General features: G+C 43.1%; 4 protein-coding genes across 11 annotated transcripts; all 4 read left to right on the forward strand.

The window, feature by feature from the left end:
• The first annotated feature begins 4,299 nt into the window (after positions 1–4,299).
• MYO5A (myosin VA) lies at positions 4,300–109,618 on the forward strand. 8 transcript variants are annotated; one of them, XM_076347745.1, is made up of 41 exons: positions 4,300–4,364; positions 25,432–25,542; positions 27,006–27,177; positions 32,810–32,954; positions 48,815–48,971; positions 53,145–53,288; positions 54,520–54,601; positions 56,102–56,209; positions 56,707–56,813; positions 59,361–59,626; positions 60,183–60,264; positions 62,832–62,972; positions 63,767–63,892; positions 66,147–66,230; positions 69,729–69,890; positions 71,942–72,039; positions 72,729–72,815; positions 72,912–73,020; positions 74,531–74,742; positions 75,709–75,865; positions 79,441–79,680; positions 80,211–80,459; positions 81,569–81,662; positions 82,382–82,530; positions 83,267–83,380; positions 85,532–85,678; positions 86,460–86,513; positions 87,225–87,452; positions 90,243–90,343; positions 90,893–90,973; positions 92,916–93,114; positions 94,701–94,775; positions 96,746–96,839; positions 99,065–99,211; positions 99,602–99,756; positions 100,967–101,056; positions 101,767–101,917; positions 102,767–103,049; positions 103,754–103,928; positions 105,278–105,358; positions 106,254–109,618. In XM_076347745.1, the coding sequence occupies exons 1-41, from the start codon at positions 4,338–4,340 to the stop codon at positions 106,404–106,406; spliced, it is 5,637 nt and encodes a 1,878-aa protein (XP_076203860.1). In that variant the 5' UTR covers positions 4,300–4,337; the 3' UTR covers positions 106,407–109,618. The 8 variants fall into 8 exon arrangements, with proteins under 8 accessions (XP_076203860.1, XP_076203861.1, XP_076203862.1 ...); XM_076347746.1 differs by having other exon boundaries at positions 85,535–85,678; XM_076347747.1 differs by lacking the exon at positions 94,701–94,775.
• Positions 109,619–110,618: 1,000 nt separating this feature from the next.
• Positions 110,619–147,361, forward strand: MYO5C (myosin VC). The gene is made up of 41 exons (XM_076347753.1): positions 110,619–110,668; positions 114,024–114,134; positions 115,062–115,227; positions 115,507–115,651; positions 116,064–116,220; positions 116,791–116,934; positions 117,850–117,931; positions 118,534–118,641; positions 119,180–119,286; positions 119,913–120,178; positions 120,616–120,697; positions 121,049–121,189; positions 122,318–122,443; positions 123,083–123,166; positions 124,042–124,176; positions 124,533–124,630; positions 126,098–126,184; positions 126,271–126,382; positions 127,205–127,416; positions 128,104–128,269; positions 128,753–128,899; positions 129,522–129,686; positions 129,909–130,002; positions 130,589–130,652; positions 131,866–132,046; positions 132,637–132,730; positions 133,572–133,635; positions 133,724–133,804; positions 134,189–134,369; positions 136,482–136,575; positions 137,382–137,433; positions 137,654–137,819; positions 138,076–138,163; positions 138,885–138,980; positions 139,949–140,103; positions 141,245–141,334; positions 142,645–142,795; positions 143,226–143,508; positions 144,538–144,712; positions 145,215–145,295; positions 145,554–147,361. The coding sequence occupies exons 1-41, from the start codon at positions 110,642–110,644 to the stop codon at positions 145,704–145,706; spliced, it is 5,211 nt and encodes a 1,736-aa protein (XP_076203868.1). The 5' UTR covers positions 110,619–110,641; the 3' UTR covers positions 145,707–147,361.
• Positions 147,362–156,586: 9,225 nt separating this feature from the next.
• GNB5 (G protein subunit beta 5) lies at positions 156,587–180,674 on the forward strand. Its single transcript, XM_076347755.1, has 11 exons — positions 156,587–156,897; positions 161,273–161,409; positions 163,114–163,155; positions 163,947–164,023; positions 165,557–165,689; positions 169,588–169,731; positions 172,871–172,962; positions 173,084–173,132; positions 175,771–175,867; positions 177,446–177,612; positions 178,551–180,674. The coding sequence occupies exons 1-11, from the start codon at positions 156,786–156,788 to the stop codon at positions 178,560–178,562; spliced, it is 1,062 nt and encodes a 353-aa protein (XP_076203870.1). The 5' UTR covers positions 156,587–156,785; the 3' UTR covers positions 178,563–180,674.
• Positions 180,675–183,231: 2,557 nt separating this feature from the next.
• Positions 183,232–186,584, forward strand: BCL2L10 (BCL2 like 10). The gene is made up of 2 exons (XM_076347756.1): positions 183,232–183,698; positions 185,417–186,584. Exons 1-2 carry the CDS (start codon positions 183,297–183,299, stop codon positions 185,546–185,548), a joined length of 534 nt encoding a protein of 177 aa, XP_076203871.1. The 5' UTR covers positions 183,232–183,296; the 3' UTR covers positions 185,549–186,584.
• The last annotated feature ends 28,247 nt before the right edge of the window (positions 186,585–214,831 follow it).

Genomic DNA, 214,831 nt, shown 5'->3' on the forward strand with positions numbered 1-214,831 from the left:
GAAATCTGCAAAGTTCTATGCATATTCAAAGCTTTTATTCCCATTAAATATTTATCTTGAAAATGTTCATGGAGTACTAGCACAGAGGCAAACAGTCTTGAGCTCAACTGATGTGCCTGAAAAAGCTTTAGTTTAGGGGCAGATGACTGAATTATCCCTGTCTTTCTCAGGCAGTACATCTTTGTTACAACGAGGATGCTGCTTGATATATGTTCATGATAAATATTCTTGCATATTTATAGCAGGCACAGAAGTCCGTTTACTTACTGCTTTGGAAAATATTGACAAAGCCTCCACTGATTTCAGATGGATGTTTATTTGACTTTGGTTTAAAATGGGAAGATGAAGTACTACTTGTTTCTGACTTTGTCTAAATTTAATAACAGATTTCAGTTGGGTTTAGTTTTGCAGAATAGTGTTGTAGCTCTTATTAGAAGAGGAATATGGTTGGAAAATCTGTCAGCTTCCCTTGACAATGTTACAGAGTAACTGGATAACTGTCATTGACATTCCTGGTACAAGGAGTCTCCACAGAGGCTGGATTCAACCTCTGCTGGTACTTCTGTCTGTGTTAGTATGGTAGGGTTGTTTCCTTACGGGGCGTGAGGGGAAAAAAAAAAAACCCTCTAAGAGTCTTCCTTGAAAAATGGGATTTGGATTTTTAAATGTGCAGTGTTTTCTAGGAGTTGAATTATATGGCTGAAATTAGAAAGATGCTTAAACGCAAGAATGGGAGCTATGGATTCTTCTGAACTTCAGGTCTGTTCTCAGGTGATGGTTTTTATACTGCTGAAAAAAATCTGCTAATACATTGAAAAGAAAATATGTATGTGATGATCTAGATACAAGAGAAATCTTCTTAGTATAGGCATAGATATAGGCAAGCTTTCTGCATGGGGATTTCATCATGTAGGTTAAGAATTCATTGCGTCTTGTCTTTTCTGTAAGCCCAAAAAGCCTGGAAGTAAATCCCGAGTGTTATCGGGAGAATGCATGCATGGTACATGATTTTGTCTCTTCCTATGTATCTCTTACATTACATTTTGGAGTTCTTAACTGGTAACTGTTCAGTCAGTACTGGCTGAAACCAGCCCTGTTTGTTTTCCACAGCGAAAAGTTACAGGCCTAATCCTTGTAGTGTGAGAATGTAGGAAAGGGTAGGAGGAGGATTTTTGCCTATGAATTCCTCAGCTAGCAAAAGCCACTTGGAGTTAAACTGATGGTCAATGTTGAATATACAAATGCTTTTCTGAAGAAGTGGATAGGCCCATCCACTGTGCCACATAAACCATCTCATGTTCCTTATGTTGCCAATATGTATTATTTCTGTGCTTCTGATGATATCCCTTTTTTGTTTGGCCAACGGAGAATCCACTGCTCACTCGCGGTACAGTGTGACAGCAATAGGATAGGAAGTCCTCATTGAGGAGGGAGTTTTTCTGCCACAGTTGAACAGATCATGGATGTAAACAGAACGTAGATGGAAGAAAAAGATAGGACAGATGCTTTGTAGTCACTTGTGAAAAAAAAATTACATAAACTAATCTCAATTCACAGGATTATTTTCTATCTTTTTTTTTGATGGGGTTCAAATTCAGAAAGTTCAAATTCTGCATGTGACTGTGTCAGCTACATCAGCCATACGTTGTCAGCTGGAATACAGTGGGATATATGCTCTGAAATCAAATGCCATAAATGATCTTTTTGAAAAGATGCTGTGCAAGATACGAGATGAGGGCATTTAAAATCTTGCCAGTGAATGTTTGATGCAGGGGATGCATGTTGAAGTAATAATTAAGTAGCCAGTCTAGATACATTACAAACAGGTTGTTTCTTGGCAACTTTCAGTGCCCCCAATTCCTGTCCTTAATGACAGATTTGAAATCCTGGTTTATGCAAATTGTGTCAAATCATAGCATATTTTGGACTCGGATATCTATTTTTTGCTGGGGCTTATAATTACATTTGGCTCCTGAGCTCCAGCTGTGAATGACTGGTACAGTAATCCACAGTCCAAGCGAACTCCTGAAATGAATGTATTTAGAATAGATATCACTCTGAAGAAAGGGTAATAAAGATCAGATATGAAGCAGCACGCAGTCAGAGGGGAGGTTCAGGTCTCTTCTGAAAACAAAGTTATGAGACTTCTGTGGTTCGTACATCCAGATTCTTAGATTAAGCCTGTTAAAGGGGGATGATCGCACTCTTAAATGAGCCCCAAATCACATTTCTTTTGTGTTACACATGAAAGATGACTGGTAGCTTTGTGGTATAGATCTCTCTGTTTTGCCGTAATGTACACGTGAAGAACAGCTGTGCAAATTTCTTAGCCAAAAACCTCACCCCTGACCTGGACACCAGTTCGCAGGAACTGATTCTTGGCTTCTCGTAGGACTGAGAGCAAGCGTCCAGTTCCACTGATGGGAGCGAGCCTCCTAGGCATGGGACAGTAACAGTAATCGTGGCTGATAATCCTGCACATGCTGGCAGAACATGGGAAGGAAGATATTTTTTTAATTCCATTCTCATTAGAGTTTCAACTCTGAACTCTCCCAGCAAAAATCAAGATGATTTATTTTTTTTACCTCCTTTCTGAATTTACTAACCTTAGTTTACTAGCTGTGAAGACCATATATCTGTGCCTAATAGAAACAACTCCAGGTAAGGCTCCATATTTTCATCTTAACTATTTTTCATTTGTGCTTGCTACTTTTTACATCTCCTTTCTCTTAGATAGCAGCAGTAAAGTACAGCTAGATTATGGCATTTATTTGGAGTGTTTATTTTGGGAGTCAGGATAGCTTGATTTTTATTTCTGGCTGTTACTCAGTTGATGAGTGATTCTGAGCAGGTCACCCATCTCTTTCACGGCTCGTTTTCTCTGTAGAACGGGTTTGTCTCTTTCTTTGATAGTCACAACAAGTTTCAGGGGGAGTACAGATACTACCCACTGAATACAGAGCTGTTACCTAGACAGCTGAATTTTGCAGAGATGGTGCCACTTAAAAAGTCAAAGCACTTTGGTGGAGAGAGTGGCAAAGGTAATTGTTTCAAACTTGTTTTGTATTTTGGACCACTTGGACTGGTAGGATGCATTCCCAAGGTGAATACAGAAAGAGAGATAACTTCAGTTCTGCTGTCAAAAGAACTCTTGCCATAACGTGAGCTGGGGGGGAGGGGGGGGGGACACCCACCAAAACCCACCTGTTAATGATTCATAAAGCAATGAGCTGCCATCTCAAGACCTAGCCGGAACATGGATTATGCTTTTCAGTCCCTTTTGACATGGAAGTTAAACTTTTCAAAGATGCATGCCTTCATTTCTTGGTGAGAACTGGACTTACTTATCGAAGGAACCGTTTTGGGCCCAGTTCTCATAAGTGTTTTCAGTAGCAGTTTGAATGATCGAGATGCAATCAAGCTGGAAGAGGCTGTAAACAATTTGAAGGATTGGATCGGAATCAGAGAGCGAAAACAAAAAATGGAAAGCTTGGCACCTGAGAAATACATGCAGAAATAGGCAATGGGAGTAACTGGGTAGGTGGTAGGATGGCAGCCAAGAACGTAGAGGCTGCAGCAGGCTGTAACCCAGATGTGAATCCAGTAAGATGAGGCTGCTGCACGGGCGGCTAATCCCTTTGTGTTAAAAGGAGAGTTGCCTGTGAAAGGAAGGGATCGTTCCCCTCTACCCGGCGCCGGTGATGGCCGGGCTGCAGCGCCTGCAGGCTTGGGAACTGCACCTCAAGTAGCACACAGGCTGGAAAGCAGCAAAAATTATAGACGTCCCTGATGAAGAAATGAGTAGTTCAGTGTAGGAGGGAAAAAAACCCCAACAAAACCGGGGCCGAGAGGGGAGGAATACCGGTTCTTGCACAAAGCGGGAGGCCGCTGCGGGGCCGCGCCGAGGCGGGAGGCGGAGCGGGCTGCGGCGGGCCGCCGGAGGCGGACAGCGGCCGCGGGTCTCTCCCAGCCCTGCCTTTCGGTCCGCCGCCCCCGTAAGACCCGCGCCGGGACCCTCGGGGGTCCGGCAGCGCGGAGAGGGGAGCGGTCAGCGCCGGGGTCCGACGCCGGTGGCCCCGCGGCACGCCGCGCTCCCCGGGCAGCGGCCCGCCCGCCGGTGGGAGGCATCGCGCCGCCCGCCTGCCGCCCTGCCCGCCGCTCCCACAATGCACAGAGCGGCGGCAGCCCCGCTGCCCGCCAGGTAGCAACATGGCGCGCCGCGCCCGGGCCGCCGCCTGAGCATCCTCCCTCCTTCCTTCCCTCCCTCCCTCCCTCCGCCGCCTCCGCCTCCCGCCGCCGGGCTGCCGCAGAGGGGCCGCCCGCCCGCGCCCTGCGCCATGGCAGCCTCCGAGCTCTACACGAAGGTAGGGCGGCGGCGGCGGCGGGGCCGAGGGCGGCCGGGCCGCGGGGCGGGCGAGGCGGCGGCGAGGGGGGGAGCGCGGCCTGGGCGGGCATCCCCGCGCCGAGCGGAGGGCGGGCGGGCGGGCGCGGGCAGGGGCCGGCGCTGCCATCCGCGGCCCCGGCAGCCGCCCCGCGGCGGGGTCGCCCCGGGGGGAGCCGGCGCCTCTTCCCAAGATGGACCCGCATCCCGGCGGGGCGCGGGGGCAGGTCCCCGCCGCCGGTGCGTGCCCGGCCCGGTGAGTCACGGCCCCGCCGGCCCCGGAGAGGCTCTGCCCGCCGGGCCGGGCCGGGCCGAGCCGGGCCGGGCCGGGCGGGGGGAGGCAGCGCCGCTGCGGCGTCCTCCGCCCGCGGAGCTCCGCAGGGGAACCGGCCGTGCAGCCCTTCCCGCCGTGGGCGCCGCGGCGGCTCGGCCGGCTCGGTGGTGATGCGCCGCTCCTGGAGAGGAGCGCTTTGGGTTAGGATAGCCGTTCCGTGCCGTTCCGTGCCGTTCCGGGATCTCCTTCAGAAATACCGTCCCGTTCCTTGTAGAAAAACACCTTCTGCAACATCGATGCTTCAACATTAAACTAACCTTTTTGATGATACTGCACCTTTAGATTATATTTATTCTCTTGGCAGTCGTTCAGAAGCCCTGCAGCCAGCAATGATGTGGTGCGTGACTCTCATACGCTTTTTAAACAGACATTTTCCTAATCTTTTTCGTCTTGTGTGTTTTAGTATCTCATCAGCTTCTACCCGGAAACAGTTACTGCCCTACGCATCTTGATGATGGCAAAGCCTGCAAATCGAGAGCTGTCGAAATGATTGTTTTATCTGTAGCAATGCATTGTTTTCATTGCTCTGCCTTGATCTAGTGCAAAAATCTGAAAAAAATGACAGACCACACGTTTTTAAGGACAGAAGGGATCACTGGGGTCACCAGAACTCAGCACCGCAGTACAACGTAGCAAACTCCAAATACTTCTTTCAGAAAGCTTGCACGGTCAAAGTGTGTTTTATTGAAAGCCGTGCCATCTAGATCCTTGAGCCACTTTATGAAATACTCCGAAATTATCCCCAGTCTAGCTCTTTGTGTGAGGAGAGAAAGGAGAGGAAACAGCCTTTTTGTTTTGGCATGAATAGGTCACCTTATTTGTAGAGTCCTTCCACTCAGATACGGTGGACAGCATGTTGACTGTGCATCAGTACAAATCAAACTGGACAGTCCTTTCAATAGGCTTGGCCATATCCGAATAGTATATTTGTGTAGGAGAGGTTGAATGTGAGTGCCGTGGTTTAACCCGGCAGGCAGCTAAACACCACACAGCTGTTCGCTCACTGCCCTCCCCCCGCAGTGGAATGGGGGAGAGAATGGGGGGTGAAAAAAAAAGTAAAATTCGTGGGTTGAGATAAAGACAGTTTAATAGGACAGAAAAGGAAGGGAAAATAATAATAATGATAAAAGAATATACAAAGCAAGCGATGCACAGTACAATTGCTCACCACCCGCCGACCGATGCCCAGCCAGTCCCCGAGCAGCGGCCCCCCCCCGGCCAGCTTTCCCCAGTTTATGTACTGAGCATGACGTCCCATGGTATGGAATGTCCCTTTGGCCAGTTTGGCTGTGCCCCCTCCCAGCTTCTTGTGCACCCCCAGCCTGCTCAGTCGGTAGAGCACGGGAAGCTGAAAAGTCCTTGACTAGTGTAAGCGCTGCTCAGCAACAACTAAAACATCGGTGTGTTACCAACATTGTTCTCATCCTAAATCCAAAACACAGCACTGTACCAGCTACTAGAAAGGAAATTAACTCTATCCCTGCCAAAACCAGGACAGTGAGGAAGGGAGGTGCATGCCTGCACCCCCTAAAGAATGCTAAATACATTAGTTGGTATGAGGCATTGTGGTGTCTTGTGTCTCATAGAAGAGTATCTCTGTTAACTGTTACTGCAAAAAGGGATGAAAATTAGCATGCTGGCCAAGAGAGCAATAGTACTGCAGAGTCGTTCCCAGGCGCCCGATAGAGCTCCTCTATGTAAGGAGTTACTTTGGAAAGGTATTCTTGATTTATCTCTGTGGATGGTCGTCTTATGGAATTAAAACGTCACGTAAAGAGTTGATCAGAAATACTTCTTTTTTTTCTTTTTTTCTTTTTTTTTTTTTTAATTTCTAACCCCGTCTGACCTTGAATTCACTTCCTTTGGTCAGAAGCTGCCCCAAAAATGTGGGTGTCCTGTTGTCTTGGGACTGCGTTACAGTGGAAGGCTCAGGGCCCCTTGTAGTTCCCAAGGAAGGCATGGCTCTGAATCGGGCGCCGGGATAGGAAAGCTGCTGGGCGTTCAAGAGAGACTGTCTCCCTGCTGTCTTCCCTCTCTGCTGGCTTTTTGCCCAGGTAAAACCATCATGCTGTTTAAATCACATTCAGTATCTCATCCTTGATGAAGTAACATAAATGATGGATTTAAGGTCATAGCATGCAGAGGTAAAAAGAGCAAACACAAAGTCAAACAAGTGGAGCGATGATCCTCCAGTAGGGACTCACTGGGTGACGAAGGCCAGCGAGATTGCTTCTGGGCTTTACTCTCACACCACAGGCTGTTCTTGTCCTCTTTGGAGCCATATGTAGGCACAGAAAGAGCCACTTTCACATCTTTTTTATACTGGCAGGCAGAGTCAGGATTGTCGTTCAGGACAGCTGCTTAAAGTACTAGAGCTTCCAGTATAGCATCGACACAACGTATGGTATTGGCATAGATATGTCGCTGGCAGGCAGGGTAGGGTGTGCGTTTGCAGCACATGGTTGCTGACTCTGCGTGTGCATGTGTGTGCCCTGAAGTGAAGCACTTGGCAGCTCTCTTACCCTCTCCCACTGGAAACCCACGTCCCAGCTTGCCTGAATTGTTCAGGTAGCTGTGTTCATGTGAGTTACTTGGAACAACAGTTGGTAAAATAATGTTAATGACTGGATGACCAGTGTTGCAAAGAAGTTGTCAGCATCTCTTCAAATGTTGTCTGAGAACGGGACAAGTAGACTTCTTATTTCCAGCTATTGCTGTGGAAGTGGGGCTCTGCTGTATGCTTCAGTGTGTCCAGTTTTGCTAACGTGCACTGTTAAGCCTTCAAATTTGGTTTCTTTGCATGCCAGCGTGAAGATAGCACCCACTGTCCCAACCACATGTGCCACCTTGAAATTGCATAAAGGAACTCTTATTTTCCCAAGCTAAATTATTTTTTGTTAGAAACCAGCAATGTATATTTTTGAAGAAGTCATGCCACTCCTATGAAAATCCTATTCCTTTGATTCATCCAGGTGGATATCTAAACTTGGTGACCGTATAGACAGCCTCATCGTTGCGCATCGTTGTAGTTAATCTGGAAATTTGGATTTAAGTTAAAGGGCCGGCTCCAGTGCACTCACAAGCTAGTTGTGAACAATGGGCCCGAACCGTGCCGGGCTCTGTAGTCCTGTGCCCGGTGACGCTGCAAATACAGACTCTGCTTGAAGGCATTGGCTTCAATTTTGGGGTGCAGCAGTTTAAAACTGCTCCATGGGTTATATCCCAGGCATTCTTATTTAAAATATTATGCCTATGAGCTCTGTTTAACTTGTCCTATTGTACATCTCTCAATGGCAGGTTGGTGGTCCTTTTGTAAGATCGTTTGTGAAAGTTTTGGTTCTTTGACTTTGGAAACAAGCTTAGGAGAATCTCATTGTGTTTCCTGAATCTCTGTAGCCCCGCTGAGCGGTGCTCGGATGTAGTTGATCCGCATTTCAGTAACTGTTGACCAACAACAGATATATACCTACTTCTGATCCATAAAAATTGATAGGGACAATCTAGGCCGTGCGTCAGATTTGTTAAGTGTAATCTGCGTTCCTTGGAAATTAGGAACGAGGAGAACGCTTTGCCTAGACCTGGAACTCATCTGACCTCGCACTGGCTGAACCGCCACGTTTTGTGTTAGACATCACCTTTGTGAGTTTCAGGTGTGTAAAACCAAGCCCCAGCACACACTCTCATTGCCTGTACATGAAAATTAACAGAGCAGATCAGACACTGTGTTTATGCCACCTCTTTTAAAGTCAGAGTGAAGAGTTGACATCATTCAAGTCATTTTTGTTCTCCATTTCCATCCTTTTTTCCCTGGGTTTGAGTTGTTTCTGTTTCATGCTCTGCTTTCCTAGAGCGTGCTGCTTTGCCCTCGGGATTTCTGTTTCGGTTTTGTATGGCTGTGTGCAATGCCCTTACTTATTTATTTATCCATTCAGTCATTCATTCATTTATTTTTATTCTTGCTGCTACCAATATGTTCCTGCCTTTCCAGTATCTTTGAGAGTAGGGGCAGCTAGCTCCAGCTAGCTTGCTCCTAATTTAGGCCCTAATCCAGTTTCAGTTAAAGTGAGTGGAAATACTCCTTTGAACACAGAGGAATCGGTGAACGGTTTTCACTGGAGAGCACGGTCTGGGCAAGCTGAACTCAGTAGCTGACCTTCAGTCCTGCCGCTCTCTGCTTGAAGTGGTTCAGTTTGAGGGTTTATAAGCAGTAAATTGAGTTAGGGAAGCGTCAGAGGGAACTGCAGAGAACAACAAACCGCTTGTGCAGTCCCCAGCGTCGCAAGGAGCCCTTTCTTGCTTTCCTGGGTCTGTCTGCAGGCAGCTGCTTCGGGTTTGAAGCCAGGCTGTGACAAGACCTGGTCTTCCCCTTCGGTTGTGCTGGGTCCTTGCAAGCGAAAATGGCAAAAGGCAGATTCTGACCAGGTTGTGGCTCTTCTTGGGTACGTTAATGGCACATGGGGAGGGAAATACAGCAAAAACCAACCTGAGCATAAGAGAGAAAATACAAATGTATTTCCAAATTTCTGTGCTTATTACTGGGCTTTTCTTGGGGGTTAAAAAAAAGCTGCCTTAATTATATAGTCTTGCATATTGCTGTTCAAACTATCGCTTGTGCCATAAGTGTTTTCTAAACATTAAACAGTAGCCAGCTGTCTCAGCAGATCGCTGCGTTGTTCTTCCAGAGCCGTGCTGCCCAGTAATGCGGAGATGGGAGTCCTTCATCTCCACGCGCAACTTGGGCGTCCCGCTCTGCTTCCGAGTCGGACCTCTGCGGTTCAGAGAGGCTGTTGCAGAAACCAAATGTGTACTGTCAAGCAATTACATCTGCAAATGACAGTGAGCCTTTACAGTATATTTTATAACCGTCTCCCTGCCTCTTGTCTTCTAAAAATCTAATGCAGCAGCAGGAGAGGGGATATTTCAGTTGCTTTTGTGCCTCGGGGACCTGCTGTGTCACTGGAATAAAGGCGATGGCAACTCTGCCAGTGACAACTCACAACTGTGCGCGCCAACTTTATTCCTGTTGCCTTCAAACTGAAGGTGCTGGGGATATAATTACCCAACGGTCTAACAACACTTGGTTTAACCTAGCCTTGACATTTTAGTATGTTTTTGTAAAAAAAAAATGTTTCCTGTAGTCGGATGCCAACCACAGCAGCCTAAGAAGCTCTTAGCTTTCTAACGGCAGTTTTGCGGCATGTCGGCAATCTGACATTCGTGTTAAAAGAAACTGTGAGCCTTGGGAAGCAAGACGAGCGATGGTTCGATTCGGAGCCCAGCCTGTGCCGCAGCCGCTCCCCTGGGCGCCAAGTGTGTCCGGAGGAGGAAGCGATGCCACCCGGGCCGGGCAGGGGGGCCGGAAGGATAGCGAGCTGCTTGCGAAAGCTTCTCGCAGCCTACAAACAGTTTTTGGGAGGGCGTGTCCTGCAGGCCTGATGAAGCACTCAAGTGTAGCATCGTTGGGAGCTACTTTTTGGGGAAGAGGAGATCATAGCTTTACAATAAAAAATTTTTTTTTTTTTTTGCTGTAGACCTAATCTTGAAAGTTGTGTGAATTCTTTGTTACATGTAAAGAATAATTGTGAAGGTCCCATTTATAATAATTGGTCTTATTTGTTTAATTCTTTGAGTATCATGTTAAAACATTTACCTAACGATATTAGTGGATTATGTGGGATCCCTCACAAACTGTCATCAGCAATCCTTGCAGAATAATAATGTCTGTACATCGAGCTGCCACTGGTTATTTGCAGTCTGTTTCTACTGCAGTGATTTTATAGCATGTGCCAGATGGCTTAGATAATGGATTACTATTATTTTTTAGATAAATAAATGATCAGACAAAGTGCTGTCGAGCTCCTGCTATGTCAGGAAATGTGCGCAATGACCACCGTTATCTTTCGGTGAGCCACAGAGCTCCAGGTTGAGTTGGAAGGGATAGGCGGCCGGTCGGGCAGATGTATCTGGCTCTTAGGGTCTCCTCACGGGGCCTTTGTGAGTTTAATCCTCTCCATGTGTTACAATAACAAAGTAATTTGTCTCTCTCTTTAATGAGACTCATTGTTTAATCTTTGTAGGACTAAAGAAAGCATTTTTGTTATTGAAATTTGCTCGTTGAACAAGTTGAATTGGAGGAAGTCACAGAAACGTCTGGTATCACAAGGTTTCGCTGTTGCTGGATGGTCTATTTTTAATAGGATTTAAAAAAAGCAAGAAGTGATAGTAAGGTTAATCATAGATGGTGTTTCTGCTGTGAGGGAAAAGCAGCGCGCAGCTGGCAAGTCTGCTGTCCTGGGGGTACCGGCGGGATGCTGCCTGGATTTCTGGAAAGTCAGAACAGCCTCCGCAGCAGACCTCGGAGGAGCCAGCCGCGTGGGGTCTCCTACAGGGACATTCACTGAATTTGGATTTCGTTACTTGAGAACACAAAGCATACACAAAACAAGTATTTAACTATTTGAAGTCTTGTTTATATTACTGGAGTCTTTGACACCTGCATGTATATATGAGCATACGTACAGACATTGCTGGTTTGAAAGGCATCTTGGCTCGGGGAAGGATGATGGACCCAGTTTCACTTTGTGCTGTCAAGCAGCAAGAGCTCCTCTGATCAGGGCCAGTGGGTTGTTTTATGCCTCTTGATTAAAGTCAGCTTAGCTTGGTTTACTTGTATGAAGTTAGGAACGAGCAGAATCTGAACTCCTTTGTGTGGTCGGGTTTTCTTTCGTATGCTTGAAGGTGCAGAGGTTATCTCTGATCTAATTTTGTGCTCGCTGTGGTGGAGCGGTGTTTACTACTGCCTGTATCGTGCTTGACTCTGATAGTGAGTATTTGTACCGTTGGGCCCAGGGCCAAGAAGCGGCGTTTGGGCAAGGCTATTGGTCCTGCTGCTTCATTGGCAGACCACTCCAACGAGTTGAAGCAGCAGTGTGCACCTTCTGCTTGTCTTCTCCGCTGCTGAAATAGCAAGGAAGAGCTCCCTATTTTCCCTTAATAATAGGTGGTTCTTGTTGCAGAAAATATGGTGTTAGGGTCAGAATAAACCCATGGTTCTTGGAAATTTTCATCATGTCTGTGACTGACTTTTTCCTCAAACTATATCTTTCTGCTTAAGTTATTTTCATGGACCATAACCCCGCTCATGATACACCACAACAGATGTACGTTTTTGTTTTGTGGATGATGCTCCTAAGAGTTTGATTGGTTTAAATTGGTATCAGAACTTTTAAGTAAGTAGAAATGCGTTAGGCACAAAATTAAACCTGTTATCTAAAGGTCATGGGAGACAGAGAAAATTCAAACTGTGTTGAATTCAAAGGCTCTTTGTACAGTAACTTTTTCCTTTTGTTGGCTTTACTTTTGAGCTGCATCCAGGATGGAGAGTTGTGTGATTGGGTTGCTAAGGCCTCGTTTACCCGCGCTAATAGCAAGGCTTTTAGTGACTTTCCTGGCAGAGAACAGCACTTTCGTGCCGGTGCCGGTGCCAGTGCCAGTGCCACGCTCTGTGCCACCCTTTCCTTAGGACTGCATCATTTCCTCCTTCTTGTCAGCGTTGCTTGGCTTTGCTTAACCCTGAGTTTGCTTAAGCCTGATGCTGCAAAGATTTATCTTTATTCCGTGTGAGTAATCGCGTTGCTTAATTTTATGCTTTGAAATCAAGCATGTAAATCTGAAAGATTGGGCCTTTTATTCTCTATTTCCTCTTACTGCAGGGAAATAACTTTGCTGTCATACACCTGCTCGGAACAATTTGTGCAGGAAAACAAATGAAAACATATCCTAGGGATGTTGTCTTGTCAAGTTCTTTGTGTTAAGCTCTCTGTATGCCGTGTTGCAGTAAGTTAGGACCTGTCTGCGTAAAACCCAATTTTAATATTTAATAGCAAGAGTGTATTTTCAGGAGTAGCTTCTGCTTTCAGGACCCCCTCCATCTCAGGGAGATAATGGTTCCACTCATCTTCTTTTAGCATAGCCCACTTTCTCAGTTTGCTACAGGCAGCAGCCTAACGTGAAATACCGTGTGAGATGGATAACCCGAACTGCCCAGCACTGCGCAAGTGTGAAAAGCACCAGAGTTATCGAGCTGATGATCTTGATGATTTTGAGGTCTTCCTGTTCCTGGCCATCTGGGTCATAACCCACTCCTTTTCTGTCACAGCATAGCTGCTTTGCTGCCTGCTCTCAGTTAATCGCAGTATTTAGTAGTTTTATTTCTATATATCTTAGTCTATTTATATATAAATAAAATGTAAAGAGGAGATCAGTGCTGGCTAAAAACGGTTTGTGGGTTTTTTTGTTTTCAAAAAGAGGCTAAGTACTTGGTGCGATTACATTAGAGGAGTGCCCTTCTTGCTGAATTCTGGGCATTAAGCAGCTGGAAGGTGAGCACAGGAAACATTAGGCACTACTAATAAAGTTTAAAGACTTCACTCCTACTGAATAGCTGTGGATTGCAGATATTGACCTAACTTTTAATGTGAGGATCTGCGAATTTTAATGCAAATTCTGAAGAAGGTGAAAATGGATTACTTAGCAAAGCAGAGATCTTACACCATCTGTTCTCCTTGGTGGCATGGATTTAATATTTTTGGCATGTTAATCTGGGACAACAGCAAGAATTGTCTCAGATCTTTCCCTGAATAATAATGGCATGGAGGTACTCAAGGCTGGGGTAAAGCTTCTTAAAATGTTAAGGGAGAAGAAGGTACAAACCTAACATCAAATAAGCAAGTGTGAATGAGACATCACCATGCTGATGAAGGGTCTGAGGGAGCACTATGAAGATTAAACTGGAGGAGAAGCAGTCAGGAATGCAGAATGCAGCTGTGCCTGCAGGGTCGTCTTCGAGTCTGTTACCTCCATGCTGTTTGGTGAAAGTTGTGGTTATTTTCTGAACATCTTGAAAGCTGTTGTATTTCCCTCACTGCTCATCAAGTCTTCGTTTTTGCCTTTTAACCCCGCTTCAGGCGTGACTGTAGGTAAGGCTGTCAGGGTAATTCACATAGAATAAAAGCTGCCACCGGTAATTAGCAGAAGTGTGTTGTTGAGTTTATTTAGCTCTTAGGAGGCAGCGGGGATGGTTGAGAGCAGACTCTTCCAGGCTCTTACTTACACTGTGGTCTGATGAGAGCCCTCGCTTTAAAATTAAATGTAAAGGCTACAGCAGCGTTGCTTTGAAGAGCTCTCATTCTGTCTTTATAGAAGTTAACACAGGGGGAAATACGACGTGTGACTTGGCGTGTCAAGTTTCCTAAGATTGCTGTGTGGTTAGGTGTAAACTGCACGTTTCTAGCTTGACAGTCCTAAATATAGAAGAACAGAAGAAGAACTTATCTGAGTGACTTTCATACCCATATGGTCTCTTTTTTGTAAATGGATATGAAAAATCATGAAGTCTTGCTGCAGTTACCGACGGCGTCTTTGAGTTCTTCCATTTGGTTATCACAAGAGAGGAGAATTTTGTGATTACTTTGTGATTTACAGGAGGACACTCTTGCTGTCTGTAGAGCCAGAGAAAAACTAAAATTACTATGAGTCGGTCTAACAATGCGGGAATTCATTGCCCCAACATGGCTTGTCACACGTTACTCTCTGCAGACTCCATGGGTTATTCATAAGTATCTTTAAAGCAGATGACCTCAGTTGTTTTGCTGAGGAAACCAGAGAGAGAGATTCCCAAGTCGCCTTACGAGTTAACGTATACCAATACAAGAAATATGGAAATATTTGCCATGGAGATTGAGCCTATTTTGCCTGGAAAGGAAACACCAACTGCCTCTGAAAGTGCTGAAAATCTGTGTTGCAAGAGATACGGGATGGAAATAGGTGGTTTAGACTATATGTATGTTAAAGTAAGTAGAATATGTTTGGTTGTTTTCTTGGTTTTGACATAGGTGAAGGCTGTACAGCCAAGCATATAATAGCTTATTAGTATAATAGTTTATTAATAAAGGTTTAAAGTAAGTAGAGTTTTGACTTATGATCTGGAGATATATAAAGAAGACTTTTTCAAACATGCCAGACAATAATTTCATTGTTTAGGACATTGTCTCTCTTAGAAAAATCTTGTATGAGGAGAAGCCTTTGCAGAAGTTGTTAGAATTTGATGTCAGAGTGCAACCTTATGTATTGTGACAACCCTATGTATTGGAAATAAAAAGGCAATATAAACTTTTTGCAAACAATCAAATAGATAACGCTTGTAGAGAAAAGGAGTGGAATAGTTTCTCTAAGGCTAACTGTGGTATACAATTTCCAGCTAGCGCGGAAGGTTTTAATTTCACTCCCCTCTCCGACGCAGAGGTGTTTTCCATAATTTCTCATGCTAATCAAGGTTAGAGTTGCACTAATGAAATGGGCTGGACCAGGCAAGCTCTCGGGTGCCGGCGGTGCTCGCAGCCAGCGCAGCCCTGCTGCACCCAGCGCCTCGCGTGCGCGCTTCGCACTTGGGGGGTTACCGGGGCAGGGCTGACGGTGGCGGGGGAAGAAGTGCAGCCGCTCTGTCCGGAGAGCGTCTGAACGCAAGGCTGTGGCCGTTAAGCCTAGTTCTGCTTTCACGGCTTCCCCCGACACTTGTGGAGGCTCTCTGGGAGGTTTAACTCCGCGCGCTGGTTCTAAGTTAGAGCTTGCCAGGTCATTCATACCAGGTCGTTCTGGTTTCCTTGCGTGGGGACTTACTGTTAATTTCCCATGTAAAAATGGTGGGACTAAATACGGCTTCATTAGATGTGCTTCACTGATGTCAGGTTGCTGTTATAACATGGCAGAAAGGTGTCTGTGGTGTGGACTTGACCGTAATGACAGAGTTACGTTCTGGGTTAGCTGAGTAAAACTAGTTTTCCCTGAATAACTCAAGCTAAGTCAGTAAACGCTCTGTTTTAATGATGTAACTACATCTCAGCCTGGGGCTTCTGTGTCGTTCTAACAAAAAATAATCAGTTAATTTTGGATTTTTAGAACCTCAAGCAGGTGTTTTACTTTCAATGTGACTTTTTTGGGGGGCCAGGATTAAGTAAAACCAAAAGAATGCTGTTTGGACTTGAGCTCAACTTCACAGAAGGATACTCACAGAAGTACAGCCTTGCCTACTGTCAAAGTTTATGCCACATATCTTTCCTTTCATTTTTAACTTTTAAATTAAGCTTTCACAGTTAAGTCAGCAATCGTCCATACTCCGGATGTTTTACAGATATCAGAAAATTTAGCCTTATTTCACCTCTGTGAGCTAGGTGATCAGTTACGGCTCCACTACTTTTTCCTCAATAACTTCTTGTTTCAAACTCCAGCGCTGTAGCACGGCACGGCGCAGTGCATCTGTCCGATCAATACAGCCCTTTATTTTCCCTTCCTGACTGAGTGAGTGCTAGATACACCAAATAATCTCATGGCAGTGGCGCAGATGGCTCTGCGCTGAGGCAGAGACACTGAGACAAAAGACAACGCTTCCTCTTTCTGCGCGTGTGAACCCAGATGAGCACCCAGCTGCAGCCAGCGCTGTGAGCCCCCTCGGTCCCTGAGCAAAACTCGGGCTGCGCTGCGTGTTGCGAGAAACGATTCAGTTATCCTGCCTCCTGTGGGTGAGGTTTCTGGAAACTTTGGGGAAAATAGTTATAAAAAGCTTCTGTAAGATCTTGAATCCGTTTAAGAACTTGAGAAAGTGAAATCAACGTTCCATGGTATGACATCAGCATGTAAAAATATGTAAGAAACATGAGGGTTTTGACTGAATTTGTACCAGTGGTCTGTAAGTAATACTTATTTCAGCATTTAGTTAATTATGCTGTGAAGTCTATATTATGACTTGCATCATCTTAGTGTTAAAACAAAATCCTACAACCACTTGTTTCATTTGGCTTCATAGTATTTGCTTTCTTGGATCTTAAGTTCAGGCAGCCGTGAAATTAATCATGACATGTTGAATGTTTTTTTGTGTCTTTCTTAAGTATTGGCCTTTTTTTAATTTTTAAATTGGAGTATTTTTGTAATATACCCACAGCATCACTGTAAGCACACAAACATGAAATCATGCATCCTTTTCCTAATACTCTTTCTTCAATGTGACATGTCTCATTAGCTTAATATTCAGGGGATGGCTGTAGTTGTTTCATTTGCCCTTAAATTTCTTGTGGCCACTCTTCTACAACTCTTGTAACATGTTTTTCAGGTTGGATGAATTAGGCGTTTTAAGGCAGACTTATAATTAACTTCTTTTTGAAATCACTAGCATATAATTCAGTGTTGGCCTTCGTTTTGGTGGTACGGATCGAAATGCAATACGGCGTGTGCCCCTCTGTGTGGGTATGACCCCAAATGAAGTTTTACATGAATCAGAATATTTTCCTGTCGCTCAGCAGGCATCACACTTCTGCTGAACGTTCTCACTGATCTTATTGTGGTTGTTCAGCTGTTTTGTGTCTCAAGTAGTCACCAAACATTGGTGGTTTTGATCTAGCTGTAATTGCCATCTTTTCTGAAGATCTTTCAGAGCCACGTTCATTCCTTTGGCAGGTCTAGAAATCAAAAGTGTTTCGAACACAGAATTTTCTTAAATGTTGATTTTTCTTTGAATATATGTTTTTTTTTAAGCCTGATTTACTTTAAATGAACATTTCTCGAGAAGTGTGCTGGATTAAATGAGAAAAGCGTACTGCGGCAGGTAAGACAGAAGTACTGCTGCCTCACCGGCTGGTTGTTGTGGGTTACTAGGCTGTAGGTTTGCTGATGGGTGGTGATGTATGAGGAATCCCGTAGGCAGATGGTGGGCAGCCGCAGGCGCAGCGGCGCAGGGGCATCGCTCCTTGTCGTCCTACGCAGGCTCATGGTAGCGGCGGGGACGTAGGGAAGGATGCAGCTGCACTTTCCGTGTGACACGCTGGCCAGGCCAGCGTCTGTCCCAGTCTTTGTGTGGCACTTTGCGAAACACGTTTTATTTTTCTGTAATTGATAATACAGCCTTAATTAAGCCCTGTTAGAAGCATCGTGTGGGCGAACTCTTGACGTACCCGAGCGGTGTTGCCTGTGACTTCCCATCGCTGTCCGGTGGTTTTCAGCGGCGGGTGCTACTGGCACCAGAAGCCGAGTAAGTCACGGAGTACGAGATTGTAACCGTGGCCACTGGCTGAGGATGGCTGCCTGGGGAGGATGGAGGAGAGCCGGTGTGAAAGGGGGTCTGTGAAATACAGCAGGAGCTGACAAATGCCGTTCCCGTGTGCAGCAGCTCCAGGGGGGTGAATGGGCGACATTTTGATAGCTAAAGTATTGTCTGGGTGAATAATGACTGAGCATAAACCAGATCTGTCTCCCTCTGTATGACATTTTGAAGAGAAGGTCAAGTACAATCAACGTAAAATGTAGAAAGCTATGTTTTAAAGATGAAGAAAATTCACAACTTTTAAACATTTCAAGTGTTCTAACTCCTTAAAAATCTTTCTTATAAAAATCATATCAACTACAACCTGGGAATATAACTGTTCTTTGGTAGATTTGGTAGTTTAAAGTAAAACGCTGAGTTTTCTGGCCTTGATGTCAGGCCCAGTGTGTAGGGTGATCATTTGCTCTGAATTTCAGTGGAAAGGTTGCTAATAATTGTAATATTTAAAGAAATAAAAAAATTTACATCTCTGCTGATCAAATTTGCCTGTAGTAGCATGTGTATATATCCTGTGTTTGGGATTTAGCTTTCTTTTGCATCACTTTGAAGTAAGGTGAAGTTACAGGTAAACGTAAGTCACTGGACATTTTCCCAGTGGCTGAAGATGTAAATCTTGCTGCAGTGATTCTTTGTGGGGTGCTGGTAGTTTTTGGTTGTGCCTTGTACAATCAAGGCGTGTTTGGCAAACAACGTACAAGTTGGTTTTGGTGTTACAAGTCACTGGGCCCTGAACACACAGAATGCCTTATAAAAATGCTTAAAAGAAAGAAGGAAAAAAATCTCAAACTTTTATATCCTTAGGATTCAAATGTAGCGGATATTTGTACAGTAGATGAAATACTCAACTACAACAGGTTCTTTTGCATTGAGCTGCGATTCAAGGAGTTCCCTTGTGCCGTGGTGAAGGGTACGGTCCCTTACCTGTCTAACCTTGAGTGCTGCAGGCACTTTGGCCCAAACTTGCAAACCCAATGTCAGCAGAGCGCAAGCTCGTAGTGGTGGTGTCTTAGGGTGTAGCTCAGAGCCTGGGTCGGCACTGTCCCCCGGCCGCTGTGTGGGAGCTCCGCATGGGGCCGGTCAGGGAATTCCCACGAGTCGGAGATTTATGTGATAACATGGGACTTTTGGTCTTCCTATTAGGTAAACTAACTGTGTGAGATTACTTTTCAGATAAAACAATACAAATTGTCACATATATTTTCCCCACTATATATAGAATCATAGAATCATAGAATCACAGAATCATTGAGGTTGGAAAAGACCTCTAAGATCATCGAGTCCAACCGCCAACACCACCATGCCCACTAAACCATGTCCCTAAGCGCCTCATCTACACGTCTTTTAAATACCTCCAGGGGTGGGGACTCCACCACTTCCCTGGGCAGCCTGTTCCAATGTTTCACCACTCTTTCAGTAAAGAAATTTTTCCTCATGTCCAATCTAAACCTCCCCTGGTGCAACTTGAGGCTGTTTCCTCTCGTCCTACCGCTTGTTACTTGGGAGAAGAGACCAACACCCCCCTCACTACAACCTCCTTTCAGGTGGTTGTAGAGAGCGATGAGGTCTCCCCTCAGCCTCCTTTTCTCCAGGCTGAACAGCCCCAGTTCCCTCAGCCGCTCCTCATCAGACTTGTTCTCCAAGTAGATTTGATATATCATGTAATATATCATGATATAAATGTCTTTTTAAATTAATACTTTCTAAATATCAGGCCTTAAACTGTACAAGAGGCATATAAATGGCTGTTGCTGAGCAACAAGACAGAAAATACGCTCCATGCCCCAAGAATGCTACCGCCTTTAAGAGAATCGGTAATTTCTGTTTTGATTCTTTTGCACAGTTAATGATGCCATTTCCCTCACGTGGTAGGAAGAATTTAGATGAGTCGGTCAGCGGTTTTGCAGCAGCCTGCTTGTCATGGAAATGCTCTACTTTCCAACCCCTCCTGGTCAGCTGGCATTTTTATGAAAGGAGAGTAAAGTTCTGTCTTTCTTTTCAAACTGCAACCAGCAGCATCGCTTTGTTAATAGAAATGCGGTGCTTCCCTGGGACTGCCTGCGTATCGCAGGACAGATGGCAGAAATTTTAGTGGCTTCGGGCAGCGGAAGAAATGGGACCTCTTCCCGCCTCGTGTGTGGGTGACCAGGGTCTCTTTGTAGGGGAGGCAGGTTGGTCAAGTTAAGACGTGTGTTCGACCTGTTACTCACCCAGCCATGCATCTGCTAATACTGTTAATATAAACGGTAAACTTTTCTGTTTCAAGTGTTTCTAGGCTCAGTATCATCATCCATGGTGGTGGCACCGTGAACCAAGTATAAGGGAAAATATAAAGCTGAAAGGAAATTATTCTAATAGCATCAAATGATGTTTTCAGAGCAACCCCATGCAAGGAGATCACACAGCTCAGGAAATCCTTTTCTAATAAGTCAGCATTTTGCACAGATAAGTTCAACACTTTGCAGTGTGAACTCCTACAACTTTGTGCTCTGTTTTGTAGTTATGCCTCGCTAACATTGACACTTTTCTTTTTCCAGCCCAATAATGCAGCTGGCTCTCTCCAGGTGGCCATGTTCAGTTAGCGACAGGTTCACATTGAATGCTTTTGGTCAAATTTAGCTTTGACTTTCACCGTGTGTTGCTGTTCCATCGGCTCCTTCAGCTAGTGCTGCCAGAATTGACGGTATCTCTTTGATCCAGACATTAACAAGCTGCTTTATTCCTACGTAAAAATGAGGTCATCCTTGAAAGAGAGAGGGGCAGTGTCTCTCGTAAGGTTTTCATGGTTAACACCTGAAAGACTTTTTTGAGGCTGTCTGTAAGTAAATAAATAGATGATCTCTGCTGAAGTGAAAATCGTACAAGTTCACGTGTATGGGTAGATCTTGCTGGGAAACGAGGGACAGCTTTTTATGAGTTGAAATTTCCTTTTCTTTTTCTTTTTGGGATGTAGATCATTTCATGAACTCTTTCAGCTCTTATCAAAAGAGCTGTTAAGCTGGGAAGATAGCTGTATGTCCTTCTGCAGTATTTGTGATTGTGCAATGGAAGTGGAAAATTATTTGACTGCTGAAGCGACTGCTGAGCCGCTTGCATTGCTAATTCCGTTCTGTCAGCAATGTCAATTAGTACTTCAAGAGGTTGATATCTCAGAAGAGAGGCTTTGTGAGTCATATGGTCTCATTTGATAGATAATTATTATAGTCTGCTGATTTCTTCATGTGATCTAAGATGAAATCATGAGGTATGAGAGAATACTGCAATTTCCTATTATATTTTCTTATTATATAAAATTGTGATAATACAGCTAGCTTTCTGTCCTGCCAGTGAAAAATGAAAACTTCTCCCTGTATTTTTTTCTGCTGTGAACTCTTTTAGAGCCACTACATAGAGATCACTAAGCCATTGCCTTTCAGCAGCCCAGCTTGTCTTTCCTTGAACAGAGTATGGCGATTCCACACTTCCATGCGATTTTGGAGGTTTTTACCTCAGTCTGCCGAGGCTGGAAGAGAGTCTAGGCAAGAAACTGAGTTTCGAAATAGTCCTGTCAATACGCATTTAATTATTTGTTTTCCTCCTGGATTCAAGGGTATCTCACCTGCGTGCTTTGCGTTTTCATTCTGATTTTTTTTTAAACTCGTTTAGAGCAAGTGGTGGTCCTGTGAATGCTCGGCTGGAGGTGGCTGGCTGCTGTCTCCATCCCAGAGTGCCAGCGTGATGGTGTGGCTTTGACGCAGGGTGGGAGGGTGGGCTGCACGTCCTCCTCGTGCCTCTTCCCGCCCGAGGTCTCCGGTCGGGACAGGGGGAGGTCATCAGTGGTGAGGCAGAAACGTACCCGCAGGGAAGGGACAGCGTTGTTACCTGGATAGCACAGCTAAGTTGATTAGAGCCAAATCAGTACTGGAATGCAAAGTGCAAGTGACGCTATCGGTAAGCTTGGGTTATCGTGAAGGGTAACAGTATTTACCTAAAATGTCATTCACTGCCTTTCCTTAAGTAAATTGTGCTGTTATTTCCCCTGTGAGCAGTTTTATTCTGGTGGTTCAAAATTTACATTGAACTATTGCAAAGAGTAATATATTCATTGATCATAATCAGGCACAATTTCAGTAAAGTTAATTTGTTTCTTGCCATAATTTTTATTGTCATTTCAGTGCATTTTTAGGCTAGAATTTCCTTCCCTTTTTTAGAAGGCTGATTTGTAAATCAGTGCCTCTAGAATTTTATTGTATTTTAGTCTTACTTTAATGTAGTCATAAACTTGATTTCATGTACTAGTAAATAACGAGGGATGGATAGTAGACATACTAGAGTGAGGTGTTTCCCAAGACAAGGCCCTCGGTCCTGTTTCTGCCAGCGGTGGTGCTTTGTTTTCTGCTACAGGGTTGGATCCCACTAAAGGCTAGGCAGCGATGGGATTTTAACATCAACTGATTATATAAAAGATAGAATGAAAATCTGATTTTGCAAATCATTCTGCTAAATTAGTGAGATGAGGATGTTGTGAAATGATTCAGTGCTTATAATTAGGAACATCTCTCTCTTTCCTCCCACCCGTTCTTTTTACCAGGTGTTTTCTTTGGATTTAAGGCTGGGCAATGATGCTGGAGATGAAAAGCTACAGCTTAGCGCTCATAGGATGACTTTAATATCTGTAGGGTTATGTCATGTGGAAGGTTCAGCTGTCTGTAGTAACCCAGTTTCTATGGTGATCTGTTTTCTGCTTTCTCTTTCCCTTCTCTGGACAGTAGAAAATGTACAGTTTCAGCTGAATAAATTAAAGGTGCCTATTTCATGCTGGCATAGCTCACGTAGTTAGAAACTGCTATGCAGCATTTGCTGCCTGAAGTTAACAGTATTTGTTACTGCTGCCTTTTTTACATCAGGAAACTTTTCTTTGTGTAGCCTAGAGGAGACCAGCCTGCTAACCTGTTTTGCTAGACAGTATTTAAATGCTTTCCTCTTTCGTATTACATTTACTCTGCTTTCTCTTAATTCCTGTGATGAGAGGGAAGCAATATCCCTTCAGAAATAGTGAGGATGGGGAACTGCTGCTACAGCTGGGGGTCGGAACCTGGGCAAAGCACGGTACGCATTTGGTCTTCAGCTGTGTCTGACACCATAGCATCTTTGTGTTAAACTAAAAAACTTCCCCGCTTTCTGGCAGGGTTTTGATTTTTAGGTTTGTTTTTTTTTTAAATAGAGTTCTGTGAACAGGTGCATTGGGGTAAGTTTGGGTATATGTGTGTTTACGAAGGTTTACAGGGAATCCTTTGTTTAAAAACCAAGTGGAAAGGAAAGAAGACATTGCTCCTGACTGCACTACTTGACTCTGATACCGCACCTCTATTGTCACGTCCTGGTTAATTATTTTGGAATTATTCTGTAGTTTCTGTAGGTTTGTACTTGCATTGGCACATGCACTTGTTAGCACACACCTTCATTTTAACTCAAACGACGTTTCTTAGCCTGCGAGTTGTGGATACGGCAGGGCTGAAACCCAACAAATAATCCAAGCACCCAAACCGTGGCTCCCGCTGCTGGTTTCCTGGCAGCTCACTGCCTTTTTGTTGGCCTCCACTGCTGTTACGGGCCGTGCTCTGCCAACGGCAAGAGCCCGTGCTGAAGAATTGTTTTGGGGATCTTTCATTTTTCAAATAATTAATCAATATTCATATCTTTTTGGGGGGTGGGGAAGAGGGTATGTAAATAATAAAGTAATACTGCACTTTTGTACTGAAAACAATAGCAAATATGGATGAAACTAATAAAGCTCAAAGAAAAAAACCCCACAACCACGTATTTTCTACAAAGAACAAAGTTTCTTGTCTTTGTGTAAAGCAGATTCCTAGGGCTGGCATGAACATCCAGTGAAGATGAAGAAAGACCAGGTGTGGGAGCATAACATATTCTGTAGCGGGAACAATGAAAGTGAATTTAATTCTTTATTTCATTGTTTTTCTCCTTTCACTCGGTAGAGAGAATTGGTTTACATGGGTGGCGTAAGCTTTTCAGGAGTTTGGGAGCTTTCTAGATGAAGGCAGCGGCAGTGCTTTAAAGGCTGCAGTGTGTTAAGGGTAAAAGCCACCGATTTAGGCTGTTGTGAATTACTCGCGTGCACTGTTCTTGAGGAGCATCCTGGGTATGGGAAGCAAATTGCTTTGTGAAATAATTCCAGGCACTGAGCCTCCCTGGCAGCCTCCAGCCAGGCAGGGTGCGTGTGCCTCTCCTGGGCCAGGGCTGGGGCTCCTCGGCTCTCGCTCCCCAACCCGCCGCCTTTGCTGAACACGTTTTATCGGTTCCTGCCTTGCAACAAGAAGGCAGTGTGAAGTTTGGTCTTTCAAAAAATCCCTAGTAGAAACAAGAAGTTCGTCATTTTAAGTAGTGGGAAAACTGGGTTAATAAGGGGGGGGGGGGGAAGCTTCAGCATTCTTTGAGGCAGAAGATCTATGCAAAAATAAGTTGTGTAAGATTAGGTGATGAAGCTGTATGGCCCAATGCAGTTTTCTCTGACATCAAATGCCGTGCTTTGACAAATACATTGCAGTTATTTTGAAATAATTTAGTGGATGGAGAATGTTTTGCAACATGGCTGCACCTGTAAAGCCAAGAAGCTGTTTTGTTTGCAAAGGGGATGGGTCTGGGATGATCTCGGTGCTCTCTAGGTATTGCAAGATCATCTGTTCAGAAGCTTTAATATGTTAAAAATGTCGTAGCCTTTTCCTTGTGAAACTCAAGAGCTGTTTTCATATATACATATTTGCATGTACATGCAACTGTATAAGTAACTAGACGGTTTCCATACACCTTTAATTGATTCTTGAATATGAGATAACCATTATATCTTCACTCATTTAAAAATATGAATATTCTTTATATTCATATATGTTTTTGAAAACAAGTCATATGTTTGTTCTGGGTTACTTTTGTGAGTAAAGTTTGAGTGAAAATGGTCATTAACTGGAATGCTGGTTTGTTTTTTTTCCTGTGATTTGGAGGCCTTTTCAACCAAAGCTTTTCAGATTTTTTCTTTTGGCATTCTGGAGATAATCCATTTTAAACTTTCCCTATTTGCAACTACAAAGGAAAGAGCTTTTAATACTTGAGATCAGGTAGCTTTGACTGAATTAACATGGATGTGCCAAAGTGTTCTCTTAGGGAAAAAAAAGCTATATAATGTTATATTGCAAATGCATTTAGAATCTGCTCAGAAGAGTTTCTCCAAGTAATTTTTTTGATAGCCAAGTTTTTGATCTCTCTGAAAACACAATTTTTTTCTTTGTAGATTTTCCGCATTGAATGTGTACCTTGGAACATTATTTTGCATGGAAAACGCCCTTTTCTTTCCATGTAGGCAATAAAATTAAGCTTGTGTAGCCTTTTATCAATAGATGGAACAACTTACTCACCTCAGATGTACTAATTAACTTGTCTCTTGCCTAAGGGTTTGGCTGTTAAACATGTTTTTTACAAAAGAAAAAAAAAAGGTTTTGATGTCAGGTATATTGATGATTTAACCATATTGCAACAAAAAGTCACTGATCTTTTGCGGTTGTTTTTGTATTGCAGTATGCCAGGGTTTGGATCCCTGATCCAGAGGAGGTCTGGAAGTCAGCAGAACTTCTCAAAGATTATAAACCTGGAGATAAGGTCCTCCAACTTCGACTTGAAGAGGGCAAGGTAGGTCTACGTATTGTTCATAAGCTGATTGTTCTTGCTCTTGACCGGAGACTGATGTATCTAACACAGGAAGCTGTACTGTCAAAATATATCCGTATTTATGTATGTGCAATTATTCTTGTCCACCGGCTTCGAGTAGTATTTTTTTGTGTGACAAATTATACTGTTTATTTACAAAAATCTATTTTGCCTGATTTTAAAAAATAAAACACGTGCTGCTTTTATCCAACTGCCTGTTACATTTGGTTGCATCATCTTTTTCTACTTATGCCATTAAAGCTATAACCCTGGTTTGATATTCCAGTGAGAACAGTGTTGCTAGGAGAGCAGTGTTGCAGAGAAAGAATTGTGACTTTTAAGTTGAGCATAACCGTCAGAAGATTAATAAAGATAAAAAGGGGCGAGGATTAAGAGCATTACGAAGATGATGCTGTATACAGTGTAGAGAAAAGATGACATGTCTCTGAAAAGCTCACATCCTTCAAGTGAAGGCCTGTTCATTTTTTTCACGCCATTTAAATGGTTATTTAATTTTAATATATAATGATGGTGATCCCTCAGATCTTCTCATGGAAGATAAAGATCTACTGCAGTTGGCCAAATATTTTTTTTTAATTTCTTCTTACCAGTGGCCAGCTTAGATCCTACTTTCTCGTACAGACCTACATAGCCATGAAGTAAAAAGAACAGATTACATATACAGAATAGCTTCTAAATAAAATATTTCACTTGAATGCATTTCAGTCTTTGACTCACTCACATTTCTTATATGGCAAGCTGAGTACAACCTTTTTAATGTGACAAGATTAATCCCCCCCATATTCCGGGCTGTGTGGTGATGCTGCACACTTGAGTATTGCATGTAGCAGAGTGGGGGTGTTTGCCAATTAAGTCACATTGTGTGGGGACAAGAAGATAGCAGGTAAATAAAGTAATTTTAGATCTGGAGACAGATGCAATTAAAACATCTACATTAGAGATTAATTTATATTTGCAAAAATTCTAAGTAGCATTTTTTTTCAGTTCATGTGTTCTTCACGGCGTTCTGCCAACGTTCTTGTGTCATGTTACTGTGTATGAAGTTGGCTATAGGCTGATGGGAATCTGCTTCCTCTGTCTGTCAGCTCGAGGAAAATAATACGAAAAACTAGTTAGATTTATGATATAACATTTTGTTTTATTTAATAAAAAGATTTGGCAGCAAAAGAAAGGGGTTTGCTTAAGTAGTAGTTTAAAAAGATGGCGTCTCTTTATGGTTGCCAGTTGCATATAGAAAACCCTTTTGGGAAATTTTAAATGATGTTTTTGGAGAAGGAACTGCTCCCTCAAATCACCAGATAATTTAAATCTTGCATTGTGTTTTTGTAACTTGGGTATGTTTTGCTGGGAAGAATGGTTGGAGGGACTGAATGAGGAAACCTAAGCACCAGCTCTTTCAGCATGCGTTTCCGTTTGATTTTCAGGACCTAGAGTATTGCCTAGACCCGAAGACCAAGGAACTCCCGCCCTTGCGAAACCCTGACATACTTGTTGGTGAAAATGACCTCACAGCGCTCAGTTATCTCCATGAACCTGCTGTTTTACACAACCTCAAAGTTCGATTTATAGACTCCAAACTAATCTATACCTATTGTGGCAAGTACAGTCTTTTCATACCATAATCTTTACAGAGAATGCTGTAGTCAGGAAAAGGAAAGTTGATTATTGATATGCGTGCTTTTAACTTAAAATAATTTAATGATAGGACGTGTTGGGCTGTTCTTATGAAAGTCCCTGTGTTTGTAGTCATTAAGCGCATCAAATAGACTTGACAGTATTAAGGTTCAGAGAAAATTGACTTTGCTTTGTATCCCTCTAGCTTCCCAGCGGACTCTGTTTATAAAATGTGTATTCGGCAATTTTAGCTTGCCGGTGAGATTGCTGGCTGGTTGGTGTTCCCCTTAGGCTTGCTGAGATAGGCGTGGGCTGGAGGAGAGCTTCGCACGGCGCAGATGCAGGAGGCTACCCGTGCTGTTTGGTGGATTTGTTGCCTACCTCTGCCTTGAGCTCCTCTTTCTCTGTACGGAAAATACCAGTTTATTTTCTTTTTCATGTTTTCCAATCAGTGCCACTACAGGACTGAATTTGTAACAGTGCGTGAGCCAATGCATGTCCGTTCACGATTATGAGCAATCTTGGTTTTAAAAATACCATTGAACTCACAGTAGAGGTTACCCGAAGTTGTAATTGCCTGTGATATATTCAGATGGCCAGAATGGGGGAAGTTACTTTAATGATCACTTCATCATAGGTTTAAAATTGCAGCCGAGTGGTCTATTTTAAAGAAACATTGTGAGATAGTTTAGGCTTAAAATTTATATTTCATGCTTCTGGGCTTTTTTCTGTATGTGCATGTGTTTCTTTTAAATCTCAGTGTTTAGTCAAAATATATTGCTAACTTTTAATATAACCTTTCAATATAAAAAAACGTTATTTTTTCAAATATTCAAATATGTACTTTGGATATTGTGTTAGTGCATAAGAAACAGTTTAAGTCATTGGTGGATTTTTTACATTTTAAGCTGAGTAAAACAAAACATGATATGATGATATGTGATTGCTAGAAACCAGATATTGAAAATTTCCTTCTCATAATTGTCTGATTAAGGCAAAAACTCATTCTTCCAGTAGGTGTAGTCAAATTATCATTTGCATATTCATTGTAGCTCAGTTTATGCCAGCAGAAAACATGCCCCATGATTTCTTTTTAAATATGCAATTTGACTTTGTCTTTAATCAGACTTCTGTAGGGCAGTCCCAGTTCTGGGTATCACATGCCAGGGTATATCGAGCCTTCTTGATGTTATCATATATTAGACTTGCTGTTTATAATTCCATTGTACTTTGCGCTACTTCGCAAACTGTAGAGTAGGGAAGTCATGTTGCAAGGTGGCCCTTGACAGATATCACCTAACCATGACTGCAGGTGTCTGAAGCAGGAATTTGTGTTTTGCAGCTGAAGGCCTTGTCCTGTCCTGGTCTGCATATGGAGTACGCCAAGGGTCAGATTTTCCCTCTTCTGGTCACTGTTACAGCTCCACCCGTGGTGATGGGTATGGAGAGCTAAGGCAACCAGCACGTTAAACATGTTGTGGTGGGCAGACTGCTGGCATTAATGTCCTGCCACATTGTGCTCACTCTGGCTATTCCTAATCTGCGGATGCTCGGCAGAGTGCATCTGCTCCCAGTCCTGCTCTCAGCAGTGTCCAGACTACGGGGGACTGAATCAGACATTGCCTCCCTCTGCTTGCAGCCAGCCTTCATTCCCGTAGGAGTGGGAGATGATTCATACCCACGTCTCATCCCATCATGCAGCCAGAGCATGACTAAAGGCACAGAATAATTTAGGTTGGAAGGCACCTCTCGAAGTTTTCAGTGGAGCTCCCTACTTAAAACAGGTCTGACTAGATCAGGTTGCTCAAGGCTTGGGCCAGTCAAAGTACCTGAGTGTTTGAGTATCTCCAGTGATGGAGATACCGCAGCCTCTCTGGGCAACCCCTGCTGAGGGTGCACGTTCCGGTCCCGGCACTCGGAAACCACCTCAGTTCCCCCAGTTTAGACATCACCTGTGTTTCTGTTCCTAGTGCCCCCACGGCAAAGCTCTTGATGGGGGAACGTTTTGTGAAAAGGCTTTTCTGCAACTGGAGTCTCACGGCCTGAGCTTGTAAGGGGTTTTCAGCCTGAGTTTCGTGGTCCCATGCGTAGTGATACCACCATCCCCCTCCCATAAGACAGCCTGCCCGGTTTGTGTTTTGGCTGCTTGCAAACATGCTCTGTGCTTAGCATCATTTAAGAGCCTTTTACAAGGAATGTGCTGTACGCTAGTTTTGTTTTGCTGTGTTTGGGAAAATGTGTTGTTTTCATGTTTTCCCTGGTGCAGATTTAGTTGTGGGTTTGGCTGGTTTATGGTTTCTCATAGGGCTGGAAGGCTTTTAGCTCTTCATGGAACGGGTCTGCCAAAGGGCCTGGGATGGCGGAGCTTGGTCGGCTGTTTTGCTTCCAAACAAGTCTCAAGTGATGATTCTGGGTACTGCGCGTGGGTTTATTAGAAACGTGTGGGTCCCGTAGCGTGGGGGTCCCCGGTGGTCACAGTGCGGGTGAAGGAGGTTTAACGCTCGCTGGTGACCTGAGGAATACAGTATGCTGTGGATTTATTAGCTTGGGATGTAGGTGTATGTATGTTATAAGCTAAGGAAAATAAAGTTGGCGTGTTGGCCTTTAAAAACCTGATCCTTTGGCCACGGATGTTCACCTTTCAAACCGCTCTATCAGTTCCCGTCGATTCACATATTAGCCAGGTTAGTTTAAACACCCCGTGAAGGTGGTTTGAGCTAACCCAGCTGATTTAGCCCGAAGTAGATTAAAACCACTTTAATCCACCAAGAGAATTATGGTAACATTGTTCTCAACCATCAGAACTAGAACTGGGACGGATGGATGTCCACTGCACTAGAATTTAATTCAACCATGCTGTCCTTAGTGTGATATGTCAAATGGGCATTAAATTCTTTAAAATTTCACTTTGAAGTAATCCAAACTTTTAAACAGCAAGCCTCCCGATTTCTTAATTTCAAGTCAGCCTTTCACCAGCAATTCAGAGGTGATTTAGAACTTTGCTTTACTATTGGGAATATGAAATGAAGAATTAATGAAGGAAGTTGAAAAGTTACAAAGGAAAATTTGAATGCTTACATGGAAAAACTGCTGTGGCTGTGATGAAGACTCAGTGAATGCTGCTGGTTAGTTCAGATGTATAAAGTACTGCCTGCTATGCAGGAGAGCAAACTTTAATTTAAATTAATAAATTATTTATATTAATGTCCAGTTTGTCCACAGATGGGTGAATACATTCAAGATAAAAGAATTAGCTAAGAATGGCAAAAAGAGTAGCCAGAGTTTAATTTAGCGTAATTGTAGGAACAAAAGCACACCTAAATCTGATTTGGGAAGGCCTGTGATATTTCTTAAAACTGCAGTATGATTTAGTGGAGATAAAGAGAAGTTATATATAAATTAATCTGGATTATAGTCCTGTGAGACAGGCTGATTTAAAAGTTCCATAGAAAGCATATAATTCCTAACTCAGTTGTTTTGGATATTTCCAGATGGCAGTTGCTTGTTGATTTTACGGATCACTACTGAAGTTAAATGATTTAGTATGCTGGAGACTTGTCATGGGGCTGCTTGTTTTGAATTGAAGGGTGTATTTTTGCCAGTGTAGCCAGAAGCGGAGGGAATTGTCTGAAGCCTCATACAGCTTTTTTTTAATGTCTCTTTGATTAGACTTGTAAGCCTGGGAGGCTCGACTCGGCGGCGCGGCCTTACTTAACTTTTTACTACTTTTTCACATTACAAAGGGCAGATGTTAAAAACCAACACCGAAAATATTCCTCGAGTCTGCTAGTACCGAGGTCCCTTCCCCTCCCTAACCCCCCTCTTATTTTTTGGCTCATCACTAAAGCGTTAGAACTTGGCATAAATTTTTATAGAGACTTTTCACTTGAGCTCCTGAGTCATTTCAGTGAAGTCATGGCCGATGGAAAAACACTGTCTCTACTTACATGGGCATGTCTAGCCATAAAACTTGCCATATATTCGAGGAAATCGAGGTCTCTCAGATCTCTTCGTGGAAGATATTCTGTTGTTTAATGTTTTTGCTATGGTTTGTGCTTGATCTATAAACGCAGGACAGGATTTAAAAATGGGATGATGCTCCCAGCAGCAGTGCCAGACTATAGACGCTTTCACTTCTCTTCTCCCAGCTTTTCCATGGAAAATTTCTTAGACAGACATCACAACGCTGTAATCTGCGCGGAGCCGAGGGCTGGGATCTGCATTGAGGAAGTGTGTGTGCGTGGGTGTGAATTTCTGAGTAAATTTAGAAGCGAATTGAGTGCTATGGAGATGCTTCTGGCGCAGGTTCTTCAGGGATGGTTTGTCCAAGGACCGTATGTAGCATGCTTCCTATAGTCGCTATGCAGCCATCTGCACCTGCGTTGTCGCTTTTAGGCACCAAAATATATATGTAGGAAGAAATGCTATATTTAAAATGGCCACGGTTAAAATTAGAGTTTCTTCCCCCCCCCCCCCTTACCACATTGTCAAGGTGAGGAGGAATTGCCATGTCAAGAGAACACAGTTTGCCTGACATGGCTGGGTCTCATGTGGCAGTTGACCAGTGTTTTCACCCCTGCATGGAGCAAATAAATGTTCCCTACCCATTGTAAATGCTGCAGGAGAGAAAGGTATAAGTAATCTTCGTCAAATCATCCCTGTGGGCAGAGCAATCCTCGTTTCTCATGAAAAAGAAAATCATACCAAAAGCATTTGAGATCTCACTTTGTGGCTAGGAAGGTTCTATGGAGTAAGACTAAGGTTTCTCGTGCGGGGAGAGTAAAAGGATGGCGTGAGTTTAGAAAATGCTGTAGTAATGAGTGGTATTAAAAAAGGCAGATACGTGTTTAATTGGGATGGAAAAACTAGAAAATGGAAAGTGTAAGTAGTTATACACACAGATGTACAAGATGAGGGTTTTATGGTGCCTTCTAGAGTTGTAATTACTTAATTTCCTGACATGACTGTGTACTGCTGTGTATCAGCCCTATGAAATATGTCTACATGTATTTATTTTTGACCCCTTTGAGCAGGAGGTTGTCCTGCCTGACTGGTAGAGATGCCCTGGAATCCAGATTACACCATGACTCGACTTCATTGCTTGTTACAAAAACTGAAGATGTTACTCCTGGGCACAGCATAATGGCTGAAGGGTTAACACACTTCACATATCCAAACTGACAGTCAGCGAGGCCACGTAGTAGTTACAATTCACAAATCACATTATCATTTGTAATTCACAGTAAAACCCAGGCAAGTACAATGCACGTTCATTGGTTTAAGGCACTGAGCAGGCTGTATTTCAAGTCAGCACACTCTGAACCTGGTTGTTTCGTGCATGCTAGCTTAGGAAAGGCAGATAGAGAGAAAAAGTAAAAAGTTGTCCCTGATGTGTCTCCTAAAGCAGGGTAGAAGTAAACTCTTCTGACACTTTTTGTATGCAAAAATGTGGTCAGAATAAACATCTGTTGAAGTCAGTCGTATCAGATCCTTATTCTTCTCTAGTTAGTCTTTTTAGAAACTTTAGAACAATAGTTGGTGTTAAAGCCATTTTTTGGTTTGTTTTATTTTGAAACAAGTATTAAAAATTCCTTTTGTTTCATTTCCTTTGTAGGTATCGTCTTAGTGGCCATAAATCCTTATGAACAGCTGCCTATCTATGGCGAAGATATCATCAATGCGTACAGTGGCCAAAATATGGGGGACATGGATCCACATATCTTTGCAGTGGCTGAAGAAGCGTATAAGCAGATGGCCAGGTTTGTAGACCACGGGTCTTGAATTCATTGTTTTTCTAAAAGGAATAAGACTTAAAATTTCTGCCTGATGGCCTTCTCTTTCATTTATAGCTCATGAAATATTTTGCAAGATCTGTCTTTTATCCAGTGTTTTAGTAGATTTCACAAGAGGATAAGTTGCCTAAATTTGCGAACGGTAAAGCATTACGAATGCCGTGGAGATCATGGCCACTGACAGGTTAACAGGAACAACCACAGATCTCGTCAGTATTTAGGTCTAAAATTAGCCCAGTGCTTTATAAGTTTATGTTGTTTTAATTTGATTAGCAAAATGTGGAGATACTTTTTAATGAGTAAGAGAAAAGTGCCAGATTCTTAGCTGTTTCATATTTATATATGATACTGGCAACAGAAAAAAAAAAAAAATCACTCGGTTTATGGGTGCTATTATAGGCTCCTTATTCATGTCGGTAAAGTCCCAGCTATGTAACCTGCCGGTGGCTGTTGTTGACTAGAATTAAGAGGGAGCAGAGGGATGATTGCACAGAGTGCCTGAAAACGGTGTCTCTAAGGACACTGTAACAGCCGCGCAGGACATCCTCGTTTCTTTAAATGTTGCATTAAAATGAACTTGTCGCCCAAGGATAGTGGTTGTTAGAAACTTCTTCCTCTTCACCCCAAGAGCCTGCCAATTTGAGGAGCTTTTGAAATATTTCGTTTCTAGGATAAAGATCTTTTGGGCTACTGTGTGGTCTTTGGTTAACAAGATGGTCCTGGTATCCTCACTGGTTAGCTGCAAGCTAGTGATACAGTTTTTCTTGTTGACAGTACAGCCCATGGTCGAATTAATCAAGTAAAACAGTGGCAGATCTCTGGATTAATTGAGATGGCCCTCAAGCTGTACTGTAGGAGGGGGAGGCAAGGGGAGAATGGGTTGAAATGATAAAATGTTCAACTTTGAAATTAGCTATCTGCTCATTTAAGAATCCATATGAGAGCTAGAATGAATAAAATGCTCCGTATGCTGTCAAGTTAGTCAGCTGCGTACGTGAATATGGTGATTCGCGATACCCACGTAATAGATAATTTCAAAAGAAAACAGTACGGTACAGTGCAACATTTCATGACTCAGGGTAATTTCGAAATAGCCAATGTTTCAAAAATACCCTACGTCTGCACTGTTGAATGGCAGAGGTATTCGCCTTACTTCCTTTCTGCTAAGAAAATAGACATATAATCTGGTGTGGGAATATAAAGGCAAAACTGTGTGTTACGACAGTCACATCTGCATTGTGGCTCTTTCAGTCTAGATCACTGTTGTTTTACAGATCTAGATCACTGTTGTTTTAAACAGACTTGCTACTCAAGTCCCTCTAAAAGCTCTACAAAATAAGAATTTATTAGCCTTATTTTACGTCTGAGGTACAGTACAGTGACCTGCAATTCTATGTCAGTGATGGATGTAATCCAAATTCCCAGAATTTTTGTTCTTAATGTTAACAAGTGGAAGTAAGAGGTTGGAGGGGGATCTCTCTCCACCAGCTGCCTCTAACCACTGTCTGGAGCGGGCTTACCTCTTACCTGAGTTGAAATTTCACATTGCCAGCTCGCCTGTATTCTGTGTGCTTGTTAGCTGAAGCCTGTGCAGTGGAGATTTCTGTCTGCCACCATCTGCATTCTCTGCCGTCAGAGGAAGACTCAGAGGGCTGAGATTTTGGCTAGAGTTTCTGCTGTGGTTTTTGCTTTTTGTGTTAACTGCCTGCTCTTCAGCTCTCGCTGTGCCCTCCAGCAATTCTGCTGTCCTGAATAACAACAAATAAGATGCGGTAGAAGTTCCTTTTTGAAACAAATTATGAGAAATTATATAAGCATGGAAATGATCTTAAGTAATCCTTTTGCATTAATGGATTAATTCCTTTGTGCATCTACAACGTTATAAACAATTTGTTATTCTTTTATGAATAACTGACAGTACTTTCATAGGTGCAAAATGAAATCTTGAGCACACAATGAAAATGAAAAAAATTCCTGTACGCCGAAGTAACAATTTCATTGTTTATTTAGTTTCCCAATGTTTATTTCCTTTTCTTTTTCTTTCTTTTTTTTCTGCTTGTTTGTCTTTAAGAACTTCTTCTGTCATTTGGACATTCTGCGTTTGCTCATTGAATTTCGTTTTCTAATGCTGTTTCCAATTCTTTAATCAGTTGTCCTGCCCTTTAACTTCAGTGGTACTTTCTACACTCTGAACAAATCACCATTTACTCCTGAATTACGAAGTTAAAGAAAAAAATACGCAGCTTTACATTTCTGCAGCTGGTTATTTAAAAATGAAAATCAGATTGTCTGTGACTATTTCATTAACGCTTTAATAATTGCATTGACTATTCGTATTGTAGCTACACATATGGCATTAATCTGCATTTATGCATGTAATTGGTGAGATTTATTTTTCTGTTGTTTCTAATCTTTCCTAACTCCATGTTTAAATGATCACTGGAATAATTGGTCACGATGCTCCTATCCGTCAGGCTTCAGTGAGCTTTTCTAAATATTTACTCCTTAAGTCTTCTTGTTAATTTATAATTTAATGATTTATAATTTGTTCTTGCCAGCTTCATTACTCCATCTGCTGTGGCTGAGAAACTCTTTCCATGTGCATGGTTGTAACTAAATGATCTCTGTGGTCGTCTTCAGCCATAGAAAATGCCCCAGGACAGCAATCAGGAAAGCTAGTGATTGTACACTAAATATTTACTTTGTGTCTTCAGAAAAAGTACGGTGCAAAAATGTTGACTGCTGGAATGACAGGGATGGAGCTCACATCTGGCTTGTGCGCGAAAAGTGATATTCAACAACTGCCTGGGGGTAATTGCAGTATGAAGGAGCACATAGAGATTCCTTCGCATGTGAAATTTTCTGCATAGAGAGCGCCGAATGGTGTGGTATGCGTGGGCTGTGGAGGGGTGTGCCGTTTGGGCATCCGTTATTTCCTCTTTCAACAGCAGTTCTGTCACCAGTTTCCAGTGGAGGGTTACTGAAAAGGAATATGGCTCGTCTTTACCCATAGCTGGCAATCAAATAAGTGATTACTGTTTGCTCAGTTGCTTCTTGTCTTTTTCAGCACAGGGAAACATGCACAGCTCTTTTAAGACTAATCTCATTTTGGATTATTATTTCTTTTCTTTTTTTTTTCTCCCCCCCCCCGCCCCACTCTCCCCTTCTCTTCCCTCCTTCTCATCTGTGTCTCTCTGCCTTTTTCCTTTTCTCTCTCCATCTCCTACAGCTCCTCTGCACAGACTGACAGCTTCATTTCCAACACCTTTCCTCTGCTGTGCCCAAAATAAGCAGTGAACTAGTTTTACAGCTGCATTTAAATTATGTTAGACTTAGGGTTACGTACGCCTCATACTTACCAATAACTTTACCGGGCTGGGTCGTATGCTCCTCCAGACCGCAGGTGTAAGGGCTCCAGAGCAGATCTCTTCCTCCGTCCCAGCAGGAGGAGGTGCACCCGCGAGCGTGTCCCAGCGGGAGGGAGCAGGATCGGTGGGATGGGGACCTGTCCGAGGGGTTCCCCCCTGCCACAGGGCTTTTGGGCAGAGCAGTTTGGGGGCTGCTGTGGGTCTGTAGGAGGAGCTGTAAGAAGCTGTGCTTTTGGAAAGGGCTGGGACCTGCACTCGGAGGTCCCTCTCTTCTCACAGATAGGCAATGTGTTCATGGATAGCTTGCTTCATTTGAGCAAACGTATACAGGTTTGGGACAACGTTTAAGGCAGACGAGTGGTTTAAAAGGAAGTAAATTATTATTGAAGAACTTATTTTTGTCTCAGAAATATAAACCACAATGTCATCATGTGGGTGTTTTCATGTGTTGAACCCTGTGAACTACAATGCGTACCACTTCTGTAAGTCAGCGTTTCCAAATTATTAACAAAAAAGAAGTTCAGTCTTCACAGTTACCCTCTGTGGTAACTATGAAAATTGAAGCAAAGCATCAGTTGGCAAGTATTTGATTTTTTTTGGTTTTAAAGCATTACAACTTCAGTAGGAATCATAACCATCAGCAGGTGCAGCTCATTTTCTTTGTAATATTCAGTAGAAGCATCTGGTTTTAGCTGTATGGTTTGCAATAAGAGGACATGTTGATGATTATACTCTTGAAACTGTTAAGAATTGCATTAACGTATGAGACTTACGATTATCAGTTTCCTAATACTATTAGGGAAAGAGGTTCTAAATCACTCTCAGACGGGATCCCTGTGCCTGCCTAGTAAGGGTATATTGCAGTAATTAAGATAATGTGGGGTTTTTTATCAGCACTTTGTTGGTCTGGTTTGTTCCATTCTACTTTTGGTTGTTGATGGGTACAGCAGAGTTCAGTGCTTTTCAAGTTAACAAATTAACTTGGAGATTTCCTTCTGATTAATTAGTAAAGCTGTCTAGCAAAGCACAAGTTGAAAGTGACATCTGCAAATAGAATTACATACTGATGAGATCCCTATAAAACTCAATGAATACCAGGACGGAAAGCAACAGTGTTTAAAGCGTCATTCTCCAAAGTTTTGCTTTTTCTGTTTGGACAAAGTATAATGATTTATTCAATGTTAGTGTGTATCTTTTTCATTAAATTACCTTTAATAAGCAGGCTGCCTCTCTGTTTTGTCAGATTTTAGGCATGTATCTGATGGCTCTCAGCTACAGTAAGATTTTTTTTCTATCACTTTTTGTTCAAAAGGAGCTTGGTGAGCTGTTGAGTAGGTGTTTTGAAAGCACCTTTACTGACAGTCTCCAGTTATCCCAGGCATCCCAAGATGATGTCCTCTTATAAAAATGCACGTTTGATCAGCTGCTGCTTTGCTTCCGAGTGTCTGATAAATGGATGCTCTGTTCTTCCCTGGCAGAAGTTGGGAGGGGGATGATTGACAGCCCATCGCGGATCTGCATCCAGTTATGAAATGAGAGCCTGCTGTGGTGGGCACTGTACGAACATACAAGGGCCTTCTTTGACTCATGGCTTTGACATACGACTTTTTAAATGAAATACTTACCTTGAAAGGAGATGGTACTTTTGGGGCTCTGTTGTTAAAATTAGAATGAAAAGGGAAATTGTCCTTTCTGATGAGAACAGATGATTTTGGAATAATCTCTTACACTTTGGGTCTGACATTTTATGATGTTACGGGTACAAGACAGCAGATGGGGTCAACTTGACGTAACATCAGGGGCCTACTTGTCTGGGCAGTGATTATTTTTAGGCAACAAAAGGGTTAAGTATGGTCGTAGCTGGAAGCTAGAGTTCATGTGAGGTGTCCTGCTGGTAGCTAAGCAATGAGCTTTCCTAAACTATTGCAGGAGTGACCTCTGACTAATCCCTAGATAAATCGGTTGCATAGTGCTGGCTCATCTTTGCGCTCCTCTGGAGTGCAATCTGTCATGATTTTGCAGCGTGTTCTGACCTCGGTTTTCTTCATTTCTGTGTGTTGAGAGATGTTACCTTCAATTCATTATCTTTTCACCTTTTGCCATTTTTACAGTCAAGAGCTGTGTTTCCTGGATACGGTTAAAATGGCAAGTGGTGCGATTTGTTAATTTAAAAAGACAAAAGTGCATCCGCTGGTTTTGAGAGTATTGCAGAATGTTTTTACCAAGCTGTTGTTGAAGAGGACCAAAAGATGCTTAAGAACTTGAGGTGTTTCAGGGTGGCTGAGTTTGCAGCTGGAACAGACTCAAGAGAATTCAGGTTATGTATAACAGTAATATTTCACCTTCGTTTGGCACTTTCCATGAGCGGATCTCAAAGTCCTCTACAGAAGAGATCAGTATCGTTATTTCCATTTTATAAGTAAGTTGCAACAGACATGGGGAGTGGGAGAGCAACTTTGGTGGGTTCACCAAGGTGGCAAAAGCAGGGCATAAAGCCCCTGAATCGAAAATCCCGATCCAGCGTCTGATGACTTGATCACACCAGCTTGACAATAAAATATGTGAGAATAGAGTATGTAATTGATAGTGCAGCAGTTAAGTGGGTTTCCTGGTAACATTCTCCCAAAGCTAATTTGTTTTCAATATACAAAAATTAGCACGCTATATTTTGCATGCCTTCATTCCCTGCAGCGTTAAGGGGTCTCTGTGCCAGGTAACATATATTGCATAATAACGTTTGCTTTCACAGAAGGCTTCATGTTTTCCAAGCACTTTACAAGCATTCACCAAAGGCTCTCTCCTCTAATACTGGTATATCAATGTCTGCTTGTATAGAAGACAAGTAAGGCAGAGATGGTGTGCTGTGGCCATGCCTGGATCAGCCCGTAGTTGGTCCCAGGTGCTGAGCTTCCAGCCCCCGGTCCTGTGCTCAGAACATCCTCTTTTCTTCAGCGGCTAAAGAAGATGTCAGTGAGAAATACTGTTAGGTTTAAAAAAACAGTTAAACTGGAAATATATTTAGAAATGTGGTTAAAGAACATGGTTTGTTGGGCTAATGTTTCATGCCTATTAAAAATGAATGATTTTACAAAGAATTAATTTACTGCTTAGTCGGGGGCAATTATTGTGACTCAAGGTGTAGCTGAACGTGTCTCTGAATTGCTAATGCGTGGCGTCTGTGAAGACTGGGATATGTCAGGTCAGAGCACGTTGGGTCCAGATAGTCAAAGCGATGGGTACAGGCTGTGCAGGTGGAACAGACCAAGAAATGGGGCTGCTGTTCGCGCAAGAAGTGATGCTTGCTCCTGGGGCATAGCACTAAGGAACTCACTTCCCCCCCCCCCCCATCATATCGCCGCAGAATGGTTCAAAGCACTTTAGTCTCTAATAATAATCCTTAGCGCTTACATAGCACTTTGCACATTCTGGGCGTTTTACAAAAGTTACCTTGTTAATCCACACAACAGCCCTTTGAGGGCGGAAAAAATAATTATCTGTGTCAGGCCGCACCTTTTGGGATGTGCCAATACAAGTGAATTTGGAGGCTTTGGCACTGGGAACGCCGGGATGACGTGGCTCTGTGGGGAAGGAGGGGCTGTGCCCGCTGTGCAAAGGAGCACTGCAAAGAGGAAACATAAAAAATGAGGGAAAAGGGTTTCCTGCGGTACAGGTGAAGGTAGGGCGCTGGGGTGGCATTTATCAGTGCTGCCTGGTTGCAGGGGAGACTTCTCCAGAGGAAGGTGACCTCCCAGGGAGGGGGGCTCAGCAGCTACGTAAAGAGAACGGAAAGATGTGCTTCTGTTATGTGGGCTATAGGAAGCAGTGGGAAAGTAAAAGGACAAAGCGGGGGTGCTTTCCCATGTTAAGGAGGCCAAGAGTGAAATCTGGAAAGAGGGGATAGCAGAACTTATTTAGGGCTGCAAAGAACTTTGTGATTAAAATAGTTTGTTCAGAAGGTTGACGAAGGGCAAGATGCTGCCTCCTGCCCTCGATGAGAGAGGTCACGGGAAGGCTGCCCGGACCTGGCTGCTGCTGTTCTCGATCGGTCCGAGAGCATTAGAAAACTGCTGAATGAATTCTTATTTATTTATTTATTGAACAGTTAAATTGCTTCTACTTGAAAAGCAAATCGTGGGTTTGTAGAGTTGCCAATTTTTATAATGGCTCCTAACAGACGCTGCACACCCTGGGCTGAATTTCAAAGGCCTTTGCACTGAACAAGTGCTGCTAAACATGTACAGCCTTGTTTGCTGCCACACAACACCGCGCTTAGGCAAAGGTGAAGCTAAATATATTGCACTGACTTGTGTTAAACCATCCAGGGCTGGTGGGTTTTACAGCTGCCTTTCATTTTAGGGTAAGTGTAAAAAAGCAATTTTGGTCTTTTAGAAAAGCAAATAACTTCCATAACAATGGAAGCATCACACAAAAGTGGAGCACAATTGCCCAAAGAGTGAACCTGGGACCTACCCTGACGGGGGACTGGGAAGGGCAGGTGTTGGGGAGAGCACAGGCTGGTGAGCTCTGCAAAAAAAAATCCTTGTATCTCTCCCAAACCACATTTTGTGCTGAAAAAAGAAGAGTGTTCTAGGAAAAAATATATGGACGTATTTTGGTTTCAAGTTTACAATCACTGGTACTTTTAGAAAACTATTTATTTCAACATTTATTGAAGTCGGACCTATTTAGTGAGCCTTCAGGTAAGGTGTGCAAAACCTCACCATTTCATCTTATACCACTGATTTGTCCTTCGGTTGCTTTATTCTTTTCCCTGCATTCGTCTGCTATGCATCCTCTTTCCTGCGTTGGAAGATGCCCAGTCCCTTGCAGGACAGTGCTCCCTTTAGCCTGCTGGGGCTGGCCGCCTGCGGCTGGGAAGTTCCTTCCTAAATTTCTTCAGTAGTTAATCAAGCTGCTTTCTGTGAAGCTCACAAAACGTTCGATACTACGGAGAACTCTTAACTTTATATTGATACCTGATGAAAGCCGATGGATTTCGCAAGAAAGGAGTTTAAAATCTTTTCTGTGGGTCATTATGCCAAGACTGAATAAGCTGTTTGGAATGGGTGGAGTATTAGATGTATTTCTCTATTCCTATAATATCAATACTTCCAAGTTCTTTGGGAACATCGATAAAGCAGTTACAATGATATTTAGCACTTCCACACTGCTTTTATTTTCAGTGCATTGTGTAAACTTCTTTTATTTCATCTTATCAATGAGGAAGTTATTTGGTAAAATTTTCTGTGCTCTTGTTTTTGTTATAGCTGCCTCATGGGGGGAAACTGATCTTTATTAAACAGATTTGTTTAGTCATGCTCTCAGATACAAAGATGTGTGAATGTTCTGACTGTAGATACTGCAGGTTTTGGTCATATGCTGTCACAAATATGCAACGGGGATGCTGAGAGATTGATTGCAAAAAGTGGGATGCTTACTTAGGTCAGAGTTGCATTGCTGGAGACACTTCATCATGTCAGCTGCATGCATGTATGTGTATTCTTGCGCAGTTTGGAAATCTGTTTTATAGTGTAGGGTGTAAAACATGTCACTTAGCTTAAACTAGGTTTGTGTTGGTCCCTGGTTAATCCTCTGGCTCTCGGAGTAGCTGCAGCTAATGGAAGTACAGCAAGATTTCAAACATGCCAGCATTTCAGAATGAAGCCTATCTGACCTTTCAGCAATGTCATTCGTTTTTAAGTTATTTTCTTGGGTTGGTTTTCCTGCTGCCGTAATTCAGCTGTAGGATGGCGTATCACTAAGTTCCTTTTCTGTCTTTGATGGGCACGACGCACATTGATGTTAATGGTAATTATGTGTGTACGCTGAGAACAGGATCTATCCCAAATGTTCCCTGAGTCACAGGTTCCTTCCCTGTGAGTTTGTGTCAGGTTCTTTGATCGTTCAAAATTCACTGTTTTGAAAACGTAAAGCAATTTCAGGCTTCCAAGTCTACCTTATTAACACAGACCTGCAGTAGAGGAACAGCAGTGAGATAAAGCAGACCAGACTGTCACCGCTAGATTAAATAAAAGCTATTTATTGTGCTCTTGTTCTTGCATTGAAGCAGTAGGAGATTTCAATGTTTGAAGGTTTCAGGATCAGGCCTTTAGCAGCAGTTTGTGCTGTTTTGATTTAAATAAAGGATGAAACTGTCATATGCCATGGGGTTGGTGCCCTTAGCCATAACCTAAACCTGTTATTCCAAAAGAAAAGAAGAAACCAGTAGCAACTCCACAAAAAAAAGGCAGTAGATTTAATTAAACCTCTTAGCACTGGAGCAGTGAGGGGACAAGATGTCCTGAAGGTGATGGCCTTCAAACCACCCTGACAAGAAGCTTCCTTAAAAACATCAGCACCTTGGCAATGTCCTCAAGGTTAACAAACATAGATGATTTAGGATCAAAGGCAAAGTAAGTACTAATGTTCTTCTCATCAAATTGCCCTGTTATTTGGTCTCTTCATGTTATATTAAGGATATCTCACTCTGATCTTTTCTGCCAATCTCATCTATGTTATATGGCATTGAGACAACTCAACTTTGAAGCAGTTCATCACAGGCAAGCATTTCAAAGTCTGTATCAGAATCTTTTAAAATCAGCTGTTAATGATACACTTTTGCCAGGTAGAGATGCTGGTGGCTTGGGTATGGATGGATTGATAGGAATATTGAGGTTGATGTCAATAATTCTGTATTGCTTTTGTTTGTTTTCCCAGGCTGATTTTTTTGTGGTGTCTGTGCTTATATACATCTATTTGACATTATTTGCTGCAGAGTCATGAGTCTGAAAGACAAGATCAAGTGATACCTCTGATGCATCAGTCATAGGAAGCATAAAACCACAAAAACAATGTTGTGCTTTGATGATTAAATTGAATAGCTCTGGGCTTCTTTAATCCCCTCTGAAATGCTTATTGATGGGTAGGTTTTTAACAGTTTTGGTGTTCCTGCTTCAAAGAGGGATTTTCTGTTGGTATAGAGGAAGAAGGCAAACAAAGATGTCTGTAGGGATTTTTTAGTCTATATGTCTTGATTATCCTGATCTGTTTGGACAGTTTGCTATCGAAATAACGGCTGTGATGCGGTAAGCTGTTTTGGTTTTTGAGGGAACCAGCTTCAGTGGGTGTAGTGATCTTAAGGAATGAAAATTGTTTGAAAATTGACAACTCTGCCTTTAATGTTAGTAACTTTATTGTTTCATTTCTTGCACTGTTTTTTCTTTTTTGCCTCAGTTTTTTCCATTGGTCAACTGAAATCGTTAAAAGCTGCCTTAGATAATGACAGCTATCAATGATTAGTCAGTGTTGTTGCAGCACTCTGTACACACTGGAGGTGCCCAGTGACAGTCTTGCTCTTTCCTCTACTGAAGCTGACAGCTGTGACCTCATGGGAGTAGCGTTTCCTCCTTTGTGAGCCCTTCTGAAAGCATCTCCCTTAGATTCCTATGAAATACAGAATTTAAAGTTAGTAGTAGTCAATGCTGTTAAAAGTATTGCATTAAGATATATGCACATCCTCAACAAAGGTTTTTTTTCACATCTTGAAAACAAGATTTTTTTTTTTAAACCACTTTCTGGTTTCTTGTACATTGTCATTTCATCCGTATTCTGCAAAACCCTTTTCTATGTAAGGTATCTCAAGTCAGTTTGTAGCACTCTTTTTTCCCCAACGCTGAACCCCCTTTGAGCAGAAGCTATCTTCAGTGTTGAATTTTGCAATGTTTTTTCAAAGCATAAAAAAAACCCCTGCTGGAATGTAGGTTGTAATCTCAAGCTTCCAGGAGTTAGGTAAGTCTTACATCTATTCCGCTTTAGCACTCTGACAGTGAATTTCCTCATAAACGTATTGCCTGTCAACAGAATTTTGTAGGTAAAGCAAAATTGTCTTTAAAATTTACCAGCCTATGCACAAATCTGTTTCTGTCCCTTAGCGGAATTATGATATGAAAAATCAGTGACATTCATTGCTCATTCTATGGCCATTACTTGTCATAAGGAGTGGAGTTGTGTATGGCTTGGATACAGCATCTGAATATTACCTTTCACAATTAGACATCAGCATTATTTTTGTGATAGATAACACTATTTTAAATGATCAGTTATTTATTCCATAGTGTGTTACTGTCCTTTTATTTGACAAGAAATAGCTGTTACCCTCACGTGACTCTTAAAGTATAGGCCTGAGAGAGTGGATATGGAAGATTTCTGAATCGAGTCCCCTGCTAGTGCAAGCAGTCTCAGCCTATCATGTCACATTTTGGCTTGTGAAATGTTTGGGCCTATCATCTTAAAACTGAGGTTTTATTTTGGTTTTGTCATTCCTTTATTCTTCTGCACTGTTCAGAAATGGCAAAAGCTGAATGTGATCCTGACCGATGCCTGAACATAATACTTTGTGTTTCCACGAATGGTAAACTGCTCCCAGTCAATCTGTTTCAGTCTGCTGGGGTTAAACACCTCTTTTCAAGATAATTTGGCTTAGTATTGCATCACTGTAATGTAATTCTGTATCCTAGGATGTGATCATTATCCACCTCTGGGTGAAAGAAGCCTCTTCCACCTTCTTGTCTCCCAGCTTGCTTTCTCTCATTTCTCTTTGTAAAAGCATAATTAAAATCTTCCCTCCATTCAGAAGTAATCTTAATTTTGAAATCATCTAATTATGTGCTTTGTTCAGAGAAAAAGCTCCAAGAAGATGAGGAAGTATTGCAGAGATAATGGATTGTGGCATCAGGCTGCAAAGTGGTGTCACACATAACACTGTTGCCCTACTTACTTGTTTCATTGGCTGAAAGTTTTAATTATAGCTTTTTTTCTGCCTGGTGACATGTTAAGTGCTCAAAATGTCAGGTCAAAGGTTGAGGGCTAATGTTTTAGCTAAAAATAACTCCAAGCGTTATTTATACCCGAGAAAGAACTCGGGGTGCTGTTATTTGTGTTTTCTGGGGATTTTTTCCTTTGTTTTGTTTTGGGTCTTTGTTGTTTTGTTTTGGTTTTAATGCAGCCTGGTTATGAAAATTTCATTTGGCATAAGCAGAGGTTCTATTTTAGACTGACCGTTGCTTATACCAAACCATTAAAAATAATTCTCACCACATTTCATGCGCTATCCAAGGTATTTTGATTCTATTTTACCTGTTACTTTCTTTTCAATGTGGCATTTTGTTTCTTTAATGACATAAAAGAGCCCTCTGCCAAGCTGACACGGCTGCCTGGCAGGACTACCCCTACCCTCCTTCTTGAAAGACTACGTATGTTGCTGCCTGTGGTAGGACGTCCATATGCCGAGTCTTCCCTGGGGTTGTGGCAGTAACAGCTCATCCCCTGCCGCTGTTGCGTTTGGGGTGTTGTGTTACGCTGATTTCTCCTTCCTCAAATGTCGAGTGTGATCTTGGCTGTTCCGTTGTGTTTTCCTTTCTCTCTGCCAAAAAGCAGAAAGAATAATATGCTAGAGGATGGTCACTCCAGTGTGTTAAAGCAAAACAATGGACTAATGTACTTCTGAAGACAAGAGTGGCTCTGAGCGTGGATGGAGCGCTGGCAGGGCGATGCGAGAGGACTCCGCTGCAGACAATGAGCGAGCCCTTTGTTTCTCATGATTGCCATAGCTGCTGCAAACACAAATATTCATTGCAGAAGAGGTGGCAGCAACGTTTTCAGCTCTCACAGAGCCAGCCGTATCTTCTCTAGGCGAATTTATGAAAAGTGTATGTGTGTATGTACTTACACAGTAATATAATAATGGATCCCTTATTCCTGAGCACATGAATGAGTGCTAAGGAGAAGAGTATGTCTTCGTATCTTATGACATGGGGGAAGGAAACGCTAGGCTAATTAGCAACAGTATTCTTAAGGAGAAATTATTTCAACCTCATTTTTTCATTACTGTCTTTGAAAACATGGAGCTCCCTCCTCTGCAGCGCTCTGAAGAGCCTAGTGTTTCCTACCCCTCCTGAGCTCCCGAGGAGGGACTAGGGACTGCAAAACCAGCGTGCGCTTTCCACGCTCACACACACGTCCTTCAGGGATGTGACAGTTAGAATGAGACACCTTTATTTCGTTCTTCCTCTCTTGGCAACAGAGTTAGTTTTTTGTTGGCAGTTTTGTTAGAAGTCTGTAGTACTGAGGTTGCATTACTTTTTTTTCTGAAAGCCTTCTGTACTTTGGGAACTAAGCTGAAAATAAGCTTAATCATCAGCGGATACATTTCATAAGACTTGAGCTTCATGAATCTTCGTATATTTAATACATGAAGCAGACCTGGTGATCTACAAATGAAAAGCTTGTTATGTCGTTGCCCATCTCCTGTATTAGGCAGCTCCTGAAATCAGACCAGAAGTTTCATATTTTATAATGGTGTAGTTGTTTTTTTTCTACCAGTGGAGGTAGAGCAGTGGAGGAATATAAGAGCACTGCCTGTCCTATGAGAAAGTGTTCTCTGTTTTTGACTCACTGCAGGAACTGTCTGTGTGAGCGGAAAATTGTTTGTTATTGGTTGTCCCATTTAGGTCTTTGGCTGGACTGCTCTCATGTCCTTCCGCTGCTCTTTTTGAACATGAGCATCCGTACAATTCACGCCACCTCCTGACGGGCAGAGCTACAGGCTGTCCCGTGTGCATGTCTATCTACTGCCAGTGGACTCAGGGAGGGGGCAACGGGGAAGAAGTGTTTCTTCTTCCTTTCCCAGCTGGAAATCTCCATCACTACCGCAAGCCATCCCAGGCACCACAGACCTCCCTCAGGAGTGTGCGCAGCAGGCTTGATGGCCGCTGTAAGGAAAGGTCCCGTAGGCGGGTGTTTTCATTTTCCTGTGGCCGAGGCTGGCATCTCTGGCAGTTCAGTCTCCGTAGCCTGGACTACACACAACCTGGTGTCAAGCTGAACAGTTATGCTTTCCCACAACTTTCCCACGGAGACTGACAGCTTGGTGTATGTGGATGTGTGAACTGTGCTGTAGTCATTCGCACCTATCTCATGTGTTAAATGGAAGTTGAGAACATAAAATTAGGTTGCTTTGATCTTCTTAACGCCTTCCTATTAAATTTAAATCAGCACCCAGCCACTTAAAGTAATTTCCTTTTACCAAAAATGTGGAAAACCTGTTTCAGCCGATGCCTTCATTCGGTTGAATGGATCCCACCTTGGCTCTCCCGGAGATGCGTGACGTAACCAGTGGCTCCTTTAGCCTACGTCTTTGTGCAACACAAAATGGATGCTGGAGTCATGCTCTTATCTGGGGGCTTGGGGATGTTTTTGAAGATAGGTAACAGCTTGAGAGTAACAACGTGATCTGCAATTTAGCGTCATAATTTCATCAGCAGCTTTTTTTTTTACCATCTCCAAAATAGAACCACAGATCTCCTGGAGGACCTTTAGGCTGCAGAAACCACAAATAGTTTTTCCATGCATATTTCTTCGTTTCCCCTGCATAGCATTTACTGGTGGCCTCAGCAGGCGTTTGGAGGCTGTGCAGACTGTGTATGTACTGCCTGAACATGTGCGTGCCCAAAATTTCATTCACAGTTACTGTGCTGTAAGTGCAGCCTGGTCGGGGGCTTGGTCATACTTTCTGTGTTCCAGCCCCAGCTCTGAATATCTTTGGGGTAAATTTTTATTCCTTCTTTCTCTACTTTCCGGTATGTAAGATAGAGTTAAGCTCACCCAGCTCATGGGATTATTTTGAAATACCGTTCATTTTAACTTCTTTTGCTTTGGAAATATAAAATACTGTATAAAGCATGTATGGTCTTTATTTTAAAAGATTCAGGCTATATAACTGCTAATTTCTATCCTTGTTATTTTGTAGTGTGTTTATTAGTCATACAGTTGGGGTTTATGGATAGAGCCCTCTTTGAGATGAGAGAAAATTGTTTTAGTAGCAAATGGAGATGGAGATTATTTTTTTTAAATGAGGAGAAATTACTTCATAACAAAGGGATCGTCTTCACTCTAGAGCTGCTATTTGTGTCCTGAACATCCCTGCTTGAATTTTTCAGATTCAGAACAATTCTGGGAAAAGCTGGTGATTAGATCAGACGGACGAAAGGTTTCTGTTGCTGACTCTGCTGTTGATTTCTCTATCTGTAAGATGGCATTAATGATCTTTACTAATGAGCACTGATAATTTAGTGGAGCACTTTAGCAGAGACTCTGGATAGAAGTAGCTGCAGAAGCACGTAGTGAATAGTGGTGACAGGTACTTCACCGTGGCCAGGTTCTCAGAGCAGCTCTGCTGGCTGGCTGGACTGTGGCGGCAGCATCAGTCCTGACTGAGCATCCTGGTCGCAGGCGGTCCAGTCAGCCACTCAGGCAGCTTGGCCACTGACAGCCTTGTTTCTGCCACATGCACTTACATTATTGCTGTATTGCTAACATTTATGGCGGAAGGGTTGTTGCCAAGTTGGGGGGACAAAAAATAAGTGTCCTTCAGCTGGTAATTAACATGTCTTTGTGTTTCAGAGATGAGCGAAATCAGTCAATCATTGTCAGTGGGGAATCTGGAGCCGGGAAGACTGTCTCTGCTAAGTATGCCATGAGGTACTTTGCCACGGTCAGTGGATCTGCCAGTGAAGCCAATGTTGAGGAGAAAGTCTTGGCCTCCAACCCCATCATGGAGGTAAGAAAGAGAGCTACTGCACTAACCCCCACCCTCCAGCTGCAGTTGTTGTTCTGGGGCTGACACAAGCATTCAATAGAGAGAGCAATCCATAGTTTTTTTAAGGATCAAAGAACCTAGAATAAATATATTTTAAAATTTTGTTTTTAATCCATTTACCAGGAGGTGCTTTAGGCATCATTTTGTGTAGTATTTATGAAAGATTGAGAAAAGATGGGAGGTAATGATTTAGTATTGTTAATGTATTTCACATAACAAAGTAATTTTTATATGAATACTGCTTTAAATCTATTCAGCTTTGTAAAACTGGTAGTTCCCAGACCACTGGCTAAATGCAGGTGCAGAAGACTGTTTTTGTGTGTAAAATTGGAAAGAGGATTAAAACTTCTGGGCTTGCCCACCAAACATGTACATCACACAGTGGGGACAGGTAGATTACACTCTGAAGTGAAGAGAGCTCTTGAGTAAAGCAAATGTTCAATTTTAGGAAATGTGATTAGGGAAGATAGACTGAGAAAGCAAAGTTACATGAGGTGCACACAGTTTCTTTCAGAGGGGAAGAACACGACAGAAGATGTAATTTTGCTATAATTAGCTCAGACTAATGTTTCAGTTCTGGAAATTTGTGTAACTAACTGTAGTCAGGTCCCAAAGCCATTGGCTTGGGAGCATGGGTGCTGGCAATAGACTGTGAGACAACAAGTCCAGTTCCCTCCTGCTTCAGGATCTCTGTTCTCCAGGAAGGTCAGGAGATGCTGTAATTCTGATGTGGCCAAGCAGAAAACATTTCTTGGGCTCATCTGAATTGTTTTCTGTGTCTTTGCCTTTGTGTAGATTCAAGTGGTAGCTGAAGTTAAGGAACTATGTTAAGAAATGATTCACCAGAGAGAAACAGTCTTGGGGGAATTCCTTGAGAGAAGTAGTGCTGTGTGTAGGCACGCACATGCGCATGACTATGGACAACGTAAGAAAATGCTTAGGACAACTGATGCCTTGGTAAACGTTTAGCATCTCTGTGCAATAGTGTGAAGTATTAGTGGATAGACATAAGTAAATGGAGTGCACACAGTGAAATGTGAAATGCAAAATGCTGCCATTGTTTTCTTTCTCAGGTATTTTTAAAAATGAACTATGTTTTATTCCTTCTTTCCTCCTGGCATGAGGAGTTCATGATACTCAGACTATAGCTGTCCCATCACAGTTGTGTGTGTTCTGTCACAAGGTAATTGTGCCTGGTTTGTGGTGCTGTGTGGTGTTTTGAAACTGTTTTGTGGGATAAAGCAAGCTGTGCCATGATGAGCACTGGGCTCTGCTGTTGTGGGATCCAAATGTCCTGCTATGGGAGGAAGCCAGGGGAGCTGAGCCTTGTCTGGAGCTGCACCTACCCCAGCGGGAGCAGCCTGGGCCCTGGGGAGCAATGGCAGTTTTGCAGGTGTGAGCTAATCCCAGAGTACTCCTTTCACTGCTCCAACGTTTGCAGTAAGTGTCGTGCCATCCTTGGCCACGTTGAGATTCGGTGCGTGGCTAACAGGACCAGGGGTGCTGAACGCCCCTTCTGCTTTCCCCTGCGTACCACGGAGGTGGTACCTGGGGCCAGGCAGGCGGCCGCGTCCTCACCGCCTGTCCGCTAAGTGACAGCTACGGTAAGAGACTCTGCAGGATGGGTCTGCAGTTTGCTATTTGTTTGCTGGGTGAAGTACAAACTGTCTACAGGTTTTCCTGCGCCACTTCTTTTGTTTGGTCTCAAAGCCTAAACCAAACATCCTTCTCTCTGACTCCTTGGACCCCACCTCCCTATCAGTAGCTTGCCACTAATTGTCTGATTTAATTTCCAAAGCAAGGAAATTTAAATTGTGGACTAGAAATTAACTTTCCATCCATACCTTTTTTTATCCACTAAAAAACAATGGTGGTGCTTTATTTTTATTTTCTAGGGATAACAACAATTTCGTGAACCTGCGTATATGTAAAATTTCAATTACTTTAAACATTGTTATAATTGGATGAAAGTGATCCTTTTAAGTTCAAACACTTGAACTTTAAATAAGCTTTAGAGTGAGTGTTGTGAAATCTGGTCTTGAGACAGATTGTAGGATAGCAAAATTAACGTTTCGAACTCTTCAGTTGATAAATCAGCAGAAACAAATTAATCCATGTAGATTAGGAAGAAAATGAGTAATTAATTTCAGAAACAGGAAACTCCTCATTTGCTAAGTTGATTGTAAAATCCTAGGAGCAGGTGGTCATTTTATTTTTTTAATTTCTATTTGAACAACGTAAACATCAGCATTTTATGAGCTACCATCATTAGTGTCAGAATTTCACATCATCTTTGCCTACTAAATACTCTGTAACATCAAGTGACCACTATACGTTTCTAGCAACTATTTGAATAATTAGCTTTGTAGTCAATAACTATATACAGTTTTCCTATGCAAATGTAGAAATTGTCACGTCTTAAAACACACCTTTATATGTAATTTCCTGCCTCTCATTCTTTGTTACCCTGTATAGCTACATGAATTATACAGCTTAGTATGTACTCTGGTAAGCCATCTTATAATACCAAAGACTTTCTTAACTGTTTTTATAAGTAATACCTTTCAAAGTAATAATTGGTTTCTGAAAATATTGTAATGTTATATTGCTACCACCACCACCAAAATATATCACAGTAGCAATAATTTTAAAACACAAGAGATGCAGTTTGAGTACGTTCAGTCTGAATGAATTCAGTATTTCTGAGAACCGCAGAGGTGCAGTTTGTTCTTACATCCTTTATAGCAGCTGTTCATCTGATACCCACTTTGACATCTGCTCGGTCAGGCGTGCGTGCTGCTGCTGCTGTGGTGGGGTTTCTGAAAGTCTAATCCCCGCTTCCCGTGCTGTACCCGGCTAGCCCTTACCGATCCACTGGCCTTTTGTTTACAGATTTGGAATACCGATACTCAGCATTGCTATTTGCTCTCATTTGTTTTTCTCAAGTTTTGTTTCAGTACAGAGTTCCTATGGATGGCTACGTGAACTAGGAAACACGGACATAGATACAACTCTGTGTTCTTTAGTTATGGTGCACTTCAGAGTTAGGTACTTGGTAACGTACACGCAGTGGCATATGATAAAAGGCAGTGTGCTGTATCCGAATTGCTCCAAATGCCATTCCTTTTGATACAGAGATATCTTTAGGGTTTTTTTGGAAGGTGAATTGCTATATGATGTCTAAACCATGATCTAATTGAGAAGAGAAAATGCTTTTCTTTGAAGTTCAGCATGTTGTGATTTGCATACCTTGAATTCTGACATATCCAGCTGCTCTCTGTTGCGGGGTGAATCCTAACGCTGATGAGGAAAGGCAGAGGTGCACCAAGACCGCTTAGGAACCACAGTCATCATTTGCCCTGGGCATCCCAAGACCGCATAATATAGAGGAAATACATATTGTTTATTGTGTATGAAGCTGTATTGAATTTATCTAAGAAAGTTAGGCATGTAGGGCAGCATTGAAGACTGTTTCTGAATCAGAAACCAAGCTGCTATGGAAGGGATTCAGTTTCAGGCAAATGACATGAGTCTGTACATGTTAATTTTTAGATTATTTTTAGGCACACAGTAAATACTTTGTAATGATACGTTTGCAGAAGTAGTTTGGAAATGTGGTTGATTATAGAGTAATAATAATAATGAACTGTTAGCCAGACAGAACATAGGGGCTGTTTGCTGGACTATGGGTTTATGATAGGGAGACTTACAGATGTTGCAAGTACTATACATATATCTGTACACATACATATATGAATATATAAAGTGTGAAATAACTGTTACAGTTTTATTAGGTCCTTAAAAGAAATCTGGGTGTATGTGAGCATTCTGTTAGACTCTTTAATTCCTTTTAAAAGACTTCAGAGAGCAATAAAGGATTTTTAGCTGGAAAATTAGACTGTGTGGAAGTGAAATCATTGCTAGGAAGATCAGCTCCCGATCTTGTGTTAATGAAATAAGCATATTTTGATGTAACTTGCTAACCAGGCAGAGATTGTTCTTTATTAAATTCTTTATTATTTTGAAACCAGGACAAAATTAATGTTGTTAAGTGTTCATGAGCCATGTAGATGATTAAATAGATTTGATAATTTCTAAAAGCTGTTTAACCTTTACAATGTTCCCTTTTTTCAGTCTATTGGAAATGCCAAAACTACGAGGAATGACAACAGCAGTCGCTTTGGGAAATACATTGAAATTGGTTTTGATAAGAGGTATCGAATCATTGGTGCTAACATGAGAACTTACCTCTTGGAAAAATCAAGAGTGGTGTTTCAGGTAATACTGATGCAATCTTCTTATTGTATATTTGCGTGACTATGCTAAAAAAAAAAAAGCTATCACTTGCTGATATTCATTCTCTCCCCTAAGAGGTGGCTGTAATAGTGTATTTGTAATATAGCACATGTGGGGAGGGGGAAGAAAAGGAAAACCAAGTCAGCCCTTCGTTATATAATTATTCGTAGTTGTAAAATGTGTATTAAAAAGGCTGTGTATTTAAACATGAAATACTTTCAGTGCACTACTAGATAGGAGCTTGTGCTTACCATAATATTATAGAATAGGGCTTCAAAACCTAGCAGAAATCACTTGTGCTCAAGAAGAGCTCTCCGTTGTGGTTTGTAAAGCTGCCATCTTAGCTCACTTTCAATCTCTTGTTAAAACCCACTGCTCTCGCAGTAATTACGAATGAGTCTTAATTGCCATTATTTAGGCAAATGAGAATATGTAATTTCATCTTTCTTGAACTCTCTTCATTTTGGTATTTCATACTTGAACCGATCCACAACCTTTTTGTCTCCCACACTTCCTCTCCATCTTTGCCTACCTTATAGTCTAGAGCTCAGTAAAAATGGACTTATCCTTGACTGGCTGCCTAAAGGTATAAAACAAATAATTACAGTTTGCATTCTGTAGGGGTGTTACGTGAAGTAGTGTATATTTCAAAAATAAGAGAGACTTCTTGCACATGGTTTAGCTGGAAGAAAGTCTTTTTCTTTTTTTCCTTTTTTTTTGTTTTGAAGTTATGAAATTTAGAGCGCTTAAATTCAGAATTATGGTGTTGATCATGAGTCATAACCTTCTGAGCTGTGTTTGTCCTTCATTTTAAAATTCCAGCTTTGCCTTGGCAAGAAAGATACTCCCTTCACCAGCTTACTATTAATGCTGAGGCGAATGGTATTAGTTATTTTTGGAAAATGAAAAGCTTCTAAGTATGATCATTCCACCCACCCATAGAATCCTGATCTATATTTGATAGTAATCCACAGTTCTGAAAAGTGAAATCATACATTTTGAAAATGTCTGCATGCTTCTTGCTGTTGAAAATGGATTAAATTAATCAAGAAGGAAATGATAGATGCTGATTTATCTTTCCTTTTTCCATGTGGCTTCTGTGCTCTTAATGTAATGCTAGAGAAAGCATTAAACATAGTAATTCTTTTCTACTCATGGATGTTTCTGGCACTTGTTAAGTTGTGAAAAATAATCAATTCCTTTCTTTTTAAAGGCAGAAGAGGAGAGAAATTACCACATCTTTTACCAACTTTGTGCCTCTGCAGCATTACCTGAGTTTAAAACTCTACGATTAGGTATGAAATTCACATTCATTGTGTTGTGCAATTGTAGGTACAAAGCAGCATCTCTGAGCTTTTTGAGCCATAGAACCAAAAGAAGAATTGCTGGCTTTTAAATTCTAAACTTTTAAACCTTCAAATGCTAAAATATATTGAAAATAACTAAAATGGCAGATCTCGGACTTTGTGTTTTTTAGATAAAACGAAAGTAACGGATTTGATTATTCAGCATACTCTAATACACTGCAGTTATAATCACTAGGACTTACTATGTCCTGGATTCCAGAGTAGCTTTCCAGTGACAAGGGTGAAATTCTCTTCTCTTGGTCCTTTAAAACCTTTTTTGCATGGCTCCAGCTACTAGAGAATTTTACCATTTCTGGTATAAGCACCTGAAAAGCTTATTTTGCATCTGCATGCTTTCAGTTGGGCTGTTACCAACAATTACTTTACCATCTCTGCTAACCTGGTGATCACAAAACTGATAAGTGAAATTTTTCATTTTTCAAATTAAAATGTTGATAAAGGAAAGGTTTCTCATTTAACAGGAACTGGTACTTTGTAAAAGAAAGGCATGATGATGACCTGGGGACAGGCAATCACCTCATCATTTTTAAAATTCAGTATAAATTTCAGTGCTTCTTGTATATTTTTAAAAGTTAGCTTCATAGTGGGAAAACTGCACAGCCTGTCAGTGCTGATTTCTGAAATACCATTCTGGTTTTAAAGTGTTTCTCTGCTCTTCTGCACCATCCTGGAACATTTAGGATTCACATCTGCTGACACAGGAAAGAAAGGAACTGATGTAATTATAACTAAAGAAGGCATTTAGCAGACTCCTCTTCCAGCGTTCTTGAAACCTTAGCAGATCAGAAGAAAAGGAGTCTGTTACTGCCGCTGGAAGCATGGCCACTGAAACTGTAGTAATTTACACAGTACCCAGGAGAGCTATTGCTCTCCCAGTGAAGCCCAGTGCTGTCCCCAGAGTGGTATGAAGCTATCAGTTCTCCAGCCACGACTTCTCAGCCAGAGCCGATCAGATGCTCGTAAGACTAAACCAGACCATAAATTAGAAACGAGAAGAAAATGGGCAAAATTGAATTTTTTAAATACCCTGATGCAATAATAGCATAATAATATCTGCCACATAATTCCAAAATGCTGCTGCTGTCAACTCTGCACCTACTACTTGGGTGGTTGGCTCAGACTTGGAGAATAATTGCTTCCCAAGTGATTATTCCACAGGTGTGGAAGTCTGAACCAGGGTCAGGTAGAGAATATGCTTGAGGGCCTATTGCAGGAACCAGGTAGCTTAAGAATACTTACTTGCACTGTTAAATCTTGAAAAAATTCTTCTCCAGAATAAGTGGGTCCTGTGAGCCAGAAGGCAAAAATATACTGACATATTTCAAATCATGGATTCTGCCAAGAGCAACTTAATCATTACACAGCTTTACAGATGTGCTGTGAATTTCTGCATCAGTGTGTGTAAAAGATTTGTTTTTTCTCTTACAGGGAATGCAAATTATTTTCACTATACGAAGCAAGGTGGAAGCCCGGTGATTGATGGTGTCGATGATGCTAAGGAAATGGTAAACACCAGGCAGGCCTGCACTTTGCTAGGTAATTTGTAAAACACAGTCATATCCCAAATCCAATATACTAGCAAGTGTTTTCTACATTGTTTGTATATATTTTCTTCATACTCTGTTGTGTTTAAAAACAGGAGAGTTTGATAAACTTTGGGACTGAGATACTTCTATTGCATTAAGATGGTATTTAAATTGCAGTGGAATCACATACCTAGTGTAGGAGGAGCACGCATTATATGAACGTAAATGGTAGATTCCCTTGGTGTGGCATATACAGTGTTGGAGGTCACCAACAAAGCACTTTGAAACGGCAAATTAAATAGTTCATTTTAATGGATTTTTTTTGCATCTGGTTGTAAAATGTTTTTAACAGAAGTGGAGCCAAGCAGTACCGTCAAATGCCAAAGTCTCTGAAGAAAACACACGGCGGTCACCGTTTTTCTCTTCTTAATAAAATTTTTCATCAGCTGCAGCTTGTGGTTCTATATTTCTCTCTCCATTCAAAACGTTTTATTCATCATTTTTCAGGGATTAGTGATTCCTACCAGATGGGAATTTTTCGAATCCTTGCTGGCATCCTTCACTTGGGCAACGTGGAGTTTGTATCTCGGGATTCTGACAGCTGCACTATTCCTGTGAGTAGTAGATGAGCTGAAGGGCATGATTTCTACTCTGACAGTTCTGCCTTCTGCTTGTTTGCAGGGACCTCTTCTGAAAAAGAGTAACAGTATAAAAACACAAGCAATGTGTTTATTTCTAATTTGTTAACATTTTCACAGTTCTCTTTGCAGATGGATTCAACTCTTCTCAGTTTAGAGGCTTTAGACAGTGCTCTCTGTATTATAACAGTGGCTGCCTTAATTTTGTTTCAAAATTGTAATTGATCTGTCCTAGAAAAGTCTACCGGACAGGCTAGCTTTGAAGTCCTGGGCAGGTGTCTAGATCTTTATATTCCTACATGAATACATTCCCTGCCCACAGTAAATGCTTTGCAGGATGGGGTTTTTTTAATGTTAAATGGCAAAATGGCCTAAATAATTGCAAAGCAAATGCTTCTCAAAGTCCTTTGGGATGTCTAGACATGAGCATAGGATATACAGATATGATTCGTGTGACTCATCTAAGTGTTGTGGTTGTATCAGTCCTTTTCTACCTTTGTGGAGGTCAGCAATGAGGACTGCGTAGTCTGATCTGAAAAAAACTTCCTCATTCAGTGAGGACCAAGGCTTCTTACTGAAGTCCGTATTCTGGAGATGAGAAATAAAACAGATCTGGCTTGTCACTCTTCTATTCCTTGGATTCACAAGTGACCAGTTTCTCCTTTTGCTTTTCCTTGAATGTCTACTGCTGGACTACACAGCCTTCATCTTTCTCTCTCTTCAAATAGTAGCGGGGGGGGGGGGGGTGTGTGTTCTCATTTTACTATCAGTCACTTTCTCAAGAATCTGCAGTAGCAGTTTCTGGAGCTGAGACAACAGGTCCTTCATCGGGCCACAGATGATCAGTGTGCCTGGTCTGACACCATCTGTCCGTGGGATCTAATAGATAGCTGCTGTGAAACGACAGCCATAGTCTGGCTCTTTGGTGTGTCTTAAAAAGGTTTTCACCACAAAGAAAGCATCATTTAATGATCACAGGTAGAAAGCTGATGAGCCCCAGGACATGATGAGCTAGCCTGTGTTGTAATGGGTATCTTCAATGCAGGAATCCCACTGAATGAGCTAGTACAAAGCTGCAAGTTCCTGTGCAATCCTATCCTGACGTGGTAAACATCTAGCAGGCAGCGGTGAATGTCTGCTCAATGGCATCCGCTACCTGAGCCGTGCTGTTCTCTGGCAATAGCCATGTCATTGCAGAGCTCTGTCGCCATGCAGACTGGTCTGCCTGGGAAGCACTGGTGCGGTGATGCAATGGTGGTGCTTCAGGGAGCTCAGCGAAGGGCTCCGCATGGTGCTGGGTGAATGAATCAGTTTGTTTAATGACAGCTTGACTAACCCTAATGTGACACTGTTTTGTGCAGCGTTCATTATTATTATTACTACTTTATTATTGTCTTCTGACAATAACTACTTAAAGTGGTATGGCTAAACTCAAAGAAGACATGCTCAGTTAGCTGGATTTTGGAGGTGTAACAGCACTGTCATGGGACCTGTATGCTGTAAGGACTGGAAGAAGCCCCAGAGAAGTCAGAAGGATGTGGAAATAGAAAGATAAAGCTGATGTACCCTGAAGCTACTGGGCATGTAGTAACAGTCCCCTGTAATCTGTCCTCATCAAGACGCTGCTTGTCAGCATGCTGTTGAGCCGCAGGGTGCAAAGTGAACGTGATAAGGAAGTAGTGTTAGGGGAGTTCCTTAGGAGGAAAGACCTGTCTGTCCTCCTTGATTTCTAGCTATTGGTTTGCTTGTTAGTCACAAGGTGTAGTATCTTAACTCGAGTGGTAAACGCACTGCACGGATTTTTATGCAGAAATCTTACATACCCATCTAAGTGTGTAAGCCTTGCTAGTTGATTTTACACGGTTAAACAAAGGTGAATTTTTTCACTTGTACAGTCCAATTTGAGAGTTAGAGAACAGCACTTGTGTGCTCCAATCTCTTAATGTTTGTCTCCAGAATTCACTGAGAAAATACTGTGTTAAATACTGAGAGCAGAGCACTAAAGCCCTTCCACACTTCTTCCTCTTCGTTCTTGGCGTGGGCTGCGATGCCCCATTGCCCATCACTCCTGCCGTGGATGTATATGAGCAGACGAGAGCACCACTCAGGAGCTGTAGTCCATTCTGTCCCCAGCACACAGCTGATGTCCTGTCCTCTGCATTTATCTAGCTTCTTCACTCAAAACTGAGACAGTTAGTCACAAGAATTCAAAATACCAAGTCCATCCCTGCGAAGCTAGGTGATTCATTTTTGCAAAGGTTGCAGGTTCCCTGTGTGGGGCTTTTTGGTGAACACAAGTATAGTAAAATGCCTTTGGGGAAACTGTGATTCACCAATTTACTTCAGATGTGAATGTGACAAGTGGGTAGGGAACTTGTTACGTTTTGAAGGAAGAAGAGCTGAGGAAGCTGCTGTTGCTGCTAATTGTTGGATCACTGCAGGCAGGCATTTCCTCCGATTGCATGATTGCATGTGTGCTATTGGTAATACTGTTTCAAGACCTAACAAGATTGTTTTTATTAGCCCAAGCATGAACCCCTCACCATCTTCTGCGACCTCATGGGTGTGGAGTATGAAGAGATGGCCCATTGGCTTTGCCATAGGAAGCTTGCAACTGCCACCGAAACCTACATCAAGCCAATTTCTAAACTTCATGCCATCAATGCCAGAGATGCACTTGCCAAACATATCTATGCTAATCTCTTTAACTGGATTGTGGATCATGTGAACAAAGCCCTTCACGCTACTGTAAAACAGCATTCTTTCATTGGAGTGTTGGACATTTATGGGTGAGTCTTTTTGTCAGAGATAGGACATCTCTTACGTAATTATCTTACTGCAAAGCATCTTTGTCTTTACCATGTAGCGCTGTGTGGATTACACAAAAAACCCCAAACCCTTAGCAGCTGCTTATTCCAGCTGAAGGAAGTAGATGTTTAGTTTTGACATGCTACCCAAGATCTCTGTCTTGACTTTCAGGTTTGACATTTATAGTGGGATTTCAGATTTTTGCTCTTGCTGGTTCCTTTATGTATTGCATTGGGGAAAGTTACAAGGGAATTGTCATCTCATGGTTCCTCCAGGGTGGCACTTCTAGAGAGGACAAAGATAACTAACATGCTCTCCAGGAACATCAGTCCCTTCCCTGCCTAAAGAGGGAGCATCACTGAATTGCCCATGTACTGCAATTTGCCATTTCCCTGTGTGCTTTGTTGCTTGGTTGTGGTTGTTTGTACCTGGAATAATGGAATTAGTTTGACTGGAGGGAGGGAATTTAAAATTATGGGGTCATTTAATCTGTTTTTTTTCATTGCACTAGTAATTTTTAGTATCTGCATATTTTAGATTTGAGACATTCGAAATCAACAGCTTTGAACAGTTCTGTATCAACTATGCCAATGAAAAACTGCAGCAGCAGTTCAATATGGTAAGTAGGAAATGACTGGCATTTCCTCTTCCCTTTCCCCTCACCCAAGTCCATTCTGCTAATTGGGTCCCCAGTGGTTATGATGAATTCCTTCAGTCTATTAACCAGCTGTCCTGGCCGTGGGCTTTGGGGGATGGGGAAAGATCGACTATCTCCTAGAAATAGATTTTATGACTAACTGCTGCTCTGGGACTATTTGAAATTCCGATCACAGTAACATTTATAAGACAGAAGCAGTGCTTGGCAATTAAGACCCTGAGATTGCCTGTCAACGAGAGCACCGTGTGGATGAAGTTGGAGTTAGCTGTGTCTCCGTAACCTCCAACGAGAGCCTGTGCATGGGCAGCAGAGAGCGGGGCTTTGCTGCTGGAAATCTGCCACCCGCGCTTCCTCTCCTGGCATTATTTTTTGAGGGTTTTCAGCCGCATCCTGAAGTTGATGACTGACGTGTGGCAGGAGGCACCTCTTCCCCCTCCTCCAGAGAGATCACGATTCTCTCTCTCCTCAGCCCTAGTGACGTTTGTAATTATATATTTTACCTGTATGATGATGAGGCCAGTTATTTATGCCAGGTCTGTTGCTAGGCTGTGCTGCAGTACAGGAATAGCTTTGAACTCTCTTTATGAACGTACCTCCGTGGCGGTGCGTGCTCGCAGGACTGGATCCCCCCGTGCCGTCGTTCATCCCAGCGGCAGGGATGCGCGTCGGGGAGTAAGCCGGGTGCTGGAGCGGAGGCTGGGCTTTCCAGCCCCGGCGCGCCCTTTCTGTGCTGGTAGTGTCACGGCTGGCTTCAGCTCCATAAGCGGGATGTCATAACTGCTAAGCACAAGGTATCTCGGAGTTTTCTCAGCTCTACAGCAAAAATCTAGTCACTGTAAGAATTGTAAGGGTTTGCTTCTTTACTAAAGATCACCGTCCCCGTGTTCCCTTCCCTCTCATGCTGTTGCCACAAACACTCATCTCGTGAAGGACGGGGTGATGGGGCTTTTGTGTTGATGCCCTGCCAAGCTACCAAACCCAGCGCCAGTGGACACGGACCCATTGGGCTGCCATGCAGATACACGGGGTGGAAGCTGTTTTAAATTAAAGCCCTGTGTCTGTGGCGGCAGCCAGGGAGCCTTCACGTGCTGCCTGGGGTGGCCCGAGCCCAGCTGAGGGCAGGCCGCTCGGGGACTGCCCGGCCACCACTCGCACCTCCACAGCCTGCCCAGCCTCCCTGGCCACCCTTCCCCGCCTGGCCACCCACAGCCCGTAAGGAAAATTAGGTCTGAAGACATTTTTCACCACATAATTGCTAATTCCTTTACGGTGGAGAAATGGTTTTATGTTTTCTTTCAGGACTTAGGTTGGATATGACTCGCCAATAAAACGCTACCATTGGCTTTTCTGTCAGGAATTAACTCGGCGCGTAACGCAGCCGTTAAGCGGCGGGGTGGGAATGGCTCCCGCGGGCACCGTTAAGGAGCGCTGCTTTGGAAAGGATGGCGTTAAGCTAACGAAATAAAAGGGATAAAGCGCTTTGTCAGGGTAGTTTTCTGCTGTCTGGCAGGTGTGTGCCAGAGAGCTGCGAGGCGTCTGTGGGCCTGTGCACTGAGCTCAGGGGGCAGCTGAGGCCGGCTCCACGGATACAGGCCTTTGTGGCGGCCCCCCGAACCCTGCCCACGGCGCTGCTCTTTGCTGCTTGTTCAGGTGTGCTCCGAGTTCAGTTCTGCCTGCCAGAGCAGTTAGTATGCATTAAAATTTAAATGGGAGGTAAAACGTCATTTAAAATAACTGGAGTCAGCAGTCTTTTTGTTTTTAAAAAGAGTGCTTGTGCTATTAAGACCACAGTTTGCCTGTTTAATATCTTACTATCTTTTTTCCCCTGAAGTTTTAATTCATCTCCTATGCACATTTCATTAAAGCTGTGCAGCTTTTTTTGTGATAATATTTTTGAATAAATATACAACTACATTGTTATTGATCTTCGTACCAGGTAAATCTTCCACAAAATTTTGCTTAAAGGATTTCTTGTGCTAATACTGCTAGAGTCATTCTTGCGGGTTTTTGCTGAAGAGTATATTTTAATGCAATGCGTCATCTTAGAAAAAAATCAGCAGCCATTTAAGAGAAAATGGAGCTCTGTTCTTTTACAAGGAAACACAGAAGTATTTATAGTGAAATTTTACTTGAAATAGAGCAGTATTCGTAACTTCAAAATCATAAATGCATGGCATATCCCACTTTGTAAGTTGCTGTTCCTTCACTTGAGGCTTTTTCTGGGTTTTGTGTTCGTTTTTTTATAAAAAAGCTTATAGTAATTGTGGGACAATATAGTAAAAAGATAGGAAAAATAGACCTTATTTGCAGAGAATATGGATGAGTGCTTTAATTTAGTCTGTTGTTTTTAGGCCAGGAAAAAAGGTTAATTTATTTTTCGTACACTTACTTGTTAAAGGGTTTATTCAGTTGAACTAGTGTGTCACTTGACAGCCTGGATTAATGTGCCAAGATGAATTCAAGTGAGAGTTCGATGTATTTATTCTCCATTCTATTTCACAGAAAACTGTTTTCTTTTTGCCCTGTAGCATGTCTTTAAGCTGGAACAAGAAGAATATATGAAGGAACAAATACCATGGACCTTGATTGATTTCTACGACAATCAGCCTTGCATCAACCTCATAGAGGCCAAAATGGGAATTCTGGATCTGTTGGATGAGGAGTGCAAGGTGTGTGTTCAAGGGCTTTCATAGAGAAAGAGGTCATCAGCCGTCCTGCTTCTGAGGCCTCACAGGGGAAAGTCATCTGCATATAGCCATCAGTTTGACACTCTGCTGCTGAAAGGATTTGGAGAACGTACAAACAGAATTGGCAATTACAGGAGGAGAAAACATGGTTTTAGTCATGCTTTTTTTCCCTCCTCTCCATCACGTGTCTGTATCTGTTTCTGGGTCTCTGATCAACCTCTGTTTTGACTCTGGCAACTTTCTCTTTCCCGAGTGTAGCAAGTGCAGTCTTTGGTCCTGCCAGATTTCTCCAAATTGCCTCTCGCTTAGTGTCTCACCTTTTGTCTTTTATCTTAGTTTAATTTATGCCAAGCCATGTATAGGGGATGGCGTGTGGTGTCCACTTCAGTGGAAATCCAGCTTGGGGTTCTTGTGTATCACAAAGCCTCACAAGCAATCTCTAGTGGTGGTGGATGAGTTCTGACCCGCTGAGATGCTGCTCAGTCAGATAACGTACCTCCTGGATCCCCGCCTTCAGGTGTGTGACACTGGAAGCGTTATTAGCGTCATATGTGTCACATAGCAGCTACACCTGCTGCTGGCCTGCGCCCAGTCCAGAGTATTAGAAAGGCAAGTGCATAGCTTGTTACCGGCTTCCTTGCTTATGGCAGTGCTGGAAATCCGGGGAGTCCGAGTTTGAAAGCAAACCACAAAGTGTTGTCCCCCGTCGTCTTAGTTTCTTTTGCTACTGAAAAGTTTTCAAGACATTTTAAATGGCTGTGTGTTCTCTTCCGTAGATGCCAAAAGGCTCGGATGACACTTGGGCCCAAAAACTATACAATACCCATTTGAATAAATGTGCCCTCTTTGAAAAACCACGCTTGTCTAATAAAGCTTTTATCATCAAGCACTTTGCTGACAAGGTAAGGACTTTTCCTCCGGTACCTCTTTCCGTGGCTGGTGTTGCTGAGCCTGTGCGTGGGAGGGGATCCTGGGGTGGGCGGCTGTTGCAGGCAGCGCCTGGGCAGCGGCATCCCTGGCTTTACTTGGCTTCTTGCAAAATGCGTGCCTGCTGCATCAGGATCAGGAGATCAGGAGAAGAAAGTTGACCTGGCAGCTGCGTGGAGCCAGGAACACAAACAAGAGCTCCTGACTCCTGTCACATGCTGTAACCACTAACCATCCTTTTTCAAAACATGACAGCTCAGTGTATTTGCAATTCACAGCATAATTGTATCAATTCCAGTTATGCTCTAGAAATACACAAAATAGAAAATCATATATTTCACTGTAGTTTTAGCTCAAGAGCAACAACAAAACGGTGTTGGTTTTGCTGCCATCTTAACGTGCAAACAGGAAGGACTAACAAACCCTTCTTCTTATCGCTGGAGCAGCACGTACTGTTCCCCCCCTCACCTCTGCTGGTCAGTGAACAGCTATTTCTAGGAAGCTGGACGAGGGGTATCTCAGTGGAGTGCATGCGTTGTTCAGCTCCCACAATGCATCATCGAACTGAGCAACTCCTCAGGTTAAAATAAAATAAAAAAATTAAAAATCCTGTTTAAGATAATTGTCCTGTTAAACAAAGAAGCTGCCTCAGAATATTGTCAGCTTTGTCGAAAAAAGTTTGGAGAAGCTCTGGGATTCTTATCAGTAGGTCTGTACGTGTTGACATGGGGGGTTGGAGGCCTTTATTTGCCTCCACTTGATTTCTCCCAGGTTCTTGAATTTAGGCATAGAAGGGGGGTCCTGTTCTTGTTGCGTCTAGTGTTACCTGAATGAAAGCAGCAAGAGCATCTCTGTAACTGTTTAGATTCATGAGTTCTGTTTTATTTGGTGGATGAGAGAACAAGAAGCGTTTAATTAATATTTCTTATACTGTTCATTAGGCTAAACTTTGCTATTTGAAAATCAGGCTTTCCTAGGCCTAGTCTGAGCAGCGAGGGCCAAGGAAAGCTAAAGTAGCTCCAAGCAGGTATTGGCAAAGCTCTAAGCTCTGATGCGCTGGTCTGTGCTAAGCATTTCATGCTTTCCTGTGTGCTTACGTGAATGCATACAGACATCTTGAAGGAAAAAATAAAGCTGTAGCTGGCAGGTTAGTAACCTCTGTGCCTTGATGTCTTCTCTGGGAGAAGGCAGAGATTCTGCTGCCCTCTCGTGGCATTGTCTCCCGCAGTAAGAACATTAATGGTACCCGAGGTAATGTTCAGAGTGGGCTTTCAGCCGGGGAGAGACCTTGGGGAGATCCTCTGCCTTCGTCCCCCCTAGGAATTTTTTTGAAATGTTTTGCGGCTCGGGGTATAGTGTTGTTGTGGAAGCACCGATAAATGGCTGTACTGAAAGAGGGGCCGCTGATGGCTATCAATCTGCCTGCGCTGAAAGAATAAAATTGCTATAAGGGTCTGCTCCTGTATTTTATAGTCTGCACTCCTGCTGATACAAGATTGAAGAGTTAGCGTGAGACACTTCATGAGAGTTAGCATACTTAACGTTAATTAATATTGAATTCTAAGATATAGACTTTTGACAATAGTTTTTGGTTTTTGTTTAGCCTTGAATTAGGACAGTGAAATAAATACTAGGTTTTTATCTGACACTCTGGCTGTTCTTTGGTCCAGGAGACTCCACGGCCCTCTGCTAGAGGATCGTCATGTATTGTCACAACATTCAGACTTTTTATTGCTTCTGGTAAAAATAGTCTTTCTGGGTACAAATGAGGCATTTTCATAATAAGCTGCAGGCAGATCTACTTATTGCCTCTCAGCTAATGAGACGAGATGAGGTACTTTGTTTTCAGTTGCATCTGGATTTCACAGAATTTTGCAGCCCTGCTAACTTCAGCGGAGGAGATGCTCAACACACATTTTGATTCTTCACCTTTATGGCAACCATTCAATCATGCTGTCCTACCACAAGCGTCTCTCAGCAGTGAAATATGTCTGGTATAATACAATAACAGTATTCATCTCTATACATTTTAATGTTTTACGCTTTACTGAAAAGCACTCTCTTTGAGGAAAATCTATATTTAACAAAGATGCACTTGGAAGCTGATATTTTCAACATCCACAAGAATTATCTGTTTTAAATGTGAATGTCACAGCTGGTGAATTCTATGCAAAATATTCTTATTAAATACTTTTAATACTTACTTTTTTGTAAAATGTTGGTTTTCAGGTGGAATATCAATGTGAAGGCTTTTTGGAAAAGAATAAAGACACAGTTTATGAAGAACAAATTAAGGTCCTAAAATCAAGTAAGGTTAGTATAAGGATTTTTTTTTCTTCTTTTGCAGTTATGAATCCTTGAATTAAGGGTCATATAAAATTTCTTATAAACCTAGGAAATAGTTCTCCCTTAGTATCAGATCAACTGAAATCGAACATAGTTTGTGTTTTACTTGTATATCTGTATGAATTTAGAAAGTCCTGTAGCCTAATTTTGCTCCATGTAAGATCAGTCTGTATTTAGCCACTGATTTCACCGTTGGGTGTTTTGGGGTTTTTTTTTGTTTGTTTTTTTTACTTTTCACAAAACTTTCCTATGTTTTCTGTAAAGGCATCAAGGACTTCTAATATACTATAGTAGTATAAGAAGGCTTAACAGTTAAGCCCTTAATTTTGTAATCTGAAAACAGAAGCTCCTTGTTTATGGCCTGACAATTGAGCAGAAAATTTCTGGAGGAGAGACAAGTTCTGTTCCAGAAGCAAAATGAGAGAGGAATGAAATGTATAGACCCTAAGGACACGAACCAGAATTTACGGAGTCGTGCCTTCTTGATATCTATGAAAGAAAGATAATGTCTGAATTGAAAAATACCGCGTGAAGGAATCTTATAGAACAGGCCTTCAGTGGCATCATCTGCTTTTTTAATGGCAAAAATGCTAGTTGTGCTCTTCTGAAACGTAAAGGCAATTAACTTGATGTTGCGCTGTGATGGCTGTTGGGAATTTGCTAGCTCTAATGGCCCAGGAAGCTGGGTATCAAGGACAGGCTATTTAAAATTTATGCTATTCTATCAGGGAAACCAAGATTTTTCTCTTCTGTTTCTATTCTGAGCAGATATATGAAGCTAAATGATTAAACATGTAGCATAATGAAAACCCACAGCAGACCTTCTACTGAGGGAAGTGTTGAAGTGGTTTGAGCGAAGTCGATTGCTGTGTCTGTGGGAGGCAGGCGGCATCCTCGGGGAGCTGGCAGGGACCAGCCGCCAGCGTAGCTCCAGCTCTGCCACGGCATGGCAGTGCGCTGTGCAGGGCGGAGGTGCAGGGGTGCTCCGAGGGATTAGTCCAGTGAGTAAGGGACGATGGGGACATACCTGCCATAAGAGCATATGACAACAGCTCGGGCCGGCTCAGTAGGTTGAGTCAATTCAGTTTAAACACTAAGAAACAACAATGGTTTTCCCCAGTGGTAAATTTTACCAGAGCCAGTGTTTAAAAAAAACTAAAATTCAACTGTGAAGAAAATAGATTTTCAAAGGAAGAATGTTTCATTTTTATTTTTCAGCTGGCCCTCTTTATTAGTAATTGTAGTGGGATTGCATTTCTCTTTTTTTTTTTTTTTTTTTTTTGTTGTCGCTGTCTTCTGGGTTTGCTGTGCACATTCAACAGAAGGTAATTCTAAATTGAATGCATCATCTGTCATCCTGCCCGTGCCCACTCTCACATACAGCTCGAATGCTTCTTTGCTCTCCAGAGTGCATGACACACACTGCTCTTGGCAAGCACTGTAGTGTTTAGCTATTTATTTTGGCCTTCTCTATAAATCCACCCACAGGACCTCTTTGAACTAGTTAAGTTTCCATGCATGTATCATGAAAGCAATACAACAGTCCTCAGCTTTTACGCTTGCTACTGGCATGTTGTTAAAATCTTCTGTTGTGGCTCTGTATTGAAAGAAATGATCTGTAAGATTGTTAGCAGCATGTCTGTTAGGTCGTCTGAAAAAATTACAGGGAAAAAATGCTTGCTTGCTTGTTTTCTACCACGTGAATTATCTGCCCTTTGATCAGTGTTTTCCCTCTCTTTGAACACTCCTAGTGTTCTGCGAAACAAAGAAAATTGATAAGATGCTAAAACCCAAAACCAAATGAAAACATGAATGCCCCCACAGTGTGGATCATCTCAGCAATGCTCTCCTGTTGTTGACTTCTGCTGCAGAAGGCCATAGATTGCTCCTTTCTTCTGCATGCAGTAACTGAGGCAGTGTCTATGAAAATGGCGCCTTTGAAATGCACTTGCCCATTTTTGCAGGCAGATTTTCCCAGGGTTGGAAAAAGGGAATGAGACTTATGTACTGATAGCTTAGAAGAGCTCATCCATCTGCAATCCAGACACTGGGGACCCCCTTCCCACCCCTGGTGTGTGAGAGCATCAGGAGTTTCAGACAAAGCATATTGCATTCAAATAAGCTTCTGTATGGGATGAAAAGACTTGGCTCTGTAGCTCAGATGCCTGTGCCTACCGACTCACTCCATCTGACCGCGAGCAGCTGAATGAGGTGGTGGTGGCCTAATCATCCTGAACTCTTTGCTGAGTCAGTTGAAGGAGACGGGCTAAATCATCCTCTGGAAATGTCATTCTTCCACCAGCTACAGAGGTAATCTAAGATGATTGTGCTCCTAATCCATCAGACTCAGGTGAGATAAAGCTAAGCTGTGATACTCCTTTTTTAGTTCAGGAATTCAGGATACCTTTGTAGCATTCATAGTCATTATATTATGCTGGAGTGCTGTGCTGGATGCTACTGAGGAACGTTTGATGCCTTCTGCTAGCCCATCTGGCACAACCACAGAGCACAAGTACCATTTTGTTGCGCAGCATGTTTCATTGGATATCGTGCATGCTCACCAAGTTTTATAAGGCAAAACCAATTTTTTTATTTTTTAGGTTGTACTTAGCCCAAGCACTTTCTAGTACTGAAAATTGAATGCTCCTATCTCTTGGGAGAAAATGCACAGATGCTAGATAAAAGATTATTCATTGACAGGTAGAGAAGTTCAGATTTTCTTACTCTTATAATGCTTCTGAAGTGCTATAGTTGTCAGTAGAAAGACCTAGTGGTGTTATTTTTAGTTATAAGTTACTTCAAAGCAGCTATTATATATGGGTGTATTTTGTAGCTATTAGAGAAAGGGAACCGGAAGCCCTGTGTGATATTTGGGAAGATGTTTCAGGTTTTTCCTCTGCTCCCCCTGGCCTGAGAGTAGATCTTCAGTCAGATAAATTTGGCTAATGGGTTTTTTTAGTTGATAGTTTCTCTTTTAAGTTGATTATTTCAATTTAGAGTGATAAAGCAGGAATATTCTTTGTTGCCTGCTGGGTTATTCAGCGTCCCAGATATTTCTCAACCACAAAGGAGTCTGATGCACCACTGGAATATGAGAGGACCCTGTTGTTTCCTTCTTAGATCAAAGCAGCCATACATAATTGCAATTGGTACTTACGAAACTGCTGTCAGTATGTAGCAGTTTCACATGGAAACTATTGCTGGCTCTATGGAAAAAACCTCAAATCAGAATTTTATCTTCAGAAGGAGACTCACTGATCAAACCCACAAAATTTTTAGTATTAAATCATGGCCCACTCACTGTACTACTAGCTTGAATGCTTTTTTGCATTTGTCCCCGTGTGGAGTTCAACAAAAACCCAGTGCTTACAAAAACTGAGCCTGGATTCTAACTATCTTAAGCACAAACGGGTGCAATCACTTGCTGGATTCTTACCCTCTGTATTTTTTCTGCTGTTATACCAGTTTAAGCTGCTACCAGAGTTATTCCAGGATGAGGAGAAGGTCCTCAGTCCCACGTCAGCAACCCCTTCAGGGCGCGTGCCTTTGTCTCGAACGGCTGTAAAACCAGCCAAGGTCAGGCCAGGTCAAGCCAGCAAGGAGCATAAGAAAACTGTGGGACATCAGGTGAGTTTGAAGATGCAGCTCTATTAAATAATCTCTCCCTCTACCTCCCTCTGTCTCACAGCTCTCAAGGTGTGCTGGCGCTTCTTGGGATCCCGTGTGATTTTGAGGCAGGTGCAGCTGATTATGACTTACAGTTTGGAGCAAATATACCCTAATGACTAATACCTTCTGGGCCACAGTTTCAGGGAGCTCAGTTCTTATTGTGGGGCCAAAACCAAAACTCACGTTTTTCAAAATAGATTTAACATGCTGGATGCTGAGAAGCTTTGAAAAATCTTATACTGGGTCTTTTTGGTCATGTGCCACATTGTCTGACTCAACTCAAAAGTGGGAGTTCAGTCCCCAGAAAACTTGGTTCTGGTTATCAATGGGCTAAACATAACACATCCACGTGTATGTGCCAGAATTAAATTAAAAGTATGCAGATCAGTATGGCTGGAGAACTCACTTCTTTTTGTTACTTTTCACTCAACAGATTTAACAGGTGTTTTCTCAAGATGGTTATGTCCCCAGTCAGTGCTTTATATATGACAGATTGTCCCTCAGACTATACAGAGGAGCCAAGGGGAACTTTTTTGGCAGTTTAGTACTCAGTTTTTATCTACTTGCCAGCCTGTACCACTTTGCTAGCGAGTAGTGGCATTCTTCTTTTGCCTGGGGCTTCCAGGAGGTCTGTGTGGATAACTCTTTTTATGTTACTGTAGGACAGCCTGGAATATAAATTAGCTCTCAAGGAGCGTAAGTTCTTTGTATCAGGGTCCCCTGCCAGTTCTTGAAGATGAACCAGCCACATCTCTCGGGTGCTCAGAGTTCTGATAAAATCACCAAAAATGCCTGGGCTTTGTCCACTGCCTTGGATGGTTGTCAATCCCCTAACAAAGATGTTAGCACAGTGTCTGTGCAGTGTCGCGAGCTAGTCACACTGCTAAGTGAGAATCAAGGAATTCAGAGAATGTTTGATTTGGATATTCATAATTTCTCTATAACCTTTCCCAAGCAAGCTATGTCAAGCTATGGGTGGGAATAGGAGTGGTTATATGCTACTGTACAGAATGCAAATCTGCTTGGCATGTGTTCGTGGTACAGGCTGCAAATTCCGATCTTCTGCAATTCATGCAAGAGAACCCCTGCCCAGTTATCTTTTTAATTTGAACTTCATTTCTGATTTTGCAAACAGACAGCATCCTGAGGCTGGTAGAGGCCTAACAGTTTTGTTGTCAGACTGAAACTGTGAGTTGAAGTGTTAGGGGTACTCTCATACTACTACTATCAATCAATCATGTATATTAATTTATAAATTTTAAAGAAAGCTAATACAAAAGTGATTTTTGTTGTATTCTGTGTAGAAATAGAGGTTGGCTTAGGATTATGAGTTCAACAGAAAGAGAGAAATCCATACCAATACATTTAAAACATCTAAGATGTGTTTTCATAGTTTTCTTTATCTATTAGGGTATTCTGTGGTTAGAAGAACATACTGCAGTATGTTAAGTATTTGTGGTCCTGATACTTTTTAAAAGTAAAGCTCCTAAAACTCTCGGTTATTGGACTTTCAAAGTTCTCTTCAGTATGTCTGACATTTGGATCAGTGGAGCTGAGGAAATTGATACTTTTTTTTTTTACCACTCTGTTGATTTTGAATTTTATTTAAAATTTATTTAAAATTAAATGGCTACTTAGTAATATGCCATGAGGTTTAGTCATGAAGACATGGATTAGACAAAGATTAGGGTAGATGAGATAGTCAAAAGCTGAAAATAACTCGAGTCTATCCCATGTTTTTGTAATTTATCACAGGCTGATATGGGAGCTTTACTCCTGTAAAGCCTAACATTTAGAAGTATCAGTGTAACATAATTCACTCAAAGATGTATCACATGTGTCTGAAACTAAAATCTGTTGCCATAACAAAAACAAGCTGGTGTTTATTACCGAAAGCATTATCACAAATAAGCAGATATCCCTAGGTCCGCTTCCTGAGGTTATCTCAAACATGACTGAGCTTACTGAGGCTATTCCCTGATATTTTTCCCTTTTTCTTTTTCAAAAAGTTTCGAAACTCTCTTCATCTGCTGATGGAAACCCTGAATGCTACAACTCCACACTACGTGCGCTGCATTAAGCCTAACGACTTCAAGTTTCCGTTCACGTAAGCTGGTTCATGTATGGTTCGTATAGCCTGTGCATGGGAGGGAATTGCCCAAGGCCTCGGAGGATCGAGGTTCTGCTAAACCTTGCTCACTCAGGAGTGAAGTGGTGGGTCTCCTTTCTCTTGTTATGGACCCATTGTGCGTGTGTACGTGTACTTACAGCAGGAGGTGTTTTGGGATGAACAGAGGGAGAAATACTTCCTGATGCTTTTTTTTGTTTCTGGCGATAGATGAGAAAAAATACCGGCATTTTCGTTGCTAGCTGTTTTAAATGTGACTGGCAGTTTGCACTCCTTGAGTTCATTTGGCATTTGCTGGAATTTGCTTTTGCAGATTCCAACGTCTTATTCCTTATCTTTTTTTCATATATGAACTTGCTTAGAGTTTTTCTCAAAAGTCTGCTTAAAATCTGGGCACACAAAGACTGCCATGGCTATTGGGCAGGCCAGCGGGAAGCAGGACAGGATGAGCAGCTTGCAGCAGCCGATGGGCTCGAGCAGTTCCCCAGTCAGGCTGTCCTCTGTTATCGCTGAGTTGCAGAAACACTAGCTGGATTTGTTAACCACCCATCACATCCCACCCCTGCTCCCCCTCCATGCCACTCCTGTCCTGGGTGTGCACAGGGCCAGAGGTCCCACGTAATGCAAAACTAGCTCCACACCCACAGGCTCTTTTTATTCCTATGTAGATTTGATGAAAAGCGGGCAGTGCAGCAGCTGAGAGCTTGTGGTGTCCTGGAGACCATCCGAATCAGTGCAGCTGGCTTCCCCTCCAGGTCTGTTTGCTGCTTTTTAGATTGCTTTTAGCTGCAGTTCTTCTTTTTAAGAGAATTACTCATTTTTGGGACTGACACTGTCTATTTTTCGGACAGGTGGACGTACCAAGAGTTCTTCAGCCGCTACCGTGTTCTGATGAAGCAGAGAGATGTTCTTAGTGACCGAAAGCAGACGTGTAAAAATGTCCTGGAGAAGCTGATTCTGGTACTAGACTTAGTGCTGAGAGCATTTGGAATCTGAAGGAGTAAAGATAGCGTCCCTTACTCCCTCATAGCCACACTATTTTAGTACTTCTACAAAGTACTAAACCACCGGTATTAGCACAGGAACTGTAGAATTTCCCAGTGTATCACAGGAAAGGAAGACAGTGATTTTAAGTGTGGGTGGGTTGAGGGTGAGCCTTACCTTGCTTAACGGCAAGATGCGTTAACCACACCTTAAGTAAGGCATAGTTATCTGGAGGTTTTCTAATGTGGAGGTGTTTCCGTCTGTGTGTGTGCTTGTGTCTTTCACACTGCTCCTCTCAGCTCCTGTGCTGAAGTCAACCTTTTTCACTCCTTTCGTCCTCATGACATTGTTTCCCTGCTTAGCACTGTGGCTGTCCTCGTACCTCGGCAGCCTCTTGCTTTGCCTCCTACCTCCAGCTGCAGCCCTGCATTCCCAGGCTATGCCATCCACACCACTGGCGTTGCACCTGAACTGATGTGTTTCTTGTGGTTTCTTAAGGACCGATGAACAGCGGAGGGCAGGCAGGCTCCAAAGAGACGGTTCCAGCCAGTTCTCAGTAGACGGTGGTTAATTGAGACTTACTTAGAAAGAGAAAGAGACAAAGTTTACTGAAGATATAAAACCAAGAAAGCTTACCTTGCTGAAGTGCAATGCCAATGTTAGGATGTTTATGGAAACAAAAAAATAAATACTGTGCAGGCAGGTTGGGGCTCGGCTTTTTAAATTCTGTGTCATTGGGTGGACTTAACTAAAATCTTTTGGTTTATATGCATGTGTCTGTATTTATAGTGTTAATGTATAGTGTTAAATGTATCCTAAGCTGTAGCTTTTTGACTGCTGTTCCTTTTAACTTAACATCAAACAATCAACAAAATTGATTTTTTTCAATGTCCCTTTGTATATTCTCAGTTTTTCCCTCCAAGGAGTACTACAGCCTATAGAGACAGAATATTATTCTCTTTCTGGTTTAGTTCTGAAATTTCAGATGTGTTTGAGCCAGCAGCGAGATGCTTTGTCCTGGCTTAGTCCTGATGCAGCAAACGACGCGTACACGTTTGAAGCCCCAGCTGTTTTGTTTGTACTGTGTAATATGGTTGAAGATGGACCGTTCAGAGGGGTCATCTGCAATTTAAGCAGGAAATCGTACATGTGCATTGTCTGTATTGCTTTCATCCTCTGGTCCCCTTTGTCACCTCCTGTAGCCTTCCATGTCTTTCATAATCTTTGTGGCATTCTTGTCTAAGCAAAAATCTCATGTTACTCCTTTAGGCCATGCTTGTGGCCGTATTGTATTAATTTGTTAACAGAATCATACAGAGAAAATACTCTCCTCCACTACTTAATTTAAGTCTAGGTTTACTTGAAATATTACACAGAAAATTTTGCCTCTTTACTAATTGTACTTTCATTTAGCCCTTCATGCCTTTTTTTTTAATCCACTATCATTTAATGGTGTAACTGATCCTCTTTTTACCTCTGAAAATAGGACAAGGATAAGTACCAGTTTGGTAAGACAAAAATATTTTTCCGGGCTGGTCAAGTAGCCTATCTGGAAAAAATAAGGGCAGATAAGTTGAGAGCTGCCTGTATCCGCATCCAAAAGACGATCCGAGGCTGGCTGATGCGAAAGAAGTACGTGCGTATGAGGAAGGCTGCCATCACCATTCAGAGATATGTCAGAGGGTACCAAGCACGATGGTAAGCAATGCTCGTGGGAAAACCCACACTAGCCTCAATTCAGATCCCTTTAAGTAGGACATTTAAATGTGATACGTTTGTTCTCTCCTTCCTATACTGGCTGAGAGGAAATGATTTTCCAGGGAAATGAAGGAAATTGAATATCATGAGTGTGTCTGTCCTGCCTGTTTTTGACCTTCCTGAGAGGGCAGTAGCACCCTGGCTGTATGATGCTTAGAACAGTATGTCGTTAGTGGGAGAAGAGTACAAGTAGTACTAGGAGACATGTTGCAGGTGAGGTAAAGCAGGAGTCTTGGCTGAGTCCTTACTGCCCAGTTTCTATGTGCCCTCCCAGCTGGGTCGGTCTGTCCTGCTGGAGAAGCTATTCCTCATCCAAGGTGCAGCTGTGAAGGGAGATACATCAGTCAGAGTCATTTGTTTGGATTGACTTCTGAGGGATGGCCGTGGATGGGCCAGAGAAAAGGGTAGGAGTACAGGTGGTATCATTCAAAGACAAGGTGGTCATGAAGACTAAGAATCAACCTTCAGAAAGATTCTTTGTCATGTCAAGATGCTTTGTAATTGTCTTGCTGAGAGGGCCAAGAACAAGCAAACATTTTCTACAGGTTGAGGTTAGGAGAGGAGATCTGGAAGGTGGCATAGTGGAAATAGCTTTAAAGCTGGAGAAAAGGTGATGAGAAATTAATCTGAGTTTATCTTGTCAGTTCTATAGCACAGTTCTCAGAGGAAGTGAAAATACTTCCTCGTAAAACCTTGCAAGGTTTCTGTTAATTTGTCATTTGTTGTTCTGTTGCCATACGGTAGATTAGCAAGTAAATATGCTGTATCACTGACAACATTAGGAAGAAACTGAAGTAGAAAATGTAGCTCTTGAGAAAGAGGGTAGAGTTATAGGATGTAAAAAAGATAGTATTCAAGCACTGGAAAATAATTACAGGTATTATTTGTAATCTTTTTCTCATTTAGCTATGCCAAGTTCCTGCGGAGAACACGGGCTGCCATCACTATTCAGAAGTTCCAGCGCATGTATGTGGTCCGCAAAAGATACCAATGCATGCGAGCTGCTACTCTTGCTCTTCAGGCTCTCTTAAGAGGTTACATGGCCAGAAACAAGTACCAAATGGTAAGAAATCATGATGTTTTACTTCTTCACTCTAGCTTTATTTCCACATACCTTCAGGACGAAGCTGCTCTGTGGTGTCCCCTTGGGAATCTGAAATGTTTACGTGCGTGCTGTTACACATAATGCACAAACAAAATATCACAGCATGGGTTGAAGGACAGCACTTGGAAATTAGAAAGATGTGATACTGCAATCAATGAACTTGTCATTTTAGAGATATTCACAGTGTCATCTAATACGGATGTACCTAGACTTTCCGTGCAGTCAGTGAAGAATCTAACAGGGATTTACAGCATTTCTCTTGAGAAAACTTTTTCTTTTGTTATACAGAATGTCGAGGCACTTAAAAGAAATACTGAAAATGGCCTTGTGTGAATGTGCCTCTGTGAGTCCAAATCAGTATTGCTCACATCAATATACGTATGTGATGCACTACTATTCCTATTCCATCCCTAATTTCAGTGATTCTGAAATGGCTGGTGGAATATACTGAAGGAGATTAATGTTAGCAAAGAGATACCCACAAAAATAGGAGATTAAAACTTAAGCATGGGTTGATGTTGGTTTTGTTTTGGAGAGAAATTGATATAAACCTGTCCTAGTGATACTGATAATATTTTCCTGATTACGCCTGATAAAAAATAAAAATTCAATTGAGAAATTAGAATTTTCTCTTCAGTGGTTACAGGGCTGGAAACAGAATTACGATTCAAATGGTCAGACTACAAAATGCCAACATGTTTCATGGCACTTTTGTCTACATGAATTGTTTTAACTACACTCAAAGGTCAGCCTATATTTCACTGAAAAGTTAGCTGAAAGAGTTCTATTTTTTTCCCAAGCAGGTAGATATTGAAGGCATATAACCAAAAGCCAACTAATGCCTATGTTCCATCTGTTTCTCTTTTATATTTGAAGTTTCTGTAATTTTTCATTTGTATTAAAGTTGTCTACACAGTCACATGTGAATGTGTCTAAATTACAGCGTTCTAACATATACTAACCAGAAAGTTTGAAAAAAGTAATCCCTGATAAGAATTTCTAAGTAGTAAGATCCCTGTGCTTGACTCGGCTGTTCTTTTGTGAGGGTATCTACTTGCCCTTTTATTGGAATTCTTAGCGTTTTCATTATTACAAACCATGTTTTATGTTGTGAGATTATATAAGATATGTTTTTAACAGTGATCTGACAGATGTGACAAAGTTGAGACATGGTCACAGCAATATGTGGGCTAAAAGCCATCCTTAGGAAAATGGGAAGTGATTCTGTATGCCTGAAGTTAGTTGCGTGAGTGATACACATCGCATCTGTCCTGTAGCACAGAGTTTTATAAACCTGTTCTATTCCCTCTTAATGGAGATGGCAGATTTCTGGAGGGGTCCCCGTAAGGGGCGGTCAGACTTGTCTGTCAGGGAGTATCCCCCTCGAGCAGTGAATTGTTCACCGCAGTAAAACATGAAGTTCTGACAAGTGCAGCTGCGATGTGCGGTGTATACATTGTCCTCCGAAGGTGGAATTTTATTAGAGCTGAGGTACAGGGATGGCCAGGGAGAGAAGCACAGGCTCTGCATGCCATGGGCAGGTAAACACAGTTGTGCTGAAGTTCATGATGATTGCAAATGAGTGAAACTGAAAGGCTGCTCTATGACAGCATGCTTGGGCTGAGCCGTGACTCTGTAAGTAATATATAGTACACGTGTTGTTTGTTAGGATTGTGAAAAGTACCTGTTGTTGTTGTTAGAAGAGAGGGCATGTGTTGCAGTCACATGACTAATACAAGGAATTTAAAATGGTTGAATCATCTATTTCACACATCCTGGGGAAAGCTTCTGCCCAAGACATTGCGATGTGCTTCTCAGCTTAACAAGGAGTTTAGTTCCTCCATAGCTTTTACATAAGCTTTCCTGGGAAATAACCTGGTAAATGAAGTAATTTTTCTGATACTCTCGCCTTACGTTGGAGTGGCCTGTTTCCTCACTGGATTGCATGGGTGTGAGAATTCACTGGCAGATGAGGACCATCCCTGCACGATGGAGGTATTTTGTGGGACTTGCTGCTTTCAAAGTTGAGGTGAAAATGTTGTTGAAAGCTAGTTGTATTCGAGCTGTTCAGGCACCCGCGGGCAACCTGAAGGACTATTCCAGGAAACGTGTAAGAAGGAGGCAGGAGGCAGGAACGCTAACTGCATGACATGCAGTCTGAAGGACTTTGGCTTTTGACCTTGCTGTACTTTTGAGAGAGCTATTTCCTTACCTCGGTGTGCTATTTAACCGAGTGCTGATATTTCAAGTCTCATTTTTTCTTCAGAAATGCTAAGGGAGAGGGTTTGTGTATCTTACAATCTTGCCACTTTGCCAGTGAACCTTTTAAATTCATTGATCTGAAAATGTAACACTTCTAACACATTTCAGTTCACTTGCTAAGAAGTATAAAAGAAAATAAAATTGTTGTTACCCTACTAGTTTGTCTTACCAGCTTTGTGGTAAATCAGTGTAAGAATGTGAACTGCATATGATCTTTAAACTATCAAATCCAAGAAGTAACATAAAATCTTAAACAGTTTTGTTCTTTAGAATAAACCGTTTAATTTGCAGAAGCTTTATTAAGTGAACTCTAAAGTTCTCACAGTCCTGGAAGCCTTGTGGGTTTGGGCAGGCTCTCTGAGCATAGCTGTGGTCTGTTAGAATTCAGGTGCTCCAGACCTGGGGGATCTCTGATTGAATCAGTGGGTGAAGGATCCAAAAACAAGTAGTAGACTCTTCTAGTGGAAGTCTCTGGCTAACACACTGATGAAGGTTGCTGGCATTCTTGACTGTTTCTAATTAAAAATTATTTTTAAAAAATTATTATGAATTTTTATTTTTAACACCTGAAGCTATGGTTGAAATTTCTGCCATGAAATAAGTTGGAATTATTACAATAGAAAATTTCTGATTAGAACAAATGGAGATTTTTCCATGCTGGCAAGTCTAAGATATGTCAAAAAAGAAAAAAAAAAAAAAGGAAAACTGACTGGAACTTGTAGTTTGGTCAGCTACACTACGTCTGCTGTTTTTAACAGCTGCTACAATTTACTCAGGGTTGTAGTGTGTACGAGCTGCATTGCGTATCAAGTGTGGTAATTTTAAACTTTGTATTGATGAATCCTATGCAGCATATGTCAATGATTCTAAGATGTTTCAAGATAAAAGATGCAGTAAAAAAAAAGAAAGATTGTATTTGTGATCTTGCCAACAGTTACCATATATTTTTATAATTAGCTTGGATCTGACATCAACACAAAGGAATGCCTGGTTCTTCAGTGTGCCTCCAGTTCTTTCCATGTTTTTCCTTCTGGTTCCTTTTCATTTTATTCCATGTCATCTTCCTTATTCCTGTCTTCTTTTCCTCTTCTTTTTTGTTTAAACTAATTCCATATTCATTTCTTGTTACTCTTCACCAGAAGTTTCTCTTTTCAGGCTAAGGTGCCTCTATGTGTACTTCATCTTTACATCTCTCATTATAGAGTCTGTTTAACTGAGCAGGTGTAGTTTGCAACTCTAATACCCCTTGTGGTGTTTTTTCTTAACTATAGATGCTTCGGGAGCACAAGTCTATTATTATTCAGAAACATGTAAGAGGTTGGCTGGCTCGAGTGCACTACCGTAGGACCTTGAAGGCAATTGTTTACTTGCAATGCTGTTACCGGCGCATGATGGCCAAGAGGGAGCTAAAGAAACTGAAGATAGAGGCCCGGTCTGTAGAACGCTACAAGAAGCTTCACATTGGCTTGGAGAACAAGATCATGCAGCTGCAGCGAAAAATTGATGAGCAGGTAAAAGCTCCCTGGACTCAGGGAAAATATTTAGAAATCTTGTACTACCTGTCCCAGTAGCACTGTGGGCATTCACAGAAAAATGCACGCAATTTTCATTGTAAGGTATCAGTTCTGTTTTCTGCTGAAGGACAGCGATAGAAGAGAAGGGGAGGCCACAGTAGAACTGGAACAATAAAGCACCCATTTGTGTCTGTCAGCAGCACTGAGAGAAAACATCTGCTCCCTTAATGTCAGTATTTCATTTGAAGCACGTCAATTGCTCTGTTTAAGGGGAAGGTGAGGTGACCATGTTTGGCGTGTGGGGGCTCCCTGTCTGATTTTAGTTTGGGATGTTAATGTGCAGGCTTAGAGACTGGACTGTTCTGTCACCTCGTTAAGCAATTCTGCAAAAACAGACTGAAACTTTTTGGAAATGGGGAAGCTGCTTTTTTGCTCCTGTGTCTGGGTATATTCTGTAGGGAACTGGAAGGCTCCCTTAAAGCAGAACTTCTCCAACAGCTGCTATGTCTGTGTTGTATTTTGGAAAGAACAAAGAGTACAAATTTCTGCTGGAGAAGCTGAGCAACCTGGAGAACACGTACAGTACGGAGACAGAGAAGCTGCGGAGTGATGTGGAAAGGCTTCGGATGAGTGAGGAGGAGGCTAAGAATGCGACCAACCGTGTCCTCAGCCTTCAGGAGGAGATTGCCAAGCTCCGGAAGGAGCTGCACCAAACTCAGTCTGAGAAGAAGACCATTGAGGAATGGGCAGACAAATACAAACATGAAACCGAGCAGGCAAGTATGCAGTCTCGGATGCATGAGAAGATTTATAGGGGCCTGGTGTCCATTCAGGTTTTGCCCAGGCTTAACTGCTTCAGTTGTGTGGCTGATATTTTTACAATATTTTTAAGCAATGCTATACCTGTACAATCCTAAATAGGCTTGATACCTAAGTAACTACACCTATGGTAGAAGAAGATACTAAATCTATATATTGTACGTAAACATATGTATTCAATCTGTTCAGATTTTGATATTGAAAGTATTTGCAAATCCAAATACTTAAGCTTCCTCAATTAGTCAGAGGTAGCGCATTCATAAAAAGAAATCATTTTACCTACCTAGAGAGTGTAATCACATATATATATCAGAAATCTGTCCCATACACAGTATTCAAAGGTACCTGCTTACATCCTACCTAATTTAAACAATTAGCCTACTAAGTGCACAGTCTAGTTCAACAGGTTTTGACTAACCCCTTATCTTTGCTTTAACCACGAACATATCAAACAGGTTGTTTCCTGTCAAGATTACTTGCCGATAACGGTGCAAGTTTTGAATACTGGAAGAGCCATTCCATCATTATGTGATGCCACAGTGGTACATTTCAAGATCAGATAAACATAAGGAAAAGTATTAATTGATTAAGCAAAGGGAATGCGTAGTAACCATAATCAGAGACAAATGAGTAACTGGCAAACCTGGGCACGGTTAAAGTGGCACAGCTTTTGGGCAGAGGCAAGATGTTAGATTATGGTGTTACCCAATGCAATGGAATATACAATAGAACTACCAAATTTGGTCCTATTTTAGGAATATTTCCATTTTAAGGAATGAATTACATCTTTGGGACTTTACTGAAAAATATTAGGGCACAGTGGAGTGGTTCAAGGCAGTTTTGGCGTCTGGTCAGAAATAGAGTGCAGGACATATAGGGGAATCTGCAGTGGGACATATTTAAGATGTAATTTGGGAAATGAAGACATCATAACTTAGTTCACTGATTTCGTTCTCTGAGGAAAAGTTTAAGTATTTGAACTCTTACAACAAAGATGTAGTTGCTGTTAGAGCTACTGATGAAAGATGAACTGCATTCCGAGTCAAATGTTTTATTATCTCTGTAGCTGGTATCGGAGCTGAAAGAGCAGAACACATTACTGAAAACAGAAAAGGAGGAGCTGAACCGCCGCATCCATGACCAGGCGAGGGAGATAACAGGTTGGCTCTGTTCTCTTCACTCAGGTTTTCTACTTCATGTTACCTTGTAAAGCAACACTCTACTGCATAGATTGGGCTAGTTTGCCTTAGTTTGCATTCCTTTTTAGTTTGACGGTTTCATTTCTTTGTTTTAAGAACTCATATGCATCGGAATTATTTACTATGAGTTTCCATGAAGTCCTAAGCATTTGGGGTCTTTTTGGTGAGGGTGACTGTTACAAAGCATTTTACTTTTAAAAGGAAGGCTCTGATATTTAGTACAATTAATCTACTGCAGCTCTTCTGGCTGCTGTGACTATGTAGACAGCAACCAGAAGAGCGTAACTCTAGATGCGAAGGCTGTGATGGAGGCAGGTGCGATGAGGAGGATCAGTGTGTTTGAGGCGTAAAGCATCTCACATTTTGCTTTTTCCATAATGCAGCACTGGGCTAGTGCCCCTTCTTCCTCCCTCCTGGAACTACTAACGCAAGGTATTAGCAGAATAACTAACTTGACTGAGTGAACCCTTCTGTGGTTACCACGATAATGTTTTGGTCCTTCATATATTTGGCTTAATGTTTGCCTGCAGCAGCACAAATACCACACACCAGCTTCAAAGAGCAGACTGTTTCACCATCTGTGTTCCTGGTGCAGACACGTGCCTGTACTTCCAGGACGGATGCACTCCATGGTAGGTAGAACTGGGGTTCTCACTTTGGATTCCTGTTCTTCGTGGCAGAAACGATGGAAAAGAAGCTAGTGGAGGAAACGAAACAGCTAGAGCTAGATCTGAATGATGAACGGTTGCGGTACCAAAACCTGCTGAATGAGTTCAGCCGTCTAGAGGAGCGGTATGATGATCTCAAGGATGAAATGAACTTAATGGTGGTAAGTGGCTAAGCATCTGAGAAACCAAAAGCTGTTCACCAACGTGTTTAGGCAGAATCTAGTGGTATTAGTTAGTAACTGATTCTGCTGTCAGCTGTGCGGTGGTGACCTGTACCTGAAAAGAGAATTTGTCCTTTTAAATATTGATTAATTAGATTAGCTCAGCCAAAACAAATACATTTAAAATTTGTGGTTGATTTTTTTTTAGATTTTATTTTTATTTTCACGTTTGTGAAGAAGGCTAAATTTCTGCTGTGACTTTGCTAGTGGTATTGCACGTGCCGTCTGCCCTTATTTTGCCCTGAAGTTATTCACATGTACTAGGGTTGTTTGTACCACATTCATCCAGTGTTAAATTTTAAGTAGTTCTAGGAATATTTTATGTGTCAGGAAAAGAAAATATTCCTCAATACAATGTCTGGGAAGTTAGAGAATTGCTGCCTGTGCTTCCTGTAAACTGAGCTTTTCTTTCCCTCAAAATGCTGCGTTGTTGCTTGGATCTGCTTTCTGCACCAATACTTGATGGCGTAGGATCTGACCTGTCTCCATAGATTTGATTGTGAACTACATCTCATAGGCTTTAGGTGGCATGAGAGACGAGAATCAAAAATCTTTTCTTATAAATTTTGATAGCTGTGAAATAACACCAAATATTACAAGCTAAATTATAGGTTGTGAAGAGACAGTCACAGGGAAAACCATATAGTGGTATTGATTTGTTTCATTTGCACTCCAGAACATCCCCAAGCCTGGACACAAAAGAACGGATTCAACTCACAGTAGCAATGAATCTGAATATACTTTTAGCTCTGAGATCACAGAAGCAGAAGACTTACCAGTGAGGATGGAGGTAATGTTAAAAAAACCCCACAACTTTTCATTGATCAATGGTTGAACTTATTCCTATATCTTTTTTTTGTATTTGCTTGTGAACACCATATCCTTATATTGAGATATCTAATGCTTCAATCCAACTTTTCCCATTTCCCTTTTGAAAACAGCTCATTCTCTAGTTAGTTGTGGTCCTATGTGAAAAGACTTTGTGAAAGTATGCTTTGAATTCTTCTGTACTACAGCAAACATAGACTAGATACCTGGCCATCCAGTTGATTTGCATCTGTAAAACATTTGCTTACCAGTGTTTGTAAGCACAATCACTTTTTCAGCACAAAGTGGGAATTCAGAAAACCAGTGAGACTTCCTGAGAAGTCTGTATACCGTACATTCAAGGATTAAAAGTGGCAAGGTGGCTAGCCACATTCTTAGTAGCTACATGGAATGAGTTCCCTGTTAGGGGTGAGAACCTCATGCTGATTCATTTTTCCTCTATTTCATAGAGGAATGTACTATCCCTTTGCATATGCAGTGATACCAATCCCAGGATATTTAAAGATTTTCAGAAAGATGACTCTCCTGATTCAGCTAATGAATAATAATCATGAATAGTTTGTGGTACAACTCCAAGCCATTCTTAGTATTTTCCAAAATAACTCCCTCTTTGGTCCCTCTCAAAGAAGTGGGACTGCTAACACAGCAGAGAGCCGTCAGGTTGGTGGTCTGACTGTCCTTGGCAGTTTGCAGATGCAAAGCTTTTTCTGTGCATTCTAGAGATCTTAACTGTGAGCCATCACACAGCTCACTCCATTTGCCCTCCCTCTAGGTTAGTTATCTCCACAGTTGCTTTTTACAGGCTGTCATTACTGTTTTTGAAAGCCTCCACAGAAAATTATTTTCTACTATGGATGCAAATACCCTGACACATCGATGCTGACACATATTCTATGCGGACTCTTTCATAATTTGCTTTCCCACTTATATTTTTCACCTTGCGTAATTGTTTCAGAAAGATGCTCCTACCTTCATGGATAATCAGGAAAAGGACAGCACAAGCACATGTGATTGGATTTCACATACGAGCCAAATGTCATCTTTTCCTTTGGCTAATAGACTTACTGAATTGCTGTTCTAGAGCCAGTTTTGGGTTTTAGAATATAAATGAAAAAAACTAACTCACACAAGAGTGTGAATAAATGCAGCACTGAGAAGATTAAATCTGTATTTGTTTGACCCCTTAAGATTTCAAACTCCAGTTTGACTCTAAACTAACAATATAGATTAATGATACAAAACCACATTAAAAAATAGGGTCCATCTCAATACGAGCCAGTAAAGCCAGAAAACTCAAAGTCTGTTTTCTTTTTCCTGAGCTGTTGGTGTGGTTTATGACTCTTCCCCTCAACAGTAAAAGGAGATCAACTGGAAATGGCTGTGCTTGCTTGTCTGCTACAGTCATTAATATTAATTTTCTAGTTCCTTTTCTAGGCTTCAGTATTTTATGGTGCACTTCACAGTAAATGCTTTGATCTTCTTGCTACATAAAGTACAAAATGGCTGATGGACAATTTCCGATGCACCTTCAGATTACAAACGCTGGTCCTTGCCCAGAAAACAGTGGATTAGGCCCAGAACAGGCTGTATAATTAGAATAATAAAAGGAAAAAGGCATAAAATATATCTTCTGGTACCTATTTATGTCACATCCCACTAAATTAGCCTGTAAATCTACAATGAGCAGAGAGACTTCTCTGTAGCTGAAGGACTTACTGTAGAAATAATTTAAAACTAAAAAAAACCCAAACAACTTCTATTTACAGTTGTTTCCAGGTGAGTCTAACCACAGACTTTTTTTTCTCCTTTCCCCCTCCAAACAAGTAAGAATAAAAGGTATGCTTAATTATAGACCTCCTGTCTGCTAGGTAGTCTCTAGTGCTTTCTTTTGCTAGGCTTTAGGCTTAGATACATATTATACTAGTAGATCCTTTTTTAAAATAGCGTTTGACAGCTGATGAAATATTTTAGATGCCAATAGTCCACTCTCAGAATCAGTAACATTTCTGTGTTCCTCTCTTTCCCCAGTCTGTTTCCCGTCTTTACTCACTGTAGTGCTTCCTTGTGATGTGGAAGGGGAACACTTCTTGACTTCCTTCTGTTCTTTCTAAAGCAGGAACCAAGTGAGAAAAAGGCACCATTGGATATGTCTCTGTTCCTCAAGCTGCAGAAACGGGTTACGGAGCTGGAGCAAGAAAAGCAATCCCTGCAGGATGAACTGGACAGAAAGGAAGAACAGGCTCTCCGTGCTAAAGCTAAGGTGGACTCCTCCTAGCTGATCAGATGCTGACGCCAGAGTATCCCTTCTTGTGAAACAGTAGCTGTGTGAATGCTACCTGGCTTTTACTAAATCCTTGTCTTCCTCTAGTACTTGCTTTATTTAACGACAAGTTTTATGCCTGGTGCTTAGTACTAGGGACTGGTTATTTAGTTTTCCAAGGTCCTTGAGATCCTCTGATGGAAGTTAATGGGAACAAAAAGTGCATGGGACTTTGCTTAAAAAAAAAAAAGGCTGTTTTTATTAAGGAATAGCAATATAGAAATTCTACTTAAATGATGGGGAGAATGAGTAATTGTTCGTTTTAGGCAGAATAAGAAGTGTTTCAACCAGGATGCAGAGCCAAAGCGCTGGGATTAGACATGTTGAGCAGATTTTATTTGAAATTCTCCTCTGATTTGGCCTCCTTAAGTACTTACAAAAATATGAAACCAGTTTTGGCAATTGTTTCTTAATACTCTTCCACCACTGAATTTCTTGAGCATCCTGGCATTCATCCTGCTCTGTTTTGTTTACCAGTGACAGTAGTGGGATTTGTACATGATTTTATTTATATTAACCAATTATGTGTCATAAATTCATAAGTAAATGAAAGGAGACAACGCCAATATTCAAACTAAAGCACTCAGCAGTACCAGAATGAGTGTTTTCCAGTTTTACAGGAAAATAATTTCAGCTCCCTTTCCTTTTCCTGCCTCAACTAAATTAAAGAATAGAAAGGATTGGATTTTTATTTTTCACACTTGTCTGTTTTCTTTCATAGGAGGAGGAAAGGCCTCCAATAAGAGGTGCAGAGTTGGAGTATGAGTCACTCAAGGTAATTCTAAAAAGGAGGTTTCTGTTATTTTCTAGTGAGAACATTGCCACCAATTGTATGTGCTGGCACAGAAAATTACATCAGCCCTCCTGTTCCAGAGTATTAGCTGGAGAAACTAGAACAGAAATTCCCCAGCAATCATTTTATTGTAGGATTGTCCTTTTTGAGGTGTAGAATGTGTGGCTGGGGCTCCAGAAAAAAAAGATCCCCTAAAACTCGGGGAGTTCTCTGTTGAAACACTTAGCACAGCTTGCAAGTTAATTTGAGCAAAAATACAGTGATAAATGTAGCCCTCTTTTCCAAACACGTTATTTAAATTAATGCATACCTTAGACCACTAAAACTATTTCCTAATATCACTGAATGATGCAGAATCTTCTTAGCCTGCTGACCAGTATTCGTTGTGAACTTTATATTTTTTGTTAAGGGGAGAATAAGACGAAAAAAGGATTGGTAATTTTTTTCCCATCACATCTGTATGATTCATGTGTATGTGTTCTGATTTTGCACTTCAGACAAAAGGTTAGCCATATTAGTGAAATCCTCCCAGGCACTATTCACCATACTCAAGAGGCCAGGGATACGGGAGAGATTGATTGATTTGTTGCAGTCACTCATCATTTTTACAGTTTCGATCCAGAGTTTTGTACCTGTGGTTTATAGGCACGTTGGAATGCTGCTGGGTGACGGAATTGTCCCTATTTCTTGCAGCGTCAAGAACTTGAATCTGAGAATAAAAAACTGAAGAATGAGTTGAATGAGCTGCAGAAGGCCCTCACAGAAACGCGATCTCCAGAGGTAACTGCTCCTGGTGCCCCTGCGTATAGAGTCCTCCTGGATCAGCTGACTTCAGTAAGTGAAGAGCTTGAAGTACGCAAGGAAGAAGTCCTCATCCTGAGGTCTCAGCTTGTTAGCCAAAAAGAGGCTATTCAACCCAAGGTAAATAATAGTCAGCAGATGCACCGTGTAGTAAAGTTACATTGCATCACTGATGTGCTTTATTTAATTCAACAGCATGCTTGAAAAGGCAGAAAAAAATGGTCTAGGTTTGAAAGCCTTTCTAAGTGTAATTCATTGACCCATTGTTAGGGCACAAATTGCCGCAGTCCGAATTGGGAGATTCTGTTAATAAACCAATTTTGGGTTTGTCTACCAGCATTCATGTAAAGATACCATACTGATCACAGCAGGCTGGCAGATACCACTGATCTGGCCAGGATCTCCCCAAACTCCTTTAACAATGCAGAAATAATTCTCATTTGGAGCAGTATCGTTTCTCTAGTGAGTATGTCGTTTGACTGGAAAATTTACAATAGTTCTCAGGAGTTCTTTTTAATTAATAGTTCAGTAGGAGGTACAAGGAGCAATTTCTTCTAAATCTGTGCGGGGTCACAGATGATTGCAAATAAATAACATTTCATAAAGATGATCTATGAAGAGAGATAAATTCCATATTATTGCTTGATAGGTGCTATGTGGTTTTGTTGAAAAGAGTAGATTACAACCACTGAAATGCATACCTTCTAAAAAGCTCTAATTCTGGTCAGATACTTAGGAAAGTAATAGCTTTGAAAATAAGAGTCATTCAACCTGAAAAGGTATCATGTAAATCCAGGAACCAGTCATTTCCAGTGAACTGAGCTATCTAGTGTTTCATAACCGCAGCAAGGAATGAACAGGTATCTCATCTTTCCTGTGCTACTGCAAAGTTATGTTTATATTTGTCCTAAATAAATTGAAATTCTGTGATGCATGAAGGTGTACATACCTTGTTTTAAATGATTAATTATAAAGAAAACAAAACTCATTTTTCTGTAATATTTAGAACATTGTAAATAAATACTTGAATAGTAAATCCTTGAATAACTTATTCTCAGCAATGGTGGGATACAAGTGTTGTTTTTACAGCAGTTGTGAGTATGAGGGAAATATGAAGGTGACCTGTGGGATGGCTAACTGCCAGTTTGCAGGTAGCTTCTGCTTGTTAGGTTGGACAGCTGCAGCACAGACAGGGGTTTTTTAATGATTTGTTTTTCTTCTTTCTTGCCTACCAATTTGATTGCCAGGAGGATAAGGTACACAATTTCTTCTACAGTTATAAACCAGAACTCTTAAATGCTAAAAAAACCCTCAACAATACTTGAGCTGTCATTTCCCTGCCTCTCATAAGTGACCTACATGTATATGAAGTTGTTCTTGCACTTTACTTTGCTGTTATTGAAAAACCTTTCTCATTATCTTCATGTCCCCCATGTCTCCATCTTCCCGCTCCACACAAGGGAACAAGTTATTTCAAAATAAGCAGATTTAACAATTTTGAACTGTTGGTTTATGGTAACCTGAACATGAAAGGAAAGATTCAGGAATTGGTCTAGTCAGCTCAATCAATGTATCTTGCTGAGTGTCTTAGGAGGGTAAGAGCAGCACTGTGATTCAGGAATCAGATCTCTATTAACTTGCAAAATCCATAAATTTCACCAAAAAACCTCTGTGGTATGAAGAACTACCTTACTTTATAGTGTTTGTTATCCTCGGCATGCAACAAACATTCAGGACTCACGTTGTGATCTGGAGATATTAGATAGGAATTGCTGAACGTTTGATTAGAAAATGTAGTTGAACACATGGTATTTAGGAGTATGAGAAACTGAACTGACTCTAAATGAAGGCTGTTAATTCAAATATTACAACTACAGCAGGTAGGGTATTCTTGAAGATATAAGAGTAATTAGCATTTCTTTCCATCAGCACAAAAATAACAAATATGTTCAGACTGCTAAAGCTTGATAGATTGGCAGGTGAGATACAGCAGTTTTACTGTGTAATAAAATAATAGTAGAAAAATCACAAAGATCTCATAAGGATATTGGGAATAATTCTTTGAGGAACTTATATATTTTATTGGTTTTCATATTAGATAACAGGAATCATACCAGGCATAGAGACTGAGGCTCCAAAATTTATGTCCACAAAGTTGTTATTGCAAATACTTGGCAAAATTTTACTCAGGAAAACAGCGTTTGATTGTTTTGAAAGACAAGAAGTCAGAATTCCATCTCTTACATTCATTATGTTCATTAGAGTCCTGTGGTTCCACAGCAATGACTCAGACTGGCCAAGGTGACTGTAAACATCTGTTAAATATTTTAAGTTTTACTGAAGAAAAAGCAAAAGTGCCATAGTAAACATTCAAAACTGAAACAAAATGGTATTATATCTAACTTAAAAAATCTCAAGCCCTTGTAAATTATTTCCTGCTTTGCCAGAGTACTTAAAATATATGGAGTGAGGAACAGACCTTATTTATGACATTTGAAAGACTAGATGTAATGCCATGTTTAAGAAATATTAATAGAATTAAGCTTGCAAAATTATGCTTCTTCAGTGTCAGTATTAGCAGCTGTTCCTGGTAATTTGAAATAAAATGCAAATTTGTCATTTCATGAAATTTATTTTGTTCCTTTTACATGATGAACAAATGAAAAGAGGTTAACACATGTACCTGCTTATTAGACAGACTGATATTTGACCATGTTGCATGCATTCATTTTAAAAGATACACCAAATGGACATAGAAATTATGGACCAACCTCCTGCTCAGGTACCCACACTAATTTTAATGTGGCTACTCAAGGATTAGTGTTCCACGTGGGTAAAGTGACAAAAACATGGATTCAAAGAACAATTACGTTGTTAAATTTACCCTGGAAATCATCACTGTTTTTCCAGAATACCATGACGGATTCTACAATCCTCTTGGAGGATGTACAAAAGATGAAAGACAAAGGAGAAATAGCACAGGCGTATATTGGGCTGAAGGAAACAAACAGGTACAAGTTCTCTTTATTTAATCTACGATCAGTTGGGGTCTGCTGTGACACACGGTGTCTATCATATTCAGTAAGTTGCATCCATGTAAGTCTAGATACTTAGAGAACACTTGTAGTTGGGGTTATAATTTGATTTAATTAGTAAAATTGCTGTGTGCAATATTTGAAAGAATTAGGAAACAATGGGGAAATGCAAAATCAAGCTTCCTGGATTTACATCTTCTTAGCCTTTAATTGCTACATTGCTCAAACCGGGTGCCATTCCCCATGCTGTTTCTTTACCTTTTGTCCAGTAGTTGTCACAATAGTCTGTCATAATACATTTACTGTAACAGCATGAAATGCTGTAACCAGTTGGGCTAACACCGAGAACTGAATTTCGTCATTAGGAAGAAATATGTATAAACAAGAAAAGTAATTTTCTAAGTTTTTTAAAGCATTGTTTGTTTCTTTTTTATAGTAACTGTAATTTAGTGTGTAATGTCCGTAACGTCATCTCATCACCATCACATCTCTCTCTTGTATTTTTTTAAAAACTTTTCTTGAAAGGCAATCTCCCCAGGACTATCATATGCTGAATGAGGACGGAGAACTTTGGCTGGTTTATGAAGGGTTAAAACAAGCCAACAGGTTACTAGACTTCTCAGAATTGGTTTTTTTCTTCGTTTGCATCTTCTTTTCTAGCTAACTGTGCCCCTTGCTATGGGTTTGCTTTAGCTACAGTATTTCTATTGCTTTAACAGTTAGAAAAAAATTCATCACAAATTTTACAAATCAAAAAGAGTTTCCTCAAACTTGGTCGCAAAACCTTTCTACTTGTCAAATTTTATCATTAAAAAGTTCAGATGGAGGCAACAACTAACACATAATTCATAAGAATACTTGCACAAAAATAGACTGTAAAGTACCAGAAGCTCCACAAGAGCTGGAAAAGATTTGTAGCCATATAGTATTTGTCTGCCTTTATGTCGGGTATCAAAATTAATTTTGCAGTCCCTTGCAGTTTTTCAGCCTGAAGAAGTACAATCATTTTAGTAATAAAACTGTTGTTTGAGTAGCTTCAGCGTACTCTTAACTTGCAAATAGTTACGGGTCTTACTCTCCTTGTTGTGACTCAAGTTCAGTAGTTTGAACATTCTTCTCCCATGTCTCTCCATGCCAGATTCAAAATGTAAGACACAAAATAACCAATAAACGGAAATAATCTTTAGTTCATCGTGACGCTGTTCAAGCCTCAGTGCAATCACTGCAGTCTCTGCAAAGACTGTGTGCTGGTCATGTAATGGGCGAGATTCACCTTGTTAGGAAATGCAGTTCTGGCTCTGCGGGCGCGTCTGGGCCCCATGTCCATACATGTGTCCCAGACTTCCAGAATGGTTCCTAGTCCTGCACTGGCAACTAATTCAGTAGATCAGCAGGGCTGATCTTCTTCAATATACACATTTGGTAGTAGTAACTACAGAAGGGGGTATTTTGCAATGGATGCTACTAACTAAAGTCTTTCCTTTTCTTGTGCTAACAAATTCTACTCCTAACATTGTTTTGTAAGCCTGCGAAGATCTAACTTAGAGCAAGTGTTCTGCAGAGCAGGATGTAAGAGTGTTTGCTCTGCGCCTCTTGTTTCTTGTCTTAGCACTGTAGAGACAAGAAGCTTTCTATTAAATGGCAGAGCGCTGCAGGTAAATGACTATTTGCCCTTGCGTGCTTGATCAGTCTAGTTACTAATAAATGTGCCTGCCTTATGCATATTTAAACCCTGAAAGATTGTCTAATTGAACACTAGTAGTCATTAGTAATGTCATTTCCTGTGTGTGTGTATGTACGAAATGATGAGTCAGAGCGCTTGGACAGTGCCTTGCAAGCAGGAGTAGATCCCCACAGCCCTGCTCGGAAGGAGGCTGGTACGTGTTATCCCCATTTCACATGAGAAGAATTTGAGATGTGATGTGCCCAAGGGGAAAGAGCGAGTCAGTGGTGAGGATAAAATAGAGTTCCCGGATCCCAGCCTTGAGTTTGTTGTTAACCTTTACTGCGCTAATGACAACCCTCTGCAAAATGTTGGTTTTAATATAAAAATAAGGATTATTTATGTGCATCTGCAATTGAATGGTTTCTGACTGAACAGAGTTAACTATAAGAAGATTTTCCTTTGTTAATATTGCAGGGTCCTAGTTTAAGCGAACACACCGTCTTCTTCATCTTACACAGTCTGTTTGATTTGATTAGAGGTAAAACCTCCTTAAAGCCCCTTCAAAAGCCGTGACAATCTGTGAAGACATAGCAATACATTTATTGCCGCATGTTCTCAGTGGCACCATACACAGTATGTGTTCAATCACAAAGGACATGCAAAGCAGTGTCACAATTAGTTTCTCTCCACTTTTTGATCATGCAAGCTTAATTTAATTAGAAGGCATACTGACGGGTTTAAAGAGTACTCTGCCTTTTTCATTTTCCTTTGCAAGCCATGGCTAATTGTTCCTGAGCAGCAGCTAAAGCTTTACACTCCCTCTGAGAATTGAGGATGTAACTTTCTAAGTGTGTTCACGCAACTGTTGCTCAACTTCTTTAGGCTGCTGGAGTCTCAGCTTCAGTCGCAGAAGAAGAGCCACGAGAATGAACTGGAATCGCTGCGAGGTGAGATCCAAAGTCTGAAGGAAGAAAACAATCGCCAGCAGCAGCTCCTAGCCCAGAATCTGCAGCTGCCTCCAGAGGCCCGCATTGAAGCCAGTCTACAGCATGAGATCACCCGGCTGACTAATGAGAACTTGGTAAGGGAAATGATGCTGCAGGAGCAGGCTGGGGGACTTACAGACTTGCTGCGCCTCTAAGTTCTTACCAGTTTTCAGATGGCAACCTCCTGCAAAGAATTGCATGAGTGCAGTGGTTTTTTTGTAGGTAAGCTAATGGGAGAGAGAGACTTACAATTGCTGATGAGGTAATAACGTTTCAGGGAATTTGTTTGAAGTTTGTGGCATGGAGAAAGCTCGTGGATCCCAGCTTTCAGATGATGAGTTTAATCATTGCTAAATAGAATGACTGATATCCAGGGAACTCATAAAAAATACTAGTGCCAAGTAGTGAAGTTTCCACTGAACTATATTAGTTCGTTTATTTTGTTGAAAAACTCTGATGTGGTTCTTCAATTATTTAAGATCACTTTTCTTCCCATTTCCCTCCTTCCTGCCTGAAGCTACACAGATAATCCACTGTGTTATGAGCTCCAGCTGTTCAGTGTGTTTTGAAGAAAGAAATAGTTCCAAGAAGAAGAAACTTGGTTAGAAGTCACTTAGCTAATAATTGGTATTCCTTGTTTACTGCACAACATTTTTGTATGAAGGAAAGATCAGGTGAAACTCCTTACCTTTCCCTGCAAAGGAGTGTGTTCATCATGTGCAGGCTAGTTCAATTCTGGGGAAATTTTCCAAAGAGGCCCGTGTTGGAATATCGTTGGCTTATCACTGTTCATTAGTGAATGGAACCATGCTCCTTCAGGAAGAAAAATCCTAGCTCTGAGTGTCATTGCTTTCTCTAAACAAGCCAAGGTGTAGTCTTTCCTGCTTACGTATGTTACAGAAGTTACCATTGTCGGGCTCTTGTCGTAGTACCAAAGGTTTTGAGGAAAGCATCAGATAATTCAGTGGATAGATCTTGGAAAACTGATTCAAAGTATATTATGTTTGCCTCAGCAGCAGCTGTCTCCCACTGGCAAAGGTCGATGGCGAATGTTTCCGTCTCTGACAGCTCCCTCCTGCTGCTTAGTCATATGTTATGATTTTTAGCCTTTTTTTCCCCCCAGGAGACCTACTCATCACGTTCTGTGTTCCCAAGACAACACACAGTCATCTAATGACATCCCAGAGGAGCTCTCTTTATTTTCAAATACAGTGAATGTAATTTTACTTGTTAAATTTAGACTCATTCCTTAGTATTTCAGTTCTGATGTTTGAGTGTTGCAAGTCCACTCCAAGTCGGGAATATGCTTCTTTTCCACTCCTAGCCCTAGAGTGGGAATAATTTACCGGCTTTCCAGATGTGATATTAGAATTGCAGTATTCACTGCAATCCCCTCTTGATTAGCATAAGAAAATGTCCTGTCCAGGTTCTCACAAAGGTTATATTCCAGGCTGTCACAGTATTAGTAGTGCCCATTTTTAAAAGATCTGACTGTTCTGCAACTCATCTACATCAGCCTCTCTCTGGGAGAGGCTGGAGTGAGCACCACACCTAAGGACTAGACTACCTAAAAATTAGAGATTCTTGATCTTGTTTTAATCTGATTTCATTTATATAGTGCTTACTGAAGTATCACTGTCTCAAAGGCAGGGGAAAAACTATCCTGTACCTATTTTTACAGTTTTATGAGGAGTTGTATGCAGATGATCCCAAGAAGTATCAATCGTACCGGATTTCACTTTACAAACGGATGATTGTATGTAGATCACGTGAACCCTGTTTCTCTGTTGTCTTGTTCGCCATTTCTGGAGCACTAATTGAAAAGCAGGCTGCCTCCCTTTCTCCCTTTCAAAGGAAATCCCCTGCAGAGAGCTTCACGATGCCAATTACTTCCCTCACTGCTTTTTTTGTTAGTCTTAGTGTCCTCTGTGTAATCTGTGTCTCTTTTTGATGCACAGTTTTGTTACTAATACAAGTCTTGCACTGTGACCAAAGCAGTTTCTTTCTGAATACTACTTAATACTGCCCTGAAAAAAGCGGTACACGATGCAAAAGATGCTCAATTTTCAGAACCACTCTTTGCTTTGAAACTTTGATACATTTAAATTCAGTTCAGCAAAATAGAGGTCTGATCATACAGATACTTACGAAGGTGAATAATGCCTGCAATTGTGAGTAGCCCAGTCTTAGCCTGAATTTGTTCATAGATACCTTTACAGTGCCGACATCTGGAATGAATAAATCTATCAGAATCAAAATACATAACCTTTCAGTATTTTTCAAAAATGCAAAGTCTGAAGGATAACATTGGAAATAATACTATATTTCCATAATAATTAAAGATAACAAATTGAGATAGCACCATATGTAATCTTGAAAGAATATAATTCATGAGATTCCAAATCTTAATGAGATGTGAATCTCTTCTATTTGTTTAGAGGAACCATAGAAAGAACTTTTTTCCTCCTCACATATTTGTTGTTCAGAAATCATATCCCTTTACTGATATTTTCAAAACAGTCTGTTGGACTTAGATGGGTTTTTTTTATTAATTTCAGTAGAAAATATATCTGATGATAAGTATATTGTGTTATTAACAGGATTTCTGTTGTAATACTGAACGCTACTTTGAATATGAAGCATGGCCTTGATTCTGTTCTTTGAACAGGCCTAATATCTTACTGCTCCAGTATATTAGGTTGTAAACTCTTTATTACATGATTGAGAGCAATTCTGTGCCTAATGCAAGTTTGTTGCCAATGCTGCACTAATATTTTTCAGTATTTTTAGGAAAGGGGTAGTTTCCCAGATGATGCTTTTGATGCAAGGAGCTCATGGTCCCTTATGTTCTTATCAGTGCCATGAAGAATCATGCTTACAAAAGAGCATTTTTCTTTTAAGCTGCTTTCAAACCCTTAACCTGGAATGGCTTTCAGGTTTTTTGAGCTTGAGGTTTTGCTTCCTTTAGAAGACTTCCCCTTTTTTAATTACATTATTATTTCATGAATGCACTCCCATAGGTCACAGAATTATTCAAAGAGAGATTTCTGGGGAGTGCTCCTTTGAAAGAAAAATACAGCTTTCTTCAAGAGTAGGACTTTTAGGTGCTAGGTGTTGTTCAGGTACAGAATAAAAAGATGTAAGACCCCAGTTTCTGTCTAAGGAAATGTGATGACAGCAAGCAATAGGGAGATGGCAGAGAATTACAAGTAATGTTGTTATGTTTGGAAGTTTGATGATTTTGGTAAATTTGAGTGCAAGATATGGTCTTTCTGCAGATGTCTCTCTTGTAGTCTTATAAAATGGATAGGTCTGAATAACAAGTCAGTCCTGAAGGCATGAATAAATGATGCAGAAATACAGGCTAGCTGTTACATAATAAAGAAAATTATTTCCGTGAGGCATTTGGAAGAGCAGGGAGGAAGTGTTAGGGAGATGTGTTTGCAGCAAAATGTCTTCTGCCATAAGAACTGACCTAGTTCTGAGTGTCTGCAGAATATACCTGCCTAAGAGCTTTGCCTTTGTCATGCTGCACATATCTTAACAATATTTGCGATACTTGGCTTGTGTTATAGGCAGCGTACCAGCTTGCAAACCTCAGCCAGAGGATGGCACCACTGTTCAGCTTTCCTCACCGCCTTGTAATTCTAACAGCACTGATTTTGTCTCTGTCACACGTTGTGGCACTTTCTCATATCTTAATCTCTCTCTCATTGTAATTTACAGGATTTAATGGAGCAGCTTGAAAAGCAAGACAAAACTGTTCGCAAGTTAAAGAAACAGTTGAAAGTATTTGCTAAGAAGATTGGTGAACTTGAAGGTACTTTTATATTTTGAGAGGAAGAGAAAGATTTTGGTTTACTTCTTGTGATTCCGTTGTCATCATATCCATCTGTCTTAGCAGTCAGGAGGGCATGAGGTCTTCAGTAGCATTAGCGTCTGTTAATTGATTCCAGAAACAGGAGATGCACTCAGAGCTCTCTGTGTTCCTTTATAAACCTTTAGAATATTTGTCATATTTTGAAGCAACGAGTAAAAGGAGGTTGATGTTCCTCTGAAGGCAGAAACCATTGAAACATAAAGGAATGTTACCTGGCCTATTTGTGTACTCAAAGACAGTATCTGTTTTTGTAAAGACAAAAGCAATACTAAATATGAACCAGGCAGAAATAATTTACCCAGTTTTCCTTTGTGAATTTCTATATCACTGGAGCCAAGAATGCTGAGACTGTCTTTCTCCACTTGAGGTTTCCTTTCAGAGCTGCTGGCCAAACTTGAATATGAGAATGCCGAGACATGGACTAAGCTAATTTTATTTTTATGAGCATCAGAGTGAGTTGCCTTAGGATCTTAGGACTGGTGAGACTGAGAGCTTATTATGTCTGCATAAGTAAAGTCATTTTAATTGCTAAAAGCAATTAATAATGTTATAAAGTTGAAGTATGAATTTGTTTTTAAATAATCCTGGTCCTAATCTTTCAGAAGCTTTTTATGGTCATCTGCTTCCTCCAGAACGAGCTCACTGCCTAATGAGTTGTTTTATTGAGTACTAAGATTGAAATTAGTGACTGTGTAGTCTTCAGCGCTTCAGTGTTTGAAAAGAACAGTGATACCAAGTTAAACCTGGATTAACAAGAGTATATTATCCTTCAGCTAGTTGCAGCTCTCCTCTAGCTCCAGTTTGGATTTCTGCATTTTCTATCCCATTTGACAGGTTCACACATGTAGCACACTTACAGGATGTGCAGTAGTTTGTAGGGATTGCATGCAGCTAGGAGGGTTGTGAGAAGAGGATGTAGCTTTCATGGGATGAAGCCAAGTTTTGCTTTTTAAAAACAAACATGCAGCCTAATCAAGTGGAGTGTAGGTGTTGAATGTGATACCGTGAGGCACTGTATGCAACAAGGTGGATATTTCATACATCCTTTTGAAAGGTTACTCAAATTCAGGTTGGTTTTAAAAAGTCTTTCAATATTGTTTGGTTACTACTGTGGACAAGATCACAGCAGTGTTCTTACAAAATGCGGAGTGGGAAAATGCTTCTGAAAACATAGTTTAGTCTGTGTTTATTACCTAATTAACTTAGAAAGATGTAGTAGGTCTGGCTGGGATGGAGTTAACGTTCGTCATAGCAGCCTGTATGATGTTGTGTTTTGGATTTGTGGCTAAAACAGTGTTGGTAACACGCCGGTGTTTTGGCTGTTGCTGAACAGAGCTTGCACAGTGTCAAGGCTTTCTCTTTTTTCCCCACTCTGCCCCCTCAGTGAGTAAGCTGGGGGGATGGGAAGGCACACAGCCAGGGCAGCTGACCCAAACTGGCCAAAGGGATATTCCATATTCCATACCACCTAACATCGGGAGCCAGAAGCGGGGTTTTTTGCATACAAGGTGGCTGCTGTTTGGAGGCTGGCTGGGCATCGGTCCCCCTGGTCGGGGGGGGGCATGAGTGATTGCCTTTGCTTTGCTTTCCCCCTCTCCTTCCTTCACCTATTAAACTGTCTTTATCTCAACCCACGAGTTTTCTCACTTTTGCTCTTAATATTCTCTCCCCTGTCCTGCTGGAGGGCTGGGGGGAGCTGAGCCAGTGTGGGTGTGTGGGTGCTTGGTTGCTGGTCAAGGTAAACCTACCACAATAGGTAACAAACATCAAGCTTGAGAAATACTGGCATTTTGCAGTATTTCACAATTAACAGTGACCCTTGCAGTATTAATCTGGGATTAAGTGATTAACGGCTATTGCTTCACCTTTGTGCTTTTATATAATAAAATCCAGGAAATCAGCAGTACATCTGTTGGATGGATGCCATTCATGCACTTCCACTCTTCTTCAAAGGAAGAGTGCCACCCCAAGATATATTTATCAACAATCTGTCTTTTCGTTTAATGGGAGTTTTGTTGCTAAGTGTTACCCTGAACCAAAGAAAAACATTTCTTAGTTCTATATGCTGGAGTTCTTCCTTAGAAATGTCATTGTTTCCTCTGATGTGCATTGGTTTCACTGGAAAATATTATATTACATAATTTCTTTTCATTTTCCCTCTGAAGTGGGCCAGATGGAGAACATATCACCTGGACAAATCATCGACGAACCTATTCGTCCAGTTAACATTCCACGGAAAGAAAAGGACTTCCAAGGGATGTTAGAATATAAGAAGGAGGATGAACAAAAACTTGTCAAGAATCTTATTTTAGGTAAGCATCTTTCTCATTTGCAGCCTCCTCTGCTCCCACACACTCTGAAAAATGAACGATAAGAACACAGAATTTGCATTATGAAATGAATAGCTTATTTTGGTTTTGACAGTGTTCAGTTTATCTAAAATTCCTAAATACCTATTGTAATCTAATCATCCTTCCTGATTAGTATAGTACATATTAATGTGTCTGCATATTTTTTAGCAGGCAGTTATGTTTTATTCTGTTCTGCTATTTTACCAAGAAAGTGGCTCTTTTTAGTTTTACTCTTAGTTTTCACTGGCCATGTATAGATATGTATGTACAGTTAACTGTACAGATTACCACATATAACACCTTCCAATGGCTTTATACTTAACAAAACAATGTGTGTTTGTTTTTCCCAAGAGCTGAAACCACGTGGGGTAGCCGTCAACCTGATTCCAGGACTACCAGCATATATTTTGTTCATGTGTGTACGCCATGCGGATTACCTTAATGATGACCAAAAAGTGCGGTCGTTGTTGACTTCCACTATCAATGGCATCAAAAAAGTGTTGAAGGTTAGTTAGTCTGCTTGGTTTAGGAAAACATTCATTTAAAATTTGTTTTTGATTTTATGTTAGAGGAGCGAGGAAAAGACTTTCAATGAATTGGCTCTGGATTTCTGATCAGTAACGTCCTCACACCAAAGTTACAAAAAGTTGTTAACAAGCAGCAAATTATAGTGATAGCATTTTATCCACATAATACCACAGTTGGTTTGAATTAGTGGAAAAAGAACTACCTTCTTTTATTTTGAATAGACTTCCTCCTCTGAAGCTATGCCTGTAAAGCTTTGGATGCAGTCAAAGTTTGCCTAGTGAATCTTTGTAATCCAGAATACTTCATTAAAATGTTTCATTTGCAGTTTTGGTTCACAGATGTCCTCACTTGCTTCACCTACAGATTACATTGATAACAACATGTTACTGCCTATAGGCTTCGCAATGAGTTGGCTAGGAGAGTTTACTCCAGGGGTATCCTGAAAGCAATATTAAGACATAAATATGCTTTATGTTTCATGGAGTTTTACAGTTTTTAAATAAAGCAGATGTGCTCAAAACCCAAGCATTTAATCAAGCTATATGTTTTGAAAAAAACATTTAGTAAACAATCCTGTAGGAGCTTAGATATTCATAGAAACTTTTGGACATATTTAAGTGAATGGAATGCATGCTACAGAGCTCTAGAAATTTTAATTACTCAGCATATACTAGATGGTATGTTCTTTGGCGAGGAGGGCTTTTTGTTTTATTTGTTTTCCATACCAGGCTGCCAAAATGGTTATGATGTAAGTGACATTCATGCAAACTGAATTGCTCTCTGCTCCTCCTGCTGGTTCTGCATTGTTCCCATCCTCTGTGTTGGGCTCTTCACAAGAGTCATTGTGCCACAGAATGAGTGTTCTGGGAATACAGTCACATTGCCCTGTGATTTCTGCACAGACCAGTTGGGATGGGTCTGTAAAACACAGAAAGATCGTATCTGTGGAGGAAATGATATTTTGAAAGTTTTTGAAAAACATTATGGAAAACAGGAAGGGTGTTTAATGGTGTTCTGTCAAAAACCTTGCTTTTCTAGTACGTTACTGAAATACACAAAGTTTTGCAAAACACCAGACTCTAAGTAGCTACAAGAAAGTAGACTTTAAGTGTTTAATTGTTCATCTAACATTTTGTTATTTTATCCTCCTACCAGTCTTTGTTGAAATGTGTTTGTTTTTATCTTCAGAAAAGAGGTGATGACTTTGAAACAGTGTCCTTCTGGCTATCTAACACCTGCCGATTTTTGCACTGTTTGAAGCAATATAGTGGAGAAGAGGTAAGCAGTGCTCCTACTCTGGTTTCTTTTGCTCTGCAATGCTATTGTGAGCACTACTCTTAACAAATTCCTGTAATATTTCAAAATCTAGTCGGTGTCTCTTAAAACAGCTACACTTTTTGGAATGATGGTGATGATGTCAGTGGAAAGCACAGGGAGTAAGATTTGAACCAGTTTCCCTTTATTGCAGGCTGGGGGGCCCAGCGGCTAGATGACCTTGTGCTCCCAAAAGTGCCAACTGGCTGCTACCATTATGTTGTTTAGTAACGATTCACTGAACTTCCTATGAAAAGGGCCGTACTAAGCCCTTAACCACAGTACGGCAGACCAATTTATGTTTGGAGGCTGTGGTGTGCCTAATTTCTTCTTCATTAACTGGGATTTTGGCTGTAAATGGCTGGGTGAGAACACCCATGCTGGAGTGGGAGGGAAGGGTCTTACCTGCCAGAAAGTTGGCAGAGTTTGTTCCCGTGTCAGATATTTGAATTTGCAAGTAAGTCAAGGAAGCAGATGTGGCACAAGTCACAACTGAAAAGCAGATCTTAGCATTAGCCTCAATCAGAAGAACTTCCAAATTAAAGTTTTGAGGAGCTGTGACTATTATTTTGAAAGTATTATTTGTCAATTGCATGAAAAAATATCAATACTGTTTTTGTGTAATATTTTTTTATTGCATTGAAGCATTTGTTTCTGTTATTTTATGAATTCAGGGATTTATGAAGCATAATACACCTCGTCAAAATGAACACTGCCTCACTAATTTTGATTTAGCTGAATACAGACAAGTACTGAGTGACTTGGCTATTCAGATCTACCAACAACTTGTCCGAGTGTTGGAAAACATTCTGCAACCAATGATTGGTAAGGCGAAGTTGAATTCCTTAAACTTCACACCATAGTACCAAAATGAAAACTGTGATGGTGGTAATATGCTATATCTTGTATTTCTTCCTAACCAGTAGAGTTTTATTAATAGTTCCTGTGGTATTCTGTTTATAGATGACAAGGACTACACTGAACATGTTTGGATTAGAGGGAAAACTAAACTGTGACTGGTTCTTCTGGCAGTGACAGAATAAATCGATATACCTTATTCATATTTGTCATAAATAATGCATTCACAAGAAGAAACTGTTAGGACAGTCTGATATTTGTTGTCCTGTGTGTTGGGAAATATCCCATGCAAAAACTGGACTTTAATTACATGATAGCTCGCAATTAAAATGAATATTGAGAAAAATGGCTGGTTGTCACGATGGACAGCAATCAGCAATGACATAGCTAGCAGTGATGAAGCTTGCATTCAGAGAGATTTTCTTCATTAAAAATACTTTTCCTTTTTCTTGTCAGACAGTACTCTCTCACAAATTTTCATTATGCTTTCCGATCACACCATTTAGAAGAATGAAACAGCTCTTGGTTTGCTGACTCTGCTGCTCATATGACCATGGGAGGAAAAAAGTATTTTGCTGAGCTAGAGTTAGACCTTCCTTTCAAACACACATGCTGGAATCTTTGTAAAAACCCTGTAAGCTTAGATTTTGTAGAACACAGTGGGACACAGAGAATTGCTGGAAATCATGGCAAAGTGTGGCTAGGAGAAAGCCCAGCCTGCTCTTTCTGAGTAAATACTAAGTTTTGCCATCTTGCACAATATGCTTGCATATAGGAATTTTCAGTCATTATAATAATGTTGTCAATCAAATGCAGTTTCAGGAATGCTGGAGCATGAGACTATCCAAGGTGTCTCAGGGGTGAAACCAACAGGGCTGCGGAAGAGAACATCCAGCATTGCTGATGAAGGAACCTACACTTTGGACTCCATTATTCGGCAGCTGAACTCTTTCCATTCAGTGATGTGTCAGCACGGAATGGATCCAGAGCTGATCAAACAGGTTGTCAAGCAGATGTTCTACATCATTGGGGCTGTAACACTTAATAATCTTCTCCTGCGCAAGGACATGTGCTCATGGAGCAAAGGAATGCAGATAAGGTGGGAGAGCTCATTTTATACTTTCCTTGAATGTGCTGCTGGAAATTTTAGTGAACTCTTGACACTGGTGAACATCATTTTGATGGAATAGCAGACACACTTTTAATGTGGTAGAAGCAAAACAAAAGTATTTCATCATCAAGTAGGAATCAGAACTGTAGGTGAAATGTTGGTAGTTGCTTTCTCAGCCTGCTGCGTTCTTTGTATGCTGGTGGCTCAGTGGATACCTGCTGTGTTCATCCACGTTGTAGTTTGCTGCATCCTGCGGTAAAGCCATCTTATTCTATTCCTGCATTTGGCATCAGTTGTCCAATGCATTCTACTGGCAAACGCCAGGAAATTTACCCAAGGCATTCCAGTCCCTCAGGTAACCTTGAAAAGCCTCACTGTACATTTGCATGGACAAAATCTCATTTGCCTTTCTTCCTATACTCATCACATTCCCGCAATTAATAGGGACAGAAACAAATGGCAAAAGCTAGTTAGTGGAAGTCTTTGGCCATAGTTTCTAACTGTTTTGAAACTCAGAATTTTCTGCCTTAATCAGAAGGAAACAGTATGAAGACAAAACTACAAGAAATGCCAAGTGTGAAGGAAAAATACGTACGGAGAAAGAAGAAACACTGGGAAAGAGAAATTGCAGGTGCTTTCGATTTAGCCATAATCAAGCATTAATGTCTTGATACTCTTACCCCTTTGTACAGATACAATGTGAGTCAACTGGAAGAATGGCTACGTGATAAAAATTTGATGAATAGTGGGGCTAAGGAAACACTGGAACCCCTCATCCAGGCTGCACAGTTGTTGCAAGTAAAAAAGAAAACGGATGAAGATGCAGAAGCCATTTGTTCAATGTGCAATGCACTGACTACTGCCCAGGTAAGCAACTCTCACTGGCTGTTCTGCTGTCACTTTTGAGCAGTTCTCTGCTCTGTTGGTGTTTGCTATGCCTGCCTGCACTGCTGTCGCACATGGATCGAAGATTTCTTACTTTGTTTTGAAGATTTCTTACTTTGTTTAAACTGAGACAGATTAAATTGGAGGGGTAAAAAAAAGACCAGATCTTTTCCGAGGTCTGATGTTCAAGATTGTAAGTTTTGAACAAACAAGAGGAAGCTCGTAGCAATAGATTGTGCAGTGTGTAGTGCTATACATAGTCTCTTAGTTCGTGAAAATCCTTAGAGAAAACTCTTCACTCTAAGACATCTCTGTACTCCGGCGACTCTGCCTAGGAAATTATCTTTCTGCCATCGGAGTTAGTATCCAGTTAAGTTAATGGACAATTCACACAGAGCTGTTCTCTCTGGGTCTGCAAACAAAAGTGTTAAGTTACTGTACCCATTAGCCTCAGAAAGGCTGAACCAAGTGTAACTCGGGAAACAGCTGAAGACTTCTATTGATGAAAGCTTAGATTTTATACAGATAAGTTGCACTTTTTTCTTAACCATGCTATATTTGCATAGAGCTTGTACAGGAATAACTGGATCCAAGCATTTTTGATGACTAATGAACATTCCCATCAGGAAAAGGAAGACATTTCTCCATTTCTTTCACAATGGTGTGGGCACTAGCGGTTGCATTGATACAGCCGTTTTGATTTAGTAATTCACATTGCTGGAAAATCTGTTTGTTTTGTACTGAAATAAGAAGTTAGAATTCCACATGCTTCAAGTGTTTTAACTTTGTTTAAAAGTGTTGTGTTTTTTTTAAGAGAATCATGTAAACGAAGAGAAATGTTTAACCCATATCATTATTTAAAGTCTTTGTGTCGCTGTTCTTTCCTGCAGTGGCTTTAGCCCTATTTTTAGAGCAATAGCTCGCTCTCTTGAAAAACAGTGAAGTTATAAGACCCTCTTGAATGGAAGCTACAGAAGGTCATAATTATAGGGTCAAAATTAGGGAGAGAAATACAGCATGTTTCTAGGGTGTAGGAACACGATCAGTTACTTACCATCTGATTTTTCCATAGTTTGGCATTTTCCACACACTTGTAGAATTTTAGAGTTTCTGCCTCCACAGAACACAGGTCCTGAAGGAGGCAGTCATATAACATTGCATTAAGCAGGTGATGGAATTCTGTATGAATCAATAAAGCAAAAAATAACAAATAGTTGTAAAGAATTTTCTTTTTAAAATAGCTAATTTAAAAAGTATAGTATTAGTAATCATGGATGCGTCTGTTAATTCATCAGTAAAATGAACCTAAGAATGGTTGTTCTTCTTCACAGATTGTAAAAGTCCTGAATTTGTACACTCCAGTTAATGAGTTTGAAGAGAGAGTCTTGGTTTCATTTATACGTACAATACAGGTATGGCTGTATCTTTTCATCAAAAATCATTTGACTATTTCTAAGAAACCCTCTGATGAGCCAAAATAGCTTGTGTCCTGAAATACATTCAAGAATCTGAAGTAAACTAGGCTTTTTAGCTATCCTTCTTTAACTATGTTGAAAAGGTGATTGTCAGCCTTAAAACTTTAAGCAATCACAATTTACTGCCTCCAGACTTGCATGAAAATGTTAGTTTCCCTGTCAGCACGTATGAGATTTTTTGGAAGGTGAGAGTTTTTTGTGCTTATAGATCTTTGTGTATGTAAACACACTTGCATGCCAACTTTTCAAGTGGTAACATTTATATATGCAAATTTACTTTTGTCAGACCTGTGTCTGCATGAGAAGTTCCAACTGCTTTGAAAACCGAGGCCTATGCTCATTCCAAAGTTCTTCATTTAGCCCTTCTAGTTTTATATATATTGATGAAAATGAAACATTTTGAAAACTCCAAAGAAAAGCAGCTAGTAGAGCAAAATAAAAGAAACAAAGATGATCTTTCTGGTCTGTTCGAAATCAAATTACATTACCAGCAGGATAAGGGAGATTGGGAAGGTAGAACTGAGATAAAAGTGTAATTCCACTTACTGAAAAGATGCAGTTACCAGATAGTGGGCAAATTCTTCCTTTGGCAGGGAATCTAAATATCTTCAGATTGCATCGTAAGGGGAAGATATGCAGAACCGAAAATGACAAAAGTAACTACAGTTTAATGGCACAATTGTTGCAAATGTGTCAGGTCAGGTTAGCATAGAGTGTGTGTCTGTACACACACGTGTACCTATAAGCACAGATGAAATACTACTTCTCTGCAAGGTGATTGTTATCAACGAAGTGGCTAAATGCTAATGTAATCACTTTCTTATCTTTGCAGATGCGTCTGCGAGACCGGAAGGACTCTCCTCAGTTGCTCATGGATGCTAAACACATCTTTCCTGTTACTTTTCCATTTAATCCATCCTCTCTGGCATTAGAAACCATTCAGATCCCAGCCAGCTTGGGCCTGGGCTTCATAGCACGTGTCTGATCCCAAGGATGCACTGTCTGTGTTAGATGGAGAATCAGTTGCCCGATATCTTTACCCGTTAAAACATAGTGAGCCACTGAAAACACATTTTCTGAACAAACAGTCTATATATGCCCAGATCTGTAGTAAAAATAGCTGGAAAACTACGTAACAGCACCACAGATTGAAGGCTAATAGAAAGATGTGCATTTGTGTTCAGTCATTGCATTTATGAGGACATCACTGATCCATACATTTCCAGAATATGGAAATCGGGCTTGGACAAAAATTGTGTCTTCAGCTGTCTAGAGACATTTTTAGATATTTAGTAACATATTTAAATAGTGTAAATTAAACTCCATGTGTAATCTTCTCATAGGCAGGGACCAACAGGGACAGTCACAGTCCTGAACATGGAAGACTTGAAAGTAAGGCATTTTGTAGTAGAATACACAGTCACTTGGGAGCCTGTTGCATTTAATTTGTAAAAACTGGAATGGAGAAACACAAAGTGGCAATATATAAAATGATTTCTTAAACCACTTCCTTATTTATGTCAGTTTGACATAAATTCTAGTGATAAGTCTTATAGCTCACTATATGCTGTAACTTAGGTGTTCATTTGTTAGTACTGTGGTTTACCAAGCATACTAAATTGCTGCTGCATATTGTGTTCTTTTAAATGTATGACTATCATACTAGGCACTAAAAATAAGATACTTCATTTTTCTGTTGTCAACCTTATTTACAGTCCGATGCAGTCTGTTATTTTAACTGGATTTTTGCAAATGGTATCAAATAACACCTGTAGAGGAAAATGGTAACTAAGCACAAGTAGCACACTGGAAATTACATGTTTAGTTATTTTTAAAAGTAGTTAGCTAAAAATACAGAATCTTGAAGCAAATGATCAGAAGCCAATAATTACTTCAGTATTTATTTAGATTTTGTAGTCTGTCTAATGTTCTTCTTTGTTTGTAGACCCCAGAGATGACAAGTGTGTATTTTGAGTGTAATCTCTTTTGGTTTGTTGCCACTTAAAAAAAAGAAAAGAAGTATTCTTTCATACTGGAATTTGAGGGGAAAAACTTTAATAGAAAATTTCTGCAGTAGCCCAAGGCTCTCATTCTTTGAAAGGTTGACTAACAAGAACGTTAAGTAGGTTTTGACTATGATGCTGTCATTTGACTATGATTCATGCTGATTTAACAGTTGGAGATCCAGAGTGCATAATGAGAAACTGAGTTATTTTGGATATTGCACATCTTATTGGAAAGATTCTTCTGTCTCGCACATCTTGGATCTGCTATATAGAATTCACATTTCACAATGCGCAATGTAAGTGCAGAAGCCTTGCCGAAGGTTCCAATTCTGAACTTTAAAACAGGTAGTTTGTGGTGTATGGCTCAAATAGACATGTAAAAAAAAAGCCACACACATTGCTCAATTGCATTGTGCAATATTTTTTATGTATTATAATAACTAGCAACTTAGCATTAATTTCTCTTAAAATACTGAGAAGTAATCTAGAGGTACACTATTAGACTATTTGGTACTAATCTGTTTGCCTGCAAACTCACAGAAAAAAAATTTGCTGTTAAGCAGACTGAAGCATTTCAGTTGTGTTTTACTTGAGAGGTAGACATGCTGTTTGTATGGTTGCTAAAATCGGTAGTAAAGACAACCTAAACTTTGTCAGTATCACTTTAAGATGCTCATGTCGTCTTATTTTCAAATGTGTATACCCCATATTATGTTTGATGGATCATGCCAGTACTTCCAAGAACCTAGTACTGCACTGCATAAATGTTTCGAATGATCTTTGCTAAATGATTTGGATTGTTTTCCTGTGCACGGTATACCAAACACTCTTTTTTCAAATGTTACTTGATTTCTGAAACTACGGCTACTGTTAAGTGGCTCCAAATAAGGTATAATGTAGTTTTCAGACTGTTAGGGGTACTGTACTTGCGGGGATGTAATGGGAAAGCCTTCACATCCAGTAACAAGGTTAGGAAAGAAAATACGTGAGAACATGCTGACCTACAATATTTTTGTCCTATTGAAAAACAAACACTTGGCATTACAGTATGTTCATACTGTAGATCAGGAAATGTATCCACTACTTAAGCATTAGTGTATTAAAATGTATGCCTAAATGTATTTTTGTTTATTTTTTAAGTTTGTTTACCTGTAAAAAGCCTTATTGTATCTTGTTTCCTTAAAAAAAAAGTAGTGTTTAGTAATTTATAGGTATTATCCTTAAACTCAGTGGTTTGACTGGTATTACTTTTATATCACATTAAAAGTATATGCTGCTTGACATGTTTTAAAGGAAAATATTTTTAAGTTGGAATAGATGTGTAATTGGTAATTCATCTAATATTTTACATGGCAGTATTTTACATGCACTTTTCAGAAGTAAAATTTTAGTGTCAGTGTATAATATATCTTTCACCTTAGGACTAATATCTCTTTAACCATGGAATATAATGCAGAATTATTTTAAAAACTTTTTTTTTCCTTTGAATCATTGTTATGCTCTTTTAATGTGGACATATCTTTTATATTTTAATTTATTATCTATTGCTATGATAGTTTCTATCGGATGCTGGAAAAATACTTGTCAATGACCCCTTAGAATTATATACAGTTATTCTAGAGATTTTGCACAATAATTACCTCATTCAATTTGGTGTATTTTTATTCCAGTGATCATTTTATTCTGATGTTTAGGACACAGTCTTCTAACCAAATTTTGGAAAATTGCTTCTCAGACTTCAATCTGGGATGGAATGTGAAAGTGCTTAAGTCTGTTAAATGTGATTAATCTATTCTATCACAGGAAAAAATAGGATTAATGTCAATGTTGAGAAGTGGATTGATATCCAGTAACATTTGCGCCCAACTTGGAAACACCAGCATTTGCAATTTGAAGGTCTGTATAATTTGTGATTTAAACTGAACACATTTCAAATACCGTACAAAAACTAAGAGTAAACACTTGGGTTTTTTAAGATGCTGATACTTCATGTGATAAATAAAAGCCTTTAAACGTAGGTTTTCACCCGATGCCACTACAGTACATAGATGAAAACCAAAACATTGTCAGAATGACCTGAGCTCTGATCTGTTGTAGTGTCTGATGTTGTACTTAGTAAATGTATGCATCATAAAAACTGTAGCCTAATAGCTATCACTGGAAAATGTCCAAATAAAAATACAACTGTTAAGATTTGCTTTGGGGTTTTTTGTTTGCTTGTTTGGCTGGTTGTTCGTAAGCTGTGCGCTGGCATATTCCCCAGACGATCACACGGGTTCCCTCTACCTTCATGGCAGACTTGGTGTCGACTGCCAAGGGAGCTGGTTAGTCTGAGGATTGTATAAATACACACCCAGATACTGACAGTGCGCCGTAAACTGCTGTGCATATTTGAAAATAATTTGTTCAACATAACCCATTTCTGTTAGGGTATTTTGTCACCAAATATTAACTGTTACTGAAATAAGATTTGCACTTTGCTAAAACATTGTCTTCTGTGCCATGAAAGCTCTTCGGTGCCAGGCAGGCAGGTAGGACTAGTGGGCCTCCGGGCACGCATCTGCCTGCCCAGACCAGGTACTACGTTTATTCAGATCTTCTTTCTCATAAAGGGTATTTAAACATGGCACCTATTGGTGCCCTAAGCTTAGTAAATGCATTCCGAGTTGTTTATTTTTATCTTAGTCTAAGTTTGTTAGAGAAACTCCTTGATGGCCTTTTAGAGGACAGTGATTAATGTTTCTGTCGTTTTTCCCTACCGCGTCAGGAATGGCTCCCCTGAGCGAGAGCGGCCATTACTCCTAATCCCTAAAGATGTACCCAAGATGCCAGCTTGGCCAGGATCATTTTAAGGCCTGTTACCTGTATATGATAATTGGGACTACCACTCATCTCCGCTATACTTAGATACCTCAGGAGCTAGCGTGCAAGCTGTCCGCATAAAAACCCCCACGCGTGCTTCAACCGGGTGCTGCGGGTCACTGAGGCGAGCGGAGCGCCTCAGCTCGTGCCTACGGCGGGGAACCGCCTCCCTTCTCCGCCGGGAAGGGCCGTGCCCGGGTGGGACAGGCCCCGGATCCGGGTCGGGCCGCTTCCCCACGCCTCGGGGGCGGTGGCCGGGGGCGGGCCGCGACGCCGCGGCCACCTGGCCCCTGCGGAACCTGCCGCACCACGTCTCTCTCCGCGGGCGGCTCGGAGCGGCGGCTGTGCTCCCATGGCGCTGGCCGAGCTCTACACCCAGGTGAGCGGGGCGGAGAGCGACCCTGAGGGTAATGGACGGCGGTGGCAGGGGCGGCGCCTGAGGGGAAGCGGGGACGCCTTCTCCCGCGCCCGCTGAGGGGGGCGACGGCCGCCCCGTGAGGGGGAGGAGGAGGAAAGGGGTGACCGGGCCGGGCGAGTAATGCCACGCTCGCCGGAGCCTGCTTGTGGTTTTTGCGGTTTCTGGGGTTGCGGTGGCGGTGCATTAAAACGCTGAGCCGCGTGTGTTACTGTGACAGAGTTTGCTGGCTTGGCCCTGAGGGAGGGAACGTGTCCCCTCTGTGTAAGCGTGCATCACCTGTATCGGACAGCTGAGCGGCTGTAAGATCCCAGGGCAGCATGGGAAAATGCTGCTTCTTTTTGAGAGAAATACTTCTTTTTTGAGTCTTTTGGTCTTTAGGTGTAGGTCTCTGATGTGCCAGCCAGCGGTTAGACAATTTTAAAGTTTTAACAGCACTTCTCTGGCCACTTAAGCGTGGAGTACTGGCTCTTTTTGTTATGCAAATGAATATGTTTGGCAGAACTTGGCACTAAAACAAAGATTCGTCCTCCTTAATGCGGCTGCTGGGGTTTTTTGCACAATTTTTCCCACTTTTCCTGTAGTCACCAGAGTGTTGTGACGTAAAACTTGTTTGCTTAGCTTTAAATAACAAAAATAACATGCATATGTTACTAATTTATAAACCTGTATCTCTTCTATCGCAAAAGCAGCTGCCATAATAAACTCCTATTTAGCCTTGTGCTGCACTGGTATTTATTCATTTGTTGTGTTATTACCGCACTCTGAGCAGCTGAAAGAACAAATGTTTTTTTTTTTTTTTAACAAGGAATAATGTTAGGCAGGTGAAGGGGAGGAAGGAGTGTGGGTGTAACTTGATACGAAAATGAGCAAACTCTCTTGTGTTTACTTGTAAGGCAGGGTTTGGAGGAAGCCAACTTAGGTAGGTTGGGTACATTTGCCAATGGAGGCTCCTGGGAACTGCAGGGACCTTTTCTGAAGAATCAGTACTTTGATCACATGCTTTTTCCTCCCTTTCTTGTCCGTGACCTAGTGCGGTTCAGTTTCTTACATGGGAACACGCTATGTGCCCCTGAGGCTATTTGGTGGTGATACTCTTGACTCAGAGTAGAATGACAGCAAATAAAGAATTCAGTTTAACAGCTGTGAATAGATAAGTGTTTTTAATAAGCCAGGAAATCAGCGTAGTGTAGGAATGACACAACAGTCAGTTTATACTTGGATACACATGGAAAAAGCAAAGCTAAAACTGATTTCATTTAGCCACGTCTCTCATTTGCCCATTAAATAGGTATTTGTGAAGCTGGGTTTTTCTCCCTTTGGTCAGATAGATGAAAACATTGTAATCATAGTGGTTTGGGGTTGTTTAGAAAAGGTCTTCGTGATTTTGGATATTGCGTGAAAAAATTCCATCGTTCTGAAGGCATCAGCAAAGAGGTATCATGAAAGTGGCTGAGGTTTCAATTAGTGTACATCACCTGACATACACGCCAGGTTGGTGTATGGTTGATCAGAAAGGTCAATCTCCATCCTTAGAGATACTGAAAACTCAACTGGAGAGGTCACTGAGCAACCCAAGCTAACTTGCAGGATGCCCCTGCGAAAGCCCCTCTTACCCTAAATCGTTTGGTGTTGATCTTCAGGGGTTAGGGTTGAGAAAGCTGCTGTTGAGGTACAGTGTGGTTTGTAGGGACCTCTGTAGGCACCCACCGTTGGCGGTGTCTTCAGTGGGGTTCTCGGTGCAGAGACCCTCATGTTCTGAGGATCTGTTGGAGCTTCCAGGGCTTTCTCCAAATTAGAGAGGAAAAAAGTCATTTGTGCCAAGAACAACAGTTGCAACACCAAGGTGAGAACGTATATGAGTCTCCAAGGCATCTGTGGGTATGCTAATACTTTATGAAATCCTTGACTAATGTTAATTTTTCAAATAAGCAGCTGCAGTAGCTCTCATGGGTTTATTTAAACAAAGTTGGCTTAAACTGACCATGAATATAGCTAGGGTAGTGGAATTAAATGAAGGGTTCTGGCTATCAAAACAGAAAGATGCTGGAAGAAGAATATACAGAATGGTTGCTTGTGCAAGTAGGGACTGAATGGTTCTGCGCGCTGTAGTGTTACTTTATCACAAATTAGAGGAGAGATGGCCCATAAGAAACTCAGTACTAGTGTGTACTGGTGAGTTTCAGGCTTTTTTTCTGACATCACTGTCATTCCTCTTGTCCTCTCCTTACAGCCAAAAATAGCCTTCAATGTTATCTTCATTGCCATCTGAGATACACGCTATATGGTATAAAATTCTTTGCATCAAGGTTCAAGGAAGAGAAGGACACACTCCACATCAGTGAAGAAATTCCTGACTTCCTGAGGTTGCCAGCTGTTATGTCCTTTTAAGGAATGCTGTTTCCTATAGCTTCTAGGGTGTTTCCCTAGACCTTCTAGGGCAGAGCATTTAAAGATGTTGCTAATGCTTCAGCATAGGAGAACTAGATGGTTTGAACAGCATAATTTACGTTCAAACATTTATGCTTCAGAAGGCGAGAGGTAATTCTGTTGTTTCGATTCTTCAAATACCTAAAAGAAAATGACAATTCATCTGCTTCCATTGGAAATAAGTGCTTTTAGGAAGGATGTTTTCTTCCTGAGGCAGAGCTAAAGTACCTTACTGGGACTGAGCTCAGCTAAGCCAGCTGACTGCTTGTAAAGAAAGAAACCTGTTGGCAGTCTTTGAAGTTCGTCCTAGAACAGGGGAGGATGTTGTCTGGAGGTTGCGCTTCAGTCCCGTTAGAAGAAAGGTAACTGTGCAGAGTCTTTCTTGTGTATACATCTGTGCCCACGGCAAAATGCTTTCTAAGTTCAGTATCCGATATTTGAATTCAGGGAAGTGACCATCTAAATTCTGCTAAGTGAGATGCTTTCTTTGGTACTTGCTCATTTGAAATCTCCTAGAAAGCAGGACTCTGCCACAAGCGTATTTTATTCTCCTTGTTCAGTGTTAGAGGGTTTGAAGAGCTTGGCGACAGTCTGGCCCTTGTTCACCTTCCTGCGCTCCGTTGTTCTGCAGACTTTACACTAAACAGGAGTAGAAGGAGCATGTCTGAGATTAACAAGTCTGTTCTCTTTTTATTCTTCGTGAAAGAAAAAAAAAAAAACACCAAAATATAGCCCGCTGAAAGGGTCAAAGCTCATAATAATCCCCAAAAGTCTTGGCATCCAGTTCAGCTTTTAGGTTGCGTTTGATGTTTGAAAACTATTTTTTTTTATGCTAGTCTGGTATTATGATAATAGCTAAGCTAACTATTATCTTGTTTTTCTGTTGTAGTACAATAGGGTTTGGATCCCTGATAATGAAGAAGTTTGGCAGTCTGCAGAAATCACAAAAAACTACAAAGCTGGAGACCGTTTTCTCCACGTGCAATTAGAAGATGGAACTGTAAGGAGAAACGCCTTAATTGTTGTGGGGTTTGCTGAGATATGTTTATGTAGAAACACAGGACTCACCATTACGGGATCTAAATGACTTGTCCGTATTTTCTTATGCTAAGCCTGCAGTGACCAGAATTTTATCATATGGAAATTTGTACAGTAAACAGCTGTTACCTAAAAATATGAAGAGTGCAATTCTACTATCTGCATCACATTAGTATAGAACACATACCTCGAAGAAGAAAGATCACTTCACTTTTGAAACAAGCAATGAAACTCATCTTAAGTTGAAGTAAATTGGAAGTGCAAGGCAGGCATAATTATCTCTCACAGAGCTAGCTGTTGCTTTTTTTTCCTAAAGTTGTTGCTTCATGTAAGATCTGTTAATTTTAGTATCTGAGTTCTTTACAGATTTAATATTTTGAAAACAGTATTTCTGTATTTCTGCATTCCTGTTCTGAAAAGACAAGTATTAAATGTATGATTAAATGGATTTGTTGGAAGAAGCAGAAGTGAGTTTGAAACTTTCTGTAAAGAAAACTGAAGGGTTGTAAGTAAGGATAGTTTTAGAGCTGACTTGAGTTCTGACCAGGTGTTTACTTTCATTCAGTTGCAGCTGGTCTACCATTTTCATCTGTACTTGAAATATGCATGTGTTTAGAGAGCTACACGCTTTTCCCATTTTTACAGATTTCAATACAAAATACTGTAAATAAAGAGAATGTAGCTTTCTTTTTAATAAACAACGAAGAGCTCCATCTTGCTTTCATGATCTCCAAGTCCCCTAAAGTTTGGTGGGATGTATGGAATTGATGAAATACAAGATCAGACAGGGCTCTGTCAACCCTGTAACTTCGTGTAAAGGGAGAAGATCAATTTGTGTTTATGCAAACATAATGCATTTTATGATATTTCAAGTCATTTTTGTTGACAGGAACTGAATTACCCTGTTGATCCAGCTGCTTTGCCACCCCTACGAAATCCTGACATACTTGTTGGTGAAAATGATCTCACTGCACTTAGTTATCTCCACGAACCAGCTGTTCTACACAATCTTAAAGTTCGTTTTGTGGAGTCTAAGCTTATCTACACCTATAGTGGTAAGCAAAGTAAAATGCAGGGTTTAAAAAAAATTTCTTAAAATAAAAAAAAAAAATCATGGGTTAGTTTGCAATATGATGTAATGTTTTCCTCAAGTGTGTTTTAACTCATTCAAGTTAGCTCATTTTTGTATGAGTGTAGACTTGTTTGTTGATCAGGATCTCCTACCTAGTTTAGAAAATATTGCTACTTTGTATCAGTGTAACTGTTGTTGCCGAAAACTGGCATTTCGTTGAACTAACCTATGTTTTGTTTTTGTTTTGTACACTTGGTTGTAGGAATAATTTTGGTTGCAATAAACCCCTATAAACAGTTGCCATTATATGGAGATGCTATTATCCATGCATATAGTGGGCAAAACATGGGGGACATGGATCCACATATATTTGCTGTGGCAGAAGAAGCGTACAAGCAAATGGCAAGGTTCAGTATGTTGCTTAATGTCCATAAATAACACTTGAAGTCTAGTGGCAGTCAGTGTTAATTGTAATTTAATTTAACTGTGTGTGCACCATTGGCTATTAAGAATACCTTTGAATGGTTAACTTAACTAGAGGAGGAGTGATTCTTTAACCAGCTGAGGAATTTCCAGAACTCATAACTATTTTCATTCTTGATGAGGGGCAAAACGCTGTCTCAGCTGAGTGAATAGCAATGACATTAGCCTAGAGGATACAACCAGAGAGGAGTAAGAGAAGAACAGATGAAAGATGGAACGGATATGAGAGCTGACTACAGCTGTGTTTTTGTACATTTGTTTCGTATATATAATTCTTACATTTATACATGCGTTTTAGACATGTCTGATTTAAAGTGTCTGATTATTTGGTTTTAGAAATAACAAAAATCAGTCTATTATAGTCAGTGGAGAATCAGGAGCTGGAAAGACTGTGTCTGCAAGATATACTATGAGATATTTTGCCACTGTGAGTAAGTCAAGCAGCAATGCACATGTAGAGGATAAAGTACTGGCATCCAATCCAATAACTGAGGTAAGTTTCAGAGAGTATCTGTCAGGTCTGTACTTGTCAAGGAAGGAATTCTGAGAGCTGCTGGGAATCTTTGTTTGAAATCTTTAGGGATGTTTTAGCTGCCTGAGGTAGATATCTAAATTAGAAGTTTCGCGTCTGAGTGTTGCTGATGGAAAGAGGTAGTCAGCTTCAGGAACACCTGGGTTCTGCCTAATTTACCAGTGGCCCTTTGGAGGCACTAGTTTGCCTCCAGAGATTTATCTGACCACGTCCTGTTAATTAGATGATGAGAAAACAATATTGAACAAGTTGTTTGTTTGGTTTTTATTAATTGGAATAGAAACTGGTTAAGGTTCCTTATGGTGGGAAAAAGTACTTTCTCTAATTCTCAGTTTATGTAGTATTGTACTATTTGACTTGAGGCTTATCTTCAAATTTGGGCCTCAAAATTTAAATCTCACAGCTCAATACTGAGATTGATCCTTAAGCACCTTTGATTTTTAGGAACTTGTAGTTGAGTCATGTTTTGACGAAGTTATTCTTATGAAAGATGCAAGTAAAACAAATTCTAAAAGTTCATAATTTTTGTAGGCTGTCGGCAATGCAAAAACCATGCGGAATGATAATAGCAGTCGGTTTGGAAAATACACAGAAATCAGTTTTGATCAGAGTTACCAAATCATTGGAGCTAACATGAGAACATACCTGCTTGAGAAATCCAGAGTTGTCTTTCAGGTGGGTAAAATAAAGTTAAAAACAGTCAATGTCAGTATAGCTACTAATGTACTATCCTTTTACTAGTTTCATATAGAAAATGTTATGTGAAGTCCTGAATAGTATGTCTAATCAGCATTTGATTTATTTTTTAATAGGAGCTAATCTTATTTATCACAATAAACTAATTTATTCCATGTTCTTCCTTATGTTAAGTGGAGGATGTATCTCAGGGACAATTCCCTGAGATAAGTGCAAGAAGTATTTGAGAAATCTGTGACTTTCAGTCACAATAGTAACACGTGCCAATTGATTCTGGAAAGGAACTGTATATCGGGCAGAGGGAGTCTCGGTAAAAAACTGGCTGAAAATTTATAAGGCCAGGGCTTATTGCATGTGACTCATTACAGCATCAGAGCATAACTGTGATAATCTAATAAAGAAAGCATTTAATTGTATAAAACTGTTTTTACGAAGTTTTCCTTTTTAGTAGTATTGTAACTTTTTAAGTCCTATGAAAAATACTTCTATATATCTGCTGCCTGAAGGATGGTTTTCAAAATAGCTAGAGTTTTCTGAGTTACCACAGGGCAGTGTTTCAGCTGGCACTCCTACACAGTCGTTCATTACAGTATTTGTTTTATTAGTAGATGGTTGTTCAAGCTGAAGAAATTATTAGAGTAACAGCCTTGGGGAAAGAACTCAGCATATCGGTAACGGAAATAAAGTATACTTGAATTTATCACTTCCAAAGCTCTTATTGAAGTCTAAGATGTGCCATTTTAATTCTGGGCAATTTCTTTGCCAAACTATGTTGCAGCAGAATGTAGCCTTCAAGTATCACTATCTCTTTACAGTAGTGTTGAATATCAAATGTTTTTCTGTTTGTTATTGTTTTTTTCTTTCTGTAATGGTATTCTTTGCTTTAATTTACAGTCAGAGAATGAGAGAAACTACCATATATTTTACCAGTTGTGTGCATCTGCTATGAAACCTGAATTTAAGAATCTTAAATTGGGTAGGTCTCAAGGAAATAATCTACTCTTCATTTTTGCAGTGCAGTATTTTGAAGATTGGATTTTCAAATGGTAGGATGTTAAGTGCTTTGTAGCATAAATCTCACAGACTTATAATGGGACCTGCATTTTTAAGTCACTTTGCTATTAATCCTGCTTGTATTGAATTTGGCAGCAAATCCCTAGTAACTTGAATAATGCATGATCAAGTACCTAAGTGTCTTTGAAAATCTTATTCTAATACTTTCTGTAGTGACAGATGCCATAATGACAGTTTAGGGGCTTGATTCATTTATCTACAGAGAAGCTTTAATGCCACCTGGGAGAAGCAGACCTTAGGTATATGTTTACTCAGTCTTCATTCCTGTTTGTTTATTAGATCAAGTATTAAGATTGCTAGGCATTATGAATGCTAATTTGTGTCAGCTTAACTGAGTTAGGCTCATGGATTTCTCTCAGAAAAAGAGGACCTCCAGCTCATTGCTGAAGAGCTGTCATCTGACAGCATCTTTAATATTCTGGTGTTACAAGAGTCTTTAAAAAGCAAGTGGCTATCCCCAGTCCCGAATTTTCCAGCATTACAAGTTTTGCTTCTTATTTATAGGAAGCGCAGAAGAATTTAACTACACAAGAATGGGTGGCAGCACAGTAATAGAAGGAATTGATGACAGAGCAAATATGGTGGAGACTCAGAAGACATTTGCCTTACTGGGTAAATTCTTGGGAATACCTTTTCAATAGACTTAAAAATTGTTTTATTTCTGAAATGGGCAAAGGTTGATTGTTTCTGAAATGTCCAAAACATTGGTAGTAATTACCAAAATAATTTCTTTCATAGCTTATCCATTGCTCTGTTGGTGTGTTTTAAAAGTACTAGGCAAGAGCAAAAGGCTGTTAGTAATTGGTGTTCATTGTTAATGGTCAAAATCACTAAGAGCTGGAGTCTTCTTGGCTCTTAAGCTAACATGCTGTGACAGAAGTGGAATTGGAAGCTTCTTTGCCTGTATATGGCTTATGTGAAAGCCAAATCAGACTTGAGCTGGCACTTGGGGAGGTACAGGAATTTATGCCTAATCTCTCATCAGATCAGACGGGCAGAAAGTAGGCAGAACCAAGGCTTTGCATAGTAGTCTGCAGAGATGCTATACAATTCTTGGCTATGCAGCAAAGCAAGTAATCCAACATTGTGCTATTTTAATTAATTGTACTGTTTCCGAGTATTTAAAATAATCAAGAATTGGTTTTTTTAGGTCTGAAGGGGGATTTTCAGATGGATGTTTTTAAAATACTGGCAGCAATCCTACACTTAGGCAACGTGGAAATAACAGCTGTTGGAGATGAAAGATCATCCATCAGTGTAAGGAAGTAGCTCATTCACATACCCACATTTTCTTTTATATTCTATGCCAAAAATCCTTTAGCAATAGTTTTTCTCATATCTGGGGCTCCGAGCAGCATTAAATCTGATACACTAAACTTGAGAGATTTCTCCATCTTCATCTGTATAGAATCACAGTGAGTGTTTATGTGAATCCTGTTTTGTGCCCAAGTTCAGAAAGTCTGAACAAAAGGCAAAATGTGGCTAAGAGTCCCAAATGGCTTTTCCAACAGCTGTGGATCAATTGGATATGGGGTTCTATCTGCAGGATACAGGAAACAGAGCATTGTCAAAGCTGCTCAGAATGTGTCCCAGCAGACTGTGCAAGTCTAAAAAGCAAGGACACCTAAACATAGACTAATGTAACTTTTTCTTTCAGTGTCTTAATCCAAAGCATCTCATCCAGTCTCTTTCCTATATCAGGAGCTCTATCCAGTATTATTTGCTTTAGCTCTTCTTGATATTTTGCCAGATGAAGAAGCGAACAGAGCCCCTTGTCTATGTAAAAGTCATAGTTTGATACCAGTGGTGCCAGGATTTCTCTGTCTAGACAACAGTTAAAGTATTAAATGTAATCTAATAATATTTATGTATCTTCTTTAAAGCTGGAAGATAAACATCTCAATATATTCTGTGAACTTCTGGATTTAAACTGTGACAAAATGGCACGATGGTTGTGCCACCGAAAGATTATCACTACCTCAGAGACTGTAATAAAGCCAATGACAAGAACTCAGGCTGTTAATGCAAGGGATGCTCTGGCAAAGAAGATCTATTCTCATTTATTTGACTTTGTTGTGGAAAGAATTAACCAAGCTTTGCAGTTCCCTGGCAAACAACATACTTTTATTGGTGTTTTGGATATTTATGGGTAAGAATGTCTCTGGAAACAAACTTACTTTAAGTTGTGCCTTTTCTTTGGAGTTAATAAGCGGCACACTTCAACTTGTGCTGCTACTGAATTTGGAGGGGTTTGTTTTACTAAAAGGTCGTAGTCATGTAAGTTCTTTAGCATCCAGAGTAGTGGAAATGTTCAGAAACTATATATATTAGTGGTTTTTGTGAATGAGGTTTAAATTTAACTTTTGATATGATACTTTTAGATTTAACTCTGGAGTTTTTAGCTCTGTTATATCTGGTAACATTAACTTCTAGGGAAGTTTTGAAACACCTTAGCATCTTCATTAGTCTTATGGCTATTTAACTTTCTTAGAAACATTAAAATAGCTTCAAAGTCTTACAAGGATACTACCATTTGTATTTAAATGTCAAGGGATTTTTTTTTTTCTTATTTGACATGTGTTTCAGCTTTGAAACATTTGATGTGAACAGTTTTGAACAATTTTGCATCAATTATGCTAATGAAAAACTGCAGCAGCAATTTAACCTGGTATGTTCTTTTATTGGTTACAGTTCTTTATCTTATTTTGCTTCAGTTTCGAGATTAATAATGGATATTAGCAAATGCTATTTGTATTTGAGTAATGGATATTTCTGGATAGTAATGGCTATCCAGTAATAGATAAAAATATTTTATATGTATATACATACATATACACACACTTATATGTAAATGAAAATTTCTGAGTTTATTTTCTTACAAGACAGATGTAGTATACTACAAAACATAAATATTTTGTTTCTATCTTATATATACAGTCACACACATGCACATGCACGCGTTGTATATATTTTCTTTCTTAATTGTAACCTTACATTTTCATAATTTTCACATATCTAGCATGTCTTTAAACTTGAACAAGAAGAATATATGAAGGAAGATATCCCATGGACTTTAATAGACTTCTATGACAACCAGCCTGTCATTGACCTTATTGAAGCTAAAATGGGAATTCTGGAACTTCTGGATGAAGAGTGCTTGGTAATTTAAAAATCCTTGTATTTATGGACTCAAAAAACTGTATAGATTTTTACAAGTTGGGCTTGTAATCCACATTTTGTCCTTTTAAATGAGAAGTATAGCATTTTCCTCATAAAAGGAACATTAATGTTTGCCCTCTATTTGTTAATTTTAATTGTAAGTCATTTTAGTCTATTTTTCTCTTATAAAATTAAGAACCTAAAACTAGATTCTTACCTAGAAGCTAACCCAGCAACTAGATTTCTTCGCTGTGAGGGTAGTGCAGTACTGGAACAGGTTAAGCAGAGGTGCAGCGGGATCCCTATCCTTGGATACTTTCCGGATTTGAGTTCAGATGGCAGCTTGATCTAGTGTTGGTGGTAGTCTTGCCCCGAGCAGGAACTTGGAGTACCCAGTCTCCAGGGGTCTCTTCCACCAGTATTTCTACAATTAAGTTATTCCATGAATCACTAATTTTGATGCAAAAAAACAGTCTTCCTTTCCTTTTCTGTAAGTTCGTGTTGAATGCCCCAAACCTACATCTTTGCTTTTTCTTCTTCAGTCTTACTATTTTTTTCTCTGTGCTCTCTCCTGACTGTAGCAATTCCTGAATCTATAATTTTTTCTTCTACATATATATAGTTCCCTTAGGCTTCCGAACCTATTGAAGCAGCTTTGTCAGTGAAGAACAGGGCAGGGAAAGGTGAGCCCTGTTAAAACGGTCTCTAAAAGGTGTTTTGGCGATACTGGCAAGTCGTACTTCTCAGAATCCAAACCATGGAGTAATATGAGAGAAATTAGGGAATATTCCCTAATTTACTAGCTTATCTGTTCTGCTGCTCATTAGCATGCTCAGGGATCAGACTGTCCCTGACTGCAGGTAGCGCCCTCTCAGGACAAAATGATTTATGACTCATCAGAGAATTAACTCTAGTCAGCAAATATGTGGATTAATGCAATCTTCTTTCTTAAAATGACTTGCTACAGGGAGCCACTGGCTAGTCTGAAAAGACAAAAACTGGTTGTTATCAGGCCTGGTAACTCACTGAAGATGCTTTATTCAGACAGTATTTATTGATAGTAAGCACTTGCTGTTCTCAACAGTCCAACAGAGTTTTGTTAAAGAGATTACCCTTCTCATTTTTACAGTTACCTCATGGAACAGATGAAAACTGGCTTCAAAAGCTATATAATAATTTTGTCAATAAAAACACACTCTTTGAAAAGCCGAGGATGTCAAACACGTCTTTCATCATTCAACACTTTGCTGATAAGGTAGAGTGTAAACAACCCAGTATTATTTCACCCCGTTTCTAGCAGTAGCTCATTCAGAAAAGAAACAAACTTAGGAAATAGAGGAAATGTTCCAAAAAAGTGTGGTTAATTTCTATAAAATCGATCTTCAATACATAGTACTACTTATTTATTGGTAGTACTGCCCATAACATGCCATTTAAATATACAAGTGTTTAAGATAATGAATTTGAGAGTATAAAAATAAATCATCAAGATAAAGAGGCAGAAAAAGAGGACAATGTATGAATAAAAATAGTTAAGATTGTAGTCTGTACATGTTTTAGTCTGTTATTTACATTTCAAATGTAGTATTCCTTTTTTTGGTATTTTGATTTGAAATCATAGAATAATGAAGAGAGGAGGAAAGAAATTCCTAATGAAGCCAGAAGGCAATTGCAGTTGATAGTGGATTCTGACAGTTTGTCCTGCTTCTGAATTTGCAGTATGCATGCATGTATGTATGCTTGCCATAATGAAACTGCAAAAAGCAGAGTTTCAGCCATCATGTTTAAGACTAATAAAGAGCTGTTGGCCACCACAGCTTAGAGAGTAAAAATTACTGTTGTGCTAACTGTTCCTGTATTGCTGAAAAGTTAATGATTTCACCCGTTTGCACAGGTAGAATATAAATGTGAAGGATTTCTGGAAAAAAACAGAGATACAGTACATGAAGTATTGACTGAAATCTTGAAAGATAGCAAGGTTTGTGAACAATCTGATCTGATTTTAAAAGATTTATTCTGATAAAAAGATTTTTTTTTTAATAGGTGGAATCAATTAGTTCAGTCTTAATTTTTATTAATATTCTGTGAGTGTGTATTTTTAACATCAAAGTAACGTACAAGATGGAAAACCACAGGTTCAACTTTTTCATATATGCGCATTTACTTTGCTAGTTATGTTAGTATTTTTTGTTTTCTCAATATCTCCCTTGAATAGCACTTCGGAATCCTTGTAACTGAACAGTTCACTTAATTCTTTTTTTTTTTTTTTCTGTAGTCATTACATGTAGCTTTGATAGGTAGTTTATCATTAACAGCTGCCTTTGTTTATTCTTCAAAAGAGATTAAGAGAATGCCAGGGCAGAGAAAACATCAGATGCTTCATATGTGCCTGCCACTTCCCATCTGCTTGAAGGCCCTGCCCCTTTCAAGGCTACAGCCTTGAGACTTCAGGTTTACTATTAAGAAGCTAACTTAATCTGACCAAAAAACATATTCTTAATTTAAATTAAATATTGTGAAAATAAAACCTTAAGTGGTCTTATTTTTAACTCTGTTCTGTATTTATGTCCATGTTTGCTCATACTGAAATAGCTTTTGCAGACCTACTTGACAATTGTTGAGTTTTGTCTGTGAAATGTGTAAGTGTTTCACAATAGACTCAGAATTGTTGCAACTGTTTCTTCAATTGTTGTTTGTTTGTGGCTTAAAGATCCTGTTCCAAGTCCTGCAATACCTGGCCTAAGCATTAAGATGGATGAGTTTTGCATTTTACGTTATAGTAAATGTAATTTTTATTTAAATGTTATTACAGTTACACAGCATTTAACTGTGATTCTTTCACCACACTTTTAGTTTCATCTGTGTGCAAATTTTTTTCAAGACAATCCAGTGTCCGTTTCACCTTTCAGTTCAACTATAAACATCAAATCTGCAAGACCTGTTCTCAAGTCGCCTAACAAACAACTCCGGATGACTGTTGGCAGTAAGGTACTACATAAACGTGCTGTTCTGTGATGCTCGTACTTTCAGGGAAGTGTGCTGGGCAGTCTGAGACTATGATACTCTATTCTATTACTATTCATGGGGGATTATCCAGTTTTCAGTACAGCAAGAGCCAGCCACAGTGCAGTGCTCCGGGTCTGGGTTTAAGTGCCTTTAATTTACATATAGGAGACTGTAAGGTACAGCAGGACTGTTAAATTTCCTGCGTTTAAGATCTAAACTCTAAGAAAATCTCCCAGTGTCCAGCCAAAACCTAACAAAGAATTAAAAAACTAAGATTTGACTTCTTACTTAGCTGTAAATGTTTCATTAGCAAAACTGTTATGCCTGATATTTTCTAGTTCCGGAGTTCTTTGTCTTTGCTTATGGTGACACTCAATGCAACCACCCCTCATTATGTGCGATGCATAAAGCCAAATGATGAGAAGTTGCCTTTTGAGTAAGTATGTTAGTGGTGTTGAGCTGTTATATTACCTTTAAAATTGAAAGAGTATTTTTCTATTTCACAGTAGCTACATGTCAGCAAGCTAAATTTTTATTGTTGAACAACTTCCCATACAGAACATATTTTTCCTTTCAAGATAGTTGAAGTAAAAAAAGTATTGTCTTTTTACAAAAATAGAACCATTCAGAAATAGTTATTGATACCTTAAAAATTCTTTATTATCCTAAAATTTTTCAAGTCAGATATTAGTGTTTGTGTATTTGTCATAACATTTTTAGGGGAAAGATTGTTCACCTTTGGTTTAAGTTGATGGACATTTTGTATATGTGTGTTTGCTCTTGTACAGTATGGATTAGCACCAATTCATATTTAGGAAATAAAAGCCACTGCCATTTTCTTTGTGAACTTCCCTTTTGTCCACAGAAATATTTAGAAGAGCTTTAGAAGTCAGAAAAGGTATGAGCAGTGTTGAACATAGCCTTGGCTTTTCCCCACAGTTTTATATCATTTTAATGTTATAATACAATTGCATATGTCAGATAGGTTGCATAATTGTTATGTCTAGCTTGATAACCACTTAACTGTAAGCAGGAGTTAACCTTGATGCAGCTGTTGGTCTGTTTTGTGGGCAGACATGTGGAATTACTCTAGTTTCAGTTGCACAGCTTTTAGCTGGAAGGTAGTGTAATGACAAATGAAATAAAAGGTTTTGTCATATCTGAGTAGGAGGGAAGAGGCAAACTTTGATCCTAAATTTTTTTTTTAAGTCTGTTAGCTCAGTTTTTTGAAGCCAGACTGTCCATGCAAAACATGTTATAAACGGCACTGTTTCACTATCACTGCTGTGAGACCTCATTATTTTGTGTAATAGCAGTGAAGGGGAAAATAATTTCGATATTATAAACATGTCTGAATTAGACTAGAAGAGCTTACCCTAAGTTTGTGAAAGAACAATATAGTCATCTGTCAGCCACAGGGATCTCTTAGGTAGTACTAGATCGACACTGTAGCTTAGTGCTCTGTGGGTGTATCAGCTCTGATCCAGAATTGGAAAGGGTCTTTCCATGCCTTCTGTTTGATAATCTCAGATCCAGATATGCAGAAGCAAATGTGTGTGCTAATTATTTCCCAGTAGACTGCTGAGGGAATGTATTTCTGTGTTTTGTGCTGAGTGTGGCACGATTCTTTGCCACTTGCTGATATGAACTTTCACAGTTAATATTGAAAGGAAACAGGACTTCAGAAGAGAGAAATAATTATAGTCTTCCTTTTGTTTTGAGGAAGAAAAGGAAAACCCAGATACTCCCTATCACATATTAAAAAAACAAGTGAGACACCATATAAAAAGTAGGGAGTCCAGCATTCTATAAGCAGAAATAGAAATCCAGCTAGTAGAACGGTTATAATTATTATAGCATGCCAAACCCAGCAAAAATGTAAAATATAACTCTGCTTTTTTAGGTTTGATTCAAAAAGAGTGGCTCAGCAACTGCGAGCATGTGGTGTTTTGGAAACTATTCGAATTAGTGCACAGAGCTACCCATCCAGGTAGGGATAGCAGTTGGCCTCCATGTGTCAAAAAGTACGTAGGTGTCTCTTAAATGAATTGCATTTGCTAACTTTTAATTTTCCAGGTGGACTTACATTGAGTTTTTCAGCCGTTACAGCATTCTTATGACACAGCAGGAACTCTCCATAAATGACAAGAAGCAGATTTGCAAGATTGTTTTGCAGCGGCTAATCCAGGTTAGTTTGTATGCACTGATCCATTATGTATTATAGCATCTATTATTAATAGAAAGTCTTTTTTCCCAAGAGTAGTATCTCGTGCCTCAAATAGGAAAGATATTTACATTATTACTATTTTTTCCTGATTTAGCGTGTTGAACATAGGCTTCTGAGTCAATAACCTTGTGTAGTGACACTGAGTCATGTTGTGGCTGTAGACAGATGATTTAACCTCTCTGTGCTTAATATCTTCACTTGTAAAATGGAAGATATTCTACCTATATTTATAAACCAGTGAACAGTAAATGGTGTAAATTTGCCAAGTATTAGAAGTTTACACAACAAGGCTTTTTTTTGATGGTGGAATGCAGCATATCGGAGAACTGTTCTAAAAAAGTGCTACTTTGCATATTGTGTGTTGAAGTCAAAACTTCATCCTAACAGAGTCTGAACAGGCCTTTGTAGTGGTTAGGCAAGCTGTGCTTACTGTTCAGTTTACTGTGTTGTTTGGGGGTTTTTTTCCCAATGAAGGCCTTAAAAACTGTGGTCCTCTTGCTCTTGGCTTTAGAAATACCTGCTCACTTTTTGCCCTTCGGGTGTTCTTGAATATAAGATTGCACTAGGGTGTGATTTTGGATGTAATTCTCTGGTTCTTTCCTGCTAAGTGGATTTCCCCCCCATATACTCCTATCTACAAAGAAGGCAGAGAAGATATTCTTATTTAGCAAGATCGTGTCATTTCAGAAGAGCTTGTCTAAGGTGACAATTTATAAAAGGAAGACAGTGTCTAGTCTACAAAATAAAATAAAACCTTAATATAATTATTGTTTTCTTTTTCAGGATTGTAACCAATATCAGTTCGGGAGAACAAAAATTTTCTTCAGAGCAGGACAGGTTGCTTACTTAGAAAAACTGCGATCAGATAAACTGAGACACGCATGCATCGTGATTCAAAAGAGTGTTCGAGGCTGGCTGCAGCGGAAGAAATTCCTTCTCATAAAACAAGCAGCTATTACAATACAGCAGTACTTCCGGGGGCAGCGGACTGTACGGTACTTTTGGCTAATGAATGAACTTGCTGTTAGGGCATGCCTGAAGGGATATAGAAGGTCAAACTAATGTCCAGCACTAATTTGGAAGTGTAATTTTTACGAAAGAGCAATTCAGATTGTATTTCTACTTCCTCTTGATTGTAATCATGGACTTGAAAATGTTCGAGTTCTTCAGCTGGTGTGAAGAAAGTACTCTAGCAGATTTCACATGTTGTCTGCCAGATTCCCGAGAGGCCTGTCTACCTGTAAGCTCATTCCTTAGCTAATGACGAGTGACCCTGTTGTTGGCTTGGGCTTACTGCTTAGCTTCAGAGCTAGAGAAGAAATCAGGCAGCAGAAAGGAAAAACAGTTTACAAGGGTCTACACATTAGTGTGTACAAATTATTACGAGGAATTATGCAGCAGAGAAGCTGCACCAGTCATTCACAGAGCAGACTGAGAGGAAGATGGCTCTGTGTAGGCTTTGAAATTTTCAGAAAGAGACCATCAGAACAACTGGTTGTGGAACACATTTCAAAGACTGTGGATAATTCCCTCTCTTTCACTTTGAAGAAAAAGCTGTGTTTTAGATAGTGGATGCCTGTTTTCAATATCTTCTCTTTTGTGCGTGTGATTTGGCTGACTGAGGGAATGAGCATAAGAAATCTAATGTGACCTAAGTAAACTTTGTTGTCTTTTGAATTAAGGCAAGCTATAACTGCAAGAACTCTGAAACAAACATGGGCAGCTATAATTATTCAGAAATACTGTCGGGGTTACCTGGTCCGTAGACTTTGCCAGCTCATCCATGTGGCTGCTGTAACAATTCAAGCTTACACAAGAGGATTTCTAGCAAGAAAAAAATATCGGAAGGTACAGCCTATTAAAACTTTTATTTCAGCAATTGGAAACAGCTGTTGCTCTATAAGAAAGATGTAGACAAGGACTTTACCTTTTGCATGTCTGGTTCTCATATCTTCTACTCTATATTGTTGCTATAAAAATACTGATACACAGTAGCTTAGATCTAATCTCTGAGCTACCAAGAACTCTATCTGGTTTATACTTGATGCAGATCATTTAGTGTGATTACTACAGTGGTTGTAATAGTTGTAATTTAATAAGTTGTATTATTTCAATAAAGTAATTATTTTAATAAATTATTTCAATAAAATAATAAGTTGTAATATTTCAACTGGGTTGAAATACCCAGTCTGCAGTCTAGGTATTTCAGTGTTTTGATACTTCCGTGAGAAGCATTGTCATTACCAGTGTATGTAGATTCACAGAATGTTATAATTGATGCTGATTGAGCCATAGATAATTACAGACGGATGTTAATAATTTATTTTAAAGATGCTTGAAGAACACAAGGCTGTGATCCTTCAGAAATATGCCCGTGCGTGGCTTGCCAGGCGCAGATTTCAGAATATTCGGCGGTTTGTGTTGAATATCCAGCTTTCATACAGAGTTCAGCAACTGCAGAAAAAGATAGAAGAACAGGTGAGAGACACCAGTCAGTTTATGATTTTGTACTAATTTTTTTATCATATCTGTTTTATTCAGAGCTGTCGTGTTGACTAGAGCTGTCATGTTGACTAGAGGCTTACATGAATTACAATATCCATGCTTTACTTGACAAGACAGGACAATATGTAAGGGATACGGTCCTTTATAATAAACCACTAGTATTCTTCCTATATCCAGGGTAGGAAGAATCAGGCAGGGTTTCCTTATATTTTTGGGTTAGTTGTGTCAATGAGAAGAGTCTGCAATGAACTTTTTTTTTCTTTTTTTTACTGTTTCTGAAGTAGTCCGTCCAATCTCTGGATGCGATTACTTGTACTAGGATGAAGGATGTGTGAGGTACTGCTTTGATGCAACGTATTTGGTAACTTTTGGGAATTCTGTATTATATTTATTTTGCAGCTTATTTTTTGAGAGCCATATCAGCCAAATCACCTTTAAGGTGGTAGCTTTAATCTAATTGATGGAAACAATCCTTGGTTGAAATAATCATGGCTGATATGGGATGGTGAGCAGAAATAGGTCAGGTGCTTCCTTCAAAACTCTGTTACAGGTGTGCATTCTTCTGTTTTCTTTTAACCTGTCTTGCTCATTGTAGAGTAGAGAAAATCATGGTTTGCTGGAACGATTGACCAGTCTGGCTTCAGCCCGTATGAATGACATGGATACAATTCAGAAACTCGAATTAGATCTTGAAAAATTAACTGCTCAAAAGAGAACATATGAAGAGAAGGGGAAAAAATCTAGAGAGGACAGTGAACAGGTAAACTTTAATTGCCATCTGAGTGCTTTTATTTTAAATAGTTTTTTCAGTTACTGGATTTATCAAATGCATGATTTGAGAGTTACTGAGTAACTTCACTTTTTGGAGGGGTGGCAGGGAAGGAAGGGTGTCCATATATGCTTTTTAAAATGTAAGACCTTCTATGACCTATATCTTCCTCCTTTGTAGTTTGTATATTATGCTTTCTTTTTGTGTGTACAGAAAATCTTAAAACTTGAGAATCAGAACAAAGAATTACAAGAACAGAAAGAGACCTTAGAAATAAAGCTCCAAGAAAAAACTGAGGAAATGAAAGGTACAATAATGAAAAGGAGTTTTAAAGGAGTTATAAAGGAGTTATAGTGGGGGAAAGTTGTAAAGTCAGGTTTTCAGCAAAGGTAAATGACTTTTGTTCTAACAAAAGCAATATAAATGCTGAATTTACAGTAAATTAAAAGTTGGTCCTAAGCTTCTCTTGCTTAGAATGTGTAGTGCAAATGTTTTTAATTTAATAATTAAATTAAATTTGTTCTTTCAGTAGCAAAAGCTCTCCTCCTGTTACATTTCCTGTCTCATACACATGCATTCCTTCAAAGTGTCGCTTTGTCCTTGGTTCCTTTAATATACTGCTTTTATGAATCTAATTTCAAAGGACACAGGCAGCACATGAGATCAAGTACACTTTAGATGAATAACACTTTGGTGTTTCAGAACCTTTTTATTCTATAGCATTACTTGTAAAACTTACTGTGACAATTTTTGGCACTTGAGAGAGTAATTTCAGCCTTAAAATACGTTAAGGTTTGCTTATTAAAACAAAACTTCTAATTGTGGTCATACTGTTTTAATAAATGCACATAATTGCATGAAGGTCTTTGAAATGTTGAAATATTTTTTGACAGAGAAAATGGATGACCTCACGAAGCAACTCTTCAATGATGTACAAAAAGAAGAAAATCAGAGAATGTATGGAATCTGAATTTTATTGCTTCGAAACAGCATTCATTTTTTCTCTTTCCCTGCCTTTCTCCTGCTGTAAATGTAATATGCTCACATCACTTATGAATCTGTCAGTGTTCTTGGACATTAATGCTAGTACTGAAGTACTTCATGTACAGTTGAGGAAAAGCACATGCTTGCTTGTGCGTCAGTCACATGCAGGAAATTACATTGTAGACTTGAGACTCTTCTTGCTTTTGCAGTTTCCTGTCTTTTCATGTGTCTTTCTGAGAATTGAAAGGCAACTCTGATCATAACGGTTCCTTTGGAGATATCCTCAGAATTCAGTCAGGGCTGGAGGAGCAGCTGGGGGCCGTACCAGTCAGAATTCCTGTGAAGTGAATATTAAAGGACAGAATTGAAAGATGCAGCTTGAAGGAAAGGCAGTGTTTGTAAAGGACATTTGGCTAAAAATATAGGGGAAAAACTCTCCCCCCCTTTGGTATTTCATTTGCAGTATTAAAAATCCTATTATTAAGCAGTAAATGGCTGTTGCTTTGCAGCATGCTTTTCTCAGATTAAGTGTTTATTTCCCAGTAACTCTTTTCCAGTGTAAGACGGAGAACCTTGGGTGCCAGATAAATGCTGTTCTTTGAAGTGTGAAGAGTGCAATCAGTCACTGTTCCTGAGGGTTGGAAGCTGTGTGGTGTTTCAGCTCAGTCTGATTTCAGCTGCAAATAACTTCAGACTATACTAAGAGGACTTCTTTGCTACTTTCTCTGCTTTGCCCATTAACTGTATTATGTTGGAAGCCAGTCCATTCCAGCAGGGACTAGTAGAAAATGGAAAGCTTCTTGCAATGTTTTACTGAGAAGGACACAGGGCTTTCTGTTGCTATGTCCTTCTTCAGTGCTGACTGTGGCTGTAAATATAGTGGAAAGCTGCTCAGGTAGGCAAACTTGTTAGAGTTAGAGAATTAGCCTTTGAGTGGAAAAAAGTTTTGCCTTGAATTCAGTCCCTATGTCTGAATTAGATGTAGGAAAATCCAGGGACGTTCTCATCCTACTATCATCCATTTTGTAGATTGATTCTGAGGATGTAGGGTAGCATTTTCAAGTAATTATGGTTCATTTAAGTTTTCTTCAATGAAACATGTCCTTCAAATTAAAACAAAAACAAAGCCCACTCTTTCACTTATGAACATAGGGAAATAAAACCACCTTTTCGTTTTCTTGTTTAGGATACTTGAGAAAAATTTCCAAAAGCAGAAGCAGGACTATGAAAAGGAGATTGAATTGCTCAAGGGAGAAATTAAGATTCTGAAAGAAGAAAAAACTCAGCTACAATATCAAATTCAGCAAGAAATTGTCATTCAGGATGGCTTGAAAATGGAAGTAGGACAACTTACGAAACAAGCACAGGTAAAGTATGACGCATTTCATCTTGGAGTCTTTGATGGGTAAAGCAAGAAGAGAATGTGGGTGTTTTATTTATAGATTATCTTCACTGATTTTTATCTCCAGTGTATTTTTAGAAGAAGTTGTAGTTAATAAGCTGTATTTGATACACCACCATGTTGCGTTGTTTTCATGTAGTACACAATATGTGTAAGTTATTGCTCGCAGAAATAAGTGCATGTTTTGAAGAGTAATTGTGCCTGAATATACATTTAAATGTGAGGATCTCTTTTTGTTCCTTTTTCCCAGAAAGTATTAGTTTCTCGGGGGATTTCTCATAAATGTAGTTTATAAACTGAACCTGAAATAGTACTTTTTGTGTATGAGTCACATTTTTTTCCCTCTGAGTCAATTCCATGACAAAAACACATACGTTTTCACTACATCACATTACTGTTCTGCTCTGATGCCTGAGAACCAGATGCTTCAAACACAACACATTTTAAGCCTTTTACCATATGAACTTGTTCTTAATTATAATCTTTATGATTTGACTGATACTCAGCCCTTGTCATTCACTCCTTGTCTCAGTCTATAATTTTTGTCTGATTCAGAAAATACCTGAGTTGCAAAGGGAAATTGAACTGCTTCAGACACAAAAATTGGATGTTGAAAAGCAGGCCCAGTCACAGAAGCGAGAATTGAGGGGTAAGCTACATACTAGATAATTCAAAGAACTTACCAAGTACAATGTGAAGCAGGCCAGTTTAAATTGATTTCTTCCATGTTAGCTTTGACAAAAACCCAGTTCTCTTTCCCATCCCGTAATGATTTCATTCTACTCATACCTTTACTCGCAAGGGGAAAAGAAACCCAACAGGTGAGTTTCACAAAGTGACTACTGAATACTGAGACCTGGGGTACCCCTTTGAAGGAACTCTGATTTCAAACATTTCTCCTTTGTGTTTAAAAATCAATACTAATAATTTAAACTTCACTTAGAATTTAACAAGTAGGTTTGTAGAGACCGAAGAATATGGAAACAATACATTCTCTAGCTTTCATTCATCCTATCTTTAGCCTGAGGTCCAATAAATGTCACATACGCTTAAATAACTTGCTGAGTCGGGTTCTCTCTGGGAAAAGCTACTTAATAAGACGTACTACTGTTGTGCACTTTGTTCATTGCTAACAATGTCATAGAGCAAACCTCTATCTGCAGCATTTAATGTAGTAACCTAGCACTAGATGAAAAATCATCTATACAACTCTAGCAGTTGTCCAGATTCAGAAAGATGTAACTTTGCATTGAAAGTTTGATACGTTTAGAAAAAAAACAATATTCGCGATATACCTATGTAGTGCACCTTACATGTCCAGAAGTAAAGCCAAGTACCTCATCATATTCTTGTAGTAAATCAGATATATTTACTGAGTACCAGGAAAGAACCTTGTAGATTTAGGAAGAGGTTGGTTTGATTTTTATAATCAAACTTAATTTGAAACGTGCAGAGAAAATTATTCATGTAATAAACTTTGTTTTTTCCAGAAAAGATGTCAGAAGTTACAAAACAGCTTCTTGAAAGTTACGATTTTGAAGATGTAAGAAGCAGGTAACTTTTTGTTCTGAGTTCTCTTTAAAAAAGCTTAAGAAATACATTTTGTTCACCTGCACACTAACGATACTGCCTTGTATTCTAGACTCTCTACAGAGGATTTGGAATGCTTAAATGAGGATGGAGAACTGTGGTTTGCTTATGAGGGCTTGAAAAAAGCTACAAGGTTAGTTCAGTTCTTCAGTGTTTTCATAACTCCAAGCTGTGATCTAGAAAATAAACAAAGATCAGTGAGTAACTAATTTGACAGTGCAATACTGAACATCTGTTTGAGAAATGAACAAACACTACATTATATGACTGGCTGAGCAGCTTAAAATCACTTTAACAAACTTTTACTAAGTCAGTGAGGTAAGTGTGTATGTGTCAGTCGGGGAAATGTGTTTCCTCTGAGATACCATGCATAACTTTCAACTCCCTTAATGCACAGGTGATGTAATGGAATGTCTGCGTGTTAACCACAGTACTTTGTTTTCACTTTGTATTAAACTTGACCCATTGCATCAAGGTCGTACTACATCTGCCATGTTCTTTCTCCCTTTTTTAACAGAGTATTGGAAAGTCATTTCCAGTCTCAGAAAGAAATATATGAAAAGGAGATTGAAGGTTTGAACTTTAAAGTTGAACATCTTAGCCAAGATATTAATCATCTACAAAAATTATTTCGAGAGGAAAATGACATAAATGATGGTATTCGACTGGAAGTTAGCAGGCTAACTTCAGAAAACCTGGTAAGATCAAGGTGTAGTAAAGCCAAGTATGCTTTTGTTACTTAGTAATACAGTCCAAACGTGTTTGTGGCACAAAGCCCTCAAAATCTTGCAGCCACGTCCTTGAAATCTCAAGGCTCGAACAGATAGGGCCATCTAAGATTGCATGTCCATACAGGCTCTTTCCCTGCATGCTGGGGTGGTGTGTTAGGAGGCAGCCAGACTTACTGTCTGAGTGTACAGCTTGTTGGGGCAGCCTCACAGAAGCTTTTTCCCTTTTGTTTTTTGTAAACCTGAATTGAGATTTGATTCTAATCAGAGTGGCAAAATACCATTTTACAAACTCTGACTTGGTGTGTAGCGCACACACAGGCTTTGGCTTCTGTTGTTGATAGCTAGGGAGACACTGAGAGTCTTTAGAATGCATTTGAACCCTGGTACGCTTATGTGGCTGAATACTCAGATTTTATAAAAGATGTTTTGAACTTCGAAATGTTGCCAGGATGTCCATTGCTGAGCTCATACAAGTATTTTGGTTACGCTTTTTGCGGTTTCTCAACAATATGAGGAACTCTTGAGGGGTGTAATAATTTCTACAGCTTTATACTGGATGTCATGAAGAAACAAGTATTTATTTAGGTTTTTTATTTAGACAGAATTTTAACTAAAAATGAATCGGAGGTTTAGCAGTCACCAGATAGTCACCTCACCATACCTTCTTTTAATACCTACCTAATTTAAACTTCTCATCTGATTTTAAAAAAATAGCTGTTTTTTGGTCAGGCCGTGTATTTTTCTGATGGAACACTGTTGGTATTTCAGACTTAACAAAAAGCAGTTTGGTGATACTGTAACTTTCTATGGGTCAGTGTTATAACAGTGTACTGAGTCTGTCTGGGATGGGTTAACTTTCTTTGTAGCAGTCCGTACGATGCTGCATTTTGGATTTGTGGGTAAAAGAGTACTGGTAACACGGCAGCGTTTTGGCTGTTGCTGCACAGAGCTTGCACAGTGTCAAGGCTTTCTCATTTTCCTGCTCTGCCCCACCTCAGCAAGTTAAGCTGGGGGTGGGCAAGAAGTTGGGAGGGCACACAGCCTGGAGAGCCGACCCGAAGGACATTATATGCCCTACCATATAATGTCATGCTCAGCTATTAGAACTGAGGTAGAGGAAGAAGAGAGGGTGTGTTTGTCTTTATCTTGACCCAGATGTTTTCTCGCTTCTGCTCTTCCTATTTTCTTCCCTGTTCTGCTGGGGCATGGGGTGGAGGTAGGGGGGGAGTGGGCATCTCTGTGGGTGCTTGGCTGCTGGCCAGACGGGGTCAACCTGCAGCAACCAGCTTCAATTTTCATCATGCTGAGGCATTCAGGTTTAGAATTTAGTTACTTCATTCTTTCCCTGTAGTCAGAAGACAGAAATCAGCATCTTTTTCTCAGAAGCCTCTTTAAAAAGCTATTTCTGTCTCTCAGGTTGACAAGTTTTATGACTTGATAGTGAAAAACCAGATGCCTGTGGGATTTATGGTGGTTACAGATTTGTGCAGTTCTGAGGCCCTCCCCACCAGAGGGCAGCTAAGCATATCAAGTTGCTAACAAATTGCAGGCAAGGCTTTTAATAGTCTAATTATTAGTACTGTGTAAAACCTATCTAACACAAGGAAGTGCTATTATTCCAGAAGATGGTATATACCATATTATTTTTCTGCTGAGTGAAAAATAAACAAAGAAATATTTTCAAAACAAAGTTACTAAAATTGAAAATATAAGGAAAAACTACTTAAAATGTTACTTTTAAAAAATGGCTCAACATACTGCATTTTTTTTCCAGTGTTAATTGAGCTAGGGAAATTAAAGCCACAGTGTAATTTCCTTTAAACCAGAACAGAAGAATGGTAGTACTGGGCCAGTCCAAACATTTTGTTAGCTCACTATTTCGTTTTTAAGAGTGGCCAGCAGCAGATGCCTCCAGAAAAGTTAAACAAGTCAGGCAAGCAGGTAGCAGTACTCCCTCGCAGTGTCTCCCCAGTCTTTGATGATTTGCAGTTGAAGGTATTCCGCTGTCATAGGAACTATTGCAGACATTTGAAAAGAAGGAAGGTGCTGAAATACACAAATCTCCTTTTTCTCTAAAAGGTGATCCCAGATCTTAAACAGCAAGTTTCTGAACTTGAAAATCAAAAATTAGATCTTGAAAACCGTCTTCAAGAGCAGACTGTAAAGTTGAAAGGTAAAATACCAGTATGGTCCCTAGTCTTACAGTTGTTTAAGATGAACATGATGAATTCCCTATATTTTGAATTTTTAAAAGCTGAAGAAATATTACGATAACTTCATTGCCTTGTTACTTACTTTCTTGCTAGTAAAATGTAAGAAACACAATAAAAACTGTCTTGTGTAGTTTATATCTCTGTTATTAAAGAATAAAACATATGCAAGTATGTGTATTTTTTCTTTTTTAACCTTTTTTAGGTCATTCAGTTCTATGGTTTGGATGCCTGCAAGTGTATTTAGTAGGGCTCTGCTAAGAATATATGTAACGGAGTATGCACTTTGGAAACAATCATAAAAAGGAAAGATGTTTTGGAACTTAAGGCATACTCTATGAGGTGGACTTCAGAGGGTGTTGAAAAATTCAGAGTGGGAGATGGAGGGAAAAGCTCTTGCTAAATTTGCTTGTTTGAAAGTTCTTCTCAGTTTAGGAAAGCATACTTTGCTGAGGTTTCCGAGTCTCTCTCTAACTGTAGTGTCTTCCTAGACAATCGATTTAAAATTTGCAAGTAGTTTTACTGCCAACTGCAAGAAGTTGGTAGTGTCAAAATTCCCCATCCCATATAATCTTCTGTGTGGTGTGGAGTAGTCATATACTTCTCTGATACATTATCTGACGTGTCATTTGATTTCGTTAGATGAAACAAAATTATGAGTGTAAGAAGAGATTTACTGAATACTAGTACAGAACAGTAAGCAAATGTGATTTTGTTGTTGTTCTTTTATTTTGGGTTTTGTTGCTAATTATTTCTGAAAAAAATGAAGAGATGTCTAATCAGCTGCATTTTGAGCTAGAAGGGGATAGAACACAAAGACGGTAAATATATATCTATTTCTTTTTTTTTTTTTAATGTAAGAAATGTAGTTGCCATAAGCTGGGGTAACAAAGTCACTTAAACTATTTTGAAGTACCACATCCAATGTAAGATTTGCCTTACAGCCTTGTGTACAGTTAGTAAGTAATGGACAACTATGATACGACTGTGCTTTAATGAAAGAAGAATAAGAGACAAAGCTTCTTGTCTATCTATTCGTAGAACAAATGAGGCACAGAATGAAATAGACATAAACGAAGAAGAGAGTCTGAAAGTTGCAACCCAAGAAACTGAGGGGCTGAGCAATGGTTTGATGCAAGATGAAATCCAGGATGAAGTAAAAAGCAAGATAAAGCAAGAAACAATTCGACTTACTGTGGAAAACAGGGTGAGGAAGTGAAACTGTCTTAAGAAACTGTACCTGAAACGCAGGATAAAAAGAAAGAAATCATGGTTTCATGGTATGGGCAGGATGTTTTCTCAATTCGTTGGGGGAGAAAAAAGATACGAAGGTTTTATGTTTCTTCCACCAAATATAAGTAAAAGCACATCATAGTGCTCTTTAATTGTGGCAATAACACGTAGCAGTAGAAGACATTTTTTAATTGTGATTGCTCTGAACTCGCTGACTGTGATTATTACAGGATCTTGAAGAAGAACTAGACATGAAGGATAGAATAATAAAAAAATTGGAGGATCAGATCAAAACTCTTACCAAGACTATTGAAAAAAGTAAGATATTGTTACGTGATTTTTTTTTTTTTTTTAAAATACAGATTTGGATGTTCAGTGTGTGTTTGAAAGAAAGTATATTTTAAAAAAAAAAGAAAAAGGTAGGGTTTGGGTTGGGTTAGAAATGTTAAAACCTCAGAAAAAAGTGCCAGGGAACCATCAACAGAAATTATATAAAAGCCCTTTCCTGTATTTTTTTTCCAGCTAAATAATGGGCGCATACGGGACCTAGACTATATGATAAAAGATTAAGCCGGGGGCATCAGGTTCTGTCAACAAAAGTTAATACATAACCTCACACAAACTGTCTCCGAGCCAACAGAATTTTAGTTTTGCATCAGATGAGTAGCTCCTCCCATGACCTTCAAATGGCAGATGGTTCCTGATTTGAAATTAGTTTGTACAAAGCTCTTATAGCAAGTAATTCTTCACTATAGAATACATTTCAAAACATTGCAGAGGTGACTAATGTAGAGCTGTATTGTTGCTGTTTGTCTTATTAGTGCAAGTAATTCCACTGAATCCAATTAAACTAATCACATTGATAATATAAATGTTATTTAACTCATAATGCTTGGAACCATAAGCTAAGAACATTATTGTGAACAGGGCCCATACTCTGTTTATTACAGAGAAAACTGCTTTTCTCCAATAGTTTGTTCTAACGTGAACATTAGCTTAGCCGTTTACCTGCAGGTAACAGTGCTTTTGTGTTTGACAGCTGAAGCTCACATGCCAACTTTGTCCAAAGAGTACATTGGAATGATGGAGTACAAAAAAGAGGACGAAGAAAGGATCATTCAAAATCTGATCCTCGGTATTTTAGTAACGCTTCAAATTTTATCAGTAGTCAACGATACTCAGTGTAGAACACTACAAGAAAAACTACAAGGCGCCATATTTTACTTATGTTCAAAGTTGCCTTTTTTTTCCATTCTCTTACCACCAATATGACTTGGAGGCTCTATATTGCTCTTTTTCTACTGCCAGTCATTTCAAATATAGAAGTGCTTTATCTGCATAAAGATCACTTGTCTGACTCTACGTAATGCTGACTCTATCTTTCTTATTATTTATTCACTTATAAAGCTATAAGTCTCAAGAGCACTCCAGGGACTTGAATTTACTTTCTTCCTGGTCATCTGCTAAGTCTGTAAGTCATTGGGCTTATATCCATGTGTGATGGATTACTCTCCTGGCTGTCCCTTCCATATCATTCTCTTCACTGAAGGGAACTGTGCTTTCATGTTTCTCTTGTAGAGGAACTTTGTCCTTCCTCTGAGTTACTTCACAATAGCAATCTTACTGCCAAATCAGCTTTTTGCATTAGCTTACAATTAATAGTAAACTCGACAAATTTTCCATGTACATTAGTACCCTTGTAAACTGCTGCTTGGAAACATCTTCCTTTTCTCTCATCTGCTTCAGCCTTGTGAATGTTCATATCTTTGTGAACAAAGGCGTCTCATTAAGCAATGCCAGAATTTGATGGGGCCTCCAGTGGACAGTTAAATGCAAATTGCTTTTTGAAGTTGTCCTGTGTGGCTTAGCCCATGCTGGACCTTAGAATTTGCTACAATACTCTCCTATTACTCTGAAAAACTTAATTAATATCTTATGTGAACAATACTGTTACAGAAGTTTTCAGAAACAAACAATCAGTAAATCAATTATCAAGTGACTGGTCACTGAAGAAATAAACCCCATAGTGCTTGTCTTTTTCAGAATGATACATTGAATTGTTGAAGTTTTATATAATAAACGTGATGACTCTCCTTTATGCAGATTTAAAGCCACGTGGAGTTGTAGTTAATATGATACCTGGCCTTCCAGCTCACATCCTGTTCATGTGTGTGAGGTATGCAGATTACCTGAATGATGCTGACATGCTGAAATCTTTCATGAGTGTAACCATTGATGGTATCAAACAAGTTGCTAAGGTAGGAATTATGTTTGGCCGTACTGTACTTTCTGATTTTTAATATAAGTTTTCCAAGATGCATGCAGAGTAGCTGGGGAATGCTCACACTTCCATTTGCTGGTATTCCTATAATAGAATAATAATCATTAGTAACACTTTTTCTGAAGTTTGTAGTAGTATCCCTGTAAAGCCTCCAGGTAAGGGTATATTGTGCTGAACACAGAATGCACAGAATGCATTAACAGAAATTATGTTTTTCTGAAGAGCTTGTTGACAAAATAATTTAAAGTATTTTGCATTTTACAATGAGTAGCTAATTAGGTGAAGTGCACCTGTGCTTTCAGTACTGATAAAAGTCGGATGGACAGAAATGAAGGTTAGTATGTTTGGCAGCAGGCAGGTATCGGAATTTTAAGAGGTTTTTATACTGCTGTTCTACTAATATAATGTTTTTTTGACGTCATTTGGTACGGCAGTGTTAGTACCCAAATGATTAAAGTTATGTTGCCAGCCAGTTTACAAAATCAAGTTATAAACAAGAATTGTTAGCCTGTTGTCTCATCTGCATAACGAATTCAGCTATGTGACTGCTCTATTATGGATTTATAATGCAATAAAACACCAGACATGCTTTGTAGCACAGGCAGGAGTGGACTATGGTTTATGCAGTTGAATTTGTTGTATAGAGAATGCCTATAGTTCATTCGCGAACAAATTTATACCACGGTTTATCCATTAGAAAAGCTTGTGCTTACTTAGCTAACAAAAATAAAACATACTTACGCATAGTTAGAACTGTGTGTATATGTAGTTCAGTTTTGTTTGTGTATACAGGCGTCATTCACACTTTTTTGCAGGAAGGCCTCCAGTACACTACAACACTATACATAGAAATGTGTAAAACTTGGTTCAGACTTCTTAAATGACAGACTGGCTAAATAAGACTTAAAACAGTGTTTACTAGATAAAAGAGGGATCTTTGCTATATGTATATTAGCCTGAAAACACAGCGTGATTTGTTCAACTAGCATGTTATAGATGCCGTATGCTCCTGCTGTATATGGGCTCTTATACCAATTCTGTAATGGTCTTAAGTTTAGTTATTAAATTAACTTCATGAGGCAGTACCATTATAAGATTGCGTTGCTTATCATTTTCAGGAACATTCAGAAGACTTTGAGATGTTGTCGTTTTGGCTTTCCAATACATACTATTTTCTTAACTGTTTGAAGCAGTACAGTGGGGAAGAGGTAGGAATTATTTCATCAAATTATTTCATTACTTTACTTGTGACAGACTTCAATTGGAATTAAAAATAGTGATAATAGATAATTACTCACCAGCTCACCACTGTTCCTTCCAGATATTTAGATACTCATATTGCTCTGCAGTGGTGTTACATGTCTTACACAAATAATAAGACAGTGTAGAACTAACAGATCAAGTGAAACCAAGGAAACATTAAAGTGCTAAAGTAGGTTAAAGACATGATGTGGAAACTGCTACTTAATTTGAACTCTTCCACAGGAGTTTAATGTGACCTGGGCTTCAGATGTCCAGCTACATATATATATATATAAAAGTTTTACTATTTTGTAATTGTGACCATTCAAACACTTACTGCTACCAGTATGAGATTACAGAAGAAAACCTCAGAAAAGGAGCTAAACAATAAAACACCCATTTTTTTCCTTATTTCACTTGCTTGTTTAAGCTAAGTTTTAACCTGAAATACAAAATTCTTTCAAATTCTTTGAAATTGCAAACTCTTACTGTATTTTATTGCTAGGTTTTATAAACTTAGGTAGACTGAACTGAAATTGCATAGGCACATGAGAATATAGTCTTCAGGATTAAAGCAAAGAGGTACCATAAAGCCTTGGAATCACAGTAACTGTGTACTGTCTAAACAACAGTACTCGCTCTTGTGGTCCTATCAATAACATCTAAAGAGCAGTGGAGAATTGAAAACATTTAAACTTAATTAATAAGTCTTTTATAATTTAGTTGCAATAGTAGGGAAAGGTCTGAATCCAGAGTTTAGAGTTTTAATCTATATTTGTAATGAACATTCAAGACTTCACACAAGTTAGGAGTCAGTCTAGACTGACTCTGAAAGTCAGAACTTTCCTGATGAAAAGTCCAAAAATGAGATTCCTTTGCAGCAATAAAATGTATTTTTTTTTTTTTTACCAAAATAGTTTAAAAACTGCATTTTGTCTTTTTTTTTTTTTGGGGGGGGGGGGGGGAGGTGGCTTTTGCTTTCTGTTTAAGTGATTTAGGAATTGCTCCAAAATTCATTTGAATCTATGCATGTCTTTCCTTTGGCTTTAGCAGGCTTTAGGAACAGAGTAAACATCAACATAGACTGGAAAATTAAGTACAAGAAGCCCAGAACTGGAAGCGTCCATTGAAGTTAGCTGTAGCTTTGACTCATTCTGAGACTGTGTTCAGCCAGAGATGGAATGAGTTACTCTAATATAAACATTACATTACAGTAACAATTTATAATTATAATGTTATGTGATTTCTAATAATTATATTTACAACTTACTTGTAGGAATTTATGAAGCGTAACACTCCACGTCAGAATAAGAACTGTTTGAAGCATTTTGATCTCTCAGAATACAGACAAATCCTTAGTGATTTGGCCATTCGTATCTATCACCAATTCATTATTGTAATGGAGAACAACATTCAGCCCATGATTGGTAAGACAGCAGCAACCCAAGCAGACTTAAATGTAGCTTGTGAAGTATACGAATAGAGCATATACATGGAGGCAAAAGATGGGACAGACTTCTTTCTCCTGTTGATTTATACATATATATGTACCTGCATGTGTGTTTCTGCTCATACAAATTCCACTGAATGGTATATCCCCACAGGGTTCAGAAAGGCTTTTTCCTCACAACATTTCCTGGTGTGGGATAATGCTTTGAAACCAATTGACATTCTACAAAAACAAAAGGCTTTTTAAAATTTGTGTGCTCCAGAAGCCTTTGTCAGTATCTTATTTTTCTCATATCATTTAACTTTTAAAATATCCTGAAAGTAGGTTTTGTTCAATAATTAAGTTAACGTAACTAAAAGGAGCCTTAGGAGTGTTGGTCTTACCAGTTATTTTCCATTGTCTTTCAGTACCAGGCATGCTGGAATATGAAAGTCTTCAGGGAATTTCTGGCTTGAAACCTACAGGGTTCCGTAAACGTTCTTCTAGTATAGACGACACGGATACCTACACAATGACCTCCATCCTGCAACAGCTCAGCTATTTTTATAGTACTATGTGCCAGAATGGCTTGGACTCTGAGCTTCTAAAGCAGGCAGTGAAGCAGCTTTTCTTTCTGATTGGCGCTATCACCCTCAATAGTCTCTTCCTCCGCAAGGACATGTGCTCTTGTAGAAAAGGAATGCAGATAAGGTAAAGCCAGTAAAGTTTCAACAAGCAGTTGCTTGAGAATGAGTTTTTAACGCTTTTATGTAGTGTCCTTTATTGCTAAGTCACTGGATATCCTGTAACCGTTCTACTGGAAGTAGCTAATTGTTTTTTACTCTTTTGGAAAAAGTAGATCTTTGCCTTTTGGGCTGAGCTTTCTCAACATAACATATTACAAATTATTGTTTCCATGGAAACACTAATGGAGGAAAAGACAGAGAAAATTATGGTCTGGAATTTAAAGTCAGATATGTTTAGGATTCTTTCCACACTAGTTCACTCATGATGTGATGAATAGTATTTTTGATTCTTTCTTACTATAGTAAACAGGTGCAGCATCCCCTGGCTGGCAGACAGACAAAAGCCGACTTGCATTTTTCATGCCCTGTGATGAGAAAGGCACTGAGAGAGAGCCTTTGAGGGTTTGGATCGGGCATCATCTGTCTTGTTACGAGCATCAAGAGAACATGCTCCTAACTGTTTTGCAGAAGATACAGTTCATTTGTTCTCCATTAGACAGTCTGCAGACTAAGGTGAAAGAAAATCGGTAAAATGTAGACCTATCTGGGAATATTACTAGAAGAAAGCTGATAACCTTTAGGTCATCAGTTGTAAGTCTGGCCCTGCTTTGTAATGTGCAAAGATTGTTCTCATTTCCTGTATAAGTTCAGTTGTAAATGAGTATTTTAAAGACATACGCTTCTACAGTGTAATAGGCAATGCCAGTATATATTAGTAATTTTCTGTAAACAACAGCTAAACTAATAACTTGCTTCCTGTTATCCAAGCTTTAAGAAATAAAAAAATAAAAAGGATTGAAATATACAAGGGATTAAACTTACAGATCAATAAGCTATTAATTGATTTTTATGATCTACAGGTATGGTTTTTAACTTAAAATGTATGAATTCGAACACTGCATTAGAGGAGCATTCCTTCTTTAGAAGTCTTTAATGTAACTTGCTTGTTAGGGAGAACCTGACATTTCTGTTGTCCATTCATGGTTTAATCCAGATGTAATATCAGCTACTTGGAAGAATGGCTTAAGGACAAGAATCTTCAAAGCAGCAATGCCAAAGAAACTTTGGAGCCTCTAGCTCAAGCAGCCTGGCTCCTTCAGGTCAAAAAGATCACAGATGATGATGCCAAGGAGATATGTGAACACTGCACATCTCTTTCTACTGTGCAGGTAATGAACCATCTGTTTTCTTCTGGCAGCATCAATTGCAGAATCTTAGCTATCTAAAATAATTTGTTGCAAAGAGCTATTGGCCTTTCATTTGATAAAAATAGCATTCCTCAGCGTTCCACATTACCACTTGTTAAACTGAATTTTTTTAACTCCCTATTCCTGATTGTTAGCATTTTAACTGCTCCCATGGTAAATACTTGCCTGCTTTGTTCTATCCCATGTTTTTACTCCACAATGCGTTTTCTTTAATTTGTCACAGGCTTTTTTTGTTGTTTCCCTTAATTGATTCAGCTTTTTCTATATCTCTTTGATCCTGCTGACACCTCTGGAAATGGGTCATATATGTAACCAACTCATTAGGTCAAAATTCTCTCCTTATTGTAAAATTCTTTACTGGAACTTCCATTAAATATCAATACAGATATCATATTAATGCTTTCTTCTTACTGTCTTCTCACTTTTTGTGACATACTGAAATAGTCTTCTGTAATTTGAACAGATAGTTAAGATCCTCAACTCCTACACTCCAATAGATGATTTTGAGAAAAGAGTGACTCCATCATTCGTTCGTAAAGTCCAGGTAAGAGCTACAACTATTATTTCTCATATTCAAGTTACAGGATACTTCATACACACAGTTTTTGATGCTGCATAGTTATACTTGACCTTTACATCATATTGTTACTAAGTTGCTCAGCTTCTAGACATTTGGAACCGATCAAAACAAGACTCCTTAACATCATGTGAAAGCAAGATTTGCAATGGGAAGCAAACAATGTACTGTTTTTGCTTTGATTTGTAATACAATATTTTCTTACCCTTTCTGTTATAATTTCAGGCTATGCTAAACAATCGTGAGGATGTTCCACAGCTGATGCTCGATACCAAATATCTCTTTCAAGTGACGTTTCCTTTCACCCCCTCTCCACATGCCTTGGAAATGATACAAGTCCCCAGCAGCTTCAAACTTGGCTTTCTCACAAGGGTTTAATAAAACCAGTGCATTGGTATTTCCTCAGAGACTATATAAAGATGGGCGGACTTTCATGGTTCACTTCTCCAGCTGGTGGATAGTATGGCAGCTTGCAGTGAATTAAACTGTTAAAAACTCATTCTTGCATCAAGACTTAAAAAGTAGGAGTAACTTCAGCTTGTGATTTCATTCTCTTTGCTTACTTTTGCCACTTCGTTACAGTCCTACAATGATGACTTTATATCATCAGCTGGACACAAAGCTAACCACACAGTTTTTTAGCCCAAACCTGACAAGAAAAGCATTTATCTGACAAGTTTGCATTGGTGCCCTGTGAGCACCAGTCAGAGGGGAAGACTGCCATGTGATAAATGTTATTACTTTACAATTTTCCTTGCCTTCACTTCTTCCTGTAACGAGATTTTTTTCCAAGGTAGTTCTATTCATTGCCTTGATATACTGGATCTGTTTTGCAGTGTATTTCACCCTTCTATACTCTTACACCTTTATTTCTTTCATTAAAGTAGTCTTTTATAACAGTTCCTCCAGAAGACTGTAGTAGGAGGGAAGGGAAGGTCCTTCCACAATTGTTTGAAAAAAATCAATATAAATAGCTACATTGAAACTGGGGAACTGAGATGAGTCAAGAGAATTGCTGTTACAAACCCACATTGTCTTTTTCTAGGCATGCTGGCTTGGCTCACTGAATGCTTGCCTTGCAGTTCAGGCACACCAGACAGCTCTTCAGCCAGGGGAAGGACTCAGGTGCTCTTCTTGAAGACTGATTTCAGTTTTGTTCTCTGCAGTGACAAGTCTGGATTTTCATATCAGACATTATAGTAGAAAAGTCAGGTATAAAATTCATGTCATGATCCAGGTTTGAATGACAAACTTGTTTCTCTAAAAAACAGGAGTCATCTGGTTTGGGTCCATCTCTAGTGCAGTGTATTTCAGAATATACACTGAGTATGCACACATGTGCCCATCTTCTTTTTCCCTTTCTTTTTTGCTGGTTTCCCTCTTCCAGTCCAGACACTGAGTAGGGGTGAATGCAGCTAATGTGGTCTGGCCTTACGGATAAACCACGCTTAATTCCTTACATTTCATCTTCATTTCATTTCAATCGCAGGATCCTTAGAAGCAGAAGTGGTCCTCTTTTTGCTCAGCCTTCTCCCTGTAGTCAGAATGCAACAAACAGTAACTTCATTTAGTACTGGACCCTGTCAGAACAACTGGAGAAACAGCACTCACCTCACCACAGTGATGGCTGTACTTAGAAGTTCCTCAGTAAATAATGCTAGTTTTCTAGCTAGTCTATTAGACATAGTTACTAAAATTGAGTACTAAAGCTTTGAAATATTTAAGGCATTCTAATGAATTTAGTTAATTTAAATACTACAGGAAGGAACAATTGATGTGATTTTTTTTATTACACAGTGTTAGTACTGCTTGTTGAATTTCACAGAAAAATCTGTAAATATAAAGAAGGAATCATTCTTGCTATGCAGTGTTCTTGGTGTTTACTACATACAGTGAAATATTCATGGTGATATCCGCAGAGATATATTCAAAATATATGAAGGAAAAATTGTTTTGTTCAATAACAATAAAAGCTGTACAAAATATCACAGACATGTAGGTAGACTAGTATTTTAATCTGTTAAATAAAGTAGCTTTTAAATCAATTTGTAGTGCTTTGAGTGATGCAACAGTTATGTTTTCAGTATGGGATCATTTGAAAGAAGTTACTTGGAACTATGTGAACATTAGTGAATACTGTCAGTCTTGTATTGCACCATAAACATTTATTTGATGGTCCAGTTGCTTTGCTGTAACACTGTGTGTCTTCCTGTCAGAACTGGAAGTCCTGCTGTCCAAGGCTTCTCAGGAGTTTCGGTAAATATTTTAATGCAAGTAAGTTTTGTTGCTGTAACGTGTAGAGCCTTTTTTTTACAGTTACTGGAGCTGTATGTCTGTTACCTGGGATGGTATGAGTAAAATCACAGTCCACTCTTAGGTCTACATCACATAGAAGTGTCAGAAGGCATGTATGTCTTTATGAAAAAAATTGCTGATCAAGGAAAATTGCTCTGACAACTTGATGCTAGGTTACCTTGAGAGGTTTGTGTGAAGTACGCTATTAACACTGTGTATGCAAACAACAAAATATATTTTTTAAAAGAAAGTTAAAAATGATCAGTGTCTACTGTATGCTCTCAGAAAGTTATCTTGCTTTTGCTGACATTAATGCCTTCAACCAGTGTGTAGGTACAAAATTGTTTGTTATCTGTAATTCTTCTAGATATAAGGAGCAGTTTTAGTGAAGACAGATACATGAAAGAGGCATTACTGAGGTTAACTTTCCTTGAATGATAGTAAAGGAGGAAGTTATTTCATTCAAATGGGAAAATGTCGAATGATGATCCTTACTGCAGTGGAAAAGCACTGAAACGGCTTATGGAGAGATGTGTAAGATGCTATTGGCATCTTTGGATGCGTTTAGGCACGTGACTCCTGCAGTTTCTGGGACTAGGACTCAGCAGCATAGGTGGTCCCTTTCAGTCCTGTGTTCCCATAATATTCTAATAAAAAAGATTAGGACAGGTTGCTTCTACCCAAGTCTCTGCTGGGCTGAGACCTAATTTCCCCCCCCCCCCCATTTTGTCTCAGATCCTCTTGACTATCAAATGCAAACATCTAATGGCATGATTTCAGTGACTTCAGTAGAGTCTCAATAGTAGATGTGACTTTCAGCACTTTTTAAATTTTTCAGATGTGTTTTCATAAATTTCCCCCAAATTTTTTAAAAGAGTGCAAAACAGCAATTTTTAATCTTACTGATTTTAAATCTATCGTCTTAAAACAGGCGAATAGTAAAAGAATATCCAAGGAAGAACCAGCATGGACACTAATCAATTTTTTTTACTTTTAAATTTCGTTAAGAATATGAGATAGACTTAACATCGACAGTGTTGTTTGTCAGAATGTCAATTTGATAGTTGGAAAAATCAGTCATCAGTCACCTCCCCCGTATGTTTAAATTTCAACATTTGGAAACCATCCAAAAATTGCTGCTATATGGAACAGGCAGGTAAGATCTTGTTTGCCTAATAGTTTATGTTCTTTATTCTATATTCTGAAAGAGGGCAGTTAAAATAAAGCCTGTAAACTATAATCGTCAGTACATAACTGACCTGAGGTGATACAACCGGAGAGGCTGAGCTTTAAATACCCTTTAAGTAGACTTAATAGGAAGGTTGCCTTTCTACGTTAGCAGTTGCACACGGCTTATTTAGTCATCTTGAGAATCTCCAGGTTCTTGCTGTTTGAAAAGGTGAGTAATTTTGGATATTTATCAACAAGATTCATTGTACAAAATTTCTCTCTAAGTAACATATTTCTTAATGTTTCACCATGCTGCCATTTTTAAATTTCTACTGTAACTTTAAAAGCATAGTAAGTTTAAAATTTCAGGCTACAGTGCAAGAAGTTGTAATCTTTTTAGACCTCTTTGGTTTAAATAGTTTATATCTTTAAAATAGTATACAAATCCATCATTATCACAAACAATTTCAGGTACAATAATTCTTTTAAATTATTCAGAAGTTTTGTTGGCTTCTTTTGTAGCAAAATTTTGCTAATATGTCATAATCTCATCTGAAGTAAAATACTGATAGCAGGTATGATTCACCCTGTATGTTACTCCAGCAAATTCTCACACTTTATCAGAGATTAATTCTGCCCAGAGTTTTTATTCCAAGCCTAATAGATCCTTGTCTAAAGTCTCTAGATCTAGTAATGATATTTTGTTCAAATAAGATGGCCTTTTTCCCTGTAATACTTTAATTTTACACTTCTTCTGAAGTGAAAGTTTTCCTCCCAAAGTCTAGCTGGCCTAGTGTCTTGAGGCTTCACACCAAGTATATAAAACTGTGATTATGTCAGCTGAGTTGCCCTCAGCGGGAACCACTAATTCTAAGAACCTCGGAATAACAGGTTATTCAGTTGTAAACGTCCAATTTTAAGAATCTAGTAGAACTGAGCCCTGGTGCTGTAGTCACTTTAAATCTATGAGCAATACTAGCACAGAGAAGCTCCCTGAAAGGATGGCAGCGTGTGGTCTCTGGCTCATTGTTTGCAAAAAAATGAATTAAAAACTTCAGGACATATTTCTTGCTTTTCATCAAATGGAATGTAAATCTCCTTGACTGCGTGTAGCTGGCTGAAAGCTCCGTGCAAATTTCAGATTAATGCGCTGTAGCTCCTTTCAGGACAGATTGTTTCCCACACATTTTGGGATGAAGTTACACATCTCCTGGAGACAACAGCAAAACTTACTGACTTGAGTGTGGGCGGGACTTCTGAGTTTATCATCTCATTTTTCAAGTAGTCCACTGAAATACTTAAGAATAAGCAGCAGAAGGCAGGCAGGTACATAGAATAAAGTTTGGTTTGGTTTTCGTATAATGTCCAGCCAAACAAATTCTAAAATCTGCATAGCTCATTGAATTTCTTTTGCTCCATTTAAATGTGTCTTGTAATAGCTTCTTCTAATTGTTAACCATAAACTCATTATTTATGTACATGTCTAAATAATGTTAAAAGCTTTCATTTTAGATGTGGTGAAAGGTCCCATTTTCCCTATGAAAAATGTACAGAGAAAAGTGACACTACAGTATTATTATTCTTTGTTTTTCTGACTCTCAAGTAGTTTTTAATTCTCTGTTGATGATAGTCCTTTGATCCTAGAGATGCCTGGCTTGAGAACAAAAGTGGGTTTATAATGACCCAGCTTTCAGTGTGCTTGAAGCATCAATTTCTGCTCAAGCAGCACGTTGTTCATAATATGCTGACTGAATCCTACGGTCATCTTTTCAGCTTTAAAAATAATGCATAATACTGACTATTTAATAGTGCAGTGGAAAAACAATAAATATTGATCAGTGCAGATTTCTCACAAATCCAGCTGTTGTTACACATTTCTGGTTACTGTCTGCTGACAGTAGTTAAGTAAAAACTAAAAGTAATTTCCTGCATGTAGTGAATCCACGTGCACAGTGCACACTATAAGGATGTGTAATCAGCGCACATTATAACACAATATATATTTTGCTTTGTATTTTTCTTCATAAAAATATAATCTGCAGAACATGTGACTGTCTTGCATATAGTGACAGTTCATCAAGCTCCAGAGATTAGTCACAGAGAGAGATGATCCAGCCTACAGATGTCTATATACGGTCTAAGCTGCATTAGCTAGCAGAGCAGTAGTGGGAAGCTTTGTGCTGGACTGGAATGCACTCTTTCCTTCTTCTCCGTCTCTTTCAGCTCTCTCGAACCGCAAAGATGTGCGACCAGACCTTCTTAGCAGTTGTATTTGGTCCGTGTGACAAGTGCTCCAAAGAGAAGCCCCTTAGGGCTGTTTACGTCAAATCAGAACAACTCAGCTACTGCTCACTGTGTGTGGAAATGGTACGTTACTGATTTTATCAGCCAGAATGTGGAAAGACTTCAAAAAATGGGGGTTGGATGTGTTAATGGTCTGTTATGTTGGATTTTTCTGGACAGCAAATAAGCATTGCTAGGCCTGTAGACTGCCAAACAAACACCTCTGCAGACACCTGGTGTTTCCACAAGCCTGCAACAGAGGCAGCCCCAGGGTTCGAGGATACTTTTTATGTTTGGAAAATGGCCACCAGCTTTTTCCCCTAGGGTACCGCATTCCTCAGCCATGCAGATGTTTTGTTCCTGTCTAAACTCTGGGGTATATGTGTGCAAGTCTGCTTGGCCTATCATCTGGAGTGTTTCCCATTACCTTTAACAGAACCTAACAAAAAAAGATGAAGCCATTGCAATAAACTCATTCACTAGTGACTAGGGGATATGAAGTTCATCCAGTCTGTCTCAATAAAAACGAGACACAAGTGAAGTGCTGTCAGAACTCCTTCGTGGCCCACATTTCATGCTGAGACCATGTTGTCTTGTACGCTATGTGCAGTACTTGGGTGAGAGCTGGAGGTAGCTACAAAGAGGATAAGGTGGGAAAAGGTTGCACAGCGGTGGAGTGTCTTCTGTCACCCTGTGTGTGCATCACCACAGGAGGTGGTAATGGGGGAGATTAGCAAACCTGCTAGCCTGACCAGCAGGTCCTGCCAGAATACCTGCATGAAGAAGGGATGATGTTGGAGGCTTTCTAATCTCCAGCAATTACTGGTGAGGTGGTATCCCACTCTCCTGGTAGGGAGCACTGTTCTAGAAAGATCATGGTGGGTTTTTTAGATGAAATACAAAGCTAAGGTCATGAACCTATGCGGCTACTGAAGAGCTGGTCTCCAAAACTCCTTTTGTAAACTTAAGAATTTTGTTGTCCTGATTACACTCCAACTTGGAGTAGTTTTATTTTATTTTCCTGAACCATTGTGTATTATCAGTTGGAGAAGACATCCTTTACTGTTTCCTCCTCAGAACTGGTCTCTACCATGACTGGGTAGGGCCCAATATTTTGTTGCATTTGAGTGTCAGATGAAATGATCTCTGCAGGAATGCTAAAAGGTTTAACCATCTGTGTTTACAAAACACTGTTTTACAGGCAGATGAGAGCACTGATTTGGTGGTTGTAGGTGGTGCGGTGTGTACAGTGTGCTGCATCAGCCAGTGAATTCTCATGCGTTACATTGTTTAGGAGGAAAATGTAATGACTGCAAGACAAAAGACAGACCCTTCCCAGTTTGTTTGCTTCTCCTGACTTTGAAATTGCTGCTTTGTTCAGATCCTTCTTGGCCAACAGCCTATAAATAGCTATTTATCCAGTAAATTTTTGCATGACTTGATAAATGCATGCTGGAATTGCAGGAAACTGGCTGTTTGTCATTTACAGTTCCTGCAACTTTCTCCTTATTATTCGCATTATGGAAGTTAGACTCCCACCAACTGAAACAGCTGCTAGGTGGGAGCAGATTGAGACTTCAGGAAGAATTGCGTCAGTACCTAACAGCCTGTTAGGCTTCCTATTAGCACTGCAGTAGGGTCTTGGGCTTTCCGGTAGATCTGGCTTTAGCTTTCTGCTTCATATTTATTTTGTAAAAGATTTAAAAACAAATATTCAGAACACAGAGAGCTCTTTGCACTAGCACTGAAATACATATGGGTAGGGAAATTGTATCCTTTACTTTTTTGAACTGATTTTTCAGAGCTGTGGGTATGCTTTGGCTTATATCAAAATGCACAATATATCCTTGCCACACTTGTGCACGTGTCTGTGGATGCATGTGTATAATCTGGTGTGTAGTTGGCTGATCCTTTGGCAAGTTCCTGATTTGCACATGCAACTCCTAATTTCAGTCCAGCAGATGCACACATGCATTTTCATCAGCCAGTCTTTGTGATTTCCCCAAAACCAACATATCTTGAGGGATAACAGAATTAGAAATTACTGATTCCCAGTGTTGAGATCATCCTACTTCAATTGTTTGCCTTTTAGACAAAATAGTATTTTTCCCTCTGGGGTTTTGCCTGCTTTGGAGATTGGTGCTAATCAGTAGAAACTCGGTCTGTGTTTGCTGGTTTAGTCTCCTTACAGAAGCATTAGTAAATTACCTTACAATTTAGAAAGAGATCAGCTGGTGAACTAGTGAGAGTGAAAACTTATTTTAAAGACCTAACTTTTGAGATAGGCAACAATTTGTGACATGCTGTTAGACCCTCCATTTTCCCCAGTGTCCTTATTAACGGAACAGTACCAACTTTCTTCCATGCATCCCCATCGCTACAATCTGGTGTATTTGCCACATGTGGAAGGTAGGTTTATGATTGTAGTAATGACTGGTTTTGCCACAGTTCGTGGTGATTAATGTTTCTGTAGCAGCTCCACAGAATAATGCCCTATAGAAAGCTGACTACTTTCAGAGTGGTTACCTCAAAATAGCATCAAAATATATGAAGCCAAGGGTCAACTTGCCTTTGCTCCATCGGGAAGGGTCAGAGAAAAAAAAGCTGTCTTTTATAAGAAGCTGTCCTTGTTTTAGGCAACTTGGAAGCTCACTGCTGCTGAGGACATAGCATCCAGTTGGGAAGTGGTCAGCTTTCTAGGGAATGGTGGTGGTCAGTATGAAGCCACAGCAACAAATACTTTTATGTGCCAGTCGTTAATGCACAATTAATGGATCATAACATTACGAAGTGGAGTTCAGTTACTTGTTACTGCTTTTCCATATATTCCGCATACCATACGTCCTGTGCAGGATGTTTTCACAGCCTTTTGTCCTGTGCTGATGTTTCAAAACTCATCTGAAAGCAGAGACCAGACTAAGAGGGACCTATACTTTATCCACTGCTGCTGACTGAACTGCCATTTCAGATTAAACATGCCTTCAGCATAGTGAATTTTAATACTGTGTTCACAAATTATTTACTGCTTACAATTTTTTTTTAAGCAATTGCTAATACATTGTTAAAAGCATATTGCCTTCAGTATGGTTGGATTTTATGAAAAGGGAGAAACAAAAAGACTTGATTGTTTACTAAATGGTAACATTTTTCTTTTTTAGTTGACCTAGTACTGTGTTATCCTCTAAATTAATCCAACCCTGGTTCATTTTATTTAAAGATCCCAAATGGCCTAACTCTAACCTGTGTTTTTTGCATGGTTAACTAACGACTATATGGGTAGTTAAGCAGCTTGGTCAGATGAGCTAAATACTTTTTTTTTCAAACTCAAACTAATGAAATACACGTAATGTATCACACACTTCTGTAGCTCACTCTGTTCGGTAGAGGCTTCTCTTTTACCTCATGGCTCTGCTTATCCCTGTCATCTTGGGACTAGTATCATGTATCAGTCTGAACATGTATGGTTGCCAAAGACTCTCACCTTCCGTGCTGTTCTTTGTAGACTTTTTAATCCCATTCCCCAAGGCAGTGAGGCTGTTCACATCAGTAAGGCAAGAAAGTCAGGGTTTTTCACTGTCAGAACCGTGCCAACTCTCTGACATACAGGTGTTATCTAAGCCAAATTCCTTAGAGCTGATGCGTTCCTATCAAGGCAAAGAAATTTCCTGGGTTTTGTTGGATTTAACTTCTGGGCCCCTTTGCACTTATCAGGTGTCAGAAAGAGGGCATTTGCCATGGATTAAAATCCTTCAAAAATGAAGTTTCTTCTTCAAAATCTTCCCCTGCCACTCCCCCAGGACACAGATGCATTATTGAGTTTGATGTAAGTCGGTTTAATTTTTCAGACATGAAGATAACACGCTAGAAGCTTCCTGTCACTTTCCTGCTAAAAGATGCTTTTGTTTTGTTCTTTTGGTATCACTTTAAAAATACTGAATTTTTATTTCCTGGGCGCTGTCAGTGTGCTGGAAGGCATTTCCAATGTGCTGTTTACTCTGAGGGGCTTTGAAGGATGTTCCCATATCCAGCCGTATGTGAACTCCATAGATTATACTACCTACTTTTTCTTTTGTGATACTGAATGTAGCTGGATCAGTTCAGTTCAGGGTTCAAAATCAAGTTCGGCGTTGCCTGCGTGGCCATCAGGCTGGTGGGGTTAAGTCACACCAGTTTCTGTGAACAATGAGAAGACTGGAAACACATCCGCTGTGTTTGACTCTCCAAGCGAAGTAACCCAGCTCCTGCCTGCAGATCCGTTGACTAAGAGAGACCTTGAGCACGTGGCCAGACCAGGACCTGAGCTCAGCCTCCAGAGTGACAGCGAAGAGCTCAGCGGCTCTGCCGGTGCATCCTGGTCGGACAGTGATACTGCTGCTAAGCCCAGTGTGGGAAAGGACTTTTATTTTCTCTGGGACCCACAGTGTGTCCAGGATGTGCCCAGAGTCTAAACAACAGCTGCAAACACGTATTTTCTTATCTCCCTTTCCAATCTTGGCACATCTCCAGCTTGAACAATAGCCATTGGATTGTCTATTTTCTGGCTAAAGGGAGACAATGGGAGTCAATATGAGCAAAGTTACTCTATGTAGATCAAGGACAATTACTGTAATAAGAAGAGGACGTTTTCAAGGAACTCCCCTTCCAGGGAACACAAAGCCGCAAGGCCATGTGCCACGGCTCTTTCTCTGGAAACGTCAGCAGCTCCGTGTGCCCAGCACACGCTCTCCATCTGCAACCGAGCAGGGCCTGCAGAGCCGTGGCACTGTGCCCCAGGCTCACACCAGCACCAAACGGGAGGGTTCTTCGTTCCCTTTGGGGTTTTGGAAACTGGTCCCTTTCGAGGGCTGGGAAGGGCACAGACCCTAATGTGCTTATCTGTGTGCAGGGGAAAGAGAGGTGGTTGGTTTAAGGGGAAAAAGGGAAAAAAAAAAAAAACCAACAAACCCCCAAAAGAATGAAACCCTGATAATACAAAATTTAAAAATGAGGAATTAAAAGCATAGTAGAAAGAAGGGTTCACACCACTGCATCTGCCCTGCTGGCACAGGAGCTGGGCCAGAGACCTTCTGAGTGACTGAGTCTCCTAGTCACCCCTACCCATAGGAGTATAAGGGAATGATGGAGCCGAGCTGGGATTTCCTAAGCCTGGACAGGATCTGTCTTCCCAGTCTGGTATTTTAAAATGCTATTGGGGTGACCGATACCTCCCCCCCCTCCTTCCCCCACAGAGTGTGCAACTTCTGGTACAAACAAGTTTGGATGCAAAGCAGAAACACCCTTTTGCATGTATTTCTGGGGAAATGAATCCTTTTGGGGCTGTGAAAATGGCTCGGGATGTACAGCAAATATCTGCTGGTGGAAGCCTGTGGGTAGGAGGAGGGCAGGAGGTGAGGCCGGTCCCAGCTGCCTGCCTGGAGGCCAGCAGGGAGAGCCTGCCGTGCTGCCTTGCAGCGCGGGGCTGGCGAGGGCTGCTGGCTCTCACGGGTGTTTTTCCGCACGGTGTCTGGTCAGGTGCTGGCTGCACACAGGGCTGGAGGAGCATCCACTCCGGCCCTGGACGTCAGCATGGGGAGGGGGAGGGAGCCCGGGCCGGCTCCGGCGCCGTTGCTGAGGCAGCAGGAGCCTCAGCAGCATCCCTGAGAGCCAGGCAAGCAAACTCCTCCTCCCTCCCGCTCTCATCTCGTCTCTCTCCCTGCTTCCTTTGCAAAGATGGCAACCGAGGGGCTGCATGAGAACGAGACCTTGGCATCCCTGAAAAATGAGGCCGAGAGCCTGAAGGGCAAGCTGGAGGAGGAGCGGGCCAAGCTGCACGACGTGGAGCGTGAGTGGGGCCGGGGCGCGAGGGCTGCGGGCACGGCCGGGGCGCTGGCGGCCGCCCCGGGCAGGGAGCGCGACTGCCGCATGCCCGGCACCGCGGGCCCGGCCTCGCCGGGTGAACGGGAAAACACGCCGCTGCCGCCCCGAAAGGAGAGCGCAGCTGGAGGCCGGGTCCGCCTGCCCGCGAAAGGCAGGCATCCCGCTCAGGAGCGGGGCGCGGAGAGAGCCGCCCCCAGCGCACACCTCCGCTGTCGCGACAGCGTTTGCCGAAGCCCAGCTGAGAGCACGGCGGGTGCGCGCGCTCGGCCGCGCTGCTCGAACAATGCACGGCTCCGCGCCGGGGTCAATAGGAAGCGGATGGGGAGCGCGGGCCGCGGGGGCCGCCCGGGCGTTCGGGGCCGCGCAGCGCCGGCCCGCATCACCCCGGGCACCCTGCGGCACGGCGGGGGCTTCTGGCCTGGCCCGGGCTGCGGGCACGCAGCTGCGCTGCCTGGGGTGTGCGGGGGAAGAGACCGTGGAACGTCCCCCTCAGTGGGTTCCGAGGTTTATTTGCGTCCTTTTAATGCGCATCTTAGGGGCAGGAAGAAAGATTAAACCCAGCCTTGCGGAAGTTGATGGGAATTTGCTTTAATGAGGGCAGGATTTCACACAAGGCGAAAGGGCTTAAAAAGGAATATTGTTTCCAAAACCAGCTCCTTCTCTCCCCCTTCCCCCAAGGAAACAACTTGCAGGGATCCTGTGCTGATTCAGAGGTGCGGGGTGAGTCAGTGCGTAACACTGTTAGCAGCTGCAGTTTCAAGATCCATGGTTAAGGTAACAGAAATGACACGGGCAGATTTCAACCCTGCCCTCCCCCCCACCCACCCCTGTTCAGGAAAAAATAAGCTAACCTTATTTTTATGGAGCTTCTCAAATAGGTATTAATTTGTCTGTCCTGAAAGATAAAAATCCTTTTATTTTTATTATTTCATTTTTATAATTACAATGATATAATATATTGCAGGGAGGGGGTTTTTTTGAGAAAAACGTGTAAATTACTGTCTTCCCCTGAAATCATATCGCTTACTTTATTAGAAAAAATTTAGTGGGTCATTAAAACTTTTATTTGATCTGTTTTGATGCCTTAAATGTTGAGAAGGAATCTGAGCCTGTATCCAGTGATTTAGCTCTTAGTGTTTTGTAAGACTGAGGGACTGGCAAACATTCTTAAATTTCAGGTGGGGGAGGGTTAAAAGATTTTTTTTTTCCTGGAGTAAATAGAGCATTTTCTTGTCTAAATTAGACAATCATATGTTATATGAGTGTCCTTTTAATAGGAATCATTAAATAAATGGAGAGGCCTCATTACAGAAACATTACCATAAATCATCATATTCCCACAGTATAATTTCTGTATCAGAAGTAGCGGGGCCTCTGTTTAACAGACCCCTTAAGCATATGCTTAAATCCATTTTTGCTCACAAAGAGTTTTACCTATGATTGCAGTGATACCATAACTGTGCGTGTCACTGATAGTCATAGGATATTTATGTCTTTGTCATATGTAAAATCTGTAAACTTATGTTGGAAGGCTGTGTTTGCATAGCCATGACATGATTTCTAAGACAAAAGTCTTATGCTGCTGTAGAACAATGCTCCCTCATGATATTTTATATCATTGATTCTGTATCAGAGCTTTTTTGCACTTAAATTATCCCCAAGAACTATTTCTGTAGAGATTGTAAGTTTCAGAATAAAGCATCTCTTCTGTTTTGTTTTTTTTTCCCTAATCTAAAATTGTATCTTTTGCATTTTTTTGCTCTGATCATGACTTTCCCTCTGTGGTTCCCAAAACAAACAGCTGGCTGAAGTAGGATTGCCCTTATTTGCTCAACTGGTTTTGAACAGCAGCTCTCAAAAATGTGGATAGAAAAAGGAAATACCAAACGTGCATTTGATTTGCAATCTTACAATTTTAAGGATTCAATTCTATCACTTAAAACGTTAGGTGCAGATAAAACAGTTTGTTCTGTTCATGCGATCCATAAATTTTTAAGGCCAGAAGAGACCATTAGGACCAACTGACTTCCCGCACAGAAAAGATCGAAGACCCAATAGTATCTGCATCGAGTCCACACTTCCTGTTCAGGCCAAACTATATGTTTAAAAAATAGCCTGTTTTATCTGGACCTTTGTAAAACCACTCAAGCTACTTACTGGCTTTAGCTGATCTACTTGCTTGAGTGCATAATTTTCAACTATCTTGAAACAGTATTGGAGAATGCTTCAAAATAATTATCTGACTCTAAAACCTGTGCTAGGCGGGTGCAGGATTATGGCGGCTGTGGTTGGAGATAAGCGTCCTCAGAGAATCAGTAAGGCTAAACCAGACAATTCCACAGACTCTCAGCTGTGTTGACACAATGGAAACACTTTGCCCATTGTCTGTGAAACGTTTGTTTTTTCAGATATGTTCTGGACACTAGCATCTTTCCAGCTGCCATAATAACCTCCTGTCCTATGTTTTCATGTCTTTTGATTGGATCATTTGGCAGGTTTCCATGGGCAAAAGTAGGGGGAAATGTATCTTTTCCTCAGTGGGTTTATATGGTACTTTCTCAGAAACTTGCTTCTGACCTCCTGTTAGAGTTGGCGTGGACAAATTTTCAGGAATGGTGGACAGCACTTGTCCCCTCGCTGGGTGAGACTGGTGGAGCAGAGATTTCAGGTAAGAACATTATTCTGGTACAGCTTGCAGGGCTGGTGGTTTTGAAAGACAACTCTTCAAAAGCTAATCCACCAGAAATCAGTCTGCCTTAGGCAGAAATTGCTCCCCTGACCCTGTGCCAGGGAATGATCTCAAAGTTAAGGATGCCTGCTCTCTCGCTGTGACAGCCCTTCCTAGCCCATGAGCTTTCTTGCAGCTCTAAAAAAGTGACGAAGGGTGAAGCAGCAGTGCAGCTCCAGAGCAATCACCTGCCATGTGGGATGTGGAGCTCAGCCTCCAGCAGGGCATTGAAAAGCTTAAGATTTCCTCCACCAGCTCATTAAAGCATGTGAGCTTCTGCATTTATTTCAAAAGGTTTGAGTCAGGCATTGCCCCCTTAGCTAACAGCAGCTGCATCATCTGAGGTTTCAGCATGGACAAACGCACAAACACAGGGAAGCGCTGGATCCTATTAGCTCTTCTCTAGACAGAATCATTTTTAATTCTGGTGCCAGGGTCTCCTGCCCCAAGACCCCTACTCTGCTGTGAGACTTGAAGCAACTCCCACCCTCCCTGGTGCTCCATGTGAAGTGTGTCAGAGCTGCCACAGGGTGCCAAGATACATCATGGCCCTACTCAGCTTCACGCTGGATGAACAACGCTGGAGCAAAGCAAATAGGTTTCCTCGGATGACACTTTCTCCCAGACGTGTAGATGATCCCAGCATGAGGCATTAGGGTTACATGAGACACCTTTTAGTTGTGTCAGCTGCAGTGGGATGAATTTTATGTCAAAGTGAGTTTGCACAACTGGAAATGTAAATTTGTTGGGTTTTTAAGAATATCAGCTGAAAGTACTGCTATTAGATGAGGTATGAAAGAACCGACTTCTCCTCCACCAGAGGATGCTACTCAGGAAAGTTGCTTGCCTGCCCTCTCTGTTTCTCTTTCCCATAAAAGAAAAAGCTGACCCACCCACAAAGTCCTCGATGTCCGTAGACACTGTTGAGAGGTTGGGTAGCGCACTCTTATAGCAAATGCCAAGCTTCTCTGCTCACTCAGATCTGTGTCCTGGCCCTCAGTGCTCGCCTAGCCACCAGAAGGGATGGCACAGCAGAGGAGAAATCTCCAGCGCCAGTGGCTAGTACCTGTATCACACTGCACCACTGCTGCGGTGCCGAGAGCCAACTGTGGCTGGGAGTCTCACATCCAGAACAAGTGTTTTACCATTGAAACTTTGGAGATTTGATCCTTACCCCTTTCTTTTGTGTGATTTTTCCTCCAAGACCCAGTAGTGGTCTTCACTTCTTCTGAGTACCTTGAGGCATATGTTAGACTGGAGGCTGGCTGTGCACTTTCAAGCCTCAGTCAGACTGAGGATTTCCCAATAAGAGGGGGCAAGGGGGTAATCTATTTTCCAGTTACATTTGGGTGTGATGGTCTGCAAGAGCTTCAGTTGCTACAGCCCTGGCATTCAAGCCCTGAGTGAATTCATCCTTATCTTTATCTGGTGAATATGTTCATACACCGCCCACCTTGGTTTTACCGCCTGCCAGCTCTGAAGCAGAGTTCGTTGGCTTGCACCATAGACTCAAGCTTCATGGATTAATTCCTCCAAGCAACATTACTCATAAACATAGAGATTTGCCAGGGCAGAGCTTTGATGCAGGGCTCTAACCATCAGCTGTTTGCAGTTCATCAGGTGGCAGAGCGTGTGGAGGCGCTGGGCCAGTTTGTGATGAAGACCAGGAGGACCCTGAAGGGCCATGGAAATAAAGTTCTCTGTATGGACTGGTGCAAAGACAAGAGAAGAATTGTGAGCTCTTCCCAGGTATGCTGTTAGGCGGATGTTTTTCAAAGCTACTGTTGGGCACTATACAAATCTTTTGGCTGTACTATGTGCCATGCTTTGCAGATGATACCTGTGTATATTGTAAATGTTTTCAAGAGTTCATTGGCAATGTATTTGTTCAGAGAGCACAAATCCAAGCTTCTGATCATTGCTACACCTGTTTTAGCTAACACCCTAAATACTTCTTGTCCAGTCATATACAGATTTTCCCCATATTCCCTAATACAATAGAAAATAGACAGAACTCATCTGAGGCCACTTTTATTTCCTTGTTCTTTACAGATAAAATACTTAGTAACGATTTCAGTTTATGTGTTCGGAGAAAATAATCAGGGGAAGGGAAGAAATGTTGATTCTTCTAGAGATTTCTGTGCGCAGAAATTTCTTCTGCAGTCTGTATGATTGGTGCGGCCTTGAAAGCCTCAAACATGCTGCCAAAATTACTGCATTTACTTGGGCATTTTGAGAAACAGTCCTAACACCTGCTCGAGACCAGTCTCATGAGCTGGAGGAGGTAATGAGGTAATTACTTTCTAGATCCCCTGGTTTGTCCTGAGCCCCGTGTGTGGCAGTGAGTGAGCTTGTTGCATCTCACAGCTGTTCATTGACCTATATGAAATCTGTCAGGGGTCTCACTTGAGGGATAAAAATAGGCAATCTGCATTGCAAGCCACCTTCAGTTACTGTGAGTTTTTACCATTCATGGTGATCTCAGCAAAGAGAATAATTTTAAATAATTAATGTCACTTTTTTTAAAGTGGTTACAATGTCAGTGTGTAGATCAGAACGCCAAACAGGCAAGTTGTAATGCGTTTTTGCATTTTTTACTCTATTTTAAGAACTGTAGTGAGTCCAGGTACAGCAACAATTGTTGCTCAGTAATAAACATTTCGCTTTCATGATATGGGAGGATAACAATATTATGTGCATAAGGCAGCGTAGCTGCATGAGTGTAGCTGGCATACACAAAGTGATTGTGTTGCTCTCTGTGGAGTGTTCTTACGATGGCTATTTAGCAGATTGTATCAATGGATAATTGAACGTTAAGTAAGTGTAGTGAGAAGTAAAGGGAAAATCAGGAAAAAACAGGAAAGGGAAGATGAATAAACAGTGCAATGTCCATAAATAGTCCGCATGAGCGCTGCCAGCTCAGCAAGTGATTTGTAATACAGGTCACCTCTTGTATTTGTAAGGCCCCATACTGAGCCACTGACAGATATCATTTGGGAGAGGGGACCAGCTTTGCAGGTGGTGATTACAGGCTGGGAGAAACACATCATGGTTGAAAGGAGGCAAGTGAGGGCTCACTAGTGGCAGTTTCCTGAGGAGACGGTCCTGTCCATGGCGTGTGCTGCAAGTGAGAGGCGTTCTCATAAACCCGCTAAAAGGGATGGGAAAAAAATAAAAAAATAAATCGGTCTTTTAAGCCGACATCTGTTGTCTCAGTGAGGAGGAGATACGCTTTTCTTCTGGTCAAAGACATAACACAGTACTGAGGAGTGTCTTCTCGGTGCTTCGCTGTGACCATTGTGCTGTTGTAAAAACGGAGACAAAAATTTCATGAAATAACAGACTGGGGGATGGAAATGAGCAGCAGAGTTTTCCCCAAAGCTGGGAAGTAGGCTGACAGCCATGTCTCTGGGAGGCCTCAGTTTCTCTCTCTGTTTATGTGCTTTCATTTAGGATGGGAAGGTGATCGTGTGGGATTCCTTCACTACCAACAAGGTAAGTGAAACTTCAGCAAAAGTCAGATTTCTGTGCACAGGGCAAATGATGGTGGGATAAGATGGAGAGCTAAAGGGCTCACAGGTGTCACAGGAGGCAGTGGGATGATGGGATAACATGCAAACCTCGACTAGCAGCTCAAACCAGGGGGCCCAGGGCAAACCACCTCCCTTGACCTGTCTCTGAGCAAAGTCCCTGTCAGGGCACTGGGGTTTGTCATGGTCTCCAGTGGGAGACTCTGATCTAGCCTCTTCGCTGACAGGGAGGGCTCCCGGCTGGGGGCAAAGCCCAGCCAGCAAAATAGAGGCCCTCCCTGGGTAACCCCTGTACCAGGTGCCATGTGTGATCACTCGGGAACCTTCAGCAGTGGTGTTCACTGTGAAATGGTGTCGCTGCTCCTCCAAGCCCTGCCAGGGCTGCCTCGCGGCACCCTGCTCCACACAGCTGAGGAAAAACCAGCTTGTTTATAACTCACTTTTACACGTACAGCAGTGGGGACCTTTTACAGCACTGAGTAATCCAAATAAAACATGCTCTGTGATCAGTTTGGGGCTTGTGAATAAGGTGGAAAGTGTCAGGGAGGGACTAGCCATCTTCCTGCTGCTCTGCTGGGTTCTGCAGTAAGGGTTGTCCCAGCCTTACACATGAGTTATGGCTGGGGGAAACACCTGTACCTTTCACTGACCCTAAGGATGTCCCACAGAAATACTGAACTTACTACTCTACACTGTTTTCCTTGCACCGATTAGAGAAACAGTGACATCCCAGTTTAAAGAGATGCTGTGTTTCAGGAACATGCAGTGACGATGCCGTGTACCTGGGTGATGGCGTGTGCATATGCCCCATCTGGATGTGCCATTGCTTGTGGGTAAGTTCCCAGTTTCCCCAACTGCTTACACAGAGAAGCTTGATTTGTGGTGGTGTCCTGGTGCCTTCAGATGATGACAGCTAGAAGTTTGTGTGCGTTGATTGTGGGTGGAAGGACTACATTCAGTGCCTCCTGATTCTATTCCCATAATGGCTTGTACACATTATCTTCACTGACTTCAGTGCAATAACATTTGTTGTGCAAGCATGGAAAATAATCCTCTTTCAGCATTTACATCATGGGTTAGGAATTCTGCATGCATGCAACTTCTCTGCTCCAGTTTGGTTGTGTGTGTTGGATATATCTTCTAAGGGAGAGTGGTTTTAACCCTGTTCTTACTTTGCACTCTTTCTTCTACGATGTAGAGAAGGTTAGTCATTAATGATTACCAGCACATGAATAGATCTTGCCAAGATGGAGTGGGGAGAAGTAACCCCATCCTTGATAATCTCCAAGTTTTCTGAGAGCTCAGGTTTGAAAAAACTGGATTTATGCAGGGGAAAAAACAAAGAGATGAGGTGTTGGCAAAACATCTTTTAAAAAGGGACTAGGTGGATCAGACAGACAAAGCAAGCTTGGGACAAGAGAAAGGAACAAAGGGAGACTTTACTGTGCAGCTTGCAAATCTAGAAAGCAGCAGACTGAGACAGACAGGCAGACTCCCTCAATGTGTGTGGAGAGGGAGTCTAGAAACTGTATGTTTTTGACTAAAACTCGAAGAATGGCAAGAAAGCTCTGTCTTCACACTTGTAAGAGAGACAGGGAGGGCACGTATGCATTGTACTACCTAATTCTGTATTTCTGTTGTGCTGTCAGTGAAGTGCTGTGCACATAATACAAGGCACAGAACCAGCACCTGGTGGTGTGCCGGGATCGCAGGGACCAGGGCAGGGCTGATCTACCACGGCTGTAGGAACGGGTCAGACACAAGTCAGACCCTTTAGAAAAGAGTCCCACATCTGGTCTGGGAGACACAGCTTAACTGGTGCAACTGTCCAGGAGGGACACACCAGCTACAGAGGTCAGTGCTTCTGTTGCCTTTTTTCCAAACTCTTCTAAAAGCCCTGTCTTCACACTCACTACTTGCTATAGCGCCTCTTCCATAGGAGTTAGGTCAAGTTTATTAAGGTAGATAAATAATGGTGCTTAAATACAGATCCTCGCAATGACGGATGTCAACACAAAAATGGCAGTTTGGCTGTATGTGAAACATTAACCCTGAGGTGACTGCTATGTCACCTCCCAGTTTATACTTTCATGAGGTTTCATTCAGTGCCATTTATAAACTCGACGAGGGTAAAAAATACTGAGGCGCAGCTGTTCAAGTTCTGTAAAGTAGCCAGCCTGGTGAGGCAGCTGGGGCTTCCCTGCACAGGGAGATCCCGGACAGCACAATACAGGGAAGTCGGTACTTGTAAGGGTTTGGCAGCGCAGCACTGACAGGTGGTTTCCTTCTTATCACCACTCGCCTTTTGTCGTTGCAGTTTTAACCAGTTCTCCTCTCTCTGTTATTGCTATTATTACTCTCTTTAGTGGCCTGGACAACAAGTGTTCTGTGTACCCTCTGACATTTGACAAAAATGAAAATATGGCTGCAAAGAAGAAATCGGTTGCAATGCACACAAACTACTTGTCTGCCTGCAGCTTCACTAACTCAGACATGCAGGTAAATGCATTCCCTACCCACTGCTCACCGTCCAGCAACACCTAACATGAGCTGCACTCATACGCGGTGCAAGTAACCTTCCTTGCACCTGGGGCACCCAGGGCCACGTCCTGCCCCATGCAGGGGCTGCTGGAAAACCCTCGCTGGGGGCAGTGAAGGTGGTGCAAAAGCTGCTGTAAGGACATGCTTGTCACAGCCCGTGGCCAGGCTGTCATGCCTGCGCCCTGCAAAGGCCTGTCCCTTCTGCAGAGGGAGCTCGCCGGTACCTGTGTGTTCTCTGCTCTCTGGGTCTGTGCTGGCTTGTGCTTTTAGGAGCTCAAACTAATACAAATAGTTAAAAACCCGGCTGAGATAGGACTAGGTTGGGTGTGTGCTATGCCAGCCAGTGGAGACTGTGTTGTTTGCCTGCTTTGTCCTGGACGTCCAGCCAATTTTGCTTTCATTCTTAATATTTTTTGTTTGTACCAAGTGAGATATTTGAGCTTGAGGATGGCCCCACAGAGCCAGCCCTGTTGTCCGTACATGCAGTGGTGTGTTCCCTCAAGGGAAAGGAGTGATGCTATCCCCATCTCGCAGCCGGGGGGGTTGGAGCACAGAGGGCCACAGTGGGAGACGATGGCAAAGCCAGGAACTAAATGCAGATCTTCTGAGACCAGGCCAGCCTTCCTCTGTAGTGAATATCTCAAAGATCTCGTTCTCCGGGAACATGAAAGATGATGAAAGGAGCCAGGATAATCCCCTTGTCCTCTCTGGTTTTTGAATTTAATTGAAGCTCTGCTCAGTGCAGATCTGCAGGAGAATAAGTGGCAGAAGGGAGCATTTTCATTGCTCTCTGTATCAGCAGAGCTGCTGGAAAGGGAATACCTTGTCCCCTTCTTCCAGATATTTGGAGCTCTTCTGAAGGAAATACCAGCTCTCATTGCTTCTATTTCAGGACACGAGATGCCCAAGAGTATGTTGTTGTTTGTCGTTCTATGGTGTCTGTAATGACTCCAAGGTGCTAATTTAAGTCACTTGCCATAGAAACAAGTGGTAGAGGTACCCAGCGCTCAGGCTTGCTTAGCCTTGACCTTACTGTGCAGGAGCCCTGCGTAATTAGAGCAGTCTAATTAAAGTAGAATGTTTTTGATGAGGTAGAAAACCAGTATTCTCTTTCTTGTCCATACCTATATGCATCGTGATTAAATCCTATGAAAGGAAAAATAGTTGTTTATTTTTCACAATTAAAAAAGAAAGAAAAGTTGGGTCTTTTTTTCTCCATATTAAATACAGCAAACTGCATTGATATTGAAGGTAATGTATTACTATTGTTAAATAATACCACAGTGGATTTAGGTGCTTTATATTCAGTGATTCAGAGATTTTTCTGAAGACTTCAAAAAGAAATTTTCTTGTGATTGATAGGCTTATTAGTGATCATTTGTAGCACTGCACATTATTATTGAAACAAATACAAGCAAGTGGGTTGGCCAAGCTTCTGTTAGGACACTGTTATGTAGGGGACGCTAAAGAATCCCAGATTTCTTATCTTCTTCCTTTTACATAACAGCCTCAGAATTAAAATTATTTGGTAACTGAGGGTGCACAGTGCAACAAGCACACTGTGCAGGAGCTTTCCCAGCTGTGTGCGGAGCAGCTCTGCTCTCCCGGCTCGCGTCACCGAGGGATGCAGTACCTGTCCTGGAGCAGCCCTAGCGCGTGGTGGAAGTGTCCCCCAGCCCAGTGCCCCCGCAGCAGCCAGTGCTAGGTGCTGTGAATGCTGCTGCTCTGCCTTGGCTGCTCTCTTAAACTACAGCTCGGTTTTCCTGCAGAGGAATGAAAGACAGGGTAGGAGTTTAGGAGTTGGTGTGCCCATGGGCGTCTGGCAGTGCAGTGGAAAGAGAGGAGATCTGGGGGTGGTTAATCATTCATTAAAGCCACTCTCAGGCTGTGTGGGTGCTGAAAGGGGGGGGTCCCATCCTTGCTCCTCATCATGTTCCCACCCTGGGCCAAGACAAGCGCTGAGCTGCAGGGCTGGGCAACCTGCGCACCTTGTTCTTGGTGCCCCAAATCAGTCTTGCCAGAGCGAGCCTCCCCCGCCTCAGTACGCAAAGAGCCAGGGATCCGTGCTTCCTAAATTAGGTATCTGCAGCTCTGCGGTGTGATAATGCTCCCCACGTGACAATGCTCCATGTGTATTAATAGCAACAGTTAATTGGGATCTTGAGTGTTTTGCATAGGGCAGGCAGCCATGCTCCCAGTGCGGCAGGGCTGAGAAGCAGGATGAGGCCCATGGCGATGGCGGAGGAGGTAGAGGTGAGTGTGGCCCCTCTGCCCTCGCCGCTGCTCCCAGCCCTGGTGCGTGTGCTCCTGGCGAGCAGGGGCTGTGTCCCTGCTGTCCCCTAATGTCTGCAAGTGCTGCATCTTGCCACCAGGCGCCAGGCGAGGATCCCCATCCAGTGCTGCCAGAGCCCCTCGTGCAGCAAGCCAGACTCTAATAGCAAAGATTGTTAATTCTCTTCTGGTTTTGGATTTTTGGAGGGGTTTTTTTGTTTGGTTTTGTTTTCAATAGCAATACCCTGAAGTTGAGTCCATAACATTTCTCTTTAAGCATTAGCTGGAGCTCTGGGTTGCCAACAGACCCTTCCCTTACACCTTTAGCTACTCCTATTCCCCTCGTATCTTCCTTACACACTGTTACAAGAGCAAATTCTCAGAGCTGAAAGTCTTCATTCCTCAGCCAAGTACAAATATTCCTCAGAACAGAGAAGTTCATTGATCTAGGCTCAAAAGCTGGCCAGAAAGACAAGTCAGGACTTTCTTCTGCTATTATCATCTCGGAGTATTAGCGTCTCTCTACTGCAGGATTTGGAACAGTCTGTTCTGCAGCTTTGCAGACCTCTGTTTATGGGAGGAGTTTTTGGAGCATCTGTCAAACATGTTCAGTATTTGACCTTTATGCAACTCTGTGAATGGTTTCATGATTGTGGGATCATTTTCTTCTTGAAGGGTATTTTCTTTTTAACTTCTAACTACCCACTGGGATCCCTTGAGTTTCCTCACCGACCATGAGAAAAACCTGTGTACAAGACTGAGAGCCCTCCTAAGTTCACCCTTGCCTCCTTCCACACCAGTGCACAGGGACCCTTTCAACCTACAGAATTTGTGATTGCATAACAGCTTCGGGTGCCAAGGGGAAATTTTGAACAATTGAGCATCATCAGGATTTAGCCACAATAACAAGCGCTGATCACATGTGCTTTCTACAAGCACTGTAGCAGATGAGGGAAGCTGTGAGCTATGTTCGGTCAGTGTATGTTCAAGCCCTTTCACACACAAATGGTTTTGGACAAGTGAGAGGTGATGGACTTATCAAACAACTGTCTAGACAGGCTTACTTCCCTTTCAGAAAATCCATGTCTTAAGCCCAATTAATTGGGTTTAACCTGGCTATTTCAAGCAGAAAAAAAAATTTAGAGAGTTAAACAGGTATACTTAACTCCAACAGTTCTTCTCTTTACCCGGGTTGAATTTCAGCAGCCTAAATATGGATAGGGTTAAATACGGGGGCAGACAGGAATACCAGTCTGGTTCTTCCTCCTTTTTGGAGGGTATGGAAATGCCAGCAGATCCTTACTGCCATCAGTTCTCCGAACCCAACTGCACAAAACTGACCATTATTGAAACTCTGTGTAGGTATAGCTGTGTCAATACAGTTCTCCTTTCCACTCTAACTTCTTTCCTTAAAAATAAAAAAACATAAACTGTGCTTAGATTCACATTGGTTTTATGGCTTTGATTTATTGCATAATATTTCATTGAATTAAAGCTGTATGTATAGGATGTCAGTTGTTTCTTTGTGAACTTGAAGATCATCTGCTGATCTTTGTATTGTGACTCTTCTTGCCACATGCTATAGATCCTGACAGCAAGTGGAGATGGAACTTGTGCTCTGTGGGATGTTGAGAGTGGGCAGCTTCTACAGAGTTTCCATGGTCACGGAGCTGATGTCCTGTGCCTAGACCTGGCCCCTTCTGAAACGGGAAATACATTTGTCTCTGGGGTAAGCAGGAGCTTCCTATCATAATATAAAATTAAGGAACGTGGTAGGGAAAAGGCAGCAAAGCAGGAGGCTCATGATCTTATTGAGAGAGTGCTGGAGTATGTTTTGGAAGCCCCAGTGCAATCCACTCATTGCAAGCACATTTTCCAAGCTGGAGCAAATTAAACCCCTGACTGTGGGGTCAAACCCACCCAGCCAGTCTGACTGCAGTTCTGCTTACTTAGCAAATTCCACCCAACACCAAAGCAGTCCAGCCTGAGATCAAAACAACGCCTCTCCCGGGAAGGGAAAGGCTCAGAGTTAGAGCAGCGGAGGTGTGAGCCCCTGTGGATAGGAGCTCAGCACAGCAGACAACTGCCCACATTTGGCTCCTTTCTTGTGCCCAGCTCTCCGGAGCCAGACGGGGTGTGCCAGGCGGTTGCTCAGGGCATCGAAGTGGGGCTGCAAATAACGTGCGTGCCACTATGTCCCTCAACCTCTCCCCAGAAGCGAAGGGGTAGCTTGGACGCTGGCTAAACCCTCGTACAAGTTGGAGCAGGGAGATGAGGTGTGGCCACATCTTCAGCTGTTGCTGAGTCCCCTGTGCCTTCCAGCGGTACCAGAGGCATTTAAAGCCCCTTCGTCAGTCGAACGCTGCCCGCTCCCTGTCCTGGCCCAGAGGAACACACAAACCTTGCTGGGGCTGCAGGACTGGTCAGGGAAAGTACCCAGGGCATCTTCCAAATCTTGTCCTGCTGCTGAGGGATTGCTGTTCCCGGGCAGCCGAGCCATTGGCATGGAGCCTGGCAGTGAAGCAGGCAAGGCATAAAGGTGAGTGGGATGGGGCTCAGCTGCTTTTCGAGGTGGTCCTGGTCTTTCCCACATCAGAAATTGAGTGTGCAGGTGAGAGCTGGCAGGAGCTGAGAGAGAACCTCTCTTACTGGAGGCAGGTTGCTACCAGTAACTTTGCTGAAGGTACCTGGTTTCTGAGCCCCACCAGCGCTGGCCCAGGGCTGTCCTGTGCCTGATGATGGAAATGGCCCTTGTGCCAGAGGGTTCCGACCATGGATTAGGGGATTCCACTTGTTGTGCTTGGAGTCATGGTCCCATCCCTACATAATAAAACTGGACCTCTTCTGTTACGGCTCTTGTAACAAATTTGGCTGGCCCATCAGGAGCAGAGCCCAGCACACTGGCCCAGTTTGCCTGCTGCTAGCACAGCTGCTCCGAAGCGTGACTGAAAGCTAATTCCATCTGAGTGCATTACTCCTCCCGGGCTTTCCTGTCACTGAGCTTGCTTCCCAGAAAGGATAGATTCATTCTCCCTGGGAACAGCTCAGCTTATTATAGGGCAAAGAATTGCAAGCAGCTATGGTACCGCTAAGAGAATATGTCATGCTTGTGTCGATGTAGCAGCTTGGGCATGTCCATGCTTACAGGGACTCGCTTAATTCATCACATGCAAAATACCACTTCAGTGAAGATCTGTCTTATATCGTGTCAACACAGGTATGGCCAAAACAGTGCAACCTGAAGGTATGGTAGCATAGAGACACTCCCTGTATATTGTGCCTATGTAATACAGTAACCTTGAGCTGGAATAAGCAATGTCAATACATCAGCATGTAGGCTGGGTGCTGTTACATTTAACGACTTAACTGAAAATCCCAGCCCTCCTGGGTGAGCTCAGGGCTGCATCCCAGGCTGTTGTGCTCAGTGCCCTCTGAGCGCTGCTCCTCGGGGCAAGTTGGATAGCACTCAGGGGGCCCATCTCTCCGCAGGTGGTTGCTGGTTTCTCCTTCAAAACCTTAGGAATCAAAGCACCAGCTTGTCAGATTGGTCTTGTCCCCAAACTCCCAGAGAGGTCAGTAAGAACAGTGCGCATGGAAGCAATACGAAGGGCTGGGCTTGGGCTGTGGCGGGGCTTGAGAGGGAAATATCCAAAATGTTCTCTATCCTGTTTGGTTTCCCCTGTGGAAAAACCACAAGTTGGTACAAAGGAACATTGTCTCTCTTAAATAATGACATTGTTAGTTAAAAAACTGGGATTTCATTTTAACAAGAGAATTCAAAAAAAAGAGAGAAAGATGTGAACTGTGAAGAGACTGTTTAATTTAATTAGCAATCATATTTGCTTAAAAATAAATAACACGTGTGACACGGTTTGCTGGGCAGGATGTGCTAGCTCGGCAGAAGCAGCAGCCACCTGGCCTGCCCTGTGCTTCCCATGCAGCCTCAGAGAGGCTGAGCCTACCTACGGCCTGCCCCTCAGCAGGGTCATATTTATTAAAATCTCCTGTCGCTCTTAAAGAAAAGTCCGTGTTCTTTTTCCTGTCACCGCGATTGTGACAGCAGCGAGACATCGCAGCTGAGAGCATGGCCCTACAGGTGTGAGATGGTTCCTGCCCCGAGGACATTGCAGACTACATGGGCTGAGCCCCTTGCCCAAAGCATTCAGGATGCTGAGCACCTTGCAGCAAGCACCGAGTGTTAAAAGATCTTTTCAAAGCACAGCTTGGAAGGGCAGGTTAGAGCTTGACAATGAGATGAAATGCTGTTGTGCTTCTTTTCTCATCCCAACCACGCCATTGAGCACGTGGGTGCAGAGCCACGGCAGGGGTTAACTCTGGTAGGAGGCTGGGCAAGAGACCCTCCAGATGCACTTATTTCATTTTCTATTTCAGTGTATGAAAAGAATTAGTTATAAAACTTTAAATGCTGGGTATTAATTTTTTATATCGGGCATGTTAAGTGGTAAGGGAATGAGTCAGTTACGCAGCTCTGTGGCATGGTGGGACTGCAGGCACAGATACGGCAGCAGCACAAGGAGGGCAGGGCTGTGAGTGCTGGTTAGTATGGGACTGTCTCCGCATACACCCCAGGCCTGTCTGCACCCCGCTGTGCTGCAGCGCTATGCCCGTGCTGGTCTGCAGCACCGCTGAGGCTCCAGCCTTCGTGGTGTACTCTGCTCCTAACTGCAGCTGCACCAGGCTTGGGGGTACCAGTACAGCCAGTTCTGGGGCTGCTTTGCTGGTTAAATCCCCTCAGAGCTGTGATGTTCAGAGCCTTTGAATGTAGCTGGGCTTGATGAAGTGTATCAGGCACGTGAAGGGTGATGTCACCATTTGCACAACTGTAGTGAATTTTTTTGTCTTATTAGGGATGTGACAAGAAAGCCATGGTTTGGGATATGCGGTCTGGTCAGTGCATCCAGTCATTTGAAACCCATGATTCAGATATCAACAGTGTCAGGTCAGTATGTTTCTGGGAGAGGACACATTTGCGACGTTGAGCAATGCACTGGTTCTATTTTTGAAGTCTGACCTCATTCAAGTAATGTAATGTGTTCTGGTCTTTTTTTACTCATGCACAGATATTACCCAAGTGGAGATGCTTTTGCCTCTGGTTCAGACGATGCCACGGTATGTTAATTCAGCAACCTAATTTAGGGAAGTTTTGTTACTTCCCAAGTCAGATTTTCCTAAAAGACTAGGTCACATCCACAGAGGATTTTAAGTGACTAAACTGGGCCTGTGACACCAAAGTTGCAGAAATAATAATGCTATAATAGAATATATATTAAATTCTATATATAATGCTATAGGGAAAACCTAGTAACACTTTGTAGGTCACCTCTGCAAACTTTTCTACATGAGGTACTGTCCAAATATTCATTTCAGATTTTCTATGTTTTGAAGTTTCATGATCAAAATTAGTTGTCTTACTGGAAGGGATTTGGCTTCATATAGTTGTTGGTCACATGGGGGGAACCAGATGAAATGCTGCAGCTTGTGTCAGAAGGAGCAGTACAGCGCAAGGGTATGAAGGGAGCCTGCGCATAAGCGTGCACGTCCCGGCAAGCAGAGGGGCCGTGGGCTCAGCACGGAGCTGGGCAGACCCTGGTCAGCTGGCCTCCACAGCCCCGTGCATCCTGAGAGCGCAGCCCCAGGGTGGCCTTGGCCATGTACATCTCCTCCCTGTCAGCCTGACTCACTGCCAAGCTCTTCACCGCGATGAGTCACCGCATCCAGGTCATCCTAGATGATACAATAGCTCTTACTGGATCTTACTTATCTATGAGCAAGCTGCTAGGAGAGGCACAGTATGTATTGATGGGTAATTTTGGTCAGCATATTGTATGCAAAATGCCACTTGCCTCCTGGTGCCTTTGGGCCCCTGAGTGATGCACATGGCTGGTGGCTCTCGCTGCAGCTGGCGGGTCCCCATGGGGGAACAGGCTCTGCCTGTACCTGCAGGGACTGAGCTGGCAGTTAAGTGTAACTTGAGAGCAGACATTTGGGAGGCACCTGGCACCTTGTTTCTCCTGTTTATTCAAACATCACACCTAGTTGCATGAAGGTGGAGACTCTTTCTAAAGTACTCTGCCCTCAGAGCATGTTTTGAGTCTGCTCCAATGCTAAATAAACTCAATAGAAACATTCCCTTAGTCTTCACTGGATGTGGAGACCTTCTAAGGCTCTTCTGGAGAGAGTGTACACTGCTTTTAGGTCCTAAAGGCTGTGATTATAAATTAATACCTCAAACTCTATGGTGAGCCCAGTGCCTCTCCGCACATTCAGATGCAGTACTGTGAGCACTTGAGATGCTGAGGGAGTGAGATGGAGAAATTGTCCATCATTGAATTCCAATGAGAGCACTCTCTTTTTATGCCCAGTACCACAGGCTTTGGGCTCCTGTGCTTATTAATTTATTTGGTGGGGTTTTTCTCTCTTAACTATTTCTGACACCCCCAACTTGAGCAGGAGAATGGGAAATTCCATCTCTGTACTTTTAACAGAGGTTTTGGCAGTTTCCATCTACTTCATTCTTTAAATGGAGAAGTTGGTGTTTTCAGCGTTACGGACTGATACGCTGACTGGTATCCTTGACCTGATTTATATACTTAGGGATTTTGAGGAACAGATAATCCTGACTGTCTGGAGGGCGACCATAAAAGCGTGCTCACGTGGCAGTGCTGTCACCTGTGGTGACCCCGACTCCCTATCAGGACAGTCTGATGGAATTATTCATCAGCGTGGAGCACTGGGAGACCTGTACTTCACATACCTGGCAGCTCCCCACCGCCCTGCGAATGAAACAGCCTCTCCGTTATGTGCAGGCTTGGGTATCAGCCATTTTTCATTAGTAAAGTCTTAATATTAGCCAACCCATCTGGCCAGTGTTTGCTTAAACTTAACTTGTTGAGGAAGGTTTTCTGTTAAAATAGTTTCAAAAGTGCATTTTGATTTCAGGGCTAACAGACTGGCTTTCTGCATGGCAATGAAGTCTGGTCTGTCTATACGTTATTTCCATGTTAAATAAGCCTAAGTATGCTGGCAAATGATAAAAATAGGAAGTGCAGGTTGTAGAGGTGGTTGGGGATTTTCCATGAGAAATGAAAGCCAAAGATCTGTATAAAAATGTATTATTTCACTTGAATTATTTTCACGTAGGTTTTTCAGACAGAGGCACCTCACGGAAGGGCAGGGGCTGTTTGCTATCCTGTCTTACTCAGAGCAAGGACTACCATCTAGGCTTCCCCGTGCCAAGGGACTGTCTGAGCACTGTGCCATGTGGTCCATGTTCTCAAAGATGACTACAGATTTAATCCTCTGTCTCCCAGACTCCAGCTGTGGCTAAACTGTTGTCTTTAGAGGCTCTCTCCCCATGCACCTCCCCAGCAGCAGGATGCCCTAATACGTAGGAAACCACAGTGGGGAAGCAAGAGGGCGGGGGGACTTTCAGTGGGTAGCCATGGTCCAAAACCTACCACTTATCTCTTTATAGCAAGACAGGCAGGAGGCTTAGAGAAGTGGTCTGGAAAATCAGGTTCTTCACTCAATTTATACAAAACAGCCTTGTGTTGCTTAGATCCCTGTTAGACTCCAGATGAGTCCCTTACAGCGGGCAGAAATAGCAGAAGGAAAAAAGCCAAGCAGCCGCTTCCCGTGATGCCTGTTAGGCTGCAGTCCTTCCCAATCCCATTTTTTCAATGAAATGTAGTAACCGTTGACTCCAGCCTTTACTGAGCCACGTGTGTTGGTTTTGTTTTAATCCTAGTGTCGTTTATATGACCTTCGTGCAGACAGAGAAGTAGCAATTTATTCTAAAGAGAGCATCATTTTTGGAGCATCCAGTGTGGACTTCTCTCTCAGCGGTGAGACCTGAATTTTGGAGGTTGTCTTAGTGTTGGGATTTGAGGGAAACTGTAAAATTTTGCCAGTTTAATTTGATAAAGCATTTGTTATCAAAAGTTATTAAAAGTAATACTACGTACCAAAAGAAACATTTAATGCATGGAAGCCTTTTTTTGCCTCTGTAAAAATAATTACTCTTTAAATAACCTAGCTGGCTATTGCTTCGTTGTAGCAATGAAGAGTATTTTCCTGGCCCTACTGAAGGCAGGAAATATTTTGTCTTTGACTACAGCTGGGCTAGAATTTCACAATAATGATTAAAAGCATTTCAAAGGAAACACGAAATGTAACTAGACTATTAAGTGCACTTACATAAATAGTTTATAAAAGGATAATAAATGATTAATAGATAGTAAAAGTATGTTAGAGGAGCATGAAGACAGAGACATTACTATTTTTCACTACAGGTCCGGAGACATGAGCTCGAGTCTTCTCTCTCCTGGCCCAGCACAAATGCAGAGCTCCTTGTGTCACCCTGCGTGGGGATGAGTGGGTGGTGAACTGCCCTCCGCCCAGGACAGAGGCAAACGTCTCTGTCATGGTCACAAGCACCACAGCTTGTCCTGTTGGGGATAATGAATCACTTACCAAATTGTCTACTAATGATTCAACCACTTGTATTCGACTTCTTGAGTAAAGTCTGAGCAAAATATTATTACCCTGCATTAGCTGTTGAAGTGCTCTTCAGTCTGTCATGGAGTCATCCCCCATCTCTAATGACTGAATGGATTCTATATCATTTAACTCAATTTTAACTATATTTTTAACTAACAAATTTTAAGTGGTTCAGCATTTAGTATGGATAGCTCAGCAGTGGAGCAGGGGTGTCTAGCAGGATGTCGTGGTTTAACCTCAGTCGGCAACTGAGCACCACGCAGCCGCTCGCTCACTCCCCCCCACCCGGTGGGATGGGGGAGAGAATTGGAAGAGCACAAGTGAGAAAAACTCGTGGGTTGAGATAAAGACAGTTTAATAATAATATGATAATAGTAATAATACACAAAGCAAGTGATGCACAGTACAATCGCTCACCACCCGCCGACCGATGCCCAGCCAGTCCCCGAGCAGCGGCCCCCCCCCGGCCAGCTTTCCCCAGTTTATGTACTGAACATGACGTCCCATGGTATGGAATGTCCCTTTGGCCAGTTTGGCTGTGCCCCCTCCCAGCTTCTTGTGCACCTCCAGCCTTCTCAGTCGGTAGAGCATGGGAAACTAAAAAGTCCTTGGCTAGTGTAAGCACTGCTCAGCAACAACTAAAACATCAGTGCGTTATCAACTTTGTCCTCATCCTAAATCCAAAACACAGCACTGTACCAGCTACTAGAAAGGAAATTAACTCTATCCCTGCCAAAACCAGGACACAGGAGCACAGCTAGCCTCGGGGAAGCCATGGTCAGGGCTCGCTGTGCGCAGAGGGTGGCATGGGAAAGCTGGGTTGTGGCTCACTGGGTGATGAATGTCCTGCAGAAGGCCTTGCTGCAGTCAAGACGTGTTACCTACTTAAGACCTCACTTTGTAAAATCTCATTTTCTTTGTAGGTCGCCTACTGTTTGCAGGCTATAATGATTACACCATAAATGTCTGGGATGTGCTGAAAGGCTCCCGTGTATCCATTCTGTTTGGACATGAAAATCGTGTCAGCACCTTGCGGGTCTCTCCTGATGGGACGGCGTTCTGCTCGGGCTCTTGGGACCACACTCTCCGAGTAAGTGCTGGGAGCACCTGCCTTGGGTGCTTCTTTTTGTCGTGGTTTAACCCCAGCTGGCAACAGAGCACCACCCAGCCACTCGCTCGCTCCTCCTGGTGGGATGGGGGAGAGAATCGGAAGAGTAAAAGTGACAAAACTCGTGGGTTGAGATAAAGACAGTTTAACAGGTAAAGCAAAAGCCGCACACACAAGCAAAGCAAAACAGGGAATTCATTCACTCCTTCCCATGGGCAGGCAGGTGTTCAGCCATCCCCAGGAAAGCAGGGCTCCATCACACCTAACGGTGACTTGGGAAGACAAATGCCATCACTCTGAACGTCCCCCCCCTTCCTCCTTCTTCCCCCAGCTTCCTATGCTGAGCATGACGACATATAGTGTGGAATATCCCTTGGGTCGGTTGGGGTCAGCTGTCCCGGCCGTGTCCCCTCCCAGCTTCTCGTGCCTCCCCAGCCTGCTCGCTGGTGGGGTGGGGCGAGAGGCAGAAAAGGCCTTGACTCTGTGTCAGCACTGCTCAGCAATAACGGAAACATCCCTGGGTTATCAACACTGTCTTCAGCACAAATCCAAAACACAGCCCCGTACCAGCTGCTGGGAAGAAAATTAACTCTATCCCAGCCAAAACCAGCACACTTTGTTTGTCTGTTTAAAAAAAGGGCGTGAGGAGGAAGGATTGTTACAGGAAAATTGACTCTAGAGGGACTAACGAGGATACCAAACCACAGTGTAAAACATGAACATAAAGTTCAAATAAAAAAAATCCCCACAAAGTGCTGGCCAAACTGTTAAAGTTAAGGGAATTTTGAACTTATGGGTTAAATAATATCATTGCTGCTGATACACTGTACCACTAAACTGACTGCCTTGCCAAATTTGTATTAAACATTTGATAGAATAGTCAATGTCATAAACAATTGTTCAACTCTCTCTCTCTGCAGATCTGGGCTTAACCTGAGATCCTGTATGCAGAATCAAATGAAGACTGATACCCTGGACTACAAAAACTGCATAAAAAAGCCACCCCTCAAAATTAAATATTTGCTACACTACAAAAGAGTGACACTGAACCCACAGATTAACACAACTAGGTAGAAAATGTAATCTGCTTGAACACATAGCAAACATCAACTTGTAGTTAAATGAAATTGTTTTAATTCTGTTTTGAAACTATCTTCTTTTATTAGAACTAGTTTAGATAATTATAAAGGGACTTTTCTCTGAAGTCACCTGTATCATAGAATTGAGTATTTTAGTGCACATTATGTATTTATTTGCATGAATTGAGTTCCTTTTTAAAGTAAAAAAAAAAAAAAAGAAAAAAAGATTCCTGATTTTATCAGGATGTAGCATAAGACTTTGGAAACATTCCATAGTAGCGCATTGAATTTTGGTGTTGAAAAGTGGAAAGAAAAACAATTCTGATACTTTATGATGGTGTTATGGATGACTGAACCTTGGTAGTAAGTAGAGGAGCAAAGGACCTACTGTGAAGGTACCGGCTGTTGTCACAAAAATGTATTTTTTGTACAAAAAAGGAATCCTTTCAATCCCTGTTTTTTCCTACTGTCTTTTTAGATAGAAATAAGTATTTCATCTCTGTTACCTGAATATAAAGAATCTAAATATATACAAAATGATAAACTGCAAAGATGAGGGATATAAACATGATTTACATAATCATGAGGTAATACTTAACCAGTAGTTTCTTAGAAATTTTTAATTGTATCACTTGGTGAGTGAATTTTCTTTTACTTAAAGGAATACTACATGCTAAGCACTAAGCACCCTTATACTGATGGTCAAATCTTTTCCAAGTCCATCATAGTCATTCTATGATCATGATTCTTATTTGCATTTTGAGCAGCTCATACCACTTTGGCAGGGCAATATAGCTTAAATGTGTATTAAGGCAGTATATGCCCATTTTAAGGTCCTTCTGCAATGTCAGAGCAGTATAAGTTCATGCAAATGCAGGTCACACAAGCCAAATCGTACAGTCCTTACTCTAACAGTAATCTCCCACTGGTGTTGACATAGTTTTGTCGTAGTTGGACTTGAGAATGAACAACGGTGAGTTGTTGAAAACCTGCCATGAGCCACAGTCCTGCCAGCGTTTGATACTGTGCTCACCAGAGCCCGCAAGCCCATCGGATCCAGGAGCCGCTGGGTTCCAGGGAAGCAGTACAGCCGGCCGCATTGCTGGCAGCCCCCGGCCCTCTGTGTGAGCATGGTAATGCAACACAAACGGGCAGGACTACCCCCATGCGGAGCTGATGCTGTAGAATTAAGATTTAACCAGATAAAGCTGAGATAGTTAATTATAGAACTATTGGGAAATTATATCTGCACTTATACGTTGAAAACTATTGAGACTAGAGTGTGTCGCCTCTGCTCATACTGACGGGTACTGAGTCTACCCTGAGCAGAGGCACGTAGGGAGCAAAGTGCTGGAGTAATGCTGGGGGCTTCCTCGGTCTGGCCTTTGAAATGCAAGTGGTGAGATACATCTCTGAAAGGATCAAAGATAGGATTTATGTTTAGATTGAAACAAGAGAAAACAAGCTCACTGGAGTGAGCTTGATCACAAGCTCGCTGATCACTGGAGTTGGCTGTTCACCTAAGTTTGATGATAATACCCTCATTCTGTTTGAAAGTGGGATTTTTTTACAATTCTATAAAAATTCTATTTGAAACGAAGTCTCCTCATTCACAAAAACATTAGGTTCCATGAATCCATAACCAGTTAACCTAGGACACTGACATTTGGATCGGCCTTCAGTCCCTGATGAAACAGTTCAGCTGTTTTCACTTGGAAAAGTCAGCTCTGATGCTTTGCAATATTTGTGGCAAACTATCCCTGTAACAAACTGAATGCACTATGGAAATGTCATATAGAGCTCACTGTGCAATATTGAGTCAATTCACTGTACACATTTGATCAAAAGATTAATATTAATGTTTAGATAGTATTTATTGGTAAGATGTTTGTTTCAAACATAATACATTGTGTTGATACTTATGAATGGCCTAAATAAAATAAATTGTATTTTACATATTGAGAACATGTATATAGTCGTTTTTCCCATCAGTTAGGTACTTGTAGCTATTTTTTCTGGGGTTTTTGGCATTTACTTTTTGCACCGTACAGTTTCTTAGATCATTTGTCCTGCAAAAATCTAGGGTGAAATCCAGATCTACCAGAAAATTGCTTCTGGAATATCTTCTGGAAATACCCAAGGTGAGCCAGAGCAACTGAAGAGCGAGCAGTCCTTGAAAGTACCGGAGACTCCATCTGAGCTCCTTCTGCATTCAGGAGGCCAGAATTCAGGTTGTGTTTTCCTGCTCAGAAGGATCGCAGCTGACGTGATGTTTTCTTTACAGATCCTCATCGCCATACCCAGGAATGCAGTGGAAAACGCAGAATATGTGTTTTGTGGGAGCGTGGGATTCTCCTCGCGTTGCCGTGGGACGCCAGTGAAAGCTGGGCACCGAAACGCTGTTGAGGGCTCGGGCTATCACTGTTTGGGTAAACCGTATTTGCAGATCACCTTGAGATGCAGCAGTTCAGCTTTCTGCCTTGTCAGTAGAGAACTGTGCTGGGGTCAGCTCTCTTCTCCGCTTTAGTGTAGGTTTTGTGGTCAGCATGAAGGCGGTTGGTGGAAGTGCTCAGTTTAGACACTGGAAAAAGCACTTCCTTCATTTAGGCTCATTGTTTCGTTTCCTTTCCTCCGAGGGGCTGGGGAAAGTGCTGAGCCAGCTTGTTCTGAGTGGCATCAGTGCCCAAACAGTCACCAGTTCCAGTGAGAACGAGGCTGACATCACATCTTGCTCTTCTGTTCTTGCAGGGAGAAATGCCGTGGTTCTTGCACTTCGGGGCCACTGCCTGTGGACTCGTAAGTCGGGCTGCATGGACTCGGCAAAGGAGGCTTTGGAAAACCCAGTGTTTTGAGACACCCCCTCCCCCTTTGGTCTGTCAAGCTATTTGTGTCTCAGAAACGCCTCTATTCCTTTCCAGAGGGAGAGGTTTTAACCTGCTTCTTGTCCTTTTCCCAGCGAGTCCCAGCCTTGGAGAACAGCCGTGCAGCTCAGGGTCCGGCAGGGAAGCAGCAGTGTCACATCAGAGCCCCGGCACTGGCCCTACCTTCCCGACCCGCTCCTCAGCTCAAGCCGGGAGGTGAAGGAAAAGCAGCCCCGAAAGGCTACACAAGCGGGCTGTGACCGATTAAACATACGGAGAGCAAGGGAGCTATAGCTAGGGCAAAGTCACTGTCAGATGGCTCTGTCCTGTTAAACAAAAGTGCTATATAAACAGGAAGGGTGGAAAAGGATATTGCTAGAGAAAGAGCAGCCTCTCCCTCTTGCTCTCCTGCTGTGAGGAATGCAATAGGAAATTCCTGCTCCAGGATTAACAATCGTAAGGAAAACTCTAGTTAAAAAAGCATGTGTGTAAAGCACTGGTGAAAAGTGAAGATACCATTCCAGCCACTGCTCTAGCATATAAACACAGACGAGATTTCCCCGCTTAAAAACAAAACAAAAGCCAAATATGGGGATGTAAAACTAAGAGTTTGCCTTAGGAACGACTCTAAGAGATCAGGCCCATTCTTGATAGTGATCTGGGAAATTGCAATAGGGTTGATTCTAACCATCTATTTTTAAATTTTCTAACGGGGATGTAAAATGGAGACAGAGAGCTGTAACTCAAGATAGGTGGAGTGAAGCCAAGCAGTCCCATGCTGGCGCGTTGTGCGACGAGAGGCGAGAGCGTGACCCAGTCCCAGGCAGCTGCGGCAGCACCTCGCCCAGCGCTGGCGCAGGGCTGTGCGGTGACGGTGCAGTCACAGCCATGCTTTGCACCGGGCCACCATCTGAACCTCGCCTGCAAACTGGCACCGAGCAGGAAGCACGCGTTGGGTGTACCTTCGCTAGGCCTACCATAAATCTTGAGGTGGTATTTATGGGCGTTCTGATGACCTGTCAAGCAGTCGACGGTACTCGCAGCTCGAAGGGCAGAGCTGGGATGCAGGGGAGGTCTCTAGCTGAGATGTCTCCATGGTGCTGTGCAAATGACGCCGCTTGGCCGGTAGTGTTCTCAGCCATTTTATTTTACACCGGCAGTAGTGAAGGGCCCAACCTTTGCACCACAAAGAGCCTAATCCTAAATTTTGCCTGTATGCCCATCAAAAAGCAAATGCCGCTGCATTTGTTTGGTAAATACACAATGCGCTCATCCTGTAGCCCTAGCAAACCTGAGGCTCCTTTGATGCAAAGCACACAGGTTCGGGCCACTGCTGTGGAAAAAAAACCCGTATGAAAAAAGCGTCTTGCAGTCGGCATCCGGTAACTCAGCGTTTTGCTTGACTGCACCAGGGAAACCCGCGGCTTTGTGCAGTAGGTGCCTTCCCCGGGGATGCAGACGGGCCCTTTGGGGAAGCAGCGGTCGCCCCCCGCCAGCGACGCGGGACGTGCCGGCCCGGGGGCGACTTCCCCCCGCCCCGCGTTTGGCTTTCCACCGCGCCGGGCCCCGCCCCGGAGGAGGGGAGCGCTCCCCAGCGCCCCGGGGCGGGCTGGGCTGGGCTGGGCTGGGCCGGGCCGGGCCGGGCCGGGCCGGGCGGAGGGGCCGCCCCGCCTCTTAGTCGGCGGCAGCTGCTGCTGCGGGGCCGCAGCCGCCGTGGGCCGCCGCCATGCCGGGCTCGCTGAAGGAGGAGACGGCGCTGCTGCTGGAGGACTACTTCCAGCACCGCGGCGGCGGCGCCGCGCTGCCCCGCAGTCCCACGGCGGCCACGCTGCGGCGGGCGGCGGCCGAGCTGGAGCGGCGGGAGCGGCCCTTCTTCCGCTCCTGCGCGCCGCTGGCGCGGGCCGAGCCGCGGGAGGCGGCGGCGCTGCTGCGGCGGGTGGCGGCGCAGCTGGAGGCCGACGGCGGCCTCAACTGGGGCCGGCTGCTGGCGCTGGTGGTCTTCGCCGGCACGCTGGCCGCCGCGCTGACCGAGCGGGGCTGCGGCGACGGGCCGCGCTGCCTGGCCGCCGCGCTGGCCGCCTACCTGGCCGAGGAGCGGGGCGAGTGGCTGGAGGCGCACGGCGGATGGGTGAGCGGGGACTGGGCGGCGGCGGCGGCGGCGGCGGCGGCGGGGGGGGGGGTCGGCCCGGGCGCGGTGCAGCCGCGCGTCCCCGGGAAGACCGAGGGTGGGGAGCCGGGAGCCCGGCCCGGCACAGGGGCCTGGGGTGGGTACGGGGAGGCCTGGCCCCCTCTCCCCGCTTAGCAGAGCGGGGCGGCCCCCCGGCGCCGTGCTGCGGCTTGGCCCTGGCGGGTATTGCCGGGGAAACGTGCAAGCGTACCGACCGGCGATGGGCGTGAGCGGCGCCGGCGGGGAGGGAGGTCTCCGCGGAGGAAGGCTGCAGACCGCCCGCGGGGTCTGGTTAATTCGTAGCGACACGCAGCGGGGGCGCGCTGGGGCACTTAAGGCGCCTGGGGATGTCCTGTGGCTTAGGCCAGTTCTCTAAAGGTGCCGGTGGCCAGCCTTGCCAAGCTGCAGCCTCCTAAAAACACGGGAATGATGCTGCGGGCTCGTGGGGGCAAGGTTTGCCTTCTCCTCAGGTCCGCGCTCCTGGGACTTTGGAGAGCAGGCTGACACAGGTCTTCTCCCAAGCGTAAACACAAAACACCGATGCGCCCGTTCTTAAATATGCCTGTGTATGAAGCCGCCATCCGCTAGACCTGCTGCTCTGGTTCCTGCTTGTCCTGAAACTGGTCGGGCCAGGGCCTCGGGAAGGTGTGGGCAATAGCGTTAATGTACGTTGCGATGTAAAGTGGCGGCTGCTGTTGCTTTCTGCCACTTGAGATGCATGCTGAAAGTACGGCTTTTAGGGCGTGCAGGCAGCTCTGCCTGCGTTTCTGAACAAAATGTCAGCTATCCCGCAGAACTGCACATTTCCTATTTTCAGTCCTAGTGGAATATTTTATGCCAGTACAAATAAGCACTAAAAATAGAAAGGGGGGGAAGCAGCCACTGGTTTCGTTGGCTTTTCCAGAGACCAAGATGAACTTGGTTTTCCAGTGGTCACTGGTCCATCTGACTGCTCGGAACAGTATGGTTGGCTACAATATACACTGTCACTTAGCAAAATCACGTTGCCTGTTCGCTCAAATTAAAGTGTAAAGAACAAAGTTCCGGAAGAAATTAAGAGTATAACTTGTTTACATAGACATCTGCGGAGCAGAGTTCAAACACGACCATCTGGAGTTGTATTGCTGCCACTTCTGATTATCACAAATAACGATCTGGGAGAGCAGCTGCCAGCTTTGCTCTGTCATAGGTCAGCTCTGAGCAGTGTCCACTTGGCCCTTCCAAGGGAGTGTGTAATCAGTCCCGCGTCCACCAAGATGGGACCGGCTATGGGCTCCTGTCTTTCAAGTGGAAATTTCCATATCCTGTGCTTCAGATACTTTCTGAAACTTGAATGAGGGGGAACAATGCTGGCAGCTTCCATCAGAAACTTGCCTAAAAGGGCAAAAATAACATAATGACATGCTGAGCATCTCGATAGGAAGTTTGCAATTGTCTTTTGAGCAAAGCGTACAAACACTTGTAGCTACTGCCTTCAGTCGCCTTGTGCAAAGGCTCTCACAAAGCATTTTTGTGTGCCCAAGGCAGCAGGCTTAGACTTTCGTGATTAAAATAGAGACTTCTGCAGCTGACAAACGCCGTGCTGGGAGTGTGAAGCAAACTGTGCTCAAAGGCTTGTTAAAAGAAATGCGGTTAATTGTAAGCCAACCAACTCAATGTCCTTTCTCTTGCTTTTCTAGGATGGCTTCTGTCGTTTCTTCAGCAGACACGGGTCCCAGCCGGCTGACCAGAGCAGTACCATAAGCAATGCGATCATGGCTGCAGCGGGGTTTGGAATAGCAGGATTGGCTTTTCTCTTGGTGGTGCGGTAGGCTGATGAATGGATCTTGCCATGGGAAAGTACTCTCAAAACTGACGGTTTACCAGATTTCACTCTATTTTCTATAGAACAGACCCTCTAAGAAGAAGTTTATATTTTTAAACTGGCTCGGAAAACTATCTCACCAAATACTTGGCTATAAACTGCTTCACTCGCTACCCAGTAACAGCACAAACAAATGTGTACTAAACCACCATTTGTGCATGGTCAAAACCTGTCGTCTCCAAACATCCTCTGGACTTTCTTTTTGAAGGTGTAACCTAAACTTTAGCATGGTTCATGTACTGTAACTTCTGAGTGCTCAATGTTATGCTAGGAAAACGTTATGGTGGACTTGCTACTAAACCCTCTGTTCGAGACGTCTTATTTACATGGAGGCAAGTCTTGGAACCTGCCTTCCATTAATACTGTAAAGTGGCGAACGTTGACTGTGACTTAACATGATTTATGGCTTCAAATGCAGTGCACAGCACTTGTTACCGAAAGGCAACTCATTGGTTGATTTAGAGCAATTACTGCCCGTGGTGTGAGAGGCATTAGGGCTTAATATAACATAAGGCTGATTTCATTACACTACAAGAAGATAAGAATTGATACAGGACGGTAATGGCTGCAGTAGTGGTTCTTACTGAAAGGAAAGGAATTTAAAATATTAAACCTTGATTGGTATATTGAAATCCAGTGGAGGCTGGAATTTCTCTGGATTTCCTTGAGAAAACGAGAATTTCCATATATCTTAATATATTTTTGAAGTATTTATCACTGTATAATACTTGTAGCCATGACATCTTTATTTTTGTTTAAAACGTAATGCTGGTTCTTGTCACTCTAGTGCGTATCAAGCGTTGTCTTGTTTGAGTAATATTTCACTCTATTTTCAACATGCTGTGTATTTCTCTCAGTGGTTGTACAAATTGCCTTATGTTTCTGGTAGCTTTTAATAACGTTCCTGCGTTACTCATAGCGTGTACAATTTTACTATAGTGACTTCAAAGGTGAATAAATGTTAAGTATTTTTATTTTAAAAACCTTTCTGCTTACTTGATCGGATGGGTGATGGTACTCGGACAGCGAGTGTTTCGGTGCTTACCTGGATGCATCAGTTTGTACCCACCTTCCTGGTGCTTTGACCTGAAACGAGGAGCTGTGCAGCACCAGAGCAGTGTGATACCAGCCTTCGTTGCAGAGGAGTCCTGCAGTCAGAACTAGGGGTAAGACAGCCTAAGGGGAAAATCCAGTCCAAAAGGCCCATCTTCACCACTGCGACTGGAAATAACCTGGTGGTTTTGTAGGCCAAAATTTTCCAAAGTTTGCTAGCGTAGCTGGGTACAGACAGGCTCCTCCGAGAGCTGCTCCTGCTTGTAGAGAGCAACAAAGCTCTTGTTTATTCTCTGCCAAGACTTGCTGCTGCCTTTCTCTTTCACACATGCATGCTCTTTTACCAAAACTGGAGTTTCTGCTGGGAGTTACGATAAAGACTGAGCAATAGGTGATGGAGTTCAACCCTTCTCAGATTAGTAATACTGAGCAGCTGTAATTTTTGAGGGTGTTGGGCTTAACACTTTTAAAAAGCGGTCTCATGCTCCCGTCTCCAACTCAGATGTTTCTGTGGCACTGGTGGCTCTGATGCCTGTTGAACGGTGCAAGCCCGTTGTTCAGCCTCCCTCCCTGGCCGCCCGTTGGCCCACCCCTCTGCCCTTCGAGAGGGTATGACCCTTCATGGGAAGAGCACCCGGCGGGCGGCAGGCTTCCTCTTGGGAAAGATCAGCCTGGCAGCCGGGTCGGCATCGCCGTGGCCGGCAGCGGCCACCCTGCTTCTCCTCCTGCTGGCCACCGGGCCCTGGGGTGGGGTGTGCGGCGGGGGCTGCGCCCCCACACTGGACAGAGCAGCGTTGTGCCGGCCGGCCGCAGATGCGGGGAGAAGGACAAAAAGGGACATTCAGGGACGGTAAGTCCCGCGGAGGCGGGAAGGAGCTGGCAGTCCTCCCCCTCACGCCGCCTGCTCTGAACAAACGTCTGCTTGTTCTCTGACTTCCAGTTCTCTAAACTCTGGCTTGGCTCCTCTCAGCGAAAGGATTAAGACCCCGCGGCGTGGGACCGTCGTGCTCAGTTCCTCTCTTGAGTTCTCACAGGGACGGCGCCTGCTTCTGCGGCAGCTGGATGCTCTCGGGCATCTGCCTCCAGTCCTCCTGGGTGGCCAGGAGGCTGCGGTGCTTGAAACTGGCTACGGTGGGAGTGAGCTGGCTGGTGCTGGGAAGTGAAGGTAGTTTCCAAAACGTGGGATGCTTAGGGGGATGTGTGCTGAAAAGCATGGCAAACGACAGGGCAAGAAATGGTCTAAACAGAGGTCAAATGTTGCATGGAAACGTCCTGCTGCGGATCTCAATGTCTCCCCAATATCAAGCAGGACAAAGATAATATATCAGTATCTTGATTTCCAGTGTAACCTGATCTGGCAGGCCCCACAACAGCAATAGCGGAGAGGATGTTATGCTGGTTTTCACACTGTGCTCTGGAAAAGAGAAGAAAACAGTCTGGAAACGTCCTTGAATAAAGTCACATCAGCCTTTGGCGTAAACCTGACCCTTGACAAGGTGCAGCTTGGAGAGTGTCTGCCACTCTTCCTTGGCCTGGGAGAAGCTGGGGGTAGGTTTCCTAAGAGCTAGAAGAACCGGGGGTAATTTAGGAAAGCTGTAAGGCTCAGACAGGAGACTGCAGTGCAGTCAGCAGCGTAGAAGCAATGCTGCCTGTGGCTGCCTGGAGCCAGGCTGCTCCGGTCTCTGCTGGCAGCCCGCACCCGAGGGTGCTCTGCTCAGCCACCCTGAGAGCAGTGGGCACAGCCCAGGCCGCCAGGACCCACGCTCCCTGCCCTGGCACTGGCAGGGGGTCTGCCTGTCCCAGCCAGAGCTGTGCTCCCCGAGCCCCTCTCTGCTGCCATGGGACCGTGGTGATGTAGGATTGAAGACTAGGGCTTAAATCACTGGAGCCCCATTGATTTCGGGCCAGTTTAGACTAACTTACGTTTGCCTGACACTTCTGATTTTTTAAATGTTTTTTTCCTTCGTTTCAGCCTGACCGTTTGCCTCAATGAAGTCCTGTATTTCAACTGAAAACTGCTGCTCATCCTCTTTTCTGCCTCAGAAAAGGGAAGCAAGACGCTGCTGTTCCTTTCTTTAAATGCAGAAGGAGAGTAGGTGGTGTTTAAGCACAGGGCTGCGTCTAATCCTCATGACAGCTTTCAGATCTTCAGCGTTGGTGTGCTTCCCGGGCAGGTGGTGGATGCAGCAGGCTTCATCCTATCTAACAATTAGCACGCAGTAATTGCTGTAGGCTCTGCTGGGGCCCCAATGTGCCTACGCCTGCAGAAGCCATCAATCGTGGGTCACTCCGAGGCGCCCGAGTGCTGGGCAGGGTCTTGTGTTCGAGGGGAGAGGAGAGAAGTGAAGGTGCTGGCTGAGCTGCGGCCACGGCCTGGCTGCTCGTACCAGTCCTGAGTCTTCCCTGCTCTGCTGCATACGGAGACCTTTGCAGGGCTGAGAGGCGGAGAAGGCGGCATTCCCAGCTTATAATGTTATTCACAGTGCTGGAGCCGTTAGTGTTATCTGCTGGCGCTGCACCTGCTCCCTACGCGGTTCCCTTCTGAAGGGGCATCCATTGTAACCACGGGCAAAGGCTGCCGTGCTGTTGCAGGAGCCCAGCTGCCTTCTTGTTAAAGGAAACAGAAATTTATTCATCAGGTTTCTTAAGAGTGTTGAACCAGCCAGTGGGTTTCTTTTTGACTTGGAAAAAATGAGACGCTGTTAGAGCTCAAAAAATGTGAGTTGCAGAATGGTGTTATATGGCAGTTTGTGAGCTGCTTTGCTGTGGTATGCAAAAAATCTGGTCTGGCACATCTTGCAGAAGGAATTGGTGCTGGTGCTGCGGCCTTTTCTGCCCGCGCATGTTGGCATCCTGAGGGGGTGCAGCATGGGTCTCACCTGCAGGCTGGTACACAAGCCCAGGCAGGACGGGAGAGCCCTGTTACAAATAACTTACCAATTGGGCAGCCAAAAAGACCCCCAGCGAATCACTGGAAGGAAAAAAGATTAAGTGTGTAGCATTTATTCACATAATTTCACTTCTTGTGTTCATTCAGTTTGGATAATGAAAACAAACTTCTGGCTTTCACTTCTGTTTTTCTGGCTGCTTTCTGTACCAGACTCGAGCTGGGTCGTCCTTGCGATGAGAAGATGTGATGTGGGGAGAGCAGGCACAGCTGGGAAATGACTTGCTTTCAGGTTTGAAAAGAGTCAGTGTAATTCCTCCATTAAGTGCTGCTGTTATTGGGAGCGCTTAACAATGTTACCTTCAAACTTTTAACAATTATCCTGTCACAAATTGAAGTTCTTAAATGAGAACAGAGTTAAAAATAAAAAAATAAAATCCTGATTTACTTAAAGTCAAATGTAGGAAGTATAAAAATCAGCTCTGTGCTGAACTAACAAGACTGTTCCGTTGGATTTTTTTCTCTGCCTGGGCTTGGTCTGTTTGTTTTATTCAAATGAGACGAGGAAGAGAGGACCTGGCTTTCCTTGTCAAATAGGTCTCCTTTCAAACAGGCCATTTGTTTCTGCCCAGCCTGTGATAAGTTTCTAGCACTACGGCCCGTAACCGATACTCGCAAATTGGCAATCTCGTGGTTTCTGGATGTTCACCCATTTTGTGTCAGAGCTGACGTGCGTTACATGTTTCTGTTGGTTAAGAATTAAACCTATTAAAATGTCTGGTTTAATTCAGTAGGGGACCATGCCAGCTATTGGGGCGATTGAAATCCATGATGTCCTGTTGTAAGAGACACTGCAGCACAGGGAATTAGAAAAGCCTGTTCGCAGAGAGCCACTGTCAGCACTGCAGAAAGTTTGTGCTCTCTGGATTTAATCCCTTTAATGATTCTGACCTGTGACAACAGTTCACTTGAGGGAGTTCCTGTGTTTGACCCAACCTGCTCTTTTGTTTGTCTCTGAACAGCTCAGCACATGGTGAATAACAGCAGGAACCCCACACCCTGCTTACAGCTTTTGGATACTGTCTCTTTTTTTTTTTTTTAAATGTGGCTTGTACCCAGCAGGGTCTGAGGGGAATGATGGCCTGGCTCAGTCTAACCGCAGGGAAGTTGTCCGTGCTGCATTGCACCCTGGGGAGGACCAGGCATGGTATCTGGAGCTCTGCTATGGGCAGCCTGCTCTGCAGCCTGACACCAAAGCCAGGAGCCCTTGCTGGCGCTTTTGATTTGCAATGCATAATAGTAAAAGTGCAAAAGTGCTTGGCTTCATCAAAGTGCTAGAGAGAAAGCACTGTCTGTAACGTGCTGAGCTAATAGGTGGTTGGCTGCTTCTTAGTAGATCTCAGTGTCTTTAGAAGAACCCCAGACTGTTGTAATTAATTTCTAAGCATTAATTGTGAAGCTGTATGATGAGCCCATTGGAAACTCCTAAAATACAGGCAGAGCCGTGTGGCTCTGGCGAGGAGTCAGTGCAGGGCAGGCAGTGTTAACTCTTGTCTCTCCGGGAGCTGCCAGCAAAAGCTCACTCAGCACCCGACCTCCTGGCACATAGGCTGGGCCCTCCTGCTCCTCCGGCTGGACACGGCTGCGTTGTGCCCTCGCCAGCCTGGGGCTTTCCCACCTCTCCCAAGACAGAGGATGCACTCCCAGACGTCCCAGCAGGCTGCCTGCGGGAAGCGTGGCCGTGCTGGGATGCACCCAGCATCGCCCTGCTCCGCACGCTGGGCTGTGCCCCAGGCAGCACGGCCATGCTGCCTCTTGGTGCCAAGCGCAAGGCCGTGAAGGAGTGGTTGTATTGGTGTTATACTGGGTGGGTGGTGGTTAGATGACTTTCTAATGATTATAATGCATGAGCAAGAACAAATTCCACCAGTCGGGTGTAAAATAACCATGTAAAACGGTAGTGACGAGACCGGTGGCAGCCAAGAGCTGATGGTGCTTGACACGCAGGGCAAATGCTTGTTTGCTGATATCCAGCACGTGCACGGTGGGCACCTTGATACAGGCAAACGCTTTAAATGTTGGCCCTGATTTTACTGGGAGCCTGCAAGTGATGTGGTTCCTTGAGCGTTTCATACCCAAGCGGGATGGTGGCATTTTCAAGCAGAACGTGGGACGTGATCCAGCAGGTGCCAGCTCTGCTGAGGAGGGCTGGATTCCTCCCTGGGCCGGATCCTGCCTCCTCACACAGCCCCATACGGGGCAGCACCGCTGGGCAGGGACGGTGTCCCCTGCGACGGGAGCGTGGGGCTGTCGCACAGCCGCTGCCTGCTGCGGGTGAAACCCGGCCCTGAAGATTCAGCCAGTCAGTATGTGGTTTCTGTCCCAAAACTCCACAGATACCCCTGAGCTTTCTGGCGTGCGAGAAGTCTGTAAAACATGTGCAGGATTTGAATTTTTTTCTCTTTTTTTCATGTTTTTTCCCTAGCCCCAAAGAACGCATACCTGCAGTAGCCCTGCTGGCAGTCCCAGCGTGAGCACCCTTCCTGTGCGGGGCTGCTGCTCAGCACGAGTCACACTCACAGCCGTAGCGTGAAGAACATCCTTTTATGTTCTTACTGCCAGTCACGTAGGCAGCTCTCTGCCATAACGGCATCACCTTTCCCCTGCCCTAGAAAAAGAAAAATTATTTTCTCAAAATCTTTCAAAAAGGGCACAAAAAACTAGACTGAATCTTTAAAAAATAAAAAAAATCCTCTGGGGTCTTGTGTATTGTCCTTGGTGCTGCTCAAAGCAGAACACCACCTGCCGCTCTGAAACCCTCCCAGTGTTTCTGGTCACTTTTTCCAGGAGAAGGTCTGTTCCATGGGAGGAAAAGGTTAAACGTGGGAGTGAGTAGGGCAAAAGATTATGTGAAACAGAAATCCCGGCGCTGTTTGTTCTGCCATCTGCTCTACACTCGATCCAGGGCTGTGGGTGGTTTCCCATAGTGCTCCCGCTCCCCTCGCTGCCACGCGGCCGGCGGAGGGCTTTGAACTCCCGGAGCTCCTGGCACTGCACTCCTGGCACTGCAGAGCCGGGTGAGATTTCTCCCGGAGGAGCTGCCCTTTGGCAGGGCAAAGCTGGGTGCTGTGGCCTGGCCACTGCACTGGAGCTGCCGCTGAGAGCCCACTCCAGCGGCGATCCAGAAAAGCACGGACTTCAGCGCCTTTGGCACAAACAGAGCGAGCACCAGGGGATGCCGGGGTCAGCGCGTGCCGTGCCCGTAGGGAGAGCCCGGGCAGGACAGCCTCTGCTTCCCTGGGAGTGCTCAGCATTTCATCTTTGCAGCGATGCACCAGCGGTGCGAGATGCTCCCTGGCGAGCGGGGCAGCCCGTGCCCACCACCTGGCCGCTGCCGCCGTCCCTGCGAGCCAGCGGCGGGGCAGGCTGAGCCCCACATGGCTCTGTGCCGGCGCACCATCCTGCTGGCAGCAGGGCCTGCCACGCGTGCCAAAGCGTGGGAGGACAGAGGTGTCGCTTGTCCCCGCTTTGCAGACGAGGGACCAGAGCACAGAGATATGCAAGAGCCTGCGAGCGGGCAGTGCTGGGGCACGCCGAAAGCCCAGTGCCTGCGGCCCACCCTCAGCCACAGCCGGCAAAAGAAGGGTGAAATCATCTCACCTCTTACCTCCAGGTCCCCTTTCTGCTCTGCCCCTTCCCCCAGCCCCCATTTCTCTGCTTTCCCCCTGGTTCCCCCAGCCCAGCCCGGCTGTGCAGGCTGCACACCCTCTGCACCGCACGCCTCCTCCGCCTCCCTGCCCACCCTCCCCTGCTCCGCTTTCACTTGGGAATGTGACCTTGCTCTCTAGATTATTTACAGACAAAATATTGCTGCAAGCCTGTGGAAGGGTTTTCTGTTGTTTATTTTTAAAGTGACTGAATTCCACAAAAAATGAATTATTTCAAGGGGCGTGTGGGGCCTGGTGGGAACGCTTTGCTCTGTTTGGGAACAGGCTGCCTGAAGCCGTCTCCCCTGGCCAGCGCAGAGGTGCGAGAGGCTCTTAATTTCCTTCGCTATAGGAAATGATCTGTCTCTGGTTTTCTTAGAGAAACCCACCCCCTGCTCGGGGAAGGCTGCCAGGACGGGACACCAGCGTTAATGGGCATGTGGCACGCACGTAACTGGGACCTGGGCTCCTTCCCCGAGGCGTGCGTGAGCCGGTGCATAGTGCTGGTTGTGGGGAAGAGCAGAAGTGGGGGCCGCTTTCCGTGGCTCCCCCTCCCGCACCCCTGGAGCCGGGGCTCTCCACTTCCCCTCGCTTGGGAGCTCCTGGGTCTCCTGCTGCGCTTGCAACACAGGCTGGGTTTGCTGAGGACCTCAGACAGAGCTGTCACATCCGATCGGAAGCGGTGGTCGGCTGATTTCTCCTTTTTTGTTTTTACTGGCAGGACCAACAGCTGCCCTTTTCCCCGCTGCTGACAATTCTTCTGTCTAGCTTAACTTCTGAAAGCCTCGTGGTGGTGGTTTCCCACTGTGCAGAGACCTTATGCCTTTGACATTGGAGCGCTGCAGTACCCTTCGCGTGGCTGCTGGAGGCCATAAAGCCGTTCATAGCACACAATAATGTGAGTCGTTAGGTTCGAGCAGCGTTGGTTGTTTTGGACGGGGCTGATGTGGGGTCCCTGGCCAGCGCTGGTTTCCTTACAGGGTCAGCATAAGCCTTCAGGTTCCTGCAGCCAAGTAGTTGTCCCGAATAAGGCTGTGCGCTCCACTTTTATTTAGGAGTAAGCACAGCAACTGTCAGCAGAGCTAAACTTGATCACAGACAGTGCCCTTTTTGTTGTGGGAAGAGTGCTTACACCAAAATACCTCGGTCTGGCTCAGTGTGCACCTTGGCTTGATCTCTCCACAGACGGAGCTGGGGCTGCTGATGGGCTGGCAGAGGCGTGCTCTGCTCCCCGCTGAAACTGGGGCTGCCGCCAGGAAATCTCTTGGCAAATGTGGCTGCAGGGGATGACCAACGAAGCAGGCACCTGCAAAGCCATTCCCTGCCTGCTGTGGGGTTAGTGCCAGCCCTCCAGAGTAACTCCAGCCTTCCCAGCTTGTGGTGGTGATGGGCTCATCCAAGCCCTCGTGGAAGCACTGGGTGCAGGATGTGCACCAGGCAGGGTGCTGAGGGAATGGAGGTGGTGCGGGTATAGGGACCTTGATCAACCAAACATGCTCAGCTGGTGGTGGTGGTTTGGAGGCCCATCTTGCAACAGATTTGTCTGGAACTGCTCTGGCCTGCGTGCTAGTTTGGGTGCTACTGAGCTACGGAGCACTCTGTGCAAGTCATAAATGAGCATACTGGCTATAAAGAATGGCAAAAATCAATGGATTTTGTTTAACCAAAGTCTGAAGTTTCCCTTGTTGAGAAGCCATGGGGATGAAGGCTGGGACAGGGAAGACAAATGGAAAAAGGTTTATTGTTTTAGTCGAATCCTTGACTTGGCTGCAGCCAGCACATTCAGCGGCAGGGTGGAAACATACCAGGTGAGAGACAAACATACCCACCGAGATCAAGCGCAGCAGCAGAAGCAGGTAGAGCTAAAGGGCATCACGAGGCCATGTCTGTAGGAGCTGCTCCTTATCGACGCGCCTGCTGACCTCTTTGCGAAAGCAGCCCCTTGCCACCTGCGCCTTTGTAGCTGGGAATTTTTCTGAAGGAGCTGTAGTTACTGGGGCTCTGACCGTGCCCTGCTGGCACCGAAATAGGAGCAGCGCTTGGGCAGAGGGGAGCAGTTAGAGCTGCTGGGAATGTCCCCTGCTCTGCCACCGGGCAGGCGAGTGGCGTATCATGGCATTTGGTGAGACCTTGCAGGAAACCCTCTGGGTTCCTCCCCGCCTAAGCTGCCCAGGCTCCCTGAAAAGGATAGCAGGCATGCTTGGGGCTGCCAACCCCCCCCCGCTCCCTGGGTCAGCAGGCAAACTCCTGCCCCGTTCTACGGCTGTCAGCAGGGGCAATTGCCACATTTGATGACTACCTGCAAAATCAAGGGGCAAACTGCCGCCAGCTTGCAGGGGCAGGAGGGCTGTGAGTGCTGGGCACACTCAAACACGTGCTGAAGGTGGCCGGGCACCGACTGGGAGGTAAGGGGCAGCAGGGGAAGGGCTTCTGTTCCGGGTGCTCTTTGCCAGGGTTTGCCTGGTGTTTGCTGGATGCTGAAGCATCCTTGGAAAGGCAGTAAGGGAAAGCTTGGCTCACTGTGTCTGCTGCAGTGCACGGCTCTCACCTTCCAATTCCCTACCTTAACTGGGGGTAGTGAAAACCCCATTCCATTCCCCTAATCTTCTAAATGGGTGTCTTTTTATCAATGGGATGTCCTGGTTATCCTTTTTTTTGCAGCTGAGGGAAGCTGAGGAGTGCAACAGGTCTCTGCTCATGCTGCCGGTAAGAACAGGACCCAGCACGCCTGACTCTGGATCTGCTCTGTGTACATCTATGTACGCATAATGCTGCTCCTCACTAACAGGGTCTCTGGCACGTTGCTTCCAGGCAAATATTAGTGACTGGGACTGGTTTGAAGAACCAAGTGCGATGCAGGGGCGCAGAGCAGCCCCAGTGGGTGCCCGGGGAAGGGGTCTGGCGAGGCTGCCACTGAGCAACTCTCCATAGCATCAGAGCAGTGGTGTTGGGGCAAGCCTGGGGCTTTGATGGGTGCTCATGCCCCCTTAGAATATGGAATTAGGCATCCTGAGTGAAGCATCTTCTCCGCCTGGGTGTCCCGAAGGGTTAACGATCCCGGCAGCGGATGGATGAGTAAGGAGATTGATTGCCTCCCACAAGGTACATAAAGTCTTGCCCTCCTGCAGAAACACACCAGTTGTTCAACCAGGTAAATAACTGGTTTAAGATCCCCTCTCGCAGCAGCTGACCCTACATGTGTTTATCCAAGTGACTGGAGTTGTTCCAGTCTCTCTGGTAAGTGACCTTTCCCAAATTTTTCTTTTCAAGTTGACATTTAAGAAGGGGGGAAAAAGTCACAGCAACAAACGGTGTTTTAACAGCGATAAAGCCCTACCCGTCAACAAAGCCAGGAAAGCCGCGCCGGAGCCCACGCTGGCGGCTCTGCCGTCCCTGACAGAGTCCATACGGACAGCGCTGGCTTGTGTTTCATTTCCCAACCTGCTTGGTTTTGCATTTGCAGTGCCAGTGGGCTGCTCCTGCTGCCCGGGCAGGGCTGGGCTGGGCTGGGCTGGGCGTACAGCGGCTCCACAGCTCCCAGGAAAGGCTCCTGGGTGCAATTAAGTCCGAGCCAGCTGCTGGCAGCTGGAGGCACTCACAGTATTAGTTCATTACTGCAATTCAAATGAAGAGGAGTCTTAAATCTCCTCTGAAAAGAATCTGGGTTTGGCAGGCAGTGGAGTGCTCGACTTATTTTGAAAATGTCTTGGACAATTTTGGTAAATGTTTTACTGTGTGTTTGGGGTAAGTAAAATTTACCCCTAGTTTTCGTGTTCCTTGGTTCTCAGCTTCAGCACTGCCACAACTCACCCCTCGCCCCTGGCAGTTGTCTCACAGGGAGATATTTAAGCAATGAAGTCTCTGTGTTTTGCAGGTTTACCTCTTCAGTCCAGATGCCCAATACATGACTTCCTCTTCCAGGCTGGGAAGTGCCGAGGGCAGCACAGAAGGCTGCTGAGCACTGAAGGGTTCCCCAAATCCCGCTCTCCCCACATCCTGGCCAATGCCATAACTCCGGTGTGCTGGCTGCCAGCCGCTCCATCTCCACCGGGCTCTGCGGGATCTCTTGAGTGTCCCTGCCTTCTCCACCTGCAAAGCACCCCACAGCCCTCCCAGCCTGGCCCTGCAGCCCTTACCCAGGTTTTTTGGCTTAGTTGCAGATGGCAAGCAGGACTGCGAGCAGCAACCGGTCTGGGGTGTTGGAGTCTCCCTGCGATTCCCCCTCCGGCTCCTCTGCTTGGAGTGCCGCTAGAAATGGTTTCCACAGGGACCCGCTGGGATGGCCAGCCCGGGGCTCTGCTCTGTGCCTGCATGGTCCTGCTTTGAGAAAAGAAATCAAAACAAGGACTTCCCAGTGGTCACGTTTCCCATAGCAAAAGGTGTGGGAGATCCCTGGGAAGCCACTGGCGGTGGGGATGCCCCAGAGCTGGGTGCTTCCCTGACGTTTCTTGCAGAGGGCCCGACAGGAGCGGCTGCAAAAAGGCACAAGGCAACGAGGCGACCGGGGCAGGGACAGCACTTTGGTCGTACAGCAACATGCTGCCAGCTCAGGGTGATGCTGGGCAGCCCTGCACCAGAGCCCTCCTGAGCGTGTGGGCCTGCAGGCTGCTGGCAAGCTCTGCTTTCAGCAAACCAGTGTTTTGTGACAAATTTCAGTCGAGAAATGTCTAAGCAGCTCTGTTGGGACAGGCCTGACGGATGCGCCTAGCTTTGCGGCAATGCTGTTTCTTGGATTTAATCTATTTGTGCAAGAAGAAAAAACAGTAACAAAAAACCCCCAGGTAAGTCCAATAGCAAAGATGCATTTAGCGAGCTGATAGCCAAGCCTTGCCTTTGCAGTTCACTGTATCCCTGCGCCGCCCCAGTTCCGCTGCTGGGGAGCTGGGCGCAGCCGGCGGGGCGGGCAGGGCACCGCAGCCCCCAGGCTGCCGGGAGCCGGGGCCGGCAGCTCACAGATTCCCCCGTTAGGAGTGTCCATCTGCCACGACTCTCCCCGCTCCCCTGCTGTCCCCAGGAGGTCTCTAGTGCTGCACATTAACATGAGACGGCCGAGCTTTTCTGCTGGGCTGTCACTGCAGTGATGCTTGTGCGAGGCTCTGTGGCTGTTTGGGAGTGGTGGCAACTTTGGGACCTCACCCACTAAGTTATCTTTAATCTTTCATGGCAAGAATGCCCCATTTCGCTCTTGCTCGCAGCAAGCCTGGGTATTGGCTTGCTGCAGGGTCGGTACATGAGCCCTGGAGCGGGACTGCCTGTATCCGGAGCCTTCCTTCCCCTGCGATAACGTCAGTGCTGGAGAGCAGGCGGCTATTTTGGTCCCAGGAATGCCAGCGGATGATTTCACTTTTGTTTTGTACCCGATAACCTTTCCCATCACAATGAAAGACGACATCCGCGCTTCCGTGTGCAAGGGGAAAGCCATTCAAGCACCTCTGCAGGGGAAAAGAAAAAGCCGGTTTAAATATAGCTGTCTGATTGTCGTTGGAGCCTGGGCAAAGGAAGGGCAAAAGCCTCTCTGTGCCGCACTGTGCACTGTGCGCCGGGATCGGCTTCGCCGGCTGAGCCGGGGCACGAGGACAGCGGCCGTGGGAATATTTGCTGTGCTGGCTTTTCCCATCGGCCTCACGGGGACAGGAAGGTCTGGGAGAAACTTTCTTCTTCATGCAGAGTCATTCCGATGTGGGGCTCCAGGAAAGCTACAGCAACCCCCTTTGCCCCCCCCACCATGGGCACATGCAATGGTGTTTTCTCTCTTCTCTGCCCCTCCTGCCCTTCTCTGAGTCCTTTCCGTGCCGAGTTTCGTGGGTGGGAGCTCAGTCAGGAGCGAGGCGAGACAAACCCACCCCGGGCCCCAGGCGAGATAAGTCTGGTCAAACCCAAATTGCTAAAGCTCAGCTCCAGCTTTTGTTTCCTGTGGGGAAGGAGCTGGCCGAAGTAACTTGTTTTTTTTTCAAGCTTTCAGCCTGCGACTTCCCACGAACTGCTGACCCATCATGTGACAGGAGCCGCAGCGGGGCCGCTGCAGTGAGATGCGGTATCACCAGCTTATCGAGCCGTGCCGGGGCCGCGGGCAAACCCCAGTGCTCAGATGGGGACGGGCCTCCCGGCGCCCGCGTGTGCCGGGGCACAGGCAGCACCCGGGCACCAGACCTCTGGGAATGGGCAAACCCCAATGTGCTTTAAGAGGGAAGGCAGCAAGCTTATTTACTGCCGGCCCCCCCTCCCCTATGGAGAGATGCTTCCCAGCTCCCCAGGGGCGGCGTGGCCCCTCTCGCCGATGCCCACCCTGCCCTTCAAAGTACATTACAGTCCATTTTGCGGGCTCTTGGCCAGTGGGGTGGCTACCTGGGCTCCTGTTTGATCGGTCCCTTTGCTCAGTGGGAGGTTTTTGCTCAGTCCCCCCGAGCACACGACTTACAGGGTGGCTCCAAACCTGCCCTTGCCCTTCCTGAGCGGCAGCCTGTTTACAAAACAGTGGCTGAGGGCTGTTATTTACCCTTACATACATATTACATTCAGAGTTGCTAAACAGGCAAAGCCAAAACGAAAGTCATCTGAGTTTTCTTTAATTAGAATAAGATCCTGATGAATCATGAGGTTCTTTACCTCAAGGATGCACCAAGAATTGACTTTGGCAGCAGACATCAAGGTACAGCAGTCAGCGGAGCTAGCTTGCTGCGTTGACATCTGCTGGAAAGACTTGTTTTTCCCTCACAAGTCACATGCTAACTTGTGATCTGATCATGAGATACAAGGGATAACCTTCCAATATTTATTTTTCTCATCTGGAATTTTAAAAGGCAGAGGAAAAGAGTAAAAAGCAGTGTAAGGGGAAAAAAAAACCCAAACCCCTCGCTTCTTTTGGTTAGCGTTGCTCCAGGCGCTGGGCTTGCTGCTGGGACAGGGCAGGACACCATCCCCAGCGTGATGGGCTGCATGTGTGCCCACTGCCGCTGCGATGGAGAGCGTCAGCGCGGACAGAGCATCGGTGGGGAGAGCATCAGCGTGGGCAGAGCAATCGTTGCTGGCGTGTTCAGCCACGTAGACATCCCCCCCCCCCCCCCCCCCCCCCCCCGCCTCCAGCACAAGCGCACCCGTGTGCAGGCAGAGGTGGGCAGGGGCTGCCTGTCCCAGGGTGACCTGCACCGGCACGGGGTGGGGGGGAGCTTGTCTGCCCCCGGTGGCTGCCCAAGGCTGGCCCTGTGCCATCCTTCAACGTGAAACGTGTATGTTTGATTATAAATGTCAAAGTAACATTTTTCTATAACAATATCCCAAGCTAGGCAGGTGGAGTTATCTGATACGTGCTCTAGTCCAAAGGTTTATAGTAGGCCCAGCTGCAAGATTAAATCAGAATCACCCTCAACTAAAATCCCCCATATAATCTTTGGGGAATTTTGCTAGTGCAGCTTGGGTATGTTTACTTCTGTGAGATGATGCCTATCAAGCACCAAAAAACCCCAGAAACCCATCATGGTGCTGACACGGGCGCTGTTGGGAAACGAGCGTTCAGGCTGCTGAAGGCTTTGCCATGAGAGGAGTTCTCGCTGAAGAGAGACCAAGGCGAAGCAATGGGGCAGGGTTGTTTATTTTCTGAGACGGAGAGGTGTGTACCATTGACTACCAAATTTGAATAAGGAGGTTGCTGCCCACGGTTTGCATACACGCAGCAAACCTGACTTACACGTACAGCGGGATTACTCTGGGAATGGCAGATTGAGATCAGCAGTGTGTGCATGTGTGTCTGTCTGTCTGTCCATCTGTTCAGTGCTGGGAGCAACTACACAGAGCTGGGAAATGCAGCAGGCCATGGCCGTACTTTCCAAAATCCCATCGCCATGGGATGCTCCTGGCCGCAGGCCCGCCGGGCACCCATGTTCATGGGCAGACCCAAGGCTGGACGTCCTCTGCGGCCGTGTACGGGATGACCGGCCTGGCATCATCCCCCGGTAACTCAGTACTTCACCTCCGGCACTGCTGAGCGATTGTGCACTGTGCCAGTGTCCCACGGTGCTGTGCCGTGCCACCATGCACTGGTGGGTCCCTCGGGGTGTCCCTGTGTGCCCAGGCTTGGGGTGGGGACTGGGGAGCACGGGAAGGCAAGGACCGCGTCTGCAACTACAGCTCAGAGAGTGAGAAGAAAGGTTGAAGCAGAAAGGCGCTTGTGGTTTCCTTTGAAACTAAAAGGCCCCATAATATTTCAGGAGGCTGGTGGCATCAATGAGCCACTGCAGAGCGCTCCGTCCTGGGGGCTGTTGGTGCATGCTGAGCCGGCCGGTCCGTGGAGGCTGAGCCCCAGGTCCTCGGGAGCTTTCAGAAACTTTGTGGTCTTTTGGGAGGGAGGCGTGTAAGCCTCATACCCTCCTGGCTAAAGCCTGCTGGTCTCCCGGCTCTGCCTGTCCAGGGAGGGAGCTGCAGGTTTGCAGGGTCATGGGTGGCTGGACCTGACCCACGCCCCTGGCCCCAGGATGGACGATGGAAGGGGAGATGCTCCGGGCAAGGCCAAAGGCGCTGCACCTGTGTGTGACATGCTGTGTGTCAGCCTGACACAGGGTGAAAAACTCCGCTGTAGCTCCTCTGGAAATAAGTAAGTGCGAGGAGGAACATAAAGGGGTGGGTGTCACGCTGGAGGGAGGCAGCCAGTGCAAACCGAATTACGAAAGTGCCGCCTGCAAGAGCAGCAAACCCGGCCGCAGCCTGGCCACATCCATTTCGGTGCCGAGAGAGGGCTGAGCGCGGAGGTGTTGCCAGTAAAAACGCAGACTGGTGTCAAGCAGGGAGGGGAGGAGGCGGGACGGAGGGGCACAGCCAAAGGACACCCCAGCTAATAGGGAGGGCACGAAGGGGCGGTGTCTGCTGGGTGCCTTTGATGTGGTGAATGGCGTTTTGACTGTGGTAGGAAGGTAGACTTTGACGTTTCGGGGAGGATGGCTGAATGATGGGTTTGCAGCGAGAAGTGGATAAACTCCGTCCTGCGAGGCCCAGCTGGCCCCTGCACCTTTGCCAGGACCATGGCATTCGTGAGAGAGGCTAGGGATAGCTGGGACCTGATACGGTCCCTAGACTCAAAGCTGGGGAAGCAGGAGCAGATGATTTTAAATTAAAACCAAAGCAATCCGTAATGAAGAGCTGTCTCTAGTAAGCAGAGTTATTTCTGATTTCAGGTTTTAAGAAGTCTTGAAACTGTTCAGGTCCAAGTTGAGTGTCTCCTGCTATTACACGAGCTTTACTTTGCAGTGTCCTAACCCACCCTCCCATTGCCCCACTTAGTGCAAAGACCAATTTTTTAATTCCAAAAAGCAAACTATCCTCTTTCCTTAGGCAAATATTTCTGTGGCCTCTGCAACAGCATTAGCCAGAGATGGTTACGGGCACTGTGACGGGCTAACGAGGGGTTTGGTGTGCAGTCATCAGTGGTCAATGCAGGAGAGCAGCATACCTGCCTCCAGCTCATGGGCAGGGCGTTTGGAAGGAGTTTGGATTTTCTGAACCTGGCTGACCTGTCTCCGTGCCCCACGGGCATCTCTGAGCGCTGCGACTTCCCGGTTCGCCGGCCCTTTGCCTGCCCCTAACAAAATTAGAGCAGGCCTGACCCAGAAAGCTGGATGCAGAAGTGATCAATAGTGATGGTAATTGGTCGGCAGCGCTGCCTGGAGGCTCTTGGTGTCTCAGTCCCAAAATAAATAAATGGGTTCAGAAAAAATGTAGGCAGTCTGACTCCGCTGGCTGGGGCATCAGCTGGAGGGGGCTTCAGCCTGTGGTCCAAGGGCCGCAGAGGGCAAGGCTGCTGGCAGAGGGCTGAGTTTTACTGTGCCCCATTCCTGGTGAATGACTTCGGTCCTTCTGGTTTCCCTTGCTGGTGACGGTGTGTCTCCAGCAGGTTTTGCCGTGCAAGGTGTTTGTTCTGCAGCAGCAGAGCGTGGAAGGCTCGGGCGGAGGGAGGCAGCCGGGGCAGGTGCTGTGGGAGGGGGACACGCTCACAGGCAGCTCTGGGAGCTGTGTGTGAGTGCCTGGGGAAGGAGATACACCCGCTCATCCCTGGATGCGGTGTAGACACTTGCTCCTGGACAAGAAAGCAGTCCCTGTTTTTAAGGAAATAAACAAATCCCAAAGAACATCCTTTTGGAGCGGCCCCCCTCCTGTCCCCAAGGGACAACGAGGGCTTTGTAACTGCCCAGGGCTCTCGGGAACCAAAACAACCTTGGTATGAGCTCAGCGGCTGTAAATCAGCGGGCTCCACCGGGTGCTATTGCTAGGGTAAATTTAGTGCTGATTGCTTTGATCTGAAATGCTTTTATTTCGTACCCTCTACAGAGATAGACACAAGGTCAGACTAATGGCTGATACATGAAAAACGTATGTGGCCTTTATTGATTTTGCAGTGATTAATGATTCAAAGGGAGGGCTGGTGATTCATGCACACAGAAATGGTGCCTGGGAATGAGCAATGCTGACCAAGGCGGCCTTTTAATTCCAGCATCCAGCCTGCTTCCTGCCGCTCAGGGTACCAGTGCCAATCTCATGGATGTCCTTGCACTAGGCACACACACGTTTGTACGCAGTAAGCTCTCGCACCCACGTCTGAGTTCTGTTTGCCTTGCTTTCGCTGCCCGTTTTGGAAGGGGATCAAAAATAACCTAACCTAAGCCCTTACTGTAGTCTGGTTGACAAATCCTCTCGAAGCTTTCCTGCTGCTGTCCCAGGTGATCCAAGAAGAGAGTCCTTCAAAAGGGTACGTCACAGCGCCTTGCCCCGGCTCACGTCAGGAGGCGTCACAGCAGAGTCCCCGCAGGAGGCATCCCCCGGGTTCAGCCCTTTGGTTACCAGCGTGTGATCTTTCAGTAAAAGAGCTTCAAAGCTGTTTGCTGTGATTAGCCTCGCAGATGATAGTTTTTGAAATGCTTTTCCACCCTTGCGAGCCTGTGGGACTCCCTGGAGGCTGCCGAGCCATGGCCATGGGGTGGGCGCTCTCCTCCCGCAGCCCCCCCATCCCAGCCCACCGCGTGGACAGGGACTGCAACCCGCCGGTTCACTCTGTGCCACAGATGCAGCTGGAAACTGCATGGGGAAGTCATCCTAATTTTGGAGGGGGAAATCAGGCCCTGTTTGAAGGCTCTGGGTGGTGGTTATGCAACTTTCCTATCTGGTATTTGAGAAAACTTCCCCCTCCTGGCTGTTTTAGCCTTGTGACTATGACTAAAGTCATCATGTTGCCACCAAGGCTCCTTCTGCTGGGCTCACTGCTTTTATACTGGCTGTCTCACTGAGCGGGCCAGAGACCTGATACATCTCTTAGGGCCTGAAAACTGGCTGCAGTTTGGGTTCCACTTGTTGCCAGCTCTACTGTTTTTTCTGTTTATTTTTTTTCTCTCTCTTGCAGTTGCTGATGGCTAAAGGCAAAGACATGTTCTCTCTTGGGCAGTGTCATGGAGGAGGCGATGCTTCGCTGTAAGAGCGATTGCTCGGTTACGGCAGTCACCCTCCTGGGGCCATGCATCCATCACCCCCCCCCCCCCGGGGTGGTGAGCACGGAGGCACAGGCAGCGGCACCGAGTGAAATGCAGCACATTCACTGGGGGTGGGGAGCGAGGCGGGAGGGGGAAACACCAGCACGGTGGGGGTTTCTTCAGCTTTGTTCCATGTGGATGGATTTGGGGGGAGGAATTTCAGAGTTGGTGGTGATACCCACGTGTATGTTTGTGGGGCAGATGTCAGGTAGCTCATCACCCAGCTGTGTGGCCAAGTGGAGCAACGAAGGATGATATATGGCGGTGCCGTACTCCGGTTCCCGGGTGAGCCTGGGTTCCTCTTTGCGGTAGTTGTCATATGGCAGCACGGCCACGAACACAGGTGAAGGTCCACAGGTACAGGCTGAGTTCAGGCTGCGTGGATGCCAGTGTGCACAAACCCGTTCAGCCACGCGCAGGGACGTGTAAGGCCATCTGCAGCTCGCTCAGAGGCGCTGGCTCCCAGCCCATCTGTGGCAGGACCCGTGATGTTTTGAACGTGCCGAGGAGACGAGGGAGCTGTGTACATTGAACTAAGCCCGTGTCCTCACGCTCCCCCAGCCTGAACTCCGCAGCCCTCCCCCAGGCCCCCCCCCGGGCTGGCGGCACTGCCTGAGAGCACCCGGGCAGAAGTACCCCTGTTCTGAGCAGCCCCTGCGCTGCGGCAGAGTCAGGGCACACCGCCCTAAGGTAAGGGCACGAGAAAACATTCCCAGTGGCAAACCAAGGCGAAAATGTCTACCCTGTGAGTGGCTGTGGTGCAGTGCTCACGCGCTCGCCCTTCGCTTTGCCTGCCGTTAGCACAGACGCTGACCGCCCCCACACGCCCGACGCTGGCTCAGGGTGTAATTGGTGACAGTCCCGGCGGGGTCTCTGTCCCCATTCAAGAGCGGCCAAGGGCTGTCGGCTCCCTCCTAGGGCCACTTTGGGGACACGGGGTGTTGGCCCCAGTGCCACCCCGCTGCCCGCAGCACGGCAGGAGAGGGCGGGAAGCATCACAAGGAGGCACATGGAGAAACACTGTGTGCTCCCAAATTAGCTACCAGACCAGGTTGGTTTTCCTGTTTACTCCCTAAGTGGAAAATAGGAAGAGCGTAAAAAACCTCATCCCCTTGGCTATAAAAAGATCTTGTTGTGTGGGCACAGGAATTTTACCTTCTTTTCATTTTTCTTCCAGTCTAGCAGAGCCTCGGTGGCGCCAGGTGTGCGGCGTGGGCTGTAACAACAGTAATGCAAATAAAGAGGGATGCCAGGAATAGCAGCTCCTCTGCAGGAGATACTTCTTCTCAGGCAGGGAACTGGGCCCATTCACCAATCTGCTGGTGAACAGCTGTATCGGGGTTTCGCAAAGCACGAGGGTCACTGGGGAGACATGCAGGGTTTGTGTCGGTTGTGCTGGGGACACAAAGCCCCCACTGGGTACACCCGGCACTGACCCAGCCGAGGTGCAAGGCAGCTGAAGGCCACTCACAGCTCCAAAGAGCGGGACAAAAGGTGAAGAGACCACATCATCCCTACAGCGTTTCATGGGCAGATTGCAATAAAAAGTTCGGCTGGGTGGGTTTGGCCAGCAGGAGCGAGGGGTCGGAGCAGATAAGATACTGCCACGCCGGAAAACTGGCTGGGCTGCGTTTCGGGTTTACAGCATCAGGGTGAGTTATTTGGATCCTAAACCCGGCAAGCCCAGAGAGGTTGCTAAACCTTGTTTGCCTCAGATCATTTGTCCAAAAAGATACCAGGAGATGAACTCTTTCCTCCCTTCGTAATTGGCCATAATCTTATCTGAAGCCTCCAAAGTGTCCTAGAGACTCCTCAAGGAGATAACAACCAAACAAAAAAGAAGTCCAAGAGCATTTATTTCTGAGGCTTGAGACTGGGGAATAGCACAAGTTTCTTGGCCAGCTTTGGTCACCCTTATTTGCCACAACGAAAAGGAAAGGATGCCCAGAGCTGCCAATGTCTTGCTTAGGTAGCGACTGAACTTTCTTGCCTCCTTGCTCCTCTGGATAACTGAAGCTGTTTTGAGCAGGAAAGCCTTAAAGTTGATTTAGCTAATAACTAGGAAAAAATACTGCGTGAGAGCAGTAGGCTACAGCCACCCATGTCTCAGGCATCTGGCTGCCTAGGCCAGTACGGTTTAACTGTCTCCCTCCAAAGGGTATTTTTGGTGTGTTTGTTGTGGGTCTGTGGATACCCTTCAGGCGAGAGGCTTTCTCATGGATTCGGTGGTGGTTTCAAGGTACCTTTTGCTCTGCCTGGTTTGTGGCTTCTTACTTGCCAGAGGAGCCTCTAATAATCTCACCGTGGACTTTGAAAAGTATGTGCAATTGTAAAAAAGATCCCCCAAACATAGTATTTCCTTTAAAATTCAGTTCAGTGTCTGTGTGCCCGACTGGTCTTAGCTGGTCTTGCCATAAAAGGTTTTACAGACTCTGTGGCTCTTTTTTGGGGTCTGTTTCTGCTGGTGCCACCTGTAGTTGTCCATTTGAAGCAGCTGAGTGTTATTTGTGATGTTGCCTCCGCAGCACGAGGATTCCCCTGCGCGCTCATGGCAGCGTGGGCTCGCTGGCAAGTGGGGATGTCCGCACGAGGGCTGGTGATCCGGAGCAGACCTGGTGGGTCATAGGTGGCTTTGTCCATGCTGCATGCACGCTGCTGCACCCCCAGCAGCAGAGAAGCTCCTGTGCTGCGCACCCCTTCCCATTGCTGAAGCTCTCTGCTGGGGAGGGGTTGTGGACACCAGAATGGGACGTGCCATCCCAGCAGCACTCATACTGGGACCTACTGGGGGTGTTCCCGCTCAGGGGTCTTTGCTCATAAATTGGATGAGCCCTGTTAGTTCCATGAGGGTCCATCACGCCCCTCCAGGGCTGGTCCAACCACCACGTCCCGTCCCTGAGGCTGTCTTTACCTGTGATTTTTATATTGTCCATAGCAAAACATTTACTGCGCGTCCAGTGAGCCCAGCTCTGGGGCCGGGACCTGGATTCTGTGTTCATTATGGTGGTTTCGTCCAGGTCGTGGATTAAAAATGTGAGATTTCAAAGAGGGAAGAAGAAAATTCTTCTCTGACAAAGCATCTACTCGATGCTGGTTCATGGCTTAGGATTCGTTTTCAGACCTATGAGTTGGCCAAGTTTTGCCGGAGCTATTATGTGCTATATTACCTGTTGCATTGTTCTGGTTCTCAGTCAAAATACAATACCAAGTAAGAGGTGTACCAACGTGTAAGCATCTTGTATCAGCACCACAGCAAGTTACTGTGACCAGATCTGTTTTCTGTCAACGTTTCTTGATTAGCAGAAATAAACCATTGAAGGGAGGGGAACTGAATTAATCAGCATGTGCCTGGGCTCCGGGTCATGGTGACTCGCCTCTGGCATTATCCTGTTTACTCTTTCAAAATACTGACATCTTACTTTTCTTTCGGATGAGTCCCTCGGCAGCTGGAGCGAGGGCAGGACACACGGCCGCTCCCTGTGCCAGTGCAGATGTCCTCAGTTAGTCCAGGTACGATGTGTGTTTTAGGAGCAAAGAAAGTGGATGCGAAGGATACGTACATGTCGGGTTCTTCTGAGCAAAGCAAACTAACGGGAGACATGAGCAGTTGGCTACCCTGCTGTAATGATTATATTAATACAAACCAGTTCACAGGCAGGAAGGACACTCTGTCAAAGCAAATTGATTTTTTTCTACTGTTTTGCTCACCCGCTGCAAGCCTTTGGGCAGCCGCTAGCGAGGCTCTTCCCCAGCTAGCGAGCATGCCCTTCGCTTTGCTGTGCTCAGCCCCGCGCTCCTCCGGGGCTCATTGCCCCCGGCTGACCTGGCTGAGGGGTTTTACCCGCTGCCGAGCCGCAGCCGTGCTCCTGCGGGACCGGGGCCACCCTCACCACAGGTCACCTCCGAGGCAGCACTGCCGAAACCGCGGCGCAGGCCCCAGAGGAAGCAAGGCAGCCGCAGGAGGTGGCTGACGGCTGGGCGCGGGCGGCAGGGCTTGCCTTGTGCCGCAGGAGCGCAGGGGACAGGCGTGGGGGAGTTAAAGCCCTTCGCCTGACTCTGCTAAAGACCCATGTTGCATGATTTGTGTGCACAGGCTGCCACAGGTCACCTGGGGTTTACCACACATTTTCATCGTGCTTGCAAAATGCTGTTATCACAAGTTGCAAAAACCAACCTCGTCCTCATCTGATCAGAGCGAAACCAGCACAGCTCTGCACAATGTCTCCAGCGTGTCCGGTCTGCTGAGTGCTCCTGTGGGGCACACGGTTATTGCTCAGAGATACTTTAGTCTGCTGCTTTGGGATTTTTTTTTTTTTTTTCCTCATTGCAGACTCCTTGGCCTTGGCCTGTGAAAGCAGTTGGTAACCATTGCAGGCAGGGTACTCGCTGCCTTAGCTACTGGCCATGACACGACTTTTTGCTGAGGGCTGATGTGGCCTTTCTGTATGCAAATGGACTGCAGTAAAGCTGAGGGTGTCAGGGAGCCTGTGTTGGGCTGCTCCTGAGCAGAGGGTCCGGGCTGCCACCAAAGCCCTGCTGAGCAGAGGCGGGGATGGAGCTGGTTGTGAAGCCCAGTGCAGCCTTTCCACTCCCTGTCCCATCGGGCAAGCAGCACCCGCCTCGGGGTCACCCTGTCCTGCTGGGGCGAGGCGAGCAGGGCAGACACTATGTCCCCACTGCCCGCGCCCGTGTTTCACCCCAACAGCTCCTTCCATCCCAATAGCTCCTTGTGTCCCGATAGCTCCTTCTGTCCCAACCCTTGTCTCCGTGGTGGGGCAACGGTGCGGATGAATGAATGGGTCCAGCAGGCAGGCAGCCTGGGAGGCTCTGGGTATTTCCCAGGAGCAAAGCTGCTGCTTAAAGTAATATGTTTAATAATTATTACAAGGCCTGAAGGTGATTTAACCTAAGTGGAGGACACGAGCCAGAGGCACCGCCCGGCTTACCAGCACCAGTCCCCACAACAGACCCCTTTTGTGTGCTGCTGGGCTGCAGTGCGGCTGGGGTGGAGGATGGCACGTGCAAAACATTGGGGAGCACTGCAGATTTCTTTCACTAGAGCTTACCACGCGTTTTTGGCTGTAAGTGAGCCAAGCTGGAGCTCAGCCCCTCTCAGCGCCCGCAGCCCTCCTGGGTGAGCCACCAGGGGCTCTGCGGGCAGCTGGGCAGCAGGTCGGTGCTGGGGAGAGGAAAGCCCAGGTAACGTGCACAAGAAATTAGGGCTTTCACAAGATGCCATAATGAATTGCAGCCCCAAGTTACAGCCGTGCTCTGCCTACGCCCACAGCGTGCTGCAGGGACAGAGTTACTCAGGCCAATCCCGCTGCCACCGCAATGGCAGAGCATCTGTGTCGAGGGCCAGCACGGGGCTGTCAGTGCTGCAGGCACACAGGGCCACAGCTCCCCGCCTTCAAATGCCATGTCATATGCTGGGATCATATGGTGCATCTTGCACTAGTAATCAAGTGACTCCAAGAATCAGGACATGAAAGTGCTTTGGCAATGCCAAAAGCAAAATGTAAGGAAAAAAATTTCCTCTCCCCTTACTCCATAGAAGTTCAATAGCGCGCAGATATCTGAAATTTTTTGACATGCTAAAGGCTGACTGTGGGACGTAAGTGTTTTACATTGGGTACAGGGATCTTCTGCTTCTAAAATAGATGAGACACTTCACAGGGGAGTCTTTAGACTTTCCAGACAAGAGATAATGGCAGAAACCTGATATTGTTGGAGGCTGGCTGTAGGAAATGCAATTGCTAATGGCTACTTTTGATGTTCTGCTGTGCTTTGTACTTAAAAGTATGTGTTTTATCATGGCAGGTGAAGGGAAGCTGAACTTTAAAGGCTTACCTTGCCGTAGCAGGAGGCCTCCTGCTACGAAGGTGGATGTCCAGCGTGACTCCAGCCCAGGTCGCAGCGCTGGGCAGAGGCTGGGGTGGTCCCACCCGCTCCCAAATTCTTAGTTTTGCACTTTTTCCTTTTTGCAAGTTCAAAGATCTTCTTATCCACTTGCAGAGAGTTAATTTTCCAAAGGCCTTTAGTGCTTTGCCTGGGTGCCTTTGGCACTATCCGTGCAGGCATGACAGGCTGGCATTTTTGCCAGCTGGGCAAACCCATCTGGGTTTGCGAGCTGCAGCAGGAAGCTTTCTGGGGTGCTGGTCTTGGCAAAGCCAGGCTTCACACTGCTGCCTGAGCCGGGGTGTGCAGTGGCTGGGGCGTCAGCCTCTTGATTAGGTGTGTGGATACACACACCACACAGGGCAGGAACAAACCAACACTGCCCTGACACAATTAGTGTTTCTAAATGAGCACTGGGCTAATCATCGAGGCTCGTATTTCCATTCCCACCTATCACCTATGTCAGCTCGCTTCTCGGCAACACCAGAGAATAACTAAATGAGGGTAGTATTTTGTTTGGTATTACACAGCCAGCCGAAGCAGCAGTGGAGTGATGGCATTACAGGGTTTTAAACACCTCCGCTCTTGGTAGAGCTGCCCAGGCGTGGGTGGCAACCAGCCTCCTTGGGATCGGGCTTCCCAGCAGCGTGGCTTCCTGCAGGCTGCAGTGGCTGCCCGTCCCTCCATCCTTGCCTCCCTCGCTCCATCCCTGCCTCCCTCCATCCCTGCTTCCCTCCCTCCATCCCTGCCTCCCTCCCTCCCTGCTTCCCTCCCTCCATCCCTGCCTCCCTCCATCCCTGCCTCCCTCCATCCCTGCTTCCCTCCCTCCATCCCTGCCTCCCTCCATCCCTGCCTCCCTCCATCCCTCCCTGCTTCCCTCCCTCCCTCCCCCCCGCCTCCCTCCCCCCCTCCCGTCCCCCCCCCCCCCCCCCGGCGGCTCGGGCGGTTGCAGGGCACGGGCACCCCGCGGTGGTTGCAGGGGTGTGTGCACCCGGTGTGAGAGAGCAGGGCCCAGCTTCCACAGTCTGCTTTTCCTGGAGAGGTGAAATAAATGGCATGAACTGTATGTAGGAACGCTTTATATATACATACACACATAATTTATATAGTATAGCTATGTATATAAATTCATGCATAGACACACATAAATATATACATGTATGTATATACACACATAAATTATATACATACGCATGCATATACACGCATACATACAGATATGTATATGATGTATATAATGCATGTATGTATAAATTTACATATGGATGTATAAATAGCTTTATAGCCATTTGAAAATTGTAATATTGAGGCCCTAAAGCCGGCTGTGCCTAGCGGGGGCTGCGCAGGCTGCAGGTCTGCCGGTGCCCCCCCCCCCCCCCCCCCCCGAAGCCGCCCCGGGCCCACGGAAGGGGGGGGTGTGGGGGGGTGTGGGGGGGTGCGTGGGCGCTGGGCGGGCGGGGCGGACATTCCGCTGCCGCCCGGGGGGTGTCACTGTTCGCTGACACAACCTGCGCACGGGCGGCGGCCGCCGGAGCGCGGAGCTGCAGCGTCGCTTGCAGCCGGGGGGGCAGCGGCAGCAGAGCCGGCCTGGCTGTGCCGTGACCGGCAGCTTTTCCTTCGCTTCGAGGGGGAGAAACTCTGCGTTTAAACAGCTGTCGAGCACCCACAGCCAGGCTGAGTGCGTGCCCTTCCTTTGGCCGTTTTGGGAGGAGAACATCAAAAACCCCCCAAAAAAAAGCCTGGCCGAAGAGTTACGCTTGCCTTGTGGCGGTAGGACACCTTGCGCTGCAGAAAAGGCCTGAGGAGAACAGGAAGAAGATACAGATGCTTAGTACAACAGTCTCAATTTATGCAAGTGTTTTCTCAACCCTAAAGCTACTACCCTTCTTGTTCAGGCTGCTCCACGGTGAAATCTGGCTTTGTTGAGGAGGTAACAGGATGGGCACGATGCCAGGTCGGGTATGGCTTTTAAAAGATTAATACTTAAAATCTTATATGATTCAGCTTTAAAATACGTAATGGAGAAATGGGAAGAAAGAAAACACCTTCTTCTGGAGAAGTACACAATTTTCAAATTTGTCTCTTTTAGAAATGAGTTTTCACATACACACATCTTGCATCCCATTAGAGTCGCTCTGCTTATGCTTTCATACCGGATAATATCCTAATAATTTGTAAAATTGAAGTCATTTGGGAAATATTTGCTGTGCCTGGGAGGAGTGAGGGGCAAAAGAACCAGAGGTAAAGCAGGGGGTGTCCTGGCTTGGAGCGGGACACGCACACCGTAGCCGCAGCCTGGCAGCAAGCTGGTGCAGAGCGGCATCAGACTGGAGCAGCCTGGTGGGGTGGGTATGGGCATGGCCACACAGCCCGGAGTGGGGATTGCAGAGCTGCCCCTTGCTTGACTCCTCCCGGGCTTGAGTTTCGGGCTGACCGAGGCAGGGCAGCCTCCACCTGTGTCCGAATGGTTCACAAGATGATGGTTTAGGTTGGTTTGGGTGAGCAGCCGCAGGGTGACGGGAGCGCTGCCTTGCAGAAAAATTATAATAAATGATTGAGTTTGATCTCAGTTGAACTGAAACAAGATAAAAAAAAAAACCCCTAGCCCCACATAGCACAACACAGCAGCCATGGATTTACGCCTGCTGCTGATTTCACAGCACCGTATGAGTGTGGAAAAGCTGCTTGAGCTCCCATGTGTGCTGAAGCATAGGGGCTGCCGTGGATGTGTGGGGCCACAGCATCACCCCCCGCCCCCTTTAGCGAAATCCCCGCCAAACGCAAAACCTCCCCGTCACTTCAGCTGACACTCTCCTCCTGAGAAACAGCTAATCTTTGCGTGCCTCGGCCTTTCCCAACACATCCTGGTTCACAAGTTCAGCGGCTTCAAAGTTGCATCTGATCATTAACCCTGAAAGATCAGAGATTACTGCAGAGTTTAAACTGGATGTTTGAGATGGCTGAGAGGCACAAAGTTCAGGCACAAATCTGCGTCCAAATCCTGGGACAATCTTCCCAAAGTTCAAGAGGCAGATTCAGACCGAGGGTTTCGGTTCAGCTGTGCGATGCCTGAGCACCGTGTAGGTTTGTGTCTTGTTTAAAGCTGCTTTCATGCAGCTGCTGTTTCAAAAGTGACCATGAGTTTTGGGTGCTTCTGGCCTTGCAGTCTGTGGTGAGCGTGGCTGGGCTTACAGCTTCTGGGGACTTCAGCTGGAGAGATGAGAGAGTCCAAGTAAAAGCCCTGCAAGTCACAGTTCTTCATTTATGCCAGAGACTTTGCTAGAAAATGACTCTTTTCTTGTGCATTTTCTCTGTCACTTTTATAGGTGATGTGCCTATATACCTATAAGAGAGGTACAGAAGAAAGTGCTGTTTGTGACCATGTTATACATAAAAACAACAGCAGAAGAGAGAAGCTCCATCTGTCATGGGTAGTTTTCTTTTCAGTTTGTTGTTATTTCCATGAGAAAGCTTTTAGTATCACAGCACCACAGAGAAACCAAGTTGGAAGATGCCTCCCGAGGCCATCTGGCCCTCCCTCTTGTTCAGTGTGGGTCCAGCTCCATCGGGCTGCTCAGCGGCCAGCGAGCCCCTTGAGCCTGAACAGCGTGAACCCCGGCACTAGTGCAGTAGCGATTTTGGAAGGTCTGAACGAATGCCGAGTAGCAAAGACATTGGTATTCTTGATGGGATTTAGTCTTAATGCATCTCATTAGTCTTCATCGTGGAAGACTGATGGTGCCAAAGGATTAATTTAAATCTAAATTCCTTAGGTATTGCCTCAAAGAACGGGAGGTGAAGGTCACGTAGTGAAGGAGGCCCATGAATACAGCTCCATTTGTAACGCCGGCTCCTGCTGTGGGTAGAGGTCCAGCCCCAGATGCCCCCAGGGCAAAGCTGGTAAAAGGCCGAACCCTTCGAGCCCTGCCGGTGCTGATGCCCCTGGAAGTCAGTAGGGGGTCTGCTCCAGGTGGAGTGGAGCCCTCATCTCACCCTTCAGGAGAAACTGCCAAATCAGCCAGAGTCAAGCATGAGCTGAGGTGGTTGCTGTTTTCATTTTTTGTCAGCTGTTTAAACTGCTGCTACTCAGTGAACTCGGATCAGCGGATAAGGCTGGAGTCCTGCAGCGCAGGTGCTCTGTTAGGAGCTGATGGAAACGCAAGCTGAGCTGGTCAAGG

The sequence above is a fragment of the Aptenodytes patagonicus genome, chromosome 10 (genome assembly GCF_965638725.1).
Source record: "Aptenodytes patagonicus chromosome 10, bAptPat1.pri.cur, whole genome shotgun sequence".
NCBI classification, from domain to species: Eukaryota; Metazoa; Chordata; class Aves; order Sphenisciformes; family Spheniscidae; genus Aptenodytes; species Aptenodytes patagonicus.

What these genes read in the sequence shown, in the direction of transcription:
- MYO5A (XM_076347745.1), top strand. Translation starts at nt 4,338, where the DNA reads ATGGCAGCCTCCGAGCTCTACACGAAG. An exon ending in TGCAGCAGCAGTTCAATATG is followed by an intron (nt 60,265 to 62,831) that starts GTAAGTAGGAAA and finishes TTTGCCCTGTAG; the next exon opens with CATGTCTTTAAGCTGGAACA. An exon ending in ACTTACCAGTGAGGATGGAG is followed by an intron (nt 83,381 to 85,531) that starts GTAATGTTAAAA and finishes TTCTTTCTAAAG; the next exon opens with CAGGAACCAAGTGAGAAAAA.
- MYO5C (XM_076347753.1), top strand. Translation starts at nt 110,642, where the DNA reads ATGGCGCTGGCCGAGCTCTACACCCAG. An exon ending in TTTGAAGATGTAAGAAGCAG is followed by an intron (nt 133,636 to 133,723) that starts GTAACTTTTTGT and finishes CTTGTATTCTAG; the next exon opens with ACTCTCTACAGAGGATTTGG. An exon ending in AGCAGTACAGTGGGGAAGAG is followed by an intron (nt 141,335 to 142,644) that starts GTAGGAATTATT and finishes ACTTACTTGTAG; the next exon opens with GAATTTATGAAGCGTAACAC.
- GNB5 (XM_076347755.1), top strand. Translation starts at nt 156,786, where the DNA reads ATGGCAACCGAGGGGCTGCATGAGAACGAGACCTTGGCATCCCTGAAA. An exon ending in GAATTGTGAGCTCTTCCCAG is followed by an intron (nt 161,410 to 163,113) that starts GTATGCTGTTAG and finishes GCTTTCATTTAG; the next exon opens with GATGGGAAGGTGATCGTGTG. An exon ending in GGATGTGCCATTGCTTGTGG is followed by an intron (nt 164,024 to 165,556) that starts GTAAGTTCCCAG and finishes TACTCTCTTTAG; the next exon opens with TGGCCTGGACAACAAGTGTT.
- BCL2L10 (XM_076347756.1), top strand. Translation starts at nt 183,297, where the DNA reads ATGCCGGGCTCGCTGAAGGAGGAGACGGCGCTGCTGCTGGAGGACTAC. An exon ending in TGGAGGCGCACGGCGGATGG is followed by an intron (nt 183,699 to 185,416) that starts GTGAGCGGGGAC and finishes TTGCTTTTCTAG; the next exon opens with GATGGCTTCTGTCGTTTCTT.